The sequence below is a fragment of the Mercenaria mercenaria genome, chromosome 6 (genome assembly GCF_021730395.1).
Source record: "Mercenaria mercenaria strain notata chromosome 6, MADL_Memer_1, whole genome shotgun sequence".
NCBI classification, from domain to species: Eukaryota; Metazoa; Mollusca; class Bivalvia; order Venerida; family Veneridae; genus Mercenaria; species Mercenaria mercenaria.
Genome location: NC_069366.1, coordinates 77,158,079 through 77,412,794, shown reverse-complemented (window position 1 = coordinate 77,412,794; position 254,716 = coordinate 77,158,079). Strand labels below are relative to the sequence as shown.

Genomic DNA, 254,716 nt, shown 5'->3' with positions numbered 1-254,716 from the left:
ACTGCACCAACAACCAGTTAATGAATCTTTACAAGCTCTGTTTTTGTTTTGTTGTTGTTGTTGTTGTTGTTGTTTTTGCACTGGAGATAACCTCAAAAATTAATTAAAACCTATTTGGTTCAGATAGTAAAACATGAGAAGAAAATCAAATGAATTTGAATTAATCGGAATCCTCACTAAGGTATTTGTTTTTGGTAATCAAAAATATCTGGTCTTTTGTTATCTGACACGGGGCTTTCATGGCCGAGTTAATGTCTCAGACTTCAAATCATTTTCACCTCACCGCTGTTGTTTCGAAAACCCGTTTTTCATATGATAAAGCCATCCAACTGGTCCTCGACAGGTTGGTGGTTGCTCCCGGATGGTGCCGGCCGATTGCTAAAATAATTCTCAGAGGGGCAGGTCTTCCTCCACCGTCAAAAGCTGGAGAGCCGCTACTAATACTTAAACTGTGAACGTGACATTCAAACAAATAAATCATCTAATTACATTTGGAACGTCCCTTGAACGTCGTGTTCTGATTTCTATCGCTACATTTTAACTTAAGATATGACATTTAAATCGTGTCTACATTACAAATGACAAATATCAACATAGTGCGCTTTTTTTATCTTGGTCATAATATAACTACTTTTTGAACCCGTCCCAATAATAGTAAAGTATTTATTAAACGAAATCGACATAGTTGCAAAATTAAATAATTCCTATAACCGCCATTGGAGTATAGATACATCCTAAACTAATTAATTACAGTAATCTGTTTTGACAAGTGAATGTATTAATTTTGTCAAATATTTAAAATAACGAACAGATTCAGATTTATACACCTCTATTTATCTATCTACCAATCTATCTTATATTTACATTTTTACAGTAGCTTGCTTATAAAATAAGTGGTTTGCTTTCCACGAGTACCAGAAAATCCAAATATATGTCAGAATATCGATCTTTTAAACATCTAAAAGGAACACCCTAAAAGGCCCGATCACGTTCAGTTGTTAGCCTTTCTATTTTTTTTTATTTAAAATATCGTTAAGCCTAGTGAAAAATAATATAGTCGTGTCGACTCAAATTTGATTTTTATAATAGTCAGATTTTCTTTACCTATAATTCACTATTCTTTTTGGAATGTTCGCGTCAGATTTTGAAAGAAATAGAGAATAACAGGTTACTGTCTTTTGAGAAAGGGTTTCTCAGACGAGGCTAGATATGGTCCTGGAAGGAGCGAGGCTTGCCGAGCTCCTTCCGGACCATATCTAGCCGAGTCTGAGAAATCCCTTTCTCAAAAGACAGTAACCCGTTATTCTATTTATCATGCCATAATTTATTAACAACTTTTATCCAACCATTATGCGAAATAAAGCGCAAAAATAGGGGTGGACCATATTTTGCTGTTTTGCCAGACTTCTTTTTTTTTTTTTTTCTTCAAAATGACGCCATCTTGTTTTTTTAGAATAATTGCTAAAAGACATTTACGCCAATATTTTTATAAACGCGCTCTTATAGGTACGTGAGACCATGCCAATAATGTATAGCGTATGCCTACCATATTTGCAATTACCACAAAAATGTTTTTATAACGGAAACGCTCGTAGAAACGGAAAATGACTCATGCAAAGCGTTTGTTCAGGATTTTAGCTCTCTGCATTTACATCATGGAATATTGCATCTGGAATGAACTTTCATGGAATAAAATCAACGGTAGATGAAACGGTACTGCCTATTTTTTCTGCCAAGCGGCGTTATGGCGTGTGTATTTAATTCACTTCAAACGTTTGCTTGGTGAGAATGGGTGTCCGTCTAGCAACTGAATTTCGGATAAAATTTCACTTGCGAACAATAGAAATTATTCTTTCGTGTTCAGCAAAACAGATATGTGGTTACAAAACACAAGGTTAGCATTTGTTGTTTTTTTCCGCTTTTTTATATTTTGGGATTTTAAAGACCTTTTTCAGTGTCGTATGTGGGCGTAATAATTTTTAAATGCAAAATGGACACAATCTGATGTCCTTGGATTTAATCATAGGTTTAAACATTGCAAAGTGTTCTCAAGTCACTGACCTGAGAAAGCCTGCTTTTCTCAGACAGGCTTTATCAGGCAGTTGCTATAGTAATGGCATGATAATATTTCGGATTGCGCGTGCAATCTCGTAGAAATGGCCGTCCTTGACATTGTTACGTAGGCAATAAAATCGTTTTTCTTTCTAAAGCGCCCCGTTTGTTATTAACCACACACGCGTGACTATAACCCTAATAATCCCCTAAAAACCCTTAAATACTGCTGCGCAGCTGCAAAGCATGAAATGTACAATTCTCCAAGATGGCGGTCTCCCAGAATCCCCAATGTTCGACGCTAAAACCCGTTACACGGTACGGTACCGTATATTCTCCTAAAAGGTCAATGACCACTACACTCCCCCCCCCCCCCCCCACTTTATCTCAAAAGGAGTGTAGCCTACTCTATTGCTAAATATGCCATCCAAATATTAGAATTTTGAACCCAATTGTCAATAAAAACTCCAAAATACCCATCCCATGAATTTTTAAGAAATGTGGAAATTTGTACGCCATTATGTCAAAAGAAATCCAGAATCAATGGCGGTCAGTTCAACGCACTCCGTCCCTGGGCAGTTCCAGCCATTTGGAAGTTTAACCAGTACTAAAAATGCAAACACCCGCAAGCAACTGACAGCTTGCAAGTTGCCTACAAGGCAACTCCCTCCTAGTTTCGACCTACAAGGCCAATCACAATCTCAGTCTCCGACATGGCAGACTGCAACATATTCTTAGCCAACCTACAAGGTAGACCACAAATTCCAGTCGTTTCCAGCTTACGAAGCAAGAAAACATCTACCTTCAACTCCTTTGCGAACATGTACAACATGAACGCCTCTTCCACCTCTACTGACTGTAAAGGTTCACCCCATTCCTAGTGGTAACTGCAAGGACCCGCTCCACCTCTTCGTTCAACAATCTCGCCACTGCTGCCGCTGTCATACCAATGAACCAGGGTGCGGAGATACTGTACCCTGGAGGTGCAAAGTATGGGGCATCGGTTTCAAGCAGTAACCTGGAGGGCTCCACACTTCGCAAGGCTTCAACATGTCCTTGCGACGAGATTGGTAAATCCAAAGTGAACATTTACGAAATGTTCAGTCCATCGCTTCACATCCTCCTTTAAGCCTTGGAAACAGTGCAGATGGATCTTCTGCTCCCTTGGCACAACTCCCACACACTGATAAAAGAGGGATGCGAGGAGCTCCGAAAACTCTGCTTCATGCCGTCCTCTGCAGTGCAGCACAAGCACATGACGTGGCTCCAACAGGCCCAACGCTGTTGCCAGAACATCCCTTTGGACTGCCCACTCTTCCATAGGAGCCGTGTGATCCAGTCCAATCTCTCCCAAACCCACAACTTCCGGCCACTGCAGCATCTCCTGTAGTTTATCGACTGTTACTGGCCTCACCCCCGCTGCGTGCCTTGGATGTAAACCTACAGTGGTCACTATCCCCTGGCTTTTTAGGAAGTTGACATCTTCCAGCGAAGGGTAAGTGATTGGGTCGCAAAAATTCGCCACTGCACCACAGAGATGGACGCAATTGCTCTGATCCATCGATTGAGCAGACCCCTGCAACTCCCTGTTGTATGTTGCTAACCTTAGCTCCCTTCCCAGCCTATCAATGTGAAAGTGGCTATCAAAAGCACCTTTCATTCCGTCTGCCGTCTCTGTATTATCCCTAGCTATGGGCTCAGTACAACTGAGACCCTCTTCTCCCCCTTCCGCAGAACTCTCTGCCTGCTCCACACATTCGGCCACTCCTGCTACCTCAACATCCATGGCCTCTGACTCGGAGATGGTTCCCTCGAGGGCAACTTCTATCACCTGCGATGATTCTCCGCCTGTGACTGCCTCTGTACGACAGGGACTTTCTTCACGACACACTGGCTCCACCCTCTGGGCTGAACACAGTCTCACAATACGATTGCCAGACTGAGCTCCGCGCGTGACCTCCAGATCAACAACACCCTCCATTCTGCCAGATTCTTCCCTTTCGGGCATCGCGTGCTCTACTTCCCTCCTAGCCTCCTCCCCTCTCTCTGGTGCTGAAGACTCTTCTCGTGGCAGCCGCTGCCTCAACTCTGTCCTCCTATTAGCAGAGGCAAATAACCGCATGAACAAATTATGCTCCCTCTGATCCAGGAGCTGGAGGACCTCCATCAACACCACCCAGTGGAACACCAGAACTGGTGAGTTCAATGGGAACAGCGATAAGATTTCTGGGACTACAAGCCCCAGTTCCCTCGATACATCCCTCACTACCCTCCTCGTCCAGTCATCAATCTGCTTCTTCTCATGTCGCCTGGTGACCTCTAGCTGATTCAAACGCTCCATCAAGTCAGCTGGAGATGCCCCTGGCCCAACAATTCTGGTGGCTAGATACTCCAGTGCTTCAATCCTATCCCTAGTTGCCTTCCTCCCGCCTGCTTTAATGTCTATCTTGGTAGGGTAGTGGAAGTTAAAAGCGTGAGCCTTGGGGTATACATACTCCTTGGAGCACCAGGATATTGGGCACAACTTTCGTGACTTACTGCTACAAGCAGTAGAGGTTGAAGACGTTGCAGAACCAGCAATCGCTCCCTTTGAGGTCTCCATCACTGGCCCACTCCTGGTTACTTCTACCTGCTGTTTTGACTCTGAGGTATGACTGGTTGGTAGACTGCTACAAGCAACCTCACCCTTACTTCCATCATCCGCCCCAGGAAGCTGGAAGGTCACCCTTTTCCTACACACCTCGTGCTCTGCCTGTCTCTGGCTCACGTTCTCGGTATCCATCCTGCTACGAGCAGGAGTCTCCCCTGATGGACCCCCAACCGCCTGTACAACAGGGACTGGATCCGCCTCTAGCTGAACATCCTCGTAATCGAGCGTGGGGTTCCAGTCTATCAATTCCTGCAAGTCCTTCATCAGGACGTCTGATGGTGACCTTTCTGATGGAGGAGGTGCACTCGCTGCATTTTCTATCACCCTCTCTATGCCTGGCACGGTTTTCAACCTTATATCACTAGTGCAGTTCTTTGACTCAGATGACTCCGGCTCACGCCTACGTACGACCCAGATTGTCCGATCTATCCATGCACGACTGGCTAGTTGGTAGTCCTCTGCATCCCTCGCCACTGTCCTCAGCCACTGGTTATCCCCCCTCCGTCGGGCTATATCAACCTGACTAGCCAGCACTGTCCTCATCTCCAAAGAACTCCTCCTGATGCAGAGCATCAGCCTCCTCACAAGATCCCTGCACGGCATCAAGCCACCCTGCCTAGTCTCCTCCACTAACCTATCGTAAAAATCGCTTCCCTCCATTCCTGAAACAAAAAATATCATAACCTATCAGTCACATTACGAATGTGACCATTACTGAAAAATATCATATCAAGTGAATCACATTACGAATGCGACCTTTATACAGAATTTACTGGCCTCCCTTCCCGCACGCCCTACATTTATACTTATCAATTTCTAATGCCTCAGTTGGGGTAATATTGACACAGGACCCATGATACCACACCTCACAGTCATCACACATTATCATGAACCGCCCTTGCCAAGGTTTTCTACAGCTACAATGTAATTTTGTGTCATCATCATCATCATCTGCTACCCCTTCCGGCTCTGCCTTCCATTTCTTTACCCATGTTGGTAAATTTCGATCTCTACACGGCTTCAGCCTATCATGATTGGTCACAAACACAGAGTTCTTCAATTTAACTCTATACACATAGGCCGAAATTTTCTTCTCTATGACGCCCGGACCCTTCCATGGCGATGACAACTTCCTGCACTTCCCCTTAATGGTCGCAGTGTCTTATACATACACTACATCTCCCTCTTCGTATACTCTTGTGAGAATTCTAAGGTCATAAGTCCTCTTCATGCGCTTTAAGGACGTCTTCAAATTACTCCTAGCTACATCATGAGCTCTCTGAATCTCAGATGTTAACTCTGTAACATAATCGTCTGGATTTACACCTTGCCCTTTATCCCCTACAAGGGGAAACATCAAGCCTGCTGGAGTATTAGTCTCTCGTCCCAACATCAACCTGTTTGCAGTGAATCCCGTACTACGGTTCACTGATGCTCTCAGTGCTCCAGCAATCTGCTGTAGGTGTAAGTCCCACTGGTTCTGTGACTTGCCTATGTAACATCGTACAGCATCCATTAGAGTCCGACTGAAACGCTCGACCTGGCCATTAGATGCGGGGCGGTATGGCGTTGTTCTTGACTTATGGATCTCTAAAGCTTTACATAGCGCTGTAAATAGTTTCCCTTCAAAGTTCCTACCTTGATCAGAGTGGATCTGAAAAGGATACCCAAATCTCGAGAAGAACTCGTTCACTGCTGCACGAGCAGTGACTACCGCTGTTTGCGACGGCAAGGGGACACATTCAACCCACTTTGTAAACTGATCAACCATCATCAGAATGTGTTCATTCCCCCTTGGTGTCTTCGGCAGTGGACCCATAAAATCGATATGGACCCTTTCCATTGCAGCTCCTGCCTGAAACTCTGTAAGAGGACATCTCCCATATCGGTCAGCTTTCTTGCTCCTGTTGCAGGCATCACAACTACTGACAAAGTCTCTAACATCCCCTGACAAACCATACCAGTAAAACTTTTCTTTTACCTTGGCCTTTGTCCTTGCCACTCCCTGATGCGCTGCTGAAGGGAGGTCATGATTCAGACGTATGGCCTGGTCCCTCAAGCTAACTGGTACAACCAGTTTCTTGTCGCCATCATCATCCATATATAACGCACCATCAATCAGCTCAAATGCCTCCTTATTAAGCCAGTACGACTTTGCTGCTGGGCCTTCTAAAAATAATGCCCCTTGTCCTGGCTCCTCTCCAGTCTCTAACCACCTCAACAACACTGCCAACTTCTGGTCTTTGGCCTGCTCAGCTATGACTTCCTTCAACGTTAATCCCCAGCTACATGGGCCATCTTCATCCTTCACCGTTACCTCTGTAACAACTACTTGGTGTACTCCATCCACCATCAAAATCTCCAGATGTACTACATCATCCTCATCGCTACACTGTAAAGAACACTGATCTCCTTCACTTCTGGGATCTACCGTATCGCTCAAAGGTTCCCCACCACAGGATTTACTCTTGATCCGCAACTCGTTGGTACATACCTGCCCACTCAAGGATCCCCTTCCTGTGGATTTACTGGCATCTAACTCGTATGACGGCTCCCCACCACAGGATTTATCAGAATCCCCTTCTGAAGAGTACGCGTCCGCACTCTCAGGAATTCCCCCACCTATGGATTTACTACCATCATCTCGGAGCACCGGCGTATTTTTGATCAACTCTTGATCTCCGCCCCCATTGGGTATCCCTACAGAAGTAACGCTATTCCCCCCTGACTCATGGAATGGCAACTTCTCCCCACCCAAACTCTTGGTGCTAACCTCGGTGACCTTCTTAATCCCTAGCCCCCCTCCCACCAGAGGCACAGCTTCATCAACATCTTCAATGAACTTTTCCCAGTTATCGTGCGCCTTCTCGCAATACTTGCACCCTCCGCACGGCAATTCGCTTAACTTCACCTCAGTTCTGTAATACCCACACAAATCATCTGGTACTGGTGGACGTGACAACGCATCAGCATTGCAGTGCTTGCGTCCGGCCCTGTGTTGCAATATCATGTTATATTGCGAAAGCTCCTCCATCCATCTAGCTAGCTGACCTTGTGGCTCTTTAAATTTCAATAGCCACGTGAGACTGGAATGGTCTGTCCGCAGTACAAAAGGCCTACCTAAGAGATAGTACCTATATTGTCTTGTGAACCGTACGACGGCCAACAACTCTTTTCTCGTAACACAATAATTACGTTGCTCTGGTGTCAATAAATAGCTACCATAAGCTATAACTTTCTCCTGACCGTTTTGCACTTGTATTAGTTCCCCAGCTACCGCTATGTTCGAAGCATCAGTGTCAAGAATGAACGCATCTCTATGGTTAGGAAGGGCCAACACTGGAGGCTCTGTTAATGCAAGCTTTAAAGCATCAAATGCCTGCTGCTGCTCCTCTCCCCACACAAAATCCTTCCCCACCACCTTGTATAATGGCTCACTGAGTGTCGCAAAATCCTTGACAAACCCTCTATGGTAATTGGCGAGACCCATGAACCTTTGAACATCCTTGGCATTCTGGGGGGTTGGCCATTGCATCACTACCTCAATGTCCCTTTCCGCCATAGCAAATGTATCGTTACTAACGATACGCCCCAAAAACTCTACTTCATGCTGGAAGAACACACACTTCTTCGGTTTCAACTTTAGACCGTATTTACGAAATCGGTCAAGCACTTCCGCCAAGTTTTTCAGGTGGTCATCAAACGTTTTTCCTAGAACCAAAATATCATCTAGGAAAGCCAGAACAGTTTTCCAGTTTAAACCTCGGGCTACAAGATTCACGACTCTTGAAAATGTGGCTGGCGCATTGCACAACCCGAAGCCCATTTTCACATGCTCAAACAAACCATACTTGGTAACAAACGCAGTCTTGTGCCGGTCTTCTTCCTTTATCTTCACCTGCCAATATGCAGAGTTGGCATCCAGCTTTGAAAACCAACAACTTCCGGCCAGCGTGTCCAGGCAATCATCGACCAAGGGCAAGGGAAACACATCTTTCACACAGACACTGTTTAAGGCCATGTAATCGACACACCAGCGAACAGTTCCATCCCTTTTCCTTATTAACACTGGTGCTGAAGCCCATTCAGAAGTTGATTCCTAAATCACCCCAGCCTCAAGCATCTTCTTCAGATGTGCTTCTTCTTCCGCCACAAAGCATGCAGGCGTACGACGCATGCGCTGCTTTATCGGTTTGGCAGTTCCAGTGTCTATGCTGTGCTGTATCTCAGTGAAGTTCCCAAGGTCGAATTCACTTGTTGCAAAAACATCTTGATAATCAACCAAAAGCTTACGAAGCTCGCTTTTCTGTTCATCATCCAGGTGTGTCGTTGACTTGGCATATACTTCTTCCAGGTGTCCCGGTACCTTAACATTTTCATCAGCCTCCACCTGTTCAACGGAATGCACTTCAACTTCCACTTCTGGATCTAGTACCTCTTCAACTGGATAGGCACTTGCTACTTCCAACCCCTTCTTCAGCAACCGGAACTTATCAGAAGCATTTACCACACACAGTGTAGCATTACTTCCTTGACTATGCACAGTCTTTGGGACAAGCACTTTTAAACCTTCATCTGGCTCTATCATGAACTCTGGCATTGCACGATTTATGCTGCACTTGACCTGCATCACAGAATTTGGCGGCACAACACTCCTCTTACACACAGTGACCCTCGCTACAAGCGGTTCGCCACTAGCCTTGTCAACATTTAGGTGCAAATCTTCTCCATCAAAGTTAATTATGCCTCCTCTCATGTCAAGAACTGCTTTACTATGCAACAAATCAAAACCTAGTAGCATATCTTGTGCAATTGGTGCTACATATATAGTTTCACGATATACCTTAGATCCAATTTGCAGTCTAACTGGCCCGACCACCAAACCATTCATGGATAACTCCTTCCCAGCTGTCAACAACTTAGCATTTTTCACAGTCTTTGGCTTCACTTTCAATTTTTTATACACCTCTTCAGAGATAATGGTAACTTCAGCTGCTGTGTCGACGATAGCTTCAACCTCTGTTTCACCCACTTTCACCTTGAGTTTATATTTAGATACAGACGACAATTGGCATACAGTTGCGGTTACAGATTCATCACTTTTACCTTCACTTGCTTGTACCGATGCTTCAACTGGTTCCTTATCCGTTGCAGAAGCAGTAGCTCCATCTCCGCCCATCTCTGGAGAGCTATCTGATTGACTATCATCAGTCTGTGTACCCTGGTGCGAGCAACTATTTTCTAACTGAGCTTTACGAAAGCTCACAGGGGTGTCAAGTTCACTTGAATTATCTGTACTTGACCCTAAATTTGTGGGTTCAGATGGACAATGTCCAAGAGGGGACGTATGACGACCCTCCACTCTCCCATTACCTCTCTTACGGCCCTTTACTTTGTGGGTCTGGGTGGGGCCGTTCCACCCGACCCCTTCCCGTTTAAATCCTGATTACTGGTCGGTTTATCTTGCTTCTCTTTACAGTCCCTCATCAGATGCCCATTCTTGCCACACTTGAAACACTTGAAATCCGGGCAATTTGGTTTTATGTGCCCCGGCCGCCCACACTGATAACATTTGGCTTGACCAGAAGACCCTCTACCACGACCTCTACCCTTGTCCGCTGGTCGCTCCACCGTTAACTTTTTAAGTATCTGGCTCCCCAGGTCATTCACCATCTTCTGCACATCCTATTTTGTCAAGCTTGACTCACTTGTGCTTGTTTCAAATACATGGGCAGCTTCCTCATCCATGTCTCTCGTACGACGAGACACACGTGACTTTCCATACACCGCCTGGTGAACATGTTGATACCACTTAACATGTTCCATGGCATCCTCTATGGTGCAATGTCGCTTCACGCAAGCATCCTGCGCTGCCGCTTTATCGTGTAATCCAGCACAAAACCTTGTAACCACTTGCTGGTTTGCATACTTCTCAGGCAGTTCCCTGAAGGCACGGGTTGACAAAGTCAAAAGCCTATCCGCCCAATCTTCTAAACTCTCGTCAACCCCCTGGCACGCTTGCTGGAAACGAACATTTGCAGTTTCTGCCAACTCCTTTGCGCCAAACCGTTGCTCAAGTTTCTTCATTAGACGTCTGTACGACAGATCGTCATTACCTTCAGTAACGATGGCATAAAATTCCGCAGCCTTGCCTGACAAACACCAACACAAGCAATTTCTGCACTCCTCCTCACTCCAGTCATAGGCATCGGCATACCTCTCAAACTTCTTTTTAAATGCCGTCCAATTGCCCTTGCCATCATACAACAGATTCTTTGGCACGCCCCGTGGGTAGTTTCGTTTGTTTTTCTTGGGCACCGGCATTTCATCATCCGTACTCTCATCTGATGAAGTCACTGTCACTTGCTTTTTCTTCTTCAATTTTTTCTTAAGCTCCTTTGACTTCTCTTCTAATGCACCCTCCTCATCTGTTTCCAAATCACTCTGAGGTGTATACGATACACGCTTCAGCAGCTTTCTTGTCAGCCTGGTTGCCCTTGATCTACCTTTATGGACAGATGTATCTGCATCTGTCATATCTGGGGCCATTGTTTCCTCTTTCACCTCCACTGGTGCCTCCATAAACTTTTCCGCCAGCTTTACAGGGTCTAAATCTCGCTGAGCAGACGTCCTTCGCACGAACCACAACTTCTCATTTTCCTCAAAGTCTATGGCCTCCAACATAGACTGAGTGGCCTTTCCCCCGAGGTGCGCCTGTAATTTCTTTTTAGAGATATTGCCATCCTCCCGTAATGCCATTATCTTACCCGCCAACTTTACACCTATACCGGGTATCGCCATTAAACCATCCTTATCTACGAAATTTATTCTTGTCTGGATTTTAGGATCCCTTTCAGCTGAAGATGCTGCCATTGCTGTTAAGATTTGTGACAGCTTTGGGGTCTTAACCTTTATCGCACTTGAAGGCGCTGTACTTCTCGACTCTACAAAAGTCGTGTCCTCATCTGAACTCATACTAGTAATTACGGTCTATATTTTAGCTAGGACTCAATTACTCTTCTTGATCGTACCAATCACTATTTTAATGTAAGTATACGATACTCACAAAGGGGACACAGTTGTATAAAATACAATAGCTACACACACTTGACTGGCTAAGTGTAAATTTACCAAACTTACACTTAGATAACACCACTCTATCCCAAGATGCAAATTTACAAAATTTACACCTAAAACGATTTACGATACACCGTAAATATACAATACTTACAGCGCTTCTTGCGAAAACTCCAAAACAACCGATTACTTTTACGAACCAAATAACACGAACAGTTTCCCCACGCGTCACGAATCGACAAATGCTGTTGCTGCAAGTTATTACAAATAACTATCGGTTACCTATTGTAAGTCACAATATTTTTCCACAAAAGCAATTTACAACAAACAAGTTACATACAAATATTTTATTTTTCACATTAAAAAATTAATACACTGAATATATATAGCTCTCACAATATCTACAAGCACACACTAGATAATGACAAGCTAGTCACACCATAGCAAGCAGTGACCACACCCAAGAGCACCCAGAAATTAGTAAGATTATAGAAGTTTTTATTAAACCCAGAAATACCAAAAATAAATGCGTGCGGGAAAGAACACCAGTCAGCAGTTATACATAAAAGCACAGATGGTCAGACAAAGTGCAAAGTATTACAGAACAGAAGAAAACTAATAAGCTGATTTCTAGTTAAAATAAAAGGAGCACACGGTTAAATAAAACTAGCACGCTATTCAGTTACAACATTTAAATTAATAAATTAATTTATTATTTCTACCACCAAAGGATACACTCAAGGATACAAGGAGTATCTTCAAGCTTGTACGGCCAGGGAATACCTACCTGCTATGATAAATGATCACGGAATTTTTCACAGATTTATTCACAAATGCTAGATACAAAGTTCACTTGTTCACTAAATTGCTATAAAAACACTCAAGAAATTACATATCTTTCACTTTCACTTTCAAGAAGGAAGCAGCTGAGCAGCAGTCTCAAGCGCATGCGCAAATAATCCCGCGAAATTTTACGGAAATGACCGGAAACTTACGAAGTCTCACAGACCACAAAAATCATCAAAAAACTATCAAAAACAACTGCCAAAGTCACGAATCGTCAGCCGACCCTTTAAACAAACGACGCTTTAAATGTTTTCCCCGTTCAATTGACTCCGGATGCCTAAAATTCGGAAATACAACTTCGCGCGCAATCGAGGGTCCCCTTTTCCCTGACCCGCACCGCCGCGATTTTCAACCGCTATTTCCAAACAAATTCCACACCCAGCACCGAAATCAATCCTGCCGACAACGCCAATAAAGCGCCCCGTTTGTTATTAACCACACACGCGTGACTATAACCCTAATAATCCCCTAAAAACCCTTAAATACTGCTGCGCAGCTGCAAAGCATGAAATGTACAATTCTCCAAGATGGCGGTCTCCCAGAATCCCCAATGTTCGACGCTAAAACCCGTTACACGGTACGGTACCGTATATTCTCCTAAAAGGTCAATGACCACTACATTTCCATACAAAATATATATTGAATGTAAATATGATCTAAAACCTATCAAAATATAACCAGTACGTGAATACATTTCTACTGTTTCTCTTTTATTATGAAATAATAAATAACGACCATTATAACACAATTGAACTATATGTAGGTTGAACATATGTGTCTACTAACTTGCTTGTTAGCCAGTTGTATATCCTTCCATTTAAACCGCGGTTTTGGCGAATCTGTCTGTCTGCCTGTCTATCCGTGGATCAATAATTCTGAAGTTTCGTGTAACGAGATATTTAAAGCGGTTGCTGTGGACCAGTGGTAACACTACCTGTCTAACTTCGAAACCAGGGCTCGTGAGTTAGAGGTATAAGAGTGATGTGTATAGGTGTTTTACATCTGGCTCACAAAAGATCCAGGAAAGGCGTCTATAACACATGTATTTTATCGAATGTTGTCAATAGACAACACGCGTTATTATGACGCGATCAAACAATAGTCTGGATTACCTGTCCATGTCGCTACGTATATACTGCCGTGTATAGAACGCTTGGAACCAGACTACTGTGGTGAATAGTAAGCAAGTTCGCACACTCACAGGTGGATTATCAGGAGGTGATTTCAGTAATGTTCCCGGCCGTTTTGGGGTTTTTAAAATATTTAGGGTACCTTTGTCTAATTTTGAAAGTGTATCAATATAAGCGCTTTAATTACTGAAATTTAATTCTCAAAAAAATTAATGATTACATGCATGCATGTAGCTAAAAGTAGTTTTTTTTTGTTGGGTTTAACGTCGCACCGACACAATTTTAGGTCATATGGCGACTTTCCAACTTTGATGGTGCAGGAAGATCCCAGGTGCCCCTCCGTGCATTATTTCATCACGAGCGGGCACCTGGGTAGAACCACCGACCTTCCGTAAGCCAGCTGGATGGCTTCCTCACATGAAGAATTAAACGCACCGAGTGAGGCTCGAACCCACGTCGATGAGGGGTAAGTGATTTGAAGTCAGCGACCTTAACCATTCGGCCACGGAGGCCCCCTCAAAGATTTTATTATTTCTGACTGTTAGAAGTTTCATTAAAATCTACCTAATAGAAAAAATTCTATTCGCGAAAATAGTATCAAATTTGTAATTTCCCCATGACGAAATATTTTTTCAGAAAAGAGTAGCAAAACATCAATCATACGATGCTCCCTTTTTATTTTCTGTATTGTAAAGTTTTGAAAGCTCATGCTTTAATCAACTTTTACATTGTAGAAACTATTTGATGTGAACATGTAGAAACGATTACACGGTAGTCACTATATCAATATTCAACATTGCAAGGGGAAATACCTCCTATATTATTATTGTATTTCACCATGACGGATTTATACACCTTTTCCTCTATATTCAGTCTTCATTATTTAAGCAATACAAGTTTACTGTTGTGACTTTTTATATGATAATTATATTTGTATTGATACGCTTTTTTCTTTTACTATGGAATAACTTAGTAAAGTGCATTCTTTACGGGTTTAATTAATTTTCTACTTATTTGCTTGCCTGCCTGTCTGTCTGACTGTCTGTCTGCACTAATTGTCAATATTGTCAGTCTGTCTGTCTACATGTATTTCTGTCCCATCGTGTTTGTCACTTTGCCGACTGTATTTTAAAATAGGGTTATTTTAACAGTAATATACATGTATATAATAAAGACTCCTTTTATACCTAACGCACGCGCCATTAGATTGATCGTGTTAGATATTCATGATTATCGTGCATACTTCAATATCTGCGGTTTGTTAATTACGAAGAAGAGCATTAAAAAAATAGTTCCAATTAATTAGACATTTTGTTACTAATGAAACTTTGTGTAAGAATCGACCATACATTTTGAATTATTTTGTTAACATTTCTTTTGTGTTAAAATATGTTTTAAAAGGGATAACAGAACACCACGTGAGTTACTTTCATACATAGTACAGATTACTTTGCAAGGTGGTTAAACAGATTTTTGTTCAAAACATTGATACATACGGTGGTATGTTGAGGACATGCATTTTTTTTAATCAAATTATCTCGTGCGCACGACATCTTATCTCGAGTGCACGACATCTTATCTCGTGCGCACGACATCTTATCTTGAGCGCTCGACATCTAATCTCATGCGCACGACATTTTATCTCGAGCTCACGACATCTTATCTCGAGCGCACAACATTTTATCTCGAGCGCTCGACATCTATTAGGTGTGTTGTTGCCCTTTTGAACCTCCAGTTATGAGAAGACGTTAATGAGTCTGTCTAAAGAGACACGGATTTATAACATTTTAGGAAATGTTTCAATCAGATTAAGACTCATTATCGTTCTCACTTTGCTTATGGCTTTCTATGCCTCCAGTGCATCACTTTATAGCAAGCTCGAAGAACCTGCCAGCGATTCGAGCTCTACGGTAACGTGAGTACACTTTCACACATAGTGAATGAGTGTTCTCTACAGGGAAGAGGGAACGTCAACCCTCAAAATCCTACACAAGATGTTTTCATTTAGTCGAAAATTGATTAAGGTCTTTATAATTTAAATGTAAGATCTCGGAAGGAAATCGGAACAGGATGTCATTAATGTTCCTAAAACAAACTCGGCGAATAGCACTTGATGGAACTGTGTTCGTTATTCGATTCAATAGATATGATAATTCTAAATTTCATTTTTTCTTTTTTTTTTTTTTTTTTTTTTTTTTTTTTTCGAATTTTCACTTACTTTTGGGTAGTGAGTAGTTTTATTATAACAAAAAGTCGAGAAAAATGTAAAATCTCGCTTTGAAGTTTTGTCTTGTTTCATATTCGATTTTGTCGAAATTGACTACATAAGATAAGGATATCAAACTGTATATGGAGACTGCTAAAAAAGACCTCCGGAGTCTTCTTGTTTATATGAGTTACTTCAAATGGTTTTCCTGTATTTTGTGTTATTAGAAAATAAATTCGTTCATTATTTTATTTTGTTATCTCAGAGTGGTGGCTTAAAATAAGCATAACCCTTTTGTATAAGTTGCATTATGATAAGCAAATGTGAAACAAAATGCAAATTATAACTACCGCGCTGCACGTTTCTGCACATCTGATCAACCGGAAGTCAAGTCGTGACGTTATTAATTTAATCCGGATAACATAGAATAAGGTCTGGACCTTGCAATTTTTTTCAACTGTGAAAGTTTATTAAAATATACATTAAAGAAAAAAATCTGACCACAAAAATGCCTCAGAAATCGTGATTTCCATAGATTCCCATTATTAAAGCATGCGCGCGGTCCTAATTTTTAAAATCAGTGCAACAAAAAAAATAAAATAAAAAAATAAGCATATGACCCTGTCTCATTTTTGCCAAATTTTCCTAGTACATTCTGAAATTATACAAATCTCATGATGTAATCAAAGTTCTACAATGTAGAAAAAAAATCAATGTTTCGAACATGTAGAAAAATATTTGGCATTTTAGTATATTACTGTTTTGAACCGCGCATACTTCTCCACGTTTACATTATTGAAACAGCGCATTTATATATATAATTCTCGTTAGTTTATTTGTGAACACACAACACGACAATCGTGCAACTTTCATCTGAAATTGTCATCTTATTACCGTGACTCCTTCTCATGCCTCAATAACTATATGAGTCGCGCCATGAGAAAACCAACATAGTGCTTTTGCGACCAGCATGCATCCGCGCAGTCTGGTTAGGACCCATGCTGTTCGCTAATGGTTTCTCTAATTGCAATAGGCTTGAGAAGCGAACAGCATGGATCCTGACCAGACTGCGCGGATGCGCAGGCTGGTCTGGATCCATGCTGGTCGCAAACGCACTATGTTGGTTTTCTCATGGCGCAGCTCATATATAAATGGCAAGCATCTTAAATGATATTCATGTATCTCAATTGATGGTGAACGCATTCGTTCGTAACGTAGTTTTTTTCCGATGATAGTGTACAATATTATGACTGCGGTTTAGTAAAGCAAAGTTTATATTTTGCTATTTGAAATGTAATATTTCCTAGGTTCTACAATCACGAAAAAGGTATGTACATTCATACTACGGGATAAAACAAAAACTCATTGCTTTTAAAAATGCTTTTGATTCAGAATTTTACGTTTAATTTATACTCAGATACCCACTCGTTTACTTACTATAATTATTTGGTTTGATGTTTGTCCCAATATGAAAATGTTCAATAAAGACACTATTTTTTTTATATCTAGTAGCGACTTAACCCGCAGTATATCTCTTTTTCCATTGCACATATACGAGAACACCAGGAGTCACTTGTCCATCGCTGATGTGGATTTGATACTCCTAATGGGTTGTAAATGTCTTTTATATGAGAAACGCGCCCGTACCTGAAATGATGTTCTTTGGGGCAGGTTGGGGGTGGGGGGGGGGGGGGGGGGGGGGGGCACATGGAGTCTTCCTTCACCATAAAAGGCTGGAAAGTCGCCATGTGACTTATTGTGTAGGTGTGACGAACCAAATAAATAAATCATGAACACAATGTTTTTTGTGACTTCCATTTTTCTGTCAAAGTAATATAAATACATAAATACTGCCCTAACCTAGTATCATCATGCATAAAATGTCGAAAATTGAAAAAAAAAAAGCTCAAACTTCTACTGGCGCTATACACTTGCTTTCTTACTTTTGTAACTTGGAATAAAATAATGTAAAATAGAAGAAAATTAAGTAGAAATTCATACAATACTTACGAATCATCAACTGAGATATTGCTGACTTAATGTGTTTTTGATATTTTACAGACTTTTCTATTTGTTTGAAAAACGATTTTGAAATGTATTGTTTTGTTTCATGTCTATGTAATATGCATAACTATTCAACTCCATCTGACTAAATTCAAAATTCTACACGCGTAAAGAAAAGTTACATGACATAGCGTACAATTACTTTTTAAATAACAATTGCTTTATCTCATTTCCTATATAATGAAAGAGAGTTTTTATATCAGTGTCAGAATGCAGTTTTAAAACGGTAAGTTTCAATACAGTGAGTGTTAAAAACATCCTTTTGTGTTTCGAGATTGGTTCTCAAACTCAGTTTTCTAACATTGATTTAACTTTCAATGCTCCGTATCTGTGGTCATTTTTTATTGGGCATTATGTTACAGTACATTATTTAGGGCATTAAGATTTACATCTAGGTAGAACCATCGACCTTAACCGAATCAGTTGGAAAGCTGCTTTTCATGAAAGGTCCCGATCCCTGACAGGGTTGAGCAACAACTGATCCTAAGTAAGTGATCTTACACACACACTCATGAACAGCGTCTATGTACCTGTGGTTACTGGTTTACACGTATTTCTGTTTTAACTTCATTATCAGGAGTATACCTAAAATATCGAAAAACGAATGCTAATACATACAAACCAAAACATATCACAGATTCTATAAATAGAATGCATGGAAAGGACACGTAAGTGTGTTTTTCCATCATATATCCTAAAAATCTTGGATTCGCTGCAATTCCAGTTCCTGTGGCAATCATAAACAAAGAGGAAATCCGACCAGTGATATGACACACATATTCCTCTGTCCAAGATATTGCGGCAGGAATTATAAGCACCATAAAGAATCCAGAACTAGGAATGAATATCCATATCATAATATCAATTCTGTACAGGCTTGCGAGCAGTGAGAGAAGAAACGCTGTAATCCAAAGTAAATGTGCAAAGAAAAGTAATTTAGTGGGTCTCAGACATCGCACAAGAATAACTCCAGCCAGACCTCCGATACAACTTGCCACCCAGTACAGTGAAATCAACGATACAGATGAGGATGTATCCCATTCAAGGTAATCTAGAGCAAACACCACTAAAAAATCACCTAGACTATCTTCTGTTGCGCTGTAAAACAAATTCACGCTAGCTATACATGCTAATACGAAACATTTTCGCCTTCCTTTGATTTTGGTTGTACCTATCTCAATCACAGTAACAGTATTCACCTTTTCTTGAAGCGGTTCTTCTTCTTTTTCAACAACGGATTCTGTTTTGGTATTCTTAGTCGCTTTTATATCAAAATCTCCAATGAGCACCATAACAAGATAGGGAATTGACGAGCACAAAACTAATATACATGTCATTACAAATGCTTTATGTATTTGAATAGCCTCTGTTAGACCATTTGAAGACGTGACATTGTTTGAAACATTGTTATGGAGTAACCAATCCGTTGAGTAATTTCTGGAAGATCCCTGGACATTTTCGAAGGGATTCTGGAATATGTCATACTCGTTTTCTCCACAGTTGAGGCAAGCTGATATATTTTGATTACTTGTAAGCTCGCTTCCGCTATTATTGTGACTTTCCGTAACATTGACAATAGTATGCTTGACAGCAGACATAAACGGTTCCGTAGCAAAGGGAGATGCAATGCTACCGAGAGTGTATGACAAATATAATGCTTGCATGAAAGGGCCTCCTTTCGATCCCCAGATAGATGGAACTATTGTATTAGCCCCTGAAATAGAGAAAAGAAATGAAGAATAAACATAAACAACTATAATTTGTAATCGGTGGCTTTAGGATTATTTAATCTTTATTTACTTAAAACGGTAGAGATATATGCTTATTCGTAGTTTAGGTGTTCCCTAAAATGGCTACACCTGCAAATTAAAATGAAACATTTGTTGTAAGCTGTCCTCTGTGAACAACCATTAGAACATTTCCCCATTTTAGTTCAATCCAGAAAGTCCTTGACCGGAGGAGGGACGCCGAAGAAGACTGCTATATTGGCGACATTTTGTGCAACTCTTATAACAGAGACTTCGAGAAAATAAATTTACTATATTCATAGAGGTGTTTAAACCAGGGCTATTGGTTAGGGGCTAATCTAAAGCACTTGAAATTGCGTCATTTTCTAATATATCTCACTTGTGCGCTGAATACCCTCATCTTATGTTTGCCCGTACTACCTTCCACACTTCTGCAGATCCAAATTCTTACCTGTATCAATCCCCCCGCAAAATATTCCACACACAACACGAAGAATCACCATCACACTGAAGGACTTGCTGTGCGGGAGACAAATACTACTGATGCCCACCCCGAAGGTGCAAACAAACATTACAACCAGTCTGTTGATACGGTCATACAGGAAGCCGCAAAATAGAGAACCCGCCACAAATCCTAAAGACCACGTGGTGAACAGCCATGACGCTGTTTCTAGATCTACATCCACAAGAATTTGGAGGTCTGGTAGAGCTGTCCCGATTTGTAACACAACCCATCCCTGTAAAAGACAGAATGTGTCTTTGTTACTTAATATATATCTCAATGATTACTATCATAGGAATTGCTTCTGTAAATCCTTGTATGGTTGACTTGTAAAACGTTTTAATATCATAGTTCATCTTTAGAAAGGCAGTAACGTTGCCGTTTACAGAAGTTTACTCCGGGGTTTTCATTAGTTTTTTTAAATGATTTTTGTTCCCATAGGCCAAGTCTAGCCTTTATTTTGCGTTATTTGTTTAAATGACGTTACGCAACTTCTCCCGTTTGATCAGATGTGCAGAACTATCACGCGGAAGATGACAAAAATGATGGTTTATAACGCCATATAATGATGCCGATGCCGCTGCGGCTGCTTCTGTTGCTGCAGTTGTTGTTGTTGCTGCTGCTGCTGCTGCTGCTGCTGATGATGATGATGATGGTTATAATGGTAATGATTATGATGATGACGAGAACGAAGATTATCATGCTTACTATGCTATTTATAATGATAGTATAATCGGTGATTGGGGATTATAATAGAATAATTACATGATTAAAATAAGTGATCCGTATGAAGAGCAACTTATGAAAACTATTTGGTTTTCAAATACTTACTTTGTATTTTATCAGAGAGAATGGTTTTATGATTTAATACGAAGAAAGAAATTTTGACTTTCGTCACACAGACAATTATACCATATAAAATAGGCGTAAATCATTTTATGGTCAAATAATACACTTGTCACATTTGATTTATATACAACATATAGGTAAATATTATCAATACAAATTGAGCAGTATTGGAACATAATGTTTCCATTTATGCTGACTATTCAATGTCAAATGAAACGTATAGAAAAAGAAATCTTTTTTTTTCATATTTAATCCAAACTATGAGCTCAGATCTTTAGCTATAGACTGTTTTTTGGTTGAACAAAGGAAAGAATTATATACCGGTAGCCACATAACTTTCTCTTTACGCCCATAGATTTGTCTTTTATCCTGATATCCTAACTAATATGCCTTCCATGTATTCAAATGCAGAGTTTTACATAGTCAATCAGGGGAATCAAAGGCTAATAAAAATTTAAACGATGTTTTGAAAAAAAGCTAGATCTCCAGTTAACAGCAAATTAAACATACTGCGGTTACGGTCATATATCAAATGCCGCTGTCTTAAGGCATTGATGTCAAGATCATTGAAACGAAATGGCATATTAAAATGTTTAAAAGGCTGTATTGATCTATTAACCTACTAATGGATTTATAACTGGACCTTCACATGGTTTAAATATACAAATACAATTTCCAAAGTACAATTTATTTAAGCGGAAAGGATATTAAAACTGAAAAAAAAAATCTTACTAAATTCACGTATGACAAAAACACCACTAAAGTGAGAATAAACTTCCTCCGATACAAGATATCTGTCCTCAACCGGCGAAGAAAACTATTCCATGAGCTAGTCCTCTCTGACCTACATGTCTGTATCCTTCCTCCACTAGCCATTCCAGTGGCATTTTCATATTTTAACATTCCAATTTTTGTTTAATATTTGATTATTTGAGTATTCACACCTCCAGCTCATAACATGATTTATTTATTATTTATTATATGTTGTGCACTGAAGTGAGATACGAAAATCTATAACATCAGGTCATGCTTCATCCGCAACTCAAGCATGCAAAACAAAATCCAATACTTGCAGTTTCCGAAACTAAATGTAAAGACAGAATACCGAATATACATTCTCAAGTCGAAAGGTTGTAAATCACTATTTAGATCAATTGAATTTAGAAGTACAGGTACATTGTACAGCCGATCGATTGTATGGTATATATAATGCTAAGTGTATTTATACATTTTTATGAACTGATCTAGAGTTTGTGATTTCAAAGTTCAATGCAGAGACGTATCAAAGAAGATCTAAGCGATGTGTGACACTCAGTCTAATTACATGTACAAGTCGTATAATCTGTTTTTGTTGTTGTTGTTGTTGTTGATGATGATTTATTTTGTTGCTACTGTTTTTGTTGACCTAGAAAATCAGATTCAAAGAACCGACTGACTTAAAATTTAGAAAACGTCAACTTAGTGTTATGGAATATCAAGGGGGAGTTAAGGTTATTTCTAGTAATTTTATTTGCAGTTATTGATGCTTTTACATTTACAATTGTCAAAATATCAACTGAGCTGCTAGTGCGGTGCCATAGTTATGAAATTAACCGCGTGACTTCATTCACTTTTAATATGTACAGTTTAGGTTATAACGGTACCCGTTTAAACGCCAGCCTACGTATTTATTGAACACCCCTCGAATAAACCTAGGTGTTTCGCATCTTTTGTAAAAAGCACAGGATACTTTTAAGTTTACATATATCACTGATCAGCGATTTTTGTAAGATCAGTCCTTAATATTTGTTAGGTGTCTTTAAAATGACATTAAGTGACACAAAAAGATAAGATGTTTTATTTTGGATGTTCATTTGGTCGGACAAATCCACCTTGAAATTCAAGTGCTAAGTTTATTTTTAATCTTAAAAGAAACCATTTAAATACGCTTTTTTGTACAAAGTTATGTAGGGTTCCACTGAACCATTAGAAAACGGCAAAAGAACAAATACAAGAGAATACAAGCGTGTAATAGTGGCTCTAAGTCGCTTACCTGACCTTTGACATTTAATACGTGAACCATGATTGGCAAAATGTCTTTACTTTAGAACAAAAACATACTAAAACATGTCAAATGCCCCCACTTGAACAAATTTGTGGACCTAGCAAGGTTGCTACAGACCAAGTTTAATGAAACTATGACAAACACTTTTAAAAAGAGACAAAAGATCTAAAATAGAATTAATTTAGCTCTTGTGTCTCCCTTAAGGGCCAAAGTGTCCCTATCTGAGATCTTTAAAGGAATGCTAGACCAAGATTGATGACGATGCATCAAGCGCTTGTTTAAAAGTATGTTTTACTATCTTTAGCTCTAGCGGCTCAAAAATGGGCTAAGTGTCATTAATTAAATATGATGTTATGGTCTGTCTCATGAAGGCCTATCGAGCAGTTCATGAGAAGAAGTCGTTTATTTCTGGCGCTATCGGTCCCTAAAAAGGGACAAGTACCCCCATTTGAACAAATATGAGAGATAACCTAACAATGATGCTACAGACCAGGTCTGATGTAGATTCGTATTGCGGTTCACGAGAAGAAGTCGCTTTTTTTCTCCGGCAGCTCCTTAAAGCGGACAAGTGCCCCCATTTGCAAAAGAGTTGGGAAGTGACCTTCTACAGACCAAGTCTGATGAAGATCCATCAAGCGGTTAATGAGAAGTAGTCGTTTAAAGATATTTCTAGTTTTAGCTCTAGCAGCCCCTGAAAGGGGCCAAATGCCATTAACGATATATTAGCAGTAATATGTTAAACAGGAAAAATAACCACATTCGGGAATATTTGGATGAAATTACTCAATAGATGTAATCGATGCAGCAAATTGATTCCTCATTGAATACACCTGTTTATATATTTCGTTAATACAAGTAACAGAAAATGATGATGGTAATGATGAAGATGATAATGATGAAGACTGCGACATTGAATACCTGCAACTAAAGTATAATAACAATAAGAAGAGGATCGAAAGTAGGGAAGGGTCAGACGGAAAAGATAAAAACAATATAATAGCAATGATGACGATGATGATGATGATGATGATGATGATTATGATGATTACAATATACGAGGGCGACAGTGGTGATGATGGCTATGATGATGATGATGTGTCAATGGAGATGTCGACAACAACCGCAATCATAACGAATAACGATGATGATAATAATGATGGTGAAGGAGTTAGGTAGATAGGCTGATCCATATATGTTACACTGTTCAACAAAGGAAATATAACATATCCACATCTATATGCATTCCGACCCAAAAACTAACCAATTGCGCAGACGTTTAAATCGCAAATCAAGAACACAATATAACACTTTAAAAGAAAACTCGTACACAATTTGATATACAATGCGTTAATAGCGTAAATATCCAAAATGAGAAACAAAATGAACTTGTGATTAATGATAGCAAACTAGGAACTACACAAATGTAAAATTTATGGTAAAAAGAGACAAAGTTTGATATTAATATTCTTAATAGATACTTTTTATTTTCAGTCGCGGCAAGCACAAAACTTTTGCAACCGGCGTATATATGTACTTTGAAGTTTCATTCATCGTAAAAACCTAGGATCAATAAAATCAAAATTACTTTTGTAACAGTTGAACTCCTCCTCTACCGGGTTTTTAAGTCCCAAAGGATTTTAAATTTTATGTTAAAAATGATAAACCAGCTGTCCAGACAGAAGGAGTAATGATATGTTTAGAAAAGCGTTACTTTCAAAACTGCACATGATCTTATAAGATCAAACAAATAAAGGGAAATAATCAAAAACAACAGTTTCAATAATACTTTTACAAACTGACCTTTGACAAGAATCTATAAACTTACTAAATTCACATATGACCAAAACACCGCTAGACTGAGAATAAACTTCCGCCGATATACGTTATCTGTCCTCAACCGGTGGACAATACAGTTCGATAATTTAGTCCTCTCTGACCTGCTTGCCTCTGTCCTTCCTCTAGAAACATTTCCATTGTCATTTTCACCTTTTAACATTCCAACTTCAGCAGTTAACATCAGAGTTTGAACCCACTAATTATACCATGGTTTAGGCCTATATTTTATTTATATGTTGTGCACAGAAGCGTGACTGCAAAAACCTTAACACAAGTTCAACCCGCTGTTCTAAAGCATGCACAACAAAATCCAATAAATTCAGTTTCCACAACAAGCTAAAAAGTAGAATAATTATGAATTATTCTTCACCCGCAAGGTCGTGAATAAATAGATGTTGCACTATTTAGATCAATACAATTTAGAAGTACAGTAGCTGTAAATCTGCCAGCTGTATTTGTAGAACTGGGAACAAAGCCAAAACTAGAAGTAAATATACTTTCCATCACAGTACTTGCCAACAATAAATTACATTACGTAATGTAATGTTAAACCTGTATTGCACATATTCCTGAGCATGCCGCTTATCACATTTCGAGGGTTCAACGCAATAAGGGCGTATCTACATATAATAACTATATGTAGATACGCCCTTATTGCGCTGAACCCTCGATTTGTGTGCTAATTTTGTAAAATGATAAGATAGTGTCCTTTGATATTGCCCTCTTTGCAAAAAAAAAGAAAAAAAGAAAAACGTAATTCAGATATGATACATAGGTTATCCTTGCATGTTCTGGTTAGGCGTACAAAAATTGTTTGTTTCCGGTATCCCAACCTACCCTAAATTTTTGGCCCGACCCTAAATGTTTTATGGCCTTGGAGAATATTTTTTCAACTTTTTAACAAAAAGTTGAAAAACTGCACTTTTTATGTTTTAAACATGGCCATTGATGTTAGAAATCAACTTGCTGATGCTCTGCGCCCTCGTGATACTCTAATTCCTTCGCATCTGAACTCCAAACAATGATTTATTCAGCAACAAATCACTAAATGAGATATATTATTTCGATTCTAACACGTTACCAAGGACTTAAAAGCACACCCTTGACGGCATTCATTAAATATTTTCCCGTTTTCAATCGATTTCTTTTCCAGCGCGCCGCTATGCCGTTTGATGCTATGATGTAATAATTGTGACATTAGAACAGCGAATTGTTGTATAATATTTCACTGTTTTCAGCCTTCTTTGTTTAATACGAAAATGAATCGGATCGTGTTAGAATTCATGTTTATTTTCATGTCGACAGTATATAATTATGTGAATAATGTATATTGCAGACGATATACTATACGTACACGTCTTATCGTTCTGTTTTGTTGTTCTTATTTTCAGTTTATAATTTTTTGGTTCATTGTCAGCATATTGCATTCGTACCTTAATTGGGCTTGGAATAATCTGCAAAATGTGAATACACAAACACACAGAATTTAGGAGAGCATTTGGTGAAATGTTCGAATTGCTAACCCTTTTTATAAGCACAACTGGCAAACAATATTGCAACACTAAACCCACTAGGGTATTCAATATGAAATAAGGTACTGCCTCAATCGGAATCGATCCGACTTCAATATTAACATTTTTGAGATATCAGATTATTGGGATTATGCTGCGTTTACACTTAGCCACGATATCCACGATGTCCACGATTTAAAGAAAAGCTCGGAGCTCCACGATTTATTGCACGAATTTAGTATTACTACGCTTTCCTACGCTTTCTTACGCTCTCAGTACGTTTTGTTACTACCTGCAGCGTTTTATTACGAAACCAACACGATTCTGGTCGAGATCTGCCACGATTTTCATCACGTTCTCTCAAGTTCTCTCAAGTTCTCTTACGATTACCACGATATGCTATCACGCTTTGTCACGTTCTGTTTAGATCCCTCACGTTATCAAGTTTTGTTAAGCTCTCCTACGATTTATGGTCACGATTTGATCAAGATTGTCACGTTTTGAGCACGATTGGAGTACAAATAGGAGGCATGGGTCATCCTCTCATTCTCTCTGCAGAGATTTTAAAGAGGAACGAGCTATGCATCAAAGAGCTGATGAACAAAATGCTGAATTTGCATATTTCGTGTATGCCTATAATAGTTACTCGTCGGCAGCAGCAACAAGGGACGGAATATGGCAGGATATAAAAGAGAGAAATGAGAAGAAGAAATAGAAAGCCTAAGACCTGGTGGGTGAGACCATGGGTAAGTGGAAACCGAAGGCACCAACTGGGACAATACTCTCAACTTTTCACAGAACTCAGGCGTGAAGATGTCGGCTCCAACGTCAACTATGTAAGGATGCCTGCAGATCTAGTGGAACTTAGAATCGTGTTTCCAAGTTCACCAAGATCCCCATACGATGGAGCATCAAGGTCTGATGCGCTACGTTAAGGTCTGTTAAGCTGCATTACGCTCTACAACGATTTCCACGTTCTGTCACGCTCTCTCAAGATTTAAGATAAATCGGGATAATCGTGGCAAAATTTTTGACTGTCAAAAATTTTGTCACGATCCTTACGATCATCACGATTCCATCAAGTTCCCTCAAGATCACCACGATTCGATCCCACGAGCCCCCACGCTCACTACGCTTCTCTCAAATCGTGGACATCGTGGACATCGTGGCTAATGCTGCGTTTACACTTAGCCACGATATCCACGATGTCCACGATTTAAAGAAAAGCTCGGAGCTCCACGATTTATTGCACGAATTTTGTATTACTACGCTTTCCTACGCTTTCTTACGCTCTCAGTACGTTTTGTTACTACCTGCAGCGTTTTATTACGAAACCAACACGATTCTGGTCGAGATCTGCCACGATTTTCATCACGTTCTCTCAAGTTCTCTCAAGTTCTCTTACGATTACCACGATATGCTATCACGCTTTGTCACGTTCTGTTTAGATCCCTCACGTTATCAAGTTTTGTTAAGCTCTCCTACGATTTATGGTCACGATTTGATCAAGATTGTCACGTTTTGAGCACGATTGGAGTATAAATAGGAGGCATGGGTCATCCTCTCATTCTCTCTGCAGAGATTTTAAAGAGGAACGAGCTATGCATCAAAGAGCTGATGAACAAAATGCTGAATTTGCATTTTTCGTGTATGCCTATAATAGTTACTCGTCGGCAGCAGCAACAAGGTGAAGATGTCGGCTCCAACGTCAACTATGTAAGGATGCCTGCAGATCTAGTGGAACTTAGAATCGTGTTTCCAAGTTCACCAAGATCCCCATACGATGGAGCATCAAGGTCTGATGCGCTACGTTAAGGTCTGTTAAGCTGCATTACGCTCTACAACGATTTCCACGTTCTATCACGCTCTCTCAAGATTTAAGATAAATCGGGATAATCGTGGCAAAATTTTTGACTGTCAAAAATTTTGTCACGATCCTTACGATCATCACGATTCCATCAAGTTCCCTCAAGATCACCACGATTCCATCAAGTTCCCTCAAGATCACCACGATTCGATCCCACGAGCCCCCACGCTCACTACGCTTCTCTCAAATCGTGGACATCGTGGACATCGTGGCTAAGTGTAAACGCAGCATAAGTGTAAACGCAGCATTAATACCGTAATTGCATAAAGTTGGTAGCATGTATACAACTTTTGCATCTGTATTAAATAATATTATCTGAGAAATATTATGCTATCCAATAATTCCATTTGATTGTTTTCTCTTATTAGTGATATTATGTATAAATAGAAAACGATAACGAAAACGTTATCGGAAAAGTCGATTATGTCTTTATTGGTAATTCAGGGTTTACTTCATGGTAAATCATGGTTTTCTTTATAGTCAATACGATTCAAAAGTTGTACAACTAATGCTTTCACTACCCGATTCCCCTTTTCTGAATGATAACATAAACATGTTATCGTTACAAATAGACATTTGCGAATTAAGTCTACGTGGACTGTGAACACCTAAGACGATCAATTTTTCAAGGGGACCGTCTCAACATGATTATTTTAATTTATGTTTCGTAGGAAAACATTCCTATAATGATGGTAAGGTCTGGCGTATTATGTCACCGAACAGGATAAGATTTGGATTTGTCTTTCCGTCCGTCTGTTCACCAGAGAAATGTTTTGTTATACATATCGCAAAAATATTTGATCTAGCGTCATAACACTTTCCTGAAATGTTCTTTAATATTATAAGTTGCGCATCTGCGTCAAAGTTGAAAAGATGAGCTTATCTGATCGCAATATATTTGTATTCCATCGTCGTCGTCGTCCGACATGAAAAAATCTAAACTGGTTCAGCTGGTATCAAAATGTAGGTCAGTAGATAAATCATTGTGAAAACTGTAGAAAACGTAGCTTGCGTCGCCATTCCTTTGTTGTTATAATACGCCCGGTGGGGACGTCTTTTGGGATACAACAGGTGTTCATCTGGCCGTCTGTCTGTCTGTCTGTCTGTCTGTCCGTCTGTCCGTTATCAATTTTGTGTCGACTCCGCTCTGTAACTCGCGAACCCCTTAAAGGATTTTAAACAAACTTGACAAATGTTCTCCACATCAAGACGACGTGCAGAGCGCCTGTATCAGGTGGCTCGCTTTAAGGTCAAGGTCACTCTTAGGTGTCAAGGTCATATGACTTTGTTTCGTGTCCGCTCTGTTACTCTTGATCTGTTTGAGGGATTTTAAAGAAACATTGCACAAATGTCCACCACATCGAGACGACGTGCAGAGCGCATGTTTTGAATGGCTAGCTACAAGGTCAGTATCACACCTATTAGGGGTCAAAGGTCATATAACTTTGTTTCGTGTGCGATGTGTAACTCTTGAACTGCTTGAAGGATTTTAAAGAAACTTGGCCCAAATGTTCACCACATTATGACGACATGCAGAGCGCATGGCTCGCTTCAATATTTTTGGCGATATGTGTAGCATAACTTCTCTCTGATGGACAGAAACACGGAACAAGAGCTTTCCGTAAGACAGCGCGCTCGACTTTTCTCAGTGCTTGACTCTGAATTAGAATTTTGCCAGTAAAATTTTAATCCAAGTTAATACGGCGGGACATAACTCTGTCAAAATTCAAATCAGGGTAACAGGGATTGTTTCTCCGTGTGTAGACTTTGATGGTATAAAAGTATTTTAAGTTTCAAATCAAAAGCTTTAATAGTAACAGAGATATTTTACTTTAGCAAAAATGTTAACAAAAATAATTAAGTAAAAAGGGGGTATAGTTATGTCAAAATTCAAATCAGAGTAATGAAGATTGTTTTACCTGGTGTATACTTTAATAGTAAATAATATTTTAAGTTTCAAGTCAATAGCTTTGATAGTAACAGAGATATTTGACCTTATCAAAACATTTAACCAGAAATTCTAAGTTGAAAAGGGGCATAATTCTATCAAAATTCAAATCAGAGTTATGGGGATTATTTCTTCTGGTGTAGACTTTGATAGTAAATAACTATTATAAGTTTCAAGTCAATAGCTTTGATAGTAACAGAGATATTTGACTTTATCTAAAACTTTAAAAAAAACGGCGGCGCCGACGCCGGAGCGAGTGCAATAGCTCTACGTTTTCTTCGAAAAGTCGAGCTAAAAACAGGCACATCCGAATTTATATCACCTACCGCACAGTGATGATATAATAACCCAAACCCTATTGCCGTTATAAACTCTTTTCCTACCGCGCATGATATAATCAAATTATGTTGAGACGGTCCCATTGAAAAATCTATCGTTTTAGGTGTCCACAGTCCACGTAGACTTAATTCGCAAATGTCTAATACCTTGCGCGAGTAGTATCTGCCGGATGGCTACGTTTTTACTTGTTTACCTGTTGATGTCTTAACATCAGACATAATTAGAAGGCCGTAGAAGAGGCCTTCGCTACAGTACTTTAACATGTATATTGGTGTTTGTCTTGGTCATAGCAAAGAAGTATAAAATACACAGAATGGCAACAGGAGATAATCTCGCGTTAGCTCGTGCCAGAGTGTTATTTTATTGAAGCGTTTGCCGACTTGATCAATCGTGATCAAATCAACAGACACTTATTAAAGTATTACACTGGCGATACAGCCGACCCGTAATAAACTGAATCGGGTCCAATTTTCAAACGACAACTGTTGACTTCTCAGACTTCCAAGCATAAATCCATTCCTTCTCCATGTAGAAAATACTAATCACATTTTAAAAAAAACATTATCATTATAAACAAACGATTTGATAGAAAGTTTTCCACGAAACAAATTTTTATCATTCTGCTGTCTGTTTTATACACCGGTAAAACGAGATCTCATTCAGTTCCCACGAGATGTTGGCGAGATTTGCTCTATATGCCTTTCAAGTTGCCGATCTATTTCTTTTATAGCTCTTTGGTCATAGCCATTAATTAAAAGTGTTTAACTGGGCAAAGGCATTATGTATGCCGGTTTGCAAACAGAAAAAAAAATACTGAAGACCATTAAAGTGTACATGATGTCAATATCAATGCTTGACTCAATCAGGGCTGTTATATTTCGATCTTCTCAGATCGTTCAGCATGACTTTTATGTCATGTTATTGGTACTGTTTAGTTTCTCAACATGACCATTTCGGCATGGGTGGTTCCAATACTCCCGCTTTCATAGCCTTGGGTATTGTATAATCATCCCTTGGATATGGTGCCGGCTTTTTAATTTTGTGTTTTGACAGTTCCTGTGATACACAGGCTCCATAACCTCGGATTCCCTTTCTAAATTCCAGTTTGTTTAGTTCTGCCCATTGTTTTCTCGTTTGGGACAAACCCTTTACTTTATCTGGGGACCAAACGCCGCTCTTCATGGAATTACACGCCTCAACACGTGTAACATTGAAAGTTCCATGTTCACCGCCGTTTGAATACATCTGCGGATGTCTTTAAATTGATTTTTGTACTTTTGGAATGTGTAAATCTTGAGTTCTGCTCAACCCGGGGCTAGAGGGCGTGGACGGTAGCAAGCATTTCCACTACCGTCCACGAACAGGCTGAATCAAACCGAGCCTGCAACATTTTCGTTTTTGTCGTGTTAGGCGACCTGTGTAGCTTCCACTTTTCTCTATTTTAAGAATGTCTTTAGAAAGAGATGCTAAAATGACTCTCAAATGAAAAAAAAATCTTTTCAAATAGGATCATATATTTTGCTATAAGCCAGTTTGAAATTTGGTTTTAAAACTGTAATATGTACTTGTAACAAGAATATATAAAATACAATTCGTATATGCCACATAGGTAATAAATAATTACATTTTATCTACTCAAATCTGTTCAATAGTGACATGCAAATTACGCTCAAATAGTGTGTTTATATTGTGAAAATAACATAAAATTTTCAGAACTTTATTGTATTTATAACTAGTTAACATGAAAGTAAATTGCTACCACCAGTATGTGACTCAAAATATAGAACGATTTAAAAGATAATTACTTTTTTTCTTGCAAAAACAGTTCATGAGGTGCATGCAAAAATGAAATAAAAGAAAAATATAGCTGCTAAAGGTACAAAAGAACACTGTGGTTATGAAGGCAAAACTACACTAAAAGGTAATAATAAGTCATTAAATGTAACAAGGTAACAGTTTATATCTAAATGTGCAACTGTAATTAGAAAGTCGAAAAGTCTACAAAATTTACATACATCACTGTGGGCGTCATTTCTGTCCAATAGGTACAAACGTCCAACTGAGCACAGAAAAAAACCTGTCCGGCGTTTCCACTGCGATGATGACCAAAAGACTAAGTCAGCATTGAAATTTTGTTAATGAACTAGGGCGATATTTTAGTAGATAAAATGGCCGACAATTTTAATTAGCAACGGACAATATTAAATCTTGGAAAAAACAGCAAGTACTTCTACAAAGACTTTAAACTTAGAAATAGTACTTAATGTAAGCTCATACCTACCTTATACCAACCAACATTTATTACTATTCTATTCATCTTATTTTTGTAGATATTGCGATTCAAATATTTCATTTCCCATGGTAACGGTGATTTCCTATGGGAAACATTTGGCCAACTTTTCCCATGGAATTTCCCATGGATATTATTTTTTCTCTTTTTTATTGATTAATATTAAAAACATCATAGCTGTCTTATAAAAATGCTTTTAAGGTACTTGCTGGTATATTTATTATAAAAACTATATTTTTTCAAATGGGAGAATCCCATAGGAAATTGTTCCCCAGGGAAAAGTTTCCCATTGGAAATTGCTCCCCAGGGAAAAGTTTCCCATGGGAATACGTTCCTAATGGAGATGCTTCCTATAGGAAAGGGAAGAATTCCACCAAAACGTACATATCTTAAGGACATGAAAAATGCTGACAGCCCTTTTAAAACCCTTTTTTGCTTTGTTCATGGTTATTATTTAATGATTTTGTATGTTAAAAAAATAGACAATTTTCAATTCTCTAATCAATATGAGAGACGTCTTTGATTAATTTTACCTCTAGGCAATCCAGAACTCTATCGGCACATGTAGAATATCGCCATGCTACCGTTTGACACAATCATCGTGTACACTACAGTAGCGCTTTCATACTGGCGTACTAGCGAAAGTAGTAACATCATACTCTATATCCCGTTATAAGTTGAATTTCAATTTAAGAAATAATTTATGTCAAAAGAGTGTTTTAACACTTTTTATGCACGATGGGCGATTATACGGGTATTACCACCCGAGTGTATAAATAGTTTTAAAGCACTCGTTTGTTATAAATTATTTCGATTCTAATAACCCCTTAATTTATATTTCGATTCTAATAACCCCTTAATTTAAAACAGTAGATAAAATATGGTAGCGCTCTTTCTTGGTCGCAATAGAAACTTTGACGTCATTGCACGTTAACGTGAAGTTAAATGATATTTATCTTTATAATTTTCATATTGAAAACATACAAAGGTGTTTTTAAATAGCGATGCAATTTCAGATGCAATAACGGGGTATATTCCATACCATGGGATCACCAACCGAGAGTGGCCTCTAAATAGAAACCGAGACCGGTCTTTGTTATACCCCAGTCACACATACGGTGCGGATAGCTACGTCTAGCCACGGATAGAAACGTAGTAATCCGTATTGATCCGTATCGATCCGTACCTGAGCCGTACCTTAAAGTATGAACCCGTATCAATCCGTACCAGTCCGTACGACTCAGGTACGGATCGATACGGATTACTACGTTTCTATCCGTAGCTAAACGTAGCTATCCGCGCCGTATGTGTGACTGTGGTATTAGCGAATATTTTGCGCTGCATCTAATATCAAGTTAAGAGTACATGTGTGAGATCAGATAGCCACCTCTGCCAATGGCACTCGATCATCAGCACGCTGATGATCGAGTGCCATTGGCAGAGGTGGCTATCTGATCTCACACATGTACTCTTAACTTGATATTAGATGCATATGATTATCATAAATTTGCGTTTCATCGATAACTTAAAACGCAATAAAATAACTTCCTTTTTTGTTATGTTATTTTCTGATATTCAAGATCTTCATCTGCATGATGTTATTTTGCACCTATTTATTTTCCTGTTTTTGATAAAATCAGCTTTTTAGGAGGATGTTTGACTATTTGATTAAATTTATAATTTGTAATTTATAAGTAAATTGTGAATCTGAAGTTATTTTAAGGAAACGCATCATTGACATAAGTAAAATTTACCAGGCACAAATTTACTTTAGTGCGTTCTATATATATACATGTATACTGGGTGGAAAAAATATGCTCAGGATTCAAAGATATCCATGCTTATATTCTGACAGCCTACAAGATTTCAGTTTCTGCCATACTCATATTTTGCGGTTACCTCTTGGGTGCAACAAACCCTTATTTTTCGAATTCTTCTGATGGCGTAAATGTGTCTGTTCTAGGAAAATATGTATGCTGCTAGATATTCTTTCTGAGTGTTTTGAGTAGCGCTATCATACTTGAAGAATTTATTGTTCGAAATTGTATGAATAGCAGCGAAGATTCAGAACATATTTTGAGTTATGCATGCGGGAGGTCGGATTTGATCGCCACACATCGTATTTACGTTTGTCGTCATTTTGTTTATAAAGTACCTGATGTTATGTACGATGATTACTTCACATTTATATTATTCTCATGGCAACACTTATGGACTTTATTTTCACTGTCTCGTTGATTAGGTTCGTAAACTTTACGGTCTTTGCTATAACTTTTTTATTGCTATATTAGCATTAAAATATCCGTTTCACAATTATTCACATATATTGCAAATAAAAGAGCCCAGGGGAATCCATTATTGAACAAAAATTTGAATGTCTTTTCATTGAACGAACAAAAAATAAATTAGATAGTATATTTTTTCGGAATGGATTGAATCAATTCAGTCTTTATGTATAATAAAGTTCAGTTAAAACAGGGGCTAGGGGATGGGAGGGGAGGAATACTGTAAGTTCCACTACTTCGTTTAATTTAACAGTATGGGGTTTTTTTCGAAACAATACGTACATGCATACATACAAGTAAGCTACATAATGGGCAAACTAGATATAGGATTTGAAAACAAGTCTTCGAAGAACACTTACAGAAATCCATTTTCTTCTAGCATTTCCGCTTTAAAACGCACATTCAAACTTACCGTGTCCTTGTCTCATTTATGCCCCTAGAACTTAAGCCGACTTTAAAACAATGCCTCGCTTTTGCATATCAAATCATGCACTGCTGCAACATTCCGTACGGGTACGTTGGGACGTTGGGTAGGGTGGGCCGCGTGGCATAGCCTGATGACTGTTGATTGCAGAAAATTAATATCCTTTCATTACTTTGATCATTTCTTTTCTGTTATCTTGTTCTCTTCGAAGATCTCATATGTTATCTCATATATAAATACACACACATACATCAAATTCATATGAATGCCATTAATCTCTCCGCATATGCAGTACGGACTACGTAAAATATATTTAGGCACAGGGAGAAGCTCAACAACTCTGGAAGAGAATGGTGAACTGTTGACGGGTAAACAAGCGGCCAACCATTTTGCCTCCAACTGCAAAGATGTTTCCAACATCCCCATCAACAGGGAACGGCAAAGGGAAGCCCGAAGAGAAAAAAGGGAAAGGCGGACAACTCAAGTGACATCAGAATGCATGAAACAGAGTCTTAAACTACATGAGCTACAGACAGCTCTCAGGCAGTTGAAGACAAAGAAGTCTACTTTACCAGATGGAGTCACAAATGAAATGCTGACCCACCTAGGCACTGCAGCAATTTGCAAATTCCTGGAAATTACAACTACAGCTGGACACAAGGACTACTTCCACAGATATGGAAAGAGGCAGTCATGATCCCCATCCATAAGAAAAGGAAGAATCCAAAGAAGGCTGCAAGCTATCGTCCAATCAGTCTAACCAGTTGTGTTGGAAAGACCATGGAGAGGATTGTGAATGCAACACAACAAGATGGCTTCAGACAATTCCGCTCCACTAAGGACCAGAACACTTACCTATCGCAAGAGATAGAGGACGCCTTCAAAAAGCAGAACGACGTGCTTACAACATGGATTGATCTGCAGCGAGCGTTCGACAAAGTCTGGACTGATGGACTCCCCGTCAAACTGATGAGGAGTGAAGTAGGAGGTCACATGCTGAGGTGGATTAAGTCATACCTCTACAACAGGAGAGCAAGAGTAAGCTTAGACCATGCCAGCAGTAGGAAGTTTTTGTTGTGTCATGGTGTCCCACAAGGCGGAGTCTTATCCCCTACACTCTTCCTGCTTTTCATCAATGACCTGGTGTCTGAACTACCGAAAGGAGTTAAGGCTGCACTCTACGCTAACGACCTGGTGTTATGGTGCAAAGAAGAACATGCCACAACAGCCACACACATGATGAAAGAAGCCATTAACAAGCTTTCAGCTTGGGCTGAGGATTTGTGTGTCGCGATTAATACAGAGAAATCATCCACCACACTATTCTCCCTGTCGTCAAAGCAGAGGGTGGGTAAAATCAAGATGGGAAATACTTCGCTGACTGAAGCAGGCGAGGCAACATACATTGGAGTGACCTTTGACAAACGGCTAACCTGGAGACCCCACATTAGTCAAGCAAAAGGGAAGGCCCGTAGGAAGCTTGCCATGATGCGTAAACTTGCTAGAACAACGTGGGGAGCAAATGTGCACATACTCAAGACAGTATATATAAGGGAACAGCGATACCCCATTTAGAGTATAGCTCAACTGCCTGGTCCACTACTGCCAAAACTAACCAGTGACTGTAAGACTTGCTGTTCCTCATCTTGACCGCGGGAAACAAGAGGATGAAGGTATCCGGAAGAGCCTCACACTGGCTATGATCAATGAAGTCTATCCTCCGGAAACATGGACTCATGTCTATATAGATGGATTACCACATGCGCCATCAAAGATGGAGGAGCAGGAGTTTTCATTTTAAAAAACAAAGACAAATATCAAACAGGGAATGCCACGTACCAAAATCGCAGCCTCCCCAAAACGAAACCTACAGCACGCAGACGTGCACAACACACACACACATACACGCGCACACACACAAAGTCAACACACGAGGACAAAACGAACAAACAAAGGAACACACACACAAACACGCGCGCACACACAAAGCCTACACAAGAGGACAAAACGAACAAACAAAGGAACACAGTGGGGCACCGCCTTGGAACGGTCAGTGGCAAAAACACCACTGGGGAGCTTAAACCGGTTTATGGTGCGCACCCAACCTCACTCTTACCCCCACCATGTTCCAAAGACACGGGACAGTGTAAATAAAAGTAATCCCCTCCAGGTGAATCTCTAACACACGTAATGGAAACAAAAAGGCATGGCATGTAAAACACAAAAATGCTCGTGTATAAAACCCATCTGGCAAGAGAGAAACACTACAAGCAGTCACAGGAAAACACTGCAGCAATTACAAGGCGGAGACTGAAGCACTCATGAAGGCCTTCTCAATGATTGAAGACTCGGCAGAAGAAAGCTCCTCAGTCGTCTTTCTCACAGATGCACTGTCTGTCATGGAAGGTCTGATCAACAATAAAGCTCCACAGCTAGCCAGGATAATGTAGAGCCCGAGTACAACCTGCAAAGTAGCACTTCAGTGGATTCAATCCCATTGTGGACTTGCAGGCAATGAAGAGGCAGACCAACTGGCTAAGCTAGAAGCTCAGTCGGAACAACCAACAACACTTGTGAGCTACAAAGAGAAAGTCACCATCATCAAGGCACTGACGAGACAAGGATAGAGGAAGATGCTTTTCATCTCCTTGATCGGTCTGAACAAGTGATGATGGTCAGGCTTCGCTCAGGGCACAACAAGCTCAATGCTCACATGTAGAAGAAATACAGACGGGCACCATCACCAACCTGTCCATGTGGTGAGGAAGATTAGACTACGGTGCATATACTCCAGAAATGTAAAAGGCATGACTAGGAGCGAGTTGCGACTTGGCCGATAGATACCTCAATCCACCAGAAACTGTATGGAGGCATTGAGGATCTGCGGCAAACCACAAGTTTCATCGAGGCTACTGGTCTGACAGTGTAGTTGCGTACGAAGAAGAAGAAGAAGAAGTATGACACAGGACTCCTTTAAGCTGTCAAACACTTAGATAAGTAAAATGCTATATTTGTCTGATTTTAAGACTGTGTTGAGAGTCTATGAAACACGATATATAGAATCGGGTCTAAGCTTTCTATTTACTACTTCACTCACAAAGAAAGTACGTACACATAATATCATATAGAACGGAAAAGGTGCTAACATACGCGTTCCTGAAAAAAATACTGATTTTGATATAAATAGCAAGTACTTACGTACTTTACATGCGTTCTATATAAAGAGAAACTCTTCTTACAATTCTCTAGTTTTTCTAACTCACAAAATCTTTGCTTCAGTAGCTGTTTTCATGTATGAATTCATATCCTATACAAACGCTATTTAGGTGTGTCCAAACTCTAACATATACTGAAATATACGTCCTACGTTAAACATTATTTTATTTTAGATTCAATATAAGAAAACGGAAGTACACTCTGTGGTTGCATAAACCCCCCAATAAGTAAGACTGAAAAACTAAACAGTTTAGAACGAGAAAATAACTGTACGCAACTTAAGAAAAGAAAAATGCAAAACCAAGTTGATGAATTTATGCTAAGTATCCTTAGAAAAAATATTGAAATAACTGTTTTTCAAAATTTCACAAAACGGAAACTTCTCCCATCGGGAAGCTCATGATATAGTTCTATATTGAATTATTCGTTTTTCAAATAGTACTTAAGTTAAGCAAATAACAAAAACACTGTCATAATTATGACTGAATACAAATTCAATGTAAATATACATATCTGTTTCCAGATTGTAAAGTTACATTTCTGGTTCGGGAAGCTTTGACATAAAGAAATATAAAAGTTAAATAATAATTGTGTTCTGACATTAAAAAATCTGAATGGTAGAAATTTAGATAAAGTATCTAACTTTAAATTCGCATATCTCATTAAATGACTCCATTTACATACTCTAATGCACCGGGCATTGTGATGGAAGCAAGGCAAACAATGATGACTTCGCGTTCCAAATACTATATTCAGTAACAAGTTTGCAGTTCGGGAAGTAGGGAAAAAGCATAAAGGTGTGTTTCCCCTACTGGATATAATTATAGAATGACAGGCTTTGTAACTTATTTTTCGAGGAACTGTCTCGCCATCACGAGGTTTGTCACTTGTTATTACATACAAACACCATTTATGAAAACGTATAAAAAATGAAATACACGTCTCCTGTTACGTATAAACGACACCATTTCATACCTGCATTTCAAAATGTTCCAGGGGGAGAGCCCCCTGACCCCACTACAATAACAGGGATACATACTCCTATCATCAAAATTTAGACCAACAGCCTGACATTTCATACCTGTATTTCAAAATGTTCCAGGGGAAAGGCCCCCTGACCCCACTACAATGACAGGGATACATACTCCTATCATCAAAATTTAGACCAACAGCCTGACATTTCATACCAGTATTTCAAACTTTTCCAGGGGGAGAGCACCCTGACCCCTCTAAAACGAGAGGAGTACCCCACCAGTACCTCAAAATTTAGACCAAAAATTGAACCATACACCAAAAGTTCATATCTATCTGTAAATAACTTTCAGGGAGAGACCCCACTCTCGCCCCCAATACGGAGACCCCTCCCCCCACCCTCACGTTCCTATCCCCTCTCTGCGTTATGCACCTCGCTGATGACGGCTTTGTTCTCAACTGGTGCACCCACTCACCCCCCCCCCCCCCCCCCCCCCCCACACCCCAAATAAAATATTTCTGGAGCCGGGCCTGGAAACAAAATAAAACAAAGTTTTTGTCATTATGCTCTTCTTAAATATGCAATTTTCTGACGTCATGCAAGTTTGTAAAATGCAATTTTGTAACGACAGAGGAGAAACTGGCAGTTTGTCTTTAAACTGTCAAATGTTTGGGGTAAAAACGTCAGAGTATGTTTCAAAAGAAATCAAAAATGTTAATAATAACATTGACCGAAACGTCCACGTTTTTAATATAAAATGCATAAATACTATCAATATCAACACACTTGTACAACACACTTGTACATAGGCAGTTAAGCTCACTCAACTGAACACCACACGCTTAAAGGACTCCGGTGCAATGGTTTTTAAGGACTCTTGTGCCGTTGCCATTTCGTTGGGATTCAATATGTGTGATGTTGTAGCTCTTGAAAGGACAGCATGGATCGTAGATTATTACAAGTGAAGTATGTATACCGGGAAGAAGGTGTCAGCACCAATGTCCTTGACGAAAACGGGACAAGAGTCGAAATAATGTGGAAAACTCTGCGTGTTCACGACCACTCCAGCTAACACCTGTCAGTTGTTTTCACTATTTTATGAAATTGAATTGCTAAAGTTTCATTTTTAGCCATGTATTCATAACAAATGTATATAGCAAGTTCCGTGAAGGCACACTCCCGAACATTTATTGTGAAAAAAACGGCAAACTTTTACTTACTACGTCCGCGGTTCCTGACAACTCGCTTGTTTCTAGTTGCGAGGCTCCGGTGGCTACGCTTCGAGGTACTGGGCACGGTAAATTGCGCTACGAGGTATCCGTTATGGATTGACACCGTGTTTACGTGAGAACTTCCTAATCGGCTGGGTCCAATGCATCATTTAGCTCCAGTCGTCTCGTTATCAGCATACTTTTGGAAGCCATTCTACTAGAGAAGTCTGAATAATATATACTTTTTTGCCTTAAACCTGAATGTGGCTTTTGTAACTGGTCGTTTTTGTTCGACAAATCTACGATAAGCGACTAAGTTCTATATGGGATTAGTATTAGTACAAGATTTAGCTTACCAAAAGGTTCCTTCTAGCACATATAAAATATTCTTTTTAAGGGATATTGTTTTAGCATAATGTTACAAATGTTTAATAATGCAAAGAGACAAATATGATTTGTCATTTTTTGTGCAAACTTAATTAGATCTATTTAAGAACTAATCTAAGTATTAACAGTTTTATCATAACCCAAAGCTGTTTTTTTTTTATATAAGCAATTGCAGTACATATTATGCTATTGGAAGCATTTGTCTTGCAGTCTGTATTTCACTTCCGGATATTTTCATCACGCGATTACACCAGCGAGTACCCGCGCACTTAACACAAAGAAATTTCGTACATGCGTTTACGATTCGAAAAAAAAAATCAGGAAGTAAAAAAGTACGCAAAAGAAATGACTTGCAAAAGCTAAATGAATCACGTGACCAGGGACAATTTAATTACTTAAGGCTGACCACTACCAAATAGAATGTAAGCCTCCGCTGGTCTAGTCACAAGTAGTCCATATATAAATAGTACTGATCTTTTTTCCTTTCCTAGTGCATTTTCTCGACAGCAACGTGCTTACTTTTACCCTACCGTGTTTCAGTATGTATCACTGCATTCTATTGAAATCGGCATGTTCTTATCGCATTCTCGGTAAAAATGGCGGCGTAAGAATTTAATGTCTCGAAAAGAGAAATTGAAAGAAGCGAAAAGTAGTAAATTCAGCGGGTTGTATTTACCGAACTGTAGTTTTCTTATATAAAAGTTAACACCCCCTTTTCTTTTTCTTTTTGTAAAGTAGCGATCTAGTTCTTTATGGGAATATAAGTCTCTGAAAATCTGATATGCTAGAAAATGTCGAAAAGCCGTTGTGAAGTAAGTGAATTTTATATGAAATAAAGAAGAGCTGGATTTAGTGGTGTTCAGCCTTTAATTGTTTTGGCGGGTGTCTATTTTTAGATGATGCATATTCATTTCATTAATCTCGATTCTTTACTATGATATATTTAATCGAGGAGTTACATGATTTAAACTTTATTATTGTGTCTACTTGTTCTGTTATTTGACATAGTTGTATTGCACTATTAAAGACTGTAATAAAATTGATTATGCGTAAACACATATTGGGCTAGAGGCTATCTGTAATGAATATGCATGAGTCCAAGATGGCGGCGCCCTACGGGAAATCGGATTCCTTTGACGATACCCTTGTATCCATTACATGCTCAGTCAAGTGTGACATGTCACCATAAGTGTTCCTTCTCTTGAGAAGGAACAATTAGGTAAACTGCATGCCAATGCATAATTGAAATACTGTTGAAAAACGGTGCTAACACAAAACAAAAACCGTTATCATGGCCGGTGCCACATAACGACTGACGCACATTGGACTATGATCGTCATTTTGCGAGCTTCTGCGAATGGAGTCCTTTTTATAAGTTCTAAGTTATACCAATTGTTTTTGAAATGAGATTTTAGATGGAAATTTACCCTTTACAAAATTGTATATTTCATTAAAATATTTATCGTTAGGCTTAACTGAACTTCGTTCCTGATGACGTCAGAAAATATGGGGTTCTCAAGTTTGTTATGCTATCATTTGTGTTGAAATGTGTAGCAATAAATATGAAAAAAACACAGATTGTCTGGTGTACAGAATGACTTTTAAGTTTACTGTTTTTTTGTCCTGTTTCACGATATTAAGGTATAAGATCGGTAAATAACGTATTCGACGTATGCATTTTCCGGTTTTCACGACAAACCATTTGCGCGTTAGACCACATTACGTTCAAAGAATGCCGTATGGACGAGAATACACAATCACACGGCACAAAAAATTACCGTGTGTCAACTTAGGGTCCACTACCTTGAAGTGATCTTATACGACATATCCCTTCACATACTTAGTACTGTAATATCCGTAGGTGCTAAATCAGTAATGGCCGACGGAAGAAATTAAAGTCAACACAGTTTTAGGTTCATGACTGTAATGAGAAATTGACTGCTAGAAAGTATTCATAAACTTTCTAACTGATTTCAATAGTCCATAACAATACACCACAAATTAATATTTCTGACGTAAAACAGTTCCAAGTATCTATAGATATTCGTTACTATTTAAACTAGAGCTATCACTAAAGGTGATGAATGTACCCCCCCCCCCCCCCCACACACACACACACACACACACACACCGCATGCACTGACACAGTACATTGCAATTTGACGCACACAAGATTGCATAATTATGTGGACTGTATGTATATAGACTATATGTATACAGTATAGTAACAAAAAAAGTCCCATAACTATGCAGAATATTTATCTAAAAGAACGTAACATGCACCTTGCACAACTAGGGTTGGTACTGATCACTTGTGTGAAGTTTCATTAAATTGTGTGCAAGGGTTCGGAAGATTAGGCGCGCACAAGATTGCATATGCAGACTGTATGTACACAGTATGTTAACAAGAAACAAAGTCCCATAACTCTGCAGAATATTTATCTAAAAGAACGTAACATGCACCATGCACAACTAGGGTTTGTACTGATTGCTAGTGTGAAGTTTCATTAAATTGTGTGTAAGGGTTCGGAAGATTAGGCGCGCACAAGATTGCATATGCAGACTGTATGTACATAGTATGTTAACAAAAAACAAAGTCCCATAACTCTGCAATTTTTTTTAAAGAACCTAACATACCCCATGCACAACTACTGTTGTTACTGATCACTTGTGTGAAGTTTCACTAAACTGTGTCAAGGGGATGAGGAGAGATGGTGCGCACAAGATTGTGTCTATGTATATAGTATAGTAACAAAAAACAAAGTCCCGTAACTCTGCAATTTTTTTTTCTGAAAGAACCTAACATGCCCCATGCACAACTACTGTTGTTACTGATCACTAGGGTGAAGTTTCATTAAATTGTGTCAAAGGGATGAGGAGAAATGGTGCGCACAAGATTGTGTCTATGTACATAGTATAGTAACAAAAAACAAAGTCCCGTAACTCTGCAATTTTTTTTTCTGGAAGAACCTAACATGCCCCATGCACAACTACTGTTGTTACTGATTACTTGTGTGAAGTTTCATTGAATTGTGTCAAGGGGATGAGGAGAGATGGTGCGCACAAGATTGTGTCTAGGGACAGACGGACGGACGGACAGACAACCTGAAACCAGAATACCCGCACCCCCCCCCCCCCCCCTTTACAACTTTGTTGTTCGTGGGGTACAATAACTGTCAATTCTTTTGAACGGTAATAATTAATACATTAGTACATTTCCGTTAAGTAGTCATACAATATGGTACGACTAAGTTTCACTAGTCGCGTAGCAGTTTACAAAGAGTAGTTCGATATTACTTTTTACGTAGGCGTGAAGGTAAAGGCTTTTCCAGCGGCTCACTTATATTTATAGAGAAAAAGTCTGGCAAGAAAAGTCTAACACCAGTCAGTAGGTCAAGGTCACATTGACACAGAACAGTAGAACTTTTTTTGCCAAATAACTAGAGAATGCTTTGGTCTAAGATCACATTTGAAACAGAGATCACTAATGACTGGTGAATGACCCATAATTATTGATTTGAGGTCAGTAAGTCAAGCGTCCAGTGCACAGTGACCAAATAATTTCTGTTCCTTTTGCAGTTACTGAATGCATCAAGTAAGGGGCGGGGGCGTTTCGTGTTCTACGAGCTCTTGTTTTGCTGCGTTTTACATATCGATTTGATAACTGTTGGGATATTTTAACAGTCGAAATTAAAACGCTCAGTTTTAAAACTGTTTACGAGTTGATGGCTAATTTGCAAAATTAGCTGTGTTCCAAATGGCTGTGTGGGTTAGCACACGGATTTATGTATTATTTACCAATTTGAAAATACTTTCCACAAATATTCATCACATTTTCTTCTTCACAAGTTTGTTATCACAAAACTGATTTTGAGTTATATCAGAATTTCCATACCTCTAATCATTTTCCATTTTCTTATATCAATTACGTTGTGTTTGTCTGTCCTTTCCGAAATATTAATTTACGCATATATAAAAACATTGAAGACCGTTTTGCAATATAGTCTGTTTTGCTATCCTAGTTAGATAACGTATACCGTGTTTTATAAATTCCATGGAGAAAGAAAAATCTCTTTTTGTTTACTCTCCGTTTTAAACGACAATTTCGACTAACATTGGCCAAAGAGTGGGTCAGACAACATTTTAGATATAATATTGATTTGACAGCGTTATCAAACGTTATCAGAGATTTTTGAATTTTTCGCAAACATTCGTCCTAGTTTGCTATTTTTAACGTTGTGACTGATACGAGTTTTAGTAAAAGTGTATGTTTTCTTAAATCAAAGTGTATAAAACACGGAATACTATAAAACGATATATTTAGATATTATATAAACATTTAATTTTCAATTGAAAAAAAAGGATTTGAGAGTATGAGATGTGGGTGATTGTGTAAAACAAATATATGTCAAAAGATACCAACAAGGTAAGTGAATAAAACACTGATAGCTTTAGTCATTTTGAAGAGCAATGTAATGTATAATATAATTTTTGATATTCCATATAACTTTAAAGTGGTATTTGATAAGAACTGAATATCAGTATAAATATATTAATAAAGAGGATATTTGTTTGATTCAGTGAAAAATCTCTAAGCAATATTTTCACGAGTGCCGTAGTCAGTCCCGCTCTTCCCTCATACCTAACAGAGACACATCTACCTGTATGTTGTGGGACTTTTCATATTAATGTATAAAAAAACACTTCTTTTTTCAAGTATGTATATTTACTTTTTTGAAAACATGACGATTGATGTACCTATGCTTGAGACAAGCCCATGAAAAGCTGGAAAGTTACCGTATTCGATGTCACGTTAAACCAAACTTAAACTGAGATACAAAAGTACAAACTTGCCTCACACCGATTTGGGTTCGAGCCTCACTCCGGGCGTTGAATTCTGTATGTGAGGCAGCTAGCCAGCTGGCTTATGGAAGGTCGGTGGTTCTACCCAGGTGCCCGCCCGTGATGAAAATAATGCACCTGTGGTCTTCATCCTCCATCAAAGTTGGGAAGTATAATTGTGTCGGTGCGACGTTAAACCCAACAAAAACAAAACAAAGGTCAAAGATTGAAAGAGTCGCACATTATTAGAGATTTTCAACTTACTTCTACGCGGACTGCGGACAGTGGACTGCGTACTTACAGTAGAGGTTTTCTTAAAATATTTAAAAGTTCGCAAGAAAGAAGACATATCTATGGTATATATATTTCTTTTACTTATGTGTATAGTAACTTTTGACTTCATTGTAGACATTAGTGTATTGTGATTTTGAAAATATATGGATAGTGAACAGGCTACAGTTAACACACGTAATCGCAATTTTCAGATGTCATATTCTATTATTATTTTTTTTAGTTCAAGACCTATTTGAACGATTCGGACAAGTACGATGCCTCTGGATTCAGCTATGTACTCTGTCGCATTTTACTTGCCTTTAGCATGTTTTTCAAATATCCGTATGCTTTAACATTTTGTTTTGATATGGAGACATTTCTGGCGTTACCTTTCTTCCGCTCGACTCGAACACACGACCTGGGAAGTTTCAAACCCACTGTACTACGATATTACTTCACCTTAATATATTCATGCATTGAAAAAAAAAACACATGAAACATGGATTTGAAGGTAACGACGATTCGAACAAAAACAGTTTGGTTTTAATTTGTGTCCGTCCATACGATTCCTAGACTTGTATTTCCTAGCAACAGGGAAAAAATGCAGTACAAACTATTATTGTGAAAAAATAATTAAACATTCTGAATAAAATGAACGTCCGTTTAAGTATAAATAATGTGTTATCGTAGACTTCTGTACGGAAAAAATTAGAATGTTACATGAAATAGAAGTTTCAATGAAATATCTTGACCTTTGTCTAAATATATAGAAAGTTCTCATCCATGTATCTTTCATCCCCGCCGAAACGAGATCCGATACATTACCATAATTTAACGAAAACATCCTGAATTAGTTATGTATCATTATGTTTGAAAATAAAAAAAAAGAAATAGCTATTTCGTATCTTCATAATCTGATATCCGATTTCATAATCTGATATCCGAAAAATGATCAAGATAGGCTCGACCTTGATGACTGAGGTCACGTCAACATTGAATTCCTTGACTTCCGTTTTCAAAACATTTTGAAGGTCAGCGACCTTTGTCATTAACATTAAAAGTGCATGTTAAAATTCAAGTTTTATATTCATGCATGTCCAGAAATGAGACCGTGTTTTGAAGAGTATTGTCCCTTGATTATTTTCCCTTTATACCATCTTAATGCGTGTACTTTTGTTAATCTCTCTTATTTTGGTAAGCTTGATGACTTTACACTGATTTTGTTAATTAGGGGTACAATACAATACACAATACAATACAATACAATACTTTAATTTCGGCATCAAACATTGTTTACAGTTTATAGCCACATATGAAATATTGGTGAGCAAACGAAAAAATAAAATATACAGTTATTAACAGATGTTATCGGAGGCACAATGAAAATAATTACAATTTGTAAACACAGTATTATCAGATGTTGTCAGAGTCTCAATTGAATCAAAACTGTGGGTATAATTACAAAAAGTTTCAAGAATATCATTCAGATTTGTTTGATCAGATACACAAGCTGTACTGGAACAAATGTGACAGTTACAAGGAACATAGTTATCAAGTGACGTAAGTTATTTTCAGTTGTTAACAGAGATTCTAGCATAAAACTGCTGTTATTGTCACTTTTCGGGGGTGTTTTAACAAGAGTGAAAACGTGTGTTAACAGAGAGATTCTCGCGCTCACGTGCTGTTATAATACCTTTTTATATATGCGCGTTCCGTGGCAAAGCGTAAACGCATTACGGTCCCGAAACGGATAATTAAAACGGAAATGACGTCAAAATGAAAAAACAACCTAGACGTTCCCGCGCGTTTCATGAAATAATGACGTTGAGGGAGAATGTATTAACTTATTAGAGTTTACTTTTTCTCGTTTTACGCTAGAATAGCGTTAGCGCATGTTTTTTCGTGTTATAACATCTTCAGAATCCCTCGGGATTCTGCAGACGTTTTAACACGTTATCCCTACATTATCAGATACACTATGAAATTTAGCGGGTAAAAATAGTTACAATTTACATAGTAATCATAGTAATAACTGTTGTTGTCACGGTACAAGTTACACAAGTTACATATAGTTATCAAGCCACGTAAGTTATTTTCAGTTGTTAACAGAGATTATCAGAGACACTAAGATATTTAGCGGGAAAAATTAATTACAATTTACTAATAACAACTGTTTGTGTCACGGTACAGAAGGGATTGAAAAAGTGGCAAAGTTACAATGTCATGTCACATAGTTATGAAGCTACAAAAGTTATAATCAGCTGTTAACAGATTATCAGAGGCAAAATGAGATTTAGCAAGTAAAAATAGATACAATTTACATAATAATATCTGCTGATGTCACGGTCATAATGGAATTGAAAAAAAGTTGCCAAAGTTACAAGTTACATAATTACCAAGCCACAAAAGTTATATTCAGATGTTAACAGAGATTATCAATGAAATTTAGCAAGTAAATATAGTTACAATTTACATGGAATTATCAGCTGCTGTCTATATTAACAGCAATGTCCCGACGGTCGCAGTACACGTGTAAACTTTGCTATAATCCCTCTACAGTATCTGAGAACAACACCATGTGAGCCGTGCCATGGGAAAACCAACATAGTGGGTGTGCGACCAGCATGGATCCAGACCAGCCTGCGCATCCGCGCAGTCTGGTCAGGCTCCATGCTGTTCGCTTTTAAAGCCTATTGGAATTGGAGAAACTGTTAGCGAACAGCATGGATCCTGACCAGACTGCGCGGATGCGCAGGCTGGTCTGGATCCATGCTGGTCGCACACCCACTATGTTGGTTTTCCCATGGCACGGCTCATGTCATCAGTATATAGGAATAGTATTTAACGTTAAATCATCAAAACTTAAGTCCCTGCCAGGTCTTGTTCCCAGGTATAATTCTAAGTCTTCAACGAACATTGACCACTACAGAGGGGACCCTATTTCACCATGTTTTAATCTACTGCGATTTCTATAAAGTCTGAAAATTCGTTACCATTACGTACTCTACATCTCACGTGTTCATACATTGACTGAGAATCGGAAATTATATTATTCTCCCTACTCCAGTCTGACATCCTCTTATTTAAAATTGGGGTGAATATTTTTAAAGTAGAAATAACCAGTTATTCCTCGATAATACCTACATTGCTGTCGTCGCCTTTTTTGAAAACCGGTTTAATTAATCCTTCCACCCATGACCGAAACACAAAACAAAATTAAACATATCTTTAAATGTGAACCGATGATGTCGCCTGCCTCAATAAAGTATTCGTTAATGATGCCGTCATTTCCGCCTGCTTTACCTCGCTTTAAAGACTTAATAGCCTGCAGTAATGATAGAATCTAGTTCAGCAAAGACAGGATCATCGAGTGAAATCCCATTTCTACCGAAACCACTTTCACCGTCAGTTGTAATGTTAATCTCCTCAGATAAATTATTTAACTATTCATAGGAATTATTCAATGAGATATTATCTCCTCGTTGAGAAAAATTTCCAAAAGTCGCAAGGTGTTTTAGACTTAATGGTCTCAATCTCCCTCATTCTTACTATTTTATGTTTTTCGCGTTTGTTTGACTTGTAAAACTTGTATAACTTGTATTAAACTGGACTTTTTGGTTATTTGAGCTAACTTCCTTGTAGAACAAAGGTTTGGCTTCTTCATTTATTATCCCTGCAAATCTGTTAACTAAGCTATCGACTGTATTTCTATCGGCAGCAGCAGCCTCCGAATCACTCAACAAAAGGTTTAATTCTGGCAATCTTGTTATCAGTCTTCGTCTGAATTCATCTCGTTTATTTGCGAACCATTTTGTATATGGAAATGAATTCCCTTTATCATTTTCTGTGCTTATACAGTTTGTGTGTGTGTGCGTGCGTGTGTTCGGGTTTAACGTCTTTTTCAACAATTTATCAGTCATATAAAGACGGTGTCTACCTTTAGCAGCGAGCACAATGCCCAACTTTATAGTGCTGCCTCACTGGAATATCACGCCGTAGACACGTGACATGATACCCCACCCAGTCACATTATACTGACACCGGGCGGACCAGTCCTAGCACTACCCTCTTAATGCTGAGCGTCAAGCGAGGAAGAGGAAGCTACTAGTACTATATTTTTCACGTCTTTGGTTTGACGCGGCCGGGGATCGAACCCATGACCTCCCGCACTCGAAGCGGACGCTGTACCACTAGGCTACCGAGGCGGTTTCTTATACAGTTTGTTACGACATTAAATTCCAGAATAGCATGGTCTGAAAAGATGTTAAAATCTGAAATTTTGAATGACTGAATGTTGCTCACAAGGAAGGTAATCTATAACTGTGCTTCCCTCACAGCCACAATATATGTATTCGCCTGAAGGCTTTAGCGTTGCATATGGCATGTCCAACGTTGCTAAATTATATATGTATGTTATTATTATTGTATGTTTGTTATTGTTATGAATGACACGACATTGAATAACAATATCAAAGATACAATAAGAATAACGAAATACAGAATAACAATAATGACTTTTACCATAAGAATATCGAACATACAATAAGAAGAACGACATATACAATAACAATGGTAAGACTTAGAATATGAATGACACGACATTGAATAACAATATCAAAGATACAATAACAATACCGAAACATAGAATAACAATAATGACTTTTACCATAAGAATATCGAACATACCATAAGAATAACGACATATATACAATAACAATAGCAAATTTTAGAATATGAATGACACGACATTGAATAACAACAACAAACAAACAATAATAATAACATACATATATTATTTAGCAGCGTTTGACATGCCATAGTTGCACATATCCAATAATTGTATACCATAAGGATTAAATTGTGTATCCATCCGTCAAGAGGTCTGGCACGTAATCATTGCTGTCCAGAATTGAGTCCATTGTGTCATAAGCAATATAGTCCGGTTTTAATCCAACTCGGCTATTCATGTCTCCTACTATCATTACAATACCTCGGCTTTTATAAAAGCTTATATCGTTTTCCTTCAATTCGAACAGATTTTTATTATTTACATTATAAGCTGGAGACTCCTACCCCCATATATATGTAGCACATACATATATGTCTTTAAAAATTTATCCAACCTAAAGTATTATTTAACTTTACCCAAACAATTGTATCAAAGTGATTTCTAACAACTGAAATTCCGTCTGCAATAGATTCTTTGTAATATAGTATGATACCGCCACTTTGCCGACGAGCCCTTCTATGTTGAAATTTGCGAAAGAAATTGTGTGATTTAAGCCAATTTTGCTATCTATGACATCCATGTCCTAAGCAAAAAAATATGCCGGATAAAATATTACAGAAGTCTGTGTCGTCTTGTTTCTCTTTTGATAAACCACTGCAGTTCTATGCGGCAATTGAAACTACATCTTGTGCTTCCTACGGGACAGTCACATATTATGGCTCGTCAGTATATATTTTGGCATCTACAGTTAGTTTGTTGTATTTGATGTATGCCTCCTTTTTTGGAAATTGATCGTGCATGAAAAGACCAGTTTTGGGTTCACATTATCCTTAAAGGACTTAACATAGTTTTTAATCGTGGCACCTCTGAAGGCTACCAGCACCTTCTTTGGCTTAATTTGTCTTTGCAATCCGAATCTCATAGCTCTCTCTACTTCGAGTGTTGCTATGTTCTCTTCTGGAATTTTTAAATCCTCTTTAAAGTATTTCTTGACATTTTCAAGTTTCATCCTTGGGATCTTTGATCCCACCGATAATTAAGTTACAGACCATGGATTTTTTCATGTAAGTCCGCAAGAGACTCTCCCAACCTTTGTTTTTCTGATTGCAAAACAGATACTTGCTCTCTTGTGTTGTCTTTTTATAATCATGCAACTTACTGTATCTTATAGCGTGATCATTTTATCTTTTTATCTTCACTTTTCGTAACCCGCTTATCCAAAAATGAATGATGTGTGTTTTTTACAGCGAACCGACACAAAAAGGTCATATATCGCCGATTATCTAGTTTGTCATCTTAACTATTCACTTACTTCTCAGCTGACTCTAGTTTACTTAATATACTGTTATCTTTTCAAATTTGCCACTAATGAAATTCATTTATTCTTCACTGGTTACATTTTAAGAAGATTGATTTCCAACTGGGAATGATACAGACCGGCTCATTTGTTGCGCCTGTCCTTGTGTGAAATTATTAGGCATAACTGTTACCGGAGATTGACACTGACCTGTATACGGTAACTGCACAAATTGCTGAGGGCCAGGAAAAAATGTTCCATTGTTTCCTTGCACGTGAGCCATTATATAGTAATCCGTACTATTTTTCCTTTTTTCCTGTTCTTTTTAAATCCCATATTACTTACAATCCATTATACAACCACATTTTGAACACAGTCATGTAAAAAAGATATCATAATTCCAGTTTGAAACATCTTTAAATCCGACTTTGTTTTAGAGTTTTACACAAAGTGACCAACCAATTTTTATGTGACCATGACCTTTTTATATGTATCAGGTTAAATGCTGTCGTGATATACAACACATGTACCAGTTTATCCGGTGTCATCAGCACTCGTGTAGTAAGACGGGCAAAAATTTCAAAATCAGTGATATTCAAATGCTCCGGGAAGCAAGAAGACAAAAAATAACTTTTTAGTTATCGAAAAAGTAAGTATCTAAATAAGGTTTATCGGAAAATAACCTTCGTTTGTCGTTCTTATGCGTAGAAATATATCACTAAGGCATAAGAACTTCGAACTCGGGTACTTCTACGATAAACCTAATTTTGATACTTATTATTTCTTAATTAAATTTCAATCTAAAACCCAGCTGAGACCGAAAATTGTTTGTGAACATGGGGCCTGAGAAGCGTCCAAGGTCAAAATTCCGATTATATTCGGCCAGTACGTGCATCGAATTATCAACGAAATTATATTTTTGACTTAGTCAACTCTAATGGCACCATTTCAACAATTCTGTGTTGTCATCTGATTAGTAGTCGAGACTAGCCTTTTATGATTGTTGAAAAGCCCTTTTAGTCGAGTACCTTTTCGAACACATGCATATACAATGTATGGTATGTGTAGATACTCGGCTTCAGGGAACTTGAACAAATATTTAAACTCCTGAAAACTCAAGGTCTATATTGTTTTAAAAATGCATAATGTAGCCATCATGTATATCATGATAAGGTGACCGGGAAAACTGAATGAATTCAGTACCGCATGAAACTGAATTTGTAGGGTTTGAAATGGTTAAGAATATATAATAACACGTGCGACATTTTTTCCGCGGTGCATTAAAATGTCACGCATCGTATCGTGTACATTCAAAATTGTGCGTCGTACAATAGCATTTCAGTGCCGCGAGTGCAATAATATGAAACTCCATGTTTCCATATATATACATTCTTTGATACCAAATATTCAATTAAGTAATAGCTTGTAACATATGTTGTTGTGATCCCCTACACATAGGGGTCGCTTGATCTAAAATAGGTGAACCTCTTGCGGCGCAGGGGGAGAGTGTCTGTCTCCTTACCAGGAGGTCATTGGTTCACATCCTGGATTATACGGTATGTTGATCGTTGAATCAACAGCCGTTTTCACTGCTAGCGAATTCTGCCTAAAATCTCACGAAAATGACAGCAAGCATGCAAATAAGTAGCAGCACTTCAAATAAAAAAGAACAAGTTTGCGATATAGATCCTCTAGTTTCTTGTTCATAAATACGGCAGTCGAAAGATTTAAAGAGATACATTAATCAAAAAGCGATATAAAAGGTAAAAGGGTAAAACATTAAAAAAAACTGCGCCTACGTTGTTATGAATGCTTGTAAGACAAAATATATCGGTAATCCATACGTATTAAAACGGATATATATAAATCTTATAACGGTCTTATTCTAAGATATTTTAAATGGAAACAGTATTACGGCATTAGAACTGGATGCTAAATATGCCACTGTTCAGTTATGCATAACTTCCACATATACAGTTTGAGAAAACCCCTATAGTAAGTCCGCAATCCGTGATCCGCAGTACGTGTCGAAGTAAGCTGAAAATCTAGTAGATGGAGGTTACCATACAAAATTTAGAGTGTCCTCATATGCTATTTTTATAATTTTAGATATGTGAGATTTAAAAGGGATGCTTACCAAAAATACTGACTGAAAAGCGAACAGTGCAGATCATGATCAGACTACACGGATGTGCAGGCTGAACATGATCTACACTGGTCGCAAAGACAGAATCAATCGTGTGCAGTATGATAAGGGTTAACAGAGTTTATCGTGTAGAGTCGCATATTATTATAAGTAGACGGAGGCAACCATACAAGATTTAAAGTGTTTTCATATGTTTTTTTTTTAATTTTCAATACATGAGAAAGTTAAAAATTTTACTGTTATCAAACAAAGATATAGCGGAGGTGTTACAAGTATCGTTTTGTGTATTGTACTTGAACTGTGACAGTTATGCAATTTTTCACTCACAGAAGTATCCGAGATTTCCATATACAAACAGAAACATATAATAAAAAGAACATAACGCATGACTACTGAACAGTATAAAATAGTAAGAGACATTTTATAGTTGAAATTTGCATTAAGTACCGGACACTCGAGAAACTTCAAAATCTGAACAATGATTCCTCATGTTGGTGGGGGATATGACTGCGTGCTGCGAATGAATGTGGAAATTTGTACAAAACTCTGATTCGAATTGTAAGATTACTGCATGATCTTCAAATCCTAGCTAATAACGTACGGCATAGCAGTGCCCATTTTCTAATTTATACCGTGCTTTCTCTCTTTCGGCCAAACGAAGAGAATGCTAAACCCGATGTTTGATTTGTCACCAAAAATTTTAGCTGAATGTCACGGATAAAAATGTTTTGTAAAGAAAATCGCGGAAAGATTACATTTCAACATTTTTATCAGGACATATTGTTGAAGAGAAGAGATAAAATGGTTCAAAATGAATGGTTTTTGCTACTCACCTGTCGTTATCATTTCCTTAAGGACGTTTTCCATTAAAATAGCTGTGTTATAGAGATCAAAATGAATGGCATACGGTCATATTATTAGTTTGAAGTTTGTAATTTCTAAAAATAAAAATTGACCGATCATCAAGGTTAAAGATGCAGTAGTTATAGTCATGTTCTAAACTAGCAGTCGCCCTTGATGAAACCCAGTGTAAATATGTACAAAACAGACATGTACACAAACTATATAGACAAAGTGAGAGTCGGGCGAGAGTGGGGAGTGAGGGAGGGGGGCGGGGGGAGATGAAACACTACAGAACCGCGATGGAACGATCTGTGGCAAAAAACCCAACGGTTGTGCACAGCACTTCAGTGACCGGTTGTGCCCAAAACTTCAGTGGAAAAAAACAACAATAGGGAGTTTAATAAGGAGGTTAAACCGGTTGTGCAGAAAACATTCTTAATTATTACCTTTCTTCAGAGCTAAAGGACAGTGAAACCCGCAGGGTGATTCCGTAGCATATACTGGTGACAAAGGACACCTAATATAAAATGGAGATGCTCATATTTACAGACAAAAAACAAACAAGAGTTGGGCATCAGAATTTTGATTACAATATATCATTTTTACCTGATTTATTTAATTATCAGTATGTTTTAATTATGTGCATGCAAAACTGACGGAACAAAGAGAATAGACAGATTCTCATAAAATATGCCATTACTTCCGGTTAGTATTATTCAGGACGGAAATAATTAATTATTATTTAGTTGTCATTCTTTTACTTATTTCTCTCTTCATATTTTGTTGCAAAGGCCTTTATTACAACTTTCTGTTGACAGAACTTCTTTCATTACACTAGATTTGGAATTGAAGGCATGTTGATATTACACAGAAGACATACATCGTATATTCCTTATTGAACTTATATAGACTAGTGAGCCGAAAATTATGGTATCGCTAACTAATTTTCAATAAACTTATAAAGTCTTCAATTTCAAAAAAAATATCTAAGTGTTGATGTATGTATTGCATCACAAGATAAAAGAACCCATCTGCATTTCAGGCAGAGTTATACCGCTATACATTGTACTGGAATTCAAAATTGAAATTTAAGGTAATGAATCTGTTTTGACACACGGAAATCCGAACAGCTGCATATTCGTCATTCTGGACTTCTGAAACAGTTGGAGAATGCCGAAATCGCATGTGTAGAATACAAATACAACATCCAAACGGAAATTACGTATTGTCATTACGGGGCCCCTTTCTTAACCTTTAGCCTGCTAAATTTCTAAAATGGACGTGTCCTTCATGTTGGGCAGTACCATTTATCACTTGAAGGGGAGTTCAATGAAAATTTACTGACTGAATAGCGAACAGTGCAGATCATGATTAGCCAGCACGGACGTGCAGGCGGATCTTGGTCTGCACTGGCCGCAAAGGCAGAATCACTTGCCCAGAGCAGGGTAAAGGTTAAAGTTAGCAGATGTAATACATGAAAGTGCAATTTGACTGACGTCATTTATTTTTCTGGTCGCCCACGAAAAGAGCCATATTGTATCCTAAAATTGCCTTAGTTGGTACCTTCATAATTTACGGTATTTCTTATCACTTTAAATCAGAGAAATGATGATGGGACTTCTACATATTTACTTTGATATTCGTCGGTTTCAGATTTGCACCTACCCGCGGACAACTATAATGCTGACCTATGTGTAATATGTACCAAGTTATCATCTGTTCAGTTGCGCTTATCCTGGCAAACCATGTGACCGGGCAACAAGTTATTGGGCTAGGTAAGTGTTGTTTACGCTGTTTAAGTTTGGGTCCTCTGCGGCCAATGTATGAAGTCCGCAGACTTTAAATTGCAAGTCCTCAAATGTGTGGGTTCTACACCCTGCGGTGGATGTAGAATTCTTTCATGTGAAAAAAAGCAAAACTGGCAGGCTAGATTTTGGAAAGTTGTTGATACTGTCCCAAAAGATATCTGAAGGGCATGCATCATATAAATCTTTTGAGGAAGCTGACCCCTAATAGTAAACGACATTTCCGGGCGATTACGTGTTCTTTCATGTAGTTGGCCTTCCGTTCATACCGGCGCATACAAGTAGGTGACCTTCCGTTCATACCGGCACATACATGTAGTTGGCCTTCCGTTCATACCGGCGCATACATGTAGGTGGCCTTCCGTTCATACCGGCGCATACATGTAGGTGACCTTTCGTTCATACTGGCGCATACATGTAGTTGGCCTTCCGTTCATACCGGCGCATACATGTAGGTGGCCTTCCGTTCATACCGGCGCATACATGTAGTTGGCCTTCCGTTCATACTGACGCATACATGTAGTTGGCCTTCCGTTCATACCGTGGCATACATGTAGGTGGCCTTCCGTTCATACCGGGGCATACATGTAGTTGGCCTTCCGTTCATACCGGGGCATATATGTAGGTGGCCTTCCGTTCATACAGGGGCATACATGTAGGTGACCTTCCGTCCATACCGGGGCATACAAAAGGTATGTAATTGAAAGTAAATATCCGATTATCATTGCATGTTCATTATCTAAACCCTTACCCTGCTGAATTTCTTTAATGGACTTGTCCATCCTTCAATTTGGACAGTACCATTAACTGTTGAAGGGGTGCTTACCTAAAAGATACTGACTGAATGGCGAACAGTGCAGAGCATGATCAGAATGCACGGATGTGCAGGCTGATCATGATCTACACTGGTCGCAAAGGCAGAATCAATTGTGTCCAGCATGATACGTATGACCTAAGTTGTATTGAAAAATTTAAGAGTAGTCAATACTTATGATATTACTACATTCCATATACAAAAGGATATTTACAATGGTTTGAAAAACCCTGATTCGTACGAAATAAAAATGACTGTATACATGTAGCTATTTTACATAGTATTATAATGAGTATCAAAAGACGAAAGGCAATTAATATATCTTAAATAAGCTTTATATATGCCGCATTGATTGCAATACTTGCAGATGTAATTACACGTATATATAAAATGGGGTTAGTTGGCTTTCGATTTTATTTACCTTAGCGATTTATATGACTATCGACATTCGTCATTTTCATGCTGTCAAATCATTGATTTTCGTGGGGAATAACATTCATGGATTACCCGCGAAACTAAACCCCAACTTCGGGAAGAAAGATAATTTCTATGCATGCACTCTTCAATCTTGGAAATCAACGAGTCGAAGTCCACACGAAATCGTCAGTTTGGCCAAAACCTCAAAAGTTTATGTCAAAGAAATTAAATGCTTTCTGATTCGGGTTGTCAATGAATAATATACATAAAATAAAATCATAATTACTTTAACAATTTTGTTAACAGTCATAGTAATTTCTTGTAGATGACATACATGTACATGCACTAAATAAATGATACAATGTTATTCTGCTGATCTGTTAAAGAATATAAACCATATTTGAATATGGAAAAAAACTAAAATGAAATTAATAAGCGTTCGTCATAAGAAATGCCAGTTAATGAAAAGATACTGAAAAAAAACAACACTTTTTCTGTAATAGCCATTATTTATTGCCGTAGCGACTACTTAGGCAATCGAGGTATTTTTCTGCCTCATCTGCTTCGTTCGATATTTTGCCTGGCCATTATTTCTGGTCTCCGGGTGTGGTTTTGCCTTAGCTGTATGAATTACCAGCCATTCTTGAAGAATCTGATCTCGGTTAAGAAAGTATTTTTCGAATAGATTTGTTATAAAAATATGGAACAAACTATAGTATATATCTACGTAGGACGTCACAACTGTGTGGTGTATGTGAGATATGTAAGTATCGGACTTCGGTTGTTGCACGCATTTCATATTATACCAGCGGCATCTGAAAATACCAGCCAGTAATGTAGAGGTCACTCACAGGCGCGTAGCGTGGCACACGCGGTTACTCTGCTGATTGCTGAATAACATTTGCAATCAAAGCGTAAAAATAAAAAAGGGTAAAAGATCGAAAGAAACAATGAACAGGTCAGGCGGGGGTATAAGGCTAGTGCCAATGTTTGCACAAATATTAGTAATCTGTAATTTTGTAGATTTGTAAATTTCAGAAGAAGATACATGACCGTAGCTGAGCTATCTTGTTTGATCTTAAAAACCACATACCTCCACCTCTTTCCCTCAATAAAGGCTGTTACAAACCATTGCGCAAATTATTTTGATTGCATCTATTTCGGACTCCTACTTACGAGGTCATGTTTGACGAAACATCAGATCTCGACGTTTCAGCCGTTCAATTAAGATGTTCCACTTTTTAATGTAATCTTTTAGCTAGTTCAGTGATTGATAAAACATTTCTGTTGCATATGAATATCTGAAACTCTGAGATACGGTCAAAATACATGTACTTGAATATAGATAATGCAGAGTTTGCTACTCTTAGTCCTACAGCTTAGTAAATCAACTGTCATTCATATAATAATTTCTAATGTAGACGTGTACTTTTATTTCACTGTAAATAATCACCGTGCTCAAATGTAGATGATACCATATCGGTTTACATCAACAAAAGTTTTACAAGTATTACAAAAAGTTAATGACAGGTTAACATAATTTGATATCCTTCCACGGTCCTTCCTTGATTCAGACATGTCAATAAATTTTTTTTAGTAATCTTCAAAATCACGTTTAGCGGACAAAAATAATGTTTACTGTATCAAAATAACAGTGTATGTTATCAGGTACACTTTTGCATCATTATAAATAGTAAATAGCGAAATGAATGCCGAAAAGTAAGTTTGTCCGTATGTCTCGAAATGAGACCGTGTTTTGAAGATTATTGTCCCTTGAAAGCTAAATTGTTTAAATTTGATTGTTTCTCTTTATACCATCATGTTACGGCGACTATCGATTTTTGTTAGTCCCTTCTCAGCTTCCTTACAATAGCTACTACAACAAAGACTAAACGCGTTTGTGCATGGTGCGAGAATAATTTATTCGGAGTCAAAAGTCAGATTCTATTGTAACAAATATTTCAACAATGTCCTCGTGATAAAACATAATTATTAATAAAATACATTCTTTACTATTAGTTTATAAAAACAAACAATTTCTTTTGTCACACAACATTATAAATTTCATTTTGGTGACAAGACAATTTTAAAGGAAAGTCGGAAAACTGCGAGCCGGCTGCCTAACCCCTAACTCCTATTTATATATCTTTTTACCATCATCTTTTAATTATTTATTTAAATTTGTTGGGGGTGGGGGGTGGAGGTAGTGATATCCAAATGCTGCAAACTGAAAGGTATAATACACAGTAGATACCAGTTTAAGCTTTGATTCCCTATTGAGTTTCAAATAAGCTCCAGTATTGTAGTATCAGCCATTGTGTTGCTCATAATTATATTATTCAAAGAAGCTCATTGTATTAAAATAATATCCTAGAATTTTTCATTCGGAACAATAGAAAAGTCAGTTTGGGAAGTTTCTTGATTGGCTACTTAAGATTAGTGTAGGTGACTGCTGTATGAATGTACTGTATACCTCTATCACAGTTCAACATTAAATGTGTGCAGAAAGTCTCTTTGAATCTTCATTTCATCTTACACCTCATCCCCTCTGCCTTCAAATTTAATTTATGGAATTTTTATTTTTTTATTTTTCTATTTTTTTTTTATTGTCGAAAATTGACGATATGCCTGTGTGTATGTGCTGAGCTACGTGCCTGTCATGTGCATTATAGATCTACGCAGGTCATACTGACCAGTCTTTTACAAGAAGCCAAAAGTTCTCTTTCTATTCCCAGAATCTTTACCCGTGGTGAGATTCAACTGACCTACACAAACGGAAGGGGATTCCCTTTTTTCACATCCTCCCGCTGAGTAGCCTCAGAATATGTTGCGCTACGTCCTGACTTCTAAAACAGGCCTGTTAAAACCCTCCATATAGCTATTTCCAAACATTCACAAGGATTGTATTTTTCATTCGTCCCGAATTGAGATTCGCACCCGCCCATAGTCATTTCGTACTTGCGTACTTATCATGATCCAAAGAACAATAATTTACGGAACCTTGGGGTTGATTATATGCTCCTCCAGAAAAGTTTAAATACCTACGTTTTCTGGCTATTTTATGTTTAATTTCCTACAATATAAATTCATTTTTTCCAAATCTAATCAGAACTCAAAGTATGGTTAATATTCAAAATAAACCGATGAATTTATTGGTTCCAAAAGCCAAATCATTTGAAACTTAATGATTTAGATAGCATTATAGTTTGTATTATTTCATTTTTATCAAAATATCATTGATGGACAACGGTGCGGTTTATTTACACTAAGTTGCTGTTGAACCGTCATATGCAGACGGTAGGTAATCCCGTGTGGACATGTGGTATCATGATCAGTTGATGAAACTTCATTTATGCTGTAATCATTAATTAATATGGATTTGAATGTACTTTTCAACCTAATGAAATCTTATTTTAATTTTACGTCGCAAACAATTTATTTTAAAACGCATTCTGCTCTCATTTCTGTGTTGAGTTATACTGATATCCAGTCTTTTTAGCAACATCCTTGTCATTGTATGAAAGAAGAACTTTTTTTCATAGAAAACTAATGTCCTTTTCAGCATGATGGCAACATTAGACGGAGCTTTTATTGTAAGGAAAATTGTTTGAACAGTTTTACATTTAATTTTATTCGTATAAGCTCCATCAACAAAGATATTATACATACACCTCCCAAAAAGTAAGTCCTGTGTTGCATCCGAAACCTCCACCGCAAGAGAGACACATTAAAAACGAACCATAAATCGCTATTAGTATACCGAGGTAGGTCGCTGAGTGAAAGGGTAATTTTTCTCTTTTATATAAAAACAGCGCACCGACGTGTTTTTGTTTTTTTTACATATCATATATCCTATTTTTCTTTGTTGGGTTGGGGGAGGGGGGTATCTTGTATCTTTACCAATTGCATGTGTATATGCCCTGTTAAATTGCTTTAGTGGATGTGGAACATGTAATATTTTAAATATTAGCGGATACGTCAAATATACGATTGGAACTATTTGTTTATACTTAATTAAATGGACAACAGTGTTTGAAATATTGAGTTTTATTTTAAGGATGTCCTTTGGGATGGGAGTCACATGGCGAGAGCTGTTACCAGTTTGCATTCGACCAAAGAAAGACATACGATGACGCCGCATCTATGTGCTGGGTAATGTTTCATTCTTTTTAGCTATTAATTCAGTTCACTGAATATTGATGGTACATGTAATATGATGATAAATCAACCAAGTTCTTAAAAACAAAAATGATATTTCACAAATAGGAATACTTTCTGTACGGATACATATATAATGTATTCAGACAAGTACGCAATTGAAACTATGTACACATCTCATCTCCTCAATTGAGGATATTTCAAAGTTTGATGTTATAAAAACAAGAACACTGTAAGCCTAGGGGAAAACGAAATATCTCGGCATGTAAATAAGGACAAGGTGGTTTTACGGTTTTGAAAATAACGTTACATGCAGAAAGAACTACCTAAATAATAGTGTTTTTGTCGGCATTAATTGAATTGTTCTATTCCACGAATCTGGCCGCAGACGTCTAATATAAGGTAAGGCACTGCTACCGATTTTTCCACAAGCTTCCATTGTAAAAAAATGACCCAGTTACAGTGTACAAAACTGAGACATCGCCTTTAAAATATGATTTTTTCGGTAAGATAACATGTCAGATACCAAAACAATAGTAATCTTATATAAACTTTCCCGATCCAATTTTTACATTTTTGTTTAGTTTGCTCAACATTTTTCAGGCAAATTGCCAACTGATACATACTGTTCTTGATTGACATTTAAAAAGGAATACATTCAGCCAGACAGTTGCAGAATATTCCAACTTTCGCAAAATCAGAACATATACAACCCTGGTGGTAAGACTGACGTGAAAATGGATCCCATGTACATGTATATACAATGCTTAAACACAGAAAGGCTTTGGCCTTTTTTTAATGGAATACATGTATACGTGTATAACTAGAAAAATTAAAATATACGAAACATACTGTCAGTTAAAGTTAAATTTTAATATTGAAACTAACCTGATAACTTCCATGATATTTCATTGCAGGGTCAAGGCAGTGCATTGGTTAGTGTGGATGATTTGGGCGAACACAATTTCCTAACACAGTATCTTGATCGTCATGGAAGTCGAAGGTGGCTGTCATAATTCGTTACATTATAATTTTGAACCAAATAAACATGTACAGTTAAAATTGTTCGAGACACCACGTCCGTTAAAAGACTACTAGCATAAAGAAATGAGCCGTGCCATGGGAAAACCAACAGTGGGTTTGCGACCAGCATAGTTCCAGACCAGCCTGCGCATCCACGCAGTCTGGTCAGGATCCATGCTGTTCGCTAATGGTTTCTCTAATTGCAATAGGCTTTGAAAGCGAACAGCATGGATCCTGACCAGACTGCGCGGATGCGCAGGCTGGTCTGGATCCATGCTGGTCGCAAACCCACTATGTTGGTTTTCTCATGGCGCGGCTCAAATATTTTTTTTTCAGTTCCTTTTATGTTGTTAAAGGACAGGTAACGATGTGTAAAGAGATCATTTGTGCTGGGATCACTTTTGGCTCTACCCTTTGGTGGCCTCACATGTCCTCAATTATAAGTTACATTCGAAAGACTATTAGTATTTTGTAATAACCGTCCAGACACCGGTGAGGTTTGAACCCACGGCATTTCGCATGTGAAGCCATAGCCCTAGCCCTAGCCAATGTTCTATAGAAGACTGCTAACTCATTTTTGTAAACAATTTATTTAGGACAAAGATGTTATGTTATAACCTTATGAAAAAAGCAGTTCTTATTTTCATGGGGATGTGATTCTTAAATAAAGAAATGAAGTACATCGTTTAGTCAAACGGTAAGGAAAATCGAAATTTCCGTTCGATCACGTAATTTTCTTATGCAATTTCGGCATTTTCCGGTGTGAATGAAAGGCTGAACACCACTAAATACGGCTGTTCTTTATTTGATATAAAATCCACTTACTTGATAACGGAGTTTCGACATTTTCTAGCTTATCAGATTTTCAGAGACTTATATATATTCCCGTAAAGAACTATATCACTACTATAGAAAAACAAAAAGAAAAAGGGGTGTTAAATGTTATGTAAGAAAACTACAGTTCGTAAAATATAACCCGCTGAATTTACTTTTCGCTTCTTCCGAGACATAAAATTCTTACGCCACCATTTTTACTTAGCATGCGATAGGAACATGCCGATTTCGATAGAAGGCTTAAAACATACATACTTGAACGCGGTATAGTAAAAGAAAAAAAAACGCGATGCTATTGAGAAAGGGCACGAGGAAAGGAAGAAAGATTTGCACTATTTATATTTGGACTACTTGTGACTATACCTGCGGAGGCTTACATTTGATTTGGTAGTGATCAGCCTGGAAAGCCAAATGTTTGTGTAAGCTACATTATTGTCCAAGGAATTCCGAAACTCTGCGAAAGAATGCGTAATCGTATGGAACTTACCGAATTATCATTTCACCACCTTAAAATGTTATTTATGGTACGAATTTTGTTTTTGTAGTCTCTCAGACTGGTACACAAGTGGACAATTGATCGAGCATATAGTGAAGTGGAACGGAGATGGGGCTTATTCAAATTACACATTCTCTAGCGACACTTACTGGATTCTCGAACCTATTAATACACACTATAGAGAAGATAGGGTCATTTACAAATTCTCATGTAAATATCAGATTTTACATTCAGTAATAATTATCATTAATTTGTAATTTGTTTTATACTCGACAAGTAGATCAAACAATATTTCGTTTTAAGTTTTGGTTTATCTTATTTTTTAATTTGATTCATACACAGAGCTCCAAATTCGGCCTCAGTCAAATGACAGCATGTCAATGCATGCGGTCAGCTGTTTAGACGGAACAAAAGCTATGACTATTTTTTAATGGAAAACAATAAATAACATTTTGACCAGTTAATAAAACAAAAATAATAATCATATAATAAGATACTTAATAAAATGGTATTTAAGAAAATAAGGATGGTTTATGTTTTAGCTGAAATATTTCCAACTGAAAAATCTTACAAAATCCCGTGGGAAATCCGTCCAGTGTGGAAACTGCTATCCCCACGTGAAATCACTACCGAAGTCGGGTTTTGCCATGTTAAAAATAATCGTTGAAAAAAAAATAATCTAAAAATATCAATAGCCATAGGACATTGTAAATTACTAAATGGCTGGTTTTTATAGGACAGACCCGATCTTTCATTTGGTACCTTTATCAAGTTCGAATTCTTTTTAGAAGTAATATCACTTATACTCGTTTAGGCCATAATGTTGTTAGAGATAATCAAAAGTGGTGGTTATTTTCAGCTGCAATCCGACAGTACAGGTGGAGTAGAACTACTGGTTCCGACCTGCTCAACTATATCTGTGAAATCCCTAAAAAGGAGGTATCTAGACTTGTACAGCAAGATAGAGATTTCGGTAAGTTATTATAAATATAAATGAATTGTAACTATCTCAATAAAATGGGACCAGCCCGTGACTCCAGTTTTGACATACATTTCCTGGGTTGTAAAGTCTTATTTATTAAGGTCTCAAGGGTTAAAATGTTGTTGTTGTTGGAAACGACATGTCTTTAGTCGTAGACTGTGTTTCGACTGGTTATCCTCAACCAGAAATGCACTGGTTTGTGAAGAATGCACTGTCTTCCGAATTCAAAATGGTAGGCATGTTTTTCTTAAACTTGCACATTACATGCAATACAAGTTTGACACCATTTTTGTGTTTGTGTTAGTGAATGACCAATATAACAAACGTCATCAATAAAATTGTCTTACGTAATTTTATGTTTCAGGGTTTGGTGTACCTGGCGTTGATTCCGCTCATATTCCAAAAGGTCCAAGTTTTCTCAGAGACATAGAAAATGTTGTTGTTGTTGGAAACGACATGTCTTTAGTCGTAGACTGTGTTTCGACTGGTTATCCTCAACCAGAAATGTACTGGTTTGTGAAAAATGCACAGTCTTCCGAATTCAAAATGGTACGTATGTTTTTCTTAAACTTGCACATTACATGCAATACAAGTTTGACACCATTTTTGTGTTTGTCATATTGATTGCAATACGAACTCTTCAATAGCATTATGGCCGTGGGTACTGGGTTGTAATTCTGTTAACTTGGCGTTTTCCCCCACTATTGGAATATATATTGGAGTAAAGAATCAACCAAGCCGGTCATGGGTTACTCGAAATCTTGTATTTCAATTTTACATGTTCTTCTGTATACATAATACTAGCATAATACACCAAGCTGAACAATCGACAACCTGAAAAGATAAGATATTAACATTCATAAATATGAGAAATATGAGAATACCTAATAGGACAGTTTAATGATACAGTTAATACAACCACGCCATTAACATAGACATATCACATGGGCTAAAAAGTGTCTAGTGGTCTTTAACACTAAAACCTGCATCCTTACTATACAATACAATAGCTGAATTCATCTTAAAGCAAGATAAACATGTATTCAAACAGTTATTACATTTGTTGACATTTAACTTACCAATATAAGGTACTTACTGTCTCACACAGTACTGGTACTGTTCTCTCGTACACCATGTGACTGACTCAGACTGACTGTAAGTAGGTCTGTAAATCAAGAATGCCAAAAGATATAGAAATGTGAATAGTTATATTTGCAATTCCAACATATTCACCAAGTCATTATTAAAACCTCAATGACGCCATTTCAATTTTTTCATGTAACGTGAAAACTGGATCTTTGAAAATATCTTTTAAGCATAATTTCCGAAAGAATTTATTTATTTATTAATTTGGCTTTTACGGCGCACCAACACAGTATATGTTATATGGCGCCCAACAGGACTACAAATTTTGGTTTCACATCCCATTTACATCGAAATAAAAACATGAGGTATGGAATAAAAAATTTCCGAAAGCAATGAATTACACACAATTCTCTTATTACAACGAAATAATACAACGAAACCAAGAAACAAACAAATACATACAATAAAGCATATCTTGGGTAAAAACTAGTAAAACTGAACATCTGTTCACTTCATACTTCCCTCTAAAAGTGAGACAAATTCCTACTCTGACACCAATCACGGGGGAGGAAGTGTTACACGAAGGACGGAGTTCTTCTGATAACCTGTCATGTTTCTTCTGATTACTGTTACGGAGTTTCTGGAAAACGTTACAGAGTTCTTCCGATATCTGTATGACAAAAAAAGGAATCGGTCGACAAAATGGTAATTATTCATCTTTAAAAAGAGAGAATGTGGGGTAAAACTGATGTTTAAAGTAAAGAAAGGCATGACCCTGTTTTTTATTGCATCAGACAGCAAAAAAGTATATCTAAGATAGATCATACGCCTCTGGTCAGTTATGTAATCAGCATACAATAATCGAATTGATAAAATATCTCGATAAACTTCGGATCACTAGTAGACATAATTCTGTATTGCACAACGAAAATGTCCAGGCTAATAATGTGATTAGATAAATCTGTAAAAAGTATCCTTTTGTAAGAAGAATGTACAAGAGAATAATAGCAGACTCGGTTTGATTGATTTTTCATGGAGGTTGAAATGTGCCCTACACCGCTAAGCAGACTCTATTACACATATGCTTAATACTCCATGGTCCAAAAGGACCACAAAATATAACAACACTGAATCCAAGTACTTTTGGAATAATTTACGAGATGAAAATCCTTAACGCCACTGAAAATGTTTGAACGACGTTACTTACGCTGGATTTCAGTCATATAGTATATCTGACAATGAAATTGATACAAAAATTGATAGTTTAATCTGCCGTAAAGAAATTATAACATTTAACTTGTAATACGGGACCTCGTTGTTCCATTGTTAAAGTCGATAACTCAAAATATATCATTTGCCGTTATATGTTGTGGGTATAAAAGTTATACTTGAAGTATGGAATTATTTTTTGTGACGAAACACTTTAGTTTTCTTCTTTCTTTCTTTCTCGGCGGTTCTACGCATGCGCGCACACGTGACTGAAATGGTGCCCGAATGGGAAGCTGTAATCTTCCGCCGCAGTGAAAATATGGAAAGAACGCCATGTGATCTAATATTGTGCTGATGTGACTTGTATAACTGTATTAACATGATACAGTTCAATTGCAGATATCCTCCCAAACAAATAAAAGATACACGTTTGCCAATGGCCGTATGACTATATCCAGACCTTCAGAGCTTGAAGATGCTGGCGTGTATCAGTGTAAAGCAGAGAACAATCAGGGCTCCATAGTTTCAGCACCAATTTTGATATCATTTGGTTGTAAGTACATTGTATCTTGAATATCCTACATTGCTTTTGATCGAAATGTCATCACCTGAATAGCCGAACACAATTAATGCACATTGTGTCAGTATCAGCAGTACCAGTGATGATTAAGGCAAATTTATTTGTTTTTGTTAAGTGACTTTGAATTGAAATGCCATCACTTAAGTTCTTGTATTCTACAATTATGTTCAAACGTGACAAACGTGAAATTTTGATTTACTAACAATAGATAAATAGATAGTTTTAGTATTGTAGGGATAATGCATGTTTTTTCGTGTTATAACATCTGCAGAATCCCGAGGGATTGATTGGTGCCCGAACCCGTTAGGGCGAGAGTACCAACATATCCCGAGGGATTCTGAAGATGTTATAACACGAAATGAACATGCGCTAACGCTGTTCTAGCATAAAACGCGTAAAAACTGATAAATGAATACAGTGTCACTCAATGTCATTAAATTCCCACGAAATGCGCGGGAATGTCTGAGTTGTTGTTTTTTTACCTTGACATCATTTCGTTTTGAATTAGATCTATCCGGTTTGGGGCCGAATGACGTGTACACTTTGCCACGGAACGGCATATATAAAAAGGTGTTATAGCAGCACGCGAGCGCGAGAATCTCTCTGTTAACACACGTTTTCTCTCCTGTTAAAACACCCTCGAAAAGTGACAAGAACAACAGTTTTATGCTAGAATACGTATTCTAACACGACCCGATTCATTTTTCTATTAAACAAAGAAGGCTGAAAGTTGTGAGTTATTTAAGAAATGATATATCTCATTTAGTGATTTGTCGCTGAATAAATCATTGTTTGGAGATCAGATTCGAAGGAATTATATCACGAGGGTGCAGCCAGAGTGATATAATAATACGCATCTGAACGACAAACAATGATTTAATTCAAGAGCAAATCACTAAATGAGATATATTATTTCGATTCTAACACGTTACCAAGGACTTTAAAGTACACCCTTGACGGCATTCATTAAATATTTGCCGTTTTCAATCGGTTTCTTTTCCAGCGCGCCGCTATGTCGTTTGACGCTATGACGTAATAATTGTGACGCCAGAGCAGTGAATTGTTGAATAATAATTCACTATTTTCAGCCTCCAAATGAATCTACTTAAAAATCTCTGGTAACGTATAGAATCGAAATGATATAGCTCTATATCATATAGTGATTTGATCTTGAATAAAATCATTGTTTTTCGTTCAGATGCGTATTATTATATCACTCGGGCTGTGCTCTCGTGATATAATTCCTTCGATATCTGAACTCCAAAGAATGATTTTATTCAACGACCAAATCACTGGATGAGACAGATATTATTTCTTAGACATTGTGGCGCTGACGTTTACGTTTCAAGTATACGAGTAGAAGACGTTGGTTCAAAATACCTTTTCTATTAAAGGTAAACTTTTAAGAAAGAACGGGCATTTCAGTACAAAAAGCTTCCATGTGATTGAAAGAATCTTACATGATCATGTCTTTTCTCATTTTATTTTAACCCATCATAACATTATGGGTAAAACTGATAATACAACAGTGAAAAATTTTATGTTTTGCAGATCTAAATCAATTCAGTCCTAACCAGCAAGGTTTTGTCCAAGGAAGAATGAGTCAAGGGACTTTCATCAGCTGTAAAGCACCAAATTCTAAACCAGGTAATATGTTACTGTACACTTACACAGGGGCTTTCACGTTACTAAATAAAGAATGTAACAGTAAACTGAATATACATTTTTCAACGTTTTCCTTACTTGATGACCCTTGCACAGAAAAGACAGCTTCCAAAGCATGTTCTCCTTTTAAATAGAATCTAATCTACTGGACACAATTTATACTTTTTTTGCAATCTGTGAAAAGATCCTTTTGAAGTATATAACAAATTCAATCAACATAATAGCAGACTCGGTTGGATTGATATTAACCTTTTAGTAGCCTGCTGGCGCCAAGTGATTCTGCCTTTGCGACCGGTGCAGACCAAGATCCTGCACAGCCGTGCAGTCTGATCATGGTCTGCACTGTTCGCTATTCAGTCAGAACATTTTCAGTAAACTCCCCTTCGAATAATAAATGGTATTGCCCAAATTGAATGATGGACCGGTCTTTCTAGAAATTTAGCAGGGTAAAGGTTAAGAAATATCTATTAATTTTGTGCTTTCAGCTTTGTCGTATACTTGGTACAAAGACAATATACGCAGCTTCATTCGGCCGGAATTGAACAAATACTACTTCATATCCGCCAATGGGAACCTCTACCTCTCAGAAGTCCAGGAACCAGATGCAGGAGATTATTATTGTGTTGTTACTCTGGTTCCCCGCGTAGGAGAAAGACTATCCACGACACAGCCGCCGAGTCGTACCAGCAGACCTATAGAATTACGGGTTGCTAGCAATAACCGTGTGTATAATTACAAAAAGTCTCAAATTAAATATTTTTCCAAAAGTAGCTCTTAATGCAAATTTTGATTTTAAAAAGCGTTTGTAATATTGAACATGTGTTTCTATATGTAATTCAGTTTGAAAAAATAAGCTAAACTTCTAACTTGTTGATAAGCTTTGTACAGAAATATCTCTTTTAGAAGTCTGGGTATTGAAAGCGTAACATGAAGTAAGTGGTTCTCTGTCGGTGCTTGACATGGCTGTTCTTTAAATATCTGATGTTTCTTCTTTACAATAAAAACACTTCTTTGTTGGACAACTGTTTAACATAATTTAGATCCATTCATCCATCTTTAATCTCAAAATAATTTTAGCACTGGAATACGGACCAATAATACACCCTGATTTTATCGCCGTGTATCCAAAGCCACCGTTGGTTGGCCATGAAGTCAGAATGGAATGTTTTGCTTATGGAAGGTACCACATTATTATGTTTTATACTTGTTTTATTTACTCTGGAATGAGTGATATTCTAGATTTAATGCTAAAGTAAAATTTAATCCGAACAAGAATGTCTTAAGTTTTTAGACTGTTTTTATGTGCACGCTCATGATTATATTCGTATACTGACATGTTTTGTATAGTCTAGCTCATTTAAGTATTTATCATATAGTGGACGCAACTTGACCCCGATGGTTGACCTTTGTATTATAATACATAATGAGACACAACTTACTCCTGAAAAGGAGTGTACGAAAAACGCTGTATACAAACTAATTCCATATAAATATACACGGCTAGCTTAAATGAATAATCAGCCTAAGGTCAACCATCGCGGTCAATGATTATTATTGTCTTGAACTGCTGAACAAAATTAATGGTAAGCAGTTTGTGCTTCTCATAATGAAGATTGAAAAAATACAGCTCGAAAAAACAGTAGGACATTTTTTTCAAGAAAAGGAATAAGAAAATGCGGATAAGATTTTTCCCAGATTGAAAAGTTTTGATCTATGGAAATGAAACAGTTCCAGTTTTCTTACACTTGTCCTTTTCCCTAATATCGCATCATTTGAAAGTCAAGAATCAGAAACGTTATTTCGAACAAAGAACGTTTTATCTACAAATAGTTATTTATGTTATTACCTGCTTTTTTATTGAAAATACAAATTTCTACATATTTAGACTGCCATTACGCTACAGTTGGTCACGTGAGGGACAGAGTTTCCCGCCTGGCACGAGATTCATGTATGACAACCGTGTAATGATAATACCTAAGGCGCAATTCGCAGATAGTGGCAATTACACGTGCAAAGTTGTAAAAATGTCGGGAAAGACTAATATTGACACCAAGTCTATTATTCTAAATTTAGAAGGTAACAGTCTTATTGCATGTACTAAACAAAGCTATATTGATAAATTATACACTGAGCATATTGGCAGCTAGTCTCCCTAAAACATTAAAATCCCGAATGCCGTACATGCATGCCAAATACAAAAAAAAAATGCAATTAAATTTCAATTTCAAATGAATTAATAGTCTGTGTATATAATTATGTGTGTCTGGCAATTTGTACTACATATTGATCTTGATAAATAATATTGAAAAGATTTTGTATGCAGTACCACATATTCCGGGCTTGAATTTGAATGTTTTTTTAAGCATGTGATATACATGATATCTAAAATTAGAAATCTAAATTTAATGTTAATATATTCCAGCCGAGCCTTATTTCGTGTTTCCGTTGCGCAACATACACGCAGACGTTGAAAGTGAGCTGACATGGCGGTGTGAGGCGCGTGCTGTACCACGTGCAACGTACACGTGGTATAAAGTAAGTAGCAAAGTGATGAAATATTATGTTTTTTCACTGCATTTTCGTCCTGTACATTTTTTTAAAAAAGCAATGTCTAAATAGATTTTTTAAAAAGGACCTTTTGTTTATGTATTTATCTGTAAACAAATGTTCAGTACAAAGTGAGGCGAAATAATATGCCTTTACCAATTGGTTTCTCTTTCTTATTCCAAATAAAATGATTGTGGTTACTGAGAGACAGTATATGTAGTCTGTTTAAATTGAAGTGAAAACATTAAGTAACGAGTGTTATTTACGTGTGTGTACCCGTTATGACTATCGGCCATTTCCGTATGACTACGTATGTCGGCATTCTCCGGCTATAGTTGTTCGTATGAACCACATTAGTAGCCGGAGAATTCCGAAAAAGCATTAACATACGTAACTTGCCGAATGTTCTTACGGTTCCATTACCGTTAAAAAGCCATCGCCATTTTGTTTCGTCAATAAATAATGAAAACAAGTAAAACTGAAACAATACAGTGGAACATGACTTTTAATAGCAATTTTCAGGCGTTATTCTAACCTAGCATATATTATGTAGGTAAGGTTAGCAAAATCATGAAAACTGCGAACGCAAGTAGTCAAGGGTTTTATTTTTTATAATAACATGTTAAAGCCAAATATCTATTATTAATTTACAATGGTTTTTTTCTTTCATATTTTGTCGTACGATTTATTTTCCGCATTTCACAGAATTCGAAAATGCTCACGAGAACTCCGGGCGAAATAGAAATAAAGGAAAATGTACTGGTAATTAAGAGTCTTGACAAGTCACGCGATGAGGGAATGTATCAATGTCAAGCAACAAATGCTCATGGAACATCGATGTCGTCTGCTCAGCTTAGAGTGATTTGTAAGAAATGTTTTTTAACAAATGTAACGATAACCCAGTATAATTTTGCTGTTATTTCTCATGTTCTGTAAAATAAGATTATTTCATTAATACAACTCTTACCGAACTAACAGTCTACATTTAGTTGGAGAGTCATATTTTGACATAATTTAGTCATGCTGGTTTACTTCATCTTAGAGCTATTTAGGTAGCTACAAAGATAGGCCTACATGATTCCAAAATGGTGTAGAACTGTTTTGAGTACTTTTACATATTTATAATAGTATATTCATTCCCTACCTCCTCTAGCGATAAAACCAAGCTTTGCCAGGTACCCGCTTCCCGCGACGTCTGTTGCATCCGAGGGCGGAAATCTTACAATTCGTTGTCAGCCGGAAGCTGCACCTCAGCCGATAATCACATGGTTACATAACGGACAGGCCATTGGTTATGGAGATACAAGACGAGAAATTCTATTGGACGGAACACTGCACGTGACGCAAGTTACGTCAGCAGACCAGGGCATATATACATGCAAAGCAACGAATTTAAACGGAGAAGACCAGTCTAGCACACAAGTCTCCGTAATGGGTAAAACATTAAATATCATAGGATAGAAGAAATGAAAAAAAAAAACACGATTTTAACATATATTTTTAATCACGTTATGATAATATAATAACTCTGTGCAAATATTGGATTAGACCTACTGAGGAAATTTATGGCTAGATGAGTTGTTGAAGGCTGTGTGGCAACTCGCAGAAATGGGATTTTACTACATTCATTTCCTAAGGTGCCAGATCTGGGGACAAAATGGCTAGATTATGTTGGGAAACGTAAAGTTGCAAAGTCGGCGGGACAGATCTTGTTTTGTTAGACTTACTTAAAAAAGAAGCTGTATTGAAACCACAGTACTGGTACTGATGATAAACCCGGAGAGATGATAAAGTCAACCACCTTGGAAACATTCGATTGCAATCGGTTATTTATAAAATTGAACACACCATCAAATAGTTTCCACTTACAACACCAACTGGTGTATTGGTAAATATTCTGTATAAATAAATGACTTACATTGATTTGTATAAAAAAATATTTATCCAAAATTGCTGGGGAAGAGGGTGTTTTTTGCGCATGCTCACTGTCGAAACATGAAGGCCTGACACTGGGTCACTTTTCATTACTTGATCAGGAATGACTGTTGCAGTTTTTTGGGGAAAGTTTCAATATAATAATACGAAGAAAATTTTGTAAATGACAAAGTGATCGAATTTATCATCAGTCAACGTTCATACAGTCCCCTTTTTACAAACCCCTTTCAGAGCCTCACTTTGTGTGAGTTTGCTTACTAAATATAAAATTTGAATTACATGTATGTAAAGTTTTCAGCAAATGTTAAGCTTTATTTTGATAACGACCATTGATTACAATTTGCAGAAATAAAAAGGTTACAGGTAAAAAACCTCATTTTCTGTTCGGGTTTATCATCAGCACCAGTATGCCTCAGATGGAAATTTTTTCCTTATACTGGGGACAACACAAGCTGGGAAAACTTTCCGCATTTTCTTTGGCAATCTATGAAAGATCTATCTCACAAACCTTCTGTAGGCAAGATAGCGATAAGTCCTGAAATAGATAACACATTTGATAACTGCTTCATATAAGATCAGTCTGTACATTATAACGATTTGGTATGGATTTGTGATTAGGTATCCTGAATAGGATATTGTTGGACTCCTTAGACTAAATTGGCCACAAGCAATTGGTTAATTTCAACTTGGCAAAGTTAATATATGTATTATAATTTACGTAATTTCACTTTATATCGGATGAATGCGAAAGAAGTCTGTATATTCTTAATTTGCTAATCATAGAAATTACAGCTTGATGCCGAAACAACTTAGATCTAAACTACCAGGGCTGGCATAGATTATAAGCTTTTAGAAAAGTATGTGGTTGAGGGGACTTCAATTGAGTTCTACCTAGACATCACTTCATGGTTATAAATTTACTTACTCGTGTATGAAGTGGTCATCCAGAGGGTATTATAACCCTCAGTCTCCACACATTCATAGTGTGAGGCTTCTAACACAAAGATATTGAGGCAGTTTGCAATAAAGCCTTCATGCTGGGTAATGCATTGTAAATCTACCGTTTTCGTCTTTACAACAGCATCCAGATTCCAAGAATGTTGACATTCGAGCACAGGGACCATATGTGCACCTAACAATATCAAACAAATGTATGCATTTTACAGCAACGCTAATATGCCAGTCTAAAGAATGTTCTACAATTAAATTCTACCAGGAAATTACTTGAAGCATACAGTACAAACATGTATGGTTACTAACTTACTGTTATTGAATAGTAGTTTATAATTATTTAAGAAGATCTGCAATGCTTTTTAAATTCAAAATGTAAAAATATACGATACTTTTGAAAATTTCCTCCACTAAATCTAGTAATTTGTCATACTGGTTTGCATGAGGCAACCCTTCAGCAATGATAATATTTATAGACAATATTTTGTTTATTAACAGCCGGTATCCACTTCCAGACGGCACCAATTGACCAATCAGTGCAGGTCAACAAGACGACGTTCCTATATTGTGACGCAAGTTACGACACCAGGCGATATGACCTAACGTACACCTGGAAATTTAATGGAAGGCCAATAAGCACTGTTAATGATCCTTTTTACAGAGATGTAAGATGTTTCTTATAATCTATCGCTCGCCGTCTTGAAATGTTATACATTTATTTAAGAAATAATAAGTTCCCAAACGTGGTTTATCGTAGAATAACCCGAGTTTTGAGTTCTTATGCGTTAGAATATATCACGAAGGCCGTAGGCCAGAGTGATATATTGTTTCGCATAAGAACGAAAAACTCGGGTTATTTAAGAAATAATATATCTCATCGGTGATTTGTCGCTGAATAAATCACTGTTTGGAGTTCAGATGCGAAGGAATTATATCACGAGGGCGTAGCCCGAGTGATATAATGCTACGCATCTGAACGACAAACAGTGATTTATTCAAGAGCAAATCACTGAATGAGATATATTATTTAGATTCTAACACGTTATCAAGGACTTTAAAGTACACCCTTGTTGGCATGCATTAAATATTTGCCCGTTTTCAGTCGGGTTCTTTTCCAGCGCGCCGCTACGCCACTTGACGCTATGATAGTAATAGTTGTGACGTCAGAACAGTGAATTGTTGTTTAATAATTCACTGTTTCCAGCCTTCTTTGTTTAATAGGAAAATGAATCGGATCGTGTTAGAATCTACGATAAATCACAATTTGGAACTTATTATTTCGATTCTAACACGACATACTAGTGCCAACAGTGTTAGAATATTGGTAACTACTTTTTACGACCGTGCTACGCACCTTGATCGGATGACGTCATTGCACGCGAGTGGTTTATTGCAGAATAGCCCGAGATAGATTTTGCTATACATGTATGTAGGTTATTTGCTGGTCGTGTTAGAATGACTATTTACTGATTGGATATGATTATGATATTAACTATAGGTAATATTGACCTAGGGAATAGAAATTGTTTTATAATATTAAAGTCAAAACAGTAGCAACCATCCATTGATAGACGTGCACTACATTTAAACTAAAGACTTCAAAATAAATAACGATTCATATAAAACATATGTATTTTTCTGTCTACTGAAATTGTCTAATATCGGCCTAAAATTAAGATAGATACTATAGAAGACGCCATTAGGTCTATGTGCAGAACTTATATACCAGATGATAGACAGAAGATACGAAAAATTATAGTTTTAACCAATAGAAATAGTCAATTTACAGATCTTCTGATAATATTTAAGGTTTACTTTTTTGTTGTGAAAGGAGAATTAGTAATGCATAATCTATATGTATACGTCATTGTGAAATATTTGTGTGATTTAGGGTCGACGGGAGAACATTAATGGACTGTATATTGTTAACGCCCAGTACCGTCACACTGGTGTGTACGAGTGTGTAGCCGAAACTGTTACCCTGTCCGTCTCGAAGAAAGCATTTGTCACTGTTAAAGGTAAGCTTTTACTATGATATACGAATGTAAGGCCTATAGCAGAAACTGTTACCTTGTCTGTCTCAATGAAAGGTTTTGAGATTGTTAAAAATAAGCTATAAATGAAATGTATTTGTACACAGCAAAGGCTGTTACATTTGCTATCTCAATGAAAGCTTTTGCCATTGTTAAAAGTTTGATATAAGAATGACGTACGAATGTATAGCAGAAACTGTTACCCTGTGTATCTTCGCTGTAAAAGGTACAATTTAACTATGTTGTGCGAAAGCATCGCAGTTACTTTTACCCTGTCCACCTCAATGGAATGTTTTGTTACTGTTATCCTTTAGCCGGCTAAATTTCTAAAATGGGCTAGTCCATCATTCAGTTTGGGCAATACCACTTATTATTCAATTGGGTGTTCACTGAAAATTTACTGACTGAATAGCGAAAAGTGCACTGGTCGCAAAGACAAAATCACTTGCCGCCAGCAGGCTAAAGGTTACTCGTATATGTGTGAACGAGTTCATAACAGAAACCTTTGTCACTGTTAAATGTGGAATATTACAGTGTTGTACGAATGTATAGAAGATTGTGTTAGCTTGTGTATCTTAAGGAAATACATGCTTTTCGTTTCGACTGTACAAACAAAGACACTAATGTCTCGGAGTTAAGTAGTAAGCTACAAGTTTCTATCAAAGCCTCTTTCATAGTTAACATATATTTGATTTAACGACAGCATAATCCATCTTTTTCCTAAACTACTGTAAAAATAATAAAATGTTGAGAGCATTGCTCTAACCAGGTAATAAAGTAGCATATATGTAGAGAAATTAAACATTAGAAGGCATAATTATTTATAGTGGAAAGACGGTTGATAAAGGAGAGAAGTGAGAACGATGATACAAATTCAAATAGATTAATTTCCAAGTTAAACTTACGCCTACTATTAAAACTTGATTTGAACGTATCCATGAAAGTTGTAAACACCAAGGAAAAGGGGAAGAATTGTTAATTATCACAAAATGTCATTATTTCGATATTTTCCATTCTTATCCGCCTAGAACTATATTTCTTACGCGATGAGATTTTAATAGGTCGGTTAAACTGGACTCTGCTCAAAGACGTATTTTTCGCCAATTTCCTGGTGTTATCTAGTCTCATATACGGGGGTTGTCCCAGAAAATCGTAGACTTTTTTTATTATTTCGAAAATAAGCCACGCATCAAATAATTATTTCAACTGGTGTTGTTTCAATGTATACTCTCTAGGACTATTAAGTTTAAAATTAGGGATCTGTCATATTATTCGAGTATTTTTTTAAATAATGGACGTCAGTCAGTGCTAGTCGGCGCACACTCAGTTTTCCTCCTACAAAAAGCGGCTTCCTTTTCAAATTCATGTAACTTTCCTAATATACATTTTACACGATTAAAATTTATATCCTCTTTAATTGTAACGTGTGGGGCATACTTATGCTGCGTTTCAAGTCTTTGGCGTCCCTTGCGTTAAAATAGTGATATAACTCTGAAAGTCACGGTCGCACGCACTTTCAGAAATGACTACACCAGATAAGTTCGCCTCGCAGAAAGTTTTAAAAGCATTTTGTCGCCCTCTCTTTGAATCACTCGCCCAACTTTCCTTAAAACATTTGTACCACGTAAAGACAAGTGTCCTGCTTATATTTGCCTGACTTCCAGAATTTTCCACTTCCCGTTTTGTTTGTGAAGGAGTCACAATGCGACCTACACAATATTTTATTAATACTTCCTCCGCCGCGAACTTTTCTGACGTCGATATTTCTGAAAGTGCGTGTGACTGTTACTTTCAAATTTACATTACCACATTTACATTTAACGTACTTAGTGCGAAATGTAGTGCATATCTTTTCTTCAGGTCCACCATCAGAGCCTGCAGGGGTGTATGTTGAGCATGGAGCTGGAGACAACCAAACAGTACGGTTAATATGGACTTGGAACCCAAGTGCTGACCATGGTTATCCGGTACTGTTCTTCGAAATTGATGCAATAACAGAGTTTGAAAATGAATGGACAGTTTTAGCCACGGGTGTGTATTACCTTGTTTCAGTTCGTTATTATTTTAAATCCTTTAAGAAGCTACATTTTATTGGCCTGAATAGGCCACATGAAGACAATCAGTTTTCGAAATACAAATGTATATGCAATAACCGATTTCGAAAAAATGCATTACCAGTTTTTGCCACGGGGGTGTATATAACTCGTTACAGTTTGTTTTATTTCTAAATCTTTCTTTACTTTTCGTTGGTCTAAAAATGCCACATGACGTCATTTATCAGTACCATTCTTCAAAATTGATGCAGTAACATAGTAAAAAATAGATTTTTTTGAAATTCCATCTCGTTTTACGACGCTGCTTTTCACGGCGCGGCGTCAATTTTCAGTAATATTATACGAAATAGACGTAAAAAAAGGAGTATGACAATGTACAGTTGTATAAATATCTGCTTTCTATCTGTTGCATTTATGATTCCAACTTCTTTTGCAACATTGCTTTTTATAGGTCAAGTGACGTTTTTTCGTCATTTTTAAAGTTCTTATACATGAATGAAAACATTGCCATGAAAACTTTCAAATTACGATATAAGCCTTAGCTGCAGCAAACAACCGCAGTACACAAACGGAAGAAAAAAAAACACAATTACTAGATGTAAGAATATGTTTTAGGAGAATATGATACCAAAGGTGACAGAAGAATTGATTTTAATGGAAAAAAATCTTTACACAGCTTTTAACCCTTCAACATTATTTCTTTTTCGTATAAATTCTATGATTAAGAGATGTATTTTTCTGACAGGTGACCTTTTTCAGTTTCATTATTGCATAGTGTATACGCTGTGTTATGGCAAAGACCGTTACAAGCGAGACATTTAAAAAAGTTTTTAACGTATCTTTATTAAAAAAAAACAACAACAATGTGACATGCAATTATTGTTACGTTTTTCGTGTTATAACATCAGTTAAATCCGGACGAATTGGTTGGTACTCGAGCCCGGTTCGGCGATGCAACGTATGCCAAGAGATTCTACAGATGTTTTTAACACAAAATAAACATGCACTAACGCTATGCTACAATTAAACGTGTAAAAACGCTAAAAAATCAATGTATTGTCCATCAAAGTAATTAAAGTCCATGAAATGCGTTGTTTTATCATATGGACGTCATTTCTTACCGAATTACACGCCTTTCACATTATTGTTATTTTGATCAATGTCAATATATGTACAATGAGCCAAACTAATATTGACCTTGTCTATTCATGATGTAGACTTACAAAATAGTTCAATATGAGTGAAAAATGTAACGAGACAGATGTGGAAGCCGTAAACACTCAAATACTCTCAAGTTTAGACAAACGCATTTCTAATACAGTATCTACTATTACTACTTTTCTAGATTTTTTTTCATTTTATATACAATTTAGTTCTGTGATATCGTCGTGTTTATCTGTTTGTTTTCACAGAGGAAAAAAGATGACTGCCATCAGGTTGAATGGTCACGTGACTATTTCATACTTATAGAGATGCTGTCATATGTTTTAGATATACCTCAGTATATGACAGTAATCCAAGGGACCGATATGAAGAATTACTTTGAGCTTAAGAACCTTCTGCCGTACAACTCCTACAGGTTTAAAGTTCGAGCAAAGAATGAACAAGGCGTTGGTCCTGCTAGTAGGGAGTCCAGTAAGTGCACATGTCTGTACCTTAGCATTAACTCTACGATTTTGGAGTATACTCGTGGGCGGAGTGATCACGTGACATGATAATCTATTTATTTTCGAATAAATATTACAAGTATAGCAATTTTCATTTAGAAGTCTCTATATGATCGTTAAAGGAGAAAAGTCATCATCAAACTGGCTCGGACCAATATCGAGAAAGGTATAATGGCAGTTTGAAATTTATAAAAATGGCTAACTATGGAGGCAGCCATTTTAATGTTTATGACGTCATCTGCACACACAGTTTATAGTAATTATTTTAAAAAGATTATTTATATTTATTTCTTGAGTTTGAGATGTATAGAATGACAATTCCTTTTGTAGAGGCATTCCCTTTAAGTAGTAATGAAAAACGTTTCAGATAATTACAAAAAATTTGAATATTTAATCCGCAAAATATTTTAATGTTTCAATGGAAACAAAATTACTATCGTTTTTATCAAATAGTGAAAGATCGCCAAAATGCCGTTTACTGTATATGCATAGAAATGATCGCCTAACAATACAGATGTAGTTTCTTAAACTACAATTATATCTGTTTTTTACAGACGTATATCATGTGCCGGCGGCCCCGCCAAGAAAAGCACCTGTTGTAACAAATAAAGGAGGTGGGTCAGTTGGACTTCTTAAAATAGAATGGACGGTAAGAAATAATCACATTACAATGTAACAATTTTGGAATATCCTTCTTTCAGATGTGTAAATTACTCGAGCCGTTTAACATTCAAGATGCATATACTTTGACATATGGAATGTGTTAACAATTATGCACGTAAATATCACTAGATACTGATACAAAGGCATTTTGTATTTGCATCTACAAATGTTCAAATATCTAAACGCCCCCGCCTTGTGTCGAAATGCACAAATTCAAACATTTTGTTTCGCACTATACGTACAGCTAACCCTTATTAAGGTAGTTCTGCACGTTTGAAAAACCGGAAGTGATGGCGTAACGTCACTTATCCAGAAAACGTAGAATAATGCCTGGATTCGGCGTACGGGAACGAAAATCAGTTTATGAATTAAGAGCAACCTGTGAATAAATGTATTAAAATGGCACTGTTACTATCTTTCTAAAGTTAAAATAGAATATTAAAACATCTTACACGTTAAATAGTTCAAAAATATGTCTTAAAATAAGCTTGAAATAGGCGGTTCACTTTAATCGTAGCCAAATATCTCAAAAATAAGCACAAGGACATATACATTTTATTTCACCATATTATAGGCCATATGTTTATTTATGATTGTGAGAAGTTTCATTAAAATCTACATTGTAGAAATATTTCTATTCGCGAAAATGTTTTGAAAATTGCGTTTTCCCCATAGACTCCCATTATGAAAACTTGCGTGAGGTCGAAATTTTTCAAATCAGTCTAGCAAAAAATCAAGCACACGACCCTATCTTTTTTATTTGCTGAATTTTCTTAGTATATTCCAAAGTTTTGAAAAATCAGAGTTTAATCAAATTCTACATTGTAGAAAAAATTTCGATCCTAACGTGCAGAACTACCTTAACAGTACTTAAATGCACCTTAACATTTTTCATCCTCAACCACGATATCAGGGAGGCAGTAAGAAGTACAACATATGAACGTTATCAAATAATGTATCTGTAGCAAACATATTTCATAATATTGACTGTTTCATCTGCTTACATCGTAAAAAGATTACATAAACTCTTGTTTATTATGGGTATAAGTGGGATATGATCCTAAATTTTGTACATTATTTTCTAGCCCCTTTCTCGTTCAGAAGAAGGTGGAAAAGTGTTTGGCTACCGAGTTTTCTGGCGGTTGGCAAGCGAAACAAAAAAGGCCTTTCATGAGGTATTTTCTCTTCTTTCGTATACAGGTTTTGCAAATTCGCTTGTTGATGTACTGAATTTTCAGTTCCTATGTAATTGTTATGCATAGATTAAATCTACCAGCATCTGTAAACGTTTTGCCTGTGCCTTAACCTTTAGCCTGCTGGCGACAAGTGGTTTTGCTTTTGCGACCAGTGCAGGCCAAGATCAGCCGGCAGGGACTTGCGGACTTGCCGGGTGATCATGGTCTACACTGTTCGCTATTCAGTCAGTTATTTTTTAGTGAACATTCCCTTGATAATAAGTAGTACTGCCCAAATTGAATGATGGACCAGTCCATTTCAGAAATTTAGCAGGGTAAAGGTTAATTCAGCGTGCTCAGGTAGACTGCCTTTCAAAACATAACATATTACTTGTCATCTGATTTACATGCGAGTTTAGATAATATAAGATCATACTAGCAGTTATAATGCATTACAGGTAACTTGAGGTAATGTAACATAATGTTATCACGCTGTAGCAGTTTGAATGCATTACAGGTAACTTGAGGTAATGTAACATAATGTTATCACGCTTTAGCAGTTTAAATGCATTACAGGTAACTTGAGGTAATGTAACATAATGTTATCACGCTTTAGCAGTTTAAATGCATAACATTTAACTAGAGGTAATGTAAAATAATGTTATCACGCTAGACCTGATTGACAGGTAAAATTAGGTAGTGTAACTCAGTTTTCTATCGATTTTGAACAGATTTACACGTACATTTTTTGAATCTGTTTAACTGATTTACAAGTGGATGTCGTTAATGTGACACATGTAACACAGTACAGTCATCTTAGTTAATGTAATACAGGTAACACAGTACAGTCATCTTAGTTAATGTGATACAGGTAACACAGTACAGTCATCTTAGTTAATGTGATACATGTAACACAGTACAGTCATCTTAGTTAATGTAATACATGTAACACAGTACATTCTTGCATACCAGACGGGGATTTCCGGTATTTTTACCGGTGCTGGAAAAATCCATCTTACACCCCGGGGTGTAAGATGACTCTCGTGCTTTAAATGACGTATTACGAACTACATATATGTAGAAGATTTATGTAGTTATTTATATTTTATTTCGATAATGGAATAAAAATCCAGTACCTTGGCAGTTCCTCTTTGTTCCTGATAGTATATTTCTCGATTCAAAACACGTTATTTTATCAAAAATTCATAACGTTACGCTGCAACTGATAAAACAAAACCGGAACTAAACATTGTTATTTGTCTTTGAAACGTCATGACGTCTTTCCTGTTTACGGACGTTGATTTCCCGCGCTTTGTTTAAATACGCTGCAATAAGAAATAGTTCTAAAAAGAAAGCCGTTCGGCTGTTTTTATTTTTATTATTATATCTTGATATCGGTATGCAAGAAAAAGATTCTGTCACTGGTTATAGGTGCAGATGGGAATATCTGGCTCTCGGATAACTGTTTAGGCGGTAACTCGGTAGGAACCTCGTTACCGCCTAAACAGTTACCCTCGAGACCGGAAATTCCCATCTGCACCTACAACCAGTGAAAGAATCTTATAGTCATCTTAGTTAATGTGACACATGTAACACAGTACAGTCATCTTAGTTAATGTAATACAGGTAACACAGTACAGTCATCTTAGTTAATGTAATACATGTAACACAGTACAGTCATCTTAGTTAATGTAATACAGGTAACACAGTACAGTCATCTTAGTTAATGTAATACATGTAACACAGTACAGTCATCTTAGTTAATGTAACACAGGTAACACAGTACAGTCATCTTAGTTAATGTAATACATGTAACACAGTACAGTCATCTTAGTTAATGTAACACAGGTAACACAGTACAGTCATCTTAGTTAATGTAATACATATAACACAGTATAGTCATCTTAGTTAATGTAACACTGGTAACACAACACAGTCATCTTAGTCAATGTGACACAATATCCTCATGTTGGTTAACATGTTTACAGGCAGAAGTAGGTAATTTAACACATTATTACCACACTATTTAACTGATTTACAGGTAGCAGTTGGTGAAATATACACAATATTATCTCAGTGGTTAACTTCTTTTCAGGTAGAAGTTCATAATGTTATAATGTACACAACATCATAAGACTGTTACACTGGTTTACATATTGCAGAATCTAACGTAACACATTATTGTCATACTGGTTAATGTAACAACACTTTTCACAGTTGTTAAGTGGTTTACAGGTAGAAGTACATAATGTTACACAATATCATTACACCTGTTCACTGATTTGCAGGCAGAGGTAGGTGACGTAACATCATCATCAAACATGCAACACAATATTGACACACTGTTTAATGTAATACATAAAGGATATTTGTTTGTTTCAGAGTCTTTCATGAGTAAACATCATATGCAGTATGCATATAGTAGTCGCAACTTGACCGCGATGGCTGACTTTCAGCTGATTATTCATATCGATTATTTCATTGTAGAAATAAAGGTTGATGAGGGTATCTATATATATTTATATGGAATTAGTTTGTATACAGTGCAGTATCAAAGTATGTATACTTACATTTGATCAGTTAAAACTTTCCAATACACTAATTTATAATTACACAAATTTATATTTACAATATCTCATGCAGCTCATGTTTTACGTACACTCCTTTTGCCTCATTATGTATTATAATACAAAGGTAAACCATCGGGGTCAAGTTGCGTCCACTATAGCCACAAGTGAAAATGTAAGATATAGTGTTCATGAGTGAAAGATATTTTGATCTTACATGTAAAACAAACACATTTTCTTTTTATTACATGTTTTGATTAAATTTACCCATTTTATAGTTTCTTACCAGTGAAAAATACAAAAATTAATATACTTTATATTTTTTACTGGAAACTACCAGATATATTTCACCCTAATATTTCGATAATTCACTGAAAAACATGTAATAAAATGTTATCACACTGGTTATCAGACTTACAGGTAGAATTGGGTAATGTAACAAGAAAATATGATACTGGGTAACTGATTTACAGGCAGACGTAAATAATGTGATACAATATTGCCACACTGTTTCAATGTTGTACAGGTAAAATTAGATAACGCATTTTTGGTACATGTATACTGCTAAACTTATATAAGGTAAACTTACAGGTAACGTGGAACAACATTATCATACAATTAACCTGATTTACAGGTCAATGTAGGTAATGTAACGCAATATTATCATATTGTTAAATTGATTTACAGATCGAAGTAAGCACATGTAATGTAACGCAATATTATCATATCTGTTAAACTGATTTACATGTCGAAGTAGGTAATGTAACGCAATATTATCATACTGTTAAACTGATTTACAGGCCGCAGTAGGTAATGTAACGCAATATTATCATACTGTTTAACTGATTTACAGGTCGGTGTAGGTAATGTTACGCAATTGTATCATACTGTTAAACTGATTTACAGGCCGTATTAGGTAATGTAACACAATATTATCATACTGTTAAACTGATTTACGTGTCGAAGTAGGCACACTTAATGTAACGCAATATTGTCATACTGTTAAACAGATTTACAGGCCGTAGTAGGTAATGTAACGCAATATTATCATACTGTTAAACTGATTTACAGGTCGAAGTAGGTAATGTAACGCAATATTGTCATACTGTTAAACTATTTACAGGTCGAAGTAGGTAATGCAACGCAATATTATCATACTGTTAAACTGATTTACAGGTCGAAATAGGTTATGCAACACAATATTATCATACTGTTAAACTGATTTACAGGTCGAAGTAGGTAATGTAACGCAATATTATCATACTGTTAAACTGATTTACATGTCGAAGTAGGTAACGTAACGCAATATTATCATACTGTTAAACTGATTTACATGTCGAAATAGGTAATTCATACTGTTAAACTGATTTACAGGCTGATATAGGTAATGTAACGTAATATTGTCATACTGCTAAACTGATTTACAGGTCGATGTAGGTAATGTAACGCAATATTATCATACTGTTAAACTGATTTACAGGTCAAAGTAGGTAATGTAACGCAATATTATCATACTGTTAAACTGATTTACAGGCTGATGTAGGTAATGTAACGTAATATTATCATACTGTTTAACTTATTTGCAGGTCGAAGTTGGTAATGTAACGTAATATTATCATTTACAGGTCGAAGTAGGTAATGTAACGCAATATAATCATACTGTTAAAATGATTTACAGGCCGAAGTTGGTAATGTTACGCAATATTATCATACTGTTAAACTGATTTACAGGTCGGTGTAGGTAATGTAGCGCAATATTATCATAAGTTCTTTCATCAAAATGCTATTAAATTTATATATGAAATTAATTTTGTTTGAAAGAAATAAAATCACTCAGTCTTTTATGGAACGTAACGGCAATCTTAGATTTTAGCATAGACAGTAAGCATGGAGAGTAGTTTCCCTTTACCAAAATGGCGAAAATGACAATAATTTATTTTTGTTGCAAACACACGAGTTGTCGTTTGCTAAGAAGACCATTAGTATTGCGAAATTAAATGAAGATCAATGTATCCTGGTAAAATGATATGAGTAAAAAGAAATAGAAACGGGCCTAAAGTCATGATTGAACACTGGTCAGAAGTCTGAAATACAAAATGTATATATATTGGCTCACTGGGCCTCCAATCAGCGATCACCTGGCTTAAGCAGCCAAATTGTCTGTTTCCCCTGGCTGCTGCTTAAGATTGTTTAGACTATATTGAAAAGTTTATCAAACGAAATTTCTCAAACGAAATATAGAAAAAAAAACCTTTAAAAACCTTATTGTCAGAAAGTTCAAGACCTAGGTCAAAATTGTTCAAATTATGCCCCTGGGGTGAAAAGAGGCCCCGCACCGGCGGCCACTTGTTGCACTATTAAACTGATTTAAAGGCCGATGTGGGTAATGTAACATAATATTATCATACTGTTTAACTGATTTACAGGTCGGTGTAGGTAATGTAACGCAATATTATCATACTGTTTAACTGATTTACAGGTCGAAGTAGGTAATGTAACGCAATATTATCATACTGTTAAATTGATTTACAGGCTGATGTAGATAATGTAACGCAATATTGTCATACTGTTAAACTGATATACAGGTCGAAGTAGGTTATGTAACGCAATATTATCATACTGTTAAACTCATTTACTGGTCGAAGTACGTAATGTAACGTAATATTGTCATACTGTTAAACTGATTTACAGGCTGATGTAGGTAATGTAACGCAATATTGTCATACTGCTAAACTGATTTACAGGTCGATGTAGGTAATGTAACGTAATATTGTCATACTGTTTAACTGATTTACGGGTCGAAGTAGCTAATGTAACGCAATATCATCATACTGTTAAACTGATTTACATGTCAATGTAGATAATGTAACGTAATATTATCATACTGTTAAACTGATTAACAGGTCGATGTAGGTAATGTAACGTAATATTAGCATACAGTTTAACTGATTTACAGGCTTACAGGTAATGTAACGTAATATAATCATACTGTTAAACTAATTTACAGGTCGATGTAGGTAATGTAACGCAATATTATCATACTTTTAAACTTATTTACAGGTAGGTGTAGGTAATGTAACGCAGTATTGTCATACTGTAAAACTGATTTACAGGCTGATGTAGGAAATGTAATATAATATTGTCATACTGCTAAACTGACTTACAGCCTCACTCGGGGCGTTGAATTCTTCATGTGAGGAAGCCATCCAGCTGGCTTACGGAAGGTCGGAGGTTCTACCCAGGTGCCCGCTCGTGATGAAATAATGCACGGAGGGGCACCTGGGGTCTTCCTCCACCATTAAAGCTGGAAAGTCGCCATATGACCTATCATGTGTCGGTGCGACGTTAAATCCAAAAAAAAAAAAAAATAAACTGACTTACAGGTCGAAGTAGGTAATGTAACGCAATATTATCCAACTGTTAAACTGATTTACAGGTCGAAGTAGGTAATGTAACGCAATATTAACCTACTGTTAAACTGATTTACAGGTCGAAGTAGGTAATGTAACGCAATATTGTCATACTGCTAAACAGATTTACAGGTCCAAGTAGGTAATGTAACGCAATATTATCCTACTGTTAAACTGATTTACAGGTCGAAGTATGTAATGTAACGCAATATTGTCATACTGCTAAACTGATTTACAGGTCGAAGTAGGTAATGTAACGCAATATTATCATACTGCTAAACTGATTTACAGGTCGAAGTAGGTAATGTAACGCAATATTATCATACTGATAATCTAATTTACAGGTCGATGTAGGTAATGTAACGCAGTTTTATCATACTGTTAATCTAGTTTACAAGTCGATGTAGGTAATGTAACGCAATATTATCTTACTGTTAAACTGATTTACAGCTCGAAATAGGTAATGTAACGCAATATTATCTTACTGTTAAACTGATTTACAGCTCGAAGTAGGTAATGTAACGCAATATTATCATACTGCTAAACTGATTTACATGTCGAAGTAGGAAATGTAACACAGTTTTATCATACTGTTAATCTAATTTACAGGTCGATGTAGGTAATGTAACGTAATATTATCTTACTGTTAAACTGATTTACAGCTCGAAGTAGGTAATGTAACGCAGTTTTATCATACTGTTAATCTAATTTACAGGTCGATGTAGGTAATGTAACGCAATTTTATCATACAGTTAATCTAATTTACAGGTCGATGTAGGTAATGTAACGCAATATTATCTTACTGTTAAACTGATTTACAGCTCGAAGTCGGTAATGTAACGCAATATTATCATACTGCTAAACTGATTTACAGGTCTAAGTAGGTAATGTAACGCAAAATTATCATACTGTTAATCTAATTTACAGGTCGATGTAGGTAATGTTACGTAATATTGTCATACTGCTAAACTGATTTACAGGTCGATGTAGGTAATGTAACGTAATATAATCATACTGTTTAACTAATTTACAGGTCGAAGTAGGTAATGTAACGCAGTATTATCATACTGTTGGTTTGGAGAATTACTACCTGCTTTACACAGTGAAAGTGCAAGCATACAACAAGGAAGGTAACGGGCCAATGTCAGACTACGCTGACGTGTATTCAGCCGAGGGAAGTGAGTTGATATGCCAGTCAAAATTTCTGTGATACAAAGTCATCAATGAATAAATAACTTTTTTTCTTAAATGTCAATAAATACGTGGTATATATCTATCAATGCATCACTTTCTAGAACTGTAATCCGTAATAAATGCGATTCTGTGTCTGTCAATGAGTATCTTTTAACATGTCAGTACCCGCCCGCTTAGCTCAGTAGGTAGAGCGTTGGACTACGGATCGCGGGGTCGTGAGTTCAATCCTCGGGCGGGGAGTATGTTCTCCGTGACGATTTGATAAACGACGTGTCTGAAATCATTCGTCCTCCACCTTTGATTTATGTGGGGAAGTTGGCAGTTACTTGCGGAGAACAGGTTTGTACTGGTACAGAATCCAGGAACACTGGTTAGGTTAACTGCCCGCCGTTACATGACTGAAATACTGTTGAAAAACAGCGTTAAACCCAACACAAACAAACAAATTAACATGTCAGTATAGTTTTTAGCTCGACTGTTCAAAGAATAGGAGAGCTATTGGACTCGCCCGTTCGTCGGCGTCGGCGTCGGCGTCCCGAATTGGTTTTTGTATGTAAGCTGGTATCTCAGTAACCACTTGTGGGAATGGATTGAAACTTCACACACTTATTCACTGTGATAAACTGATTTACACTGCACAGGTTCCATAACTCTATTTTGCTTTTTTACAAAATTATGCCCCTTTTTCGACTTAGAAATTTTGGGTTAAGGTTTTGTATGTAAGCTGCTATCTCAGTACCCACTAATGGGAATGGATTGAAACTTCACACACTTGTTCGCTGTCATCATCTGACATGCACTAAACAGGTCCCATAACGCCATTTTGCATTTTTTTTAAATTTTGCCCCTTTTTCACTTAGAAGTTTTTGGTTAAGTTTTTGTATGTAAGCTGGTATCTCAGTATCCACTAATGGGAATGTATTGAAACTTCACACACTTGTTCACTGTCATGATCTGACATGCACTGTGCAGGTCCTATAACTCTACTTTGCATTTTATTCAAAATATGCCCCTTTTTCGACTTGGCAGTTTTGGGTTAAGTTTTTGTATGTAAGCTGGTATCTCAGTATCCACTAATGGGAATGGATTGAAATTCACACACTTGTCCACTGTCATGAGCTGATAAACACTATGAGGTTCCATAACCCTGTTTCCCATTTTTACAAAATTATGCCCCTTTTTCGACTTTTGTATTCATTCAATTGACAAGGCTGTTGAATAGTCGAACGTTGCTGTCCTCCGACAGCTCTTGTTATGCCATCTTATTGGTTCAACATTTCAGTGCTAAAATGTGTAATCATTTCAGAATTGTGTCCTCGGAGAATCGTTCTTCCAAATGGCTTTAAAGCTGTCTATTAGATTCAGAGGGAAGATTTTCAAAGATTTCCATTGAACAATATAGGGAAAAGTAGCATCCGCGCCACTCAGTGGCCATTGTAGTAGCGGGTCACCCAAGCAATATTTCTGTGAAATTATTTCAAAATTTGACTAGTGGTTTAGGAAGAGTTGCCATTCGACGATTTGTCTATTTTTAGCTCTGGTAGCCATTTTTTGACAAATTAGAATAAATTAAAAACGTTCCTCGTATGCAAAGACGCATGGCACAATTCATTTTTAATATTTTCATAATTGTTCCAACAATTTTACATATTTCAAGAGTGTATTTTTGTTCTGGCGGTCATGTATTTTATTGATCGAAATAATTTTAACATTCTTGGTAAAGATTCACCCAAGACGCACTCGTGTGTGTGAACTTATTGTTAAATCGGGCCAGCTGCAGTTTCTGACGAGAAGAGTTTTTGACGTTCCGTTTACATAAATACATCTTAGAGATATCTTAAAAGTTTTCTTTTCTAGATCTGCAGACCTTTGACAAATAGTATTATTGGAAGACTATATACCGAAACTGTTATTTAGTTAAGCTGTGATATTCTGTTGAGCTATGTAAGGCCTCATAAAACTGTTTTATACATGCTTTCCAGTGCCGACGATACGACCATCAAACGTGCGTTACAACCCTATAAATGGGACAGCTCTAACAATCTACTGGGACCCTGTGCCAAACACAAGAGTGGGTATAAAGGGTCGAGTACGTGGATATAGAGTAAGTCATCTTAAATTTATTCAAGGCAATCCCATAACTTGTAGAGTGTGTCAAGTGTAGTCTTTATTGGTGCTGGGTGTGGATAAAATAATTGTGAACCCATAATTTACACAACTTAAACCCATTACTATACTTTATTATATGTATTAGCATGTTTCCAATCCAGTTTGGTGTGATTCAATGTAAATCAAATTGTGTAATATTCTGTACAAAAGCTGGTATTCGCTTCTTATGTTTGTAAACGTTTTTTGGACGGAAACATGCTATCTTCCCAAGACGCACAGGAAGGTATAGTTTAAAGAACTGGAAAATGTTTGCAGGACCGGCAGCTAAAAGTGACTACTGCCTACAATGTTATAAATAGAAAGAAAAAAAAAACACATTTAATTCGGATAATACATTTAAGCTTTTAGGAAGTTTTCGAAATATCGAATACCTTTTGAATGGTTTGTCATTGACGATGATATCGAGCTACCTTCCTAATGGATAAGGCACCTGCCACGCAGTCGGGAAGATCATGGTTCGAGTCGTCCTGTCAAAGAAGGGTCTTGTTACTGAAGCGAGACCGGTTGGTGAGCCGCCAGCTAGTTAAATACCTACCAGTCAGACGCCTGGCATAAACTAGGAATCGGGAAGAAATGCTGTTCAATGTCAGTAGGTGTCTCATAAGCCATGCATGACTGGCCCTTTCAGAGTGGATGAGTCACTATAATAAAGTACACTATCTTTATCTTCCGCTTCAGATTGATTACATTGATAAAAACAATGAAACTGGATGTCAGCGTTGCTCAACGTTTGTATACGGGCAAACGGACCACGGAACTATAATTGGTCTTGAACCTAATGGGGACTATTGGGTGAGAGTTACAGTTTTCAATTCTGCCGGAATTAGCACCATTAGTGAAAGATATCTGTGCAGCACATATGAAGCACGTGAGTAACATTAATGATTTGTACATCCATATTTATTTATTAAGTTTGTCGGCCAAGTTAAAAGTTATACCATATGTCCTGAAATTAAGAATGCAATTTCAGAAGTTAGCAGTCATTATGGTAAATAAAATATGAAAACACAGTGATTAAGATGGTCTCCGGACGTGAAGCCATGGTGAAAGCTGCGTATGGTCAAATCCTAAAATGATATAAAATCCACATCCATAACTGTCAGGTGACGTTTGATTGCTAAACAGGTGAATTGACAAGTTAGCCTCGAAAACTTTTTTCTATCTATAGATGTTCAGTATTTATTAATTATTTACAGCTCCGGGTCGGTTTCCACAATTTGTGGACGTTTATCCTCATGGTGAACACAGTGCACTTGTACGATGGCGAGGTGTAAACATAATACAAGGGGAGGCCACTCTCAATGGATATAAGGTATTTCACTTAAGTTATGTAGCCCGTTTCCAGCTGGCTTACGGAAGATTCTGGTTCTACCCGAGCACCTGCTCTTGTCTGAAGTAGTGCAAGAATTTGGTACCTGGGTATTGCTGGACCATCAAAAACTGAAAATCACCATATGACTAATACTTGCGTCGATGTGACGCTAAACAAATGACGCAATGATTAAGGTATCATATTAGGCCATGTATCCTTTAAAAACATGACGGAAATTTATTAGAACAAAGTAAGTTTGCATTATTTATCAGTCATTAATAAATGCATGTAAACAAGTGATAATTAAAACCAATGTAAGCAGCTAATTTTCTCTTTCTTCTTCTTGCCCCTTCAGTGGTAGCAATTTGCCGAACTATGGTCTCATCTTATGCCGCAACATTTGCTACGTTAGTGAACTGAGCCTGAAGCATTTATCCGCCCTGGGAATCATGAGGTTTTCATGATTGTATTGTCGTTCATCGAAGACCGCGTTTTCCTTTTCTTGATTTTTTTCTCAAAATGTGTAACTATATTCGCAACCACAACCCTTCAGCATATCGGAAAAATAGTTTTATCTTTTCTTTATCTTAATTAATTTTTGTTCCATACTTTAATATGAAATAAGGCACTGCCTTAATCGGGAATCGTTACAGTCCATCATCTTGCCCAGAAATATGCGTTTTTATTATACACCTATATAACTTCTGTAAAAAATCGGCTTGTATTTCACGATTAATTATGAACAGGCAGAAAAAATTTCCGTATTGTACCTTTTAAATTCCGTATTATACCTTCCGTATTGTATTCTGCCGGACTACTTTCATTAATATGCATAACCTGACACAGTTCTATAAATAGCGCACATAAAAAAATCACTTAGATCCACTTTAAATTCGATAAGCATTGAAGATTTCTTTCAATAACAAAACAACAACCAAAAAGTAGAGGTATATAATAAAAGGGTCATTATAACAGTATCTAGATCTGGAACTTTGTATTCGGCTCTCGTGGATTTTGCAAGGTCGGATCACACTCGGCGCTTGCGCGCCTCGTGAGATCCGATATGCCAAAATCCACTCGAGCCGAATACAGGATCCCAGATCTAGCTACTGTTATAATAACCCTATTTGATAGTATATCTCGTTCGATATATATCGAAGGTTACCGTAGAGGGATTGCTCCCGGCTACAAAAATCGGTAATATCGATTCCCTATAATGTTCAACATGATGATGTTGTTATATTGTGTTGCAGACATACTGTGTGGCATACTGACACTCGTACACAATGTATATGTCAAACTGTTTATCTGTTAGATCGATCTGGTTTCGACTTTAGTAAATAATCAAAGCCTTGAAATGTCTGATGGTTGCGGGTTTTTGGTATTATTTTCTGCTTAAATGCCAGTCTATGAATATACATGAATGAGAAACAAGTATAAATTTAATGTGCCTCATATCTAAGATGAACTCTGCCTAACCCAGCTTGTGATGAAACCATGGGCTGGAATACTCATTGATAGATCTTATATAATCTAAATGGTCATTGTGAGTGAATACAGGTTGAATAAGAACTGCTTGTTCATTGATAATTCATCCGCACTGTTCATGAATGGGACTATTTTGTGTAATACATGAACATCCTTTGGATGTGATTCGGAATAAAATAAAGATGCTATGATTATCAGAAATACACTTTCACTTTGGTAGCGGGATAAACCCGCAACCAAAAACTGAGGAGGAAGAAGGCGTGGTTCTGTGGCCAAGTAGTAACGGTCGCTGACTTAGAATCGCTTGCCCCTCGTCGATGTGGGTTAAAGTCTCACTTGGGGCGTCGAATTCTTCGAAGGAAGCCATCAAGTTGGCTAACGGAAGGTCGGTGGTTCTACCTTGATGCCCGCCCTTGATGAATAATGCACGAAGGGGAACCTGTCGTCTCCCTCCACATCAAAGCTGGAACGTCGCCATATGACCTTAGTTGTGTGGATAAGACGTTAAATTCTATGTAAACACTGAGACAAGAGTAAAGGTTTCACGGTTAATTTCTATCCTACTCAGCTGATGTACTGGTCCGTGGGTGATGATATAAGAACTGCCAATTTTACTCTTGTGGACAAAGTCAATGAAGGGGTCATATATGGTCTGCAAATAGATGTTATATATAAATTAAGAGTGATGGCCACAAACCGAGGCGGTGATGGAAAGAAAAGTCCTACAGTGTATTTTACTATTCTAAAAGGTATGGTTTATCAATGTGCAGCTTTGGTAAATATTAGCTATAATTTCTATCTGTTTTGTAATTTTTATTTTATTCAAATTAAGTTTGTAAATTTTATGCATTGTAATAGCTGTGCTTTTTCACATTATCAGAATGAATATTTTTACGGGAAAATCATTGCATGGCTAGAATCTTACTTTGTTTCACAGATTCTTGCAAGATTGGGAATGAATGTGGAAAGTTTATATTCATGTACATGTAAAAAGTGGGAAAAAGAAAAAAGTTAAAAACCATTTAACGTGGAATCCTCAAAATTGAATGGGCACAATTATATTCTATCTCTTATTGGCGGTCAATTATTGAATTTTTCACTTTTAAAATTTGTCATTTCACTATAGCTTTCATTTTCGCATTAATGAAACCTGTTTTGACCTTTTACAAAACAATTACCTTCTATTTCATTTTTAAGAGAAAAAAAATGACAAACTATATACTAAATACACAACTTTTGGAATTACATGTACGCATGTAGATAGATCTGCAATTTAGCCTGTCTAAGCGGTCATCTTTATTAAGCAGCCACCTGCCTTAAGCAGCCAATCAGCTGACTTCTCCCTTGGCAGCTTGCTTAACAGAGGTTTGTATATTTTTCCTCGGATCTTATGAATGCACGTTTACAATGGCATTGCCTATTTTTCCAATTGCTTATAGGAACGAATTAATTAATATTTCTATAATTTTACTTCATTAACTGAAAGTTATGAAGTTTCGTCTAAAACATGTAGAATCAAAGATTCTTCTTACTTTCAGGTGGTGCCATCAACATTAATCGAGCCAATTTTGATCCAACTACGTCAGCCATTTTAATTGCATCAGCGACCAATGTTTTCTACAGTTACATAACAATGTTTCTCACGTTTGCTTCGTTTCTATTTTTAAATTAAGTGAAAAGGGTCCCTTATTTGAAAACTGACTCGTGTCATAAAAACGCGTAACACGTGCAATGAAGAAGTAACTTCGATTATTTGTGTACTGTGTTTTACATGCTACAACATTGTGTGTTTCTTTCATGGTGTGTTCTCTCGTCATATTTAAGAAAGCCTGATTATTTCCTAGTCTCAGTATCATTCATCTTTTTTTTTTCATTATTCGTACATTTTCAAGAGAGTTTAGTGGTATTTAGAGCGGAGCTTCGATTAATCGTAGTGAAGTTAAAAAATGTGAGGATGTTTTATTGTACCCCACGAACAATAAAGTTGTAAGCGGGTATACTGGTTTCAGGTTGTCCGTCTGCCCGTCCGTTTGTCTGTAGACACAATCTTGTGCGCACCATCTCTTCTCATCCCCTTAACACAATTTAATGAAACTTCACACATGTCATCAGTAACAACAGTAGTTGTGCATAGTGCATGTTAGGTTCTTAGAAAAAATATTTGCAAAGTTACGGGACTTTTTTGTTCCTATACTATATACAAAGAGTCTGCATACGCAATCTTGTGCGTGATAAATCTCCTGAACCCATGCGCACAATTTAATGAAACTTCACACACAAGTGATGAGTAGTACTTAACTCTAGTTGTGCATGGTGCATGTTAGGTTCTTTCAGAAAAAAAAATCTGCACAGTTATGGGAATTTGTTTTTTGTTAATATACTATATAAGTATACAGTCTGCATATACAATCTTGTGCACACCTAATCTCCTGAACCCTTGCATACAACTGAATGAAACTTCAAACAAATGATCAGTGCCGACTATAGTTGTGCATGGTGCATGTTACGTTCTTTTAGATACATATTCTGCAGAGTAATGGGACTTTTTTTGTTAGTATACAACATACAGCAATATTGAGCGCGCCTATAATCTCCCGAAACGCTGCACATAATTTAATGAAACTTCACACATGTGATCAGTAGCGACCATACTTGTGCATGGCGCATGTTAATTATGTTCTTTCAGAAAAATATTCTGCAGAGTTATGGGACTTTGATTTTTGTTACAGTACTATATACATAGAGTCTATATACATAGAGTCCACATAATTATGCAATATTGTGGGCGTCAAAAATGTTCAGTGTCAGTGCGTGCGAGGAGGGTGGGGGGGGGGGGGACATTGATCACCTTCAGTGATAGCTCTAGTTTAGCATTACTGCCAGCCTTGTTTCAAATGATTTTGAAATAATTCATAACAACCGCTGACCCCTTAACTTGCACATTTTAATTGTAACGGATTTACTTTTGTAACAATTACTTTGCTCTTCCTATGGCTATATGCTCATCAATTTGTCACCTTAACCCTTAATATGCTGGACACGATTGATTATGCCATTGCGACCAGTACAGATCATGATCAGCCTGAACATCCATGCATCTGATCATGGTCTGCACTGTTCGCCATTCAGTTAGTCTCTTTTTTGTAAGTACCCCTTTTTAAAAAACAGTTAATGGTACTGTCCAGATTGAAAGATGGACAAGTTCATTATAGAAATTGAGCAGGATAAGGGCTGAGGTTAGTCCGAAAACTTGATGAGTTACATCACCGAAAGAGCCGCACCATGAGAAAACCAACGTAGTGCGGTCTGGTCCGGATCCATGCTGTTCGCTTTCAAAGCCTATTGCAATTAGAGAAACCTTTAGTGAATAGCGGATACGCAGGCTGGTCTGGACCCATGCTGGTTGCAAACGCACTATGTTTTCTCATGCCGATGGTGCGGCTCAAAATACTGAATTCTCATGAAATGTCTGTCTACATTAAGATTAATCCTGTCATCTTTTTTATATGTATGTGTTCATAAGTATCATTACATTTGACATAATTTGAACACATTACTGTGTTTATACATCCGTTTTCAGTTAGGTAATCAGTGTAATATGCAAAACTTGCTTATATGATTGTGTATACAATACAATTTCTTACTTTTTACAATCAGTTTCTCTCTTATCTTTTTAAAATTTACAAATTTCACCCGTGTTAAACTGAATTATGTTGACTGTCTTTCATTTTGTTTGTATTGTTTAAAACTATACCTACACGGAGAATGGTGCGCTCAGTGAACCCTGATGAAAAAAAAGTATGTGGATAATTTTAGACTGGAGTTCTGTGAGGGTTACAAGTATGGCGTCAAAGACAAATAATGACTCACACACAGTAGAAATTCAAAGCCCGAATTTTCTTACCCATACAGAGTCGCCGATAACGCAGCGGAGTGAATTCTAATACCTTCCATAGCAACACCAAAATACATGGCACATTGTCCACTCAGTGCACAAAGTTGGTTAACTGTTTTTTTCCATGTGCATTTATTCTTACGCCGGAAGTGCGATACATTTCAAGCATGAGCATTTTTACTGAAAACTGTTCCAATGTTAGTGAAGTTCAATTCGAGATCTTATGAGGTTGCAAGTTGGTATATTTGATCAGTAATGCTATATCTGACATTGGCAATCAGGGACCAGTCTGATGTTAACAGGAGAGCTTGCCATTTGGTATATTTGATCAGAAATGCTATATCTGACACTGGCAATCAGGGACCAGTCTGATGTTAGCAGGAGAGCTTGCCATTTGGTATATTTGATCAGTAATGCTATATCTGACATTGGCAATCAGGGACCAGTCTGATGTTAGCAGGAGAGCTTGCCATTTGGTATATTTGATCAGAAATGCTATATCTGACATTGACAATCAGGGACCGGCGCGATGTCTAGAACGAAAACGCCACCACCAAGGCGCATAGCTTCGAGAGCTGGCAGGTATTGGAGAGGGCCTCTGCCCATGTTGAGGGGGGGGGGGGGGGGGGGGGGCAATGGTGGCCTCCGGTGCCTTTACTGATTGGGTACACACCTGATTTTAGGGGGTCAGGGGGCTCTGCCTCTGGAAATGTTTGAAATACAGGCATGAAATGGCGGCCTCTGGAGCATTATAAGGTTTTAGTTTAGAGGTTATTGAGGAGTTGCTCTCTTCTTGATGGGGTGGGTAAGTCAAGGGTCTGTCCCCCATGGAAAATTTTGAAATTCAGGTATGAAATGGTGATCTCTGGTGCGTTTCTGGGTCTAAATTTTGAGAAAACTTATTCCTTTGCCCAAAATTGTAGGGTGCATCTTTGATGAGTGTAGGTTACTTCTCAGCCAACTGGGGGAGGGGGTGGGGCCTCGGCCCGGCCCTGGATACAGGCCTGTGTTTGACACTGGTCTCAAACAATAGCTATACACCAAGAACATCAGTATTACTGTTGTTCCTGCTGTAACAGACTGTTACTTCAATTACAGTATTCAATTTTATACTTTGAAGAAAAAAAAGATTTTTAAAACGAATTTCTCCCTCCATGTCAAAAATATAAAGTGGTTCATTTCATTCGTGAACCCGAAAATTACTTAAACAAAGCATCATATTTTATGTGCTTCGTCCGATATTTTGGTGGCACTAAGATAGGTCTTGAAAAAATTGTGATTAGATATACATGTTTCGATTTATGGAAGACACTGCACGCCATGATGTAATAATGGAAGTCTTTAAGAAAATAATTGGTCTTCTCTGACCTACACTTATTACGGCCACAAAACGTATATTGCATGAGGAAATAACGTCAACGTGATATTATAGCATAAAAAACTGCTGTTCTTGTCATTTTTCGGGTGTTTTATCAGGAGAGAAACGTGTGTTAACAGAGAGATTCTCGCGCTCACGTGCTGTTAAAGCACCTTTTTATATTTCGCGCAAAGCAGAAACGCATTACAGCCCAAAACCGGATAATTCAAAAGGAAATGACGTCAACGTGAATAAACAACACAGACATTCCCGCGCGTTTCATGGAAATTTAATGACGTTGGGGATGATTTATTCGCTTATCAGGTTTTTACGTATTTTATGCTAGAATAGCGTTAATGCATGCTCATTTCGTATTATAACATCTTCAGAATCCCTCGCGAAACGTTAGTACCCTCGCCTTACCGGGATTCTGCAGATGTTATAACATGCATTTTTCCGACAAAACAACGCAATACCCTTCAAATAAGCCAACTGCCAAAAGAACAAGTGGTTATTTGGTTGTTGTGTAAACTTTGAAAGCTAAGCTGTAATACTTTCTAAATTGAATGCTTTTGCCATAATAAAACAAGCATACAAAAATATGGCTTCTCCCCATGCTTAATTCGGCCACTTGTATATCTGTTTTGTTGGGTCAAAGTCACTCCAACCCCAAAATTAGAAAAGAACCTTATAGTGATGCTACAGTCACCAAGTTTGATGAAGATTGATCTAGCCTTTCATAAGAAAATGTCAAAAAGGTTGTTGTTTAATTGTTTTAAATTTTGACTCTAGCTGTTTCTAAAAGAAGCTGTTTGTCCCCATTTGGACAAATTTGAAGTTTGAAGAAGATCCATCAAACTGTTCATGAATAGTAGTCACATAGGATATTTTCTATTTTTAGCTCTAGCAGCCCCTAAAAGGAGTCAAGTGCCCCCATTATTAAAATCTTAAAAGAGTCTCAGAACCTTGCCATGATGCTGCAGACCAATTTTCGGATAATTCTGCCTAGAAGTTTTCAGATGAAAGATTTTTAAGCTAAAATAACAACTACAGTAAACAGACACCAGACGCCGTATAACAGACCATACATAAAGCTCACCCTGAACACAGATCAGATGAGCTAACAGGAGCTTCACAGGAGACAGCGGCTCGACTTTTTCGATGCATGATTTTGAAACTGGGCACATCTGAGGAAGCTGGAATTGTCATTGGAGTGTTTAAGGACTCCAATATTGATGAAGATATGAAGTCTGTGTCCGATGTATTTAGTAGTAATAGAGATAAAGTGTATTAAAAGCGACATAATTCTTGAAAACTTTCTGCAAAAATAATGCACCATGTGTCATATCATGTGACTAATGATGTGGTACAACTATTTTAGGTTTGAATCAAATCAATTTAGTAATGACTGAGATAGAGCAAAAGTGCATCAAAACTTGAACCTGATATTCTAGCAAAAAGGGGGCATAACTTATAGCATTTTGGTGCCAGAATTACCTATGAACCTTGCGTTATATGATGTGGGTGACCATTTTAAGTTCAAATCAAACCTGTTTAGTAACAACAGAGATACAGTGAAAATGCATCAAAATTAAGCTAAAATATTCTAAGTAGAAAGGGGAAATAATTCATGAAATATTGGTGCAATGGTGCAAGAGTTATGGCCCTTGCGACATATGATATGAGTGATGTGGAAGAACTATTTTAAGTTTGAATCAAATCCATTTGGTAATAACAGATATAGAGCGAAAGTGCACCGCAACTTGAACCTGAAATTTTACGTAAAAAGGGGCATAATTTTAGGAATTATAGGTACCAGAGTTATGGTCCTTGTGTACAATGATGTGAGTGATGACGTGCAAAAATTGTTTTAAGTTTAAACTAAATACTATAATAACAGAGATATTATCAAGATAAAAATTCTGACCAATTTTCATGAAGATCCATTGAAAAATATGGTCTCTAGAGAGGTCACAAGGTTTTTCTATTATTTGACCTATTGACCTAGTTTTCGAAGGTACGTGACCCTGTTTTGAACTTTACCTAGATATCATCAAGGTGAAAATTCTCACTAATTTTCATGAAGATTTCATGAAAAATATGGCCTCTAGAGAGGTCACAAGGTTTTTATATTTTTATACCTACTGGCCTAGTTTTTGACCGCACGTGACCCAGTTTCGAAAATGACCTAGATATCATCAAGACGAACACTCAGATCAATTTTCATGAAGATCCATTGAAAAATATGGCCTCTAGAGAGGTCAAAAGATTTTAATAATTTTAGACCTACTGACCTAGTTTTTGACCGCAGTTGACCCAGTTTCAAACTTGACCTAGATATCATCAAGATGAACATTCAGACCAACTTTCATACAGATCCCATGAAAAGTATGGCCTCTAGAGAGGTCACAAGGTTTTCTTATTATTTTACCTACTGACCTGGTTTTTTAAGGCACGTGACCCAGTTTCAAACCTGACCTAGATATCATTAAGGTGAACATTCTGACCAATTTTTATGGAGATCCATTCACAAGTATGGCCTCTAGAGAGGTCACAAGGTTTTTCTATTATTTGACCAACTGACCTAGTTTTTGAAGGCACGTGACCCACTTTCGAACTTGATCTAGATATCATCAAGATGAACATTCAGACCAATTTTCATATAGATCCCATGAAAAATATGGCCTCTAGAGAGGTCACAAGGTTTTTTCTATTTTTAGACCAACTGACCTAGCTTTTAAAGGCACGTGACCCACTTTCGAACTTGACCTAGATATCATCAAGATGAACATTCAGACCAATTTTCATATAGATCCCATGAAAAATATGGTCTCTAGAGAGGTCACAAGGTTTTTTCTATTTTTAGACCTACTGACCTAGTTTTTGACCGCACGTGACGCAGTTTCAAACTTGACCTAGATATCATCAAGATGAACATTCAGACCAACTTTCATCTAGATCCCATGAAAAATTTGGCCTTTAGAGAGGTCACAAGGTTTTTCTATTATTTGACCTACTGACCTAGTTTTTGATGGCACGTAACCCAGTTTCGAACTTGACCTAGATATCATCAAAGTGAACATTCTGACCAATTTTCATGAAGATCTTGTGAAATATTTGGCCTCTAGAGAGGTCACAAGGTTTTTCTATTTTTAGACCTACAGAAGGCACAGAATCCCATGAAAAATGTGACCTCTAGAAGCAAAAGTTTACGGACGCACGCACGGACGGATCACAAAAGCTCACCTTGTCACTTTGTGACAGGTGAGCTAACATTCAGACCAACTTTCATACAGATCCCATGAAAAATATGGCCTCTAGAGAGGTCACAAGGTTTTTTATATTATTTGACCTACTGACCTAGTTTTTGATGGCAGGTGACCCAGTTTCAAACTTGACCTAGATATCATCAAGTTCAACATTCTGACCAATTTTCATGAAGATCCATTCAAAAGTATGGCCTCTAGAGAGGTCACAAGATTTTTCTATTTTAGACCTACTGACCACGTGACCGCAGTTGACCCAGTTTCGAACTTGACCTAGATATCATCAAGATGAACATTCAGACCAACTTTCATACAGATCTCATGAAAAATATGGCCTCCAGAGAGGTCACAAGGTTTTTTTTATTATTTGATCTACTGACCTAGTTTTTGATGGCAGGTGACCCAGTTTCAAAACTGACCTAGGTATTATCAAGATGAACATTCTGACTAACTTTCATGAAGATCCATTGAAAAGTATGGCCTCTAGAGAGGTCACAAGGTTTTTCTATTTTTAGACCTACTGACCTAGTTTTGGAACGCACATGACCCAGTTTCGAATTTGATCTAGATATCATCAAGATGAACATTCAGACCAACTTTCATACTGATCCCATGAAAACAAGAGCTCGTCGAACACGAAATGCCCCCCTTGATGCATTCAGTAATTGCACAAGGAACAGAAATTATATGCTCACTGTAAACAAAAGTTCTATCATTCTGGTTTAATCTGACCTTGACCTTTAACCTATTAACCTAACAAGAGATTACAGAGTGATCTTGGCGCCATCCACTGGGCCATTTTTGAATGTTCCAAAATTCAAGACCAGCTCAAGGTCAAAATCAATGTCAAATTTCATTTAGGTACAAAACAATGTGTATGTGGTCCAAATTTGAAAGCTGTGGCTTGAGAAATGTGAAAGCAGGTCACTAGATCAATTTCAAGGTCAAAGTTCATTTCGGTAGACAGAAATATGCACGTGCTTCAAATTTGAAGGCTTTAGCTTGAGAAATAGGTAACAGGTAAAAATCAATGTCAAATTTCAATTCAGAACACAAAAATATGCATGCAGTCCAAATTTGAAGCCTGTAGCTTCAGAAATGTGAAAGTAGGTCACTATGTCAATCTCAAGATCAAAGTTCATTCCGGTACACAAAACTATGCATGTGGTTCAAATTTGAAGGCTGTAGCTTGATAAATGTGAAAGTAGGTCACTAGGTCAAAATCAAGGTCAAATTTTATTTCGGAACACAAAACTATGCAATTGGTCCAAATTTGAAGCCTGTACCTTCAGAAATGTGAAAGTAGGTCACTAGGTCAATCTCAAGATCAAAGTTCATTTCAGTACACAAAACTATGCTTGTGGTTCAAATTTGAAGGCTGTAGCTTGAGAAATGTGAAAGTAGGTTACTAGGTCAAAATCAAGGTCAAGTTTTATTTCGGAACAAAAAACTATGCATGCGGTCCAAATTTGAAGCCTGTACCTTCAAAAATGTGAAAGTAGGTCACTAGGTCAATAACAAGGTCAAAGTTTTTTTCGGTACACAAACCTATGCATGTGGTCCAAATTTGAAGGCTGTAGCTACATAAATGTGAAAGTAGGTCGCTAGGTCAAGATCAAGGTCAACTCATGTCAAGGTTCATCTTGCCACTCAAAACTATACATGTGCTCCAAATTTGAATGATGCAATTTATGGACATGAAGATTCTAAGTTTTTCCCTATATAAGTCTATATGAACCATATGACCCCTGGGGCGGGACCATATTTGACCCTAGAGAGATAATTTGAACAAACTTGGTAGAGAACCACTAAATGATGCTACATTACAAAATATCAAAGCCATAGTCTTTGTGGTTTGGACAAGAAGATTTTCAAACTTTTTTCCAATATGTCTATGTAAACCACGTGACCCCCAGGGCGGAGCCATATTTGACCCTAGGGGAATAATTTGAACAATCTTAGTAGAGGACCACTAGATGATGTCATATACAAAATATCAAAGCCCTAGGCCCTGTGGTTTTGGACAAGAGGTTTTTCAAAGTTTTTTCTTATATAAGTCTATATAAACAATGTGACCCCCGGGCAGGGGCCATATTTGACCCAAGGGAAATAATCTGAACAATTTTGGTAGAGGACCACTAGATTTTGCTACATACCAAATATCAAAGCCCTAGGCCCTATGGTTTTGGACAAGAAGATCAGAAACCGTTTTAACTGTTCCTGGCCAATGTGACCTTGCCCTTTCACCTAATGACCTCAAAATCAATAGGGGTCATCTGCTGGTCATGGCCAACCTAACTATCAATTTTCCTGACACTAGGCCCAAGTGTTCTAGAGTTATTGCCTGGAAACCATTTTACTGTTCCTGGTCACTGTGACCTTGTCCTTTGTCATACTGATCTCAAAATCAATAGGGGTCATCTGCTGGTGATGACCAACCTCCCTATCAACCTTCGTGACACTAGGCCTAAGCGTTCTTGAGTTATCATCCGGAAACCGTTTTACTGTGCAGGGTCACTGTGACCTTGACCTTTAACATACTGACCTCAAAATCAATAGGAGTCATCTGCTGGTCATTACCAACCTCCCTATCAACTTTCATGATCCTAGGCTCAAGTGTTCTTGAGTTATCATCCGGAAACCGTTTTACTATTCAGGGTCACTGTGACCTTGACCTTTGAAATACAGACCTAAAAATCAATAGGGGTCATCTGCTGGTGATGATCAACCTCCCTATCAACTTTCATGATCCTACGCCCATCGTACTTGAGTTATCATTCGGAAACGGATTGGTCTACATTCCGACCGACCGACAGACCGACCGACCGACATCTGCAAAACAATATACACCTCCTTCTTCGAAGGGGGGCATAAATATGGCCTCTAGAGAGGTCACAAGGTTTTTATATTATTTGACCTACTGACCTAGTTTTTGATGGCACGTGACCCAGTTTCAAACTTGACCTAGATATCATCAAGGTGAACATTCTGACTAACTTTCATGAAGATCCATTGAAAAGTATGGCCTCTAGAGAGATCACAAGGTTTTTCTATTTTTAGACCTACTGACCTAGTTGTTGACCGCAGGTGACCCAGTTTCGAATTTGACCTAGATATCATGAAGATAAACATTCTGACCAACTTTCATAAAGATCCCATGAAAAATGTGACCTCTAGAGTGGTCACAAGCAAAAGTTTACGCACGCACAGACAGACGACGGACGCTGTGCGATCACAAAAGCTCACATCGTCACTTTGTGACATGTGAGCTAAAAAATGTAAGATATGGAATCAAAACTTCTATACTTGCTATATTCAGCAAAATCAAATGTTCAAGTATTCTTATAGATAATAAAGGTTTTATCTTTTGTGACTGACAGATGGACAGACTGACAGGAAAACAAATGGATTTAGGGACAAAATAAATCAATCTGTATATATTTATGACAGACACACGGCAAACCAAGTCCCTTCTGGTGGAACACCTGTAGGAGACTTAAAACTGCATCAACATTTTTAAAAAATCTCGGGTTCATTTGTATAACAGTCACACGTGTCAATAATTTTCCCTGGCAGAACAATAACAGATACAAAGTTAAGTAAATGCCTTTGTTAATATCGAGGCTGTCTTGTACATTTGGTATCTTTTGTAACAGTCATGTGTATGAACAATACAGAAAAGCCATACCCAAAAAAAGTTGTAATGGGAAGACAATGCTATCTGAACATAGGTTAAGCACTATTCAGCAGAATGACTGTAAAAATAATGTGTAGGGAAAATTAAGATTCAATAATTGGAGAAATGGCTTAAGTATATAGTTGCAATTTTAACACAAAATTTCACTTACAATTGAGGGTGTTCTCTTCAAACAAAACTCAAATAATGTACAAGATATATGGTTTCCAGGAAAATGACCTGTACAAAAAAATTACACCTTACCTTAGGGTTGGCAGTCAAGAAAAGTATTTAGAGACCTTCATACTGTAACTATTTACACTATCAGTCTATGCAAAAAATAATAGCAGTACATGACACTAAAATCTGCAATTGTAAGCTATAGCTATATTATTACTGCGAAACTACAAACATGGTTTCTGAGAACATCTAAAACATGCACAATGTCTCAACAAATTGCATAGATATTTTTGATTCTGGAATTGTGTCACATCGCTGTCTTCATCAAAGATCATCTTTCCTTCTATTGGATTTAGTTTTTGATTTATCAGAATACTTCTGTTTCATCTTTTGGCAGTTACAGTTGTTATTGTCTTTTGGCTGTTCCACTAACTCCCAAGTATCGTCTGGAGGTGTTGGCGGAGACTTGAATCTTTTGGAATATGACTGTAAAAGAGCACAACGACGCATTGAAAAATATTTTTATAGAGGAATAAAAGAAACATTTAAATGGAATATATATTAAACAAGAGCTGTCTCCATAGGATGACACATGCCCCCGATGGCACTTTGAATGAATAGTTATGGCCGATGTTAGAGTTTAGGACCTTTGACCTACGGACCTGGGTCTTGCGCGCGACACGTTGTCTTACTGTGGTACACATTCATGCCCAATAATTTTAAAATCCATGCATGAATGACAAAGATATGGACCGGACACGCCCATCAATGCACTATCATGAAATATGACCTTTAACGTCTAAGTGTGACCTTGACCTTTGAGCTACGGACCTGGATCTTGCGCGCGACACGTCGTCTTACTGTGGTACACATTCATGCCACGTTATTTGAAAATCCATCCATGGATGACAAAGATATGGACCGGACACGAATGCACTATCATGAAAAATGACCTTTAATGTCTAAGTGTGACCTTGACCTTTGAGCTACGGATCTTGGTCTTGTGCGTGACACGTCGTCTTACTGTGGTACACATTCATGCCAAGTTATTTGAAAATCCATCCATGGATGACAAAGATATGGACCGGACACGAATGCACTATCATGAAAAATGACCTTTAACGTCTAAGTGTGACCTTGACCTTTGAGCTACAGACCTGGGTCTTGCGCGCGACACGTCGTCTTACTGTGGTACACATTCATGCCAAGTTATTTGAAAATCCATCCATCGATGACAAAGATATGGACCGGACACGAAAATTGCGGACAGACCGACAGACCGACAGACGGTTTAAAAACTACATGCCTCCCTTCGGGGGCATAAAAATTAAAGAAATGAAACACAGGTTAAAGATTTGTATCTCTCAGTATCAGCACTAATGGATAATCATTAACTCTTGTGGGGGATGAATTTTATTCCATGAATCAATTCGCAAACTAAATACCAGCTAACAAATAAAATTTCAATTCACTTAATTTTCCAAAGATGAAATATATGAATTCATATCTGAAGGAACTACTAGAAACAGCCTTTATGAGAAACACAAAATTTTATGCCCACGAAGTTAAATGACACTATATCTTTTCTGCCAATTTTTATTGAAACCCACAACATTGAAATCTGTTCAGTGCATTTCCACAAAAAAACTACATGTAACAAAATAATAATATGAATATTCTAGAGAAAGAGTTCCAATATGGATATTAAACAAATAAAACTAAGTTTGTATACCAGTCTCAGATTGTATGTTTTACAAAAACAGAGTTCACAGTCAACCACTCAGATTTCAGACTGGTCTCCAAACTCTGTTTATAACCTCGGGTCCAGGGCCCTTACTGATCAGCAACTTGGACTAAAGAATGACAAATTTCAAGTTGTCACAGCTATATTTATAGGATATGTACACTAAGAAAATTTTGCAGAGCTGTATACAGCTAAAGGGAGACTATTCATTCAAAGTTTTATGATACTCCATGTTAATTTGTGAATGGCAGTGTCTAAAACTTTAAATGGCTCAAGTGAGATAGACCCTTTCTAACATTTATTTGTATGTAAATACTGATTAAGTCATGCAGGAAGAAAATAAGGGGTATGCCAACAAACATTTCAGATAGCAATGTCCTTCTGTTTAATTGTTACAGATTACTATGCAGCAGAGTGACTATTTTCTAGCACAATATTATTGTTTAAACAGTGTTTTCGCTAGAAGACATATATTTACAATAAATATATTTGCACATCAAAGTCTTTAAACTGAAATACAAGGATACCATGTATTATGGTGTCAAATAGTAGTTTTATGACAACATACATGTTTAGCTTATTTGGAAAAATACCAAGAATTCTCTCCCTTTGTTCATCAATTCTGCTAAAGCATTTCACTCTGAAAGCTGAGCAAACCCTTTCCTGTAGCTTGTGGTAAATATACCAATATCTAGCATTGGCTATAAGCAACCCCCTTTATTTTACTTTTTACTCTAGCCAGTTAGGTGTAAACCGGATATTAAACTGTTGGTACATACCTCAAATAATTTAACATGATAGCAGAATATTTCTTTGGGTGAAAGGTTCTGTAAAACATAGTTCTGTGCATTCCTTGCAATTTCATGTACCTGAAAATAAACATTAGTACAATGTTCATATTTCACTTCCCACCACTGTCATTTCTTGAGAAGTCATTCTTAACCATTTGTAGAGACATTTTTTTCTTAGTTTGGCTAAAAGTTCTCCCACTTAACGACACTACTGAATCTTGGAATTCATACATAAGACAGGCCTTATTTACTGTTTACTCACAACAAATCGTGGGGTTAATGCAGAAAGGAGACAAGTGCCTTCTTTATTCATATGCAGATGTCTCCTTTCTGCATTAACCCCACGAAATATACCTTTGAAGAGTAAACAAGAGCGCCGCCAAGTGGGGCAATATACGCCCGAAGGGTTACATAGAGGATGGGAGCAAAATTTAAAGAACTTGATTGTTAAAGCCCAAAGGACAGGAACAACAAAAAGAAGAAATTCCAAAAAAAAAAAATTCTAAGTCCACAAAAAAATTCTTACCAGGTAAAGTTATGTCAAAATACATCAAAAAATTGGATGTACCATCCATCTTGTACCACAGAAAAGTGGTCTCGGTTTTTCCCTACGGCCAATAATAAAAAAGCTTCAAAATAAGCCATTTATAGTAACAAAAAAGAGAAGTAATTCAAAAACAAAAATTATTGTAAGAGAACAAAAAAGGATCTGCAAAATAAAAACAAGAGCACTGCAATGCAGAGCAATATACACAAAGCAAAGTCATATATGACATTTGACCCCTGAGTGTGACCTTGACCTTGAAGCGATTCATCCAAAACATGCGCTCTGCATGTCGTCTCAGTGTGGTGAACAGATGTGCCAAGTTTCTTTGAAATCATTCAAGCAGTTCAAGAGTTACAGAGCAGACACGAAACACACTCATATGACCTTTCACTCCTAAGTGTGACATTGACCTTGAAGCTAGTCATCCGAAACAAGCGCTCTGCACGTCGTCTCAGTGTGGTGAACATTTGTGCCAAGTTTCTCTGAAATCCTTCGAGCAGTTCAAGAGTTACAGAGCGGACACGAAACACACTCATATGACCTTTGACCCCTAAGTGTGACCTTGACCTTGAAATGACACATCCAAAACATGCGCTATGCATGTTGTCTTAGTGTAGTGAACATTTGTGTCAAGTTTCTTTGAAATCCTTCTAGGGGTTCATGAGTTACAGAGCGGACACGAAATTGCTAACGGACGGACGTTCCTACATATGGATACTTATGTGGCTACTCTTTTGTTCTCTCTATTGTTCTTTTAGCCACGTAAGAGAAAAATAGCCACATAAAAGCCTTACTGAATGAATGACATCAAAGAAAAAGTGCAGTTACCTATTGTTCCTATAGCCACCTAAGTATGCAAATGTGAGCTCGGGCAGACGGATGGACAGACGGACACCGGGACCATAACATAATACGTCCCTTCGGGCGTATAAACAGCTGATTTTGGGTAATTCAAAGGCCTTAATTTTGAAGCGCCTGGGCCGATTTGGCTAGTTATCAAACTTGGCCGAACACATTTTGTTCAAGTTTGGTGAAGATTGGATGAGGTGTTTGACTTAAGAGTGCGGACAAGCTATGTGACACACAGACACACACAAAGACAGGAGTAAATCATTATGTCTCCCACACCACCGTGTGGTGGGAGACATAATGAATCTACATTTCTATAAAAAATACTCAATGTAAGTGTGAATAAACAAGCAGAGATATAGTATGTACTAAAACGAAAAAGAAACGCCTGAAAATAGTTTCATTAAATAACTTCAAAGATGCCAAACATACACTTTCAATTTTGGTACTGACTGTTATATGACAGATTTACAATGAAACAGTGCAGAAGCCAGCTTGTCAGATCCATGTCATTGATAATAATTTTGCCATCTCTAATACCAAGACATGATTTGCAGGTGCAGTAAAATATACAACACAGTTAAACACTGATTCCCCACCCCACTCCCCCAAGCCTCTTCCTTCCAATCCTAGAATGTAACATAATGAGCAGAAGTTTTAAGTGATTTGAAGACTGCAAATATAAGGAAAATGGCTGGGAATCAGGTTAATTGTTAGGGAACCAGGGTGTTTTAGCAACTGATGCTGGAACCAGCATTGTGTCACTTTACACGTTTCTTTTTTATTTCACTTTACCTTTTCATCATTATCTTTAGCCCACTGTATTTTCTCAAGTAGGTCACTCAGGTCCCTTTTGAATGGTACATAGTGGACATAAGGCTTCAAATCTTTGTAGAAATGTTCATAATAATGTGAGTCTTGTTTAAGGACTACAGAGTCCCCAGCTAGCAGATATGGCAATCTGTACGCTGCAACTGTACCATCAATATTGACTAGGTATTTATACTGAAAAATAAACATAATCATGGGACCAGTGCTTATAATTAGCTTAAGAAATTCAAGAAAGGCCAGTATCTTAAAGATACTTGTTTATTTGTGTTTACTTAGTATTAAATATTAAAATTCAGAAAATGCAAATAACATCAACATTTTTTATCTAAACAGAAAATATTTTTCAATCTGCAGTTCTTCCTGCAGATCTGCAAATAATTTGTAAAGACCAGTTTCATCAGTCTTTGGTCTTATACCATTTTCAAATACTTTCATTCTTCAACATCAAAATCTCAGTATATTTGCATAAACTTAAGTTTAACATAATGCTATACATATTACAAACCTTGAAGAAATCAAAGAAAGGAATAATATTCACAAGATCCCCATATTTCTCCTGATCATGTTTAAAGTAGGGCATTCTCGTCATTTTTGCGTCAAGTAAGTCTGGATGTTTTCTCGACATCATGACAAGATCTAAACGCTCCTGCCGACTGTCACGTCCACGCCAGAAACCTATTTCAGTTTTGTTCTCCCAACGTGTTGGACTTTTACCCATCACATGAAATATATCCCGTGATTGTCTGAAAATTACAAATTTTAAAATTATCTCAACTTGAAGATATATAGATATTTTCATGTTTTTTTTTCCTATAAAACCTTTATGAAATTTCAACACTCAGCCTGACTTAAATAGGTAAAAGGCTGACTACATTATAACATTGATCAAACTCTACCTGATTATTTTTTTCTCTTCTTAAGATTAAAATAACATTAAGTGATTTCTCATTAATGAAAAGAAGATTTCAGTCTGCATCACTGCCACTGTATGTTAAAATGACTTAACATTTACATTGTTATTTACAAAACTGATAAAATATATGAATTCGAAGCATACCGACACCTAACAATTTGCACATTTCTATTATACCTGTCAAAATGTTAAAGAATCCCTTTAAGAACCGCTTTTATCCTACCAAAAAGAGCTGTCAGAAAAACAGCAATATTCAACTATTCAAACGCTTTGTCACAAAAAAGTTAAATGAATAAATACAATGAATACAAAATGGGCAACAATAAATTCGTCACCTCGGTGCAAAAACTGGATAACCTCATTGACTTAAAGAAGGATTTAATCACTTTTTGCGCTAATGTGACAATTTTTTCTTTTGAAAGTGTAAGAAAGGGTCGTGGATCTTTCCATTCTCAAAAAGCTAAATGCAATACCACCTTACATTAATGTAACTTTATGGAAAAGAAAAATAAAGTTAAAAGACCAATCACTGCATGTCTGACTATCACAGCGAACAAGCGTGTGAAGTATCAGCCCATTGCCACAAGTGGATACTGAGATGCCAGCTGCAACAAGAGGGCCATGATGGCCTTAGATTACTCAGTTGAGCTTCACAGCTTACTTGAACAATTTCTGAAGAGATTCAGCTAAAGAACATTTGTGTGAAATCATTTTGAAATCAAGTCAGAAGTTTCTAACCAGATGATACTCAGTTCCAATTGTGTATGAAAAAACATCCAGTAAAGTTTGGTTGCTTACTGCTTTAGAGGGAGATGATCCTTAAATGAATTGTGGATGGCAGACGGATGACGGACACCAACCTACCGGTATTCTAAAAGTTGTTCACCATCAGCACTTTGTACTCAAGTGAGCAAAACTTATCAAAATATTGCAAAGTGCAACAAGGAGCTGCGTTCAATAAACGCTTGATGCCCCCGGTGGCATCCTTGTCGATACAAAGCAACCTAAGTCCAAAACGAGGTCAAGGTCAAACTGAAGTCAGGTGATGTTTGAAGATGAGGAATGGTCACAGGTTACATCTGTATTAGTATCAATTCATTCTTGTAAGCGGTATTGATGCTAGACGAAACGGTCCCATTTGGTTAACCAAGAGATGGCCCATATAAAGCAACCTAAGTCCAAAATGAGGTCACGGTCAAAGTCAAACTGAAGTCAGGTGATGTTTGAAGATGAGGAATGGTCACAGGTTACATCTGTATTAGTATCAATTCATTCTTGTAAGCGGTATTGATGCTAGACGAAACGGTCCCATTTGGTTAACCAAGAGATGGCCCATATAAAGCAACCTAAGTCCAAAATGAGGTCAAGGTTAAGGTCAAACTGAGGTCAGGTGATGTCTGAAGATGAGGAATCATCACTCAAGTCATTCTAGTAAGGGGTATTGATGCTAGACGAAACGGTCCCATTTGGTTAACCTCGTATGGACGGATGAAACGGACGGACGAACAGGACAATCACAATATGCATCCCGCATCAGTAGATGCCGGGGGCATAAAAAAGGGCAAAACTGTGTAATAACAGGAAAACATGGTTGCTGAGATACAAGCATTCAAACAACAAGAGCACTTTTTTGCGGATGCAGACACTCATCTGATTTTTTTGTCCTAGAAATATTACCTACCCATGATTTTCTAAGTCCAAAAGGGACCATAATTATTGCTAAAAGCAGTGTAGAGCTATGGTACTTGCTGTGCAGAGTCAGCTTTTAATGGCAAATATCTGCTCCAAGTTTTAAAGCAATGGCTTTGACCATGAAAAGTTGACCTAAAAGCAAAAATTAACCAAGAAATCTGATATTTTCTAAGTCCAAAAGGAGCCACAATTCTTGAAAAAAGCATAAAGGAGTTGTTTCTTACTGTACAGTGTCAGCTTTTGATGGTGAACAAGTGTTGCAAGTTTTAAAGCAATAGCTTTGATAGTTTAGGAGGAAAGTTGACCTAAACATAAAACTTAACCAGGTGACGGCGATCAAGTGATGACAATAACTCGATAATTATTTTTTCAAAAAAATCAGATGAGCTAAAAATTTAACTGAATCAGGATGCCTGCTTGCCGGTAAATGCTGCAATAGCTCTAACTCTTCTTTGAATAGCTGACGTAAAACTTACCTTCCTAACATTTCCAACGTTGCTTCTGTGAGATCAAAGGTAGGCATGACAATATCTAGAGAGTCATCTGATCCACACCATGAAATTATCGGCAATGGGTTTTCTGTCTGTTTCCTTTTCTCTAGTGGCCAATCATAGACATTCACAAAAAATTCTAGATCTGGAAGTTTTACCTGCAAACAAATATATGACCACTTAAAAAGTAAAACTTATGAAATTACCAGTAAGGGATAACAGCTTTGACAAAAGTTAGAAACAGGAACAGTAAAATTTGAGAAATATAAGTCAGTTAAGGTGGTAAACCACTTATTAAAACTCTCCAACACACACATTCTCTACCTATATCAGTGACCAGGAATGTTTTGCAGTAATAAATGTATCCAATGGAGTAGTTATATCCAAGTTTAACTGTTTTTATCTTCATACTTAAGTGTGGTACTAGTTTAAGTGGTATAAATGCAGTATCAATATACAAATCCAAGGCAGTGCAGCAGAAAACATTCATGTAACAACAATACATTTGAGAAACATTGTTTTACTATTTATGATGAAGCTCCTGCATTGTACATAATGAAATAAGATATGGTGTATAATTAACATCAATGCCCAGTTTTACTTTTGTACAAGTTTTCATGAAATTTCCTTACCTGACAAGGTGTGATATCCAGTTCTGGTAATATATCCTGAATGAAAGATACTGGTAAGTTTACTGTATAGCAAACTGACCTAGCTAATTCAATAAGTATTTGCCTGGCAGCTTCATCCAGTATAAATGCCTATATGAAATCTGATAGAATAAATCTATATTCCTGACTTACCTTCTTTGTTAAAGACAACAAAATGGCATCACTAAACATCTTATACCCAACATGCTGGCCATACGTTTTACGATATATCTGAAAAAAAAATCACGGTTGACAATAATGAATAAGACAAATAGTACATTTTGTAAAACACATATGCTCCTCATGATTAAATGTTGGAGGTGACTAGTTGTATAATTTTCAGCCTCGGGTATACAGTGACATTGACCTTTGACCTAATGACTCCCTGAACAAAACGTTATAATTTTAATGGACTTAGGCATAAGTATTCTCAAGGTCTCTATCAAATTGACTTCTGACCTATGGCTCTCCAAAGCAGAAGGGACAATCATGCTTTTAGGTTTGACCACTGTAGATGATAATAGATGATGGACTCTTTTGTACACTCTTTTATTTGTTTATCACCAAGACTGTAAGTGTAATAAAAATTTACAGGTCATGCATGTCTACTGCCTTATGCACCAAAGAAACAAGAGCTCGTCGAACACGAAATGCCCCCCTTGATGCATTTAGTAATTGCACAATGAACTGAAATTATATGCTCACTGTAAACAAAAGTTCTACCATTCTGGTTTAATCTGACCTTGACCTTTAACCTATTAACCTAACAAGAGATTACAGAGTGATCTTGGTGCCATCCACTGAGCAATTTTTGAATATTCCAAATTTCAAGACTAGCTCAAGGTCAAAATCAAGGTCAAATTTCATTTCGGTACAAAACAATGTGTATGTGGTCCAAATTTGAAAGCTGTGGCTTGAGAAATGTGAAAGTAGGTCACTAGATCAATTTCAAGGTCAAAGTTCATTTCGGTAGACAGAACTATGCATGTGCTTCAAATCTGGAGGCTGTAGCTTGAGAAATGTAAAAGTAGGTAATAGGTAAAAATCATTGTCAAATTTCAATTCAGAACACAAAAATATGCATGCGGTTCAAATCTGAAGCCTGTAGCTTCAGAAATGTGAAAGTAGGTCACTAGGTCAATCTCAAGATCAAAGTTCATTTCAGTACACAAAACTATGCATGTGGTTCAAATTTGATGGCTGTAGCTTGAGAAATGTGAAAGTAGGTCACTAGGTCAAAATCAAGGTCAAATTTTATTTCGGAACACAAAACTATGCAAGTGGTCCAAATTTGAAGCCTGTACCTTCAGAAATGTGAAAGTAGGTCACTAGGTCAATCTCAAGATCAAAGTTCATTTCAGTACACAAAACTATGCTTGTGGTTCAAATTTGAAGGCTGTAGCTTGAGAAATGTGAAAGTAGGTCACTAGGTCAAAATCAAGGTCAAATTTTATTTTGAAACAAAAAACTATGCATGTGGTCCAAATTTGAAGCCTGTACCTACAAAATGTGAAAGTAGGTCACTAGGTCAATAACAAGGTCAAAGTTTGTTTCAGTACACAAACCTATGCAAGTGGTCCAAATTTGAAGGCTGTAGGTACAGAAATGTGAAAGTAGGTCACTAGGTCAAGATCAAGGTCAACTTATGTCAAGGTTCATCTTGCCACTCAAAACTATACATGTGGTCCAAATTTGAATGATGTAAGTTATGGACATGAAGATTCTAAGTTTTTCCCTATATAAGTCTATATGAACCAGGTGACCCCTGGGGCGGAGCCATATTTGACCCTAGAGGGATAATTTGAACAAACTTGGTAGAGAACCACTAGATGATGCTACATTACAAAATATCAAAGCCATAGTCTTTGTGGTTTGGACAAGAAGATTTTCAAAGTTTTTCCCTTTATAAGTCTATGTAAACCATGTGACCCCCAGGGCGGAGCCATATTTTACCCTAGGGGAATAATTTGAACAATCTTAGTAGAGGACCACTAGATGATGTCATATACAAAATATCAAAGCCCTAGGCCCTGTGGTTTTGGACAAGAGGTTTTTCAAAAAAATTTCCTATATAAGTCTATATAAACCATGTGACCCCCGGGATGGGGCCATATTTGACCCCAGGGAAATAATCTGAACAATCTTGGTAGAGGACCACTAGATTTTGCTACGTAACAATTATCAAAGCCCTAGGCCCTATGGGTTCGGACAAGAAGATCAGAAACTGTTTAACTGTTCCTGGCCAATGTGACCTTGACCTTTGACCTCAAAATAAATAGGGGTCATCTGCTGATCATGGCCAACCTAACTATCAATTTTCCTGACACTAGGCCAAAGCGTTCTTGAGTTATTGCCCAGAAACCATTTTACTGTTCCTGGTCACTGTGACCTTGGCCTTTGACATACTGACCTCAAAATCAATAGGGGTCATCTTTTCGTGACCCTAGGCCCAAGCGTTCTTGAGTTATCATCCGGAAACCGTTTAACTGTTCAGGGTCACTGTGACCTTGACCTTTGACATACTGACCTCAAAATCAATAGGGGTCATCTGCTGGTCATGAACAACCTCCCTATCAACTTTCATGATCCTAGGCCCAAGTGTTCTTGAGTTATCATCCGGAAACGTTTTACTATTCAGGGTCACTGTGACCTTGACCTTTGACATACAGACCTCAAAATCAATATGGGTCATCTGCTGGTGATGACCAACCTCTCTGTCAACTTTCATGATCCTAGGCCCAAGCGTTCTTGAGTTATCATCCGGAAACGGATTGGTCTACATTCCGACCGACCGACATCTGCAAAACAATATACCCCTCCTTCTTCGAAGGGGGGCATAATAAAGTGTGGTTCTGCAGTTCATAATTCAGGATGAAATACAATAGGATAACAAGAGCTCGTAGAACATGAAATGCCCCCTTGATGCATTCAGTGATTGCACAAGGAACAGAAATTATTTGGTAAATGTATACAAAAGTTCTACTATTCTGGGTCAATGTGACCTTGACCTTTGTCCTACTGACCTAAAAATCAATTGGGATCATCTGCTGGTCATGATCAACTTTCCTATTACGGTTTGTGATCCTAAGCCTAAGCGTTCTCAAGTTATTGTCCTGAAATGGTTCAACTGTTCTATGTCAATTTAACCTTGACCTTTGACCTCAAAATCAAAAGGGGTCATCTACTGGTCATGATCAACCTCCCTATCAAGTTTCATGATCCTAGGCACAAGCATTCTCGAGTTGTCATCCGGAAACCATTTAACTGTTCTTGGTCAATGTGACCTTGACCTTTGACCTACTTGCCTCAAAATCAATAGAGGTCATCTGCTGGTCATGATCAACCTCCATATCAACTTTCATGATCCTAGGTCCAAGAGTTCTTGAGTTATCATTCAGAAATCGTTTAACTGGTCTGGGTCACTGTGACCTTGACCTTTGATATACCTACCTCAATATCAACAGGGGTCATCTGCTGGTCATGACAAATCTCCCTATAAAGTTTCATGATCCTAGGCACAAGCTTTCTTGAGTTATCATCCGGAAACCGTTTAACTGTTCAGGGTCACTGTGACCTTGACCTTTGACATACTGACCTCAATATCAATAAGGATCATCTGCTGGTCATGACAAATCTCCCTATAAAGTTTCATTATCCTATGCCCAAGCGTTCTTGAGTTATCATCCGGAAACCGTTTAACTGTTCCAGGTCACTGTGACCTTGACCTTTGAGCCGAATACAAAATCCCAGACCTAGCTAAGTAACTGCTATAATGACCCTTATATTATATATCTCTATCTTCTTATTTACAAAATCTTGAACGTTTTAACAATTTGTCCATGTAAAAATTAAAACCGAGTCTAATTTTTGTGTTCAGCTATATACCAAACTCTGGTCATGCATACGAAATGAAAGTAGTCCAACAATACAAAAGGTACAAAACAGATTATTTCTATTTGTTCTTATTTACTTGTAATATAGAAGCCTCATTTTTGACAGAATATATATACGGATATAATAAATGAGTGTTTGTAAAAAAACTTCAATGCTCAATTTTAATTGATTTATTTCATACCAGAACAGAAATAACTAACTGTGATTTACATCCTAGTTAAATATTTCCAGACTGGTTTTCTCCTTTAATCAAACTGTTTGATTTATGAAATGTTGCATACTTTTGAATTTGCAGATCTCTGAATAAACTAAAATGTCACCTAGCAGTGGCTGTTAGAAAAGCAAACTTTCTAACTCTCATCAAGAAGGAATCACAGCTAAACATTGTGAGGTTTAGAATTTTCCTCCTTTATACAAGCCATGAACTATTAATTATGAATCACATAGGTTCGTCATTGCATTATACAGAAACAATGTTATTATTAAAATAAAGCCATTTCATGTCAGTTGCATAATAAGCAAACTTCGCACAGTGTCACTCATGTGATGATATTTAACATGTTTGCAAAGACATTAAGTGCTCTAACTGACTTACACCTGCAAAAATACTGCTCGTAGTATATAAATTCAATTTTGACAGCCCCCAGATTTTAACTCTGCCTAAACATCTATGCTTAAAATAATTCCAACTAGTTTTACCTTAAACTCTGCCTAAACATCTATGCTTAAAATAATTCCAACTAGTTTTACCTTATTATCTATAATCTTGTAGTAACAAACACCGATTGCGGTGGTTGTATTGAAGCGCTGTATAGTTTCAGCAGCGGTCTTTTCTAGGTCTACATCTTTGAATAGAGATAGATCATTCTTGATCTGCTTGTAGGAGTTTGTGCATTCCATACTGGTAAACCATTGTTGAATGTCTGGTTCAGGACAGTAGCAGGTCTCAGGATACATAAAGCCTGTAATGGAGGTACAAAATGTCAGCATCCCGCTAAGTTTCAACACTCTTGGCCTAGTGGTTCTCAAGTCACTGTTCAGGCTCCTGTGACCTTGACCTTTGATCAAGTGACCCCAAAATACATAGGGGTTATCTACTCTGTATGTCCAATCATCCTATTAAGTTTCAACATTCTAGGTCAAGTGGTTCTCAAGTTATTTTCCGGAAATGATTTTACATGACCAGGCCCCTGTGACCTTGACCTTTAATAGACTGACCCAAAAATCAATAGGGGTCATCTACTCTGCATGTTCAATCATCCTATGAAGTTTCAACATTCTGGGTCAAGTGGTTCTCAAGTTATTGATCGGAAATTGTTTTCCATGTTCAGGCTCCTGTGACCTTGACCTTTAACAGAGTGACCCCAAAATCGATAGGGTTCATCTACTCTGCATGCCCAATCATCCTATGAAGTTTCAACATTCTGGGTCAAGAGTTTCTCAAGTTATTGATCGGAAATGGTTATCAATGTTCAGGCCCCTGTGACCTTGACCTTTAAAGGAGTGACCCCAAAAACAAATAGGGGTCATTACCTCTGCAGGAACAATCATCCTATGAAGTTTCAACATTCTGGGTCGAGAGGTTCTCAAGTTATTGATTGGAAACGGTTTTCGATGTTCAGGCCCCTGTGACCTTGACCTTTAACAGAGTGACCCCAAAATCAATAGGGGTCATCTACTCTGCATGACCAATCATCCTATTAAGTTTCAACATTCTGGGTCAAGTGGTTCTCAAGTTACTGACCAGAAATGGTTTTCAATGTTCAGGCCCCTGTGACCTTGGCCTTCAACAGAGTGACCCCAATACCAATAGGGATCATCTACTCTGCATGATCAATCATCCTATGAAGTTTCAACATTCTGCGTCAAGTCGTTCTCAAGTTATTGATCGGAAATGGTTTTCCATGTTCAGGCCCCTGTGACCTTGACCTTCAACGGAGTGACCCCAAAATCAATAGAGGTCATCTACTTTGCATGACCAATCATCCTATGAAGTTTCAACATTCTGGGTCAAGTCGTTCTCGAGTTATTGATCGGAAATGGTTTTCCATGTTCAGGCCCCTGTGACCTTGACCTTTGACGGAGTGACCCCAAAAACAATAGGGGTTGTCTCCTCCATAAACCCTACCAACCTATGAAGTTTGAAGGTTCTAGGTCAAATGGTTCTCCAGTTATAGCTCGGAAATGAAGTGTGACGTATGGACGGACGGACAGACAGGGCAAAAACAATATGTCTCCCCCAGATGGGGGGAGACATAATGAAATTTAAAAATTAAAATACATACTGAATAAAAGCTGATTTTTAAATTAAGGCCACACCAAACTGAAAAGTTGTTCATCGGATTTTTTTCTGAAAAATTTGAGGCGGCGAGGGAAAAAATAATTTAAATATTTTTTTTTGGTTTTTGAGAAAATCAGGAGCGAGCGAGGAGCGAAGAAATATATTTGTCTTGATTTTGCTCTTGATTGACTTAAAGTAAAAACCTTAAAATTTTATAGAATGTACAGCCCTTTCACATTAAAAATAATTCACCAGGGATTGAGAAATTTGACCTGCAGACGCAAAACAAAGCGAACTCGTGAAAAAAGGTAACAACATTGACATACCTACAGTACAGTATAATCAAATAATATATGCTTTTAAAAATGCTGTTAGAAAATACATAATATACAACAATGCCTTATAACCTTAATTTGAATATTTAATGCTATGAAAATGTAGCATTTTAGCTTGACTTTTCGGTCGAATCTCTTTGTTATTATTAAAGCTTTTGACTTGAAATTTAAAATAGTTATTTACTATTAAAGTCTACACCAGGAGAAACCATCCCCATATCTCTGACTGAATTTTGACAGAGTTATGCCCCTTTTTAACTAACAATATTTTGTTTAAGTTTTATATAATGTCCAATAGCTCTGTTACTTTCAAAGCTTTTGATTGGTATGCCCCCTCTAATTCAGTGTCCAGGGTTCTCCCCAGGATTTTGCTATAGCCGGGCTCTGTGGAATTATAGCCGGGTACACTTTTTAGCGGTTTATCGCGATAAACATATTATTCATTTAAGTAAACTGAGGTGATGAATTATAAGAATAATATGAAACAGCTTCTAAAACTGTAGCATATATATCAAAGGCAGCTTAAGTAAATAAAAAAGAAATCAAGAAGAAATCAATATAAGAATCATTATTTGATATTTTCTACTTGATTTTCTTTTTTTAAGTCTGCATGGTTTTAAAGAAAATATGCATTGTGATTTTTCTTGCATTAATTGAGTATTTACAGAAGCATAGCAATTTTGAGAGGAACTATAAATGTTGATCTATTTGGTCCTTATGTAGTGTCAAATACAATCTCCAATAATTCTGTGTTTCGTGTTTTAGTTGAATCTGCAGCTTATTTCATGAAAGAATATTAAAGTAAAAGTGATTTAATCAAATCATTGATTTTATTTACCTTCTCTAATACTATGCATTGACTTATCTGAATTTTTGTCATCCGAAATATCCTGCACTTTAGCAAAGAGCTACAAGAGGACCAAGATAGCCCTAGGTCGCTCACCTGAGAAACACACCATAACACACCATAACAGTGTAAACATGTTTGACCTAGTGATTTCATGGAGAAAAGATATTCCGACCAATTATCATTAAAATTGGAGCAAATAATCTTGCGTATAAATAGGTATTTTCTTTGATTTGACCTAGTGACCTAGTTTTTGACCCCAGATTACCCATATTCGAACTCGACCTAGATTTCATCAAGGCTATCATTCTTACCAAATTTCATGAAGATCAATTGAAAAATACAGTCTCTATCACATACACAAGGTTTTTCTTTGACTTGACCTAGTGACCTAGTTTTTGACCCCAGACTATCCATATTCGAACTTGACTTAAATTTCATCAAGGCAACCATTCTGACTAAATTTTATAAAAATCCAGTGTAAAATACAGCCCCTATTGCATACACAAGGTTTTTCCTTGATTTGACCTAGTGACCTAGTTTTTGAACCCAGATGACCTATATTCGAACTTGAACTAGATTTCATCAAGGGAATCATTCTGACCAAATTTCATGAAGATTAATTGAAAAATACAGCCTCTCTTGCATACACAAGGGTTTTCTTTGATTTGTCCTAGTGACCTAGTTTTTGACCCCAGATGACCCATTTTCGAACTCGGCCTAGATTTCATTAAGGTAATCATTCTGACCAAAATTCATAAAGATTAATTGAAAAATACAGCCTCTATCGCATACACAAGGTTTTTCTTTGATTTGATCTAGTGACCCAGTTTTTGACCCCAGATGACCCATTTTGAAACTCGGCCTAGATTTCATCAAGGTTATCATTCTGACCAAATTTCATGAAGATCAGTTGAAAAATACAGCCTCTATCGCATACACAAGCTAAATGTTGACAGACGACAGACAGACAGACGACAGACGACAGATGGACGCCGGACATCGAGTGATCAGAAAAACTCACCTGAGCATTGCTCAGGTGAGCTAATAAAAATAAATAGATCAGCAACTTGAAAGGCATATAGAGCAAATCTCGCCAACATCCCGTGATAACTGAATGAGATCTTGTTTACCGGAAGTGACGCTTTCTCAAAAAAACTCAATCGGTCGTAAAACATCGGATATTTTGAGGCTCTAAAGGGATAATGAAATGCACTATATCAAACAACAAGGTGGAATAGTCACCGGACAAATATTTCGAAGACTGATTATTTTTATTTGACGATGACAATTGTACCGAAAAAACTGATTATGTCCATCTGTCTTCTACGCCTTCTAGAAACATGTTTTCATGCACATTCAAAGTGTTACACATTCCTCGTGGTCGAACTACCTAACAGCAGTGATTTACCCATGTTACCATTTTAAACGAAATACTATCTGCAGAAAATACCTCGGTGTTTATGCCACCATAAAGAGCCAACAATCAAATCTATTTCCGTTTTTGTTACTTTCGGAAAACCCAAGCAATCTATTAATATATTTTTATACAAGTGAGGCTCGGAATGCATGTAAATATATATTATCATATGCAAGGGCATTCACTCGTGCGGTATTAACACATGATCTAGCAAATGATGCAGACGTTCATTCATTTTGCAGAAACAGTATTATGTTTTACCAATATGTGATCCAAGTGAGGAATGAATCAAAAAGAAAACTGTCGTCTGCAGTTCTAGGGGTCTGTGCTGTACATGTAATTGTTTGAGACCCACTTGGTGCCCCCAAAAATAAATCAAATTGCGCATGCGCACTGCCATTCCAATGCCCCAAGGGCAGAGGACAGCAGTTTCGTAAACACGGGTGAGAATTGGTACGATATTCCTCGTTTATACTTATTTGTCAGTCAATGTTGATATATGAAAATGAAAACAAAGTGCTGAATGTTTCCGATTAGCCGATTACTCCGATATAATCGAAACAAAGCCGTAATTACGTTTGTCCGGTATATATTCCTGTCCGGTGACTGGTAGGCACCCAGTAAAGGGGAAATAACTTTAATGAAACTAAATACGATTATTATGATATATTATAGTAGGAAGGTCTAATACGTATCAGTTGTTCCAGATTATAGACGATGTGTGCGTAGTATGTATTTATTGTGATTAAAGTCCATTTTAGAACAATCTGGGACTGGAGTTATAAGCATTTACAAAAGTACGCTGTTACGTTTCATAAAAAATTTTCAATGTGGCGAGCGCAAGCCAAAATCATAAAAAAATAATTTTTTTTGTGTGTTTCTGAAAATATACGAGCGGCAAATCCAATGAACAACTTTTTAATTTGGTGAGCCCTAATTGAATAATCTCAGTGTTAAAACATGGTAAAACAAGAGTTGTCCGTAAGACATCATGCTCGACTTTTCTCATTGCTTGACTTGAATCTTTTCCATTAAAATTCAAATCAGAGTTATGGGGATTGTTTCTCCTGGTGCAGACTTTGTTAATAAATAACTATTTTAAGTTTCAAGTCAATAGCTTATTGATAGTAACAGAGATATTTGACTTTATCAAAAACTTTAACCAACAGCGACTGCAACGCTAGGGCGAGTGCAACAGCTCTACTTTTTCTTCTACTATAGATGATCAACTGTACTCAGCTATGCAATGGCCAGTTCACAGAACAGTGCTGTTACCAGCACTTTAACTGCAACTTCCAAACTGATATCAGAGGTACATGACAAAACACCTCAAATATTTTAAAGTTAGATTTTTAAAGTTAAATTTGCCAATTTGCCCAGTGATCATAGTCCCAGGATTTCGTTAATTATATTGAAGTAGAAGGTGCAAGTTAAAAATAGTTTCAAAGTTGAAGGGATCCTGATTTTGATGCAGGAAAAGTAGCCCAGGGGGATTTCAGAGTTCAGGCCGTTACAGCTGGGGACAATCCCAATCCCTTAGCTCTAAACGAACCCCTGTCACCAACTATATTAGTATCAGTAGTCTTGTTTCATACCTATATAGATCACCAAGAGGGCTTGAAGTTGTGTAAATATTGACAAATATACAAGTTAATGCGATGGAAGTGAAAAAGCCTGTAAATTTCGGTTATTAATAAAACCCGGCCCAGCCCGGACCGGCCAAAACCACGGAAATAGCCGATACCGATTGTACGGAAACCACCGGAAACTTACGGAAGGAAGGCTAATATAATTACGAATGATATCGTGTCGATATCAACTTAGATATTTAGAATTTAGAAAAAAAAACACTGGACTTTATGATGTCCGCGAGGTATTACTTTGATGAATGAGTTAAGACTGCGTATTCTTTCTGGTTGCGAAAACGTGTTTATATTATTTGTAAACTTATACACAGGAAGTCGTTATAGATAGCGTTGTTTTCTATTGCAAGGACGAGCCTTCTAATTAGTTTCTGAAATTTTGTATCATTATCATAATATACTATATATCATAATCACGTTTTGTCCAAAAAGTTGTTATATTTTGAAGAAAGGAATTCCTCGCGGGCCTCATAAAGTTCAGTGTTTTCTTAGTTGTTTTTTTTTCTTCTGTAGTTTAACTTCCACAATGTCGGCAAAGAAATGACGGACATCGAAAAAAGGCTTGGTCTATTAATCCACAATTTGCTTACTTTATAAACACACACACACACACACGCACACACACAAAAGAGTTTTTGTTTCACATGTACATTCCCAAGGCCTAAATAATTCTTTGTGTCCGGTAACATGCCTAAAAAAATAGGTAGTAAGTAGGCATTTTTTTAATTCTTTTTTTTATTCAGTGAGACTTTCCGGAAATTATTTTTGTGTCAAAAAGAAAAAAATGAATACGAATAATTTCTAATATCACTGACCATTTTTAAAGCATAGAATGGGCAGTTTTTTAAACTTTTATTAAAAATTAAAAAAAAAAATCTCAAAGACCAAAAAAACATTTAGGGTCTGGTCAAAAATTTAAGATAGGTCGGGATACCGATTACGCACGAAGAATGCAGCGTTGAATATTGAGAAGTATTACACGCGGTACCCTATATTTTTATCCTCATTGCCATAGTATAACGCTCAATTTCAGTCATATAAACTATCACTTCATTAATTTCTACATGGAAATCATACCGTTATGACTATATATTTCCGTGTCATTATACTGCAAAGCACTTACTCAACCCTACATCACTCCGTCGAGGGAGGGGTTAGTATAAAGAAACCAAATTTCAATTCCAGCAGTCTTCTTCTTATGCAAGGCTTACACTCATCTCCCAAAATTTATTGCAGAAAAAAATACATCAATCAAAATTAATCATGCCATGAATTTCCCAGTCCAATACTTCCACTTTATATTTCCCGCAGTAGTGCACTATGACAAGTCTATATCTGCATGTAGTTCTCGTGCGGCTATCAGTGTGTAACATTATTAACCGTTAATAAGTAGGCTATAGTATTTATACGACTTTACAACTATGCTTTGCACGGAATGTCACAGGTCAGAGGGTTAGGTAGACTGGCTGTACTAATCACTATAACCTGGCGCTTAGTTAACAAACTGTAGGGAATCTAAAATGATAGTATATTCATGGCATGTAACCCGCGAAATGATTATACGTCCTACACCTTAATACGTTTGAAATATGTTTGAAATACGGTAATACCTCGATTTCTTTAAAATAAAAAAGTGGAAAACCACAGGTCACCCAACACGACATAAACGAAAATGTTGCAGGTTCGGTTTGATTGACGGTAGTGGAAGTGCAAGCCCTCTAGCCCCGAGATGAGCAGAACTTAACATTTTTACACATGTTATAAGTACCAGAAAGTAATTTAGAAACCTAGTATATACATATGTGCATATTGCCTTTCTTTTGTTTGAATAGACTGTCTGTCTGTCTGTCTCTCTCTCTCTCTCTCTCTCTCTCTCTCTCTCTCTAATCTAATCTAATCTAATCTAATCTATCTATCTATCTATCTAATCTAATCTAATCTAATCTATCTGTCTAATCTAATCTAATCTAAATCTAAATCTAAATCTAAATCTATCTATCTATCTATCTATCTATCTATCTGTGCAATAAATACTCAGAACCAGTTAATATTTAATTACTAATATCGTCTGCACAATTCCTTTATCATTGTTTCGTGATATAGATTTTATATTTCAGCCTTAACACCTGTCACAAGACTTTTGTCTCCGTATAATTATTTACTTGATGGTTTCCAATAATGTAGTGATTCATTGCACTGAAACTTTTTTGAAGTTTTGAAAGGAAGACGATTGTGTTACCAAAAACATGCAACAGATGGCAAACAATAACTTGGTCTAGAAATCAATATAATGCTTACAACATTTTCCTAACTGCAATATTTAAAAGAGAATTTACCGTAAATTTAGGTGAAGAATGAAATAAGAATCTGTTGAAATAGCTTCAACATTTTGTCTGTTTTTAAATTGTGCATAAGTCAAAGTTTGCCCTCAGCAGTCTGATAAGTTCATAGGCATTTTAGAGTATTTACTGCAAGGTACCTTGCATATATTCTGTTGTAACACGTATGAACACATGTATACTTTATTTAAGAACTGAATAATAATTTCTGTGCGTTTATACGGGCATAAAGTACATTGGGACTTCCTGCAAATTCATGAATCACACAAGCCTTCCAGTGTGGTTCATAACCATATGAACGCACAAAAAAAAAATAGCATTCAATTCTTATATTTACATTTTACGATACCTTGCTACAAAAATAACTGATTTGCTTTCTAGAAGTATCAGAAAATCAAAATAAATGTCAAGATATCCTTCCGTCATCCTATAACAGAACAGTCAGAAAGGCCCGCCACGTTCAACGATAATTCGCCTTCCGATAAAAATAGTTCCTGGTTTTGGTTTGAAATATTTTAACTCCAGTGAAAATTCATACAGTCGTGTTCTGTGATCTTTGACACCAGAAAAATTAGTTAAAGCTATAATTAAATGTTCTTTTTCAAAGTTTTGGCGTCCAATTTTGAAATAATTTTTGGAACATGACCATTCTGTTCATTGATAAAGTATGTTGATGTTTTAATGTATTTAAAAGTTAATACCTTATGTAATACAAAATTAATGATGCTTGTTCTACAGAAATTAGCCTTGAACATTATGCCATTCTGTTATAAAACTTCCATTTGGCAAGTGATTTGAAGTCAGCGACCTTATCGTAGAATAACCCAAGTTTTTCGTTCATATGCGTAAGAATATCATAATCACACATTAAACTCGAATGCTAACTAAGTTAATTATAATTGAAAAAAAATCCCGAAAATTCACAGCTCAAAACTAGCCAGGACTTCATTTTGTCTATTATAATTCGAATTATAGGCCTATGTGTTATTTTCTTATATTTCAGTATATTATGCTAACATTAAACGTATAAATTAACGAAATCATGTCGACAATAAGCTCCATAGTACAAATTTTCCGAAATCGTCCGAAACTATCAGCGTAACTTTAAAAATACCACCAAGTAACATCGCGTTTACTTCATTTTTCTATTATAATTCGATTTACTGTATATGTGATATTTTTTATATTTCAGTATATGCTTTCATTGAACGTATATTTTTACGATAAAATGTCGACAACTTGTTCCATAGTACAAGTTTTCCGAAATCGTCCGAAACTTTAGCGTAACTTTAAAAATACCACCAAATAACGTCGCATTTTAGCTCGGGGTGGGGAAACAAAATCGGTCGTACTGAAAAAAACGAATTCGATGACATACAATTTTTGGTTAACCAAACGCAAGTAAATATACTTGCGCATTTATGATTGAAATTTAAACAAAATTCCTCGACCCGAAAAAATGTTATACTCGAAAAACGGACAATTTTCCAGCTAAACTCTACGTTACATATTGTGTTTAAGTCTAACGCTTTAATGCGTCATAATCTTAAGGTACGTCATAGATCATTTATGAAATTTATATCACAGGAAAGGGAATTTTAAATCTTTTAAAAATATATAAATTTCATTCGTGTCTGCTTCCAACTAAAACAGGGATATGCTGAAAACCTTACAGAAACAATGAAAATGATGCCAAGAAATGACGCCCAAAAAGTGCCGTTAGTGGCCAAGTTTGACAGCGCACCAAACAAATGTAGCTTAAATAAGAGCCAAACGGAAAACGGTAATAAATCAGAAATATCCTCAATTTTCTTTCGTTAATTTTTTCATAGATGTATTTAAAAAAAATTTAAAGGTCGCACTCCACCTTAAAACATCATAGCAACCTGCCGAATATGAAATCGATTATCGAAAGTGCAAATGTACCACAATTTATTTTATGCTAACTGATAAAATACTGTATTCTATCAGTTAAATATTTTCATTTATTTTATGCTAACTAATGAAATACTGTATTCTATCAGTTAAATATTTTTGTATCTCATTACTCACACTGTGAAAATATGAAATCTATATTTTCACATTGTGAGAGGTATAGCTCCGCCCCCTCATACATTGTGTATGAATTTTAAATTATTTGCTTAAAACAGGATGAAAATTGTAGTCGCACTTTGTAATTTATAGTATATTTCTCGATTCAAATTATTTTACTTAATGAGAATTTCATAACGTTATGCAGCAAAAAATAAAATAAAATGGAACTTCGAAGTGAGAAAATGTTCACATTTTCACTCGCGCTACGCGCTCGTGAAAATATTTGAAATTTTCTCACTTCTCAGTGAGATATATTCCATATTCACTCAAAACAAACAAATATCCTCTTTATATTCAATGCGTGACTTTCATCGTACGTCAATTCAGTCGACTAAGTTCAATTCGGTTTTGTTCCAGAGATACTCAGAATACTGCGTGAACAAACCTATCTCAGTATTTGGTTCTATATATTTATACAGGAATATTTTTAAAATATGGGGTACCGTGTGTAATACTTCTCAATATTCAACGCTGCATTCTTCGTGCGTAATCGGTATCCCGACCTATCCTAAATTTTTGACCAGACCCTAAATGTTTTTTTGGTCTTTGAGATTGTTTTTTTTTTAACTTTTTAATAAAAAGTTTAAACAAGAGGGCCATGAAGGCCCTGTATCGCTCACCTGACCTAGGAATCATCAAGATTAACATTCTGACCAAATTTCATTAAGATATGGTCATAAATGTGGCCTCTACAGTGTTAACTAGCTTTTTCTTTGATTTGACCTGGTGACCTGGTTTTTGACCCTACATGACCCAGATTCAGACTGGACCTTGAGATCATCAAGATTAAAATTCTGACCAAGTTTCATGAAGATACAGTCATAAGTGTGGCCTCCAGAGTGTTAACAAGATTTTTCTTTGATTTGATCTGGTGACCTAGTTTTTGAACCCAGATGACCCGATATCGAACTTGTCCAAGATTTTATTAAGGGTAACATTCTGACCAAGTTTCATTAAGATTGGGCCAAAATTGTGACCTTTAGAGTGTTAACAAGCTTTTCCTTTGATTTGACCTGGTGACCTAGTTTTTAAATCAAGATGACCCAGTATCGTAGTCGTCCAAGATTTTGTTGAGTGTAACATTCTGACCAAGATTCTTGAAGATTGGGCCAAAATTGTGACCTCTAGAGTGTTAACAAGCTTTTCCTTTGATTTGACCTGGTGACCTAGTTTTTGACCCCAGATAACCCAATATCAAACTCGTCCAAGATTTTATTGAGGGTAACATCCTGACCAACTTTCATTAAGATTGGACCAAAATTGTGACCTCTAGAGTGTTAACAGTCAAATTGTTGACGACGACGGACGGACGGACGAACGACGATGGACGACGGTCACAGGGCGATCACAAAAGCTCACCTTGAGCACAAAGTGCTCAGGTGAGCTAAAAACTGCTCATTCTATGCTTTAAAAATGGTCAGTGATATTAGAAATTATTCGTATTCATTTTTTCTTTTTGACACAAAAATAATTTCCGGAAAGACTCACAGAATAAAAAAAAGAATTAAAAAAAACTGCCTACTCACTACCTATTTTTTTAGGCATGTTACCGGACACAAAGAATTATTTAGGCCTTGGGAATGTACATGTGAAACAAAAACTCTTTTTGTGTGTGTGTGTGTATGTGTTTATAAAGTAAGCAAATTGTGGATTAATAGACCAAGCCTTTTTTCGATGTCCGGCATTTCTTTGCCGACATTGTGGAAGTAAACTACAGAAAAAAAAACAACTAAGAAAACACTGAACTTTATGAGGCCCACGAGGAATTCCTTTCTTCAAAATATAACAACTTTTTGGACAAAACGTGATTACGATATAGTATACTATGATAAAATTTCAGAAACTAATTAGAAGGCTCGTCCTTGCAATAGAAAACAACGCTATCTATAACGACTTCCTGTGTATAAGTTTACAAATAATATAAAGGCGTTTTTGCAACCAGAAAGAATAGGCAGTCTTAACTCATTCATCAAAGAAATACCTCGCGGACATCATAAAGTCCAGTGTTTTTTTCTAAATTCTAAATATCTAAGTTAATATCGACACGATACCATTCGTAATTATATTAGCCTTCCTTCCGTAAGTTACCGGTTTCCGGTGGTTTCCGTACAATCGGTATCGGCTATTTCCGTGGTTACGGCCGGTCCGGGTTAATAACCGTAAATTTCATCTTTAACTTAGTCCAAGTGTTGCTATTTATCTGTTTGGTAAAAAAAATGCTGAAATTCACTGACAGTTACCATCTGTACACACAAATATATGTACAAATTAATAATTCAGTGGCGATATTAAACCCTCACCCTGTTCAGTGAGGTCTATAGGCCTAACTATACTAAAGGAACCAGCGTGGGAGCCATCTGGTCTGGAATGGCTGCCAGGTATTTGAACACTAATTTTTCACTTGGCATGGCATCAGAGGTCTAAATTAAAGCTAGTTTCTGTTTAAATTTCATTGTGGATGTATTTGTGACATTTTGGTAGGAAAAAATGTGAGAGCAGGTTGTATTTGGTGAAGTGAATCTCAGTTGTAGTATGAGTAGTACTTCGAGGTCACAGCAGTGTGATTTTGGTGTCAGGTTACAGTAAGCAAATGTGACCAGAGAAATCTCTCTTAGAAGATACATGACCCCTACTTTTCTCTTCATGTTTTATCAGTTTTATCATAACTCTTTAAAATGAGGTAAGGATTTGTTCTCTGAAATGGGTCTAGCTATATTTGGAAGCTCTTTAAAAATGTCAGTTTTATATAGAATATATAGGAAAAACTATTTAGATGGTTGTGACCTTTAACTTAGTCAAGTGTTGCTATTTATCTGTTTGGTAAAAAAATGCTGAAATTCACTGACAGTTATCATCTGTAAATATATGTACAAATTAATAATTCAGTGGCGATATTAAACCCTCACCCTGTTCAGTGAGGTTTTAGCCCCAGACCTGGGTTCAGTTATTTTTAAAAGTAATTAATTAATTTAATACAATTATTTTAAGGAAAATAATTAATTATATTTAATTATTTGGCAATATATTCACAAATAGAATCGTGATGTTACTATCAAAGACATTAATGATGCGTATTTATACGTGCTTATTGAATTTCAAAAACCTAAACACCTCAAAGTTCAGTGAACACCATTCACAGATTTATGATGCAGTAGCTTGTTTGCAAGTCCTTACTGCATTTCAAAAACGTTAATGCTTCAAAGTTACTGCCTGTGAGTGCCCTACTCTGTCTGTTTTATACCCTACATTGAACACAGAGCTTGTGAACACTTCTTACTTACCGACTCTGTACAATTGATGACATCAAATTCTGTTCCTTCAGGCTAATTATACTACTAAATATTGTAATTTCCCAATACCAATACCAAAGATTTTATTCGCATAAAACATTATACAATGTTTATAGCAATACAAATACTATTCAAAGAGAGAAAACATGAAAAATACATTTTCTGAAGAGTGAGATAGTTATTTAGTTAACAGTTGCAAAAATACATTTTCTGGAAGGTAAAGTAGTTAACATCTACAACAGTGAAAAGGCGAGGTGAAACGAACACATGACAAAAATGGTCTAAATATCTATTTAAATAGCTATTCTAGATTTGTTTGCAAAGTAAATATATTTTGAGAGGTTATTAAGAACCGTTTTAGAGGTAGAACTTAACAGTAAATCAAATTTTGACAAGGTAGGCCAATGACAAAAATATGGTTTGAAGAACTTCTTTCTTAAATCTCTATATTTCGGACAAACTAATAGGAAATGGAACTCTGATTCAGTTTGATTCATATTACAAGATTTACAGATTCTTTGAGCCCTGGGTGTGTTATTATATCTTCCAGTTTCTATAAACAAATTATGCGTTAGAAAGTGACAATAAATACTTCCTGTCTTGTATACAATCAAGATATTGTTCGCGTTCAAACTTATGCTTAAAACTGCAATAAGCCTGGAGACGCGGCGAATTATTTACTTCAGCATACCATGATTGATAATAGTTATCAAGAATTCGTTGTTTAATGAATAAAAATGTACTTCTATTTATATTCTGGGTCTGCCATATATAACCGAAGCCGTGTTCTTCTAGTATGTTTTTCACATAAGTGGCCCAGTTTTTGTTTTTATATGATATGTTGTTATCCGCGTCGTTTTTCAGCAACGTATACACTCAGCGAAGAATTTTCAACAGATATCAGTTTACTCTAGTATTTCAAAATAATAATTTTTCGGAATACGTACAACGGTACTCGGCCGAATTCTCCATATAGGACAGAGGTATTAGTTGATTTCTTTAATAATTGTAATTCAATGGCTTAATATTCATCAATGGTCTAGCAACAGTTTCAGGTGTGTGTTGAGGTTGTTTACCCTCGCCACCGGTTAAAAACCATATGGGCGAGCATAGCTACAATTAATTAACTACACTTTATATGCTACATGTAGAATGTGTACCATAATACACAGTCCAAAGTAAGTTAAAGTAACCGCCAGTGTGCTGTGAGTAAGATGGGAATTTAATCCCATACATTTACTTTAAAAACTACAGTTAGAAGAAGAATAGTAAATTATTTGTGTACCATCATTTGTATATATTAGGGCCTCTGTTATGTACCTCATATAGTGTATCAAGGCATTTTGCTTTCCCATTTTAAACTATATTATTTAAAACTTATCTTTTATTTAAGACCTGTATTTAATAACTGACAGAGACAACAAAGTCCTAAATTCCATAAGAAACTTTGGTTTGTTTACATTTTTCAGCCGAACCACGCTTTTGGTAGGCCAACGCTGATTGGCTTAGACGTAACTGTCTGCTTTGTCGTGATTGGCTCTCTTAAAGTTGTTTACAAATCAAGTAGGTCAATCCGATTTTTCTGTAAATTCAGAAAAACCGAATTGAGCCACCTGATAGTTACTGTAAATGGAAGAAAATCATTTTTAAAGCTTAATAAAGTAGTTTTTTTAAATAGATATTATCATTTTTTATATGTTGTCTCTGTCATGTTACCTAAATTCTATTTTCATACTTATATGTAATCTGGACCATGTTTTTACTGGGTTTTGCTGATGACCTTCTAAGAATAGCAATGTTGCCAGATATTACATTGAAATTCTAACAGCTCAGAAAAATTCTGAGTTGTACAATAATGCCCCGATTTGCTATCAGTAATATCTGTGTTGTCTGATATGTGATGAGGCTAAATTGGTGAACATATATAAGATAGTCTCACACTTGAATGGGCTCATGATGACTTTTGCTCCATATTATTTACAATGAGCCCATTTTTATAACAAAATGCTAAGATTAAGCATTATAGAAGAGATAAAAAATATGTACAATATGGAGTCTTTTTAAATATCAGACAACATGTAGCTCCCATCCTCCCATATGTTAATATTGGTCATCAGACAAAAACATTTTAAAACAATGCCACTCGTGTGACCCTTTTTAAAATGAGAATATAAAATCAAAATGCATAAAAGACACCTCTTCACGGCTTACTTAATAGGGCCACAGTTAAAATAACAAAATATGTAAAAATAATTACATTTAAAGTATTTACAATTTAAAAATAAGGGTCACACGGTATGGCAACAATTAAAACTACACAATTATAATATAGATATTTGTGTACACCATGGCGTCTGTACTGTTTTCTGGGAGGGGCAGGATAATGAGAAACCAACACAGTTATATTTTGCTATTATTTGTTTCATATTGCTCATTTTTGTTTTCTCCTGTCTTTCTCTCCTTAGCTGTATCAGCTGTTAGCATATATAGCTGAATACATTTCTTTGTAGCTATCAGAATTTCTGGGGTGACTGGTTATGGATAGATATAGCTTGTCTCGACTATTCCCCCTTGTAAAACATTTATCTGGTAGCGGCCAGTCTCTAATATTTATTCTTTTATTTGTTTTAATAATCCTAATTCTCCCTACTTATACTGTTGTTCTAACATTAAAAATGTTGACAGATCGGTGGAAAAGCTATAACAGTGGGAGGAGGCACCTCTGGTTGGTCGTAGCAGTCAGCGTGATGATTTCCTGGCACTTAACGTAATGATAATAGGTAGCACTGATATAGTGTCAATGATGTATAACAATGTCCGTGGTTGTTATTTGCGTAGATATGTAATATTTGCTATATTTTATAACAATTTTTTTTCCGGGTCTGTTTACATTTTAGACCGGAAACGGAAAGTCCAGTTTCAGGTACATATCCAGATTACATTAATACGAATCTAGAGACAAAAAGTACCGAAGCCGAAAAATCACTCACATTCATAAATGACGAATACGAGAAACAGAAAGTTGCTCTAAACAATTCGAAGAAAAAAGTTGATAAACTAGAATCAATGTGCTCGAAACTGAGCACAAGCGTTCGTGATCACGACAAAGTAGAGGATAAGATGCAGGAGAAGTTGCTTGACCTTGAGTCAAGGTCAATGAGAGAGAACCTCATTTTCTACGGCCTCGGTGAACCAGACAAACCTCAAACAGGCGAAACACCCGAACCGGACAATTGCGAGGCTCTAGTCAGAGATCTGATTAAAGAAACGCTAGATATTGACCATACAGAAATGATATTTGATAGAGTGCACAGACTGGGAGGCGCGCGCGCTAAGAAGCCAAGACCAATCGTGGTCAAATTTCAAAATTACACCGATCGCGAAAAGGTGAGGCTTAAATCGTATGATGACGACAAAAAACAGAAACTAAAGGATAAAAAGCAGGGTGTTGGCATCCAATCTCCACAAATATACAGAGATGCAAGAAAAGCTTTCACTGACTATATCAGGAGTGAAAATATAGATGGGAGTACTACACGTATAGTAGGAACTAAATTATACGTTAATCATAAAATCAGCAAAAAGTTTACCAGCGGGCAAATAGTGGATTATTATACCGAAAGTTAGGAAAGTCGAGAGAAGGATATTAATATACTTTCTTGGAATATTCATGGTCTAGCGCGGAAAGTAAGTGATGCAGACTTCATTAACATTATCCAGAACTATGATCTTATATTCCTCACGGAAACTTGGTTATCACAAAATGTGAATTTAAATCTTGATATTATTGGTTACGACTGTGTTCATATTTTTGGAAATAAAACCCGCAATACTCGTAAAGGCAGATACAGCGGGGCTATTACTGTATATTACAAACACTTTCTCCATAAATACATAAATGTGATTGAAAAACAGCAAAACGGTATAGTTTGGTTAGAACTTTCAAAAAATCTGTTTCACTTCAATGAAAATGTTTATCTATGTTGTACTTATATACCTCCATGTAATTCCACAGTTATTGATACTCATAACTTCGATTTCTTTGAAGAAATAGAGTCCGGCATTGAACGATATAAAACAAAAGGAAAATGTTTCATTTTTGGCGACTTAAACAGTCGTACATCGAATTTAACAGAAATATTGGAATTTGATGAATTATTGATCATGACCCATATCTGTCAAATCTGTCAAACTATGTAAACATACCTACTCGAGTTTCCCGAGATAATGTTATTGATAATCCAGGTAAACGCCTGATTGAATTTTGTCGGTCTACCTCGTACATTATCGGCAACTCACGCTTACACAATGATCAAGGTATTGGTGAATACACATTTCATTCACCACTAGGTTCTTCGGTTGTTGACTATCTTTTGTTACATGTTGATGATTTTGACTGTATTTCTGAATTTAATGTAATTCCCCCAAACGAGTTTTCTGATCATAGCGGAATTCATTTTAGCATTCCGGTCAGGAAACAAAATCATTTATGTAATGAGGTAATTGAGGAAACTTTCTTAAAATTTGATGAAACAAAAGTGTTACAGTTTCATGAAAATATAGCCTTAAAGAGAGATGACATAACTAATCTTACTCAAAAAGTTAATCAAAATGAAGATATAAATGTTATTGTACAATCCTTTATCGATATTCTGAGCGGATGCTCGCATGCTGTGTTTGGTAAAACGCGAGTCACGGGCAATAACTGTACCAATAAACGTTTAAGTCAGAAACCATGGTTTAATACCGAATGTTACGTAGCCAGGGCCCAATTCAAAAAAACTAGAAATGCCTTTGTTAAAAATAAAAATAATGACCAGTTACGTAAGGTGTATATAAATGCGAAAAATAATTATAATAAAATAAAACGAATTCAAAAGAAAAAATATAATTTTCAAGAAAAAAACAATCTTAATAAGATGAGTAAAACCCAACCTCGTAAATTCTGGAATAAGATCAGACAACAATATGTAAAAAACAGTAAAAGTGCGGAAACGTTAACAACAAATGACTTATACGAACATTTTAGAACTTTGTATAGTACAGATACGATAAATGATAATGCAACGTACGACCAAAATATTATAGATGAAGATCTAGATAGAGAAATAAGCATGTCAGAAATGGAGAAGGCAGTCTTTTCACAAAATAATAATAAAAGCAGTGGAGAAGATACAGTAATAGCAGAAATTTATAAATGTTCATTTCATGAAACTTCCCAGTTTATTCTTACTCTTTTTAACCGAATATTTCTCACAGGTGAATACCCTAAGACGTGGGGGTCCGGAATTATTGTACCAATACATAAAGGTGGTGACGTGGAAAATGCTAAAAATTATCGTGGCATAACTTTAATAAATGTAATTGCAAAAATTTACTCTCAAGTACTACTAAATCGTCTAACAACATGGTCAATAAAAAATAAAAAAATTATAGACAACCAATACGGATTCCAAAAAGGAAAATCAACGATAGACTGCATCTTTATATTACACTCTATTATAGCAAAAACATTATCCAATAAGATGAGGTTGTACGTAGCCTATGTGGATTTTGAAAAGTGTTTTGATAAATTAGAACGGTCTTTCATTTTTCAATAAACAATTGTCGCCAAGCTTTGAATCTAATATAGGTGCCAAACAGGGCGACCCAAGTTCAAGTCTTTTGTTTTTATTTTTTGTAAATGACCTAATTAATAGCATTAATAGAAATATTGAGGGATTTTTTAATTTAGATGATTTACAATTATTCATGCTACTTTTTGCAGACGACACTGCGTTATTTGCACATACCCCAGAGGCGTTACAGTCAATGTTAAATGATTTACAGATATATTGTCAAACTTGGAACTTAAAAGTTAATATAGCTAAAACTAAAATAATGATATTCGAACAAGGAAGACATTCTACTCATATTTTCACATTTAATAATCAAATTTTAGAAGTTGTTAAAACCTTCAAGTATCTAGGTATTTATCTATTTAAAAACGGGAACTGGTATCGAACCCAGCAGCATCTTGCTCAGCATTCCCTGCATGCATTACATAAATTATTCACAGTATTCAATCAATTAGATCTAAAGACACATGATAAATGTAAATTATTCGATACCTTGGTAGGATCTATTTTACATTATGGTGCTGAAGTTTTTGGCTACAACGAAGGTAGAAGTATTGAATTAGTACACTGTAAATTTCTTAGAAAGATACTTTGCGTGAGAAAATCAACTTACTTAGATGCATTATATGGAGAGCTAGGACGATATCCAATGGCAATACGCCGTAAAATAATAATGATCAGATATTGGTTTAAAATACTAAAATTAAACAATAACTGCATACTTAAAAAAACATATAACATGCTTAAAGAAGATGCAGATAATAACATGTCATATAATGGAAAAAAACTGGGCTTTTCACATAAAAACTTTGTTAAATGAAATAGGTATGTCAAATATTTGGTTACAGCAAGATAGACTTGATATTAATTTACAAATAATTAAACTTAGAATACTAGATACTTACAAACAAAACTGGTACGCAAACATAAATAATTCCAATAGACTTTCATCTTATAGCATTCACAAACACACATTTGAACTAGAAAAATATCTTAACGTAATAAACAATAACAAACATAGAATCGCTTTAACTAAATTTAGAACATCAGCTCATAATTTAGAAATAGAAAGGGGTCGACATGAAAATATCCCCAGAGAAAATAGGAAATGTCGAAATTGTCCTTTAAATTTGATAGAGACAGAGTATCACTTTTTACTAGTATGTCCGAAATACTATGAACTGCGAAGGAAATTTTCCAAACCATATTTTTGTAGATGGCCTACAATACAGAAGTTTGAATCACTTATGTCAAGTACAAATGTTAAGCTATTAAATAACCTGGCAGCTTACTTATATCATGCTTTCAACGAACGAACTTAGATTATAGTTTTACTCATTTTACTTCGACTAAACGATAGATGCTTTCAGTGTTTGCTAGTTTGTGTATCTACCCGGATTGTGTTCTGTGGCGACCTCTGAGTCAAATGATTGCATACATTGTGTTTGTAAATACGAATACCTTACATAAATACAATGATATTCTATGTATATGATATACGTCATCATCCGAGAACGTTATTAATACAATAGTTGAATAAATTCCGCAGGTAGTAGACTTAATCTTACATAGACCAACGAACTGTTCTTTTATTTTTGGTTTTCGGAAAGGCCAACCGAAGTTTGGTCCATAGACATAAATCATATCCGAAAATATTTACAACATCGTCCACACCTTGACTTTTGGACATATCTGTCAAGGAACTAGCTTTTATATATCGTAGCTAAATCTCTGATTAATGCTTCATCGTAAATCTATTTGCGGATGTTATCGTATTAAAAATTTCGTTCCATAACGTCATTGAGTTTAGAGGATGAAACAAGAAATAATGTGATTTCGATACAATTTTTTCAATTCAATAGTTTATTTGGCAAAACATATACAATGTTCATCGCCAGTACTGTATGGCGGTGTTAAACAATTATAAAGAATATGAGAAAAGCATGAATATACATGTATAGACATACAAACATACAGGTGATAGGTATGAATTGTAATACAAATACACAATTGCAATTTAACCTCTTAAAGCAAATGCTTGATAAATATATTTCGCTAACTTATTAACAATACCACTCTGGCAATTACTTAACAGAGTTTTAAACTAATTCAAATTAGGCCAATGACAATAATAGTTTGGTAGACAGGTATTTCGTAAATCTCTATAAAATGGATACACTAACAAAAAGTGATATTCATTCTCAATTGTATTCATGTTACACCTTGTACATAATCTAAGATTTCTGTCTATATTTCTATGCCTTCCTTCTTCTATACGTAAATTGTGAGCTGAACATCTGAATCTAGACAATGCATTTCTGTAATTATCGTTCTTAACACATGACAAATACTTTTCAACTTGGAAATCGGTTTTAAACATACAATATGTTACAAGTTTAGGTAGGTTTCTAAGATCTGAAAACCACTGCTGTAAGTACTGGTCATATAAACACCTTATAACATTTTGTATTTGCGTATTTGACACTGATACATTATTCCATAAATATGAAAATCCTGTGTCATCTAGTAGCTTTTTTACATCTTTAGACCACTTATTTGTATAATTACCATTTTCATCACGTAAATTAAATAATTTATACATAACTGAGTCTGTATTTTTTATGACTTTAAACCAGTATTTTACAATTCTAACTTTTCGAATAACACTCATTGGAACTCGTCCAAATTCACCATATATTGTAGCATTAGTTGTTTGTTGTCTTACTTGTAAAGTTTGTTTAAGAAATTTCATATGTAACCTTTCAATATCCGGGGCTTTATGAAAGCCCCAAACTTCACATCCATAATTTACAATTGAAGCTATCATCGAATCAAAAAACTTAACTTTCTCAGATACATCGAAAGAAACAACATCAAACAATGAGTTAAGAGAAAATAAAGCTTTCATTGCCTGTTGAGATAAGGATTTCTGAGCCTGATAATAACAACCATTAGAAGACAAAGTTACTCCAAGATATGTAAAATTTGTTACAATATTCAGTTTATGGTTATTAAAAAATATTTCAATGTTTTCAGGTCTATTACCTTTTTTAAATACCATTACAACAGTTTTATCTATATTAACACTTATTCCCCAACTATTACAGTATGCATTTAAGTTATTTAAGGCGCGTTGAAGGCCTTCCTTAGAATACGACATTAAAACAGTGTCATCAGCAAACAGTAGTAAAAACAATCTAAGTTCATCAATAAAAACAGGGTCTATAGCATTATCATATATATATTGAGACATATCATTTATAAAGAACAGGAATAGCAGAGGTGACAAAGGCTCGCCTTGCTTAACTCCCTTGGTACTATTAAAATTTTCAGTATAATCACCATTTACTCTTACACAACATTTTACCTGTTCATATATTCTTTGTAACATTTTAACTAACCTTGTTGAGGCTCCACATTGTAATCATTTAAACCATATGCCATTTCTATACACTACATCGAAAGCTTTTCGAAAATCTACAAATGCGCAGTAAAGTTTTTTCTTTTCATGAGAGATAACTCTATCAATTAAAGATGTTAGAACATAAATACAATCAACAGTGCTTTTATTTTTTCGAAATCCAAATTGAAAATCTGACAACAATTCATTTTCTTCCGCCCATATTCGAAGACGTGTATTCAACAAGGTAGAAAATATTTTTGAAAAAATACTGGTAAGAGTAATGCCCCTATAATTATTAACATCATTTGGATTGCCCTTTTTGGGAACAGGAACAATAACGCCTTTTGTCCAACTATCTGGGTAGATACAATGTACATACATATGGTTAAAAAGTTTACATAATAGTGGTGCAAATATATCTTTGCACTCAATAAACATCTCAGGAATTAAACTGTCTACACCTCCGCTTTTACCACGCTTTAGCTCTGACATAGCTTTAAATACTTCATCTACAGTGAATAATCTGTCAAGTTGTTCAATATCATTTCCATCACCATTGTTAAACAAGTCATTCTCAACATCTTCATTGCTAAAATTGTCATCACCAGAGTAGATATGCTTAAAATGATTAAAAAATTCTTCAGAACTAATATTGTTATTCTGTACTTTGCTAGCTTTAAGTTTACGTACCTCTTTCCAAAATTGTTGAGGTTGGGACGTAGCTAGATTGTGCAAATTACTTCTTTGATTGGCCTAGCACGGGCTTTGCGCTTGGAAGAACGGTAAATGCGACGTTTTTCAAGTAATACATTTCTATTATGATCACATTTATTTTTCCGATAAGCTGCCTTGGCTGAACGAAATTCACGTCTAGCCGATACGCATTCTTGCGTAAACCACTTACTCTTAACTTTCCTTTTATTTTTAGATTTGTTTATGTTTACAGACCTACTAAAAACACTGTAGGCATTTTTATATAAAATGTCAGCAAACTGGTCTATACCTGTATTAACATCAATACTTGTTGACAAAATATCATTTACAATAGATTCTAAATTACCAAAATCTGAGTGAATCAATGTTTTGTATTCAGGACTTTTTTCATTATTCCAGAATATTTTATCAATAAATTTATCATCTACATGTGACTGTGATACAGATTTCTTGACACACAAATCAATTTGTATAGGTACATGATGTGAGCATGTATACAAATCATGAACAACAAAATCGTTAATGTATTGAAAGAAATCATGAGACATAAGTGCATAATCAATCACACTACAACCGCTAGATGACATAAATGTGTAACTACCGACCCCGGCGTCATCACCAATACGCCCGTTTACAATTTTCAAGTCGGTGCATAAACATACATCTAATAGTTTATTACCAGAGTTATTAACAGTTTTGTCCATCGTAAATCGGGTAGGAATGTTATAACATACATTATCACAATCATCTTTTTCTAATGAAGGAATGTATTTGTTAAAATCATGTGTATTTTGTAACGTGTCCGACCGTTCGCCACATCTAGCATTTAAATCTCCAATAACTGACACTTTACCATATTCTTGATATTTTCTAATATTACTTTCTAACAATTCATAGAAACCAATTTCATGATTTAAATAATAAACAGAGTTACTAGGTGGTATATAAACAAAGCAGATATACTATGCCCCAACGATAACTTGATATTTACCAACATGACTATAAATAGATTAAAATGGAACATAGGGAATTCAATATTTTTCTAACATGTTACAATCTAAATATTTCTAAATTTTGTACCAATTGCAAATTAGCTCAGTGGTAAAGCATGCAGTCCGTGTTAAACGGATCTTTTTCCGTGTGGGTTCGAAACTCAGCATCGACACTAAATTTTTATTTCTCATAAACATTTAGATTCCTTAATGAACTACGTGACAACACAACAGAGAAGTATCTTAAGCCGATATGGCAGATCAGAAAAGTTTAGCATTATATCAAAGATGATATTGACTGAATGCATGCATATAAGCCATGCAAATAATAAACATATTGTTGTGTTATATAAAGGCATACATACAAATACAAACCATCAAAGAAAGAAACAAAAATGAAAACGAAAAGAAAAAAAAACCCACAAAAATACAAAAAATGAAAAAAAAAACCCTCACGAAGATTCGAACCCACAAAATGATTTGCTTATGATATTCAATTGTTATCTGCGTTTTACCCGACTGAGCTATGTTTCCATATAATCATAGTATATATTTAAGATGAAAGAAATACTAATATTTACTTAGAGGGTAATGTGTAAGCATTATGGATTGGTATTTCATCGGTTATCATGAAATAGAATCGTCCTCGCGTTTCGGCGGGAATCTTGTTATCATTGGGGATTAGTACAAGTCATCATCAAATCCGAAAAAGTTTTTACATAGTTTCACCCAAATAAACCCAGAACTGTCCGTCTCAAGTACTGAAATACCTCTATTTAGGCTGTCTTTATAAAATAAGCAAATTCCACCGTGCCCTCTATTGGATTTTAAACTCTCAGGTCTAGGTAAAGAAATAGATTTATATCCGTTTAGTGTAAAATTAACGGTACTTTTTTGCCACGTTTCGCTTACAAATATGATGTCAAAATTTAGGACAAAATTTAAAAAGTCTTCATCATCTATACTTGAGTTTAATCCTTCAATATTCCATGAAACAATGCTTAAACTGTCACACTTTTCTCCACCCCCCTATATGCTGCATTGTTACCCATATATTGAACATTGTTGATAAACAGCTTATCCCTGACTAGAACAGCTCGTTTGCCTTCTTTTCTGGCTTGAATCATCACTGGAATGAGTTCATTGCGTCGATCCTTTATTTCCTGTGGGTACTGTTCCGACACGTTATAATCTGTGAACTGTAATTTTACATGTTTTAGCGCACTTTTGATAAGCATTTTAGAGTCGGTGTCAAATTTCACTACAATTGGTCTAATTTTACCTGGAATATGCCTACCGATTCTATGTGCCCTGATTATACGAATTTTAGATGCTGGGTTAATAATGTGTAATACTTTCTCGCAGAAAGTAAACACCTTATTAGCACAATTTTCTGTGAAAGGACTGGCACTATCAGTTCCTCTGGAGTCGGAAACAGGCACATCGTGAGCAATCTCGTGTACAGGTTGTACGCCGTCCTCGGGTTTACTCGAATCTACGGGTCCGGAATCCATGGGAGCTGACACAACATCGGCCGATTTCCCAACAAGTGGGGATACAGGATCGAACGTGGGGCCTTCAGTAATACCAAAAAATAACAAGTTGTCCCTCATAGAACGACATTTCAAATCGATAATACTTTCCGTAAAGGATTCATTGTCTTTTTTCAATTTAATGTTTGTATCTGACAGGGACTTTACTTCAGCCTGCAGTTTAGAAATGTTTTGTTTATTGAACTCAGAGCAAGCGGTGACTTGATCGTACTGATCGCTCATGAAGTTTTGGCTGCGCTCGATTGCGTTGATCTTTTGCTCCATGTTATTCAAACGGTCCGTTATCTTTTTGACATTGTCCTGAATTGAGCTCAATTGACCCAATTTACTGTCCATACTATCCAGTCTTTGAATAATACCCTGTAAAATATCTGTATTTATATTCTGCTGGGATGACTGAGGTAAAACGGGAGAAGTCATAGGATTCATGTTCATGTAATAATTTGGTGTTGAGTACATAGATGGCATCGGAGATGGTATCGGAGGCATCACGAAAGATTGACCTGGTTGACCAGTTTGACCAATATTTGATGACTGAGAGTTGGTCGCCATTTTCTTTTTCGGCTCTTTGTTCTCACTCGCAGGCGATATATTTTCCTTTTTACGTTTTCTGGTCATCAGATTTAATTAAAAGACATACCCTTGACGTCACAAACCATTAAATATATAATCCGTCCACAAATTAGTCCAATTTTCACAATATAAAGCATTACATTTCTATTTTTTTTTGTATTTTTCAGTCAAGTTTAAATTTTTATGACCGCCATATTCAAGCATACGCACTATCTATGTATGTAATGGCGATTCATGGCTTATTTTATTTATGTAGTGATTAATTTCAAACAATGAGCCGTTGATACTCCTTAGCGTCACTTTCTCCATAATACCCGTTATATCCACAAATTAGTTAAACAATGCAAGGGAAATAACCTCTGCAAGTTGTCATATAATAACAATCAAAAGTTACTTGTCCTTACCCTGCTCTTAGTTGTGTAAATAAGAGTAAATTATGATCAGGTTCTTTTTCATACCCTTTTGTTGTCGGGAGTTATGATATAGACGTGTACATGTAATAGGTGTTAATCTACTGAACTTCTCAGTTAAATGTTTGGAAACTACAGGCATGTGTTATGCTTTACAAAATTATGCTGTTTGTATTGACTATGAATTGTATGTTTGCAATTTTATGTCGAATAAAGAATATGTTATGTTATGTTATGTTAATACCCCTTTAGATGACCAGCAAGTGTGAAATTTATACCCCCAGGTGATACCAGCTACTGCACAATAACCTGTATTTTTGCCAATTGTTTGTGAGTTTGCTACATGTAATTGAAGAGTAATTAAATTTAATTGACAATTATTTTGCATTTGTTTGGATTTTAATTAATTAATTACAATTAAAATAATTGATTTTTGTCTCAATCATTAATTATTTTTAATTAATTGAAAAAATTGTAAATTATAATTGTAATTGAACCCAGGTCTGCTTAGCCCTAAAGGAGATGTAGCCTATATTGATGCTAATTTCAGTGGAGTATAAAATCATATACAATCGTCATGTATTATAAACTATTTTCACAGAACAAAGACAGTAACTGAAATTTACCTGGCATTTCATATGGTGACTTTGCAACATGTTCACCATTGTATGTGACAGCAATTTTGATATTCTCAAGGGTGCTGTAAATGCGGAATCTGACGATATACATTCCATTTTGCTTGTCAAGTATCTGTACGTACACACGCACTCTGTTCTGTGTTGGTGAACTGAGAGACACTTCAAAAGGTTTGTCCCCTAATGACTCTGTTATACTGAAATTGATACAATATGATTATTACATTTTTGAAAATCATCTTATTAGATATCTTCTTTTCAAAATCACAGCAATGATCAGGGAGAGCCTGGATTACATAACCAGAGTAGATCATTGACTGAGTACAACTTTTTCTGCAAAAAACTGTTCAGTTTATACAGAGTTGTTGGGATAGAGGCAGGAGTGTGTTGTTTTAGTCTCATTAATAACTAGTGCCAAGTGGCAGCTTCACTGGGAATCCATAATCTGCTTCCGGAATAAAAGAGGATCTTCCGGTCTGTCCCTCTTTTTTGCCGCTATATGGAGTTTTTACCGGTGAAAATCACAGCAAAAATTGAAGAAGTCGCAGACCACAGCAACAGAAAATCAAAATTTGTTCGTACGTACGAACAAAATTCCAAATTAAATTTACACATTCTTGTTCATTTTTCACATTTAAATGCAATTTGGAAGTTTGTTCGTACGTACGAACAAATCCTGGCTGTTCGTACGTACGAACAAATCTGGGGACTGTCTGCATTTGAAAAATGTTCGGACATCCAAACGATTTCTAAAACAGCCTAGGCTGTTCGTACGTACGAATAAATGTGAGAACTGGAAAAGAATCTGTATGCATTTGGATATTGTTCGTACGTACGAACAAATGCCACTTAATATCATTTTGAAAATACAACAATCACTGAAAATTTCAACACATATTTTAATCTATTTATTAAAAAAATACCAAAACAAATACTTATGAACATAATAAATATAACACAAATTCTAACACAAATGAAATAAGAGTTGTCATTGACAAGAGCTGTTGGTGAAACATGCCTCCCCACCCCTTCCCCCAAAGTATGCTGCAGGGCAATATACGCCCGAATGGTTATATCAAAGGAGGATGGGAGCAAAATTTAAAGAACTTGACTGTTGAAGCCCAAAGAACAAGAAGAACAAAGGGAAGAAATTTTAAAAACAAGAGCTGTCCGTAAGACAACCAAGCTCGACTATTCGAAATATTGTCCCAGAAGCAGGAAAAAAGTACCAAAAATGTTAAAATATCAAAAGAGTTTTAAGTTCAAAAGGGGACATAATTTGACCAAAATGCATATCAGAGTTATTGGACTTGATACTATCAGCTAGTTTTATAACCCCGAAGGCACATGTGAAGTTTCAATTCAACATCTGCATAATAATAGTTATGGAGATAGTAACTTGTATGAAAAATTTTAATCAGAATTTACTTGTATGTAAAACTTTAACCAGAATTTTCTAAGTCCAGAAGGGGGCATGATTTGCCCAAAATACATGTCAGAGTTATGGGACTTGACCCAGTGAGGTTTGTGATTGATCTAGAAAATGAAAAAATAAGTTTCGAATCTATATGCCTTTAAGTAATAGCTGTATGTACTTGCACGAAAACTTGCACGCAAAACTTTAACCAAGACTTTCTAAGTCCAAAGGGGGCATAATTTGGCCAAAATGCAGGTCAGAGTTATGGGCCTTGATACTATCAACTAGTTTTATAACCCGAAGACACATGTGAAGTTTAAATTAAATATCTGCATTAGTTTTTCAGAAAGTAACTTGCATGTAAAACTTTAACCAGAATTTTCTAAGTCCAAAAGGGGCATAATTTGCCCAAAATACATGTCAGAGTTATGGGACTTGACCCAGTGAGGTTGGTAATTGATCGAGAAAATGAAAAAGTAAGTTTTGAATCTATATGACTATAAGTAATAGCTGTATGTACTTGCACGCAAAACTTTAACCAAGACTGTCTAAGTCAAAAGGGGGCATAATTTGGCTAAAATGCAAGTCAGATTTATGGGACTTGATGCTATCAGTTAGTTTTATAACTCCGAAGACACATGTGAAGTTTCAATTCAATATCTGCATTAGTTTTGGAGATAGTAACTTGCATGTAAAACTTTAACCAGGATTTTCTAAGTCCAAAAGGGGGCATAATTTGCTCAAAATACATGTCAGAGTTATGGAACTTGGCCCAGTGAGGTTGGTAATTAACATAGAAAAAGCTATATGCCTTTAAATGATGGCTGTATGTACTTGCATGCAAAACTTAACCAAGGTGTGACGCCGACGCCAGGGTGAGTAGAATAACTAAAAAATCTATGTCAACAGAAAAAAATTCTAAGTCCACAAAAAAATCCTTAATTACCAGGTACAGATAAGTCAAAGTACACCTAAACATTGGAGGTACCATCCATGTTGTACCATAGAAAAGTGGTCTCGTTTTTTTCCCTATGATCAATCATAAAAAGTTACAAAATAAGCTATTTATAGTAACATAAAAGGGAAGTAATTCAATTAAAAAATTATTGCAAGTGAAAAACAGGATCTGCCAAAGAAAAACAAGAGCATCGCAATGCAGGGCAATATATACAAGAAACAAAGTCATATGACCTTTGACCCCTACCCTAAGAGTGACCTTGACCTTAAAGCCAGCCATCCGAAGAGAAGAAGTCCTTTCAAGGTATTTCTATTTTTAGCCCCTAAAAGAGGCCAAGTGCCCCCATTTGAACAAACTTGAGAAAGGACCTTATAGTGATGCTACAGATCAAGTTTGATGAAAATCCATCAAACGGTTGATGAGAAGTTGTTTAAAGGTACTTCTATTTTTTAGCTCTAGCAGCCCCTAAAAGGGGCCAAGTGCCCCCTTTGAACAAATATGTGAGAGGACCTTATAATGCTGCTACAGACTAAGTTTGATGAAAGATCCATTAAGCGGTTCATGAGAAGAAGTCGTTTAAAGGCATTTCTATTTTTAGCTCTAGTCCCCATTTGAACAAACGTGATAGAGGACCATATAATGATGCTAAAGACTAAGTGTAATGAAGATCTATCCAGTGGTTCACGTTAAGAAGTCATTTAAAGGTATTTCTATTTTTAGCTCTAGCCGCGCCTAAAAGGGGCCAAATGCCCCCATTTGAACAAACTTGACAGAGGACCTCAGCAGGATGCTACAGACCAAATTTGGTGTTATTCTGACACGTAGTTTCAGAGATGTTTCAGTAAAATTGTGGACGACGGACGATGGACGACGCATGGCCATCCACTCACCCTGAAAAAGCAAGCAATGTCCATACTTCCCGTATTTATGAAGAAGTTAAAAACACAAACTAGCTCACAAATTAAAGAACAAAATATAAATTTTATATTCAAAAGTGATGAGGAGGGTGACAGAACACTAAATACACAACATCAACACACTAGATGTAAAAAATTGTGGGTTAGCATAATTATGATAAATTCTGTGAAATCATTCAATTTTTGTGCAGGACTAATTTTCGTGGATTTGTGGTTGATTTAAAGCAAAAAACTTAATTCCTATGAACAAATAAAATTCCCGTTGTCAAAACATGAAATTCATTCATTAAATCCCCATGGAATAATCTTTCTGGTTAAAACCACGAAAATTCATGCCCACGCAATAAGCTGATTTCACAGTATTCCAATATGTTTGTAATTTTTTCCGGGTTTAACTCCATTTTGCAACAGTATTTTAGTTATGTAACGGCGGGCAATAAACTTAACAAGTCTTCTTGGATTCTGTACCAGTACAGACCTGTTCTCCACAAGTAACTGCCAACTTCCCCACATGATTAGAGTATGAATGATTTCAGACACAATGTCTTTTATCAAATAGTCACGGAGAACAGTTGGCCTGCCTGGGTATCAAACTCGCACCCCCGTGATCCGTAGATCTGCGCTTTCCCTACTGAGCTAAGCGAGTGGGTTCAAATATATATATATGAACATTTCTTTAACTAACAAATAAATTTCAAAGATAAACATTTCATCAAACAAACATAAATTATATGCAAAAATCACATTAAAATAAAGTTGTTTTCATATTTTCAAAAGTAAAGAGCATTAAATCTAAGAAACAACTGGAATGTCAAGTTCAACAAAAACAGATTTATCAGTAAAGATCAAAGGACAGTCTGGATAAGGGAAAGGAATCCAGTCTCTAATGTCCCTTCATTTATAAAGCAGGTTTGCAGCAGACTCCTGTTCTTGATGGTATGTGGGAAAGACTGTTTGTCTATATGTATATGTATGTCTACGATGCGAGATCCGCCATAACACATTCTTACCATACCGTACTTGGTTGTGCTAGAGTCAGTTTATAGGAAAGTTTTAACAAAATGAAGATATAACATGTTTGCCAGTACATTTGACACGGGTACTGTCGATACATATTTGAGAACAGAAGTATCTGCAGCTGAATTAACATCACTGGAGCCAGCATAATTATGAAAATGAGCGTTTTGTTGTCTTGTTGATGTGTTTTAGCCAGCATACGTCTTTGCTTACAATTTTAACAACAGGAACAGTTGCAATATTTTGGACTTTCCTCAGATTCACATAAACACAGAGACCTGAAAGAAATAAAGCATATAGTAAACATGTAGTTGTCACTTTCTTCATAAGGACATGCCTCCAGATCAAAATGAAATTTTGAAAACAGTTTTCAATGTTCTGGTGCCTTGCCCTGCGACCTTGACCTTGATCAAGTGACCTCAAAATCCATAGGGGTCATCTACTCTGTATGTCTAATCACCCCACAAAGTTTCATTATTCTGAGTCAAGTGGTTCTCAAGTTATTGATCAGAAACAGTTTTCCATGTTTAGGCCCCTTTGATGGAGTGACCCCTAAAAAATACAGGCCTTCTACTCTGTAAGTCCTATCACCATATGAAGTTTGAAGGTTCTGGGTGAAAGTGACCTTGACCTTTGATCGAGTAACTCATAAAATCAATAGGGGTCATCTACTCTGTATGTCCAGTCATCCTATGAAGTTTCAACATACTGGGTCAAGTGTTTATCGAGTTATAGATCAGAAACAGCTTTCACGTTCAGGCCCCTGTGACCTTGACCTTTGATGGAGTGACCCAAAAATCAACATGATCAATAGGAGTCGTCTGCTCTGCATTTTTCAGACATCCTATGACCATTCTGGGTCCAGTGGTTTACAAGTTATTGATCAGAAACTGTTTTCCATGTTCTGGCCCCTGTGACCTTGACCTTTAATGGAACGACCCCAAAAACAATAAGGGTTGTCTACTCCGTTAACCCTATCACCTTATGAAGTTCAAGGTTCTAGGTCAAATGGTTCTCCAGTTATTGACTGGAAATAAAGTGTGACGGATTCTGGCCACTGTGACCTTGACATTTGATACAGCCGACTCATAAATCAATAGGGGTCATCTACTCTGCATGTGTAATCATCATAGTTTCAACATTCTGGGTCAAGTGACTGTCAATTTATTGATCGGAAACGGTTCGGGCCCCTGTGACCTTGACATTTGATGGAGTGGCCCCAAAACACTACGGGTCGTCTTATCCATAAGATCTACCACCTTATGAAGTTTCAAGGTTCTAGGTGAAATGGTTCTCCAATTATTGATTGGAAATGAAGAGTGACGGACAGACAGGCATGGCAAAAACAATATGTCTCCCCCACTATGAGTGAGACATAATTTTCTACATTGTTTACTGACTAAAACGATAAAAATCTGGAGGTGTTCAGCTACAATATCTGCCATTTATAAGACTCTGTAGTCAATTTATTTTCCAGAAGATTACCGGCAAAAAGTGAATCAAACAATGCACAGTGCCTTGAACATTTTTAGGCCTCTCTTTTACCTACTTGGCATAATAAGTTGAAGACTACCAGTTTGCCAAGTACTTTTTCCTGTACTTTGCTAAATTGAGCCTATTTACTGTTTTAAGATAAATCTGCAATCTCAAGAGTAGCAGTCAACATTCAATTCTGTAGTTAAGTATCTGAGTGACTTCAGGACACTAATGTTGTTACTGTCAGCTAAATGCTTAAATCAGAAGTTTCAAAGTGTCTATAAAATAAAACTTTCACAAGACAGCATATTTGAATGTTATTTTCAAGGTGTCCGAGACAAATTTACCTTTATTCTAAGATTATGACACTGGGCAATTACACCCATGGTTGGAATCCGGCAACTGCTAGGTAAGTATAATTTGCTAGTGTCTGCAGTATCTATTATCTGTTAATCAAACAGAATGCTTTGCAACATGTCATACCTGAAATAATTAAACAAGAACCGTGGAAATTCTACGAAAACCAGGTTTTCAACTGCATCATGCAAACAGGTTCTGTAAACAAAAAGGCCAAGATTACCCTAGGTCGCTCATCTGCGAAACACACCATAACAGTGTAAACATGTCTGACCTAGTGATTTCGTGGAAACAAATATTCTGGCCAAGGTTTTTCTTTGATCTGACCTAGTGACCTACTTTTTGAACCCAGATGACCCATATTCAAACTAGACCTGGATTTCAATAAGGCAATCATTCTGACAATATTTCATGAAGATCAATTGAAAAATACAGCTTCAGTCGCATACAAAATGTCTTTCTTTGATTTGACCTAGTGACCTTCTCTTAGACCCCAGATAACACATATTAAAACTTAACCTAGATTTCACCAAGGCAATCATTCTGACCAACTTTCATGAAGATCAATTGAAAAATGTAGCCTCTATTGCATACACAAGGTTTTTCTTTGATTTGACCTAGTGACCTACTTTTTGACCTGAGATAACCCTTATTCGTACTCGACCTACATTTCACCAAGGCAGTCATTCTGACTTAAATTCATGAAGATCAATTGAACAAGAGCTCGTAGAACACGAAATGCCCCCCTTGATACATTCAGTAATTGTACAAGGAACAGAAATTATATGGTCACTGTATAAGAAAGTTCTAATGTTCTGGGTCGATGTGACCTTGACCTTTGACTTATTGACCTCAAAATCAGTAGGGGTCATTTACTGGTCATGATCAGCCTCTCTATAAGTTTCGTGATCCTAGGCCTAAGCGTTCTCAAGTTATCGTCCTGAAATAGTTTAACTGTTTCGGGTCAATGTGACCGTGACCTTTGATCTACTGACCTCAAAATCTTTAGGGGTCATCTGCTGGTCAGGACCAACCGCCCTATCAAATTTCATGATCCTAGGCCTAAGCGATCTTGAGTTATCATCCAGAAACCGTTTAACTGTTCCAGGTCACTGTGACCTTGACCTTAACTGATCTCAAGATCAATAGGGGTCATCTGCTGATCATGATCAACCTCCCTATCAAGTTTCGTGATCCTAAGCCTCAAGTGTTCTTAAATTATCGTCCGGAAACAGTTAAAATGCTTCTATCACTGAGACCTTGACCTTTGACCTACTGACCTCAAAATCAATAGGGGTCATCTGCTTGTTATGACCAACCTCCCTATCAACTTTCATGTTCCCAGGTCCAAGCGTTCTTGAGTTATCATCCGGAAACCGTTTCACTGTTCTGGGTCACTGTGACCTTGATCTTTGACCTATTTATCTCAAAATCAACAGGGGTCATTTGCTGGTCAAGACCAACCTCCCTATCAAGTTTCATGATCCTAAGCCCAAGCGTTCTTGAGTTATCATCCGGAAACCGTTTCACTTTTCTGGGTCACTGTGACCTTGACCTTAGATCTATTGACCTCAAAATCAATAGGGGTCATCTGCTGATCATGTACATGTCATCCAAATTTCAAGGCTGTATCTTAAAAAAAAAAACAAGAAAGTTGGTCAGTAGGTCAAGGTCGCAGTCAGGTGACCCTTATCAATTGGGGTCATCAGGTAAATATAATTGAGCAGTCTAGGAAAGATGATCTGATAATTTTTTAAGTATTTTTTCCTATATAACTCATTTATCAAGTGACCCCTGGGGCGGGGCCTCTTTTCACCCCAGGGGCATAATTCGAACAATCTTGTCAGAGATCAACTAGGCAATGATACATACAAAATATCAAAGGCATAGGCCAAGAAGATTTTTTTTTTCCTTATAGATATAAGTCTATGTAAAACTTGGCATAATCTGAACCATTTTGGTAGTAGACCACTAGGCAACGCAACATACCAAATATCAAAAGCATAGGCCTAGCAGTTTGCCGAAAATCAATAGGTGTCATCTGCTGGTCATGGCCAACCTTCCTATAAATCAACTTTCATGATCCTAGGCCCAAGCCTTCTCAAGTTCAGGGATATACAGGGGCCCAGTAGCCCATGGCCTCTGGAATTTAGGCTGGGCTCCTTATTGTTTGAGAAAATTCTCATATACAGCTGCTCATATACCTATTATGTTAAACATTTATTTTTCACAGTCTGGGCCCCATAATAAAAACAGCTTGTTTATATCCCTGAAGTTATCATCCGGAAATGGTTTAAAACTGTTCAGGGGTTACCGTGACCTTTGATCTACTGACCTCATAATCAACAGGGGTCGTATCTGCTGGTTATGACCAAACTCCCTATCAACTTTCGTGATCCTAGGCCAAAGCGTTCTAAAGTTATCAGTCAGAAACTTTAATTTTGACCTTGACCTACTGACCTCAAAGTCAAACGTGACCTGTATTTTATAATGTTACACCTGTGTACCAAAATTTATGATTTTAGGCCCAAGCATTATCAAATTATCAACCGGAAACCATTTAACTGTTCCGGGTCATTGTGACCTTGACCTTTGATCTACAGACCTCAGTCGAACTTGACCTGAACTTTTTTATGTTACACCTGTGTACCAAACATTTTTAAAATCTGACTTATTGTATGGAAACCCTGAAAACCAACAAACCAACCGACCGACAAGTTCACTACTATACCACCTCCCCCATTATTTGCGTCAGTAAGAAAACATAATATGTTTAATATTGATACTCAAATGTCAGAATAAACTTAAGGAATTTTGAAAATAAAATAGGTGTTTAAACTTTTGCAGAGCTGAATCAGATTATCTAAAAGGAAATATAACAAGAGCTGTCACAGGAGACAGCGCGCTCGACTATTTCGATGCTGGATAGTGAAAATGGGCACATCTGAGGTGTACTGGTCAGGAACCCAGGCAATCCTTGCGTGTATCAGTGCTATACACTGGACACGTTAAAGAACCAGGCTGTCTATTCGCAACGAGCTAGGCTAAGTTAGCCGGACAAGCCTGTATCTGATTTCTGATCTCTCTGTCGTGGGGGCTTTGTCTCACTCTGTCCCTCTGGTCAGATCGCTCTGTGTCTGTACTAGTAGAGGATGAATTATGCGCCCTGTGCGGCTGCATTTGAACTATGTAAAGCGCCTTTGAACGTGAAATTGATCATGAAAAGGGCGCTATATAAATCTGGTATAATAATAATAATAATAACAAAATGGAGCTGTCACTTGAGTGTTTAATGACTCCAATAAGAATGAAGATATTGGACAATAACTTGAGTCTGTGTCAAAAGTATTAAGTAATATCAGGGATAAAGAATATTAAATAAGTATAATTCTAAGTAAAAAGGGGGATAATTCATGAAATATTGGTGCAAGAGTGATTTTTGCATCTTGTGTCATATGATGTGAGTGGTGATGTGGAATAACAACTTCAAGTTTGAATCAAATCCATTTAGTAATAACTGAGATATAATGAAAATGCATCAAAATTAACCTGAAAGTCTAAGTAAAAGGCGGCATAATTCATGAAATATGGGTACCAGAGTGATGGACCTTGTGTTATATGTTGTGGGTAATAAGGTGGAACAAATATTTTAAGTTTGAATCAAATCCATTTTGTAATAACTGAGATAGAGTGAAAGTGCATCAAAACTTAAACCTGAAATTCTAAGTAAAAAGGGGGATAATTCATGAAATATTGGTGTGAGAGTTATGGCCTTTGTGTCATATGATGTGGATGATGATGAGGATTAACTATTTTAAGTTTGAAACAAATCCATCCAGAGAAAAAGTGAAAGTGCATCAAAACTTGGTTAAAGTGTCGACGCGGAAGGACGCCTACGCCAACGCCGACACCGGGTCGAGTAGGACAGCTCTCCATACTTCGTATAGTCGAGCTAAAAATGACAATTTTATCTTCATAAGTTTGATAACTATGATATAACAGGCAAACTATGACAGATTTGTAATCTTTATTAACTTATAAGCATGTAGTGTGAAGAAAGAACATTGGGGTGAAATAAATACATAGTTACAGTGAAACAATGTTATTTAAATTACAATCACAGTTAAAATTCCTATATTTAGATAGAAATGACATATTAAGTTTCATAATCAAACTCAGCTAAGACGGAAAATGTTTTGTGAACCAGGTTACTCTGGATACTCTTAAATTCTAGAAACTCTGGCTACTCTGGCCAGCCAGACTAACCAGAACAAATAAAATCCAGGTGACTCGGGCTATTCTGGATACTATGGCTGGCCAGAGTAGCCAGAACAATTTAACATCCTAGAAACTCTGGCTTTTCTTGCTGAACTCTGGCTACTCTTGCCAGCCAGAGTAACCAGAGTTCTGGCTACTCTGGCTAACCAGGGTAAACAGAGTTATGACTTCTCTTGCTGAACTCCGGCTGAACTCTGGCTAGCCAGAGTAACCAGAGTTCTGACTTCTCTGGCTAAACTCTGGCTGAACTCTGGCTACTCTGGCTAAACTCTGGCTACTCTGGCTTATTTCACGCACATATGATAAATATATAATTTTTTATTCGTATAAAATACTCACGAGTACAATTTTAAAGCAATGGTAAGGGTAAACGTGTAACAAGAAGTTATCATTAGGTTCAACACATCTGACCGAAAAAGTTTTGCTACTGATCATTTAAATTCTAAATTTGACTGAAAACTTATTCTGTCACGCTCTTTGGAATAAAAGTAGCTAAATACGTCTCTCATTGGTATAAGACACTGTCTTTTCCCTGCTATTTTTGAATTTACAGTATTATGGTCTCTTTCTGTTTATATTATTCGAACGCACTTATTAGGAGCTTTTTTTCTCTCATTTTGTTTTACAAATGCAATGACACTGCAACTTATGCCCATATTACCAAGTAATGAGATTCAAGCAACTAAAAGGGGAAAAAACTTACCTTGTGGGTATGCATTTCGCTACTTGCATTTGAAAGCAGTTTCACCATTTTTTTTCATAGTATTTTAGATACTTTTTTTTTCATTTAGCGGCGTTTAGATTATGACGCAAATGTATCTGATAACATATTATACTGTTAATTTGATACAGACAGTAGACATTTTGAACGGTAACTTGATTCAGTATTATATCTTGTAAATGTTTTGAAGTTATATCAGTTTCTAACTAACGATTGGCAACTTTTACGACATCTTGGTTTTAACACTGTAATTACATGTACATGTGAGACATAGTGTAGTATCGTACAATCTTGAACAATACATTGTATGTAATGTAGCAATGGTAAGTGTATAAGCGTGTAATTAGACTCCACACCGCTGCCCGAAAGAGGTTTTTAAATTTTTAATCGGAAAATTGTTTCGCTACTCTTCGTGGTATAAAAGTAGCTAAATGCATTTCCCATTTCTACAAGACTCTGTCTTCAGGCAATCGTTTGAATTTCAAATATCTTCCATCAAATCATTTCATTTACAGTATGAGGCTGATATGTCTGTTTGTATTATTCGAACGGAGTTATCAGGTGCTATTTATTCCTATCTTATTTCACAAATTCAATGACACTGCAACGTATGCCCATATTACCAAGTAATGAGATCCAAACAACTAAAAAGGCATAAAAAACTTACTTTGCGGCATTCATTACGCTTCATACAATTTAAAATCATTTTCTCCACAGTTTTGTATATATTGTTTCATTTAGCGTGTTTAGATTACGATGCAAATGTAACTTAATGAGTAACTTTTTTGACTGCAAAACTTGATTTAGTATTATATTTGGTAAATCGTTTGAAGATTATTAAAATTTCCCTTCTTTACTTGCGTGTCTTGATCATGAAATGGTATCTTAATATGTCAGCCTGACATAGCCTTCAGTGCTATACACTCAATGACTCAGATAATAATCCTACCTTGCATTCATCCATACATCTGTATGTCACAGCTTAGTGAAAAGTAATTTCAATGTAATGTTAATTTTCATGGTAAATATTGAATAATTTTGCTTATTTTTATATATGATATATGATATGGTTCGAATAACATTATATCTAAATTTCAGATTAAATAGTCGATCTGAATTTATTTTATTAGACTTACAACATTTTCTGATATCATACAATATGCAAGTATCTTAATTTTCCGTCATTGAGAGATTAGTTATTCCCGCAATAATTATCAGTAGCTTGATAGGCAGGACTATCTGCAGGAGCGGCTACATGGAAATTAAAAAAAAAACATTAAAACAACATGCTCAAAATGATCAATTCAAATTTTTTTGGTCTTGCATATTATATATAAGCAACAAACATGGTTTTTTCAATTGTTTTCCATAATTTAAAATTTGGGTACTATCTCTATAATATGAGACCACTTGCATTAAGATATCTGAAATGCGCGCACCAACTGAAGTATGATACTGAAATATCTCACAAATACCACATAATTATAACGTCGTATCGTGTTTTACGCTGTTGTCATATAACATACCTATTCGAAAATGAAAATTGAAGACATATTTGTCACACCCCATATAGCTCCCTTCGGATATAGCTTCCCGGGGAGCTGTATTCGGCATATAGCTCCTTGGGACAGAGGAGCTGTATACGACAAACCCGAATATGACTCCTTATACATGGAAAAATTAAAATACTATAACAGTACTGTTCGAGTAATAAAAAACATGAATATTTGACAGAGTGTCATTTTGATATACGATTTTCCACACCACTTGGGAGACGGGTGGGGATTTATAAATTTTATTTCTCGTGGCATTCATACGTATGAGCTAGAGAGCGAGACTGCGTAGGTACACAGTCCCGAAAACGGATATAGTTAGACCAAGAATCGCCAACCTGTACAAGAAAATAATAACTGGCAATTTAATTTAGAAACATGGGTTTAAAATTTTGTATCTTGTCTAGCAAATATGACCTCGAGTCCAAATGCATTCTTGATCATACTGTGACAGGCACTCATCTTCTGTACTATGTGACAGAATTATCAAATTTGGAACAAATGTTAATTAGGTGTACCTGAAGATTTTAGTTTTTTGTCGGTCTTGACGAAGTAAGGCAGTTGCCCCAAAGTTCCAAGACTGTCCAGAAATGTTGACAGGCAAATAGTGGTTTAGTACTAGTTATGACCCTTGCATCAGAATTAAGGCATCATGTTTGAAATATTTGACACTATCTGGTCTTTAAAAATGCGACATAACGAAATGTCCTTAATAAGCCACGTGGTCCATGTTGCATAAAAACCCCCGAGGAGCTATAATTATACGGAACAAAGGTACAGGTGTTCAAATATGACATACAGGGATGATATATCAGCATGATGTATCTTGACAAATGCCAAACACAAATCATGAAATCATAGACCACATCACAGCTTCTATCATAATTCCATGTGTGGCTGCCCAGAGCAGCTCAGGCAGTGCATAAGTATAAATAAAAGCTGCCTTCTGTCTGCATTCCAACTTCCTGCAAATATGTTCCCAACATTTTGACATATGCATTTAGAATTATTGTCATATTATGACATTATGTCATAGTCTTAAAAGTACTTTCTGAAGACTCAATATGCCATAAGTTCAGTAACATGCTCTCTTTCAAAAGACTATATACATTTGTAACATAAATTACATCATCCAGTGAAAGAATTTTATCAGAACTATCAATGAGTGTGTGAAGTATTTCTAAGCCATTTAAAATTGTCTTGAGCACTTATCATTAAATGAGACAGAAAAAACCTCAAGAGCAACATGAAAAATCTATAAAGTCTGAGTCTGAATCTACACTTTATAACATGAAAAGAACATTCGCTAACTAGCATAAAACGCGTTAAAACCAAGTAAATGAATATATTGTCCCTCAACATCATTAAATTCCCATGTCTACGTTTGTTTTTTTCACGTTGACGTCATTTTCTTTTTGAATTATCCGTTTTGGGGCCGTAATACGTTTATGTGCCACTGAATGCACAGATATAAATAGGTGTTATAACAGCACGTAAGTGCGACAATCTCTATACTGTCTTAAGGTAGTTCTGCGCGTTTGAAAAACCGGAAGTAATGGCGTGACGTAATTTATCCGGAAAACGTAGAATAAAGCCTGATTTCGGTACGGATATAAAACTAGTTTTATTAATTAATGACAACAAGTGAGTAAATTTATTAAAATAGCACTGTTACTATATTTCTAAAGTAGAAATATGATATTCAAACATATGACACGTTGAATAATTAAAAACAATGTCTCAAAATTAGCTTGAAATATTCGGTTTACTTTAATCATGGTCAAATATCTCAAAAATAAGCACACGGACCTATACATTTTATTTCACCACAATATAGAACATATGTTTATTTACAACTGCGAGAAGATTCATCAAACTCTACATTGTAGAAAAATTTCTATTCAATAAAATGTTATGAAAGGTATGATTTTCCCATAGACTTCCATTATGAAAAATTGCGTGAGATCCAATTTTTTCAAATCAGTCTAGCAAAAAATCAAGCACACGACTGTATCTTTTTGATTTGCTGAATTTTCTAGGTATATTTTGAAGTCTTGAAAAATCGGAGTTTAATCAAATTCTACATTGTAGAAAAAAAATCGATTCAAACGTGCAGAACTACCTTAACTACGTCATTCTGGTGTGAGGATGACAGGCGCTTTTTCAATCTCCAAGCAGAGTTGTCGTTCGTTCCTCACCAAGCAGAGTTGTCGTTCGTTCCTCACCTACCATGCTAATGTAACCGGTGTGCAAGAGAGTGGCGCTTTTTAAATCTCAGTTGGCAAATATTTCCCATGACGTATGCTATTGAAAATTGATTGCAGTTTGTTGAAAAAAGAACGATTTTGGCTGTAGCATCAATTTATTTCCAAGACAATGTTGAAAATATAACCAACTTTATGTTTAGAATGTGGCCAAATATTTACAACCTCTAGAAGGTAAAATGTGGAGGCTAAACTGTCCGTTATTTTAAGCGCGGTTTTATTGTTTACCATACTGTAAACAGCAATTAAAGCACATATGGTAGAAACTTTGTACAAATCAATTGTATAAAGAAAGAAATATTTATGAATCAAAGCACTGAGAGTACTGATGGGTCGGGGCAATTCAGCTGTATTTATAACATGGCAGAAAAGTCTTCAGGGCTCATACAGAAATCTGGGAACTGAATTCAAGGACTTTTCAAGGACAAATTGGCATTTTAAAGGACTTGTACCGCGCTCCATTTTTTTCGAGACTGTTACGTTTTTTTGTTTTTTTTTTTCTTTTTTTTTTTTTTTTTTTTTTTGGTGTTATTACTTTGAAACACATTTATCAAACTATCTAATTCATAGATATTATTCATAACTTTCGCCAATGGCACTTTTTCAATTATTTTATTACAAACTCGGCCACGCGCTTTGTGGACGTCATTTTCCTTTCTGCACCATCTATATTCCTTTAGCCAACTCAGTTTGAAACGGCACTTGCCATTTTAAATCAATTGTCAGTAAACCACAACAGGAATCAGTAAAATTTACTTTTTTTACAATTCGATTCGACATTTCAAGCACTTTACAAGATGCAGCTCGTTTCCAAGGCCCGTGCGAACCCTGAGATTTACGCCGGAAATCGGATTATGTCTGGCATTCCCAAGATTCATGCACGCGCTGTAGGTACAAACAAAAAACAACCCAGTCTATAAACAGATTGTACTTTGCAGCTTTAAAATATGTCAAAGTATTAAACTCACACAAGAACACAAATTCAACCTTATTGTATGAGTCCTATACATAATGACTTTAACATACCTGTCTTTAGTAAATAGTATCAGTTTGGATTGTCAATTGAAAGAAATTTTTGTGTATTAAAGGTTAAACACATTTGCGATATGTGTACCTACACTGATATGGGAAACCCCAGTTCCGGATTAAGACTATTCACTTGCAGTGAACGTTACGACAGCTAACAAGAGCAGTCACAGGAGACAGTGCCCCCGACTATTTCGATACTGGATAGGGAAACTGACTACACATCTGAGGAAACTGGAGCTGTCACTGGAGTGTTTAATGACTCTAATGGTAGATGAAGATATTGCACAATAGCTTGAATCTATGTCATAAAAATATTATTAAGAGGGAAATACAAAGTGTAAGCTTCTCAAATTTATATGTGAATATAAAATATGTATCAGAAACCTTTTGATGCTGAATATCATGCTTGAGAGGATTGATTCTGCCTTTGCAATCAGTGTAGATCACAATCAGCATGCACATCTGCACAGTCTAGTCATAATCAGTATGCACATCTGAACAGTCTGATCATGATCTGTATTGTTTGCCATTCAGTCAGTATCTTTTTGGTAAGCATCCATTTTTACAGTTAATGGTAGTATTTCCAGATTCAAGGATGGAAATATTCATTATTTAAATTGAGCAGGGTAAGTGTAAACAGGACAACAATGTGGAATATGACCCTGGTGACAGCGTGCATCTAACTCCTCTACCATGTTATAGCAGCATAAATATTAAGCTTCAAAGTGTTCATGCAAATAGTTCCCCAAATATTCAACTTCATGAACTTCCCAAAACAATTTCAGGGTTCAAAAACTTGAATTCAATCACTCTTTTCCTGTAATGCCATGCAACATCCACATAAGTCATCAGAGTACATGCTTTTGAATACTCTTCATTTGCACCCAAACAAATTCATTCTCAGGCGAAAAATGTGATAATTTAACTAGTAATAATTTTGTTTCCTTTTTTATTTATTTTCTTTTAATATTTTTCTGATTCCTTTGATAACAGCTAAAACATTTCAGATTCAGAGATGTTAACTGATTACATGTTTGACTTCGCGGGAGTGTAATTAAGCCAATGAAAAAAAAGTTTAATACACTAGAGTAATAAAGTTTTGATGTCGACGTTGTTTAAAATATATATGAGAATTGATCAAACTGACATGTGAAAGAAAGTAGAATTTTTGATGTTGCGACAGGAAACGCTAACATGCACCGTAATTAATGCTTGACAGAGCCTCGCATTTCATTATATTATTCAACTTGTTTAAAAATTCAATATGAAAAGACACTTATGTAATATCCTTTATAATATCCTTTATCAAAGTGTTATGAATCTCTCTAAAGTAAATGGGTGCAATCATCAGAAAATAGAAAGTGCTAGACCAACTTTGCTAAATAAATAAGCACTTCTGTGAAGAAAACTAAGAATCTGCTTGTAAATGAAATTCATCTTTTTAAAAGATTTTTGCCAAACATGCGACAGCGCCGCACTGCAAATTATGCCCGGTAGTATGAAAATACAACACTTGGTTAAAGCTGGTGGCTTCCAGCAAATTAATTACATCTTTTTTTTTCCTAAGTCTTAGCATCTGTATTTTTTTTAGTACTTGTTTTATATTTCTAAAATGATTAACATTTTATCCTGGCCTATAAAACAAACAAAATGATGTTAAATGCAGTTATTTTACATAGTATATTAAATTCATACATGCAGTACATTTTGTTTTTCATATTTAAAAAGCGTTTATGGAAGAACTCCTTGTTTAAGTTCTTTTCATTTTCACCGAGTCTGTCAGATTGCTTAACAGAAACAGTAACTTTTGCAGATTCAATAATATTTCCATATTTCAATCAATAACAAAAGCGCTTGTGAGTATCATCCTGGCTGTTATTGGAAGAACTGGAATGGTCGTTCAACTCCTTTCTCACAGTCTGTTAAATGTCTCGTACTTTCTGCTCGTACCCACTTCTCTTGTCAACAGAAATAACAATGTCTGTCTTAAAACTTCCGAAATTATTACTGGTATACACTCCATAAGTATGTACATTTTAACTGAGGTACTGAGCTCCATTTTTTTTCATCAATAACATGACGGTCAAATGGTTTAATTTTGCTTGACATTAAATAAAAAATATATGCACAGGTAACAAAAGCGGTAACAACATTTATTTCGCATTGTTATTGCCACAGGGAACAAGGTATTAGAATAATAAAGTTTAACTTATACTTTTAGTATTTTAGACTTGGAATTGTTGGATTGCTGAATTAATTCTACTAACAGATAGATTATAACAGTTACTAATGTCTCCAACTGAAGTGTGAGCTGTTTATATAAAATATTTTTAAAAAACTATGCTAATGACAATAATTCATAGCTTTTCCTCAGCAATTATCATATACATTGTTAACATGGTACATAGCCGTACAACTACAAGTATATAATTTGCCTACCGCACCGCCAAGGGTCTGTTTGTTATTACCAGACCCCTAGCCTGCATGTAATGAAACTAATTCATAAGTAAATTGACATGCTGGCTGCACATAAATTCTATTTTCAAAAGATAAAAACATATTTTACAAACAAAGTACGTGGTTGATTAAAACATATTTTGCAAACTAAGTACGTGGTTTGCAGTATAAAAACAAATTAAACATGATATATGGAAACATACAACCACCACTTTTTATTCTATTTTGATAACAGATGAAAATCATGTTTATAGACTCTTGTATCACCATGAAACAGTCTCAGGAAAAAATGTGCTGCCTAGACCGGGACTCGAACCTTCGGCTTACCATGCCTACGCTCTTCCAACTGAGCTACAATGGCCGGCCGGTACGAGAACCGCTACACACCTTCCCTCAGTGTACATACCACGTGGTTTGTGGCGTCTTTTTCAGGTATTACGGCAAGAAAATTTATAAACAAATCCGTCGATTCAAAAGTTAAAAACACCGTAAGTTTTTCATTTTTTCACCGATTTGAATAATTCTTTTACGAGGCTCAAGCCAAGATAGTGGGCTATAAACATAAGACAAAGTTTTCCTGAAATTCTAAGCAGGTTTTGCAAAGGTCGGTTCCAACCCTGAAATTCGGCAAATTCTTGGAGGGTAATACGGCAAGAAAAACCCGTGTTTTACAAAATAATGCAGGATTGCTTTCCTTTACATTATTATGCCTTTCACCGCTGTTTATTTCGGTTCCAAGAAGGCCAGCGAATCACTTGACTGAAAAAAGGTAGGTTTCTCTGTGAAAACATATGTCTTCGGAAAATGCTAATACTGCAAGAACGATATGACGGCAAGCAGATTTATGATATTCCTATTGTCCCTTACAGCAGTTGAGACTTACTTACTTCTGTCAGCAGGTTAGTAAATAGGGCATACCTACATAGTGCATGGTAAGCTAAAGCAGACGGAACCATTTATAAACAGTAAAGCCTTATTTCATTTTTGAAGTTTTGACAAATCATTTTTCCGTATGCCTGAGATTTATTAAAAAGAATAATTCAGTGGTCTGTTTTCAAAATTATTGTTACGTTTTCATGCACTTTCAGTCCATAGGAAAAATTGGGGCTTTGCTGTACAAGCAGTTCTACTATGAGAGCGATAAAGGACTGTAATAGCCATCTCAAGACTATTTTTTAAAGTTTGTCTGTTTAACACAACTTGAAAATATTTTTTAAGAATATTTTTGGCAAGTAAAGTGATTGCATAAGCATAGTTTTACATTCTATTTTACGAACATGATTCTGAAACGATATTTTGAACGATTGTAATTTTGTTCATAAAAGATAGTTATCGTTTGTCAAAAACAATTTGATACTATGACAACTTACGTACAGGGGTCTGAAGAATGCATGTAATACTGTACAATTTTGATATTAGATTATGCAAAATCTTAAGAAAATTCAAATTTAGAATGTTACGTTTACCGAACAGGATAAACCTTCTTTTCTTTTCTTTTCATACTTTTATGCCCCCTTTTAGGACATAAAGTTTTAGCACTTTCTGGATTCATCATTATATGACTGGATATATGATTCTTAAGTTTTAGGTTAAGCCCAAGTTATCTTCAGTAATGATTCTGTGATCCTTACCATAACAAGGGTCATAACTTGGTAAACAACTGTTTCATGACATGACCTGTATTTAGAAGATGTTACACCGACCCTTGTCTGTGACAACTATGTTTTATTTTCCAACAGTTTGGTATGCCTCATGAGCAGATCAATGTCGCACTGATGTGCGCTCTTTGGCTAATCACTAACGCTTTATTCAAAGGTCATGCAATAATTTTTTCTTTCACGTTCGGTGTGATCTTTATGAGATACAAAGAATCGTTGGTTTACGCGTTGAAAGTGTCCAAATATTTAAGAAAATATTTTAACTCATTACGTTTTGTATATTGTTTTTATTTTTTAAAGGTGCATTTCCATTTTACACTCTAGTATGACATACTAGAAGTACACATGTATATTTTTGTTATTTATAATTATATGGTTTACATTGATTAAACTGTGATTAATGGACGATACGACAAATACAAAGTCGAGATGGAAATCCTTTGCACTTACAATAATTTTGTATCATAATTATGTGCTAGTTTGCCCATCGTCTGTAAAAATTTTGTTTGAATAAAAGAAAATTTTGAAATACAAATTTATCACAAAAGGATGCTGCACAGTATTCATATATGAACATTGATTACTAAGTTTCAATGTGTATAATATGTTGTTGCGTTACTTACGTATATGGAAACTAAAAAGCTGGCTTGGTGACCTTTTGTTGTTTTTGCATTTGTTGTGTTACCTTTGCTTTCTTTGGTCTGATAAAATGAATTGTGCAATTTTACTTAATATTACTGTTATGTTTAACATTGCAAAACGTTTAATAAATTTCTAAAATTTGTAACTATCTGCTCATTGCCAGCTTTCATAGCCAATTTTACATTGTAGCCTCCCTTGATTACCTGGCAATTCGTGCGTATTTGGATTGTTTTCCCTTAGGCAAGATCACAGGATTTACGTATTTCGGTTATCTGCCACCTTGTGAAAATCGATATTCTATTGTTTATCGGAAAGTCAAGCGTATCAATTAGTGAGAAGGGGAAACAGTGTATTTTAGTTAATAAAATTAATATGTGACAATTTTAAAAGATATATAGCTATTTTAGCATTTTTATGAAAAGAAAGATATTTGTTATCAAACCAAAGAACGATAAGATAAATTTTATTTTTATCTTATAGCTATTTGATCAAACATAATAAAAAAATATTTAGGAATAAGTTACAAATTTCGTTACGTTTTGACGGGGAAAAAAACAAGTTTTCTTTAAGTTCTGTTTGGAGAAGTACGCAAATTCAAATTTGTATAAAAACATTGGTCTTACTCTAAGATTAAAAACCGAACATACATGAAAAAGTACACTTTAGGCAACTGTTTGGAATCGTAAATTCAGTATAGATAGAACACAATAATTTGATTTTATCCAGTAATATTATATTCAAATAATGGTGAGTGCATTATTTTTATAAGCTTTCTATATTATGTAAATATAATGGAAGGATCACATTAATAGGTATGATGTTTTTCATTATAATTTTGATATTATAAGATATTGTCAATGAGTATTCACTATATACCTGAGTTTTATTATCATTATTTTTTTTATATTTATACAGTTTGACTTAAACAGTCTCGACTAATCTCATACCGATGTACCCACTTACTTCCGGTTGGGTCCTCTACTTCAGGTCGGGTCCTCGGAGCAATGTGAAAAGCATAGTCTACCTTCTTGAAATTGAGAAGGACAATTCATACCAGTCATGGCTGTCTGTTTTGTTTTAACGTCTTCTTTACGACAAAAATAATTCGGTTATTCAATGTTCATATAATAATGTTTCGCGTGTTTCGAACCCAAACAGATACAATGTATAACTGTCCCATTGTTACAAATCCATTCTTTGTCAAGACCCACCGAAGTCTTTGCCAGAGATCTCGTAAATGGGTTTATTTTGTCACATTTGATCATAGATAAACGGAATAATTAACAAATCAAGTTTATACGTGGATGGTCGCCCTAAAAAATCAAACACATCGTTTGAATGGAAGGCAGTTTTGATTTTTGGGGCGGTGCGTAAGCTCCGCCTCCAATGGAATTAAGACGGGAAAATGAAAACCCGTCACTTCTAAGTGCAAAACGGCAAAGCGCATCCACTTTCTACATCCTCTCATAAAGAAGAGCACCTAAAACAAAGCGGATGAATATGACCTATATTGCGGCTATTTTAGACTTGTCTGGTTCCCGTCGCACTATGTATTTTAATACGACAGTGAAGGAGGGGCCGGTAAACCAGACTATTTTTACACTCTGACGTCATGAGGGAAAACCCCACTTGGTTCTAAAAATATATACAAGTCAGTGACTTGTAGCCTGGCGGACTACTTTTTTAATTTTTTTCTTAAAACGACGCCATCTTTTTCTTTCCAATAACTGCAAAAAAACATATCTACGCGATTATTATTATAAACTGGACTTTTATTAGGTTCGTGAGACCATGGTACAAATGTATAGTGTATGCATACCGTATTTGCAATTACTACATAAAAGTTTTTATAACGGAAACGCTTGAGGAAACGGAAAGTGACTCATGTTAGAATTTGTTCAGGAATTTAGCTTTCTGCAATTCAAATTAGGAAGATATTGCATCTGGAATGGAGTGTTATTGAATTAAATCATCGAGGATACGGGTTGCCTATTTGTTCTGTCAAGCGGCGTAATGGCGTGTGTATAAGTCACGTCGTTTGTTTGCTTGGTGAAGATGGGTAATTCGGTAAACAACTGAACTTCGGACAAAATTTAGCATGGCAGCAAATCAAAATTATTCAAGAATGTTAAGCAGAACAGAGAGGTCGGGCAAAAAGCTAAACAAGGTTAGCGTTTGTTTATCAGCTCATATTTTTAGTCTATCAATAAGACCTGACATAACCTATTTTAACGTCTATCGGTTATGTCCGGTCTTATAGGATCGCCATTTTTAACATGTAGCCAGAAGTGAACACACATCATGTCGCCTTTATTCTTCAAATTACGAACAACATAACCCAATCCGAAGTGAAAGAACACTACTTACACCGAAAATAAGCCTTTTTTCAACTGCATATGTGGCTAATTACAGAATAAAAGTTACTCTTTATGTATAAATATCGAGTTGTTTCTTTCAACTGTATGTATCGCTGTGTAACATGGTGTGCAACATTGCCAGTCTATTCCGAATGTTGTATAAATACAATTTATTTTGAGAATCAATTTTAGACGAAATATTTTCGCTCTAAATCAATAATCTCAATTGGCAAATAGTTCACGTTGTTTTTCGTCTAAGTCGCATCTAAATATATTATATCCTGCTGCATTATGCTTGAAAAATGGCGGAATGTGTATTGAAAACTGTACACAATTGGCATACATTGGATATAAGGGTTTTTAAAGGTAAATTTAAACGATATATTACTAGAATATGATAAAAAACGGTAGGCTAAACTGTTTAAATCTGCGTACATCATATATTTTACGTTTGAGAAATGCTACATTCTACATATTAGGGCCCTTTTAGACGTTACAATGCAGATTAAAAATGAAATATAAAATAATGAATGTTAAAGGTAAAATGAGCATGTACACATCTAGATCTATACATAGAGCTCTGAATTCGGCTACCCATATCGGGCCTCAGTCAAACGGCAGCATGTCAATACATGCGATCAGCTATTTAGACGGCATAGAGGCTATGACTAGTACACATCTAATATTTTGGACTACTCTTATTTTATAATATTCTTGATTTATTTCAAAGGCTCTATTCAATAATTTATAGATAGATAATAAACGGTTTGACGTATTAATCTTCAGATTTTTATGCAAGGTAGCAGGGGTGGCAAAATCTGATTTTGACTTGTTTGTCCTTTTTGTCAGTTGCTATTTTGTACTTGTCCGTACAGTAGTTATATAGTAAATTCTAGTCAAATTAGACTCGTCCGTACAAGCTTTGGGACAACCTGGGCAATACGGACAATTGAATTTGCCACCCCTGGATAGTCAAATGTATTTGATGATGATCATAAACGAGCATTAAATTACATCGTCAAAGGTAGTTGTTCTTTGAAAGTCAACAGGTGTACGGCTCCAGTCGCATTCGGTTTAATAATTACAAAACGCACATTTTTACAAGTTGGTATCCAATCAATTGGACCTTATTCTATTAGTGTACAATGAAAAACAAATTGTTTGTGCAACAAATACCACTCCAATTAACTGTATCCTGTCGATTTGCCATTTTCGGAATTGATAATAACTTACCGGTAGGTATTCCGTAAACCACATGACCGATTTTTGGTTTCACAACCTTTTCCATGTCGAATTAAATCTTAATTAAGAAAGAAATCAACTATTGTTTGTAGCCACAGTCTTTCCTTATCAAATAGGATAGATCATCCTGACGTCACGCATCAACACCTGTTTATCTGGTGGTGGGCAAAAAAATAATTTGACATTGTTTGTGTATGGGATTAGAATTTTTAATACTTAATAATTTCGTTCATTTTTAGATATTAAAAAATCAAAAAAGTTTCGAAATGCTAACGATATTCATGTTTCGTTATTCAAATATCTTTTGAAAATGAATAACCATTTTAAATGTCATATGATTTAAATAGCGCTGTAGATGCCCTCAACTTTTAGGACACCATAAGTTATTTTACACTAACAACTTCTTTCCATAAACAGGGTTCGAATTTAAGCTTGCATACTCGCGAAATGCGAGTGCAAATTTCAAACTGCAAGGTGAGATTTCAGACACCAGCATTTTTTTGCGAGTGAAAATTTTTGGCCGAATAATGTGCGTTTCTAACGGTCGTCTCGATCTTACACTGTTCTTTCTTTCGGAGCACTCTTTCATCTTTCGTCGTGAAAGGACGTTTACACTCAATACATGTTCTGTGCGCATGTCTTTTCAACTGCTGACAAGTACCTGTGCCAATTTTGATGATGTTTACCGTATCCGGTGGTTTTTTTGGTAATCTATTAATAAGTTACTATTTATATAGCGCAAATATGATTGGCGTGATTTGTCACGTGGAAAGTAACATGTCGCGGAAAATGCAAGTTGTTTTTCATTTAGCAAGTTAAAAAAATACCACTTGCGAAAAAATGCAAGTAGAAAATCAGGCTAAATTCGAACCCTGATAAATGGCATTTTTTCCCAATCTGAACAGTTATCACGCAGAAATTTTCACACTTTTGAGCAAGTCTCAATGAAACTTAGTCAGAATGTTACCCTTAATAAAACTTTTGATGAGTTCTTGATTGGGTCATCTTAGCTCTAAAACTAGGTCACCAGGTCAAATCAAAGGGAAAGCTTGTAAACACTCTAGAGGTCAAATGTTTGGCCCAATCTTAATGAAACTTGGTCAGAATGGAACCCTCAATAAAATCTTAGAAAAGTTTGACATTGGGTCATCTGGGGTCAAAATCTAGGTTACCAGTTCAAATTAAAGGAAAAGCTTGTTTACACTCCAGAGGTCACAATTTGGGCCCAATCTTAATGGAACTTGGCCAGTATGTTACCCTCAATAAAGTCTTTGACGAGTTTGATATCAGGTTATCTTGGGTCAAAACTAGGTCACCAGTTCAAATTAAAGGAAAAGCTTGTTAACACTGTAGAAGCCACATCTATGACTATATCTTCATGAAACTTGGTCAGAATGTTGATCTTAAAGATCGTAAGGTCCAGTTTGTATCTAGGTCATCTGGAATAAAAAAACTAGATCACCAGGTCAAATCAAACGAAAAGCTAATTTACAATAAATAGGCCACATTTATGAAAATATCTTAATGAAACTTAGTCAGAATATCAATTTTGATATTCTTTATGTCAATTGCAAATTTGGGTGAGGTGGGGTAAAAAACTCGGTCACTAGGTCAAATCAAAGGAAAAGCTTATTAAGGCCACATTTATGACTGTATCTTCATGAAACTTGGTCGGAATGTTAATCTTGGTGATCTTTAGGTCAAGCTCGAACTTGGGTCATGTCGGGTCAAAAACTGGGTCACCGGGTCAAATCAAAGGAATAGCTAGTTTACACTTTAGAGACCACATTTATGACCATATCTTAATGAAACTTGGTCAGAATGTTAATTTTGATAAGCTTTAGGTCAGTAGCTCAGGTGAGCGATACATGGCCTTCATGGCCCTTTTGTTTATATTTTCTCTGACTCGCTTAATAAATTTAAATTTATATGACAGTAACCTAATATTCTCGATTTATTACATATTTGACGTTGCAGGAGTGTAATACAGCCATTAAATAAAAACGATACTACACTATTGTAATAAAGCTTTGACATTGACGTGATTTATAGTATAGGCGACGTCGGTCAAATAGACTTGTTTATATAGCAGAAGAAAGTCGAATATTTGGTGTTTCGACAAGAAAGGCTAACATGTGATAAAAAGAATTCATCTTACATTTGTGACTATCTGCGTTGAATTTATTTAACTCTTTGAATATAATTGATAAAATGTGGTGTTTCACATTTTATCATGCAATCTATCTTATATTTGGCGTGAGTGTCATCGTCGGTCAGACGAAGTCTCTTGCGCAAACCACAGGTTCCTATCTCAATATTTGACTTTCATCTAAGAATGTTACAAAAACAGCTGAAATGCACCGCCCCATCAGTACTCTCAGTGCTTTGATTATCTATTTACGACCTGGAACCGACCTACGAACACTATTAAATATATTTTATCTTATTTTGAACAATCCGCTGTCATGCTAGTATAGTCAAGTCGGGTGTCAAATTTCGTGCAAACTGCTGCATGATTTTGAAGATTTCTCAATACCGTTTAAAATAGATTTGGCTGCAAAAGAACAACATTTACTATCAAAACGTCTGCACAATACACGATGTAAACATGGCTATTTTGGATTTAAGCAAAACTTGGGATGTATTGATAGATTCAATCTGGATTAGATAATACACACAACTGAAATACATGTATATGTAACCACAATAAGTAAGCCGCAGGTTGTACACTAAACTTATGAAACGATAGACAGGGATAAACATGCAACTTGCATTAACACAAAATGTTACATGTATAACACCGATAACAAACCCTAAAAGGATAATTTTATTGTGATTTATAAAAAAATCCATCCATTAAAAAATAATTATGATTTAACAAAAAAAAAAAAAAATAAATAAAATAAAATAAAACCATTTACAGTTATTTCACAGTTTGACTTAAACAGTCTCGACTAATCTCATACCGATGTACCCACTTATTTAAGTCAATATTTATTTATTGTCGGTAGATAAAATAACTTCCGGTTGGGTCCTCTACTTCCGGTCGGGTCCTCGGAGCAATGTGAAAAGCATAGTCTACCTTCTTGAAATTGAGGACAATTCATACCAGTCATGGCTGTCTGTTTTGTTTTAACGTCTTCATTACGACAAAAATAATTCGGTTATTCAATGTTCATGTTGATGCTGACCAGGTTAATTATCTTACTTAAGTTACTGTGGCTATAGATTTTGGCCAATACTGTTAGATGGTATTAAGGGATGGAGTTATACTGTCATAATTTAATGTGTAATGCGTTAATTTTATTACAATAAGTAACTTTATTGAAAATTTCAATTCCTGTGTGTATCAATAATGTAACAAACTTTACATTTGAACTCGCCTGTTGGTTTTTGTGTCTGAACACTTACGTCTTAGATCGTTTCCCAAGTTTAAGTTTAGTCTTTGTTCACGTCATTACGCTAAAAAGTAAAAATACGTCGTCCGAGTATTTGTCTTTGCTAACATCAAGTTGTTTTTTTTTTGTTGTTGTTGTTTTGATTTGTATTTTTGTATCAAAGTTTAGTAGATCTATCACCATAATCTCGAAATCTCAAAGACTTATATCGAAATACAGTTTCAATACATTATCAATTACAATATTATTGATAGGCATTGTTTAGAGGCACAGCTTTCACTAATGATTGATAAGTAAACACATAATGTGAATATGTAGGATATATTTTCAATTATAAACACTTTTTGTAGACATTTTAGCAGTTTGACTCTTTAAAGATGGTTGTTAGTATTCGCGGATGCAACAATATAGACACATAGGGACTCATTTTAAGATACCGCTTTAGACTATAAATAAAGTAGGAATTAGGAAACTTCTCTTGAAAGCTATAATTAGACAACAAGTAATGAAACAGAAAAAAATAATAGATCTACTAAACGATCTTTAAGAAGCATTGAAAAAAAGCCGTTCTTTCATATCACATCATACCGAAATTTATCTGAATAGAAGCTAAAGAAATCTGCAAACAGGTATTATACATGAGAAAACGAGTCTCAAACTCAATAATTCGCGAAACTGTTCGTAAAGGAACAATAGACGTATTCATGAATCTGCTTGCCGTCATATCATTCTTGCAGTATTAGCATTTTCCGAAGACATATGTTTTCATAGAGAAACCTACCATTTTATGTCAAATAAAGTGGTTCGCAGGCCTTCTTGGAACCGAAATAAACAGCGGTGAAAGGCATAACAATGTAAAGGAAAGCAATCCTGCATTATTTTGTAAAACACGGGTTTTTCTTGCCGTATTACCCTCCAAGAATTTGCCGATTTTCAGGGTTGGAACTTGGAACCGACCTTTGCAAAACCTGCTTAGAATTTCAGGAAAACTTTGTCTTATGTTTATAGCTCACTACCTTGGCTTGAGCCTCGTAAAAGAATTATTCAAATCGGTGAAAAAATGAAAAACTTACAGTGTTTTTAAGTTCTGAATCGACGGATTTGTTTATAAATTTTCTTGCCGTAATACCCGAAAATGACGTCACAAACCACGTGGTATGTACACACTGTCTTATTGCAAGATAATTGGCACTCTTTGCCAATGTCTGACGCAAACTGTGAACCGAATTCAGATGCACATCCCAGTCAAACTGCTTTGCTCCGCATGGGCTCCAAGGGTGAAAATCTCAGTATAACCTCCAAATGTAACAGTCTCAGGAATAATTGTGCAGCCTAGACCCGAACCTTCGACTTAATGCACAAACGCACCAACTGAGCTACTTAGGCCATCCGATACTTGAACCGCTACATATGTGAATGAATGACAAATCAATTGTTATTTTGACCATAAAATTAAGTGATAAAGATTTATAGGGTGTTAAATTCATGTCCTAGATTTTGACACAAAACACATGTGCAAAACAATTTTTACTACTACATATAATTGATTAATTTTAAATTCAATATGATTTGTTAGTCTACAAGAAAAGAGAAGATTTCCGCAGCTACTTTAGGGACATTATGCAGGCATTCAATAAAAAAATGAAAATGAAATTTTAAACTCATTCAAATACAGTATAAGCAGTAGGCTAAATGGTACTTTCACTCTGAAAAAACAGTGTATGATTTCCAGTCTGCACACTTTCCTGTCTTAAAACTCATGTCTTTAAGATGTACATGCAACAAAATAAGCTAGGTTTAAAAAGTGAAAGCGAACTTTCGGATCTGCAATTATAAGTAACGGATTCAGGCGTAATCAAGTCACAACAAGTGTTTGCTGAACGGCGAACGTTATACTTTACGAACCTTTTCTACTGAAACTTTCGGTTTATCTCCACGGTTACTAGGTAATCCACGGCATTCGAGCCAACGTTTCAGCTCAAATACGGAATGCTCATTTATATCATTTGAGCGAAACTTCACCCTTGGAATACACTTTCCGTCAAGTTTTTATTGGGATCTCAGAAGCCATCGTGTTTGTTGTGTGTATCAAGCGGTATACTTCACATATACTGATGACGTTACTGGCGTCTGCATTCTTAAAATAGCCGTCAATATAACAATAACCGTAAACAGTCCTGATGATATTCATGCGCTTTTATAGCTGCACTGCATTTTTTGCACTAAAAAGTGTAGTGGATTTTGATTTACCGTCTATAATTCCATTGAATCGGAGCAAAGCCCCGACCCAAAAACCTCAAAAAGTGGCCGAATTTACGACTCGAACCAGTAGGGGATAATTTTTGTAAAGATAGACTTCTATGGTCTTATTGATAGAATTTCAGACTACTGTGCCTTTATAATGTGCCTGTAATCTTACTATTAATTATCAAATACAAAAATGAAAATCAAAATGACAGTCTTACTTTTCTCCATCTGATGATACTGCCTGTATAAAAAAGTATCTCACTGGTAAGAAAAACTCCGATTTTAATCCAGGACCCCACACAACTGTTTTCTGCAGGTCAAGATCCTGTTCGGGCCTCAGTTCAGACGATGTTTTCCAGTTAAAAACGACTAGGTATATAGCCAAAGACACGAGAAGATTCATATTCTTACACAGTTTTACTTAAATGACAAATAATTAAAGCTGGTTAAGATGTGAAATGAAAAAATATAACAACACAAAAAGAAAGCTGAAAATGGTCCTCCGCCACCGGTAATGTTTACATTGCACTAGAGGATGACAACAGGCGGCGCATGGTTGCAAATTGCGCATGCGTCAATTAGTTACTTTTTTAGATGTCGGAAATTCCAACATTTATATATAATACTGTGACGTATCATACCGTACAGTATGACTTAGCAGGGTTGTCAACGTTATGTAACAAACAACAAAATGATTATTAGCCTGATATGTCTCATTTATTTCCGTTTATGTGGTCTTGAAAAATATCAAGGGGACACGTCTGCGTGTCAGCTTATGTGATGAAATAACGATGTTGTAGTTTCATTTAACTGGAACAGGTTAGTGCAATTTGAATTCGTATATTTTTCTTATATACCTAGATTACATATACCCCATGAAACCGTGCAATGTTTTTAATGCAATTTTGTACAAAATAATTAATTACCTTGAAACAGAAAGTTTTGAGGTATGGTTCAAAATATTTAATTCAAGTAAAGCAAATAGACAGACATACAAATAATCGAAAATCGCCAGCAGAACATTTAAAATAATGTTTTCAATATAAAACTTATGCAACAAAACTCCCTGTAACTTAGTGTATCTTTTGTAGACATCCTTGCTTTCAAGTTAAAATTGTTAGTTTGACATGCACTTCAGATGAAGTAAAACTGCATGTATTTCCTGAACCTAATTGTGATGTTTATTTGATTGAAACTCTAACCTTACACATCCTTTTTAGAGTTATTGCAGCCTTTTCTCTTCACAATCACTGTCCTTGTGATAGCTAACGAGAACAAGAGCTGTCGCTAATGGTGACAAATGCCCCCGCAGCGCCTTGACCTTTGACCTGGTGACCTTGACCTATGACCTGGTGACCCCAAAGTCAGTAGGGGTCGTGTACTCAATAAGTACTAACAGCATGTGAAGTTTGAAGGTCCTGGGTGCATTGGTTCGCGAGTAAAGTGCCTTCATGCAAAAAGTTAACGTTGTGACAACGAACGAACTAACGAACGAACGGACGGACAGTTGAAAACTAATAAGCCTCCTTTCGGGGGCATAAAAATGAATGCCGTTCTCTAAAATTCAAACCATGTTTACAGTGGATAAAATGTGAAAGGGACCGGGCATATAGCTCTGTCGAAAGAGTTCGTCCTGTATGCGAAAGGCCCCGGGTTCGAGTCCTGGTCACGTTGTACATTTTTCTCACCCAGTGACATATCCCTCATGGAGCAGCCCATAAGTCATTTACGAGGCAAAAACACGGTATCATAGGTTTACTTTTTGTGGCAACATACAACATGTACATGGAAATGGCTGCTTCAATATTTGACATATAAATGAAGATAAGGTCTCACAATTCTTTCTACGGTACGCACCATTTGAAATATTAATGCTATATCGAATGGTGAACACAAAAGTTAATTGTGCAGAATTTGATCATATTTTTGCATCAATTTTTTCTACAGACGTAATTTGTACTTTTTTGAAATTACTTTAGCCATGCACCCATTGTTGTCATGGTCAGAGCAAGATCTGTATCATAAATACTGATACGGGGGCGGTTCAAAAATAACGTAGACTTTTGCTGTCAGAAGACACATATTGTGTAAAGAGCAATCTGAAATACATCATTGTAATTCGTAATCTTTCTCTGATTTGGTCATACATTTTTTGTACCATTTTTGCTGATAGGCGAAGCGCGTGGAACGTTTTAATTACCATAGCTATGCATTACCGGCGCAGTCACTTTTTCATCTGTCATGATTTGAATTTTATCGCTAATATTCGCACTGATAGAAGATCTGTTCGCCAGAAAATACGTCAAAGTGCAGTAACACGTCAGGGCGACATGCAATGAGAGTATGGCATAATTATGACGTAGGAGGCGAAATTAAACTACATTTAAACTAAGTGAGTATCACTGTTTATAATGCATGTTATGTCGTCATCGACTCGCATAAATAATCAGGCAGTTGTGTAGTAGAAAATTTGGCGAAAAGCAACTGCAATTTATAAACTAATGAAGCAGACGCCACAAAAATGTTCGGTCATTTCAAATGGTACAAACGATTCCCAAATGTCCCATACTTGCTTAAAGGCAGTGAAGGTGAAGGGAGAAAACAAAAAAAAATCGTGATTCTGCGTTAAGGTCAAGGTATGACGCTTAGCACCCTGTCTGTGATGCTTGGCATAAGTGTTTTTACTTTTCAGTATTCTAGCCAAACAACACGTTGTTCATCAAAAATAATAAAAATATTTTACAAATATTGAATAAATGCAAACCTAATGAAAGCATATCGATGAAGGCCCGACGTCGTTAAAATATGATCACCGTGCGCCGGGTTCGTGTAAGTGACCGTTTTCCTGACTGTATGATAAGAATCACGTAAAATTTGCAATGCAGTGGTAGCAACAGCTGAAGTAGGTCTGTACAAGTACTATAGATAACCAGGCCCCAACTGTTGTCTTGACATGGTTGTGTAACAACAGCTAGAGCATGGTCTGTATAAGTACTATAGATAACAAGGCCCCAACTATTGTCATGGTTGTGTAACAAAAATTAGAGCATGGTTTGTATTAGTACTATTGAAAACCATTCTCGGAATGTTGTCAAGGTTTTGTAACAACAGTTAGGGCATGGTGTGTATCAGTACTAAAGATAACCAGGACACAACTGTTGTCATGGTTGTGTTACAACAGCTAGAGCATGGTCTGTACCAGTACAAATGATAAACATGCTCCGACTAGTGTCATGGTCAAGTAGCAACAGCTAGAGCATGGTCTATAGTTCAGAACAATAGATTGTATCATAGCTCGGTGTTTTTTCTTAACAAATTTAGTGCAGGTAAATCGTATACACTGTACAGGGTGCGGTAACTAAAAGTGTGCGGGTATTAATACCCGCACGCTAGTTACCGCACTGTTGGATAGGAAAGTATACCAGCATGTCTGGAACAGTAGACAGCGAAGTGTATCTTATTGATTTTATGCTCTCGCACTGGTTTATTTTACCTTGGCTTTACACATTTGTAAAGCAAGGATTTTAAGTACTCACTTGAACTGCTGTATATGGCATTGTGGAACGCCTACAACTACCATATATGGATGGCTATGATACAAAACAGAAAGAACATTAAAACTCTCGGGTAAATGATTTATACTCGGAGGCTACGCCCCCTCGTACAAATCGTTTACCCTGAGTTTCAATGCTCTTTCTATTACTAAACATGCTCCGGTTGTTGTCATGGACCGGTTACAACAGATAGAGCACTGTTTGTATCAGTACTATACATAACAAGGCCCCAACTGTTGTCATGGTTGTGTACAACAGCTAGAGCATGGTCTGTACGTATCTGTACTACATATAACTAGGCCCCAACTGCTTTTATGGTTGTGTTACAACAGCTGGGCCAATGTCTGTATCAGTACTTTAGATAACCATGCCCCAAATGTTGTCATGGTTGTGGTACAACAGCATGCTTTTTATAAGTACCATAGATACCCAGGCCCCAACTGCTTTCATGGTTGTGTTACAACAGCTACAACATGGTCTGCATCATTACTATAGATACCCAGGACCCAACTATTGTCATGGTTGTGTTACAACAGCCAGATCATGGTCTGTATCAGTACAAAAGATAAAATGCTCTGGCTGTTGTCATAGACCGGTAACAACAGATGGAGCATGGTCTGTATTAGTACTATAAATAAACAGGCCCCAACTGTTGTAATGGTTGTGTAACAAAAGCTGGAGCAAGGTCTGTACCAGTACTGTAAATAAACCTGCTCAAGCTATTGTCATTGTCCAGTAGCAACAGCTACAGCATAGTCTATACCATTACAATAGATAAACATGTTGTGACTGTTGTCATTGACCGGTAACAACAATTAGAGCATGGTCTGTATCAGTACTAAATATAACTAGACCCCCAACAGTTTTCACGGTTGTTTTGCAACAGCTAGAGTATGGTATATATCAGTACAATAGATAAACTCCAGCTGTTGTCATGGTTCTGTTACAACAGATAAAGCATGGTTTGTATCAGTACTATAGATAAAAAGGCCCCAACTGTTGTCATGGTTGTGTAACAACAGCTAGAGCATGATCTGTATCTGTACTAAAGATAACTAGGCCCCAACTGCTTTCATGGTGTTGTTACAACAGCTGGAGCATTGTCTTTATCTGTACTTTAGATAACCATGCCCACTTTTGTCATGGTTGTGTGACAACAGCTATAGTATGGTCTGTATCAGTACTTTAGATACCCAGGCCCCAACTGTTGTCATGGTTGTGTTGCAACAGCTACATCATGGTCTGTAACAGTACTTTAGATACCCTGGCCCCAACTGTTGTCATGGTTGTGTTACAACAGCTGGAGCATTTTCTGTATCAGTACTATAGCTAGTTACACTAACCAGAGCATGGTCTGTATCAGTACAATAGATTAACCTGCTACGGCCGTTGTCATGGTCCAGAAGCAACAGCTTGAGCAAGGTCTATATCAGTATAATAGATAAACATGCTCCGGCTGTTGTCATGGACTGGTAACAACAGACAGAGCATTGTTTGTATCAGTACTATAGATAACCAGGCCCCAACTGTTTTCATGGCTGTGTAACAATAGCTAGTGCATGGTCTGTATCAGCACTAAATGTAACAAGGGCCCAACTGTTTTCATGGTTCTGTTACAACAGCTGGAGCATCTCCTGTACCAGTACTACAGATAACCAGGTCCCAACTGTTGTCATGGTTGTGCTACAACAGGTGGAGCATGTTCTGCATCACTACTTTAGATAACCTGGCCCCAACGGTTGTCATGGTTGTGAAACAACAGTAAGAGCGTTGAATTCTAACCAGGTCCCCACTCGTGATGAAATAATGTACGGAGGGGCACCTGGGGTCTTCCTGCACCACCAAAGCTGGAAGGTCTCCGTATGACCTATAATTGTGTCGGTGCGACGTTAAACCCAACAAAATAAATGAAATAAAGTAAGAGCATGATCTGTATCCGTACTGTAAGTAAACATGCTCTGACTGTTATCATGGTCCGGTACCAATAGCCGGAGCATGATCTGTATCAGTGCTTAAGATAACCTGGCCCCAACTGTTCTCATGGTTGTGTAAGAACAGGTAGAGCATGGTCTGTATTAGTACTTTAGATAAACAGGCCCCAACAATTGTCAAGGTTGCAGTACAACAGCTGGAGCATTGTATGTATCAGTACTATAGATAAACATGCTCCGGCTGTTGTCATGGTCCGGTAACAACAGCTACAGCATGGTCTGTATCAGTATTATAGATAACCAGGTCCAAACTATTATCATGGTTGTGTAACAACAGCTAGAGTATGGTCTGTATCAGTACTATAGATACTCAGGACCCAATTATTCTCATGGTTGTGTAACAACAGTTAGATCATTGTTTGTATCAGTACTATAGATAAACACGCTCTGAATGTTGTCATGGTCCGTTTACCAACAGCTGGAGCATGGTCTGTTTCAGCATTAAAGATAACCAGGCCCCCAACTGTTGTCATGGTTGTGTTACAATAGCTGGAGCATTGTCTGTATCAGAATTGTAGATAACCAGGCCCCAACTATTCTAATGGTTGTGTAACAACATTACAGCTAGGTCATGGTCTGTATAAGTACTAAAGATACCCATGGCCCAACTATTGTCATGGTTGTGTTTCAACAGCTAGAGCATGATCTGTATCAGTACAATAAATAAACATGCATAAACGGCTGTTGTCTTGGTTCGGTAACTAAAACTATAACATGTGGTCCAAATTCCTATGCTGTATCTTTAAAAACAAGAAAGTAGATCAGTAGGTCAGTAGACCTCAGGGTCATGATTTGAATTAACTTGACAGCTGACCACTAGACAATGCGAAATATCAAATATCTAAGGTCCGAGCCTTATGGTTCTGGACAAGAAAATTTTTAAATATTTTTCCTGTATAAGTCAATGTAAAACTAGAATGTGTCTGTAGGACACAGGGTGTGCCCCCCACTTGAACATCTGTCACAAAAAATGGGCAATAATTCAAATATTGGCAGTCTTAATGGGGTATAGCCTCAACAAACATTATATGAAAAGGATTCATTATTCTAGGCCCTATACTTTTTGAGCTATGAGCATCACAATCCAAAAATCCACTATTTTGGATATTTCAAGGGCCATAACTCTGTAATAAGTGCTAAGATTCTCAAGAAGAATGCCAAGTGTGCAAGGTCACATCATGATAAAGACTCCAGCAAGGTTTCATGAATTTACATCTAATACTTTTTGAGCTAGGCACATAATTAGGTGAAGAAGTGCATTTTTTTACTATTTCAGGGGCCATAACTTTAAAAGTAGGGGGTGGAGCCAGCCAAAAAATTAAAAGTGTGCAAGTTTATATCATGATAAAGACTTATGCAAGTTTTCAACCATTTATATTAAATACTTTTTGAGCTAGGTGCATCACAAGGTGAAAATGTACATTTTTGACTGTTTCAGGGGCCATAACTCTAAAAATAGGGGGTGGACCCAAATGAAAAATAGGAGGTGCACAAGTTCATATCATGATTAAGACTCAAGCAAGATTTCATGAATCTATATCAAACACTTTTTGAGCTAGGCATGTCACAAGGTGAAAATGTGCACTTTTGACTATTTCAGGGGCCATAACTCTGAAAATAGGGTTAGGAGCCAGATGAAAAATAGGAGGTGTGCAAGTTCATATCATGATTAAGACTCATGCAAGGTTTCATGAATCTATATTAAATACTTTTTGAGCTAGGCATGTCACAAGGTGAATATTTCAGGGGCCATAACTCTGAAAATAGGGGTTGGAGCCAGATGAAAAATAGGAGGTGCGCAAGTTCATATCATGATTAAGACTCATGCAAGGTTTCATGAATCTATATCAAATACTTTATGAGCTAGGCGTGTCACCAGGTGAAAATATTCATTTTTGACTATTTCAGGGGCCATAACTCTGAAAATAGGGGGCAGAGCCAGATAAACAAGAGCACCGCCAAGCGGGGCAATATACGACCGAAGGCTTACATCATAGGATGGGAGCAAAATTTTAAGAACTTGACTGTTGTAGCCCCGAAGGACTGGAACAACAAAAGGAAAACAAATCTAAGTCCACAAAAAAAATATTCAAAGTCTACAAAAAAAATCCTTATCAGGTAAAGGTATGTAAAAACACACCTTAAAATTGGAGGTACCATCTATGTTGTACCACAGAAAAGTGGTCTCGGTTTTTCCCTACGGCCAATAATAAAAAAGTTTCAAAATAAGCTATTTATAGTAACATAAAAGGGAAGTAATTCAAAAAAAAATATTGTAAGTACAAAAAAGAGATCTGCCAAATAAAAACAAGAGCACTGCAATGCAGAGCAATATACACAAAGCAAAGTCATATATGACCTTTGACCCTTAAGTGTGACCTTGACCTTGAAGCGAGTCATCCGGAACATGCGCTCTGCACATCGTTACAATGTGGTGAACATTTTTGCCAAGTTTCTTTGAAATCCTTCCAGTAGTTTAAGAGTTACAGAGCGGACACGAAACAAACTGATATGACTTTTGACCCCTAAGTGTGACCTTGACCTTGAAGCAAGTCATCCGGAACATGCGCTCTGCACGTCGTCTTGGTGAGGTGAACATTTGTGTCAAGTTTCTTTGAAATCCTTCAAGGGGTTCAAGAGTTACAGAGCGGACACGAAACAAACTGGTATGACCTTTGACTCCTAAGTGTGACCTTGACCTTAAAGCGAGACATCCAAAACATGCGCTCTGCACATCATCTCGGTGTGGTGAACATTTGTGTAAAGTTTCCTTGAAATCCTTCAAGGGGTTCAAGAGTTACAGAGCGGACACGAAATTGCTAACGGACAGACGGACGGACACCAGCGTCATAACATAATACGTCCCTTCGGGCGTATAAAAATAGCAGGTGCACAAGTTCATATCATGATTAAGACTCATGCAAGGTTTCATGAATCTATATTAAATACTTCTTGAGCTAGGCATGTCGCGAGGTGAAAATGTGCACTTTTGACTATTTCAGGGGCCATAACTCTGAAAATAGGGGGCAGAACCAGTTGAAAGATAAGAGATGCGCAAGTTCATATCAGGATAAAGACTCATTTAAGGTTTCATAAATTTATATCAAATACTTTTCGAGCTAGGCACAACAGGAACTTCGGACAAGACCAAATCTATATGCCCCCACCACTCATGGGGGGGAGGGGGGCACAACAAGGGACCCCCGGGCGTAGCATATATTGATCCATGGTCACGATTTGAACAATCTTGGCAGATAACCACTGGAGCATGCCAAATACTATATATCTAAGCTGTGGGAGTTATGGTTTAAGAAAAGATTTTTTTAAAGACTTTTCCTTATACAATTCTGTTTAAACCATATGCCCCATTTTAACCCCAGGGGGTGGGGGGGGGGGGTAATTTGTACAGAAAGATTTTCAAAGTTTTCCCTTTATAAGTCTATAGAAACCATGCGACCCCCAGTGCGGGGCCATATTTGACCATAGGGGGATAACTTGAACAAGGTTTGCAGAGGACTACTAGATGATGCTACATACCAAATATCAAAGCCCTAGGACCTATGGGTTTGGATATGAAGGTGTATAAATTTGTTCCTTTTGGTTGCCATGGCAACCAGAGGTCTGTATGGAACTTTATTCTTTGAGAAGTATTTAAAGACGACCATCTAAGGAACATTCCTTTGAAGTTTCATTAAAATTGGCCTAGTGGTTTAGGAGGAGATGTTCAAGGAAAATGTTGATGGATGACGGACAATCACTGACCACAATAGCTCACCCTTTAGCACTTCGTGATCAGAAGAGCTAATAATAAATTACCATGTGCCACACTGTTATCATGTTGATAACAAATTGAACACATGTTACTTTCAACTTTTATTTAAAGTTCAATTCATCATTAAAATAACATAGCATACCTTTCTGAAGAAAACGATTCCCAATACTGTACTTACAGTAAACTGAAACTTTCGTTACATTTATCAAATGATACGTTACATATATTATTAGCTCAAAAATGAACAAACTATATATTTTGACTACATGTTTAATTTAAGTACTTGTCCATTAATTAATCCACGATCAACTAGAGCTGTCACTGAAGAGGACAAATACCCCCGAATCTGGAATTATATACTAGAAATAATTCTTTTCATCTGAAAGTGAAAGATCTAGGCATTTGATATTTGATATGGTGCATCGCCTAGTGTTATTCTACTAAAATGTCACCAATTATTTGTAAACAAATTTACAATAAAAGTTGTTGTGTGTGTTTTCTTCGGAATGTGTTAAAATGTACAGTATTACATAAATACCTTTATACAAGTTGTTTCAAAATTAATGACGTCACTACCATGTGCGAGCAAATGCTAAACAAGTCTATATTAAAAAGCTGAGTGTACCAGTATGAAGAAACACTTTGTATCTAATGCTACTGCAATGATGAAACATTGCCAAAAAATAGAACAGGAAATTAATGATCTCGGGACTGAAATATAGTAACTGCAGAGGTAGAAACATGAAACATCACATATGCTGCAGAAATGCATAAACTCCATTTGCCATTGGGTTATCCGTGCTGGTCTTATTTTACTCCACATTATTATTCCATCTTTTGCAAATTATAACGTCCAACTCAGACCTTGCAAAATCATCTCCAATGCAGTGCGGCTTCCTGTGAAACTGGAGATCACACTTACCACAACGCATCTGAAATATATAAAATATCAAGAATAATTTTGTTTTCTAGAATAAGATTGATTTTTTTTCTTTTATCGCGTGAAAAACAAAAAAACATCGTTGAGAGTGCCAGAGCCACGAGTGACAGACACAAGTGACAATGTCACTTATGCTTTCCATGAGATGAAATAGAATTCAATCTTACTGTGAGAAACAAAATTATTCTATTTCTTACATGCTTTTAGGAATTTTGCTGAAAGTAGTTTCGGTAAAGCCTGGGTTATAATTTCACTGTTGTCTTTTCACTGCAATAACTGTAAAAGAATAAGGTTATAATACACTGAGATTTTCAAATAATAATAAGTTCAGCATGTAAGAAATTGACTACAGGTACAACAGAAATCCGATTTGAATAACATCCCTGTAATGTTCTTGTTGATTCTCAAATAATATTTTCTTATATAGTCATTGGACTAGAAAGACACAAATCACCTTGATAGTTACTAAATCTATTCTAATTCTCTAATTCAACAAAATACAATTATATTGGTATCAGAGGCAGTTACGGTAGGCGGGGCTTATCATAGCAGTGGGCAGCTTGCTGACCAATAGTCTCGATACATTACAATCCCGTTAAAATTTGTGACTAACCCTTTCTTGGAACGTAATATAATCATCAGAACAAAAATAAGAATGTAAAAGATTTCTATAAATAGGCTTTCCAGTTCTTCATCTTCTTCCGGTCCATGCCACAAGCCGGGCAACATTTTTTAACATTCACTGAAAAATGTAAATGATGTCTAGGGCACTTAGTATTGTCATGTTTTGGAGTAAAGAAGTAACTTAGTATCCGAAAACATCAATTTGAAACTAGTTTTTGGTAATCTATTTGATTGTAACAAAAGATATATATATAAGTAAACTAAATATAGGATAGAAGATAACTCGTATTTTTGTTGATATAACGTCATTTTCCCCTGAAGATACAAGATAAACCATTGTTTCATACCCATCCGATGATAAATAATATTAAGCAATCAGACAATTACGGGCTACTCCGGGTGACCCACTGCAGGCAAAGATCTAATGAAAGCATACAACCCCAAAATAACAACACTTTTATTTTTACTTGCTCTGTTTTTCATAAAATTCACTGTTATAAACCGACTGCAGAAATTGATCATGTACCCACACACGTATGTATTGTAATGTGTATGGGCTAGAGGCCAAAAACGCAATAAACAAGTTTTAGTTTTTAAAGCTTTTTTTCCTACATAAGTGTAATGTTAATGTGACCCGTTTTGGTAGAGGACCATTAGGTTAAGCGACATACCAAGTATGAAATGCCTAGGTCTTGAACTTTAAGATGAAATGTGTTTAAGACGAAATGTGTTATAAAGATTTTTCCTATAACAATATATGTAAAACTTGTGACCCCTGGGGCGGTGTCACTTTTTTATTACAATGTGCATAATTAAAAAGACATTGAATTTGTGTGACAAATACGTACGAATATGTCACACATTTGTGAAAAATTAGTTCTGTACCTATACCCCCCTTCAAAGCAGAAACGTATACTTCACAAGTATATACTAACCAGTACATTTGAGTAATGTAGCAATATATACTAAAACTATATTAACTCAATTTTACATTCGTCAAAAAAAATATAAATAATATAAAATATAAGAAATAAATAATACGAATCAGTCATTATAAAAGCTTTTCAAAAATAGGAAAAGTTTAAGAATAAAGGGAAGAAATTCAAATATCTAATCTATTTTAGACAAAATCAAACAGTTTGTTATAACAGCAAATTCCTATGCAGTGATCTCCCTTGCCGCTTTGATCATTGATTGAAGTGGCAAAGGAGATCTACGCCCGCTTCGATCAATGATCGCTAGGGAGATGACTGTGTAGGAGTTTGCTTAAAAAGACCAAGACAGGTAGGGAGAATCACATGCCCATACAAGTACAATGTAATTCAGATCATATGCTGTCTTATTACTGATGAGTGCAATATGTAATATTATTAAAGGCTAAATATAATACGTTCCGAACTATTTTTATCGGCACTTCGGTCACATCCGGAGTTTTCTGAAATGTATTAAAGGAATTTGTTTGTTTTGTTTTGGGTTTAACGCTGTTTTTCAACAGTATTTACCTTCACTTTTCAAATAAGCCATAATGGCATGATGGGTCAAAAGACATAAAAACATAATTCGTCACCTCGGTGCAAAAAGCGGATAACTGCATTGACTTAAAGAAGGACTTATTCACTTTTTGCACTAAGGTGACGAATTATTTTCTCATGCGAAATGACGCATTCTTTAACCTTATTTTACTAACATATGTATGAAAATAATGGACTCTAGAACAATTTTCAAATAACAGTTTATATCAATAACAAATATTTGTCGATTAGCTTGAAAAATGGGTAAAAGCCTTTATGCTTCTCAGACGGCAGATTAATCAAAAAATATGATCCTTAGTCACCCGTAGTCATAATCAGATCAGGATCCATGCTCTTCGCTTTCAAAGCCTATTGCAATTAGAGAAACCGTTAGCGAACAGCATGGATCCTGGCCCCGCTTTCACTAATGTTCTCAAAGTGAGAAAATTCTCAGCTCAAGATTTTCTCAGAACTGTCTGAGAATTGTCTCAGCTGAGAAATTTTTCTCAAGTTGGCTTTCACTAAACTTTTTCTCAAGTCTTGAGATTTTTCTCAGCTGAGCTGTATTTTTTAAGGCATAAGCGCCCAAACATCCAAGGAGTTGCGTGAACATTCCCACGAACACGAGTGTGTAGTTGGGGGCAGTGGATTTATTTATTTATTGAGACGTAATGAAGCGTTGAGAAATGTTCTCAGATATTTGAACATAAACAATTATCATGTAAAGTTTCGGGATATTTCCAAACGGAATCGTTTGTACAAAGGTATGGCAGTGTATTTTCAATATTATATTCAGCTTCAAATCTGTCACTTCTGAACCAATCAAACACACAGTCGAGGGTATCATGTCATATTGCATGTGTTTTCTGTACCAAATATCACAGGCACGGGTCCAGTGTATATTTTTTTGTTTAATATAAAAAAAATCCCTTGTTTCACACAAAAGAAGCTACTCAGCAAACTTGTAGAACAATTCAAACTCGGAGTTTATACACTTGCAGCCGCTACCTGCATGATTGCACCTTCGAAACATTTAAAGCCTTCCATAAATACTAAACTGACCCCATAAATTGCTTTGAAAAACACGGTACAAGTCTCTACGAGTGAAATATTTCAGTTATCCTCGGCGATTTCATTCCAGATAGCGGACGTGTTCCTGGTTTTTATCACTTCGTTTGGCAGCTGAAATCGCTGGACCCGTGCCTGTGTTTTGTAGAAGATATCAAGCTTCTTTTTTCAAAAGCATTTTGTCATTTCTGTCATGATTATAAATTGTGTGTTGTATTTCGCCAGGTACTCTGTGAGTTGAAAGTGCTGCAAACTATGTACATTTTAAAGACAAGAGGGCCATGATGGCCCTATATCGCTCACCTGTTATCATTGCACTTGAGGACAAAAAGGTCCTCAGAAAAAATATCTAAGTCCAAAGGACAGGAACAACAAAGGGAAGAAATTAAACCAAAAAGAAAAAAAAATTCTTACAAGGTATAGATATGTCAAAATACACCTAAAAATTGGAGGTACCATCCATGTTGTACCACAGAAAAGTGGTCTCGGTTTTTCCCTACGGCCAATTATAAAAAAGTTACTAAAAACAAACTATTTATAGTAAAGTAAAAGGGAAGTAATTAAAACAAGAGCTGTCTCCATAGGATGACACATGCCCCCGATGGCACTTTGAATGAATATATAGTTATGGCCGATGTTAGAGTTTAGGACCTTTGACCTACGGAACTGGGTCTTGCGCGCGACATGTCGTCTTAATGTGTCACACATTCATGCGCAGATATTTTAAAATCCATGCATGAATGACAAAGATATGGACTGGACACGCCTATCAATGCACTATCATGAAAAATGACCTTTAACGTCTAAGTGTGCCCTTGACCTTTGAGCTACGGACCTGGGTCTTGCGCGTCTTACTGTGGTACACATTCATGCCAAGTTATTTGAAAATCCATCCATCGATGACAAAGATATGGACCGGACACGCCCATCTAAGTCTAAGTGTGCCCTTGACCTTTGAGCTACGGACCTGGGTCTTGCGCGTCTTACTGTGGTACACATTCATGCCAAGTTATTTGAAAATCCATCCATCGATGACAAAGATATGGACCGGACACGCCCATCAATGCACTATCCTTTAACGTCTAAGTGTGACCTTGACCTTTGAGCTACGGACATGGGTCTTGCGCGCGACACGTCGTCTTACTGTGGTACACATTCATGCCAAGTTATTTGAAAATCCATCAATCGATGACAAAGATATGGACCGGACACACCCATCAGTGCACTATCCTTTAATGTCTAAGTGTGACCTTGACCTTTGAGCTACGGACCTGGGTCTTGCGCGCGACACCTTGTCTTACTGTGGTACACATTCATGCCAAGTTATTTGAAAATCCATCCATCGATGACAAAGATATGGACCGGACACGAAAATTGCGGACAGACTGACAGACCGACAGACAGACTGACAGACCTACAGACGGTTCAAAAACTATATGCCTCTCTTCAGGGGCATAAAAACTGAATGTAAGTTAACAAAAGAAGGATCTGCCAAATAAATCTTTTGACATAAATGAAATTTCAGATCAGTATCTTCATTAGTTACGGAGATATACCCATTTTAAGTTGAAATAAAGGGTTGTAATTTGACATAAAATCAGTCCATAGTTATCTACCCTCATTGGCTCAGTCCAACTAATGACAAAAATGAAATTTCAAATAAGTCCTATAAGTACTTACTGATATAAATCCATTTTGATTACAATCAGGGGAGGTAATCAGATATAAAATAACTCTGGAACCTACGAATGGATCTGATTTGTCATGGAATCCAAGATTTATTGTTGTTGAAGATATTTTGGAAGTTTGTATCAAATAAAACCATAAATGAAGTCTCTATATGGCTGCAAAAGCCAAAATAGCCAATTTTGGACCTTTAAGGGGCCATAACTCTGGAACCCATGAAGGAATCTGGCCAGTTCAAGAAAGGAACCAAGATCTTGTGGAGATACAAGTTGTGTGCAAGTTTGGTTAAAATAAAATCATAAATGAAGCTGCTATTGTGCAGACAAGGTCAAAATAATTAATTTTGGCCCTTTCAGGGGCCATAACTCTGGAATCCATTAAGGGATCTGGCCGGTTCAAGAAAGGAACCGAGATCTTATAGTGACACAAGTTTTGTGCAAGTTTGATTAAATTCGAATCATAAATGAAGCTGCTATTGTGCAGACAAGATCAAAATAGCTAATTCCAGCCCTTTCAGGGGCCATCACTCTGGAACCCATAACGGAATCTGGCCAGTTCAAGAAAGGAACAAAGATCATATGGTGATACAAGTTGTGTGCAAGTTTGGTTAAAAAATAAAATCATAAATGAAGCTGCTATTGTGCAGACAAGGTCAAAATAGCTAATTCTGGCCCTTTCAGGGGCCATAACTCTGGAACCCATAATGGAATCTGACCAGTTCAAGAAAGGAACCGGGATCTTATGGTGATACAAGTTGTGTGCCAGTTTAGTAAAAATCAAATTATAAATAAAGCTGCTATTGTGCAGACAAGGTCAAAATGGCAAAAATTTTGGCCCTTTCAGGGGCCATAACTCTGGAACCTGTAATGGGATCTGGCCAGTTCAAGAAAGGAACCGAGATCATATGGTGATACAAGTTGTGTGCAAGTTTGGTTAAAATAAAATCATAAATGAAACCACTATCGTGCAGACAAGAAATTGTTGACGCACAAGACAGACGCACTGACTACGGACGACGGAAGAAGGGTGATCACAAAAGCTCACCTTGTCACTATGTGACAGGTGAGCTAAAAATGCAAAATGAAAGTGAAAGTAGCTAGATCTAGAGCTGTCAAAACGAAAAAATGCAATGTTTCAAAAAATGTAAAAGTTTATTAGTTTTCATTAACCAGAGTGCCTAGATAAGTAAGTTAGACACACAGCAAAAACAAATTTAGAGAAAAAAAAATGTGTTAGAAAAAAAAGTTTGACATTTCTACAAGGTAGAAAGTGGACAGTTGGAGGTTGGCCTACATGTGTTTAAGGTACTTCCGCCATCTTGAATTTAGTGTGACCTTCATTTGAAGTGTGAAAATATAGTGAACAAAAGCTTTCAAATGCAGCTGTTCCAGAATACAAAAACAGCTCAGTTTTCAAGACCTGAACTAAATGTAGCTGTATAAAAAGTAAAACTAAAATTTGGAAATAAACAAAGAAGATATTTTACCTGTATTTTTCCAAATTTTTGGTTAGATTTATACATCCTTTCAAAATACTTTATCAAAAATTCATGAATGGCAAAAGTTAGTTCAAAGTTTCAATTAGTGCATAGGAGAATTGTCTTACTGAATAGAACTAAACTTATTACAAAATCTGTTTTCAAATCTGACCACCTCATGTATTAAAACTAAAATAAATCTGTACATATTGCTATTTTCAGCATACATAAAAGTAGTGCAATGTGCGGACAATGACTTTTATACGTATGGTGTACCAAACTGCCTAAAATTGTAAGACAAGTCTCAAACTTCATGTGAACAAGATTTGGCAACGATCCGAAATTCTTTTCAAGGATTGTCAAGTATAAGAAAGGTTTAATTTATTATAGTGGAATTTATGTACTTACGCGCTGCTTATCTCACGGAAAATTTGATGGAAATGGAATTTTCGGCACTTCCAACTACCGAAATTACTTAACCTAACTTTCTCGCTCATACGTGATTGTATATTTATAAATTATAAAAACAATCGAAATATTTGCTTTATCACGATATATGCATATATTTTTAGACAATCTTGAACCATTAGGCCACAGTATTTCCGCATACTGGTCCGGGACAAGTTCGATGTGTACAGTGATTCCTTATTAGATGTTTCATCCCTCGTAAACTAACCAATTTTGATCTATCGACTTTTTAAACAATATGAGAATAATGCAGCATGTTTTTGAAAACACAGTGAGAATAAATCGCAGAAAAAATGTACAGCCAAATATGTTAGGAGGTAATACAATTTATATACAATTGTAGATAACTACGAAACATTTTACAAAATGCAATCAGTTGAACTTCTCACGCGAAAACCTGATGATTAAAATCAGCAATATCTCAAAAGTAACTTTTCTGCATCTTGGTTCTTCGTTAAACAATGATATTTTTTCACATTTTCATAGATTTAAACTGATAATAAATGTGCATTGAAATTCCGGCATATAAATGGACATTGACTTTACATTACTGCTGTGTTGACAGCATAGGCACAAGACCACAGTTATTTGCCAATACGGAAGTATAAGGAAGTGGTTACGCGGAAAATAGTTCCTCTGTTTGATGGTGAATATTGGTGATTTTTGAGTGAAAGACCTGCAAAAATGGCATGATTTAAAAGAGGAGATATGAAATAGAAGGTACATGTACAATTTGACAGAATGAGAATGTCAGAATATGCATAACATGACTTTTTGATAGGGCCTGTTTTGCCTGTTTGCGGCCATCTAGAGAGTATTCTTCATACGCATGTGATTTGGTTCAAAATGGTGGAAAAAAGAGCCGGTCAACCCAATGTTTACTGTGGCTGGAATTTTTTCTCTTGAATAGTTCTGTTGAGTTCAGGTATTTTTATAGGGGTTGGAATGCATGCAAAATTGTTATAGTGTCCAGTGCCTATATAAAACATATAGTAAAAATAACTGTGGTCTTAGGCCTAGCAGAAACAGCGGTCCAGTACTAAGACTGTCTACGAAACCAAGGATAACGAGTTCTTTATCTGAAAATTACGAACATTGTGATCACTGTTCAGTATACACCTGAATATGATAGACTTGCTATTGCCGAATGCACACTTGTTTTCTGTCGTCGTTAATATAAAGTAGGCATAGACTAGTAAATATTCGTACACATGCATAATCTCATTAACACTTCTTTAATGTATGTTCTCTGAAATAACAAATAACTGGCTCAACTGAGACACCATACCTTAAAGTAAATTCAGTTTATTCACCACGAGGTTCAAAATGCACGGGAGTCTCGTGATAATACATGCCTTTAATTTCACATGGTTGAAGTGTAAACAAATAGTTAAATTTGCTTCGTTTTATTTCTCACGGAAAAGATCGGACGGTTTTTTATATGGAATAATTATAGAACATCTATGCATTTAAAGTTGAAAGTTGATTATTTTCTACAGGACGTAAAACTGAAACAATTAAGCACTTTTACTTTTTCAGCAATGTTCCTCAGGTGAACTTTGACATTGTTTACGAAGAGAAATCAGTTTGTGTCATCTTGAAATGCGTTGTTCGGCTGAAACGTATAGTTCCCGGAAAAGATCTAAAATGCTTTATTTTGGGGATTTTTGTTTTATTTATACAATCAACACAATGTGTAATATTTCCAGTTTTGAAAATGATTGAAATTCAACTTTATTTTAGAAAAAGTTTCGATCTTTCAGTAATATTTTGTCAGCGGATGCTTACAAATTTTAAGTGAAACGTCTTTCTTGTCCAAGGGAGGTGTGTAAAGCGAAAAACTATCATTACACATTGCGTTTATCTTTAAATGTGAAGGATCGGTAACAGATTAAGGAGATCGGACAGTGAAAACTATACTAAATGGATATCTCTAACCATGAATAAGGAGACATACATATTTCAGTAAGGAATCTCAGGTAAAAGAACAATCATATATTTTATTCCTTGAAATAAACATGGCGGCGAAATATTTTAGAAAAACTGTGCACGTGTTTTGCGCATTAGAATATTTAACGACATTTTCTTGAAAAAGTAACGCTCGTATGCACTATTTTGGCATTTCTTTGATTTGAAAATAAATGTTTTATAACAATTTAGGTTGCATACGATACCGAAATTTTGCACCAAAAATGTTCACTCATTTTCTTCCAAAGCACTGTGGAGATAGGGTTCAGCGTAGCTTTCATGCTCGCAAGTTTACCTACAGATATATCTTTTCAATTTTTATCATATATTTTTTGTGTCCTTGCGTTTTGAAAGCTGTTTTGAGGGTCCTGATTTTTCACATGGATTTCTAATTTCAATTTGCGGAAATACCTTAAGACAAAATACGAAGTATAACCAAACAAGGTGACCTTTATAGAAAGTATCTGCTACTTGTACAGTACATGTGCTATAAATATTACTGGTCTGTCAGGTATAATGTCCATTTATGGAATTTACATGAGGGGGTCTCAAAGGCTAATAAGTCTCACTTGAGATGCAAACTACAGGTGTCATATATAGGCCTTATTCCTGTTTTTAAATGTTACAGGTTTGTAATATATCATAACTTGAGACAGGACTATATAAAAACTATTTTTGACATAAGCATAGTAACAAAATATATTTTTGAAACAGAAGGGTGGAAATCTGTTTGACAGTATAATAGCATTTTATGATGGGAAATTTCCAATCAGTAGAATATTATTAAGTTATTTAACATTGTTCTGTACAATACGGAGATATATTTGGACGAGTACCCAGCTGAGAAAACCATATTTGACGAGCCGCTAGGCGAGTTCAATATGGTTTTCTCAGCTGGGTACGAGTCAAAATATATCTCGTATTGTACAGAACAATGTTAAATAACCTTTTTATTCTATATCTATTTATCTTACTATAATAATAGTTTAAATTAAAAATGTTTCACTGAATATTGTATTCCTGCCTTTTCTAGTTTTTCCCAGCTTGGTATGAGTGCAAATATATATTATACAGAACAATGTTAGACCTTAAATAATCTTTTTATTCTATATTTATTTCACTTCATACGTAATATACGTAATTCATTGAATGTTGTTTTTTCTGCGTATCATCATTAAAAAAAGTTTATGGTGCAACCTCCCTACAACAGCAATTTGGCGATTTGGGTTATAATACTTGGCTGAGATATTATATGCCAACAAACATTGTCAGCAAGTTTGGTGAAGATCGGATGAAAATTGTTCGGCTTAAAAGAGCGGACAAGGCTAAATTCCCCGTTTTTCGAGTAATTCAAGGACTATAATCAAAGAGTGCCTGGTACAATTTGGCTGGTTATCGAAATTGGCCGAGATGTAATGCCCACAAACATTGTCAGCAAGTTTGGTGAAGATCCGACCAAAACTGAATTATAGAGCAGACATGTTTTGGATGCTGACCGCCCGTCCGTTGCCATTCATAACCTTCTCTATTTTGTTTCTTAACCGTTAAATAAAAACTGCTAAGGTAGCTATTCAAGCAGTCAGGGCTGATACCAATTTCTAGGTTTCGTCCGAAACGGCTTCTTTAAGCGACTTTTCAAATATTCCAACATCTGATGATCCTTTTTACTGTATTTTTAAGTTTTTTATTATAAACGAACGTTTTAGTATCTAAATCAGATAGCATTGTTATCCCTTGAATCGTTTTTGTGTGTTGTAAACAAAAAAAACTCAAATTAAATCCAGATTTCAAGACGCATACTCAAACCCTGTACATAGAGCGCCTACTTCATCCGATTTACATTCGGAACATTTTCACGCGTTTCGGGCTTTATCGTATGTTTAACATGGGACTGTTGAACCGTCCAAATACAGACAATACAGGATTTTTTGTACGCGCGTGCGTCCAAATACAGAAAATACAGGATTTTTGTACGCACGTGCATCCAAATACCGTAATATATTGTACGGTCATGTGTTGCAAATGAACGTTCACGATTGGATAGATAAAATAGGTACAGAATAAATATTTGTATATTAAAGCTTTTCCTTCTTTTTCTGTACATTTATGTATATTGTAGATCTAAATAGAGGCAGAATATGAAATTCCTCAATAAAATGGCAAAATATGTTGTTTTTTTTGAAAATCATTATGAAAGAAAAAGCTATTCCAATCGTAAGGCATCCCTGAAATGTCACAGATTTTGATAATGCATATGTTTCAAAGTATGCTATTTAGTTCTATATGTTTATATATTTTATATGTGGTTTAAATAATACACACCAACACACAATTTTATTATGATTCTTGTAGATATCAAAATTATGTAGCTAATAATTATAAGCTTATGTATCCAATAACCATTGATCTTGTATACCTAAGGCTCAAACTTAGTGTTTAAGATTTTCTATATTATCAAAATCTTTGTGTAATTTAAAGATTGATATTCCTTCTTATAAATGGAATAAGTAATATTTAAACCTGGTTACAGAGCAATTTTCAGACAAACATTTTTATATGAGTTGTATCAGGTCACAGCCTGCTGATGAAGATCCTCAGCTTATACAGAGGTCATTGTGACAGGAAAGGCCGTACCGGCGACAGCAACCATCAGAACAAATCAACACCCTTTACAATATTTACAAATTTATTTACATAAGATGATTATTAACAATGAATAGATATGAAAAGAAAAAAAAACTGATTATAAGAAAGAAAAAAAAAAGAAAGTTCAGTATCTCTAGATACAAAAGTTCTTAAATTCCATTCTAATCTGACGTGACACAGTTCTTTAATTCAATTGTGAACTTTAAGTAGCACAAACAAAATATAGCTTCTAAATTCAAAATACAGTCCCTTTAAACCGTGAATACGTTGATTCCGTGTTGGCTCCCTATGGTGGTAGGTGATTGCATCCCTGAGCTGACTTCAGAGGATAACAAAAATCATCGTCTTTGCGGTTTACGGCACAACCATGGGACGAAAGCTCTGCGCTGGGAATATCACATCCAGGCGAGTGAAGACAAGTGAACCTCGGGCATTGTACTTCCGGGTTATGACATCACCAGGTAAAATCGTCTGGCGGAAGAAGCTAAAATATATAACATATGGTAAGCACCATAGCAAAACAAATAAGTCAGGGCATAAAACTGCTCCTTTGGGTATACCATACCTCCGTAGGCTCCCATAAATAATACGTGCTACTTATACAAAATATATGTGCTACTAAGTTCAAACGTCACATGATTAAAATACGTCACTTATTACTTCCATTATTACAAAGATTACTTACTTAAAAGACTAAAGTTAAAGTATGAAATAGATATGAAAAGTATATGATGAAACATTATAGATACGGACATGATAAACTGCAGCTATTATTTACAACTACAAATTAACAAAATTCAATATAAATCAAGCGTTATATCATAGTTGGCATCCATATAATATCAAATGCCATACACTACAACGGACATTAATTAGATGTGCTATAGACTGGCACACAATTACAAATTACAATAATATATTACATATATGGTACTAGACTTGCCATATAGAGTTATACATAACAATACAGTGCAGTGATGGCGTTCCATAACAACGAAATGTTTGACATAAGTTTTTTGAAACAGTGCTTTACAAATATCATGTTACAAATTTTACATCTTATATAAACGAAACATTTTAGATTCCTCTTTCCAAATAATTTACAAAAGTCTGAAAAATTTAATAAATTATCCTGACATACCGAAACTAGCCAAAATCATATGCCGAAAAGTAAATGTTACAGAATTCTGTAGAATGAACAAAAATTTACCAAATAAAAATCGTAATGCAAAAATCATACAAAAATCTAACAAATAAATTTCTTACCTCGATCGAGCATAAATTTCTAGCAAGAAAATAATTCAGACATAGATTCGTCTATAAAGTCGTAAGGTGGTGTGCGCAAGGCATATCTAGCCCAGTCTATTTAAAGGATAATGTCCCGCCAAATACTAAATTTCATGGGATTCACGGCTAAGCCGTGAGCTATGACTATTGTCATTTTCACGGGATTCACGATATAGCCGGGAAATCTAACTACTTTGGCGCGAATTGAAATTGACAATTTGAGGCCCATTATAGTGGTTTTGGGGATAAAAACATAAATTACTGAAGTTTATAAAATATCAACTTTCTTATTACTGAACAGAATTTAATGAAATTTACATGGAAATTTAAGTTATGAAATACAGAAAAACATTAGAGGTATTTCATGCGTGAAATCTGACATTTACCTCAATAACTCAAAAATTTACAAAAAGATGATGCAATACCTGCATTTACAATACAGATAAAATAAGGCCCGTATGTCAATTTGTGACAGTCATGGTTGAGCTGTGTGCTGATTCAGAAGATGCTAATGATAGTGGATAATCCATTCTGAGTTGTTCTAGGACCATTCACCAACATGTCAAAACACTGATAGAACTGAAGGCAGTACATGTACTGGTGTCTGGCCTGTGATTTCAAGTATAGTATGTATTGACTTAGAGTTAGTCTCAATGTTTCCTAAATTTGCAAACTTTACTGCGTAATTCAAACCATGCTAGATTTTATTTTTACTCAAAAGGAAATAAAGGAGAACAATAAATAAAATCATGCTTGCGAAATATACAGAAACCAAATTGATACCCTGAATGGAGGCACTTCATTTACAAATATTTGAAATGGATCAGTCTGATTTTGACCAAGTATTGGTTTGGTTTGAAACTTTCACTTATGATAATTTGCATGCCTAGCTCAGAATATAAAGCACTAGACTATGAATCAAGAAAAGTTGTGAGTTTGATCCCTTGGCTATGCATGCAATATCTTTAACAGTTTGAGAGAACATGTCTGAAGTCATTTGTCCACCATTTCTTACTCATTTACAATGGGAAGTTGTCTGTAAGCACAAGTCATTTCTAGTAAAGAATGCAGGAACACTTGATAGGTTAACTGAACTCCATTACATGACTGAAATACTATGGCAAAATCGAATCATATTGAAACAAAATACAAAAAAAGAAATTTCACTTGATAAATGCATATATAAAATTTGTGATAGTGTACTGTATATAACAAAGAAAAATCAATTCCTTTTCAGATTGATGTACCTCCTCCTGATGTACCTCCTTCAATACAATATGTCTGCCATGTAAAAGGAACAAGCTTAAAGATATACTGTGAAAGTGGGGGCCTATGTAAAAATATTTAATTTAAAGAATAATCATTCAATGCCATTGTCTGTGAAGATTTCCTAGCTGCTGTTTACCGACATCTGTACACTATAGTAAGGTCCATACAGATCTTATTCTTGGCATTTGCTTGGTCCCGTTCAAACAAATTTAAGTTAGAATTTAAGTCTTAAGACTTAGTAATAACCATTTTTTCCACATCAAACTTTTAATACATTATTTACTTCAAATCTGTATAGGATATTGAATTTTTGCCCCATTTTACCATCTAAATCTCTTTATAAATCAAGTTTTCTAGCTTCACAATGCAGCAATCTGAGTTTTGTGCTTGTATATGATTTAAGGAGGTAGGTTACCTTCATATTTGTATGTGCGCATGTCCAACCGGAAGCTAACGTGACGATTTACGATGACGTTTACGACAAACTAAATGTGTTTGTATATTCATTCTTCTGAAAACAAATCATGAACATGTCTTCAATCTGATGCTTTATGGTTTAATAATGCAGAAATAGTGAATAAATTGCCGCAGAAACGCTTCAAAACAATGTTGCCTTAAAATGACGTCATTGACGTCATGAAGTTACGTGTCAGTTACTGCACAAAATTAATAGCTTTTATCTTGAAAGTACGTAATTCTGTGCATTTTCTCTTAATTTTAACTATTTTTAAATAACCATTATTTGCTGAAATATTTTTATGAGTCTTTTGCTCTGAATAATAATCAATACTTTGCTTCTTTTATGTAGTTATATTGAAATGTTATGCGGAATGTAAGAAAATGGATGATGGTAACCAATGTTATTTGGAATATATTTGGGTGAAAGGTTACTTGTTACGGCCATTTTAAAATAAAAAATCTAGCAGTTTGATTTGTAATACCTATGTTTCATGTTCCGTTGATAATTCGTTACTTATTTACTAAAACTAAGATCTAAAATTGTTCAAATTTCAGTAGAAAATTGTGGCTTCTTGAATTGAATTGATATTACCATGGAAACGAAGCCCGTGACCTATGTATCTAAATGTAAAATTCAAAAGCGTTGACACTGGTCTGTTTAAGAAACACAGCTTCGGCTTTTTGTTTTCATTTCAACAATATCCATGAGAATAATACCAGCATGCTGAACGATTTTTCCATGAAAAATGCCAGACGAGGGGTACTGCTGTAAGTATTTTAAGCTGTGAAATTTGTTTGAATAAATGCAGATAACACTAAAATATAACTTACGTGTGAAATAATATGTTTTAAAGCTAAAATTAACTAGAAAGATAATCTTACTCAATATTTTTTTATAAGAAATTACGACAAAAAGCAAGATATAAGCTATTTTAAACATCTCTGTTGCCATGGTTACTTTAAACTTTAAGAAAAATAGGATACCATGTAAAGTGCTTGGTATTTTGCTAATAATATTACCCAAATATTCCATGTTGGTCATTAACAGAATGGCACTGAAGCCTTCGAAAACCCCTATTTTTATACATAGCTGTTTAAAAATGAGAGAAAATGCGTTACCATGGAAACACGAGCCCCGCGACATATACATTTTAAGGTAGTAGATGTGTAATAGAGTACCTCCTTTTTGAAGAGTATTCAATTCCTACCATAAACCCACATTTACTGCAATTCTCAGGGGGGCGTAGGTTCAAGCCCTACTGGGACCAAAATTTTTTTCCCCTTATTTTCGATTTTTTCTAGTAAGTTTTTACTTCTTTCAAGACTTATGATAGATTTATTGTACAAAAATGAAAAAAAAAAAACATTTGCTAAGCGATTTCTTGCTGTTCAAAGTGAATTTACTACTTAAACAGAAGGGGTAGAGTTACACATCTGTAAAAATATTGAGTTACATGTGGTAAAAGTTCTCTATTTTGCTTCCATTCTTTAGATTACATATTGTGGAAGAAATTTAGGTAGGATTTACATCTGTCCCAAGGTAATTTTTGAATGAAGTAAGCAAAATTCAAAACAGAAACAAGGATTCGACCTTATTTTTTCAACGTTGAAATAAGAATTCTGTATCATTAAATCCGTTTACTTGAGGAACACTATATAAAATGATATCCACATTTTTATTTTGTGTTTAATAATTGTTTAACTATAGTTTGATGATTCTTTTATTAAAATTAATGGTAAAATGAGTTCTCTGCAAACATTTTATATAGCGTCCATCACTTTGAAATTTTTCTCTACTTGAGCTAGAGGAGATACCACAAGTTATACAAAATTTAGAAAAAACGGCATGGTAAAAGTTGTTTAAAATTTGCAATGCAGTGCAAAACACGGTCATCTTTAAGAATATACCATGCAAATGCCATTTTGTAAACATTGCTATTACACCTCTACTACCTTAAGCTTATATTAGAAAGCTAACGTGCATACTAGTAAAATTATCAATTATGCAGACTTCTACGGATATCAATGAAACTAAAATACACTGAAAAGTGTTAAATATCTGTATTTTCCTTCTTCTTTCAATATGAAATACAAGAGACAAACGCAATTGAGATTGTAGCAGTTAACTTCATATTACACAAAATACAAACAAAAATGCTGCGGTTCAACTAATTTGAATTTACCCTTGTAACAAGGTAACCTACCTCCTTAATACTGATACCCAAATATACTGACACGCCTGTATTTTAATGTGCCCAAAATAAGATGTCATTAATGATTGTGTTTCCTTATACATGTAAATGGTTAAATATTGTGAACTCATGGACCATTTTCAGGTTGACCCATAATGACAATCAGAAATTTTTGTGTGAATACATATTCTTGTATACCTTTAAACAAACTAAGTTACCTGCTTTAGTACTTACTAGGACTAGGTTTGATGATGTGCATATTTTGAGGTTTCTCATGCAATGTTGTTATTGAGAATACTGGTTGCAGTTGTTGTTGAGGTACAGCAGTTGTAGGTTGTTCATCGAGGCAGTACTGGTGAAGGCAGACCCATTGGACGCTGACAGAGAGGTGGTGGGTTGTATGGCACTTAGAATGGTGATATTCTTTATTGCTCGTGGTGCCAGCTGTGTCACAGGTGACAAGAAGAAGCCATTGGTATGTACTGTATTCCCTGGTCCATTGAAGAAAAAGGAAAAATGTGTTCAATATGTAAAAGTATACTGAAAACAAGAGGGCCATGATGGCCCTGTATCGCTCACAGGAGTACCATTGCTCAAAATGATATGATCATGTTTTGACAAAGAGCACATAGGTATACACATTAAATATCATCAGGATAAACATTAAATTTTTCTTGCAACAGTCCCTTTTGACCTAGTCAGGGCCAATTTCCATACCAAGTTTGAGGGTCCTAGGCTCAAATGCTGCATTTTTGTAACATGACTATTCCTTACCCTGGAAGACTTAAATAACATTTAAAACCAATTTTTAGATGCTGCTGATATATATTCGTTTACATAGAATAAAGGGAGGTAACCTGTCATAAATTCAGTCAAAAGTTATCTACCCTGATTGTCCTAGTCCATCTGATGGCACAAATGACATTTCAAATCAGTATCTTCATTGGTTACTGAGATACACCCATTTTAATTTGAAACAAAGGGATGTAATTTAACATAAAATCAGTCCATAGCTATCTACCCTGATTGCCTCAGTCCAACTAAAGTCAATCATGAAATTTCAAATGAGTTCTATAAATACATGTATTTACCGAGATAAATCCATTTTTATTAAAATCAGGGGAGGTACTCATGCATTGGTATATGTATGTCAAAGATACAGAGTACAAGCCTATACAACAATATATTAGTAAAGTATTCATATTGATAAATATTCAATCAAGAGTTATCTAATATGACTATTTCTTACCATGGAAGACATAATTAACGTTTCAATCCAATCTCATTAGAAGCTGCTAAGGTGTGTTCATTTAGATAGAAAATAAAGGGAGGTAATTTGTCATAAATTCAGTCAATATGTATCTTCACTGATTATCCAAGTCCATCTGTTGACATAAATGAAATTTCAGATCAGTATCTTCATTAGTTACGGAGATATACCCATTTTAATTTGGAATAAAGGGAGGTAATTTGACATAAAATCAGTCCATAGTTATCTACCCTGATTGTTTCAGTCCAACTAATGACAACAATGAAATTTCAAATAAGTCCTATAAGTACTTACTGATATAAATCCATTTTGATTACAATCAGGAGAGATAATCAGATATAAAATAACTCTGGAACCTACGATTGGATCTGACAGATTTGTCATGGAATCCAAGATTTATCGTTGTTGAAGATATTTTGGAAGTTTGTATCAAATAAAACCATAAATGAAGTCTCTATATGGCTGCAAAAGCCAAAATTGCAAATTTTGGACCTTTTAGGGGCCATAACTCTGGAACCCATAATGGAATCTGGCCAGTTGAAGAAAGGAACCAAGATCTTATGGTGATACAAGTTGTGTGCAAGTTTGGTTAAAATCAAATCATAAATAAAGCTGCTATTGTGCAGACAAGGTCAAAATAGCTAATTCTGGCCCTTTCAGAGGCCATAACTCTGGAACCCGTAATGGAATCTGGCCAGTTCAAGAAAGGAACCAAGATCTTATAGTGATACAAGTTGTGTGCAAATTTGGTAAAAATCATATCATAAATAAAGCTGCTATTGTGCAGACAAGGTCAAAATAGCTAATTCTGGCCCTTTCAGAGGCCATCACTCTGGAACCCATGACGGGATCTGGCCAGTTCAAGAAAGGAACTGAGATCTTATGGTGATACAAGTTGTGTGCAAGTTTGGTAAAAATCAAATCATAAATGAAGCTGCTATTGTGCAGACAAGGTCAAAATAGCTAATTCTGGCCCTTCCAGGAACCATAACTCTGGAACCCCTAAGAATCTGGCCAGTTCAAGAAAGGAACCAAGATCTTATGGTGATTCAAGTTGTGTGTAAGTTTGGTAAAAATCAAATCATAAATAAAGCTGCTATTGTGCAGACAAGGTCAAAATAGCAAATTTTGGCCCTTTCAGGGGCCATAACTCTGGAACCCATGATTGGATCTGGCCAGTTCAAGAAAGGAACCAAGATCTTATGGTGATACAAGTTGTGTGCAAGTTTGGTTAAAATAAAACTAGAGCTATCACTAAAGGTGATGAATGTACCCCCCCCCATGCACTGACACAGTACATTGCAATTTGACACACACAAGATTGCATAATTATGTGGACTGTATGTATATAGACTGTATGTATACAGTATAGTAACAAAAAACAAAGTCCCATAACTATGCAGAATATTTATCTAAAAGAATGTAACATGAACCATGCACAACTAGGGTTGGTACTGATCACTTGTGTGAAGTTTCATTAAATTGTGTGTAAGGGTTTGGTAGACTAGGCACACACAAGATTGCATATGCAGACTGTATGTACATATTATGTTAACAAGAAACAAAGTCCCATAACTCTGCAATTTTTGTCGCTGAAAGAACCTAACATGCCCCATGCACAACTACTGTTGTTACTGATCACTTGTGTGAAGTTTCATTAAATTGTGTCAAGGGGATGAGGAGAGATAGTGCGCACAAGATTGTGTCTATGTATATAGTATAGTAACAAAAAAACAAAGTCCCATAACTCTGCAGTTTTTTTTTTCTGAAAGAACCTAACATGTCCCATGCACAACTACTGTTGTTACTGATCACTTGTGTGAAGTTTCATTAAATTGTGTCAAGGGGATGAGGAGAGATGGTGCGCACAAGATTGTGTCTATGTATATAGTATAGTAACAAAAAAAACAAAGTCCCATAACTCTGCAAAATTTTTTTCTGAAAGAACCTAACATGCCCCATGCACAACTACTGTTGTTACTGATCACTTTTGTGAAGTTTAATTAAATTGTGTCAAGGGGATGAGGAGAGATGGTGTGCACAAGATTGTGTCTATGTATATAGTATAGTAACAAAAAAAACAAAGTCCCATAACTCTGCAAATTTTTTTTCTAAAAGAACCTAACATGCCCCATGCACAACTACTGTTGGTACTGATCACTTGTGTGAAGTTTCATTAAATTGTGTCAAGGGGATAAGGAGAGATGGTGCGCACAAGATTGCGTCTACGGACAGACAGACGGACAACCTGAAACCATTATACCCCCCCTTACAACTTTGTTGTCGGGGGGTACAATCATAAATGAAACCTCTATCGTGCAGACAAGAAATTGTTGACGGACGCACAGACGACGGACAAAGGGTGATCACAAAAGCTCACCTTGTCACCATGTGACAGGTGAGCTAAAAATATATGAAGAGCTTATATAACTTTAGAAAGTATTTATATTCATTTCTCTATTTATCTACAAAACATGAGTTAACCATTTCGAGGGTTCAACGCAATAAGGGCGTATCTACATATAATAATTATATGTAGATACGCCCTTATTGCATTGAACCCTCGATTTGTGAAACTGTGAACCAATCAACACAATATTAATAAATGAAAATAAACACTCACTAACAAGAGATGATTTAAAAAAAAAGTATCAAAGATAGAGTAATGGTTCTTAAGCTCTGCACTTCCATTCTTTGATAATATAAATATAACATGTTTCTAAACATTTCGATCAGTACCTGCAGAGTTATAATATTTATTATACAAAATACAAGTAGATTGAAGGTATTTTGTCTCCTTCCTCCTAAATTGTGTAAAACATGCATAAAAATTTAAGGGTAAACAAGGCAAGCAGTGGGAATTGGGTCCTGGAAAGATTTATTCACTTTGAGAGCAGGAAAAAAGCGAGTCATAAAGATTCAGAAGGCAATGGATGTTTTGGTGGATTTAGAGGAATTTATTGATGTACAGGGAAACTTTGGAAGTAAACATACAAATAGAATCTAATAAGAAAGACTTTTAACCTTTACCCTGCTAAATTTCTAAAATGGACTGGTCTATCACTCAATGTGGGCAAAACCACTTTTTATTTGAAGGGGTGTTCACTAAATATTTTCTGATTGAATAGTGAACAGTGCAGACCATAATCAGCCTGCACTGGTCGCAAAGGCAAAATTTGCTGGCAGCAATATAAATTAATATAAATCATGACAAACACAGACTATATAGTTAATGTAAGGGACTGAATGCAAATGGTCATCATATTATACACTGATATCAGAATTACTTCCCTTGACAAATAGATTTTTGAAACCAAAAGAGGAAGTTCTATTGTTTGTGAAAAAATATAATTACTAACTACGTAGACATTTAAAGGCACTCGCTACAGTTTTTCCGTACGGGTCGATATTTACCCCAACACTGTGCCAATTTGGATCGATGTAGCTCACTGCAGACTTGGTGGTTGGACTTCTGCGCATGCCCGGAAGTGATTATCTAATGTCGCGTACGGCAAAAATTCGCAAATTATTGTATGTTGGCATGCATTTAACGTACACAATGTATAATATACTGACTAAAGGTTAGGGTAAGTATCACCATGGTTACAAAATATATACATTTAAAGCACTTTTAGTTCAAGTTGCTTCAGTCTGACATATACTGGAGTCTGTTATTTATACCAGCGCTCAAACTCTGCATTGAGTCACAGCTGTTTCTAATCCTGTACCATACCCGTACCGTACATTCGTTAACTATAGGTTTTGTTAAAAAAAAGGCAGAAACTTTCATCATTCTATGCCATCAAAATGCTTCAGAAACACCTTAAAATCCGCTTATTAAGAAATCTGCCGTTTGATAATTTTATGTATATATTTCTAAGTCATTTGCTCAAATACTGAAATAGTATTTCGTACCAACCTGCGTTGTATAAATGCCCGCCACACCCCACCTCGTTGTAATTTGATTTAAGCGAAATCTAATATATGGTGACCTATCAATTTTCTTTTTGTTTTAGATTTTGGTAGAAAATGCTTCAGAAACAACTTAAAATCCGCTTATTAAGAAATCTGCCGTTTGATAATTTTATGTATATATTTCTAAGTCATTTGCTCAAATACTGAAATAGTATTTCGTACCAACCTGCGTTGTATAAATGCCTGCCACACCCCACCTCGTTGTAATTTGATTTAAGCGAAATCTAATATGGTGACCTATCAATTTTCTTTTTGTTTTAGATTAGGTAGAAAATGCTTCAGAAACATCTTAAAATCCGCTTATTAAGAAATCTGCCGTTTGATAATTTTATGTATATATTTCTAAGTCATTTGCTCAAATACTGAAATAGTATTTCGTACCAACCTGCGTTGTATAAATGCCCCCACACCCCACCTCATAATTTGATTTAAGCGAAATCTAAAATGGTGACCTATCAATTTTCTTTTTGTTTTAGATTAGGTAGACATATCCAAAGGTATACCGGTATGCAAAGTTTGATTAAATTCTATTATGTGAAACTCGATAAAATAGCAGAAGTACCAACTTAAAACTGACAAAAATATGCAAAAATAGCCCATGGGTCTGCTGAACAAGTATTCCTTTCTTTACAAAATCATGTTCTTTTGATTTCTCTGAGCATGTTTCAAATAGATAAATTGTTTTCCGTTATAAAAATGCTTAGATAATCAAATTTATGCTGATTATTGTACTTTACTGAAAGATATTTTAGGATTACAGAAATTTTGAAAAATGTTTAAAATATCACCATATTTAGGGGCAAATTAAACTGAAACAAAGCTAGTGACCTAGTATTTTTATTTCATTTTTCAATACATCATAACATGATCTTTTAATACAAAACATTTCATCAAAATCTATTATTGAGAAAAAAATTACGAAACTGTAGCGAGCGTCTTTAAGATTTAATAGGGGAGATCATGTTTGTATACAAATCCGTTGTATGTTCTATTTATAGTACTGATAAGAAAAGATTGGATGGGCATGTTTTTGGTTAACCGTGATGTTTTTCTAACGGCTTATATTTTCTAAAAACACAAATGATATCAATAATTTTTTGATCAATGGAAAGGATATAAAATAAGCATTTATTGATAAATTTTAATTATTATTTAGAAATAAAATGGATTTATTATGAACATTTAACTTACAGTATTTTTTCTAAAACTTGAGGGCATCTATGGCGAAATTTAAATAGAATGTCATTTAAAACAGTTATTCATTTTCAAAAGATATTTGAATAACAAAACATGAATATCGTAAGCATTTTGAAACTTTTAGATTTTTTAAAATCCATAAATGAACGAAAAAGTTATTAAGAATTAAAAATTCTGATGCCATACACAATGTAAAATTATTTGTTTTGCCCACCACCAGATAAACAGGTGTTGATGTGTGACGCCGGGGCGATCTCTCCTATCAGATAAGGAAAAACTTGGGCTACAAACAAAAGTTGATTTCTTTCTTAATAATTATTAAGATTTAATTCGACATGGAAAAGGTTGGGAAATTTTAAAAAATGATCACGTTTTACGGACTACCTCAGTTATTGTCAATTCCGAAAATGGCAAAGCGAATGGAAAAACAGTTAATTGGAGTGGTATTTATTGTACAAACATTTTGTTTTTCAGTGTACACTAATAGAATGTGGTCCAATTGATGGGATACCAATTTGTAAAAAATGTGTATTTTGTAATAAAACGAATGCAACTACTTTGGAGTCGTACCCTGTTGACTTTCAAAGAACAACTGGCTTTGACAATGAAATCAAATGTAATTTGTTTGTTTGTTGTTTATTTTGGGTTTAAGGCTGTTTTTCAACAGTATTTCAGTCATGTAACTAACGGCGGACAGTTAACCTAACCAGTGTTCCTGGATTCTGTACCAGTACAAACCTGTTCTCCTCAAGTAACTGCCAACTTCCCCACATGAATCAGAGGTGGAGGACTAATGATTTCAGACACAATGTTGTTTATCAAATAGTTATGAAGAACATATGCCCTGCCCAAGGATTGAACTCGCAACTCCACGATCTGTAGACCAACGCTCTAAATACTGAGCTAAGCGGGTGGGCTATGAAATGTTAAACTCATGATGATGATCATGCATCAAAACCTTTGACTACCTTGCATACAAATCTGAAAATTAATGTCAAACCGTTATCTATCTATGTATTTATACTGCATCACCCCTCTTTATGAGAGTATTATGTGCAGCTGCACCCCTGTACAAGAAACGTTAAAAGTAGAATGGCCAGTAGAAAACACAAATAGCTGAACAGAGCATTTTAATCAAAAATATTATAAAATAAGAGCTGAAAAACAAACGCTAACCTTGTTTAGCATTGTGCCCGACCACTCTGTTCTGCTTAACATTTTTGGATAATTTTGATTTGCTGCCAAGTAAAATTTTGTCCGAAGTTCCGTTGCATTCCGGGTTACCCATCCTCACCAAGCAAACGAATGACGGGACTTATACACGCGCCATAACGCCGCTTGACAGAACAAATAGGCAACCCGTATCCTCGATGATTTTATTCAATAACATTCCATTCCAGATGCAACATCTTCCTAGATTGAATTGCAGAATGCTAAAATCCTGAACAAATGCTTACATGAGTCACTTTCCGTTTCCTCAAGCGTTTCCGTTATAAAAACTTTTATGTAGTAATTGAAAATACGGTAAGCATACACTATGGTAGCAGATGGCGGTTTTTTCTAGTACTTCGGACTTCCGAGCGATGTGGCCAAGTCAGACGGCTTCCGATATCTTACGAGATGCAGACCTGAAAATAAAAAGATACCGGTTTACATCTTACTTGAAGAAGAAATAAAATACATAGTAAACTTCATACAAAGCATAGATTTTTAAATCCACAAGCCACCTGAAAGATAATTTCAGCCCGCGAAAATACATGACATTTCAGCCCAAATTAGCCATATCTCCAACTGGCCTTAAAATGTTAGGGGAATGGATAGAGACAAATGGCCACTTGCATTCTGTACTCAGTTTCAAGTATTACTTGCAGAGCTGGACAAAAATACCTGTCAACCGATTACTTTTTTCACTATTTTCAACTGTGTGAGGCCTATATGACATTTGACAGTTCACGAGACGCTCAATGCTGATAGTGGCATATATGCATTTCAAGCAGTTATATGAAAATGATGCCATCAAGCTTACATTCGCATCTGCCAGAATTTCTGCAACATACCATTCTTAAACTTGTTAATCACAAACTCACATCAACAAATATTTCAAACATCAAAACTGCCTTCACTTCAAGGTTTTATCTCTAATGACAGATTTTGACCCTGGCCAATTCGAATCTGTGGCTGGAAACTACCAACTGCTACCTATACATTTGTACCATGGTCTCACGATACTAATAAAAGCCCAGCGCATAGATATGTCCTTTTGCAGTTATTCTCAAGAACAAGATGGCGTCGATTTAAGAAAAAATTTAAAAAGTAGTCCGCCAAGCTTTACAAGTCACTGACCTAATAAAGCAAAATTATTTGACCCCTTGATTTTTGCCGCTAATTTGCATGAAGGTAGGATAAATATGTATACATAAATAGACAATTCTGGTTAAAAACAAGTTGGGTTTCAGTAATAAGTTCAGTAATGCCCTTACAGAAGCAAGTCTCTGTGGCATACATGCTGCGTATTTGCTGTGTATATGCTGCGAACACAGTAGTACGCCAGAGGAGTACATTTTACATACACCGCATGCCGCGTACATGCCGCGTACTATTTCGTCGAGTACACAGCATGTACGCAGGAGGTCACTAGTACACTTCAGGTACGCAGCACAGACTCTGAAAATTTAAGGAGTACACTGCATGTACGCAGGAGGGACTTGTACAAGAAAATAGTACACTGCATGTACACCGCAGATACTTTGAAATTTGTGCAGTACACTTCATATACACGGGAAAGACTTGTACAATTTCTTTTTGCATTTATACTTAGTTTTTTTTTTATAAGTTAAAGTCTGAAGTAAACTTCATATACACGGGAGGGACTTGTTTCTTTTTCTTTTGGTGTTTATACTTTGAATTTTTTTAGGTGAAAGTCTGAAGTACACTTCATGCAGGAAGGATTTGTACATTTTTTTTTTTTTTTGGAAGCAACAACTTGATTTCCGAGTAACTTTTATCTTAATAGCATAGAATAGTTCAGATTACAGGTATTCTGAACAATGAAAATTTGCCAAACTATTTGCAATGTTCATTTGTGAAGCTTACATCTTAGTGATTTCTGAGCTGCACCTTGCATGCAGTGTAAAAATATATTCTTTTTCATTTTGAATTAATCCTGGAGCTTTCTAACTTGGATAATTGAAAAGCCTTATTTGAACTTTGTTGCATTACATTTTGTAATACATGAAATAATTACCAAGATAATGCCTCAACAGCGCCCGAATGAGAGGAATTAATAGCTCTCACTGTTATTTGATACTCTTAAGCAAAACACCATTCTATCATGTTTTATAAAGGCTTTAATGCTCATTATGTTAACTCATTAAGGCCTCACCAAATTAAAAAGTTGTTCATCGGATTTGCCGCTCATATATTTTCAGAACGTTTTTGGCTAATTGCGCTCGCCCCATTGGAAAAAATCAATCCAAAATTTTTTGGTGCGCTACTTTTTACGGACGTGAAAGTGTATAAATGCTTATATTATTCCAGTCCTAGATTGTTCTCAGATGGATTTTAATCAAAATAAATACATACTACGCACACATCGTCTATAATAAATCATAACACTTATATTTAGTTGCATTAAAGTTGTTTCCCCTTGATGCAGTTACGCCATTTTCTTCAAATGTTTACCAAATTACATGCTACAAAAATTGATTTATTTCATTGAAAAGTGGATGAAGAAAAGCATACTAATTTATTTGATAACATCAATCTACATTATTTTGGTAAGCATGTCACTTATCTTTTTTCTGTTTTTTTTTTGTCCAAATGATCAGCATTTGTATACGAAAGTTGGTGGGGTAAGGAATTTACATTATCACAGCAGTTTCGCCACAAGAGTACACAGCATGTATGCAGCAGGAGTACACAGCATGTACCCCGCAGGACTCGGGCCAGAAGTACACAGCATGTACGCCACAGGAGTACACAGCATGTACGCAGCAGGAGTACACAGCATGTACGCCGCAGGGGTAGTACACCGCAGGCTCATTTGCATGTGAAAAGTGTATGTGCCGCGTATATGCTGCGTACTATTTCCCGCATACTAAATTCCTCCAGCGTACATCCTGTGTACTATGTAGTCCACAGCATGTACGCAGCAAGTAGTACGCGGCAGAGCTCATTTGCATGTCAAAAGTGTACTACAAACGTACTATCGGTGTATGTGCGGTGTATATCCTGCTTACTATTTAAAGCCCTTGATTTCAGTACACATCATGTACACATCATATACACTGTATGTACACAGCAAGAGTATGCAGCAGGCCTTTTTCTTCTGTAAGGGTGTTCCCTCATGACGTCAGAGTGTAAAAATAGCCGTAATATAGGTCATATTCATGCGCTTTGTTGTAGGTGCTCTTATTTATGAGAGGATGTAGAAAGTGGATGCGCTTTGCCGTTTTGCACTAAGAAGTGACGGGCTTTCATTTTCCCGTCTTAATTCCATTGGAGGCGAGGCTTACGCACCGCCCCAAAAGCAACCAAAAAAGACATGTACTAGTTTAACAGTCACAACAGAAAAGGGACATTGCTGATCTCGGACCTGACAGAATCAATACATTTCAAGACAATCCGTCTGCCAGTATTTACAATGCTTTGATTCTGAAAGAGTATTCACTTGCCCAAAAGACTGCCAGCAATATGTAAAGAAATATCTTATTGAAAAAAATTACGGACCTAGAAGCAATGTACATGTCAAAATGCTCATGATCAGCTTTCTAATGGCTCATTGTCACAGTGGCAAAAAATTTCAAATGTCTTTCTGGCTTTTTTTCTTTCTTAGTAAATATAATGATTGTAATACATCTAAATGTATATGGCCCATGGACCCATACTGTATGCTAGGTACGCTACTGTCACCTGTGAATCTAATGAGTAAATCATGACAAACCGGACATTATATTTAATATAAGGGACTGAATGCAAAGTGTCATATGTTATACACTGATATCAGAATTACTTCCCTTGACAAATATTTCCCTTTTTTTTGTTTTTGTTTTTTTTCTTTTTTTTTTTTTAAACCAAAAGAGGAAGTTGTATTGTTTGGGAAAAATATAATTACAAACTATGTAGACATTTAAATTTGAGTTTTTCTGTAAATTTACCAGGTCAATATTCCATTTTCTTATCTTTATCAACTTCTTTAAAACCTTTATTAAAAATGGTCAAATTAAAAAAATGTAAAGAATACTGTATCGTGTATAAAAATCTGGGGCATAAAAACGAAACTTACACAACACAATTATGAAAATGTTTTGTGAGGTCTGTCATGTTTAAATTTATATTTCAGGATGTTTCATACACCAGATTACTATCACAATGTATCCACGAGACTTTCTGAGGTCCTGGGCGATATTGGAGTTAATGAAAATATGGTGTTAAAGAGGAGGAGCGCAGCTTTACTGAGAGAAACCATGAAGACAATCAATATCAGAACAAAAAATGGTAGCCAATTTACTGCTTATAATTTAGGCAGTCAATCAGAAGGCACCACAACACGAGGACTGCAATCAGATATTGACTCACTTTTCTGTCTAGATCAATTCATTTTGATACAGGACTGGTCTGAATGGACTCCAGGTAAATGTAACTTCCTGATTATTCAGGATGAAACAACACCTCCTGGTTATTGCCTTCTACAGAGGCTTAGACTTGATGCTCCACTTCCTACTACACATGAAACACCCAATTTCTATGTCAAGGATACACATGGAAGAATATTACTTAAAAATAAAGTAATAGATGCTGTAATACTAGAAGGATTTCAGCGACAAGGACCATCAACAGCATCAGTTGCAGAACCAGGTAATCTTGCTAGTGATTCAGTTGCAGCATTTCCTTGTAAATCATGGCCCCAGTCATCAAGAGCTTGCCTGGACAGGCAAGATACAAACATATGGCTAACAGCAGAAATTAAAAGATATGCCAAATCTACAAAGTGTTTTGTTGTTGGAGCTGGCAGCAGAGCCAGTGAAAACGCAGATTTTGAATGGAGACTTTCTACCTCATTAGCTGAACAGTGCCTGATGTTCAATTTAAATATTACTCAAATAAGATGTTATATCTTAATGAAAATGATTCTTAAAACATACATTAATGTTGAAAACCTTAACAATGAAAGTTACATTTCAAGTTTCATGTGTAAAACTGTTTTGTTTCACTGTATAGCAAGTAAACCTGCAAGTGTATGGAAGGAGTGTAATATTCTAAACTGCTTAAATTTCTGTATATTCACACTGAACAATTGTATACTGAATGAACGCTGTCCCCATTTCATTGTTCGTGAAAATAATTTAATGGCAGAAAAAATTTCTGCTGAAGTCAAACAACAGCTACTTGAAAGAGTGTCAAACTTCATACCATGTGATGGAATTTCACTTTTTGGAATTCAGATTGATGACCTTGGTGAAAGACTTCAGATTAAGCTTAACATGATAAATGAAGTACATCATCATATACCTCAGCCAGATGAATACACTATGAGTGTAACAAGTCAGTTATTGGAAGGTACAGCTGCATCTATTTTAGAAACACAGGAGATAGGAGATGGAAATTTAGAAACACTATTACAGCAAGTGATGCAACTGACAACATACTACAGAGATGGTAACATGTTAGAAAAGACAGCATGCAGACTTCTAACACCTCTACTTTGTACCTCAATCGGATCTCTGATAGCCTCACAGAACATTCAAATTAACAGAATAGTTTCTCCTCAAACACTTACATGGCTTGAAGCAGGACTTGACTCAGATGTTGCATCAAGCAGACTAAAACTTGCATCTATAATGTACTGTGTAGGCAATGCAGAAATAACTGCTTTAATTCTTTCTTATATAGAAGAACAATATAACATAGAAGTTACAGAGCCTGTATGTAGCTGCCACAGCATCCATTCACTTTACATAAAGAGAGGATTTGGTCAACTTTCTAGTCAATATGGTGTAGAGGCATTAAAATATATTGTTACATTTTGTGTAAAATTTTACCCTGGGGAAATAAACTGTGCACCACATGAACTTCAGTATGAAATGTTTAGATCAACACAAGAGGACCTTCAACATAGGGGTGAAGATGATGCCTGGATGGACTGTGCTGTAGTAGACTCACTTCCATACCTTTATTTTCTACAATACAAGACATACAGCAACCTACAAAGACCCGAGGAACAGCAACAGGCACTGAACAAACTTATGTGGGTCATTGAAACAGAGGACAACCTTGGACACAGAGAAACAGCACTGAATTTACTAGGGCAGTGCATGGAACAGGAGAACAGACCTGCTGATGCTATACAGTGTTACATGTTATCTCTAAGTCATAGGGAAAGAAACAACGCAGCAAGAATTCATATCTGTAGGTGTTTAGCTAATACAATCTCATAAAGACCTAGTTACCAACCTGAACTGACTGGCGATTCGGATTTTCAACTGACACAATGACAAAAATAATTAACCTTTTAAGAAGTTATTATTTTTTGTTTCAGGTTGGTGTTATATTGCCTACACTTATCAGGAATAGTCCTCAATGAGTGTGAATATCAGTAAAACTTTGTCACCTATTTTACCCACCCTGCAGAAATATCAATAGGTAAATCAAATTTCAAAATTACTATGTACATACCTAATTTGAGATGAAAATAATCATACTTTAACCCTAACCCTGCTAAATTCCTAAACTGAACTTGTCCATCTTTCAATTTGGATAGTACTTTTAACTGTTAAAAAGGGTGCTTACCAAAAAAGATACCGAATGAATGGCAAACAGTGCAGACTATGGTCAGCCTGCACATCTTGGTCTGCACTAGTTGCAAAGGCAGAATCACTTGCCACCAGCAAGGTAAGGGTTAAGAATATTCACCTCTTCTTTAAACGAGTAACTTTAAATGTACTGAACTTATTTCTTGCACACTTAGAATGTACTGACCTAAATTTCAGTCTTTCGAACTAAGAATGTAATTACTTGAATTTCACTCTTGTAAATGTATAGAATGTACAAATGTTAATCTCACCCTTGCATCTTTCAAATGACTAGTTAAAAATGTATCGACTAAACTTTCACTCTTGTACACTAAAAATGTACTGACTTAAATTTCACTATGCACACTAAGAATGTAATGACTTAAATTCTCTCTTGCACACTAAGGCCTAAAAAAATATTCTTTGTTTCCGGTAATATGCTCAAAAAAATTAGGGTAGGTAGGTCGGAAAATTTTTGTATTATGGGAGACTTTTCGAAAATTATTTTTTTGTCAAAAAATGATTACAAATAAGGGGGTTATGCCTTTAGAGCATCAGTAAGTTGATTTCTAACATCACTGGCCATGTTTAAAGCATAAAAAGTGCAGTTTTGCATCATTTTGTTAAAAAGTTGAAAAAAATATTCTCCAAGGCATTGGAGGGTCGGGCCAAAAATTTAGGGTAGGTTGGGATACCAGAAACAAACATTTTTTTTTTTTACGCCTAAGACCTTTAATCTCACTCCTGCATATTGTGTATGTACAGCTTCATACAATGTATGTACTGATTTTAATTTCACTTTTACACACTGTGAATGTACTGCTTTGAATGTACTGACTATAATTGCATTCTGTATTGTACTGTTTTAAATGTACCGACTAATTTCAAATTTTTGCACACTGTGAATGTACAGCTTTAAATGTACTGACTTTAATTTCACTCTTTGGCACTAAGAATGTACAGACTTTTAATTTCACTCTTGCACACTAACTTTCATCTTACTTTACACACTGTAAATGAGAAGCATCTTTAGTAATGACTTTTATTTCACTCTTGCATAATGTCAATAAGAAAATTTAAATGTACTGACAGTAATCTAACCTTTGCACATTAAAATTGTACTGCCTTGATCTTATTTCTAGCACATAGAAATATACTGACTTGAATTTTACTTTTGTATACTAAGAATGTACTAACAAATCTATTGTTTTTACTTATTTTATTCACAAAAAATCATTGCAAGTTCGACTTAAATTTGCAAGTTAATGCTTACTATCACAATCACTGTGTTTCATTTAAACATGGAAACAGAAATATGTGATATATCAGAGATAGCACAACTGTGTTAATCTTGAAAATAAATGTGGCCACAGGCCACTATCAATAATCAATTTGTGACCCAATTCAGCGTTTTCAAAAATTTATTACCATTTTCTCTGAGTTATTTTAAACCATATTCTTTCTGCAAAGCAATGTTACTGACAGAATGTTTTCCAGGAGTCTGAGGTGAAGTTCAAGCAGATGTTTTCAAAATTCAAGTACTTTTCCAGTTTGTTTAGGGTTTATGTCATTTTCAAGGACTACCATCAAATTCAAAGACTTTTCAGGGCCTGACTGTGAACACTGAAGAATGCAGTCTAACTTTCATCTCACCTTTGCACACTGAGAATAAGAATCTTGCACACTAAGAATGTTTTAACTTTTATCTGACCACTGCACACTTTGAATGATTAGCTTTAAAATTTTAATGTACTTATTTTTATAACTTCACCCTTGCACACTAAGAATTTACTCAGCTTTAATTCACTCTGGCAAACTGAATCAGTAATTTTAAATGTAACAACTTTTAATTTCACCCTTGCACATTGTGAGTAAGTAGCTTTAAATGTACTGAATTAAATTTTAATCTTGCACATTTAGAATGAACTGACTTTAATTTCATTTTAGCCCGCTAAAAATGTACTAACTTTTATCTCACATTGCAGGCTTTAAATGTACTGACTAATTTCACTCTGCACACTTAGAATGAACTGACGTGCACCCTAAGAATGTACTAACTTTAATCTCATTCTTTCACACTGTGATTAATTAGCTTTAAATAAATTGACTAATTTCACTGTTATACACTAAGAATGCATTAACTTTAATTTCACCCTTGAACACTGTCAATGAGTACATTTAAATGTACTGACTTTAATTTCACTCTTGCACACTAAGAATGTACTGACATTAATTCACTCTTGCACACTGGATAAGTAACTTTAAACATACTGACTTTAATCTCACTTTTGAACAATGTGAATGAGTAACTCATGTGGACTTTAAATAAGTAACTTAAAATGTAATGATTTTAATCTAATTCTTGCATACTGTACTGTAACAGGAGATATTTTTGTAGACTGAAATTCACAAATTCTTTATTAAATGCGTACTTTTTGCTCTTTATTTAAGTAATCAAAATCAGAATTTTCATGCATTAACCTTAAGTCTGCTGGCAGCAAGTGATTCTGCCTTTGGGACCAGTGCAGACCAAGATCATTCAGTCAGTAAATTTTCAGTAAACACTACTTCAAATGATAAATTCTACTGCCCAACTTGAATGATGGACCAGTCCATTATAGAATGTAGCAGGCTAAAGGTTAAGTGCTGAATAAGCTGAAAAAATTGACTCCTTGCGAATAGTTCTCAGGGCTGGACAAATTCTTTGAAATCAACTTGTCTTGCAGGACAAGCTGCTTAGAATTTTCAATCATCCAGCTACAATTCGTACTCATTCTACAATTCACTAAGAAAACAGTTTTTATCGAATCGTCTATCTTAAAGCCTGTTAAAAACAGTAAATACCAGATTCTTGTTCTATACTTTCAAGTGTCTAGCTAATGCCATCAAAATACGGCACTGTAACAGAGCGGGGCAAATTTTAAGAGTTACAAACAAAACATTTATTTTCATTTTAGATCTTTAAGCTTTACGGCTTCTTCATGGCTCCGCTTTAATTATGTCTCCCACCACACAGTCATGTGGGAGACATATTGATTTACTCCTGTCTGTGTGTGTCTGTCTGTCACAAATCTTGTCTGCATTCTAAGTCAAACATTTCTCATCCAATCCAAACTTCAACAAAATGTGTTTGCCAATAAGTCCTCGGCCAAGTTCAGTAACTAGCCAAATCGGCCCAGGCACTTCGGAATTATGGCCCTTGAAACTTGTGTTTGATAATCAAAGCAATGAAAGTCTGATAAGGCAGTTGAGGTCTTTGTGCATGGTTGACTCATATACTATTATTCAGATGATTAGGCAGTTGCGGGAGACATGCGCTTTTCTTAAAAGCAGCTCTAGTTTGGTTTATTATATTTTTGGTTTCATTTTTTTGCCGATTTTTACTCCTATTTATGAGCTGATGAGTTAATTTGTTGAGCTCTGGTTCTTTTACAGTATTTCATGTATTTACCAAATGTAGTGTAGAACCTTGGATGATACCATGCTGTACTAGCTGTCTAGGTTAAATCACCAAAAGTTAACATCTGGTCATCTGCGTCAGTACCATACTTCAGTTAGCTGGTTCAATGGTGTCTGGTTCACTATACTGAAACCTGCAGCTGAATTCTGTAATATACAATGTTCACTGTACTGAAACTTGCACTGAAAACTGTAAATAAACTACACTCAGACTGTTTTGAAATCTGCACCTGAAATCTGTATATAAACTGTATTCAATGTACTGAAACCTGCACCTGAATTCTGTAATAAACACTGTTCACTTGACTGAAATCTGCCCCAAAATTCTTCACTGTACTCAAACCTGCAACTGAATTCTGTAATAAACAATGATCACTGGACAGAAACCGCACCTGAATTCTCTAGTACACATTGGTCACTGTCCTGAAATCTCGCCTGAATTCTGTAACTGTACTGAAGCATGCAATCAAATTGTGTAATTTACAGCTTTCACTGTACTGAAACCTGCATCTGAATTTCGTTATGAGTAAAGTAACAAATAACTGTATATTCACAATCAAAAAACTTATTCACAAAAGGTCCCTTAGCTGAAATATCAAATGTACTGACTAGGACAGCTTATTATTTTTTTTTTCTGTTTGCATTTGATTTTGTAACAGTGTATATGGTATTTAACATTAATTAGTATTTAAAACCATGGTTCTTGATTTTTCACCTGTTCTTCCTTCTCATAAAAATGCCTTTTGTAAACAAGAGCTATCTAATGACAGTGTCCTCGACTATTTAAAGCATTTCCACCTAAAACTAGCTTACATACAAAAGCTTAATCAAAATGTTCTTACTTAAAAATGGGGCATAATTTCGCTAAAAAGTAACCCATATTTATGAAACTTGCCATGTTTCATGTAAGAAATACTCCGACAACATTATATGTAAAGGTTTTGTGCCGTTTTGTGTCTGGATACATCAATGAACATGACAACTGCTTTCACTTGTGCCCTTAGAACACTGATCTGTTCTTCCATGAGACAACTAACATAGTGCATTTGCGACCAGCACGGATCCAGACCAGCCTGCGCAAGCCAGCTCACCTTGTTAACTCAACACAGGTACAACACAAGACTTCCTACCAAATGGCTGTATGTTTAAATCAGTAGACACATGTTTCCCTGTTAATTGTCTAGCTGAAAGACAAGATCGGGCATTTACGGTGATTTATCTTTCACTTCGGATCCATGTGAAGATGTTGCCATTTATATGTAGAGAACAATTAACTACTGGAAAATTAAGGAAAACAGTGAAGGTAAACTGACATATATATATATATGAATGAAATACTTTAAATGACATTGTTAAAATCAACCAAGTCAATATGGTACAGTTATCTTATTCAAGTAGCATGGTTACTTGGAGAGTCAATGATTTTATCATTATTAAACAAACATTTTGTGAAATTTCTGTTTAATCTCAATCTACCTAAAGTTCAAACCCAGTTTAATAGAGCTAACTTATCTTTAAATATTTATTGTTTCTTTTTTATTAGCTCAATCCGCTGCACAAATCCCTGTAACTCTCACCAATATTCAACATAGACCTAAAACAGGAATTCTTTCTGTGCAGATGCTTTCTTCTTGCTCTCTAGCACCTTTACTATAAACAAGAGGCCAAACTGGGTCTAAGTCCCTCACCTGAGACCGACTCTGACCTAATAAGATCTTGCTTGTGACATTGAAAGTATTAAATTTAAAAAAGAATTAAAATTCTTTTAAAAAAATTTAAATTCAAAGAAACCTTAAAAAGTACTTCTATTTTTAGCTCTAGCAGCCCCTAAAAGGGGCCAAGTGCCCCCATTTGAACAAACATGGGAGAGGACCATATAATTATGCTACATACCAAGTTTGATGAAGATCCATCAAGCAGTTCATGATAAGTTGTTAACAAGAGTGCCAGAATGTCACAATATACGCCCGTCACAGCAAATTTCTTTACTCTAGCTGCTGTATTGCAAATGAATTTTAATTTTGTGGTTATTTAGTAATCATTGTAAGTCTTTTGTTTTCCTAAGTTCACAAAAAAAATTCCTTACCAGGTAGAGAGACCTTAAAATACACCTAAAATTTGAAAGTAACATCTATGTTGTACCACAGAAAAGTGGTCTTGGTTTTTCCCTATGGTCAATTATAAAAAAGTTACAATATAAGTTATTTATAGTAACAACTAAGGGAAAATAAAAAAAAAAATTTTAAGTCCGCACAAAAATCTTTACCAGGTAGAGATTGGTCAAAATACACCTCAAAATTGGATGTAGCATGCATGTTGTACTACAGAAAAGTGGTCTCGATTTTTCCCTACGACTAGTAATGAAGAAGTTACAATATAAGCTATTTATAGTAACAACAAAGGGAAGTAATTCTAAAGAAAGGAACTGAGCATGACACTTCCTCTCATGATGGTGTATAATTGTGCCAAGTTAAATCAAAATCCCTCCATGCATGAAGAAGAAATGCTTCGGACAACGTCATTCTTATATCTAACCTTTGGCCTCTAAATGTGACCTTGACCTTAGACCTAGGGACCTGGTTCTTGTGCAAGACACTTCGTCTCTTGGTGGTGAACATTTGTGCCAAGTTATATCAAAATCCCTCTATGCATGAAGAAGAAATGCTCCGGACAAGGTTTTCATTCTTGTATCCATTGACCTCTAAGTGTGACCTTGACCTTAGACCTAGGGACCTGGTTCTTGCGCATGACACTCCGCCTCATGGTGGTGAACATTTGTGACAAGTTATATCAAAATCCCTCTATGCAAGAAGAAAGAATGCTCCGGACAAAGTTTTCATTCCTGTATCCTTTGACCTCTAAGTGTGACCTTGACCTTAGACCTAGGGACCTGGTTCTTGCGCATGACACTCCGCCTCATAGTGGTGAACATTTGTGACAAGTTATATCAAAATCCCTCTATGCATGAAGAAGAAATGCTCTGGACAAAGTTTTCATTCTTGTATCCTTTGACCTCTGTGACCTTGACCTTAGACCTAGGGACCTGGTTCTTGCGCATGACACTCCGTCTCATGATGGTGAACAACTGTGCCAAGTTTCATCAAAATCCCTCCATGCATGTAGAAGATATGCTCCGGACAAAGTCATTCTTGAATTTGACCTTTAACCTCTAAGTGTGACCTTGACCTTAGACCTAGGGACCTGGTTCTTGCGCACGACACTCTGTCTCATGATGGTGAACAACTGTGCCAAGTTTCATCAAAATCCCTCCATGCATGTAGAAGATATATGCTCCGGACAAAGTCTGTGGACGCCGCCTGGCCGCCCGCCGCCAGGGGTGTTCCCATTATACGTCCCGTTTTTTCAAACAGGCGTATAAAAAGGTATTTCTATTTTTAGCTCAGCCGCCCCTTAATGGGGCCATGTGCCCCCATCTGAACAAAATTGGGAGAGGACACATGTAATGATGCCACCGACCAAGTTTTATGAAGATCCATCAAGCGGTGCATGGTAAGAAGTTGTTAAATGGTATTTCTATTTTTAGCTCTAGTGGACCCCTAAATGGAGCCAAGTACCCCCATTTAAACAAATTTTGGAGAGGACCATATAATGATGCAACAGACCAAGTTTGATGAAGATCAATTAAGCTGTTCATGATATGAAGTTGTTAAAACATGTTTCTATTTTTAGCTCTAGCGGCCCCTAAAAGGAGCCAAGTACCCCCATTTGAACAAATTTTTGAGAGGACCATATAATGATGCAAACCAAGTTTGATGAAGATCCATCAAGCTGTTCATGTTAAGAAGTTGTTAAAACGTATTTCTATTTTTAGCTCTAGTGACCCCTAATGGAGCCAAGTACCCCAATTTAGGTCAGAGACCACCAATTCAAAAAAGTACAGGGAACTTACTGGAAATGAGGTAAGTGTATACCTGGGAATAAGGTAACGTCTGTGTGTTCTGATTGGTCAGTCATGTAAACAAACCCAGGAAGTGATTATTTTTTCAAAATTGATATTTTTTCACTGCATTTACAGTATTTTATTATACATTTTGACAAAATTTGATACATTTTATGTGTATTGAAAAAAAGTTTTATCAAACGAATTTCTCCCGCCATGTCAATGATGTAAACAGGGGTCGTCTCATTCACACGAAAATTACTTAAATAAAGTATCACTATTCATATGTTTTTCGTCCGATATTTTGGAAGAACTGAGATAGTTCTTGAAAAACTTGTAATTAGATATACATGTTTCGATGTATGGAAGGCCGTACACGCCATAATGTTACAATGTAAGTCTATGGGAAAACAATTGGAGGTCTCTAACCTTTAAACAAATTTTGGAGAGGACCATATAATGATGCAACAGACCAAGTTTGATGAAGATCAATTAATATTCATGATAAGAAGTTGTTAAAACATGTTTCTATTTTTAGCTCTAGCGGCCCCTAAAAGGAGCCAAGTACCCCCATTTGAACAAATTCTGGAGAGGACCATATAATGATGCAACAGACCAAGTTTGATGAAGATCAATCAAGCTCTTCGTGATAAGAGGTCGTTAAAACACATTTCTATCTTTAGCTCTAGCGGCCCCTTAAAGGAGCCAAGTACCCCCATTTGAACAAATTTGTGAGAGGACCTTATAATGATACTACAGACCAACTTTGATGAAAATCCATCAAACGGTTCATGAGTAGAAGTCATTTAAAGGTATTTCTATTTTTAGCTCTAGCAGCCCCTAAATGGGGCCAAATGCCCCCATTTGAATAAATTCTGGAGAGGACCATACAATGATGCAACAGACCAAGTTTGATGAAGATCCATCAAGCTGTTCATGATAAGAAGTTGTTAAAATGTATTTCTATTTTTAGCTCTAGTGACCCCTAAATGGAACCAAGTACCCCCATTAAAAAAAAATTTGTAGAGTACCATATAATGATGCAACAGACCAAGTCTGATGAAGATCAATTAAGCTGTTCATGATAAGTATTTGTTAAAACATGTTTCTATTTTAAGCTCTAATGGCCCCTAAAAGGAGCCAAGTACCCCCATTTGAACAAATTCTGGAGAGGACCATATAATGATGCAACAGACCAAGTTTGATGAAGATCAATCAAGCACTTCGTGATAAGAGGTCGTTAAAACACATTTCTATTTTTAGCTCTAGCGGCCCCTAAAAGGAGCCAAGTACCCCCATTTGAACAAATTTGTGAGAGGACCTTATCATGATACTACAGACCAACTTTGATGAAAATCCATCAAACGGTTCATGAGAAGAAGTCATTTAAAGGTATTTCTATTTTTAGCTCTAGCAGCCCCTAAATGGGGCCAAATGCCCCCATTTGGACAAATTCTGGAGAGGACCATATAATGATGCAACAGACCAAGTTTGATGAAGATCAAACAAGCTGTTCATGATAAGAAGTCATTTAAACATATTTCTATTTTTAGCTCGAATAGCAGCCCCTAAAAGGGGCCAAGTGCCCCCATTTGAACAAAATTGGGAGAGGACCTTATAATAATGCTACAGACCAAGTTGATGAAGATCCATCATGCAGTTCATGAGAAGAAGTCGCTCAAATGTTTTTCTATTTTTAGCTCTAGCAGCCACTAAAAGGGGCCAAATGCCCCATTTAAATAAACTTTATAGAGGACCTCACCAGGATGCTACAGACCAAATTTGGTGTTATTCTGACCAGTAGTTTCAGAGGAGAAGATGTTTAAGTAAAAATGGAGATGATGGACGATCCACCCTATACCAATAGCTCACCCTCACAGGTGAGCTAAAGAAAGACACATTTTAAAAAATAATCAAATCTTGCAACTCATTAAATTATTACCGTACTTCACATTTCAATCTGATTTTTATCAAAATGAAATTGCAGAATTAAATTTAGTAAGAAAAACTTAAATTGAGTTACCTCCCTTCAATCATAAAATAGAATAATACTATTAAAAATATATATTTTTGATTTTGAGTCCCTGTCTATGAAAGCCTTAGACCTCTTGCTGAAATATGACTATAACTAAAATACAGCAATTTTATCAACAAGTACATAGTACCATAACGTTAAACGTGTACTTTCCACACTTTTTTCCATGGTAATCCTTTCCAAACCATGCACATGGCACACAAATATACACACAACAGTCTGAACTTCTCAGTTGCCTCACAGGCTCACACACTGCCACTGCGAAAAATATGTGCATATACGGGAGTATACGGTCCCGTATATGTCTAATATACGAATATCATATAAAAGTTATCTTTCCTGAAAGTATGATCAAAACCTACGCCTTAAACGTACATTTGGACCTTGACAATCCCTAACTTTGAATACTGACATAAACTGTTGAAACGTATTTATGCTAAGTATGAATGAACGGATCCATGTGAGAAAAACATGAATGTCCAATTAAAGAATACGGGATTCCCGTATTTGGAATGTTCCATATACGGGAAAAATGTTTCCGTATACGCCCGTATATTAGGAGTATACGGAATGCGTACACTCCCGTATATGGAACCATTTCCCGCAGTGTGCATCAAGCTCTACAATATAAATAAAGAAATATTTCCTCATATAAAATCTCATGAGTTACATAAATACATATTTATAAATATAAAGAATATAAGACAATAATTGCAATCCAAATGTCACTGTTAATTTTCATGCATATCTACAACAGTAAATAAATCTTTATAGGGTAATAAGTCAGCATCACTTTAAGGGTCATAAAGCTAAACTTAGATATGGTTTTGGTATCATAGAAGATGTATGTATTTTAACTTTTATTGAAAGTGTGAGATGCAATGCTACATTGAAGCAGTTCCTATTCAAACAGCTGCCTTCTTTGGGCAACTTTGTACCTTTTGAGATTTATAGAAGCATTGGATCAACTGAAACAAGCGATGGAAGAATTACGAATTGCTGATCAATACAAGTCCCATTACCATCCTTTGCAATAGATCCGAAGCTCTCTTGAGTTTGTAACGAATATTTCATTTATCAGAAACTGTCTTTAACATCTACTGTAAAATCGTTCGAGGGGATGTGAATTCCCTGGTTTTAAGTTTCGAACATTTATGAATGGAAATTTCACTTGTACTTTGGGTTTTTAATTTTGTGGATTGACTCAACCCTAAAATCCTTGAAAATTGGTCCCCCACAACTATTAATGATTTTGCAATAAGTATGACCTTGACTTTCAAGACAGGTGTTTGAACACTGCATGCTAAACAATGTCTAGGAATGGCAAATTGTATGCCATGTTACTTGAATATTAATCCGCACATCAAAAAGTTAAACAAGAGGGTCATGATGACCCTGGATCGCTCACCTGAGTAATATGAGCTACATGTTTCAAAGATCAAACTGATGATAAAATATTAAGAAAGTCAGTAGGTCACATTCATGGTCAATGATATTCAGTTTTACTATTGGTGTGCAAAACTGTGTATGTCATTAAAATTTCAAGGCTGTATCTTAAAAAACAAGAAAGTAGGTCAATAGGTCAAGGTCAAAGTCAAGTGACATCATATTACTTGGGTTCATCAGGTAATTATTATTAAACAGTCTTGGAAATAGGATAAAATGATTTTTTAAGTATTTTTTCCTATATAACTCACATAGTAACTAAGTTACCCCAGGGCAGGGCTTCTTTTAACCCCAGGGGCATAATTTGAACAATTTTTGTAGAGGACTACTAGACAATGCATCATACCATATATCAAAAGCATAGGTTGTATGGTTTCAGACAAGATCTTTAAAGTTTTTTTCCTATATAAGTCTATATAAAACTTTGGACCCCCAGGGCAGGGCCTCTTTTCACCCCAGGGCTACAATTTTAACAATTTTGGTTGAGGACCATAAGACAATGCTACAAACCAAATATCAAAGGTCTAAGTGTTGTGGTTTCAGACAAGAAGATTTTTAAAAAAATTTTCATATATAAGTCTATGTAAAACTTGAGACCCCCAGGACGGGGCCATATTTGATCCTAGAGGGATAATTTGAACAATCTTGGTAGAGGACCACTAGATGATGCTACATACCAAATATCAAAGCCCTAGGCTGTGTGGTTTTGTACAAGAAGATTTTCAAAGTTTTCCCTATATAAGTCTATATAAACCATGTGACCCCCGGGGCGGAGCCATATTTGACCCTAAGGGGACAATTTGAAAAATTTTGGTAGATGACCACTAGATGATGCTACATATCAAATATCAAAGCCCTAGACCATGTGGTTTTGTACAAGAAGATTTTCAAAGTTTTCCCTATATAAGTCTATATAAACCATGTGACCCCTGGGGCAGGACCATATTTGACCCTAGGGGGATAATTTGAACAATTTTGGTAGAGAACCACTAGATGATGTTACACACCAGATATTAAAGCCTTAGGCCCTGTGGTTTTGGACAAGAAGATTTTTAAAGTTTTTCCTTTCGGTTGCCATGGCAACCAGAGTTCTGCATGGAATTCAATTCTTTGAATAATTTTGAAAGGGGGCCACCCAAGGATCATTCCTGTGAAGTTTGGTGTAATTCTGCCCAGTGGTTTTCAAGGAGAAGATTTTTTTAGAAAATGTTGACGGACACACGACGGACGATGCATGACGCACACCACATGACGCACGACGGACATTGAGCGGTCACAATAGCTCACCATGAGCCTTTGGCTCAGGTGAGCTAAAAACAATACATCAAATATCACCAATGAGCATTCAAAATTTCTAAACAGAACCCTGATCTTTAACCTTGGGGTGTAAGCCTTGCATGCTCAAGTTGTCTTGTGATATCTTATGCAAAGTTATCTGAAAGTCAATCCATACATTCATGATAAGGTTCTAGACAAACAGAAAAAAAAACACTTAAAATCTCTTGCAATCTGTCTCTTTGTATATTGTAACAAGGCAGTCTGAAAGACAGCTAAATCCCCTGCCACTGGTATGGATAGTGAAAGGGTAAACCTTTGACCTTGAGCTGTGACCTTGACTTTGAACTGACATGGCTGACCCATGAATTCTGCACATCGTTTAGATGAGGTGATCATTTGACCCAAGTTTCATGAAAATCCTAAATGGGGTTTAGGAGGTACAGAGCTCAAACCTTTGACCTTGAGTTGTGACCTTGACCTTGAGTTGACATGGCTGACTCATGAGTTCTTGATGAGGTGATCATTTGACCCAAGTTTAATGTAAATCCTTCAAGGGGTTTAGGAGATACAGAATGAACACAAAATGGAAGGCTCAAACCTTTGACCTTGAGTTGTGACCTTGACCTTGAGCCGACATGGCTGACTCATAAGTTCTGCACATTGTCTTGATGAGGTGATCATTTAATCCAAGTTTCATAATTATCCTCCAAGATGTTTAAGAGATACAGAGTGGACACAAATTGGTACCCTCAAACCTTTGACCTTGAGTTGTGACCTTGACCTTGAGCCGACATGGCTGACTCATGGGTTCTGCAAATTGTCTTGATGAGGTGATCATTTGGTTCAAGTTTCATGATTATCTTTCAAGAGGTTTAGGAGATACAGAGCGGACACGAAATGATAGGCTCAAACCTTTGACCTTGAGTTGTGACCTTGACCTTGAACCGACATGGCTGATTCATGGGTTCTGCACATCGTCTTGATGAGGTGATTATTTGGTTCAAGTTTCATGATTATCCTTCAAGGGGTTTAGGAGATACAGAGCGGACACAAAATGGAAGGCTCAAACCTTTGACCTTGAGTTGTGATCTTGACCTTGAACCGACATGGCTGATTCATGGATTCTGCACATCGTCTTGATGAGGTGATCATTTGACCCAAGTTTCATGAAAATCCTTCAAGGGGTTTAGGAGATACAGAGTGGACACAAAATGTTACGGAAGGACGGACGGAGACCATTCTTATAACCCCCAACCACTTTTGGCGAAGGATAAAACAAAGAGGGCCAAGATGGCCCTAGGCCGCTCACCTAAACACACCATAACAATGTAATCATGTTTGACATAGTGATTTCATGGAAACAAATATTCTGACCAATTTTCATTAAGATTGGACCAAAAATGTAGTCTCTTGAAGTGTAAACAAGTATTTTCTTCAATTTAACATAATGACCTAGTTTTTAAGCCAAGGTAACCTACATTCAAACTTGGCCTAGATTTGATCAAGGCAATCATTCTGACTAAATTTCATGAACCTCAATTGAAAAATACAGCCTCTATGCATACAAAACCTTTTTCTTTGATTTGTCCTAGCGACCTAGTTTTTGATCCCAGAAGACCCGTATTCAAAATTGACCTTAATTTCATCAAGGCTATCATTCTGACTGAATTTCATGAAGATCAATTGAAAAATACAGTCTCTATCGCATACACAAGGGTTTTTTTATTTCACCTAGTGACCTAGTTTTTAACCACAGATGACACATTTTCAAACTTGACCTAGCTTTCATTAAGGCAATCATTCCGACTAAATTTTATGTATTTCCAGTGTAAAATGCAGCCCCTATTGCGTAGACAAGTTTTTCTTTAATTTGACCGGGTGACCTAGTTTTTGACCCTGGATGACTCATATTCAAATTCAACCTAGATTTCATCCAGACAAACATTCTGATCAAATTTCATGAAGATCCGGTGAAAAATTCAGCCCTATTTGCATACACAAGGTTTTTCTTTGATTTGACCTTGTGTCCTAGTTTTTGACCCCAGATGACCCATATTCGTAACTGGCCTAGATTTCATCAAGGCAATCATTCTGACCAAATTTCATGAAGATCATTTGAAAAATACAGCATCTATTGCATACACAAGGTTTTTCTTTGATTTGACCTAGTGACCTAGTTTTTGACCCCAGATGACCCATTTTCGAACTCAGCCTAGATTTCATCAAGGTTATCATTCTGACAAAATTTCATGAAGATCAATTGAAAAATACAGCCTCTATCGCATACACAAGGTTTTTCTTTGATTTGACCTAGTGACCTAGTTTTTGACCCCAGATGACCCATTTTCGAACTTGGCCTAGATTTCATCAAGGTAATCATTCTGATCAAAATTCATGAACCTCAATTGAAAAATACAGCCTCTATTGCATACACAAGGATTTTCTTTGATTTGACCTAGTGACCTAGTTTTTGACCCAAGATGACCCATTTTCAAACTTGGCCTAGATTTTATCAAGGTAATCATTCTGACCAAATTTCATGAAGATCAGTTGAAAAATACAGCCTCTATCGCATACACAAGGTTTTTCTTTGATTTGACCTAGTGACCTAGGTTTTTACCCCAGATGACCCATTTTCGAACTCGGCCTAGATGTCATCAAAGTGATCATTCTGACAAAAATTCATGAAGATCAACTGAAAAATACAGCCTCTATCGCATACACAAGGTTTTTCTTTGATTTGACCTAGTGACCTAGTTTTTGACCCCAGATGACCCATTTTCAAACTCGGCCTAGATTTCATCAAGGTAATCATTCTGACCAAACTTCATGAAGATCAGTTGAAAAATACAGCCTCTATCGCATACACAAGCTAAATGTTGACGGACGACAGACAGACGACAGACGGACGACAGACAGACGCCGGACGCCGGACATCGAGCGATCAGAAAAACTCACCTGAGCATTGCTCAGGTGAGCTAAAAATGTATGCCAAATTATTTGAAAATCCATGCATACAATTTCAAGTTTGATGATTTTATCAAAGTCTGATGAACAGAATGGCAGATACAACACAAACCTTAATTAATAGACCTGTACTGTGTACAAATATAAGGTATACATGGTTACACTGTTATGGTATAAAATGCTGCATTTAAGGCAAGGACCAAGTTGTTCATCCTCTACTGATTGTAAACCTGCCAATAAGAAATTAGAGATACTGATCACTAAATGTGATTTATAACCACTAGAAGCTTTCTTTGAAATGATGAAAATAACCAGGTAGTTCTCACGCCATTTTTTCAACCAGTGGAAATGGATTGAGCCAGGCTCGACAATGAAAAACCCTAAGCATGCCAAAACTTCAATCACTCTTTCTAATGCGGATCTTGTCATTTTCATTGCCAAGCCGAGTTCAATTCATTTCCATTGGTTGGAAAAATAGCACAAGAACCACATTGTCATTTTTTTATTATCATAGGTAAACTATGAATATTTAAATTACAAATTGTCGGATATTTGGTGACTACAAAAAAATTTAATGTAAAAAATATCAATTAGCAGAAATATGTTTTGACAGTGGGACAATAACTAACTTTAAAAGAACTAATTGTGATATTTATAATTCAACAACCTTGAGATATACCTTTTACCAAGCCAGCTCACTTTGTTGACTCAATAGGTGCAACACGTATCTTCCTATCTAAAGGTTGTATGTTCAAATCAGCAGACACAATGTTTCCTTGACAATTACTGAAAGACAACAGATATAAGGTGATTTATCATTCACCTTGGATTCATATGAAGATGTTGTCATTTATATGCAGAGAACAATTAACTACTGATAAGGAATTCAGGAACAATCGTTAAAGTAATATATATATATATATATATATATATATATATATAAAATGAAATACTGGCAAAAACCAACAAACAGACTTGTTATGGTACAGTTATCTTATTCAAGTAGAAGGTGACCTGGAGAATCAATGATTTCTACTTAATGGCAGCTGGAAAAGAAAGAAACATTTTGTGAAATTCATTTTTAATCTCACTGACTATAAAGTTTGAGCCAAGTTAAAAAATGCTAACTTATTTTTTTTTTTTAATTTATTCTTGTACTTTATTCTCTCAGTCTGCTGGGCTGCGAGCTCCCTATATCTCTTACCAATATTCAACAAAGACCTACAACCACAATTCTTGTTTTGCAGCTTCCTTCTTCTTGCTCTGCAGCAGCTTCCATAGAAAAAGAACACCCATTTTACAAAATGCACATTAAAATATTATTTTATATTTCAATGTTTTTTTTTTACAAAATTAAAATTGCAGAATTACCATAATGAACTTTATTAGGAAACAAATAGTTAATTTTTCTATTTCGAGATAATCTCTAGCTTTAGACCTTGCTCTTACTGGAAAATGACTATACCAGTAACTATAACTTGTTCCTGAATTCCTTAGCAGTAGTTACAAAGAACTATGAAACTTGTAAAAAATTTCATGACAATGATACTACAAAGTCATGAAGCCCAAAACTGAAAAATATTGATTCCTTTGGTTACAGCAATTTTATCAACAAGTACATATACCATATCTTTAAACTTGTACTTTCCATAATCTTTTCCCATGGCAATCCCTTCAAAACTGTGCACATGGCACACAAATATGCACCAAACTTCTGGACTGTCTCACACAGTGCAGCAAGCTCTACAATACAAATGAAGATAAAACCTCAGGAGTTACATAAATACTAGTTTATAAACACAACCTTGAAGAATATATAAGAATAAGTGCAATCCACACCACTTTTATGCAAATCTACATCAGTAAATGAATCTTTTTATGTTAATAAGCTGGGAGCATTCCAAGGTTTATAAGTTGTTGAAAGTAAATGTGTGCCAAGTAGTAAGTTGATATTCAAACAGCTTCCTTCTTTTGGCAATTTTGATCCATTTGAGATTTATGGAAGCATTAGATCATCTGGAACAAGTGACGGAATAATCAGGAATTGCTGAGCAATACAAGTCCCCTCTTGTCAAAAGGAATCACACACTCCATCCTTTAACAGGTGCAAAGCCTTCAATCTTGAGTTTGTAACAAATATTTCGTTTTATCCATCCTTGCATAAAAGAGATATAGACTGGACATGAAAAATGCCACTGACATCTTAGTACAGTACTTCACTGCAGAATATTTCAAGAGGGAAGTGAATTCCTAGATAATACAAATGGAAATTTCAATAACAATGTTCAGCGGGGCAATGTTTTTGTTCTTCGGGATGCCAGAATGACGTTTGATGTTGTGTCACTGTGACAGAATGAAATCACAGACGTGTGGAAAAACCGCCCCCCCCTTCCCCCCCCCTACCCCAACTACTATGCACCTGCTAAATTTAGGCCATTGAGAGATGACTTATTTTAAACATTAGCCTAGACAAGTTTTACCTCTGCCGTGTGGTAAGTGTCTTGGTGGATCAGACTGGCCTTAATCATTAGTCTGATCTGCCGGCTGTCGGTAAAACCCATTTATTTTGTTACTTTCTGGGTATTTTCTGTCTATATGCATGCTCAGGTGTATGCATGGATGAAATACACAATGATGATGAAACAAGAGGACCATGATGGTCCTGAATCGCTCACCTCTTCCCACATGACCCAGTTTTGAGTATGACGTCGTTTTTTCTATTATTTGACATAGTAACCTAGTTTTTGAGCTCATGTGACCCAGTTTTGAACTTGACCTAGATATTATCAAGATAAAAATTCTGACCAATTTTCATGAAGATCCATTGAAAAATATGGTCTCTAGAGAGGTCACAAGGTTTTTCTATTATCTGACCTATTGACCTAATTTTCGAAGGAACGTGACCCTCTTTTGAACTTTACCTAGATATCATCAAGGTGTACATTCTCACTAATTTTCATGAAGATCTCATGAAAAATATGGCCTCTAGAGAGGTCACAAGGTTTTTCTATTTTTATACCTACTGGCCTAGTTTTTGACCGCACATGACCCAGTTTCGAAACTGACCTAGATATCATCAAGGTGAACATTCAGATAAATTTTCATGAAGAGCCATTGAAAAATATGGCCTCTAGAGAGGTCAAAAGATTTTAATAATTTTAGACCTACTGACCTAGTTTTTGACCGCAGTTGACCCAGTTTCAAATTTAACCTAGATATCATCAAGATGAACATTCAGACCAACTTTCATACAGATCCCATGAAAGGTATGGCCTCTAGAGAGGTCACAAGGTTTTTTTATTATTTGACCTACTGACCTAGTTTTTGATGGCACATGACCCAGTTTCAAACTTGACCTAGATATCATCAAGGTGAACATTCTGACCAATTTTTATGGAGATCCATTCACAAGTATGGCCTCTAGAGAGGTCAGAAGGTTTTTCTATTTTTAGACCTACTGACCTAGTTTTTGACCGCACATGACCCTGTTTCGAACTTGGCCTAGATATCATCAAGATGAACATTCAGACCAACTTTAATAAAGATCCCATGAAAAATGTGGTCTTTAGAGAGGTCACAAGGTTTTTCTATTATTTGACCTACTGACCTAGTTTTTGATGGCACGTGACCCACTTTTGAACTTGACCTAGATATCATCAAGATGAACATTCAGACCAATTTTCATACAGATCCCATGAAAAATATGGCCTCTAGAGAGGTCACAAGGTTTTTCTATTATTTGACCTACTGACCTAGTTTTTGTCGGCACGTGACCCACTTTCAAACTTGACCTAGATATCATCAAGGTGAACGTTCTGACCAATTTTCATGAAGATCTTGTGAAATATATGGCCTCTAGAGAGGTCACAAGGTTTTTCTATTTTTAGACCTACTGACCTAGTTTTTGATGGCACGTGACCCTGTTTCGAACTTGACCTAGATATCATCAAGGTGAACATTCTGACCAATTTTCATGAAGATCTTGTGAAATATATGGCCTCTAGAGAGGTCACAATTTTTTTCTATTTTTAGACCTACTGACCTAGTTTTTGATGGCACGTGACCCAGTTTCGAACTTGACCTAGATATCATCAAGATGAACATTCTTACCAACTTTCATAAAGATCCCATGAAAAATGTGACCTCTAGAGTGGTCACAAGCAAAAGTTTACGGACGGACGGACGCACGCACGGACGGACGCACGGACGGACCACGGACACCGCGCGATCACAAAAGCTCACCTTGTCACTTTGTGACAGGTGAGCTAAAAATGTTACAAATGCCCATAGTATTTGATGGGGTCTAGACTAGTCCAAATAATTGGACATTTTGGGACAGCGTGATAACTTTCGACTGTCGCTGTCCCCGTAACGTCCAAACTTATTCTGCAAATTTCTGTTAGGAAATCTTCAATGAAAATCCATTGGGAAATTTTCTGGTACATGAACAATGTATTTGTAATGATTATAGCTGTAAAATTTCAGCTCAGAGATGTTTGAATATTTTGTTACGGACGGACGCAAGTCACGCGACCATCAGGAAGAAAATACAGCGTCAGTTAAGTTATGGTAGCCAGAACTATCATTTTCCTAATAGTAAAATGCAGATATGGTTAAGGCTTAGAGGGATGACAACTATAAACAAGAGCTCGTCGAACACGAAATGCCCCCCTTGATGCATTCAGTAATTGCACAAGGAACAGAAATTATATGCTCACTGTAAACAAAAGTTCTACCATTCTGGTTTAATCTGACCTTGACCTTTAACCTATTAACCTAACAAGAGATTACAGAGTGATCTTGGCGCCATCCACTGAGCCATATTTGAATGTTCCAAATTTCAAGATTGGCTCAAGGTCAAAATCAAGGTCAAATTTCATTTCGGTACAAAACAATGTGTACGTGGTCCAATTTTGAAAGCTGTGGCTTGAGAAATGTGAAAATAGGTCATTAGATCAATTTCAAGGTCAAAATTCATTTCGGTAGACAGACCTATGCATGTGCTTCAAATTTGGAGGCTGTAGCCTGAGAAATGTGAAAGTAGGTAATAGGTAAAAATCAATGTCAAATTTCAATTCAGAACACAAAAATATGCATGTGGTCCAAATTTGAAGTCTGTAGCTTCAGAAATGTGAAAGTAGGTCACTAGGTCAGTCTCAAGATCAAAGTTCATTTCGGTACACAAAACTATGCATGTGGTTCAAATTTGAAGGCTGTAGCTTGAGAAATGTGAAAGTAGGTCACTAGGTCAATCTCAAGATCAAAGTTCATTTCAGTACACAAAACTATGCTTGTGGTTCAAATTTGAAGGCTGTAGCTTGAGAAATGTGAAAGTAGCATGGTCACTAGGTCAAAATCAAGGTCAAATTTTATTTTGGAACAAAAAACTATGCATGTGGTCCAAATTTGAAGCCTGTACCTTCAAAAATGTGAAAGTAGGTCACTAGGTCAATAACAAGGTCAAAGTTTTTTTCAGTACACAAACCTATGCATGTGGTCCAAATTTGAAGGCTGTAGCTACAGAAATGTGAAAGTACGTCACTAGGTCAAGATCAAGGTCAACTCATGTCAAGGTTCATCTTGCCACTCAAAACTATACATATGGTCCAAATTCGAATGAAGTAAGTTATGGACATGAAGATTCTAAGTTTTTCCCTATATAAGTCTATATGACCATGTGACCCCTGAGGCAGGGCCATATTTGACCCTAGAGGGATAATTTGAACAAACTTGGTAGAGAACCACTAGATGATGCTACATTACAAAATATCAAAGCCATAGTCTTTGTGGTTTGGACAAGAAGATATTCAAAGTTTTTCCCTAAGTCTATGTAAACCATGTGACCCTCAGGGTGGAGCCATATTTGACCCTAGGGGAATAATTTGAACAATCTTAGTAGAGGACCACTAGATGATGTCATATACAAAATATCAAAGCCCTAGGCCCTGTGCTTTTGGACAAGAGGTTTTTCAAAGTTTTTTCCTATATAAATCATGTGACCCCTGGGGTGGAGCCATATTTGACCCCAGGGAAATAATCTGAACAATCTTGGTAGAGGACCACTAGATTTTGCTACATACCAAATATCAGAGCCCTAGGCCCTATGGTTTTGGACAAGAAGATCAGAAACCGTTTAACTGTTCCTGGCCAATGTGACCTTGACCTTTGACCTAATGACCTCAAAATCAATTCAAAACGAAACACGTTAGTTGAAATTCTATGTAAACAACTGCCCAACTGCGGTGTAGTATGTACCGCGTCAAATCAGCGAACTGGTCAATTTCGTCCCCTGTTCTTTTTTTCGTAATTCACCTGTTACATGTTGTGAATTTGTTAAACGTTAGCGAGCAGTGTAAAATAATTTTTCTCCATGTTTTTTTGTCTGTTATTATGAAATTAATAGAAATCTTCTAAATTCACGAAGGTATTATTGATCCAAACAACAAAATGCAAAAGAAAAGTCAAAGGATCCATGCATTTTATTTGACATTATATTTTTTTCTTTCATAAAATGTTGTTTTATTTACAGGGTTTATGACTGAATTTAACCACATACAAATGTATAATATAAATAATTGATTTTTGAATGGAAAATAAAGTACGTTTGCACAAAATGGTCTTATGCGAGATTGAAATTCGGCAAGCACCAGGGAATTTTCACAGAAATGCACCAGTATTTTTAAGTAAGTGGTATTTTTGTTGGCTTTATGACAAAATTCATTGAATTTCGTATATAACATAAATAATTGAATTACAAAAGAAAACTGAAATATATTCGCACAAAATGTTTTTATACCAGATTAAAAATTGGGAGTGCAAGATAAAGATGAACTCAAATTACCTAAACTTCTCTAATATAAACAACTTTTTTTATCATTTTTAGGAAGATGTGTAACCCTGTGCAATAAAAAAAAAATAATTGAGAGAAATTTATCGAATGTTATTTCTGTATACGAGATTTAGGGAAATAGACTAAGTGCTCACGACATAAGAGTAGTCTAGATATCTCCAAGAAATAAATATTTATTTCTAATCATCATCTTGTCTACTCAGGTTTATTTTGGAAGATTTTTAATACCTATCACATGCTTTTTTAGTTAAATAATGTATTGATACCGGTTACAAGACTGATTCTAAATCGGCAAATTCTTTGGAAAGTTCAAAGCACAGATTTTTTATTCTAAATCATTTTTATTACATTTTGAATATTAGATAATTGTAATTAATCATCTGTCACTATCAAATAGATTACCAATAATTGCAATTTGGGTGCAAATTGATAAAGTAAGTATTTTTAAGCTGAAGTTGTTTGCAAATTAATTGACATCTAGTTTGCAATAAGTTGTAGTTTACAGTAAACAGTAGGGGAAACTTCCCGATCGGGAAATTATTTATGGGTTTTTCCCTACTTCCCGAACAGGAAACTTGTTACTTATTATAGTAACATGCTTCCCGTTCGGGAAGTAAAACCACTATATTTTAGGTAGGTTCATTAAAAATGCCCGGTGCATAAGACTATACATGAGATCTCGAAATTGAATATGCCATATTGAACTTAAAAGACATATCTAGATTTCTACCGTTCAGAATTTTTTTAAATGTCCTAGTATTTTTTTAATTTCACATTGAATCTGCCCTTTTTCCGAATGAACTGCAAAAAAGCAGAGTTTCCCGATTTGGAAACCAAACTTCCCGATCAGGAAATTCTTTTTATCATACTAAATGGAATATCAAGACAGACTAAGTCATAAGAACCAGAAGAAACATTTCAAAGGGAGATCTGAAAAAAAACTTGATAAACTACATAAAATAATCACAAAACTAGTGTCATATTGCAAAGGCTGTGTCTCCTACATTGAAAACTTTAAAACTATTATACAGAATGCAAAGAAAGTAGATCAAGCAACACAGACCGATACTATTGAACACATGTACGTGTACAGGTACATTTTTACCTTAATTGATGCCAAATTTTCTTTCAGTAATAAATTCACAGTATCTAGTTTGATACAAAGTGATACATGTTTATTTAGAAATACCAAAAGCAGGAAGATATTCGATGCGAGATGTTTTTCAATGTAAAATTCTGATTTTGTTCACGAGGGATACATAATGCTTTTCCAGATTGTTTGTATTCTTCACATGAATATTTTACAAAAAAAAAAAATCGATTGTCAAGGTGATACAAAATGTATTTTTCAAATTGAAAATTTTTGAACAAACTTAAGATATTCGAAAAAGTAGCTTTAAGGCAACTGACAAGGAAACAGTATGACATACTAGTATACTGTCATATGCTAGAACCAAAAATATTATTAAATTAAAGTCTGTTCTTTAGCTTACTTATTATACATGATAATATAACAGTACATGTACTTGTATTACAAAACATAACGATAAAATATGAAAGGGGTTTACTTATAATGACATAGAAATATCAATCTGACTAAAGTACAACTCCTATATTACGCTACGCATAGGATCTGAAAACGACCTATTCATTGCCTCGTTCTGACGGCTCTTTCGCTAGCCATTCAGAGCCTAGCTTACAACATCTTGCAAATCTACATGTAGCATTGACTTTTGATATTTACAATTCTTATGTCGTTATATATCAGATAGCCGGCTAGCTCAGTCGGTAGGCCACTTGCTTTGTAAGCGAGGGGTCCCGGGTTCGAGTCCTGGAATAACCGCATATTTTTCTTATCCTTTGACAATCGTCGTCTGATTGGATAACATAAAAATAGCAATAATGGAAATCCAAAATATACAGAAGACGAATGTGAATGGGTCGTTCTCAGATCTTCGTTTAGAAGATCAAGTACTTTAGTCAGATTGATAGAAATATAGCAGTGACAAGTCCCTATAAGCTAATGGTTTGGTTTCAGAGTATATATTGTTTTGGAATACTAGTTTATGTTTTGATAGGAACAGAGATATTTGACTTTAAAAAAAACTTTAATCAATGGTGATACCATCGCCAGCTCTACATTTTTCTTTTAAAAATCGAGCTAAAGATTAGAACCAATACTGACAGACAATTAACCTTGTGCTGCTTGATATTGTAAAACATTAAACATAAAGAAAACTAGGGCCATAAGATGCATCTACCTGAAACTGAAAATCTGTTTAAATGCAGCACATGCTCTTACAGTATTTTGTGTTTTCACTGTGTCAGATGTGATACCTTCAAGAAAAGATATAACTACTTTGTTTCTTTCACTTTTATTTTTATCAAAATCCAAGTTAATCAAGGATTGTGTGTCTCTATTAATAACTGATATAGAATTATAATCTCTTAATATGTCCTCCTTTTCTGCACACCCAAATGCAAAGGCGACAAATGCTCTTTCAGACTGTTTTAAACCTAAAAAGAGAAGTAAAAAAAAAATATGACATCAGTTTTCAAAAAGTTATTTACTATCAAAGTCTACACCAATCCACATAACTCTGATTTGACTTATGATATTGTTATTCTCCTTGTTAACTTTAAAGTTTTTGATAAAGTCAAATATCTCTGTAACTATCAAAGTTTTTGACTTGAAACTTACAACAGGTATTTACTGTCAAAGTCTACACCAGAAAACAATCCTCATAACTTGAAATTTGCCAGAGTTAGGCCTCTTTTTATCTTTGATTTTGTTGTGTAAAAGCTTTTGATAAAGTCAGATATCTCTGTTACTATCAAAGATTAAACTAGTTTTTTTGCTATTAAAGTCTACACCAGGAGAAACAATCCCCATAACACTGATTTGAATTTTGATAGAGTTATGCCCTTTTTTAACTTAGACTTTTTTTTGGTAGAAGTTGTTGATGAAGTCAAATATCTCTGTTACTATCAAAGATTTTGACTTGAAAATTAAAATAGTTTTTTACTATCAAAGTCATCACTAGGAAAAACAATCCTTATAACTCTGATTGGAATTTTGACTGTTAAAATTTGTACTTGCAAAACTCTAATTCAGAGTCAAGCACTGACAAAAGTTGAGCATGCTGTCTTATGGACAGCTCATGTTATTCATCTGGTTGCTACCTTACCTTAATGAAGTGGCTGACATCACAGGGAACTTAGCAACTGAAATTTCTTCTGTCTAACTGTATAGGAGCCTTTAACAATGATCAAATAGTTGGAAAAACATGACAAAACATACCAAAGTTAATACATAAGTTGTAACATCATTTTGTGCAGTAGATTTGAATTCACAACATCAGTAGGTTTGAATTCAGAACATCAGTATGTAGTGAAAACTTATAAAAACAAGCTGTAAAGAACAAAACAGGCCAGTATTATGATTCAATTTATGACCCACATTATGAATATTTGTACATTGTTTTCAGCAAAGAAGATTATTTTTTGAAGAGCAGAGATCTGCATTTGTTGAATGCAATTTCTCTGATAGTACTGAAAATGATAAAAACTGAACAACAGAAAAGTAAAGAAATAACATGAGTATTATGTAGTAACACATACAAGAGATCTTAAAAAGATATAGTTGGGATTTTCTAAAACTACAAAAATGACCGTAATTCTGACAAAATGCAGATTAGAGTTATGGTTCTTTATTAGACTTTATAGTCCCTAATGATCGATGATAAACAAGTGTGCAAAGTTTCAAAACTGTAGCTCTTATAGTTTTTGACCTAAACAAAAAATTTAACCAAGAAACTAAAAATTTTCCAAGTACAATAAAGGGCAATTATTTTATCAAAATGCATATCAGAGTTGTGGTTCTATGCATACATAGTTCCCTAATGTGCAAAGTTTTAAAGCTGTAACCCTTAGAATGTTTGAGAAAAAGTGGACCTAAACAATTTTTTTAACAAATGCAGACACCAATGCCAACGATCAAGTGAGGACAATACCTCATAGATTAAAAAAAAAAACAACAAAAAAAAAACAGACGAACTAAAAGGAGAAAAAAATACATTTACATCAGCAATTATGTTGGAGTCACACAACACAAGATCTTGGAATGTGTCTAAAGTAAATATTCAAATAACTGATCCACTGCCTTTGAACCCAAACTCATATGAGTCTGTTAAAATCCTGGGTCACTAGACACATCAAATTACAGGATCACAACTCCCTGAAAACTTGAAATTTGAAATAATTGCTTTTTATAACAAAATAAAAGAATAAATTTTCTGAATGTCTGCTTTCAGTTTCCTGATTGTGAAGTAACTTAAAGGCTAGGGTTCCCGATCAGGAAGTTAGGTTTCCAATTCGGGAAACTCTGATTTTAAGCAATTTCTGAAGAAAATGGTCAATTTCACTGTCAAATAAAAAATTCAATAAGACATTTAAAAAAATTGTGAACGGTAGAAATTTAGATATATCATTCAAGTTTAATGTGGCATATCTAATTTGCAGATCTTGTGTATATTCTTATGCACCGGCTATTTCAAATGAAATGGGTCTAAAACTTGCGATATTGCTTCCCGAACGGGAAGCATGTTACTATAAAAAGTAACAAGTTTCCCGTTCAGGAAATAGGGAAAAACCCATAAATGATTTCCCGAACGGGAAGTTTCCCCTACTGGTAAATGCCCTTAGATTCTTCAGACAACAAAATAATTTTTTATTTTAATTAAAAAAAAAATTTTAAAAAATAAAATAAAAAAAATTAAAAAAAAACAACTTCTAACAACGCATTGTCACGAAATATTGAATGTTGCAAGTTTTCTTTTATTATATTCACTATGCCGATTTACAAAAGATATGCATATTACGCGAAATATATCATTTGTAAGTCATTATATTTATACAGAAGCATAGTTATTTGATTTTGTTATCTAAAACAACTAATATATATATATTACTGTGCCCATGTATAACAGAAAGGAGCTTGTTTGTTAGGGTCCGTTAGTTAGTACATTCAGGTAACACGTGCGCCCATCATACATTCAGCAGTCAACAATATACAATCAAGTTGATTACTATAGAGACATACATTGACAACACTGTCAACTAACCAAAGAAAATACGGCAATGAAATTTCCTGCGCGCTTGCCGAATTTCAATTTGTATTTTTTATAAATTATTTTTGCGGGAACATCTTTTATATTCTTCTCGTAAGTAAATTATTTATCAAAGTATTTTACTGAATTCTCTAAAAAATCAAAACTACCTTTAGTTAAAAAATAAAGGTGTGATACAGTTAAACGTGTGATCTCTTCTCAAGTCTGAAGCTATATTACTTCTTCCCAGGATGACACGGGTGTAAGCTCCGGTTTTGAGCGTTTAAATACTTAATACGTCCATGTCATCCCTACTTAACTGGTCTTAATATTTGCCTGCCCAAGAAGCTTAGTACAGTGACATGAAAACAATCACGGGATCTGAAAATTATTTGAGGAGGGCCGTTCTGGAAGAAATACGTACAGTAACTTTAAATACACACCGTGACGTTTGCATACATAGACAAAGTGACCTTGTATATATTCTAGGCTGTTTTTATGTATATATATTTTTTTCTGTATTTTGTTCATTCGCTTTAAATAATAAACAACACAGTACTGGTTTCCCAGAAGTTTCCGGACTGAAATCACTATGTTTTGCCAGTAACTTTCAAACAGAACATAGTAGAAACATAAAACTTTCACCGAAAAAAAGCTAGGTTCTTCATAAACACCATGCAGAATTCGTATTAAACTTGTGTTCGTTAACACAAATGTTTATGAGGCCTCAAAAGGGGCAATTAATTCCATTAATATCTCAGTTATTCCGAGTAGTTTTCTGGAACTTTCATTGTATCAGCTGTAACCTTTTTGTAAAAGCAAAAATTTCCGATTTTGTTATATATATTCAAATTTAAAACATAATTCTAAGGCGTGATGATGATTTGAAAAGTATAAATCAAGAATTTAACAAATACTAGATCTGTAATACGCTCATTACAATTACATATAATTACGTTAGAATAACGTTTGCAATGTCACAATAAAAAATGGTAATATTACAAAAAATGAAATTAAGAACTTTTAATATAATTATCAACTTTAAAAAAATAACAAGATCGGTCTCAAAATTGGTAGACTAATGGCCTTACCACCCTTGCATGGACACTGCTGCTAAACATTTGATTGATCTACGGTATCGTAGGTAAATACCAGTCTATTTTGGTTCCTAATTATAATTGAATTTAAGGCCGTAGTATAGTGCATAGGTCGATTTTTCTGACTTTCATTGTTTTATTTTATTACTATGATATCGGAATGTTTTTACTGTATCGTCTGTAAATGGAAGCATCAATTAACTGATGTTTACCTTCAAGGGGCCTCAATTTCAGCGCATGCGCACTGTAACTGGAACTGGAATTCCCCTGCAGTTGACAATCTCTTGTGTAAACAATTACATCGAAGTAAGTTAAAACAACCGGGATATTCAAATAATAAATAAGTTGGTAATGCTAGGTTTTCGCTGAGCTGTAAAGGCATCAAAGGTCTAGATGATATGATATTGTTAGCCTGATGCTTTACGATGCTATACAGCACGAACTTTAAAAGGTCCGGAAAACTACTTGGGTGCGGAAACTACTGGGAAACCAGTAGACATCATATTTCGTTTTCATTTCTTTTAAATTCACAATGACGTAAAAAACGAGAATTCAGTGTACAGGTTTCCACAGATTCTCCAATAACTGAAATGTAAATGCTGTAAAGTGCACGTTTTCTGATTGGTCGATAAGGATTAAAACAACGCATCATGGCTGATAAACAAGGTCAATACTGCGAGACTGCTGTGGATTTATGGTATAAGTTAATGCTGTGTATTTCAAGAATATCATTGGTGCAGATTGCGAGAAAAAGGTTCTTTCTTTGTGGACATGCTAGATCTATATATATTATGGCGTTTTCATTGATCTATTTGAGCTGCGAGCAAATTTTGCTCACATCAGATCCCAAGTTTTTGACATACTTTGGCTTGTTGCGGTGGCTGCAAAAGTCAGAAATTAAAAAGCAGCCACTCAGTGACGTAGCTTGTCTTACCAAATGAGTAAGGCTGTAGGTCTAGACAAGCTTAGTAAATTTAAGTTACTGTCGCTGAGTGGGTGTTTTTTAATTTCTGATATTTGCAGCCACCGCTGTTAAAGTTTGACCTTTATTGTCATAACTGCAATTTGAAATTACGCAACTGAGCATATAAACAAAGCATAACTTTACTACGATTTCATGGAAAATATTATTTCATGTGTGTTTTTTTTATTTATAAATTTGGTCTTTCATACTATCACAGTTTCATATTTGGTCTTTTGACTGACAAATTGTAAATGTTAGATAATAGTTATTTGTAATATAACATTAGCCACACACAAGAGATAAATAATTCAAACATTCAAACAAAGTTGATTATCCATATTATCTACAGCCTTAACAACATATTTTAGCATTCAATTTTTATACATTTAAAATTAACTTTTTTTAAGTACTCTGAGTCAACAAGTGAAGTTCTGGTTGCTTAGTACATTTAATGTGCCACCATCCTGGGCATTCATCACAGCCTTTTCACTCATTTGGCTTCCCATTAGACTGACCACACCCCTGACATTGGTCTAAGCTGTCTGCACTGTCCATCATCATTTTGTCCATCAGAGGAATCGTCAAAATCGTCATAACTGTCACTATCATCATAAATGATAGAAACATCAGACTATGACGAACTTTCAGAGACTCTGCGCTGTTTTTCTTTTTATTTTAGGAGATTTTTAATCCTTGTGATCAACTCAAATGTGCATTCATAACTTTATCATGAGTCATCACAGAACATTAAGGTTTCTAACTGACCAATCAGAGAGCTGCATTTTAGAGTACCTGCCAGTTTCCACTTTGGTATAACAAAGTATATTTACAATGAACATAATAGTGACTTTAGAAATAAATATCACACTATTTTAAAAATAAAATCAAGATTTTTCACTGCACATGCTTCAGATGATGATACAAACAACAAAACTTTGAAGTTTCATTGAAATGAGATATCTTTCTGTTAAATCAAATTTACCGTTTTTATGGAAAGAGAATGCCCAGAGACAAAAATCACTCGGTATAATATATATACTGCCTGAGATTGACGATGACATCATTCACGTGCCGGAAGTAAAATAAATCGCGAGGAAATAAGCGGTTCGAAAACAGGTGGGGTTCGGAAACATGGATACTTTTATTTTCAAATATGATAGAAGTAAAATCTTGTTTAATCTTTTGACCAGGTCCATCTGGATGCCAGATTATTCCAGTTAGTGACAGTGAGTCTGACCTTTCAGCTGAAGAGGAGATGTCTGCAGATGACTTGTGCTGTGTATGCAAGCAATTCCAGCCAAAGGAAATGAAAAACTGTGTATCTCTTGTATTTGTCAAGTGGGCTAAATGTGATGTTGAAGACTGTCCATACTGGACCCACTTGAAATTCTGCTGTAACACTTCAGTTATCAGATTGAATGACACCTTTTACTGCCCTTGTCATAACAAGCCTAACACTGAAGAATAAACTCAAAACTGTTTCAAAAGTCATAATGCTTACAGTCAAGTAACATTTCACTGACAATATTGAATACCTATGTTGAACCTAACTGTAGTTTATGTTTTGTTATAAGCAATTTCATTGGTGGTTCGAAAACAGGTACTTGTTTATGACGCCATATTGGTTTCACATGGGTTTGGAAAATGCAATTTATTCTGCATGCTGTTATGCAGACTTTTTTTCTTGAGCAGGAATAAATGTGAGAATGAGTACTTTACATGTTTGTTAAATCTTATTATGTTGACAAAATATTTAAATGCAGATAAACCTGGCATATTTCTTAGAGGTCCGAAAACAGGTATTTCCACGGTACCTACCTTAACAGACGATGTAGTGGTTGGCACTGAAATTTATCTCATGCAGTCACACTGTATGTAAACATTCAAAATGGCGCATGAAGAAAATTTGTGACGTAAAAATGACAATGAATGACATGATCACATGATTTCTAGTAATGAATGTAATTAAGTATCAATTAAGGGTGGGGGGTCGATAATAGAAGAGGGTCGATATTAGACTCCTTTGCTCTATCCCCATTCTGCAACAAAACATCTGTATATTATGACACCAAATTACCAGAATATTGTAGACGTCATTTGAAATCTTCATCTAACTTCTAAGCGATGCTGAAGACTTGTTAAACTGCTCAGACGACAAATTTATACCCAACAGTGCAAATGGCGCATTTTGTTAAAGGGCAGTAACCGTGCACTATCGAAAACATGAAACACGTCATCATGATGAAGTAAATAAAGATAAACATCACTGTTGTTTGAGTCACCCAATCCGAAACGTGTTTTCAAGAACTGCCGCTATATTATGCGGCCATTGGTACTAGAACCGCAAATTTAGGTAGAACCACCGACCTTCCGTAAGCCGGCTGGATGGCTTCCTCACATGAAGAATTCAACGCCCCGAGTGAGGCTCGAACTCACATCGATGAGGGGCAAGTGAATTGCGACTTTAGCAACTCGGCCACGGAGGCCCCCGAACAATCTTCTGGTTGAGTCGTCCATATGGCTATAAAGAAGAACTAAAACTGGCAGTTGTCACATGCGGCAGAGGGGAGTGGCTCTGTGGATGTAGAAAGCTGTTGCAGCTTTGTTCTGCAAAGTCACCCGTTGGGGTCACGACCATGACTTCTAATATGACACCAGTACTGTTGTTTTTTTTCCAGGAAGCGCACTCTGGGGTGGTTCAAATAATCTTGAATCTTTCATTACAAGCGAGTAAATTAGTATAAAATAATTTACTAAAGTCATACTACACGCCTGGTAAAGTACAGAGCTACCTTAAAATCAGCTTACTGGTAAACAACACCACGACCACAAATTAAGAATGAATTAGCAAACTTAAAGTTCTCTGTAAAGTTAAATCATATCTACATCGCCTACCATTCCCCGATTTTTGATATCCGATACACTGCTTGTAAAAATGCTAAAAATATTATGACACTCCCCTTTGTTGATGTTCTTTTATCGCGACGTGCAGTTTACCGTATACCTCCAAAAGAGGTAGCTCTGTAGTTTACCAGGCGTGTACTAACCACATACAGTTTGTGGCCTTGGATAAACTTTACAATTTGTCTAAACACCCGGTCAAACATTGTTCATTTCTGATTTTGTAAACTATTGAAAGGAGACAGAAAAACTGAACTCCCAGGCCACACGTTGTAGAAAATCTGGTGACAACTTGATGTAGAAAATCTGGTGACCACGTGCGCACAATAGCAGTTGAGAGTGTAACACTTAAAGAAATACAAGTTGCAGATTTTAGTCATACGAAGATGATATTTAAAAGAAATAATTCTCGAATAAAGCTGCTGCTTTTGACACTTTTCTGTTTTAATCAGGAGAGTAAACGTGTGTTAACAGAGAGATCTCACTTTCACGTTCTGTTAAAACAACGCGCGTTTCACATATTACGGCCCCAAAACGAATAATTCTAAGGGAAATGGCGGCCAAAGTGATAAAACAACGCCGACATCCCAGCAAATTTAATGGGAATTTAATGACGTTGATGGACAATATATCCATTTATTAGTTTGTACACGTTTTATACTAGAATAGTGTTCGCGCATGTTCATTTCGTTTATACGACAAATTTAGAATCCATCGAGATATGTTGGTACTCTCGCTGTACTGTGCTTGGGTTCGGGGTTCTGCAGGTGTTATAAAAAAAGCATGCGTTATCCCGAATTGATGGACATATCCAGCTGTTCACGAAAATTTTGTTTGACGAAATATGCATCCGTCTAACTTTACTTAAATTGTGCGGTTCCTACGATCCGTAAGGATGTGTATACCTCAAGCATCGACACTCAAAGGTCATATGATAACAAAAGAAAAGAGAATTTATAGATATCAGAAAATTGTCAGGAAATTATTGCTATATTTCTTAAGAAGACTTTGGTGTTCGTTTGGACAATCGTGACTCTTTATTGAATCCTAAATCGCGATGCACGATGGTACGATGACGAAAACGCGATGGTGCGATGGTGAAACCGCGATGGCACGATGATGAAATCGCGATGTTGCGATGGTACGATGTACGATGGTGAAATGTCGATGTAATATCGCGTTTTTATCATCGTACCATCGCGTTTTCACCATCGTACCACCTTATTTTCATCATCGTATCAGTGGCTCCAGACCAGAAAGACATGTTATATCCTACCCCAATGCATATACTATAAGAACACTGCTTTTCTTTCTGGTCTGGTGCCAGTGGTTTTAACTATGAATCTTATAGTCGCACTTTTGTGAAATAAAGGGTATTTCGTTGGTTAAAAGATACATTAATGAGGTAAAATAAATGACATTTTACGACTGCATTACTAGGTTTTATTGTAATTTTATTATTTAACATAGAAGTCTTTAAATAAATGAATAAATAAATAAATAAAATTGGGATATATGCCGTCTGAATGTGTTTAGTCGGACTTTTCAGACTGTTAATTAAATTACTCTACCTACTCGGTCACAATATGATATCATTCAGATGTTTTATGCATATATAATAGAAGGATTAGCGCCTATTGTTGCAGTGAACACTCTTTGGGCACACATATTGACTTAAATTGTGTTTTCACCTGGGCAGGTGTATAGCTATTTATGCATTCACAAACTATTATCTGCTACGCGAATTGTGACTGGGCCCGTGTGTCTACACTCAGTCATTATGTAAGCTTAGCACATACATTCTTCAGTCAGAATTCGAATTGTCATAACTTACCAACGTAATTTTTATATAACTACTAAGCAGAATTCAAATGTGAAAAATGCATGTTTCATTTGCTAAAAAGTCGATGCAATGCCGTATTTTCTTTCATCATACTGTCATCGTCTGTCCCAAGTGTTTGTTCTACCGTATCCCGACTATTTTATCTCTGTTTATTCATTACACCTCATCTGTTTTCTCACTGTATTCCCTCAGTTCCATTTTATTCCGTGACAACCTTCATAATAACAAGGTTCTAGCATTATACCCATTCTGTTTCTTCATCACAGGATATGAATTATTTTAATAATACAGACCCCGTATGTTTACTTATTATAATCATCAGTTCATCATTATATCTCCGATATGTTCTGCCATTTCGCCTATTTATATGATATGCAGATTGTTTTTGTTTTGTTTTTTTCTTTTTTTGTGTTGCAGCAATTTTGGCCAAAGGTCGGTACCCGGATGCTGCCGGTAGAACATCAGAATTATAGTGAAAGCCCAATGGGGATAATAAGAACAGAGTTACCTCTGGTTATCTCCACAGAGGGCGCTGGTGAAATAAAGGGTAAACATTATCCCGCCTGACCTTAGATTTACTATAGAATGTAGTAGAGATTCTGCATAATAAACACTAATTAATTTGTAATTTCCTAGGTATTTGACCTTAAACACTAATTAATTTGCAATTTCCTTGGTATTTGACCCAGAACTAAATAAAATCTTAGAAAATAGTCAAATAAATACTTAAATACATGTATTTAAAGGATTTTTGAGTAGTTCATAGATGAAACGAATAAAAATTTGATTATGGTTCAGTATTGTTGTGTACCACTATGTAAGGGTTATGGAGGAATTCATTTTCCAAAAGAACAACATTTAAAGGATTTATGGAGAGTAGCAGTAAAAATAGCAGATCCTTGGAATAAGACAAAACTGTGGCAAACTAGTAAACACGATATTGTTTCAAAATATTAAGATCTTGAACTTACCAAAAACAAAACTTAATGAAGG

General features: G+C 36.1%; 5 protein-coding genes across 11 annotated transcripts; 2 read left to right on the top strand and 3 right to left on the bottom strand.

Moving 5' to 3' along the window:
• Positions 1–18,200: 18,200 nt before the first annotated feature.
• Positions 18,201–25,503, bottom strand: LOC123548451 (sodium-dependent glucose transporter 1A-like). 2 transcript variants are annotated; one of them, XM_045335744.2, is made up of 3 exons: positions 21,857–22,241; positions 20,225–20,510; positions 18,201–19,739 (listed from the first exon to the last, which is right to left on the bottom strand). In XM_045335744.2, exons 1-3 carry the CDS (start codon positions 22,025–22,027, stop codon positions 18,562–18,564), a joined length of 1,635 nt encoding a protein of 544 aa, XP_045191679.2. In that variant the 5' UTR covers positions 22,028–22,241; the 3' UTR covers positions 18,201–18,561. The 2 variants fall into 2 exon arrangements, with proteins under 2 accessions (XP_045191679.2, XP_045191678.2); XM_045335743.2 differs by lacking the exon at positions 21,857–22,241 and adding an exon at positions 24,994–25,503 and having other exon boundaries at positions 18,204–19,739.
• Positions 25,504–45,566: 20,063 nt separating this feature from the next.
• On the top strand, positions 45,567–99,472 carry LOC123549930 (contactin-like). 2 transcript variants are annotated; one of them, XM_053546380.1, is made up of 27 exons: positions 45,567–45,881; positions 57,239–57,360; positions 62,679–62,773; positions 63,697–63,782; positions 65,182–65,342; positions 65,992–66,105; positions 66,479–66,663; positions 68,809–68,962; positions 70,541–70,636; positions 71,140–71,376; positions 71,732–71,834; positions 72,540–72,730; positions 73,077–73,189; positions 73,907–74,066; positions 74,355–74,636; positions 76,586–76,752; positions 77,979–78,105; positions 79,981–80,151; positions 81,666–81,809; positions 82,396–82,490; positions 83,590–83,679; positions 90,690–90,834; positions 92,833–92,954; positions 93,698–93,887; positions 94,216–94,331; positions 96,388–96,568; positions 97,358–99,472. In XM_053546380.1, the coding sequence occupies exons 2-27, from the start codon at positions 57,276–57,278 to the stop codon at positions 97,489–97,491; spliced, it is 3,744 nt and encodes a 1,247-aa protein (XP_053402355.1). In that variant the 5' UTR covers positions 45,567–45,881; positions 57,239–57,275; the 3' UTR covers positions 97,492–99,472. The 2 variants fall into 2 exon arrangements, with proteins under 2 accessions (XP_053402355.1, XP_053402356.1); XM_053546381.1 differs by lacking the exon at positions 45,567–45,881 and adding an exon at positions 47,986–48,130.
• An 8,460-nt stretch (positions 99,473–107,932) lies between these two features.
• LOC123548452 (protein O-glucosyltransferase 2-like) lies at positions 107,933–179,285 on the bottom strand. 2 transcript variants are annotated; one of them, XR_008371456.1, is made up of 10 exons: positions 178,949–179,285; positions 148,734–148,939; positions 121,346–121,557; positions 116,855–116,932; positions 116,037–116,209; positions 113,461–113,698; positions 112,920–113,129; positions 110,717–110,806; positions 109,926–110,046; positions 108,540–108,679 (listed from the first exon to the last, which is right to left on the bottom strand). XR_008371456.1 is itself a non-coding variant. In XM_045335745.2 (9 exons), exons 1-9 carry the CDS (start codon positions 179,131–179,133, stop codon positions 108,518–108,520), a joined length of 1,554 nt encoding a protein of 517 aa, XP_045191680.2. In that variant the 5' UTR covers positions 179,134–179,284; the 3' UTR covers positions 107,933–108,517. The 2 variants fall into 2 exon arrangements, 1 of the variants encoding a protein (XP_045191680.2); XM_045335745.2 differs by lacking the exon at positions 109,926–110,046 and having other exon boundaries at positions 107,933–108,679; positions 178,949–179,284.
• Positions 179,286–188,149: 8,864 nt separating this feature from the next.
• On the bottom strand, positions 188,150–251,354 carry LOC123548455 (uncharacterized). Of its 3 annotated transcripts, XR_006685882.2 has the most exons (6): positions 251,057–251,354; positions 236,586–236,703; positions 235,640–235,746; positions 223,326–223,480; positions 205,877–206,133; positions 188,150–188,979 (listed from the first exon to the last, which is right to left on the bottom strand). XR_006685882.2 is itself a non-coding variant. In XM_053546379.1 (3 exons), the coding sequence occupies exons 1-3, from the start codon at positions 223,355–223,357 to the stop codon at positions 188,966–188,968; spliced, it is 303 nt and encodes a 100-aa protein (XP_053402354.1). In that variant the 5' UTR covers positions 223,358–224,052; the 3' UTR covers positions 188,154–188,965. The 3 variants fall into 3 exon arrangements, 1 of the variants encoding a protein (XP_053402354.1); XR_006685881.2 differs by lacking the exons at positions 235,640–235,746; positions 236,586–236,703; positions 251,057–251,354 and adding an exon at positions 229,400–229,542 and having other exon boundaries at positions 188,153–188,979; XM_053546379.1 differs by lacking the exons at positions 235,640–235,746; positions 236,586–236,703; positions 251,057–251,354 and having other exon boundaries at positions 188,154–188,979; positions 223,326–224,052.
• Positions 210,378–223,548, top strand: LOC123548454 (uncharacterized). 2 transcript variants are annotated; one of them, XM_053546378.1, is made up of 2 exons: positions 210,378–210,499; positions 217,426–223,548. In XM_053546378.1, the coding sequence occupies exon 2, from the start codon at positions 217,427–217,429 to the stop codon at positions 219,518–219,520; it is 2,094 nt and encodes a 697-aa protein (XP_053402353.1). In that variant the 5' UTR covers positions 210,378–210,499; position 217,426; the 3' UTR covers positions 219,521–223,548. The 2 variants fall into 2 exon arrangements, with proteins under 2 accessions (XP_053402353.1, XP_045191682.2); XM_045335747.2 differs by lacking the exon at positions 210,378–210,499 and adding an exon at positions 216,973–217,243.
• Positions 251,355–254,716: the final 3,362 nt, after the last annotated feature.

Coding starts and splice junctions, on each gene's coding strand:
- LOC123548451 (XM_045335743.2), bottom strand. CDS start 25,185: ATGTTAACTGCTGAAGTTGGAATGTTAAAAGGTGAAAATGACAATGGA. Junction 20,511..24,993: donor TTTGGTCATATGTGAATTTA/GTAAGTTTATAG, acceptor TGTCTTTTACAG/GGATGGGTTGTGTTACAAAT. Junction 19,740..20,224: donor TTGCGGGGGGATTGATACAG/GTAAGAATTTGG, acceptor TCTCTATTTCAG/GGGCTAATACAATAGTTCCA.
- LOC123549930 (XM_053546380.1), top strand. CDS start 57,276: ATGTGTAATATGTACCAAGTTATCATCTGTTCAGTTGCGCTTATCCTG. Junction 66,106..66,478: donor ACAGCAAGATAGAGATTTCG/GTAAGTTATTAT, acceptor TTTATGTTTCAG/GGTTTGGTGTACCTGGCGTT. Junction 92,955..93,697: donor GTCGAGTACGTGGATATAGA/GTAAGTCATCTT, acceptor CTTCCGCTTCAG/ATTGATTACATTGATAAAAA.
- LOC123548452 (XM_045335745.2), bottom strand. CDS start 179,133: ATGAATCTTCTCGTGTCTTTGGCTATATACCTAGTCGTTTTTAACTGG. Junction 121,558..148,733: donor GTCACCATATGAAATGCCAG/GTAAATTTCAGT, acceptor CCTCCATTACAG/GCTTTATGTATCCTGAGACC. Junction 113,130..113,460: donor CTTTCTTTGATTTCTTCAAG/GTTTGTAATATG, acceptor TTTATTTTTCAG/TATAAATACCTAGTCAATAT.
- LOC123548454 (XM_053546378.1), top strand. CDS start 217,427: ATGTTTCATACACCAGATTACTATCACAATGTATCCACGAGACTTTCT.
- LOC123548455 (XM_053546379.1), bottom strand. CDS start 223,357: ATGGTATCATCCAAGGTTCTACACTACATTTG. Junction 206,134..223,325: donor AAGGTTCTACACTACATTTG/GTAAATACATGA, acceptor TCAATGGACCAG/GGAATACAGTACATACCAAT.